Genomic DNA, 272,509 nt, shown 5'->3' on the forward strand with positions numbered 1-272,509 from the left:
TCATATTTGACTTGTAGCATCCTTTTGGGTAAGGATTCAAAATTTCATAAAGGAAGGAATTGACCCCTCTTTCTCCCCTTCTTTCCTTTTCTATGATATTTACAATGAACGCTTGTTCATGTTTAAAATTATACCATCACACTTTATATGTTATTGCGTACTGTAATGTTGGGTGAGGGCCTCTTAAGTTGTAAGAACCCAATCCATTTAATGTCTTGTCCATAAAATAACTTTGAATGAATGTACCATGTACACTGTGCAGTCTCGTAATTGGGGATGCGGTATTGTGGGATATGGTGTCGGTACCGAAGCGACAAGCAAACAAGGGAAGCGAAATAACTTACTTAAAATGATGTGCACGGGTTGAGAGAATGTTTCAGTGACTCAAATGTAAAAAAAAAAATTTAGTGCAATTCCCTGCTGAATGGACAAACACTGTTGGACAGTGTCAATACCTATGCTGAATTTGCTATGCATACGGACATTTTCTTCAAATATATCTGTATTACACATGTTTGTAGAATAAGATTTTCACATCTTAGGAAATAATTAAGAGTTGCGCGACATAATTCAAGTAATGGTTTTATTTTAGTTTCGCTTTTAAGCAGTAAAATGTTATTTTTATGGAGAAAAGTCAATGTGGGTACTTAGGTTACGGTTTTAGAGAGCAATAGGGTTTCGGTTAAATCGTTGTTTCATGTACGATTCCAGATGACTATACTGAAATAGCGAAGGAAAAAACAGGATTGTGGCTAAAAATATAGCTTAGTGACAGAAATTTGCATCAAATAAGTGATGTATAGGAAGTAAGCATATGTGTCACCTAGTATCCAACATTATGAGCCATGCTGACAACCATAGCATCCTGTACTGAGTCCAACACGGTTTCCGCAAATTAAGATCATGCGAGAGTCGGCTTTTAGATTTCCTAGATGTACCACAGACTAGATGATCGCAGAGCGATGTCCTTATCATGGACTTCTCTTAGGCGTTTCACGGAGTTGATTATTTTCTACTCTGTCACAAGTTTATATACTATGGAGTAAATGATAAAGTCAACACCCGGATAGAAAGTTTACTATCAGACAGGGAACAGTGTGTGCTTGCGAATGGCCAAAAATCTTAACCCGTCAAAGTAACATCAGGGGTGCCTTAATGATCTGTCATCCACCCATGTCATTTCTTTCTCTTTATAAACCACATCCCAAAAAATCATCTGATCGGCCTTTTGCTGAGGATGCCTTCGTGTACCTGGCAGTGAGTTCTACAGTGTAGGTCAGATGAAGATAGCCGATAAAAAGACCTAGAGAAGTTGGCACTCTGGGAAAGTCGTTGGGATATGTCATACCATCCCGATAAATGTTCCATCATATCCCTCTCCAACAATAAAAACCCGGACCAGCTCTCTGAAGCTACCTGGAAAGGAACTCAATCATGTAACAGAAGCGAAATACTTCAGAGTAACTTTCCAGTCAAATCGGAAGTTGGAGGCCCATATTTAACCCTGGGCTTTTAAAGAAGAAACATCAAAATAGGATCCAAAAAAGTAAAAAAAAAAAAAAAAACCTTTCTTATTTTATAGATTTTTAACCAGCGTGTTAGCTCCCCTCTTTGTTGAAGTTTGGCAATATCCTATAGATATTAAGACACCTTAGAACTTTCAAAGAAGGCTAAGTCATGGTTCCACATGAATATCGTGCTCGTACTCAATGGACTTTTGCCCCAATATAGTGCAGTCGATGTCTTGTCAATAGAATATGTTTGAATGACCAAGGCAGACGACATCAATAAAAACAACACCCCTTGTTGTTTGTTATAGACTAAAGGGTGTCCTTTTCACAGTTTTAATTAGAAGCAAAATGCTATATATTACACACTAGGACAGACCAAAATTCATGGACACATTCTGACAGGTGCCCGTGTGAGTGGACCATGAATTCTGTATGTTTCGTGTGTTAAGGATGTCCAATATATGTAATATGATCTTACTACATATGCATGGCGTGTTTTTAAAATTGGACAATAATATATTTACAATGCTTTTATGCTTTTTGAGCAACAGATCTAAATTCAAAACTTAAGTGAATTGTTATTTCTGTCACCCATTGAAAAGTAACACCATTTGTAGTCTCTATGGCTCTCTGTTACTTGGGTAGGTGACCCTCTCCTGTCCAGGGGTGCCATTGGATCGATCCAATCGCTAGTATAGGCGAGTCACCACTGTCACACTGACCACCCAATAACGATAGGTTGGAGGTAGTATGATCACTGATATTGATAAAATGAAAGCATGTCTAAAACATTCTGATGTGTTTATTGATATGGTTTTTTACAAAATGAGGTATGCATGGTTACAAAAATAAAAGTCTGCATCACATACAGCATGTATCTTAATGGATGAGGAAAAGAATGTTAAAACATGATATTACATAGTAAGCAAGTCAGGAAAAATATGAAATGTTAACAAGATTTATCCAATTAATGACCAGCAGTAATTTTCATTAAAAAATATGAATCTTTAACAATATACAATATTTACTCAACAATAGGCCCTTGGCCTAATATTAGGCCCCACTCTCACGATTAACCTTATCCGACATAAAACCTATGGTAAGCAGTGTACAGTAAAAAAAAGCCAAATTTTGAAAAATAAGACGCATGTTTTAGATATGTAAACATGCCAGTTAACCCTACCTATTACCTGTACTAAAGTAAATGTACATATATTTGTAATCTACACAACGTTTGCAATTTTGATACATCTGTCAAGGATCAGTAAACATATTTTTACTATGATTTTCAGACCTGTGAAAACCATGGCAACCACTTCAAAAACCTTAAAATTACAAAATATCATATTTACAAAAAGATTTTTTTAAACGTATTTGAAATTAAAATCTCTATCACAAAGACAAAATTAATCTTATTTAACATACCTTTTCTGCTACGTACCAGTTTTTGCTATAGGATAAACTAAATTTCTGGTGTAGATACTTTTTCAAAAATAAATTTCTGGTGTAAATACTTTTTCAAAAATGTATTATCTCGACCCCATTTAAAAAAAAGAAAGAACAAATGCCAAGCTTGTTTAAAATACTACTTCATATATATGAATATACCGATTATAGTGTACAATTATTTTTTGTGCATATCTTGATACAGGAGTTATTTGCTTAACACAAACTGTGGTCTGCAACCTATTGCTAGGTAATTGGCCCAATCTCAAGATTGATCCAAAATTGACCAGCCGTAGATTTATACCCGACAATAAGCCCATGGCTATGTAATAGTCCCACACTTGGTTTATTTATTACAATACCAAGAACCTATTCATTCACAATTAAAAATTGATATATTATTAAAACTACTTTCTATTTAAACCGTAAATTACTGCCGATATCCCCCCTTAATTCTATATAAATGATGAACATTTTCCATAAATGTTGTTGTTCTGACGATAGTGAAAATAATATGTGCAACTAAGCATTCAAAGAAAAATAGACGTCCACAGAATCTATTTATAGACACATATAGAACAATTTTCTCTGTAATTAAGCATTTTGATTTTAAACATGGAATGTCATTCAGTGTATACAATGTTGTATAATTTTCAGACAGTAAATATCAATTCTGTTTTTGTTAACTGGCAATTGTCATTAATAAAAACAAAATAATGAAGAATGTAAAATCACTTTTTTTTAAAGTCATTTTTGTCATCTTTGTCAAGATACGTGTGTAAAAATAATATTTACAAAAAATATCCGTGTATATATTTCATTTGAAAGAAGATAATAAGAATAAAACGAAATGATATAATAAAAATTATACAAAATATTATTTGTGAACATCATTTGAAAAAAAAGTACGGAACACTCCCTATACGGAAACTAAACAGTATAGAATTACTTCAATCCTTAACATACGATTCATTTGTAGTGGGAACGCTGATCGGCAACCAAGTGAAGCAGCCTTGTTGCTCAATTAAATAAATCATTAAGTAAATTATGTCCAGTTTAGCAGTAAGTCACATACACTGGACGTCCATCTCGTGGACTGGGATTTGCCACTGTAGTCTGTACAGTTGTACTAATGTAAGGACTAAATTAGCTACTTTTCACAAACTTATTACACTTTCAACAACTTATTATGAGCTGTTGTTATTGAGAGAATGAAAATAAGAAAAATTAAAAAAAAAATCATGAAAAAAGAATACCATTAACTTTATGATGTATGAACTCACACATTGAGTAATATTTGGTACTCTCCATAAGAAATTCAAAGTTATAATTATTATTTAGTAAGCACAAAGTACTGATTTGGAGGACTCTTGATCAATCAAATTCCATTTCCTGTACAATTAAGATATCATAATTAGGTAATATACACAGCTTCATGTCGTTGTATAGGATATTTCATACCATAACAAGCATATACGTAATTTTTTCATGTTTAGTAATATAAATGATTATTCTCCAAAATAGACACAAGAATTCCATTTGATTTATGCTAACTGCAATTTAATTCTGTGACTATTATTTCTTGTCATTTAAAGTGATTTAAATGTGATGTTCTGGACATTGGTAGGCGATAAGGTCATTCTCCTGATATCTATGGGTTGGCGGGATATTCGATGTCCGCGTCTGTATCTAAATAATAGAAAAAAATGTTCACATGTAATATAACACATCGTTTTAATGACATTTACTTCTTATTCAAGTTTTTATTTGAAACAGACAGATGAAAAAGACATCCCTCCAGTTAACATTTTACCTACACATACTACAGTATATACTTACCTATCACACTGTAAATCCACTCGGAGAAGTATGTAGGTATGTTTTGGTACACAGCGGGGTATCCCGAGGTACTACAGCCAGGATATCCGTAACTAGTTACTCCAACCAGCTCCCACACTCCCTCTGGGTTCTGACAGACCAGAGGTCCTCCAGAGTCACCCTGATCAAACAAAACAACAACTGTAAACCAATCGCCAACTCATATATAACCTGCTACTTAAATTGCAGAATAAAGCTCATAATTTTATCAAGATACCTATTTAACATGTATATCATATACAGGCAATCAATCATGATGGTGCAGGCCAAAGGGAATCCATGGTAATCAACAGTTACTCCTGTTAAAGTAAGGTAAGCAATGTTAAGGGGAAAAGGCAGGGTGAATTTAATCGTTATATTACACCGTTTGTTTCTCTTCATTGACCTAACTCCATTTGACCAAATTTAAACAAAACTTATCTAAGGACCAGATTAACTTGTGGGCCTATATACCAAAACCTGTATATAATGACCAGATTAATGTGGCAAGCAAAATTTTGTATGGTCTCTAATATTACTTTGTTGTTTGATTTTAATTGGCTAACAATAGGAATAGTCTCGACAAGAATCGTCCAAATATAGACACTTCTTTTGATAACCATGACAACCGAACGAAAAAAATGTTTTTGAAAAAAGCAACAAATGGTGTATTTTTCCATCCCTCAAAATGCTAATAATAACTACATTTTGACCAATCAGAAGCCCCGATTATGTTTCCATAGTAACGGTTCTGGGAACACCTGATATGTCAAATTATGACAAAGTCGGAACCAAATTGATCTAATGACTTTTGAGCTTAATGGGCCTTTACACAAAGCCTGTGTAAATTGACTTAGTAACCATGGCAACAAAACTCGAAACCAAATTTATATATGGTCTGCAATATTCCTGATTAGTTAAATTCAAATTAGCTCACAAATTAGAAATGAGTCCAGACACAACCCATCTAATCATAGGTCTTGTTTTGGTTACCAAACTTAATCATCAATTCTCACTTTCACTATTGGACTCTGCCCATGGGGATTCAGATTATTGATTGACATGGAGCCACATTCACCCAAGAACGCCCAAGCATGAAATTAGTCAAATATCAATTTGGGCATACAGAACTAACATTTTAAGAGATCACCGGGATCATGAATAATCATGGCAAACTGCTTTAATACAAAATAGTACAAATACTTTTCTAATTTGTGAGCTGCGGTTTTCCCAACAAAATGTGGACCAAATCCTGACATTTTCAAAGAAGAAGGAATTCAAAGTTGAGTTCCTCTCTCTCCCGCCACAGGGGAGCCACACTCCTTATCTATACAACAATGAATTTCCGTTGTCCACTGATTCTCCAGACCAAAAATCAACAAAACCCATTCAGTTCAGGACTATAGGTGACATTTAAATGATTTACCTCTATATCCCCTTTTGGGCCCAACACACGAGCCCCAGGGGAGCCACACCCGTTGTTCATACAACATTGAATCTCCTTTGCCCAATAAAATTTACAAAAGAAAACAAAGTTTGATCACGGTTAAAGTGAAACTGTCAGAATTATACAATACTTTAGTGAATTAAAGGAAATGAGATGACACTGCACCATAAGCTCACCAGCCTTCGGACCAGCTAATAAATTACAGAGTTCATCCAAGTTAAAATTTCGAGGACTTACATAGCAGGATGGTGAAAATGGAAATCGGTTATCAATACAGATCCCAGTAACCGACCAACCAGTTGGGAATTCCTTTGCGTAGATTTCGCTACAGTCCTCTGGATCATGAAGAATGTTAACAACAGCTCCCTGTAGTTGGTTTGGGTAATCTGAAATAGAAAGTAAGACAACCCTTAAAATATCATATTTCTTTTTAACATTTCTACAAATCAAAAGAAAAGTATTTCAAACTAGAATCCTATATCAGGTACATTTTATTATAACTTCAGACCTGATGCTAAAATAATTCCCGTCTTACTCTCTCGGTATCCATCACTGATGTCCTAGAAGGGTTTAACAGTTTAACCCAAATTGTAAAGCGATATACGATAAATGCATAAATATTCAAGATACACAAACATTATATTTTGATACTATGATTAACTAAATCTGTAGATCGTTTCACAAGGTGTTTTTGTTCAAGAATCATAACTAATATATTTTCATCGTATTTTTTTTCTCTTTGTACGATAAATTACCATTCAAATATATATAACACCACAATATAAATATAAAGTCACCTAAAAATACCTGTATATATATACATGTATATATAACACATCAATATACATATAAAGTCACCTAAAAATACCTGTATATATATATACATGTATATAGAGACCAACCAACCAATTGTTTTCCCATAGACCTTAGTGTTAACGTTTTGGATTATTTCATTCAAATTCTTGAATTGAATATGGCGATTATGGTTTATAACAAAAGTTTAGGGTCTGATATAACACCTAATCAAAAAAAAAAAGTTGGGTCCTTCAGCTCAAATTTTCTCCAGGGTAGCCATTTTGAAAATAGGTGAATTTCGCAGTAAAAATTCTCAAAAATCTTAAATGTTTACCTGTTTACTATTATTACGTGAACTTTTGTGAAAAAAAACCAATTGGACTTACGAAATTTATATCAACATATCTTATTGATAGTTACCTATCAGGCTACATATCTATTTTCTCACTTCATAACATACTGGCCAATCAGTGGCTGCTAGACATTTTATCCTTGGCTCAACTTTCTACTATACACAGGGGCTGTTTCAAAAATATATTTTTTTCAATTGGTTGGTTGTTCCCTATATAACACCTGAATAGTACAGGTTACCCTTTGAAATTGAATGAATTAAGTTTGATTCCTCTAGGAATAAATTATAAGCTGCTAGAACGCTGTCAAGGATTTTCTTAACATAGCAAAAGTGACATTGACCTTTACGCATGCAACAACGCTGAAAATTGAACTTGTCCAAAATGCTATGGTCCTTTGTACCAAGTGAAGTTTAATAGAAATTCCTTAAGGAATGAAGCCGCTAGACCGCTGACAAAGCTTTGGTGTTACATACATACATACACACACAAGACAGACGGAGAGGAAACAAACCATCCCCTCAATTGCACCAGTAGGGGACTATAAAGATATGAACTAATACACATATGGTATATTTTTTTCTGTTTGGGAGTATTTCACAATATCGTATTTGAATTAAAAAAGGAAGCATCAGTGTAGAAGGCTGGAAAGACAATTTCAGATTCTAGAATAATCCGTGAACTTTTCCATTTTATTTTAATAAAGAAGAGTAAAATACTGTTTTCATAATAATTTCGCATTATAACATTTTACAGCACACAGTTGTAAATTATGTACTAAACTGAGGAATTGGACCATCCACAATCTTTACTTTATTGTACATTGACCAAGCGAAACATAGTACATTTGTATGTATTCAAATATACTAACCTCCATTTTCATCCCTGCCCCATCCAGCAATGAAGCATGTTTGGTAAATAGTCAAGTCACGTTCTTTTGGAGGTATGCATATAGGACGTACATAATCAGAGTAAGGCACGGTTGTCAACTTCAAAAGTGCTACATCAGCGTGAATTTTGTCGTTTGTAGCAACAGCACCTGGGGCTGAAAATATTTCAATAACGTCTGCTCTTGTGCCATCAGTGTAGAACTTATCTTGATCATCAGAACCAAACACCAAATGAATATGAAATGCTGATAAACCTCTGTAAGAATAGAAAACATAAATATACTTTACAATAGGCATCTTTAAGTAAATACTTGGTTTGTCATATATAACAATTATCCAGTTTGCCAAGCAGACCAGAAGCAGACACTAATTACAGGCAGATAGACATAGATGGTCAATCTCGGTTAGACTCTTCAAATGATGGATAGTTACGATAGCCACTATGTGCGTTAGTTATATGATCAAGTTTGGGTCAACCCTTTTTAAAAGTGAAAAACAAAAAGCCCATGTAGATCTTGCTTTGATTTTCTATGAAGATGAGTCAAAACCCCAAAAGTCGCATTTAATTTGTACTCAATAAATTGATGTGATTTTATTGTCTGACTTTGTGCCTTTAATACTTACTCAATACAATGATAGGCTGTTATTGATCGCCCTTGTGTCTTTAATACTTACTCAATACAATGATAGGCTGTTATTGCTCGCCCTTGTGCCTTTAATACTTACTCAATACAATGATAAGCTGTTACTGCTCGCCCTTGTGCCTTTAATACTTACTCAATACAATGATGTGCTGTTACTGCTCGCCCTTGTTCCTTTAATACTTACTCATTACAGTGAAATACTGTTATTGCTCGCCCTTGTGCCTTTAATACTTACTCAATACATTGATAAGCTGTTACTGCTCGCCCTTGTTCCTTTAATACTTACTCATTACAGTGAAAGACTGTTATTGCTCGCCCTTGTGTCTTTAATACTTACTCAATACAATGATGTGCTGTTACTGCTCGTCCTTGTTCCTTTAATACTTACTCATTACAGTGAAATACTGTTATTGCTCGCCCTTGTGCCTTTAATACTTACTCAATACATTGAAATACTGTTATTGTTCGCCCTTGTGCCTTTAATACTTACTCAATACAGTGAAAGACTGTTATTGCTAGCCCTTGTGCCTTTAATACTTACTCATTACAGTGAAAGACTGTTATTGCTAGCCCTTGTTCCTTTAATACTTACTCAATACAGTTAAAGACTGTTATTGCTCGCCCTTGTGCCTTTAATACTTACTCAATACAGTGATAAGTTGTTATTGCTTGCCCTTGTGCCTTTAATACTTACTCAATACAGTGAAAAACTGTTATTGCTCGCCCTTGTGTCTTTAATGATTACTCAATACATTGATAAGCTGTTATTGCTCGCCCTTGTTCCTTTAATACTTACTCAATACAGTGAAAGACTGTTATTGCTCGCCCTTGTTCCTTAATACTTACTCAATACAGTGAAAGACGACTGTTATTGCTTGCCCTTGTTCCCTTAATACTTACTCAATACAATGATAGGCTGTTATTGCCCACCCTGGTGCAATTAGTGATGCTCCACAGCGATGACTTCCACGGTAATCCATTGACGCAATCCACGGTTGTACACCACGATAAACATTATTTCCATCTTGTATAAATGTAGCTACAGGTTTTAGTACTGGGACACCACATTCTACAATAAAAAACATCTAGTTTCATACAGAACTGACTTAATTAGTGTAGAAGCAATTGAGTTTACCAACATTATAACAAAATATTTATTTTGGCAGTGGCTTCATAGATGAGAATGGAAATGGAGTGTTATGTTCACGCATGCATTGGTTATACTATGAGCATGTAACCCTATCAATGGTTTTGGGTAGCTTTGTGTACCCTGTCATTGGTTATACTATGAGCTGTAACCCATAAATGGTTTTGGGTAGCTTTGTGTACCCGTCATTGGTTATACTATGAGCTGTAACCTATCAATGGATTTTGGGTAGCTTTGTGTACCCAAATTGGTTATACTATGAGCTGTAACCCGTAAATGGTTTTGGGTAGCTTTGTGTACCCGTCATTGGTTATACTATGAGCTGTAACCCATAAATGGTTTTGGGTAGCTTTGTGTACCCGTCATTGGTTATACTATGAACTGTAACCCATAAATGGTTTTGGGTAGCTTTGTGTACCCGTCATTGGTTATACTTATGAGCTGTAACCCATAAATGGTTTTGGGTAGCTTTGTGTACCCGGCATTGGTTATACTATGAGCTGTAACCTATCAATGGTTTTGGATAGCTTTGTGTACCCGTCATTGGTTATACTATGAGCTGTAACCCGTAAATGGTTTTGGGTAGCTGTGTGTACCCGTCATTGGTTATACTATGAGCTGTAACCCGTAAATGGTTTTGGGTAGCTGTGTGTACCCGTCATTGGTTATACTATGAGCTGTAACCTAAATGGTTTTGGGTAGCTGTGTGTACCCGTCATTGGTTATACTATGAGCTGTAACCCATAAATGGTTTTGGGTAGCTTTGTGTACCCGTCATTGGTTATACTATGAGCTGTAACCCGTAAATGGTTTTGGGTAGCTTTGTGTACCCGTCATTGGTTATACTATGAGCTGTAACCCGTAAATGGTTTTGGGTAGCTTTGTGTACCCGCCACATTCCTTTGGCTGACTCTACATACATCATGTAGTGGTGAACCCCTGTCTGACACACTTGTGAGGATAGAAGCAGTTTTTATCAAAATGCTAATTTCTGATATTTTACTCAAGTCTGGTAAATGTAATGGTTATTTTAGCTATACATGTATTATTGTACAGTTATACTCGACATTAATACCTTGTTCTTTTAAAGTAAATAAGTTTTTTTGTTGCTACCATCAATTTGCCATGGTACGTCTTTGCTGATAAAAATGTTGAACAGTTCTTTTACACCTTGATCACACTTTGGTATACAAATGAACTTAAAACAGCATTGCATACAAACACAAAGGAGACCATGATTGGAGAATTCAAAATTCCGAAAGATTAGACATATTGACATGAAATCCATTCAGTCGTTCAAGACAAGAAGCGGTTCAAAGGTGTAACATTTCCCCTATTGGGCCGTGGCCTTCCGGCCCTGCGGAGCCACACCCTCCGGTTATACAACATTACTGTACTTTTCCCAGTAACACCCCAGATCTAAATTCATCAAAATCAAAACTTAATGTTAACGGACGGCAGACGCTGTGTCAAAGCATCCTTTGGACCAGGTGAGCTACACCATTGAAGTCACAAGGCAACAAGAGATTCCAGAGGGATGAGATAGTACAGCTTCAGATAAATTAATGACTGTATCGATTCTGATGCTAAAAGGAGACAAGAGAACTAAACTTAAGGCATAGAATTGGTGATAAATAGAGGGATAATGCTGCCATCTACCGGGGGATTTGTTTCTCTTTTAAAGATGGAGAACATATATGGATAGGGACCTTTCTCATCATGGTTTTGATACTTGACTGAAATGAGATATCTGACAGACAATTAGCGAACGCTGATTTGATGTACAGTACAATTAGATTACTTACCAATAGCACGACATTCTAAAGACAATATTCTACAGGAACTGCAACAGAACAATGGATAATGGTATCATTACATTATAACAATACTTTACAGGGACTGTCACAGAACCAGTGGTATGTCAGACTTATTATATTATTACATTATAACAATACTTTACAGGGACTGTCACAGAACCAGTGGTATGTCAGATTTATTATATTATTACATTATAACAATACTTTAAAGGGACTGTCACAGAACCAGTGGTATGTCAGACTTATTATATTATTACATTAACAATACTTTACAGAGACTGTCACAGAACCAGTGGTATGTCAGACTTATTATATTATTACATTATAACAATACTTTACAGGGACTGTCACAGAACCTATTACGTTATAACAAAACTTTACAGAGACTGTAACAGAACCAGTGGTATGTCAGACTAATCCTATTATTACATTATAACAATACTTTACAGGGACTGTCACAGAACCAGTGGTATGTCAGACTTATTATATTATTACATTATAACAATACTTTACAGGGACTGTCATAGAACCAGTGGTATGTCAGACTTATTATATTATTACATTATAACAATACTTTACAGGGACTGTCACAGAACCAGTGGTATGTCAAACTTATTATATTATTTCATTATCAATACTTTAAGGGACTGTCACAGAACCAGTGGTATGTCAAACTTATTATATTATTTCATTATCAATACTTTACAGGGACTGTCACAGAACCAGTGGTATGTCAGACTTATTATATTATTACATTATAACAATACTTTACAGGGACTGTCACAGAACCAGTGGTATGTCAGACTTATTATATTATTACATTATAACAATACTTTACAGGGACTGTCACAGAATCAGCGGTATGTCAGACTTATTATATTATTACATTATAACAATACTTTACAGGGACTGTCACAGAACCAGTGGTATGTCAGACTTATTATATTATTACATTATAACAATACTTTACAGGGACTGTCACAGAACCAGTGGTATGTCAGACTAATCCTATTATTACATTATAACAATACTTTACAGAGACTGTAACAGAACCAGTGGTATGTCAGAATGATCCTATTATTACATTATAACAATACTTTACAGAGACTGTCACAGAACCAGTGGTATGTCAGACTTATTATATCATTACATTAACAATACTTTACAGGGACTGTCATAGAACCAGTGGTATGTAGTTATCTTTAAATTAGTCCCAACCCTATAAAGTTTAGTACTGCAGTTATCGGCAAATAAACCCTCACCCTAGTGTATAAATTTAGTATCAAACTTCGAGGAGGGTTTAACTTACAGATTAAGAATGTATAATTATACAAGAGGCCCATGGGCCTTAACGGTCATCTGACAAACACTTACACTTACAGCAGGGACACACCCCTCAATCCAGCATTATTACCATAAATCATTTATCGCAGCCAGTTATGTTTTAGATCAAATTTGGTTTTTATCCATTTAGCTTGTCCAGGAAGAGCAGCATCATAAAGCAAAATTTTAGCCAAGTTCCCATTTTTGGGGCATGCCCCTCTGTGTCCCAATGGGTCAGACAAGACTCATTTATATCAATTAGGATTGCCTTTCCCCAATGATGTTTCATGCTAAATATAGTTGTAATCAATTAAGGCATTAAGGAGGAATTGCATTTTAAAGAAATGTTTAACCTAAGCGCTCCTTTTGCCCCATCTTTTTTTCCCCAGGGGTCAAACCTGTCTCATTAAAAAATATGATTGCCGTCACCTTATATTTCACATCAAATTAGGTTGTAATCCACCAAAAGGTTAGGGAGGATTAGGATTTAACAGAAAATATTCACCAAAGTTCCCCTTTTGGGGCCCTGCCCCTAAGGCCCCAGGGGTCTCACTAGCCTCGTTTATATAAAATATGACCACCCTTCCCAAAGGATGTTTCACACCATAATTCGTATTAATCCACCCAAGGGTTAGAGAGAAGTAGGATTTATAGCAAAAATTCACCAAAGTTCCCCTTTTGGGGCCCCGCCCCTCTGGCCCTAGGGGTCAAACCAGCCTCATTTATATAAAATATGATTGTCCTCCTCCAATGATGTTTCACACCAAATTTGGTAATAATTCACTATGGGGGTTAGGAGGAGTAGTATTGTAAAGCAAAATTTCATCAAAGTTCCCCTTTTGGGGCCCTGCCCTTCTGGCCCCAGGGGCCACACCAGCCTAATTTATATAAAATATGACCACCCTCCCCCAATGATGTTTCACACAATATCTGGTTGAAATCCACCAAAGGGTTAAGGAGGAGTAGGATTTTATAGCAAAATTTCATAAAAGTTCCCCTTTTGGGGCCCCGCCCCTCAGGCCCCAGGGGCCACACCAGCCTCATTTATATAAAATATGACCACCCTCCCCCAATGATGTTTCACACAATATCTGGTTGAAATCCACCAAAGGGTTAAGGAGGAGTAGGATTTTATAGCAAAATTTCATCAAAGTTCCCCATTTGGGGCCCCGCCCCTCAGGCCCCAGGGGTCACACTAGCCTCATTTATATAAAATATGACCGCCCTCCCCAAATGATGTTTCACAACATATCTGGTTGAAATCCACTAAAGGGTTAAGGAGGAGTAGGATTTTATAGCAAAATTTCATCAAAGTTCCCCATTTGGGGCCCCGCCCCTCAGGCCCTAGGGGTCACACCAGCCTCATTTATATAAAATATGATCACCCTCCCCAAATGATGTTTCACACAATATCTGGTTGAAATCCACCAAAGGGTTAAGGAGGAGTAGGATTTTATAGCAAAATTTCATCAAAGTTCCCCTTTTGGGGCCCCGCCCCTCAGGCCCCAGGGGTCACACCAACTTCATTTATATAAAATATGACCGCCCTCCCCCAATGATGTTTCCAACCAAATTTAGTTGTAATCCACCCAAGGGTAAAGGAGGAGTAGGATTTTATAGCAATATTCACCTAAGTTCCCTTTTCGGCGCCCCGCCCTTCTGGCCCCAGGGGTCAGACCAGCCTCATTTATATAAAATATGATTGCCCTCCCCCAATGATGCTTCAAACCAAATTTGGAAGTAATCCACCCAAGCGTTAAGGAGGAGTAGCGTTTTGAAAGAAAAAGTTTACGGACGGCGCACGGCGGACGGCGGACGGCGCACGGCGGACGACGACGGACGAAGCACGATGACTATAGGTCATCCTGACCCTTTGGGTCAGATGACCTAATAAAAGGCTTATTTGCAGATACAATGTAAATACACTATATTTATAAAACAGTAAAATTCTTCAGAAAATGTCAATTGTATTGGTGGAATTAACAATGATGTCGTAATTAGACAACTCGAAAAGTATTGACTCTGGTATGATAGCTACCTTCCCAATACTTCAGCCCTGTGATTCCTGATGACACCTCTTGTATTATTCGAATCAGGCACTAGTGTTGCTGCATCACTCTTCTCATAAGAATGAGGGCCGAAAGAGACCAAAACTCTGAAAAAAATAACACAAAGCGTCAAATTTATTGTCAGAGTGTTTCGGTCTGAATCAGACGAGATGGGTAGATGTATGGACATTTGTTTATTACTATGTGTCCTCAAGTCAATGTGTCTTGAACATATGATAATGCTAAATATGGTCTCTGTTACTAAGCTGACGGAGCATGCTGCTTCGTTTGGCTTAGTTGGTAGACCCGCGTACGATAACATAGGAGATGTTTTGACTACTTTCGTGCACTGAATGTGTTTTACTTGTGTTCTTTGTGTATACTGACCCAACATTTGCTACTCCACACAGGTAAGCGGCCATGTCCTGAGTCATGTTGTTAAAGCAAACGTCATGCCATTCACCACCTCTATTGATCTTGATAGTGTTTTCTTTGCTATCAGCTTGCACTAGAACATAAAACATGATTTACTTACAATTTCATGAACAGCTGACATACCAAACTGCAACATATCACATATCTTAATGGTTTTACAAATCATCAACCTCGATTTCCATGGCTTAACAAGAATGTTCTGTCATTAAATCCGAGGAGTTTTTGGAAACAGTTATTAAATTTATAAAATTCAGATCAATGTAACAAATTATAAACATTAAAACAGCTGCACAAAACAGATATATAAATCAATAAACATATGATTTCCTTGTGACAGTTCCGTTTTTGGGAATGATCTTAAAAACAGTTTTTTTTCAACGCCAAAAATATAAATGTAAGGACTAAAGCATCTATGCCCAATTCCAAGATTAGTAAATCTGCACCGAATTTCTGACTATCAAGGAATGACACTGAATTCCAAGACTTTTCCATGCAAGGGCTTTCCCCTATCTGTTGTAACCTAGCCGATGATCATCTAGGGTTTGTATTCAAAACTTGGAATTATATACGTTTCCTCAGCCTTGCTTTGACTCTAGTCAATATCTCCAAATGCATAAAAATAATTAAAAAATAATTCTGATTGAAAAGGCCACAAACTTGTCCAGTATTAATCATGTATATGCTAAGATCATTGTCTATCAAAAAGTGTACAACATTATTAATAAAAAATTAAAGACAATTAGTCAGCAATCTCAATTCCTATCATAATTTCTAGTTAAGTTGATTACAGCATAAGATCTAATATATATATGAATTCTAAAATGTATATCAATTTTGTGTTTTAAACATACATCATTCATGAACCAATTTTAAATATTTGAGATAATTACCGCAATGGAACTCATCCGATCTGTCCCCACAATGGTCGACATCATCACATAACAATGTAGCGTTGATACATTTATGGTTGTGGCATTCAAATTCCCAGCTAGCACAATCAGCTGAAATATATATATATATAAATTGTTTGATAAGTGGTTTATATGACAGAGGTACAATGTACACCAATTATACTGTCTAATAGTAGATCAAGATAACACATACCGTAACATCCTATATACGCGTAATACATGTATGTGTTAACTGTAATTACTAGAAATATCGTGAAATCTAAGCTGGCCAAATGGACATTAAGTTATTGAAGAAATCGCAAAAATAACCAACATGCCTTCTTTAAAAGACGGACTGGGTAAAGACCGAGTGGAATCAGTCCAACTCATTATATTGTGCAAGCAGTGACTATGACCATTAACCTCCGGACCAAACAAGCTATCCCAAGTTAGCGTTTTCAATAATGAAGGAATGGAAAAAGACTGAGTGCAATCAGTTTAACAGAACTCATATTTTGCAGGAAAAACCCTGATATTTCACGAGGAAGGACTGTAATAATGATTCCACATTGCTGTTTGTACTTACCACAATAATGTTCATCCTCAGCACCTGGACAATCGACCTTTCCGTCGCACCACAGTTCATCAGGTACGCACGTGGCATTATTCCCTTTATTTGATTGGTGGGGAGCTAAGCATGCAGTCGTTTTACCATGACAGGCTGTTGAAAATGCATAGAAACATTATTGATTAGAAATTAGTCCCAAATCTATAATTGATTATAATGGTAATGGCCTTTTGATGTAATTAACTGATCACACAATTAGCTAAATGTGTGTTCAGTTCAAAGAAAATGAACACATTTTCTATTGCAGTTACATTGACTTAAATCACGGCATGTTTGTGGTTGGTTGGCAGAAATGTAATACATTGTCACCTAGAATGTCGGGGCTGTGCATAACTTATTTTGAAAGTTTTGTGAAATAATCAGTTTTTGCATTGAGTTTGAACTTAAATAAACTAGAACTTTCGTGTGAATGACACAGCATTTGTTTTGGTATTAGCATTTGGCAGCTTTCCTGTGTTTAATATGTAAGCTGTATTTGATCTAAGGCAATATCACTATAATGATGATATTAAAATCAACGATCATATTTAAACTGGTGTTAAACAATTTTGTAATTGATTATAGCTCATCATCTTCTTGTTAATAGAACAAGGTCGTGACTGTGATAAGTTTAAGAAAATGTAGGTTATATTATTCTAAATCTACACATTTTCATTCAAATTCATAACGTTCTTTGACATGCACACAATACTGACCAAACAAGAGGCCCATTAGAGCTATAATGGGCCCCTGATCTCTAACATGAAAGTAGAAAGTTGATGCTTTTAAATCAGAAGTTTTGCCCTATGGTCAATTTAAGTGACAAAGTGATTAATATGAACATACTTGGTAGCTCTTCCTTCCAACTTGCTATATGTCAGACACAATGTCATGGCTCTGGGCCCATTGGTTAATGACAAAAATTCAAAAATGTAAATGGTTTACAGGCATATGACGACAGACAAAGGCGATTTCCAAAGGTCACTTGAATTGAAGACTTATTCTTGGATGACCTAAAATAATCTGCAGTTGATTATACGTGACATGTATAAGCAGATAAAGCTGCCCTATTGTTTCATTACAAATCATTTCACAGATTTCTCTTACCCCCTTCTGAACAGGATATTCCAATATGGCTGCTGTAAGACGAACAGCTGCTGTAATAGGATACCTGACACTGACTCAATGACTGTTCCTGTCCTGTACAGTAGTATGTTTTGTAGAGAAAAGACGCTGTGCTCGGTGCCTGCCCGAACTCATTTGTTCTATAGGTCAAGGTAGTCACATTTGGTCTGAAAAAAAGTGAAACATATTTCATAATATTTCTACTGGGAGCACTGAATAAGAATATACTGAGACTAACTTTACCTGAAATAATGTTATAGAGCCTTGGTGAGACACTTAGCTGGAGTTAAAGAGGAAACACAGACTTACTTTACCTAAACTCATGTTATAGAGCCTTGGTGAGACACTTAGCTGGAGTTAAAGAGGAAACACAGACTTACTTTACCTAAACTAATGTTATAGAACCTTGGTGAGACACTTAGATGGATTTAAAGAGGAAACTCAGTATTGCAGTCAATGCTTTCATTTTAACTAACAATTAGGTTTCTGGTTCAAATAATGGTTAAAAGCAAATTAAGCTGAAAAGCACTCAAAACTTCGTATGAATTTTGACTTCCTTCATTGTACCCTATCCCTCTGGGGCAATAGACTTTTAAGTTAAACCATATTCAGTTCATGTTGTCGAAGGATTCTGCAAACGAAATTTGATTGGACTAATGGATTCAGCCATACCATTTATATGAAATGGAGACCACTCTACCAATGCATGCCAAATTCCAGGAGAAAAGGAGGATTTGTAAAGAAATATCCAATGCATTGTACTTAGAGAAGTTGTTTATAGAAACTACAGTATGGCATAAGCTCACATTGGTCCTTAAGATAAAAGAAAAAAACACATTAAAATATACCCACCCGAAGCCGAGATGTCGACACGCTACATATGAATTGTACTCGGTCCAGTAATAAGTACAAATAGGCTTGAAATATGTTCCTTTCTCCCTGATCTCCAGTCGTCCAAAACTTTTCTTATCACCCCCAACCAAACGAAGATCACCGACATCAGCAACAGGGGCTTTGTTTAAATAAAGAAGTAAAATTCAATATAAGTTATAGATCTTACGAAACCTTACAGTCAAAGTGATGTATGATAGATAATAAACAGTAGTAATAATTACCTGAGGTAACTCGAGACAATATGACGTATGATAGATAATAAACAGTAGTAATAATTACCTCAGGTAACTCGAGACAATATGACGTATGATAGATAATTAACAGTAGTAATAATTACCTGAGGTAACTCGAGACAATATGACGTATGATAGATAATTAACAGTAGTAATAATTACCTGAGGTAAACTCGAGACAATATGACGTATGATAGATAATTAACAGTAGTAATAATTACCTCAGGTAACTCGAGACAAAGTGACTTATGATAGATAATTAACAGTAGTAATAATTACCTGAGGTAAACTCGAGACAAAGTGACGTATGATAGATAATAAACAGTAGTGATAATTACCTGAGGTAAACTCGTGACAAAGTGACGTATGATAGATAATAAACAGTAGTAATAATTACCTGAGGTAAACTCGTGACAAAGTGACGTATGATAGATAATAAACAGTAGTAATAATTACCTGAGGTAAACTCGAGACAAAGTGACGTATGATAGATAATTAACAGTAGTAATAATTACCTGAGGTAAACTCGAGACAAAGTGACGTATGATAGATAATAAACAGTAGTGATAATTACCTGAGTTAAAGTCGAGACAAAGTGACTTATGATAGATAATAAACAGTAGTAATAATTACCTGAGGTAAAGTCGAGACAAAGTGACGTATGATAGATAATAAACAGTAGTAATAATTACCTGAGGTAAACTCGAGACAAAGTGATGTTTGATAGATAATTAACAGCAGTAATAATAAACTGAGGTAAACTCGTGACAAAGTGACTTATGATAGATAATAAACAGTAGTAATAATTACCTGAGGTAAACTCGTGACAAAGTGACGTATGATAGATAATAAACAGTAGTAATAATTACCTGAGGTAAAGTCGAGACAAAGTGACGTATGATAGATAATAAACAGTAGTAATAATTACCTGAGGTAAAGTCGAGACAAAGTGACGTATGATAGATAATAAACAGTAGTAATAATTACCTGAGGTAAAGTCGAGACAAAGTGACGTATGATAGATAATAAACAGTAGTAATAATTACCTGAGGTAAAGTCGAGACAAAGTGACTTATGATAGATAATAAACAGTAGTAATAATTACCTGAGTTAAAGTCGAGACAAAGTGACTTATGATAGATAATAAACAGTAGTAATAATTACCTGAGGTAACTCGAGACAATATGACGTATGATAGATAATAAACAGTAGTAATAATTACCTGAGGTAAAGTCGAGACAAAGTGACTTATGATAGATAATAAACAGTAGTAATAATTACCTCAGGTAACTCGAGACAATATGACTTATGATAGATAATAAACAGTAGTAATAATTACCTGAGGTAACTCGAGACAAAGTGACTTATGATAGATAATAAACAGTAGTAATAATTACCTGAGGTAAAGTCGAGACAAAGTGACGTATGATAGATAATAAACAGTAGTAATAATTACCTGAGGTAAACTCGAGACAAAGTGATGTTTGATAGATAATTAACAGCAGTAATAATAAACTGAGGTAAACTCGTGACAAAGTGACTTATGATAGATAATAAACAGTAGTAATAATTACCTGAGGTAAACTCGTGACAAAGTGACGTATGATAGATAATAAACAGTAGTAATAATTACCTGAGGTAAAGTCGAGACAAAGTGACTTATGATAGATAATAAACAGTAGTAATAATTACCTGAGTTAAAGTCGAGACAAAGTGACTTATGATAGATAATAAACAGTAGTAATAATTACCTCAGGTAACTCGAGACAATATGACGTATGATAGATAATAAACAGTAGTAATAATTACCTGAGGTAAAGTCGAGACAAAGTGACTTATGATAGATAATAAACAGTAGTAATAATTACCTCAGGTAACTCGAGACAATATGACTTATGATAGATAATAAACAGTAGTAATAATTACCTGAGGTAACTCGAGACAATATGACGTATGATAGATAATAAACAGTAGTAATAATTACCTGAGGTAAAGTCGAGACAAAGTGACGTATGATAGATAATTAACAGTAGTAATAATTACCTGAAGTAAACTCGAGACAATATGACGTATGATAGATAATAAACAGTAGTAATAATTACCTGAGGTAAAGTCGAGACAAAGTGACTTATGATAGATAATAAACAGTAGTAATAATTACCTGAGGTAAACTCGAGACAAAGTGACGTATGATAGATAATTAACAGTTGTGGTAATTACCTGAGTTAAAGTCGAGACAAAGTGACGTATGATAGATAATAAACAGTAGTAATAATTACCTGAGGTAAAGTCGAGACAAAGTGACGTATGATAAGATAATAAACAGTAGTAATAATTACCTGAGGCACACGCGCTTCCTTCTACTAGGTATACATCATCTATAGCGATATCTCCTTCGTAGCTTGAACCCCTTGTAGCCTCAATTCCAATCTACAAAAATACATTATTCAGCTCCTCAAAAAGTAATAATAAAACTGTAGGGTGAGGTTTGAGTTAGGGGTTACTTTGGGATTGGGGTTAGGGGAAGGGGGGTTAATTTGGGATGGTGGTTAGGGGAAAGGGGGTTACTTTTGGATGGTGGTTAGGGGGAAAAGGATTACTTTGGGATGGTGGTTAGGTGAAAGGGGGTTACTTTTGGATGGTGGTTAGGGGAAAGGGGTTACTTTGGGATTGGGGTTAGGGGAAAGGGGATTACTTTGGGATGGTGGTTAGGGGAAAGGAGGTTACTTTGGGATGGTGGTTAGGGGAAAGGGGGTTACTTTGGGATGGTGGTTAGGTGAAGGGGGTTACTTTGGGATGGTGGTTAGGGGACAGGGGTTACTTTGGGATGGGGTTAGGGGAAAGGGGGTTACTTTAGGGTAAAAGTAAGAGGAAAGGGGATTACTTTGGGACGAAGGTTAGGGGAAAGGGGTTACTTTGGGACGAAGGTTAGGGGAAAGGGGTTACTTTGGGATGGGGTTAGGGGAAAGGGGGTTACTTTGGGATGGTGGTTAGGTGAAGGGGGTTACTTTGGGATGGTGGTTAGGTGAAGGAGGTTACTTTGGGATGGTGGTTAGGGGAAAGGGGTTACTTTGGGATGGGGTTAGGGGAAAGGGGGTTACTTTAGGATAAAAGTAAGAGGAAAGGGGATTACTTTGGGACGAAGGTTAGGGGAAAGGGGTTACTTTGGGACGAAGGTTAGGGGAAAGGGGTTACTTTGGGATGGGGTTAGGGGAAAGGGGTTACTTTGGGATGGTGGTTAGGTGAAGGGGGTTACTTTGGGATGGTGGTTAGGTGAAGGGGGTTACTTTGGGATGGTGGTTAGGGGAAAGTAGGTTACTTTGGGATGGTGGTAAGGGGAAAGGGGGTTACTTTAGGATAAAAGTAAGAGGAAAGGGGATTTCTTTGGGACGAAGGTTAGGGGAAAGGGGTTACTTTGGGACGAAGGTTAGGGGAAAGGGGTTACTTTGGGATGGGGTTACGGGAAAGGGGGTTACTTTAGGATAAAAGTAAGAGGAAAGGGGATTTCTTTGGGACGAAGGTTAGGGGAAAGGGGTTACTTTGGGATGGGGTTACGGGAAAGGGGGTTATTTGGGATGGGGTTAGGGGAAAAGTGGTTACTTTGGGATGGTGGTTAGGGGAAAGTAGGTTACTTTGGGATGGTGGTTAGGGGAAAGTAGGTTACTTTGGGATGGTGGTTAGGGGAAAGTAGGTTACTTTAGGATGAGGGTTGAGTGTCTGTGGTTGGGATGACTTTGGGACTGGAGTTTGGGTGAGAGGGTTATGTTGGGATGGGGAAGAAGGGTGAGGGTTAAGTTGGGATGGGGATGAAGGATGAGAGGGGTTACGTTGGGATGGGGATGAAGGGTGAGGGCTACGTTTGGATGGGGATGAAGGATGAGGGTTACGTTGGGATGGGGGATGAAGGGTGAGAGGGTTACGTTGGGATGGGGGATGAAGGGTGAGAGGGGTTATGTTGGGATGGGGATGAAGGATGAAAGGGTTACGTTGGGATGGGGATGAACGATGAGAGGGTTATGTCGGGATGGGGATGAAGGGTGAGAGGGGTTACGTTGGGATGGGAAGGAAGGGTCAGAGGGTTACGTTGGGATAGGGATGAAGGGTGAGGGTTACGTTAGGATGGGGATGAAGGGTGAGAGGGGTTACGTTGGGATGGGGATGAAGGGTGAGAGGGTTACGTTGGGATGGGGGATGAAGGGTGAGGGTTACGTTGGGATGGGGATGAAGGATGAAAGGGTTACGTTGGGATGGGGATGAAGGATGAGAGGGGTTACGTTGGGATGGGGATGAAGGGTGAGGGTTACGTTGGGATGGGGATGAAGGTTGAGAGGGGTTACGTTGGGATGGGGATGAAGGGTGAGAGGGGTTATGTTGGGATGGGGATGAAGGGTGAGAGGGTTACGTTGGGATAGGGATGAAGGGTGAGGGCTACGTTAGGATGGGGATGAAGGGTGAGAGGGTTACGTTGGGATGGGGGATGAAGGGTGAGAGGGTTACGTTGGGATGGGGATGAAGGGTGAGAGGGGTTATGTTGTGGTGGGGATGAAGGGTGAGAGGGTTACGTTGGGATGGGGATGAAGGGTGAGAGGGTTACGTTGGGATGGGGATGAAGGGTGAGGGTTACGTTGGGTGGGGGATGAAGGGTGAGAGGGTTACGTTGGGATGGGGATGAAGGGTGAGAGGGTTACGTTGGGATGGGGATGAAGGGTGAGAGGGTTAAGTTGTGGTGGGGGATGAAGGGTGAGAGGGTTACGTTGGGATGGGGATGAAGGGTGAGAGGGTTATGTTGTGGATGGGGATGAAGGGTGAGAGGGGTTACGTTGGGATGGGGATGAAGGGTGAGAGGGTTACGTTGGGATGGGGATGAAGGGTGCGAGGGGTTACGTTGGGATGGGGATGAAGGGTGAGAGGGTTACGTTGGGATGGGGATGAAGGGTGAGTGTTATGTTGTGGTGGGGGATGAAGGGTGAGAGGGTTATGTTGTGGTGGGGGATGAAGGGTGAGAGGGGTTACGTTGGGATGGGGATGAAGGATGAGAGGGTTACGTTGGGATGGGGATGAAGGGTGAGAGGGTTACGTTGGGATGGGGATGAAGGGTGAGGGTTACGTTGGGATGGGGATGAAGGGGTGAGGGTTACGTTGGGATGGGGATGAAGGATGAAAGGGTTACGTTGGGATGGGGATGAAGGATGAGAGGGGTTACGTTGGGATGGGGATGAAGGGTGAGGGTTACGTTGGGATGGGGATGAAGGTTGAGAGGGGTTACGTTGGGATGGGGATGAAGGGTGAGAGGGTTACGTTGGGATAGGGATGAAGGGTGAGAGGGGTTACGTTGGGATGGGGATAAAGGGTGAGAGGGTTACGTTGGGATAGGGATGAAGGGTGAGGGTTACGTTGGGATGGGGATGAAGGGTGAGAGGGTTACGTTGGGATGGGGGATGAAGGGTGAGGGTTACGTTGGGATGGGGATGAAGGGTGAGAGGGGTTACGTTGGGATGGGGATGAAGGGTGAAAGGGTTACGTTGGGATGGGGATGAAGGGTGAAAGGGTTACGTTGGGATGGGGATGAAGGGTGAGAGGGGTTACGTTGGGATGGGGATGAAGCATGAGAGGGTTACGTTGGGATGGGGGATGAAGGCTGAGAGGGTTACGATGGGATGGGGATGAAGGGTGAGAGGGTTACGTTGGGATGGGGATGAAGGATGAGAGGGTTACGATGGGATGGGGCATGACGGGTGAGAGGGTTACGATGGGATGGGGGATGAAGGGTGAGAGTTACATTAGGATGGGGATGAAGGATGAGGGTTACATTAGGATGGGGATGAAGGGTGAGGGTTACATTAGGATGGGGATGAAGGGTGGGAGGGTTACGTTGGGATGGGGATAAAGGGTGAGAGGGTTACGTTGGGATGGGGGATGAAGGGTGAGAGGGGTTACGTTGGGATGGGGATGAAGCATGAGAGGGTTATGTTGGTATGGGGATGAAGAGTGAGAGGGTTATGTTGTGGTGGGGGATGAAGGGTGAGAGGGTTACGTTGGGATGGAGATGAAGGGTGAGAGGGTTACGTTGGGATGGGGATAAAGGGTGAAAGGGTTACGTTGGGATGGGAATGAAGGGTGAGAGGGTTACGTTGGGATGGGGATGAAGGGTGAGAGGGTTACGTTGGGATGGGGATGAAGGGTGAGAGGGTTACGTTGGGATTGGGCATGACGGGTGAGAGGGTTACGTTGGGATGGGGGATGAAGGGTGAGGGTTACGTTGGGATGGGGATGAAGGATGAGAGGGGTTACCTTGGGATGGGGATGAAGGGTGAGAGGGGTTATGTTGGGATGGGATGAAGGTGGATGGGGTGGGTGTGGATAGGGTAGGTGGGTGGGGATGGGTGAAGGGGACGTTGTGATGGTGATGGTGATGAAGGGTGTGGTTGGGTAGGGTGGTGAAGGGTTGTTGGGATGGGGATGAAGGTGAGAGGGTTACTTTTGGATGGGATGAAGGATGAGGGGTTACGTTGGGATGGGGATGAAGGGGGGAAGGGTTACGTTGGGATGGGGATGAAGGGTGAAAGGGTTACGTTTGGTGATGGGGATTGAAGGTGAGAGGGTTACGTTGGTGGGGAGTGAAGGGTGAGAGGGTTACTTGGGATGGGGATAAAGGGGTGGGGGTTACTTGGGAGGGATGAAGGTGAGGGTTACATTGGATGGGGATAAAGGGGTTTGAGGGTTACATGGATGGGGGGATGAAGGGTGGAGGGTTGTTGGGATGGGGATAAAGGTGAGAGGTTTACGTTGGGATGGGGAAGGGGAGAGGTTACGTTGGGTGGGGATAAAGGGAAGGGTTTTGTTGGATGGGGGGATTGAAGGGTGAGGTTGTGGGTGGGGATGAAGGGGGAGGGGTTCGTTGGATGGGGGAAGGGGAGGTTTTGGGAGGGATGAAGGGGTGAGGTTTTGGATGGGAAAAGGGTGAAGGGTTTTGGTTGGGGGAAAGGGGGAGGGGGTTAGGGGATGGGGGAGGGGGGGGTAAGTTGGGGGGGATTGGGGGAAGGGGTGGAGGGTTATTTTGGGGAGGGGGAGGGGGTTGGGGGGGGTTACTTGGGATGGGGGGGTGGGGGGGGGAGGGGAGAAGGGTGATTTTTTGGGTGGGGGGGGGGTTGTTGGGATGGGATGAAGGGAAAAGGGGGTTAGGGGGGGGTGGGGGAAGGTGGAGGGTTTTTTGGGATGGGGTTTTGGGGGGTAAAGGGGTTATTTTTGGGATGGGGATAAAGGGGTGAGAGGGTTTTTGGGGGGGGGGAAGGGGGAAGGGGTACGGGATTGGGGAAAAGGAAAGGGGTTAGTTGGGAGGGATGAAGGGGGGGGGTTCGGGGGATGGGGGGAAGGGGGGGGTTTTTTGGGGTGGGATGGGGTAGGGTTTAGGGGGGGTGGGGGGGAAGGGGGGAGGGGTTTGGGGGGGGGGGGGGGGGGTTCTTTGGGATGGGATGAAAAAATTTAGGTTACGTTTGGGGTGGGGATGAAGGGTAGGGGGTTTTACGTTGGGATGGGGTTTAAGGGTGAGGTTTTTGGATGGGTTTTAAAGGGGAGGGTTAGTTGGGGGGGGGAAAGGGTAAAATTGGGGTGGGGGGATAAGGTAAGGGGGTTTTGGGGGGGAGAAGGGGAGGGTTACTTTTGGGGGGGTAAGGGAGAGGGGTTACTGGTGGGGATGGGGTTAGGGGGTTTAGGGGGGGTTTTAAGGGGAGGGTTGGGGTTGGGATGGGGATAAAGGGTAAAGGGTTACGTTGGGAGGGGGTAAAGGGTGGGGGTTTTACGTTGGGGGGGGTTGAGGGTGGGGGGGGTTACTTGGGTGGGGGGTGGGGGGAGGGTTAGTTGGGGGAAAAAGGGGGGAAGGGTTTATTTGGGGATGGGGATGGGGGGGAAGGGGTTTTTGGGGGGGAAAGGTGAAGGGTTATTTGGGGGGAAAGGGTAAGGGTTACGTTGGGATGGATGAAGATAAAGGGGTTTTATTTTTGGGGGGGGGATTGGGTAGGGGTTCGTGGGGGGGATGAAGGGGAGGGTTTTGGGGTGGGGGAAAAGGGGATGAGAGGACGGGGGGGGGGGGGGGAGGGGGGGTTAGGGGAGGGGGGGAAAAGGGGGGGGGGTCTTGTGGGGATAAGGGGAGGGTTAAAAGGGGGGGGAAAGGGGGGGGTTACTTGGATGGGATGGTGGGGGGTTTTGGAGGGGTGGGTAAAGGGGGTTGGGGGGGAGGGGGGATGAAGGGGAGGGTTTTGGGATGGGGTGAACGGGGGGTTTTTTGGGGTGGGGGGGAAGGGTGGAGGGTTTTTGTGGGGGGGATAAAGGGGTGAGGGGGGTTACGTTTGGGATGGGGATGAAGGGTGAGAGGGTTACGTTGGGATTGGGGATGAAGGGTGAGGGTTACGTTGGGATGGGGATGAAGGGTGAGAGGGGTTACGTTGGGATGGGGGATTAAGGGTGAAAGGGTTACGTTGGGATGGGGATGAAGGGTGAAAGGGTTACGTTGGGATGGGGATGAAGGGTGAGAGGGGTTACGTTGGGATGGGGATGAAGCATGAGAGGGTTACGTTGGGATGGGGGAATGAAGGCCTGAGAGTGTTACGATGGGATGGGGATGAAGGTTGAGAGGGTTACGTTGGGAGGGGGATGAAGGATGAGAGGGTGTACGATGGGATGGGGCATGACGGGTGAGAGGGTTACGATGGATGGGGGATGAAGGTGTGAGAGTTACATTAGGATGGGGACTGAAGGATTAGGGTTACATTAGGATGGGGATGAAGGGTGAGGGTTACATTAGGATGGGGATGAAGGGTGGGAGGGTTACGTTGGGATGGGGATAAAGGGTGAGAGGGTTACGTTGGGATGGGGGATGAAGGGTGAGAGGGTTACGTTGGGATGGGGATGAAGCATGAGAGGGTTATGTTGGGATGGGGATGAAGGGTGAGAGGGTTATGTTGTGGTGGGGGATGAAGGGTGAGAGGGGTTACGTTGGGATGGAGATGAAGGGTGAAGGGGTTACGTTGGGATGGGGATAAAGGGTGAAAGGGTTACGTTGGGATGGGAATGAAGGGTGAGAGGGTTACGTTGGGATGGGGATGAAGGGTGAGAGGGTTACGTTGGGATGGGGCATGACGGGTGAGAGGGTTACGTTGGGATGGGGGATGAAGGGTGAGGGGTTACGTTGGGATGGGGATGAAGGATGAGAGGGGTTACGTTGGGATGGGGATGAAGGGTGAGAGGGGTTATGTTGGGATGGGGATGAAGGGTGAGAGGGTTACGTGGGGATGGGGATAAAGGGTGAGAGGGGTTATGTTGGATGGGGGATGAAGGGTGAGAGGGTTACGTTGGGATGGGGGATGAAGGGTGAGTGTTATGTTGTGGTGGGGGATGAAGGGTGAGAGGGTTATGTTGTGGTGGGGGATGAAGGGTGAGAGGGGTTACGTTGGGATGGGGATGAAGGATGAGAGGGTTACGTTGGGATGGGGATGAAGGGTGAGAGGGTTACGTTGGGATGGGGATGAAGGGTGAGGGTTTACGTTGGGATGGGGATGAAGGGTGAGGGTTACGTTGGGATGGGGATGAAGGATGAAAGGGTTACGTTGGGATGGGGATGAAGGATGAGAGGGGTTACGTTGGGATGGGGATGAAGGGTGAGGGTTACGTTTGGGATGGGGATGAAGGGTGAGAGGGGTTACGTTGGGATGGGGATGAAGGGTGAGAGGGTTACGTTGGGATAGGGATGAAGGGTGAGAGGGGTTACGTTGGGATGGGGATAAAGGGGTGAGAGGGTTACGTTGGGATGGGGATGAAGGGTGAGTGTTATGTTGTGGTGGGGGATGAAGGGTGAGAGGGTTATGTTGTGGTGGGGGATGAAGGGTGAGAGGGGGTTACGTTGGGATGGGGATGAAGGATGAGAGGGTTACGTTGGGATGGGGATGAAGGGTGAGAGGGTTACGTTGGGATGGGGATGAAGGGTGAGGGTTACGTTGGGATGGGGATGAAGGGTGAGGGTTACGTTGGGATGGGGATGAAGGATGAAAGGGTTACGTTGGGATGGGGATGAAGGATGAGAGGGGTTACGTTGGGATGGGGATGAAGGGTGAGGGTTACGTTGGGATGGGGATGAAGGTTGAGAGGGGTTACGTTGGGATGGGGATGAAGGGTGAGAGGGTTACGTTGGGATAGGGATGAAGGGTGAGAGGGGTTACGTTGGGATAGGGATAAAGGGTGAGAGGGTTACGTTGGGATAGGGATGAAGGGTGAGGGTTACGTTGGGATGGGGATGAAGGGTGAGAGGGTACGTTGGGATGGGGGATGAAGGGTGAGGGTTACGTTGGGATGGGGATGAAGGGTGAGAGGGTTACGTTGGGATGGGGATGAAGGGTGAAAGGGTTACGTTGGGATGGGGATGAAGGGTGAAAGGGTTACGTTGGGATGGGGATGAAGGGTGAGAGGGGTTACGTTGGGATGGGGATGAAGCATGAGAGGGTTACGTTGGGATGGGGGATGAAGGCTGAGAGGGTTACGATGGGATGGGGATGAAGGGTGAGAGGGTTACGTTGGGATGGGGATGAAGGATGAGAGGGTTACGATGGGATGGGGCATGACGGGTGAGAGGGTTACGATTGGGATTGGGGGATGAAGGGTGAGAGTTACATTAGGATGGGGATGAAGGATGAGGGTTACATTAGGATGGGGATGAAGGGTGAGGGTTACATTAGGATGGGGATGAAGGGTGGGAGGGTTACGTTGGGATGGGGATAAAGGGTGAGAGGGTTACGTTGGGATGGGGGATGAAGGGTGAGAGGGTTACGTTGGGATGGGGATGAAGGCATGAGAGGGTTATGTTGGGATGGGGATGAAGGTGCGAGGGTTATGTTGTGGTGGGGGATGAAGGTGAGTAGGGTTACGTTTGGATGGAGATGAAGGGTGAATGGGTTAACGTTGGGATGGGGATAAAGGGTGAAAGGGTACGTTGGATGGGAATGAAGGGTGAGAGGGTTACGTTGGGATGGGGATGAAGGGTGAGAGGGTTACGTTGGGATGGGGATGAAGGGTGAGAGGGTTACGTTGGGATGGGGCATGACGGGTGAGAGGGTTACGTTGGGATGGGGGATGAAGGGTGAGGGTTACGTTGGGATGGGGATGAAGGATGAGAGGGGTTACGTTGGGATGGGGATGAAGGGTGAGAGGGTTATGTTTGGGATGGGGATGAAGGGTGAGAGGGTTACGTTTGGATGGGGATAAGGGTGAGAGGGGTTATGTTGGGATGGGGGATGAAGGGGTGAGAGGGTTACGTTGGGATGGGGGAGAAGGGTGAGAGGGGTTATCGTGGGGATGGGGATGAAGGGTGAGAGGGTTACGTTGGGATGGGGATGAAGGGTGAGAGGGTTACGTTGGGATAGGGATGAAGGGTGAGAGGGGTTACGTTGGGATGGGGATGAAGGGTGAGAGGGTTATGTTGGGATGGGGATGACGGGTGAAAGGGTTACGTTGGGTGGTGGATGAGGGTGAGAAGAGGGTTACGATTATTGGGATGGGGCATGACGGGTGAGAGGTTGAGAGTGGTTACGATGGGATTGGGGTGAAGGGTTGGAGTTCACATTAGGATGGGGGATGAGGATGAGGGTTACATTTAGGATGGGGACCGGAGGAAGGGTGAGGTAATTAGGATGGGGTGATGAAGGTGGGGAGGGTTACGTGGATGGGGATATATAAAGGGTGATGGAGGGTTAGGTTGGGATGGGGGGATGAAGGGTGAGAGGGTTACGATGGGATGGGGATGAAGGGGGGGAGAGGGTTACGTTGGGATGGGGGATGAAGGGTGAGAGGGTTACGTTGGGATGGGGATGAAGGCTGAGAGGGTTACGATGGGATGGGGATGAAGGGTGAGAGGGTTACGATGGAGGGGGCATGACGGGTGAGAGGGTTACGATGGGATGGGGGATGAAGGGTGAGAGTTACATTAGGATGGGGATGAAGGATGAGGGTTACATTAGGATGGGGATGAAGGGGGGGAGGGTACGATGGGATGGGGATGAAGGGTGAGAGGGTAGTTGGGCTATGGGGGAGGAAGCTGAGAGGGTTGCGTTACGTTGGGATGGGATGAAGGGTGAGAGGGACGTGGGATGGGGATGAAGCATGAGAGGTGACGGTGGTGGGGGATGAGGCTGAGAGGGTTACGATGGATGGGGAAATTGAAGGGTGAGGAGGGTACGAAGGATGGGGATGAAGGGTGAGAGGGTTTACGTTGGATGGGGGATGAAGGCTGAGCGGGGGGACGAGGAGGGGGATTGAAGGGTGAGAGGGGTCGATGGGGGACGGGGAAGATATGAGGCTGAGAGGGTTACGATGGGATGGGGATGAAGGGTGAGAGGGTTACGATGGGATGGGGATGAAGGGTGAGAGGGTTACGATGGGATGGGGATGAAGGGTGAGAGGGTTACGATGGGATGGGGGATGAAGGGTGAGAGTTACATTAGGATGGGGATGAAGGATGAGGGTTACATTAGGATGGGGATGAAGGGTGAGGGTTACATTAGGATGGGGATGAAGGGTGAGAGGGCTACGTTGGGATGGGGATGAAGGGTGAGAGGGTTACGTTGGGATGGGGATGAAGGGTGAGAGGGGTTACGTGGGGATGAAAGGGTGAGAGGGTTACGTTTTGGGATGGGGAGAAAGCAGAAAGGGTTAGTTGGGATGGGGATGAAAAGGGTGAGAAGGTTTACGTTGGGATGGGGATAAAGGGTGAGAGGGGTTATGTTGGGATGGGGGGTGAAGGGTGAGAGGGTTTACTTTGGGATGGGGGTTGAAGGGGAGAGGGTTACGTTGGGATGGGGGATGAAGGATGAAAAGGGTTACGTTGGGATGGGGATGAAGGGTGAGGGTTACGTTGGGATGGGGATGAAGGGTGAGAGGGTTATGTTGTGGTGGGGGATGAAGGGGGGAGGGTAAGTTGGGCGGTGATGGGGATGAAGGATGAAAGGGTTACGTTGGGATGGGGAATTGACGGATGAAGGGTTTGAGAGGGGTTACGTGGGATGGGGATGAAGGGTGAAAGGGTTACGTGGGATGGGGGATGAAGGATGAGAGGGGTTACGTTGGGATGGGGATGAAGGGTGAGAGGGGTTATGTTGGGATGGGGATGAAGGGTGAGAGGGTTACGTGGGGATGGGGATAAAGGGTGAGAGGGGTTATGTTGGGATGGGGGATGAAGGGTGAGAGGGTTACGTTGGGATGGGGGATGAAGGGTGAGGGTGAGAGGGGTTACGTTGGGATGGGGAGATGAAGGTGAGAGGGTTACGTTGGATGGTGGATGAAGGGTGAGAGGGGTAAGTTTGGATGGGGATGAAGGGTGAGCGGGTTACGTTGGGATGGGGATGAAGGGTTGAAGAGGGTTACGTTGGGTATGGATGGACGGGTGGAGGGGTACGTGGGGGATGGGATGAGAAGGGTGAGAGGGTGATGTGGGATGGGGATGACGGGGAAAGGGATTACGTTGGGATGGGGATGAAGGGTGAGAGGGTTTACGATGGTAGGGGGCATCGACGGTGTGAGAGGGTTTACGATGGGATGGGGGTATGAAGGGTGAGAGTTACATTAGGATGGGGATGAAAGGATGAGGGCTTACATTATGGATGGGGAGGATGAGGGTGGAGGGTACATAGGATGGGGATGAAGGGTGGGAGGGTTACGTTGGGATGGGGAATAAGGGTCGAGAGGGTACGTTGGGATGGGGATGAAGGCTGAGAGGGTACGGGAGTGATGGGGATGACTGGTGAGAGGGTTACGATGGGATGGGGGATGAAAGGGGGAGAGGGTTGAGAGGGTTAAGTTGGGATGGGGATGAGGCTAGAGGGTTACGAGGGATGGGGATGAAGGGTTGAGAGGGTTACATGGGATGCGGGCCCATGCAATGGACGCGGTGAGAGGGTTACGATGGGATGGGGGATGGAAGGGTAGAGTGACATTAGGAGGGGATGAAGGATGCGGGTTAAATTAGATGGGGATTGAAGGGTGGGAGGGTCGTTGGCGATGGGGATAAAGGGTGAGAGGTTACGTGGGGATGGGGGATGAAGGATGAGAGGGTTTACGACGGTGATGGGGATGAGGGTGAGAGGGTTACGAGTGGGATGGGGAATGAGGTGTGTGGAGAGGGTTACGTTGGGATGGGGGATGAAGGCGAGAGGGGTTTACGTGGGATGGGGAGACGGGTGGAGGGGTTACGTTGGGATGGGGAGGACGCATGAGAGGGGTACGTGGGATGGGGGATGACGGCTGAGAGGGTTTACTACGAGGGATGGGGTGAAGGGTGGAGAGGGTTACTATAGGGTGGGATGGGGATAAAGGGTGAGAGGGTTACGTTGGGATGGGGGATGAAGGCTGAGGGGTTACGATGGGATGGGGATGAAGGGTGAGAGGGTTACGATGGGATGGGGGATGAAGGGTGAGAGGGTTACGATGGGATGGGGATGAAGGTGAGAGGGTTACGATGGGATGGGGAGGATGAGGGAGAGGGTTTACGATGGATGGGGAATGAAGGGTGAGCGGGTACGATTGGATGGGGGAGAAGGTGAGGAGTTACATTAGGATGGGAATGAAGGATGAGGTTACAGTTAGGAGGGGGATGAAGGTGAGGGTTACATTAGGAGGGGATGAAGGGGAGGGGGCTACGTGGGATGGGATGAGGGGAGGAACAAGGGTTACGTGGGATGGGGATGAAGGATGAGAGGTTACGTGGGGATGGGGATGAAAGGGTGAGGGGTATTTGGGATGGGGGATGAAGGGTGAGAGAGGTTACGTTGGTTGATGGGGAGAACAAAGGGTGAGCAGGGGTTAGGGGGCTGCGGGGGGGAAGGGTGAGGGGTTCGGTGGAGGGTGGATGAAGGGTGAGAGGGTTACGTTGGGATGGGGATGAAGGGTGAGAGGGTTACGTTGGGATGGTGGAGAAGGGTGAGAGGGGTTACGTGGGGATGGGGATGTCAGGGTTGAAGAGGGTTACGTTTGGGATGGGGATGATGTGAAGGTTTGAGAGGGTGAGTTGGGATAGGGATGAAGGGTGAGAGGGGTTACGTTGGGATGGGGATGAAGGGTGAGAGGGTTATGTTGGGATGGGGATGACGGGTGAAAGGGTTACGTTGGGATGGGGATGAAGGGTGAGAGGGTTACGATGGGATGGGGCATGACGGGTGAGAGGGTTACGATGGGATGGGGGATGAAGGGTGAGGTACATTAGGAGGGGGCGGGCATGAAGGATGAGGGTACATTAGGTGGGGATTGGAAGGCGTGAGGGTTACAGTTAGGGATGGGGATGAAGGGTGAGAGGGTTACGTTGGGATGGGGATGAAGGGTGAGAGGGTTATGTTGGGATGGGGATGAAGGGTGAGAGGGTTACGTTGGGATGGGGATGAAGGGTGAGAGGGGTTACGATGGGATGGGGGATGAAGGGTGAGAGGGTTACGTTGGGATGGGGATGAAGGGTGAGAGGGGTTACGTTGGATGGGGATGAAGGGTGAGAGGGTTATGTTGGGTGGGGGATGAAGGGTGAGAGGGTTACGTTGGGATGGGGATGAAGGGATGAGAGGGTTACGTTGGGATGGGATGAAGGGTGAGAGGGTTATGTTGTGGTGGGGGATGAAGGGTGAGCGTTGGTAAGGTGAGAGGGTTACGTTGGGATGGGGATGAAGGGTGAGAGGGTTACGTTGGGATGGGGGATGAAGGGTGAGAGGGTTACGTTGGGATGGGGATGAAGGGTGAGAGGGTTACGTTGGGGATGGGGATAAAGGGTGAGAGGGTTACGTTGGGATGGGGGATGAAGGGTGAGAGGGGTTACGTTGGGATGGGGATGAAGGATGAGAGGGTTACGTTGGGATGGGGATGAAGGGTGAGAGGGTTACGTTGGATGGGGATGAAGGGTGAGAGGGTTACGTTGGGATGGGGGATGAAGGGTGAGAGGGTTACGTTGGGATGGGGGATGAAGGGTGAGAGGGTTACGTTGGGATGGGGATGAAGGGTGAGAGGGTTACGTTGGGATGGGGATGAAGGGTGAGAGGGTTACGTTGGGATGGGGATGAAGGTATGCGAGGGTTACGTTGGGATGGGGATGAAGGGTGAGAGGGTTACGTTGGGATGGGGATGAAGGGTGAGAGGGTTACGATGGGATGGGGGATGAAGGGTGAGAGGGTTACATTAGGATGGGGATGAAGGGTGAGGGTTACATTAGGATGGGGATGAAGGGTGAGAGGGTTACATTGGGATGGGGGATGAAGGGTGAGAGGGTACGTTGGGATGGGGATGAAGGGTGAGAGGGTTACGTTGGGATGGGGATGAAGGGTGAGAGGGTTACGTGGGGATGAAGGGTGAGAGGGTTACGTTGGGATGGGGATGAAGCATGAAAGGGTTATGTTGGGATGGGGATGAAGGGTGAGAGGGTTACGTTGGGATGGGGATGAAGGGTGAGGGGTTATGTTGGGATGGGGATGAAGGGTGAGAGGGTTACGTTGGGATGGGGATGAAGGGTGAGAGGGTTACGTTGGGATGGGGATGAAGGATGAAAGGGTTACGTTGGGATGGGGATGAAGGGTGAGAGGGTTACATTAGGATGGGGATGAAGGGTGAGAGGGTTATGTTGTGGTGGGGGATGAAGGGGGGGGTTACGTTGGGATGGGGATGAAGGGTGAAAGGGTTACGTTGGGATGGGGATGAAGGGTGAGAGGGGTTACGTTGGGAGGGGGCATGACGGGTGAGAGGGTTACGTTGGGATGGGGATGAAGGGTAAGAGGGTTACGTTGGGATGGGGATGAAGGGTGAGAGGGTATAATTTCGGATGGTGTGAGGGTTGGAGTGAGAACTGTTACTTTGGGATGGTGTGAGGGTTGGAGTGAGAACTGTTACTTTGGGATGGTGTGTGGGTTGGAGTGAGAACTGTTACTTTGGGATGGTGTGAGGGTCGGAGTGAGAACTGTTACTTTGGGATGGTGTGAGGGTCGGAGTGAGAACTGTTACTTTGGGATGGTGTGAGGGTCGGAGTGAGAACTGTTACTTTGGGATGGTGTGAGGGTTGGAGTGAGAACTGTTACTTTGGGATGGTGTGAGGGTTGGAGTAGTGAGAACTGTTACTTTGGGATGGTGTGAGGGTTGGAGTAGTGAGAACTGTTACTTTGGGATGGTGTGATGGTCGGAGTGAGAACTGTGACTTTGGGATGGTGTGAGGGTTGGAGTGAGAACTGTTACTTTGGGATGGTGTGTGGGTTGGGTGAGAACTGTTACTTTTGGACAATGTGAGGGTTGGGAGTGAGAACTGTTACTTTGGGATGGTGTGTGGGTTGGAGTGAGAACTGTTACTTTGGGATGGTGTGATGGTCGGAGTGAGAACTGTGACTTTGGGATGGTGTGAGGGTTGGAGTGAGAACTGTTACTTTGGAGATGGTGTGAGGGTTGGGAGTGAGAACTGTTACTTTTGGACAATGTGAGGGTTGGGGTGAGAACTGTTACATTGGGATGGTGTGAGGGTTGGGGTGAGAACTGTTACTTTGGGATAGTGTGAGGGTTGGAGTGAGAACTGTTACTTTGGGATGGGGTGAGGGTTGAAGTGAGAACTGTTACATTGGGATAGTGTGAGGGTTGGGGTGAGAACTGTTACTTTTGGACAATGTGAGGGTTGGAGTGAGAACTGTTACTTTGGGATGATGTGAGGGTTGGAGTGAGAACTGTTACTTTGAGATGGTGTGAGGGTTGGAGTGAGAACTGTTACTTTGGGATGGTGTGAGGGTTGGAGTGAGAACTGTGACTTTGGGATGGTGTGAGGGTTGAAGTGAGAACTGTTACTTTTGGACAATGTGTGGGTTGGAGTGAGAACTGTTACTTTGGAATGATGTGAGGGTTGGGGTGAGAACTGTTACATTGGGATAGTGTGAGGGTTGGAGTGAGAACTGTTACTTTGGATGATGTGAGGGTTGGAGTGAGAACTGTTACTTTGGGATGATGTGAGGGTTGGGGTGAGAACTGTTACATTGGGATGGTGTGAGGGTTGGGGTGTGAACTGTTACATTGGGATGGTGTGAGGGTTGGAGTGAGAACTGTTACTTTGGGATGGTGTGATGGTCGGAGTGAGAACTGTTGCTTTGGGATGATGTGAGGGTCGGAGTGAGAACTGTGACTTTGGGATGGTGTGAGGGTTGGAGTGAGAACTGTGACTTTGGAATGATGGGAGGGTTGGAGTGAGAACTGTTACTTTGGAATGATGTGAGGGTTGGAGTGAGAACTGTGACTTTGGGATGGTGTGAGGGTTGGGGTGTGAACTGTTACATTGGGATGGTGTGGGTTGGAGTGAGAACTGTTACTTGGGGATGGTGTGAGGGTCGGAGTGAGAACTGTGACTTTGGGATGGTGTGAGGGTCGGAGTGAGAACTGTTACTTTGGGATGGTGTGAGGGTCGGAGTGAGAACTGTTACTTTGGGATGGTGTGAGGGTCGGAGTGAGAACTGTTACTTTGGGATGGTGTGAGGGTCGGAGTGAGAACTGTTACTTTGGGATGGTGTGAGGGTCGGAGTGAGAACTGTTACATTGGGATGGTGTGAGGGGTTGGGGTTGTGAACTGTTACATTGGGATGGTGTGAGGGTTGGGGGTGAGAACTGTTACTTGGGATGGTGTGGGTGAGAGTTGAGTGAGAAACTGTTACTTTGGAATGGTGCTTTGTGAGGGTTGGAGTGAGTGGTGAGGGTTGGAGTGAGGGTTGGGGTGTGAACTGTTACATTGGGATGGTGTGAGGGTTGGGGTGAGAACTGTGACTTTGGGATGGTGTGAGGGTCGGAGTGAGAACTGTGACTTTGGGATGGTGTGAGGATTGGAGTGAGAACTGTTACATTGGGATGGTGTGAGGGTTGGGGTGTGAACTGTTACATTGGGATGGTGTGAGGGTTGGAGTGAGAACTGTTACTTTGGGATGGTGTGAGGGTTGGAGTGAGAACTGTTACTTTGGGATGGTGTGAGGGTCGGAGTGAGAACTGTTACTTTGGGATGGTGTGTGAGGGTTGGAGTGAGAACGGTTACTATGGGATAATGTGCGGATTTGTGTGAGAACTGTTACTTTGGGATGGTGTGAGGGATGGGGTTGAAAACTGTTACTTGGGGATGGTTCGAGGGTTGGAGTAGTGAGAACTGTTACTTTGGGATGGTGTGAGGGTTGGGGTGAGAACTGTTACTTTGAGATGGTGTGAGGGTTGGAGTGAGAACTGTTACTTTGGGCTGGGGTTAGGAGTGACTGCTGCTTATTGAGTAGAAACTGTTTAAAGAATTTATCTTGTTCCTTATTGACCTAAGTGTTTATTGAGATAGAAGTTTATTTACCGTTACATCCTTTGTGGGTTTAAATAATTGTTGTGTTGTCGGGGATGGGATTGTAGCCATTCCTTGGAACCATCTGTCACCTTGGCTACCAACTTTGGACCAGACCTGAGATTTATTGCCTTCATACTCAGCGAAAATAGACAAGCTTTCTATGTCAGCCCCATACATGTGATAATGGAAATACAGGCAGCTATCATTTCCTGAAAAAAAAAATAGAAATAAAAATAAAACAATAAAAAAAACAATAAAAGTATTCACATTTCCATCCTGTCAACCAAATGATACTATAATGAGCTGTCTATGCTGTAGTGTATACAGCTATGCTAGCTGTACAATTAACGTCAACGTAACATCGGCTAGCTAGCTGTACAATTAACATCACGGGTTCAGTTTTCGACGCTGAATATTGAACCTGGATGTCGTTGAAAATCATCAGCACATTCTTCACTCCGACACGTGAAATATGGAGCTCGTTAAAAACTGACCCTATTACAAGTGGTTAACCATTTTGTAACTAAACCCAACCTGTCGACTTTATCATTATGGCCGCATAGACCACACTAAATGTCAAGGGCACTAGGTCGATGTTCAAGGTCAAGCTATCAGTTATTCATTTATCGATTCACTTACTTGAAGCATCGTCAAGATGTTTTCACTAGCCAACGAGTGAACTTTTGAATGTCGTGTAGGTCGACATACGACATTCAACATTCAGAAATGAATGTTGTGTAGCGCGACATGCGACAAGCGACATTCAGGTGTTGAATGTTGTGTAGCGCGACATGCGACATTCAGGTGTTGAATGTTGCGTAGCGCGACATGCGACATTCAGGTGTTGAATGTTGTGTAGCGCGACATGCGACATTCAGATGTTGAATGTTGTGTAGCGCGACATGCGACATTCAGGTGTTGAATGTTGTGTAGCATGACACACAACAAGCGACATTCAGATGTTGAATGCTGTGTAGCACGACATATGAGAAAGGACATTCAGATGTTGAATGCTATGTAGCACGACATATGACAAAGGACATTCAGATGTTGAATGCTGTGAAGCATGACGTACCGTATATATAAAACTCAAGGAATTGGACATAATTATCATGGTTAGGGACATAGATACAAATTAACTTATTATCTGTTCCGTGATATTGCCAATTTTGCAGAGAAAGCTTTTTTTAGAAAATAAAAAAATAGTACTTGTAAAAAACATGTTCATGGGCAACAGTCACAAACCATCCATTCAAATAAAAACACTTAGGTAGTCTTATTATCTGTATAGTAAATGAATCGCAATGTGTATTATGTTAGGTGTCATCAGACGGCCAGTTTCTCAGAGGTTCTAGGGAGTATAGTTTTGATTTACGTTAAGTTGTGTTATGTTAGATGACAAGAGACGGGCGGTGTCACAGAGGTTCTAGGGAGTATAGTTTTGATTTACGTTAAGTTGTGTTATGTTAGATGACAAGAGACGGGCGGTGTCACAGAGGTTCTAGGGAGTATAGTTTTGATTTATGTTAACTTGTGTTATGTTAGATGACAAGAGACGGCCAGTATCTCAGAGGTTCTAGGTAGTATAGTTTTGATTTATGTTAACTTGTGTTATGCCAGAATTCATCAGATGGCTAGTATCTCAGAGGTTTCTGGGGGTGTAATTTTAATTAACGTAACCTTGTATTATTTCAGATGCCAAAAGACGGCCAGTATCTCAGAGGTTGTAGGTAGTATACGTTACCTTGTGTTATGCTAGATGACAACAGACGGGCAGTACCTCAGAGGTTGTAGGTAGTATACGTTACCTTGTGTTATGCTAGATGACAACAGACGGGCAGTACCTCAGAGGTTGTAGGTAGTATACGTTACCTTGTGTTATGCTAGATGACAACAGACGGGCAGTACCTCAGAGGTTGTAGTTAGTATACGTTACCTTGTGTTATGCTAGATGACAACAGACGGGCAGTACCTCAGAGGTTGTAGGTAGTATACGTTACCTAGTGTTATGCTAGATGACAACAGACGGGCAGTACCTCAGAGGTTGTAGGTAGTATACGTTACCTAGTGTTATGCTAGATGACAACAGACGGGCAGTACCTCAGAGGTTGTAGGTAGTATACGTTACCTAGTGTTATGCTAGATGACAACAGACGGGCAGTGTCTCCGTAGCTCCTGGGTGATGATGTCTCAATGTAACTATAGTAAGATCCTTCATACGCAGAGCTTGGTCCAGTGTTGGTGGATCCCGTACTACCCTGCATTGAAAGAGTTTACAAGGGTGTGTAATAAAAGTAAACTGATCAGCTTTTTATTGATTATTCCTGTTCACATCAAAATTAATTGCTTCATCATTTTTTTTCTGATTCTGTAATTATAATGTGTCACTTTCAGAAAATAAAAATTCAATCCATACTGATTTAATTAGAATTTTCAAAATGACAAAAAACCTATTTCAATTCTTATTGAATAATTGCAAATGCAGTTTATGATAAAAGAAAAGTGGTTACTTTCAACGTGTTCTGTGGCTTGGGTTATAACACAGATATTTAAATATGTATAACTCACAGAGTGTCTGGTCCAGTCAAAATCATCCTTGGTATCATTCGTTAAAAAGCATGGTTCATAATTTTCAAATGTGCAGTGATAGTTGCTGCCACCTGTAAGTATAAAACCATAGGAGCTATATATAGTTATGTGAACATTAAGTGTACATGTAAACAAAGATTTGTCCTGATCTAAGTAATCATTTGTAGGAGGATCTAAACTCAAACACATGGGATTTACATTTCCTTTGACTCAGAGTGAAATATTAGAACCAATGCGGTCTTAGTCAATCATAAATATTTCATTTTCTACTCAAGATGATCCATTAAACTACCAAAGGGTAGAACCATGAAACAGCTGATACGGCACAGAAAATCACGAAAGATAAAAGCATTGTAGGAAAAACTTACTATGCCGAAAAAGTATTAATGCATGCAGGCATCGTTACTAAGCAACGTAAAGCGAAATAATTGGATTCAATGAAGCCACCAAAGAGTTTTTAAGTATGTCTAGGATTTCATTTCCTTATCTGCTGAAAACTGTTAGAATTTTGATTTTATTCTATTGTTTTTGTTTGCATAGAAAAGCAGTTCTAATGAAAATGGCTGGAAGTCACACTGTAAGAGGTGTTGTTGAAGCGAGCATTGGAGGATTTTTTGTTTTGATAAAGTCAATAAATACAATGAGATTGACATTGAACTGCATATACAAAAACAATGATGCCAGCCAATTCTGCCCGATCCTGATATATGGTATTTTTGTCCTGCGTGATCCCCAGTACCTTCATGCGATATCATCAGGGTTTCAGAGACCGTGCATTGGGGCTTTCCTATACTTATCAAGTACATTTTTATATTCTGAGAATTTCAATGAGATTTCAAAAACCAAAAACTCTTTAGTGTGATTTCTGATTTTGTATTAAATCATCAAAATTAGCTACCTGGTAATATTTGTATCAAATATGCCCGTTTCAATCAAAATACATAATCATCACTTAAAAGATCCAATTTAACCCTGATTCTTACGGATCATGTAAATCGTTAAATGGACAGGAAATTCATGTCAATTAACTATTTGTAAATATGTGTTCCTTGTGTCAGGTGGTCGATAGAACACCTCCATAAGAAGCTACATCAATAACCAATCAATTATAAAGAAACTAACATGAAACATTAGATATTTAAGAAATAATTAACGATGATTCGTGTATTGTTGCAGGATATACAACGAGGACGAGGATATTTTGCAATTGAATTAATAACGAAGGCCGCAGGCCTGAGTTATTAAATAAAATTGCAAAATATCCGAGTCCGAGTTGTATATCCTGCAACAATAAACGAGTCAATGTTGATTATTTCTATTCTACCATGTACTGTTTAGTTCTTAGATCGACCACTTTCTAATAGAAAAACAGCAAAGAAACCCCGAGAAAACCTGTAATTTATTTCTTGAGTATTGCATTATTTGTTGATGAAATATGCAGGCAATACAGTAGTACGATCAAGAGCATCTTTCATATGGCATTGACTTTGAAAATAAAAAAAAGGATAAAAAATAGAAAAAAAAAGGGAGGGGGCCTCCGTAGGATTCGAACTCGCGTCGTGTTAAAAATTAATGAAAGACTAAGCCATTAGCCCACTCGGCTATAGTAACCTTTAATAAAACGGGTGAATATTAGATACATAATTTTTTTACAGCCATGACTCCCGACCGTGTATTATTGGCACGAGCGTGTATTATTGGCACGAGCGTGGGTTATTTGAAAATAATACATGGTTTTAAACCAATCAAAAGTGGCGTTGCATAGCAAACATGGTAGAATTTGTATTTTAATCTTGATTTTTAATAAGTTGTAGAATCATAGCACGGTAAAACTGTGAAACGTGATCTCGCCATTTTTAGGTCATCTGACCCGAAGGGTCAGGATGACCTATAGCCATCATGCTTCGTCCGTCGTCGTCCGCCGTCCGCCGTGCGCCGTGCGCCGTCCGCCGTCCGCCGTCCGTAAACTTTTCAAATTTCAATCTTCTTCTCAAGTTCCACCAGTGGGATTAAGCTGAAACTTGCCTGAAATGATCCTGAGATGGTCCTGACCAAGTGTTGTTATTTTTCGGGTCAGTCCGAAATCCAAGATGGCCGCCATAGCCGCCATTTTGAAAACACATTTTAAACTTCTTCTCAAGTTCCACCAGTGCTGTTGGGCTGAAACTTGCCAGAAATGATCCTGAGATAATCCCGACCAAGTGTTGTTATTTTTCGGGTCAGTCCAAAATCCAAGATGGCCGCCATAGCCGCCATCTTGAAAACACATTTTAAACTTCTTCTCAAGTTCCACCAGTGCTATTGAGCTGAAACTTGCCTGAAATGATCCTGAGATGATCCCGACCAAGTGTTGTTATTTTTCGGGTCGGTCCAAAATCCAAGATGGCCACCATAGCCGCCATCTTGAACAACACATTTTAAACTTCTTCTCAAGTTCCACCAGTGCTTTTGAGCTAAAACTTGCCTGAAATGATCCTGAGATGATCCCGACCAAGTGTTGTTATTTTTCGGGTCGGTCCAAAATCCAAGATGGCCGCCATAGCCGCCATCTTGAAAAACACATTTTAAACTTCTTCTCAGGTTCCACCAGTGCTATTGAGCTGAAACTGGCCTGAAATGATCCAGATATGATCCCGACCAAGTGTTGTTATTTTTTGGGTCCGTCCGAAATCCAAGATGGCCGCCATAGCCGCCATCTTGAAAAACTTATTTTAAACTTCTTCTCAAGTTCCACCAGGGCTGTTGGGCTGAAACTTGCCAGAAATGATCCTGAGATGATCCCGACCAAGTGTTGTTATTTTTCGGGTCGGTCTGAAATCCAAGATGGCCGCCATAGCCGCCATCTTGAAAAAACACATTTTAAACTTCTTCTCAGGTTCCACCAGTGCTATTGAGCTGAAACTGGCCTGAAATGATCCTGATATGATCCCGACCAAGTGTTGTTATTTTTCGGGTCCGTCCGAAATCCAAGATGGCCGCCATAGCCGCCATCTTGAAAAACTCATTTTAAACTTCTTCTCAAGTTCCATCAGGGCTGTTGGGCTGAAACTTGCCAGAAATGATCCTGAGATGATCCCGACCAAGTGTTGTTATTTTTCGGGTCGGTCCGAAATCCAAGATGGCCGCCATAGGCGCCATCTTGAAAAACACATTTTAAACTTCTTCCCAAGTTCCAGCAGTGCTATTGAGCTGAAACTTGCCTGAAATGATCCTGATATGATCCCGAGCAAGTGTTGTTATTTTTCGGGTCGGTCCGAAATCCAAGATGGCCCCCATAGCCGCCATTTTGAAAACACATTTTAAACTTCTTCTCAAGTTCCACCATTGCTGTTGGGCTGAAACTTGCCTGAAATGTTTCTGAGATGATCACGACCAAGTGTTGTTATTTTTTAGATTGGTCTGAAATGCAAGATGGCCGCCATATCCGCCATCTTAAAAAACACATTTTAAACTTCTTCTCCAGTTCCACTGGTGCCATTGAGCTTGAAATTGGTGAGGATGTTAAGGAAGGAGTGCCAACAAAGTGTTGCTATTTTTTCGGCCTTGTAAAAACTTTGGCATGGCAGCAATGGCGGCCATTTTGTAACATGATTGCGCAATCATGGTGCTCCTGAACAACACCTATTTCAAACTTCTTCTCAAATTCCACTGGTGGGATTCAGCTCTAACTTACCAGAAATGATCCTTAGATGGTCCAGACCAAGTGTTATTATTTATTGGGTCGGTCAGATATCCAAGATGGCCACCATGGCCAACAGTGCCACTATATACTTGCTACAGAGAATGCATACTACAATAATATAAGGGTTTTAATTTAGAGTCAGATGACCGTTAAGGCCCCTGGGCCTCTTGTTCTTTCACACAGCTGGCAGAGCGTTTTATACTGATTTCACAATCCATAGAAAGAATAATTCTCGATAAAGAAATGCTCAATTGTATATTTTTCATGATAAATGTATTGTATATTGTTCGGGTAAATGTATTGTGTTGTTCATTATAAATGTATTGTATATTGTTTCATGGCAAATGTATTGCATAATCATATTTTTGCCCAATCTTATGTTTCATCATCCTCTAATGAAGGACTATTTTTTAACATAAATTATTACAGACATGCATAAATTCGAACTTTATTTTGAAAAGAAATATGTGTAAACTGAAATGTGAGGATGGGCCCTTGTTTTGGTCATTTTCAGAAGTTGATGAAATATTGAGTAGATGTTCAGATAAATTTGATAAAATACAATGCAGTTTATGTTGCATTGTTTGTTTGTTTGCTGGGTTTACATGTACGTACCACCCCGTTACAGCCAGGGTTATTTTGAGGAGGGGTCTCCTTGTAGCGGATGATGACTACCTCACTGAACAACATACGGGAGGCCCGTCGCATGCCATCCAGAGCAATCAGCTTGGATAAAGTGTCTTGCCAAGTAAGGATACAACCACGCCGCACAGACTAACCCATTTCTCAGCTTTCATAGAAACACAAACCAACAAGGCTAGGAAATGCCAAACCATGTAGTGCACCTCGGACCTTCATAGAGGTTCTTGGTCGGCACTCTAACCGACTGAGCTAGCATGGCCCCATTATTGACCAATGCAAGCTATTCAAGACCTAACTGATCTTGGGGTTAGATCACAGGGTTTGATATTTCTGATTAAAAGTACAGGAAAGTCCCTGTGGTATGATATCGCCGGCATTAACAGACGGTCTAGGACATATCTTAACAGAGGTTTTCTTAGCATATATATAAACAAGCATTCTGTGAGTATTGCTAAACCAATACATGTCCCTTATCGGTGCCCCCAAGTTAAAACTTTAGCCAAATTTGAGTAAAAAAGTTTAGCCACAACTGAAACATGACCATTTCATGAAAATAAGTTCATTCCAAACAATGTGTAAATTCAACTCTATTGGGGTGAATAAACAATGTTTCCTGCCCATAAAAGATATTCAGGTATTCTTTTGGTATGTCTACTGTACAGAGTAAAAGAATCTAAAGTGAATTTAAATTGAAATGTGTAATAACAGCCTTGGATTGAAATATAAACATAATTCTGCATAGCACAGCATAGTAGTACACTGATTTTATTCCAAAAGAATCTCACATCAGTGAAGCATTCAATACAGAGAAAACAGTTAAGTTCATAATATGGCAAAAATTTCAAAAAATGAAAATAATTTTTTTTCATTTTCAACTGAATAAAAGTAATGCCACACATCCAAAGTACCTCTATGCAAAGAATCATCATCCTTATACAATTATTAAGTGAATTGTGTGCCATTATAAAACTTTAACCAAAACTTTAACCTAAAGAATACAGAGAAAAAGGTTAAGTTCATAATATGGCAAAAATTTCAAAAAATTAAAATATTTTTTTCACTTTTAACCATACAAAAGTAATGCCACACACCCAAAGAACCTCTATGCAAAGAATCAGCATCCTAATAACATTATTAAGTGAATGGTGTGCCATTATAAAACTTTAACCAAAACTTTAACCGGACGGACGGACGGACTGACGGACGGACGGACAGACGGCCGGACGGACAGACAGACAAACGGACGCAGGCAAAACCTATAGTTCCCCCGGTTTCACCGGTAGGGGACTAATAAGAGTATATAAAGTTCTTTCCATTATGTGTTGAGTTGTTTGAGCTGGAATTGTTTTTTCTTTTGTTGCACTTACTAATTTGATTGTATGTTTGTGAATATAGTTAAGAGAATTTAAATTTATCAATTGCTGTACCTGACGTAGATATACTTTAGAGAGTTCTTAGTGTTGTGGCTGAAGTAGATATGATTTAAAGAGTTCACACTGCTGTACCTGAAGTAGATATGATCTAGAGAGTTCGCACTGCTATACCTCATAAAGTTATTTAGAGCGTTGTTTATCTCTGTACCTGATAAAGTATATGTACATGCAACTTAGAGAGCTCTCATTACTGTACGTGAATTGGAGTATATATGATTTTAGGAATTTCAATGCATTTTAAGTAGATATAACTTAAGGAGTCATTATTTCTGCACATGTAGATAAAATTTAGTTTAGGAGTTGTCCGGACAAACTTAAAATTATGGTTCTTATCGGAAAACCTGTTTATAGTGACCAGTTGCCATAGCAACCAAAATTTTGAGAAAAATAGAGTGAGATGCACATCTACATATGGTCCTCTCTATTTGTGTGAAGTTTCATTGAAATCGGCCCTTCGGTTTAGGAGGAGTTGTGCGGACAAACTTAAAGTTATGGTTCTTATCGGAAAACCTGTTTATAGTGACCAGTTGCCATAGCAACCATAATTCTGAGAAAAAATAAAGTTGCATGCACATCTACACATGATCATTAATATATATGAGAAGTTTCATTGGAATTGGCCCATCGGTTTAGGAGGAGTTGTCCGGACAAAATGCGTCTACAGACAAACGGACGGACGGACAACCTGATTCCAGTATACCCCTCTAACTTCGTTGCGGGGGTATAATAATTACCTGAGGTAAACTCGAGACAAAGTGACGTATGCTAGATAATTAACAGTAGTAATAATTACCTGAGGTAAACTCGTGACAAAGTGATGTATGATAGATAATAAACACTAATAATAATTACCCGAGGTAAACTCGTGACAAAGTGATGTTTGATAGATAATTAATAGCAGTAATAATAAACTGAGGTAAACTCGTGACAAAGTGATGTTTGATAGATAATTAACAGCAGTAATAATTACCTGAGGTAAACTCGAGACAAAGTGATGAATGATAGATAATTAACAGTTGTGGTAATTACCTGAGATAAAGTCGAGACAAAGTGACGTATGATAAGATAATAAATAGCTGGAATAATTACCTGAGGCACACGCGCTTCCTTCTACTAGGTATACATCATCTATAGCGATATCTCCTTCGAAGCTTGAACCCGTTGTAGCCTCAATTGCAATCTACAAAAATACATTATTCAGCTCCTCAAAAAGTAATAATAAAACTGTAGGGTGAGGTTTGAGTGAGGGGGTTACTTAGGGATTGGGGTTAGGGGAAGGGGCGTTATTTTGGAATGGTGGTTAGGGGAAAGGGGGTTACTTCAGGATGAGGGTTGGGTGTTTGTGGTTGGGATCACTTTGGGATGAAGGGTGAGAGGGTTACGTTGGGATGGGGGATGAAGGATGAGAGGGTTATGTTGGGATGGGGATGAAGGGTGAGAGGGTTATGTTGGGATGGGGGATGAAGGGTGAGGGTTACATTAGGATGGGGGATGAAGGGTGAGAGGGTTACGATGGGAGAGGGGATGAAGGGTGAGAGGGTTACGTTGGGATAGGGGATGAAGGGTGAAAGGGTTACGTTGGGATGGGGATGAAGGGTGAGAGGGTTACGTTGGGATAGGGGATGAAGGGTGAGAGGGGTTATGTTGAGATGGGAGATGAAGGGTGAGAGGGTTACGTTGGGATGGGGATGAAGGGTGAGAGGGGTTATGTTGAGATGGGGGATGAAGGGTGAGATCCTTATGATGGTATGGGGATGAAGGGTGAGAGGGTTGAGGAGTGAGAACTGTTACTTTGGGATGGTGTGAGGGTTGGAGTGAGAACTGTTACTTTGGGATGGTGTGAGGGTTGGAGTGAGAACTGTTACTTTGGGATGGTGTGAGGGTTGAGGAGTGAGAACTGTTACTTTGGGATGGTGTGAGGGTTGGAGTGAGAACTGTTACTTTGGGATGGTGTGAGGGTTGAAGAGTGAGAACTGTTACTTTGGGATGGTGTGAGGGTTGGAGTGAGAACTGTTACTTTGGGATGGTGTGAGGGTTGGGGTGAGAACTGTTACTTTAGGCTGGTGTGAGGGTTGGGGTGAGAACTGTTACTTTGAGATGGTGTGAGGTTTGGGGTTAGAAGTGACTGCTGCTTATTGAGTAGAAACTGTTTAAAGAATGTATCTTGTTCCTTATTGACCGAAGTGTTTATTGAGATAGAAGTGTATTTACCGTTACATCCTTTGTGTGTTTAAATAATTGTTGTGTTGTCGGGGATGGGATTGTAGCCATTCCTTGGAACCATCTGTTACCTTGGTTACCAACTCTGGACCAGACCTGAGATGTATTGCCTTCATACTCAGCGAAAATAGACAAGTTTCCAATAGCAATACCATACATGTGATAATGGAAATACAGGCAGCTATCACTTCCTGAAAAAAATAGAAATAAAAATAAAACAATAAAAAAACAATAAAAGTATTCACATTTCCATCCTGTCAACCAAATGATACTATAATGAGCTGTCTATGCTTTAGTGTATACAGCTTTGCAAGCTTTACAATTAACGTCAACGTAACATCGGCTAGCTAGCTGTACAATTAACATCACGGGTTCAGTTTTCAACGCTGAATATTGCACCTGAATGTCGTTAAAAATTGATCCATCAGCACATTCTTCACTCCGACACGTGAAATATGGAGCTCGTTAAAAACTGACCCTATTACAAGTGGTTAACCATTTTGTAACTAAACCCAACCTGTCGACTCTATCATTATGGCCGCATAGACCACACTAAATGTCAAGGGCACTAGGTCGATGTTCAAGGTCAAGCTATCAGTTATTCATTTATCGATTCACTTACTTGAAGCATCGTCAAGATGTTTTCACTTGCCAACGAGTGAACTTTTGAATGTCGTGTAGGTCGACATACGACATTCAACATTCAGAAATGAATGTTGTGTAGCGCGACATGCGACAAGCGACATTCAGGTGTTGAATGTTGTGTAGCACGACATGCGACATTCAGATGTTGAATGTTGCGTAGCGCGACATGCGACATTCAGGTGTTGAATGTTGTGTAGCGCGACATGCGACATTCAGATGTTGAATGTTGTGTAGCGCGACATGCGACATTCAGGTGTTGAATGTTGTGTAGCATGACACACAACAAGCGACATTCAGATGTTGAATGCTGTGTAGCACGACATATGAGAAAGGACATTCAGATGTTGAATGCTATGTAGCACGACATATGACAAAGGACATTCAGATGTTGAATGCTGTGAAGAATGACGTACCGTATATATAAAACTCAAGGAATTGGACATAATTATCATGGTTAGGGACATAGATACAAATAAACTTATTATCTGTTCCGTGATATTGCCAATTTTGCAGAGAAAGCTTTTTTTAGAAAATAAAAAAATAGTACTTGTAAAAAACATGTTCATGGGCAACAGTCACAAACCATCCATTCAAATAAAAACACTTAGGTAGTCTTATTATCTGTATAGTAAATGAATCGCAATGTGTATTATGTTAGGTGTCATCAGACGGGCAGTTTCTCAGAGGTTCTAGGTACTATAGTTTTGATTTACGTTAAGTTGTGTTATGTTAGATGACAAGAGACGGGCGGTGTCACAGAGGTTCTAGGGAGTATAGTTTTGATTTACGTTAAGTTGTGTTATCTTAGATGACAAGAGACGGGCGGTGTCACAGAGGTTCTAGGGAGTATAGTTTTGATTTACGTTAACTTGTGTTATGCCAGAAGTCATCAGATGGCTAGTATCTCAGAGGTTTCTGGGGGTGTAATTTTAATTAACGTAACCTTGTATTATTTCAGATGCCAAAAGACGGCCAGTACCTCAGAGGTTGTAGGTAGTATACGTTACCTTGTGTTATGCTAGATGACAACAGACGGGCAGTACCTCAGAGGTTGTAGGTAGTATACGTTACCTAGTGTTATGCTAGATGACAACAGACGGGCAGTACCTCAGAGGTTGTAGGTAGTATACGTTACCTTGTGTTATGCTAGATGACAACAGACGGGCAGTACCTCAGAGGTTGTAGGTAGTATACGTTACCTAGTGTTATGCTAGATGACAACAGACGGGCAGTACCTCAGAGGTTGTAGGTAGTATACGTTACCTAGTGTTATGCTAGATGACAACAGACGGGCAGTACCTCAGAGGTTGTAGGTAGTATACGTTACCTAGTGTTATGCTAGATGACAACAGACGGGCAGTGTCTCCGTAGCTCCTGGGTGATGATGTCTCAATGTAACTATAGTAAGATCCTTCATACGCAGAGCTTGGTCCAGTGTTGGTGGATACCGTACTACCCTGCATTGAAGGAGTTTACAAGGGTGTGTAATAAAAGTAAACTGATCAGCTTTTTATTGATTATTCCTGTTCACATCAAAATTAATTGCTTCATCATTTTTTTTTTCTGATTCTGTAATTATAATGTGTCACTTTCAGAAAATAAAAATTCAATACATACTGATTTAATTAGAATTTTCAAAATGACAAAAAACCTATTTCAATTCTTATTGAATAATTGCAAATGCAGTTTATGATAAAAGAAAAGTGGTTACTTTCAACGTGTTCTGTGGCTTGGGTTATAACACAGATATTTAAATATGTATAACTCACAGAGTGTCTGGTCCAGTCAAAATCATCCTTGGTATCATTCGTTAAAAAGCATGGATCATAATTTTCAAATGTGCAGTGATAGTTGCTGCCACCTGTAAGTATAAAACCATAGGAGCTATATATAGTTATGTGAACATTAAGTGTACATGTAAACAAAGATTTGTCCTGATCTAAGTAATCATTTGTAGGAGGATCTAAACTCAAACACATGGGATTTACATTTCCTTTGACTCAGAGTGAAATATTAGAACCAATGCGGTCTTAGTCAATCATAAATATTTCATTTTCTACTCAAGATGATCCATTAAACTACCAAAGGGTAGAACCATGAAACAGCTGATACGGCACAGAAAATCACGAAAGATAAAAGCATTGTAGGAAAAACTTACTATGCCGAAAAAGTATTAATGCATGCAGGCATCGTTACTAAGCAACGTAAAGCGAAATAATTGGATTCAATGAAGCTACCAAAGAGTTTTTAAGTATGTCTAGGATTTCATTTCCTTATCTGCTGAAAACTGTTAGAATTTTGATTTTATTCTATTGTTTTTGTTTGAATAGAAAAGCAGTTCTAATGAAAATGGCTGGAAGTCACACTGTAAGAGGTGTTGTTGAAGCGAGCATTGGAGGATTTTTTGTTTTGATAAAGTCAATAAATACAATGAGATTGACATTGAACTGCATATACAAAAACAATGATGCCAGCCAATTCTGCCCGATCCTGATATATGGTATTTTTGTCCTGCGTGATCCCCAGTACCTTCATGCGATATCATCAGGGTTTCAGAGACCGTGCATTGGGGCTTTCCTATACTTATCAAGTACATTTTTATATTCTGAGAATTTCAATGAGATTTCAAAAACCAAAAACTCTTAGTGTGATTTCTGATTTTGTATTAAATCATCAAAATTAGCTACCTGGTAATATTGTATCAAATATGCCCGTTTCAATCAAAATACATAATCATCACTTAAAAGATCCAATTTAACCCTGATTCTTACGGATCATGTAAATCGTTAAATGGACAGGAAATTCATGTCAATTAACTATTTGTAAATATGTGTTCCTTGTGTCAGGTGGTCGATAGAACACCTCCATAAGAAGCTACATCAATAACCAATCAATTATAAAGAAACTAACATGAAACATTAGATATTTTGTATTTTAATCTTGATTTTTAATAAGTTGTAGATCTCGCATCAAGGTCAGACACATTTTTGTCGATTAGAATCATAGCACGGTAAAACTGTGAGACACGATCTCGCCATTTTTCTGATAGCTCAGCAGCATTGGAGCCAGCTTTTATGTTATTCTCTCTGTGATTTATCTTTTGATTTTAATCTTCGATCCCGTCATCGTAAGAAATTCATCAAATTACTGCAATATAGTGAAAGAACTAGGCTTATTTATTGTGTGAACAGTTGGTGAACTTTATTCTGATTTGGTTAAATTCGTTTTGGGGATAACGATCGCGAGTGAGGATAAAAAATTTTAACAATGGCGAGTCGCAGATCTAGATCCCGATCGAGGAATGCACCGTGGGATTCATCTAACCCAGCCAACTGGACCATGTCTCAATTAAAAGACGAACTTGTAAAATTAGGCATCAACGTCCCATCTACGAAGACAGCACTAAAGGCGTTGTATCTGGAGAATGCCGACGTCCCGCGATGACAGACAACTCAAATAATCGGACAGTGAAAGTTACAACCGGACCGGGGATACAGGCAATATCCACATTTCACAGGGAAATGCTTATGTTCGGCAGCATAATGTATTGTATATTGTTTTATGGTAAATGTAGTGTGTGTTGTTTATTATAAATGTATTGTATATTGTTTCATGGCAAATGTATTGCATAATCATATTTTTGCCCAATCTGATGTTTCATCATCCTCTAATGAAGGACTATTTTTTAACATAAATTATTACAGGCATGCATAAATTCTAGAAACACTAAACTCGAACTTTAGTTTGAAAAGAAATATGTGTAAACTGAAATGTGAGGATGGGCCCTTGTTTTGGTCATTTTCAGAAGTTGATGAAATATTGAGTAGATGTTCAGATAAATTTGATAAAATACAATGCAGTTTATGTTGCATTGTTTGTTTGTTTGCTGGGTTTACATGTACGTACCACCCCGTTACAGCCAGGGTCATTTTGAGGAGGGGTCTCCTTTACGGGAGGCCCGTCGCATGCCATCCAGAGCAATCAGCTTGGATAAAGTGTCTTGCCAAGGAAGGATACACCCACGCCCGCACAGACTAACCCATTTCTCAGCTTTCATAGAAACACAAACCAACAAGGCTAGGAAATGCCAAACCATGTAGTGCACCTCAGACCTTCATAGAGGTTCTTGGTCGGCACTCTAACCGACTGAGCTAGCATGGCCCCATTATTGACCACTGCAAGCTATTCAAGACCTAACTGATCTTGGGGTTAGATCACAGGGTTTGATATTTCTGATTAAAAGTAAAGGTAAGTCCCTGTGGTATGATATCGCCGGCATTAACAGACGATCTTGTTTTTACTGTACCTGAAGTTAATATATAATTAAAAGGGTGTTTTATTGCTGTAGTTCCCATTCTATGATGTAAGGAGTTTTATTACTGTACCTGAAGTAGATATATAATTTAGAGAGTGTTTTATTGCTGTACATGAAGTAGATATATGATTTAGAGAATTACACTGTACCTGGTACCGTTGTTGAAGAAGCAACAGTTGTAGTTGTTTTTGGTGAAATCCAGGATTCATCTTCAGCATTTGGACAATGCTGAACACCATCATCAAACAGGTTGTAAGGAATACACCGAGGAGGGAAGGCGCTGGAGCAGGTAAAGTCACATCGGTTTGGTGCTGAAATCAGGTCAACAGAGTTTTAATTGATAACCCTATCTAACATGCTATAGAGAGTATCTCTTACTGCTATCCAAAGCAACGCCTTACAATTTTATGCTACCATCTGAAGCCGAGCTTACAGATGATTTACTATATCCGGAGCATGGCTACAGATAATTTACTTTCAACAGCTAAGCCTACAAATGAATGTAACTACTATCCGGAGTCGAGTCTACAGATAATTTGATATTACTGTCAGGTGCACAGTCTACAGATAATTTGATATTACTATCGGTTGGACAGTCTACATATAATTTGATATTACTAACAGGTCGACAGTCCACAGATGATTTGATATTACTATCAGGTCGACAGTCTACAGAGATAATTTGATATTACTATCGGTTGGACAGTCTACAGATAATTTGATATTAATATCAGGTTGACAGCCTACAGGTAATTTGATATTACTATCAGGTCGACAGTCTACAGGTAATTTGATATTACTACCAGGTCGACAGTCTACAGATAACTTGATATTACTATCAGGTCGACAGTCTACAGATAATTTGATATTACTATCAGGTCGACAGTCTACAGATAATTTGATATTACTATCAGTTGGACAGTCCACAGATAATTTGATATTACTATCAGGTCGACAGTCTACAGATAACTTGATATTACTATCAGGTCGACAGTCTACAGATAATTTGATATTACTATCAGGTCGACAGTCTACAGATAATTTGATATTACTATCAGGTCGACAGTCTACAGATAATTTGATATTACTATCAGGTCGACAGTCTACAGATAATTTGATATTACTATCAGGTGGTCAGTATACAGATAATTTGATATTACTATCGGGTCGACAGTCTACAGATAATTTGATATTACTATCAGGTCGACAGTCTACAGATAATTTGATATTACTATCAGTTTTACAGTCTACAGATAATTTGATATTACTATCAGGTCGACAGTCTACAGATAATTTGATATTACTATCAGGTCGACAGTCTACAGGTAATTTGTTATAACTATCAGGTCGACAGTCTACAGGTAATTTGATATTACTTTCAGTTTGACAGTCTACAGGTAATTTGATATTACTATCAGTTTGACAGTCTACAGGTAATTTGATATCACTATCAGGTCGACAGTCTACAGATAATTTGATATTACTATCGGGTCGACAGTCTACAGATAATTTGATATTACTACCAGGTCGACAGTCTACAGGTAATTTGATATTACTATCAGGTTGGCAGTCTACAGATAATTTGATATTACTATCAGGTCGACAGTCTACAGATACTTTAATATTACTATCAGGTCGACAGTCTACAGGTAATTTGATATTACTATCAGTTTGACAGTCTACAGGTAATTTGATATCACTATCAGTTTGACAGTCTACAGGTAATTTGATATTACTAACAGGTCGACAGTCTACAGATAATTTGATATTACTATCAGGTCGACAGTCTACATATAATTTGATATTACTATCAGGTCGACAGTCTACAGATAATTTGATATTACTATCAGGTGGTCAGTATACAGGTAATTTGATATTACTATCAGGTCGAGAGTCTACAGATAATTTGATATCACTATCGGTTGGACAGTCTACAGATAATTTGATATTACTATCAGGTGGTCAGTCTACAGATAATTTGATATTACTATCAGGTCGACAGTCTACAGGTAATTTGATATTACTATCAGGTCGACAGTCTACAGATAATTTGATATCACTATCAGGTCGACAGTCTACAGATAATTTGATATTACTATCAGGTCGACAGTCTACAGATAATTTGATATTACTATCAGGTCGACAGTCTACAGGTAATTTGATATTACTATCAGGTTGACAGTCTACAGGTAATCTGATATTACTATCAGGTCGACAGTCTACAGATAATTTGATATTACTATCAGGTCGACAGTCTACAGATAATTTGATATTACTATCAGGTCGACAGTCTACAGATAATTTGATATTACTATCAGGTCGACAGTCTACAGATAATTTGATATTACTATCAGGTCGACAGTCTACAGATAATTTGATATTACTATCAGGTTGGACAGTCTACAGATAATTTGATATTACTATCAGGTCGACAGTCTACAGATAATTTGATATTACTATCAGGTTGACAGTCTACAGATAATTTGATATTACTATCAGGTCGACAGTCTACAGATAATTTGATATTACTATCAGGTCGACAGTCTACAGATAATTTGATATTACTATCAGGTCGACAGTCTACAGATAATTTGATATTACTATCAGGTCGACAGTCTACAGGTAATTTGATATTACTATCAGGTTGACAGTCTACAGATAATTTGATATTACTATCAGGTCGACAGTCTACAGATAATTTGATATTACTATCAGGTCGACAGTCTACAGATAATTTGATATTACTATCAGGTTGACAGTCTACAGGTAATTTGATATTACTATCAGGTTGACAGTCTACAGATAATTTGATATTACTATCAGGTCGACAGTCTACATATAATTTGATATTACTATCAGGTCGACAGTCTACAGATAATTTGATATTACTATCAGGTGGTCAGTATACAGATAATTTGATATTACTATCAGGTGGTCAGTATACAGATAATTTGATATTACTATCAGGTCGACAGTCTACAGATAATTTGATATCACTATCAGTTTGACAGTCTACAGATAATTTGATATCACTATCGGTTGGACAGTCTACAGATAATTTGATATTACTATCAGGTCGACAGTCTACAGATAATTTGATATTACTATCAGTTTAACAGTCTACAGATAATTTGATATTACTATCAGGTCGACAGTCTACAGATAATTTGATATTACTATCAGGTCGACAGTCTACAGGTAATTTGATATTACTATCAGTTTGACAGTCTACAGGTAATTTGATATTACTATCAGTTTGACAGTCTACAGGTAATTTGATATTACTATCAGGACGACAGTCTACAGATAATTTGATATTACTATCAGGTCGACAGTCTACAGGTAATTTGATATTACTATCAGGTCGACAGTCTACAGGTAATTAGATATTACTATCAGGTCGACAGTCTACAGATAATTTGATATTACTATCAGGTCGACAGTTTACAGATAATTTGATATTACTATCAGGTCGACAGTCTACAGGTAATTTGATATCACTATCAGTTTGACAGTCTACAGGTAATTTGATATTACTAACAGGTCGACAGTCTACAGATAATTTGATATTACTATCAGGTCGACAGTCTACATATAATTTGATATTACTATCAGGTCGACAGTCTACAGATAATTTGATATTACTATCAGGTGGTCAGTATACAGATAATTTGATATTACTATCAGGTGGTCAGTATGAAGATAATTTGATATTACTATCAGGTCGACAGTCTACAGATAATTTGATATCGCTATCAGTTTGACAGTCTACAGATAATTTGATATCACTATCGGTTGGACAGTCTACAGGTAATCTGATATTACTATCAGGTCGACAGTCTACAGATAATTTGATATTACTATCAGGTCGACAGTCTACAGATAATTTGATATTACTATCAGGTCGACAGTCTACAGATAATTTGATATTACTATCAGGTCGACAGTCTACAGGTAATTTGATATTACTATCAGGTTGGCAGTCTACAGATAATTTGATATTACTATCAGGTCGACAGTCTACAGATACTTTAATATTACTATCAGGTCGACAGTCTACAGGTAATTTGATATTACTATCAGTTTGACAGTCTACAGATAATTTGATATTACTATCAGGTTGACAGCCTACAGATAATTTAATATTACTATCAGTTTGGCAGTCTACAGATAATTTGATATTACTATCAGTTTGGCAGTCTACAGATAATTTGATATTACTATCAGTTTAGCAGTCTACAGATAATTCGATATTACTATCGGTTGACAGTCTACAGGTAATTTGATATTACTATCAGGTCGACAGTCTACAGATAATTTGATATTACTATCAGGTGGTCAGTCTACAGATAATTTGATATTACTATCAGGTTGACAATCTACAGATAATTTGATATTACTATCAGGTCGACAGTCTACAGATAATTTGATATTACTATCGGTTGGACAGTCTACAGATAATTTGATATTACTATCAGGTCGACAGTCTACAGATAATTTGATATTACTATCAGGTCGACAGTCTACAGATAATTTGATATTACTATCAGGTTGACAGTCTACAGGTAATTTGATATTACTATCAGGTCGACAGTCTACAGATAATTTGATATTACTATCAGGTCGACAGTCTACAGATAATTTGATATTACTATCAGGTTGACAGTCTACAGATAATTTGATATTACTATCAGGTCGACAGTCTACAGATAATTTGATATTACTATCAGGTCGACAGTCTACAGATAATTTGATATTACTATCAGGTTGACAGTCTACAGATAATTTGATATTACTATCAGGTCGACAGTCTACAGATAATTTGATATTACTATCAGGTCGACAGTCTACAGATAATTTGATATTACTATCAGGTCGACAGTCTACAGATAATTTGATATTACTATCAGGTCGACAGTCTACAGATAATTTGATATTACTATCAGGTCGACAGTCTACAGATAATTTGATATTACTATCAGGTCGACAGTCTACAGATAATTTGATATTACTATCAGGTTGACAGTCTACAGATAATTTGATATTACTATCAGGTTGACAGTCTACAGATAATTTGATATTACTATCAGGTCGACAGTCTACAGATAATTTGATATTACTATCAGGTCGACAGTCTACAGATAATTTGATATTACTATCAGGTCGACAGTCTACAGATAATTTGATATTACTATCAGGTTGGACAGTCTACAGATAATTTGATATTACTATCAGGTTGACAGTCTACAGATAATTTGATATTACTATCAGGTCGACAGCCTACAGATAATTTGATATTACTATCAGGTCGACAGTCTACAGATAATTTGATATTACTATCAGGTTGACAGTCTACAGATAATTTGATATTACTATCAGGTTGACAGTCTACAGATAATTTGATATTACTATCAGGTTGACAGTCTACAGATAATTTGATATTACTATCAGGTGGACAGTCTACAGATAATTTGATATTACTATCAGGTCGACAGTCTACAGATAATTTGATATTACTATCAGGTCGACAGTCTACAGATAATTTGATATTACTATCGGGTGGACAGTCTACAGATAATTTGATATTACTATCAGGTCGACAGTCTACAGATAATTTGATATTACTATCAGGTGGAAGTAACTCACGAACAAAAGTTGCACAAGGCTGTGGTTGATAGAGAACTTCGTCAATGGCTATTTCATTTGGCCGGCCGTTAAATATTCCACCTGTTGCATTAAAAACAACTCCTGCATTCAAGGAACCTTGGATAGGAACGCTGACTTGATGCCACCCATAGCCAAACTGATCGCCATTATCAGTGAAAAGAGGCCACTGATAATTGTTGGCATCATAAACAGACATATGACCAGACGTTCCCCATTGGATGTTATACCAGAAGGATACACATCCCGAGGTTATGTTCTGACGTGGTGAGGCGAGGGAGTAGCTGACGTAGTTATAAGCTGATTGGAACTTCATCAAATGTCCTACAACAGAAGACAGTTAATATCATATTGGAAAAAATACAGAAAAACAAAGGTAAATCAAGGTTCACCCTGTTATTAGGTAGGATTTCTCAGAACAAAATAAAATTACGGATTTATCGGGTAAAATGTATATAAGGAAAAACCAATTAGAGATTCATTTGTTAAATGTATATGAAATCAAATTAGATTCATTGGGTAATATATATATTAAAAAGACAAATTATGTTATATTGGAAAAAATGTATAAAGAGAAGGGCAAATTAAGATTTTCTGGAAAGTTTTCTTCGGGTTGGTAAAGTAAGTACAATGTATGATAGAAGTTATATGACACAAACGATATGATATTTAAGAGTGTGACGTTTCGATGACAAAACTGTCACCTTCATCAGTCTAATGACAATGTGAAGCGTACTAGCACTGTCTTACGTAATGTAAAACATTCTATCTACTCTGAAGGCTGGTTCGTCTTTATCGTTATCTTATTATTGAGACCAAGGATTTATTGGGCAAAATGTATATAGAGAAAGACAAATTATAGATTTACTGGGTAAAACTGTTATATTTGTAGAGTACATATACTACTGGTATACCCCTGTATAATACCTGTAGGGTCGGCATTGGTTACATCAATATATACCACTGCTATACCCCGTATAATACCTGTAGGGTCGTCATTGGTTACATCAATATATACTACTGGTATACCCCTTATAATACCTGTAGGGTCGTCATTGGTTACATCAATATATACCACTGGTATACCCCTTATAATACCTGTAGGGTCGTCGTTGGTTACATCAATATCAATATATACTACTGGTATACCCCTTATAATACCTGTAGGGTCGTCATTGGTTATATCAATATATACTAATGGTATACCCCTTATAATACCTGTAAGGTTGTCATTGGTTACATCAATATCAATATATACTAATGGTATACCCCTTATAAAACCTGTAGGGTCGTCATTGGTTACATCAATATATACCACTGGTATACCCCTTATAATACCTGTAGGGTCATCATTGGTTACATCAATATATACTACTGGTATACCCCTTATAATACACGTAGAGTCGTGACTGGTTACATCAATATATACTACTGGTATACCCCGTATAATACCTGTAGGGTCATCATTGGTTACATCAATATCAATATATACTACTGGTATACCCATTATAATACCTGTAGGGTCATCATTGGTTACATCAATATATACTACTGGTATACCCCGTATAATACCTGTAGGGTCGTCATCGGTTACATCAATATAAACTATTGGTATACCCCGTATAATACCTGTAGGGTCGTCATCGGTTACATCAATATATACTACTGGTATACCCCGTATAATACCTGTAGGGTCGTCATCGGTTACATCAATATATACTACTGGTATACCCCCGTATAATACCTGTAGAGTCGCCGTTGGTCACATCATATGATGGAATGGTCCCTGCATTGGCCTTCACTCGTGTCCAATAAGATGAGAATGAACTGTATCCACACATGTAGGAATTCTCGAAACCACAGGAAATGTTATTGGCTGAAAAACAAAATTCCTCATTAACAACTACATTCAAGCTGTCACCATATGACAGAGATCAATATGTCTCAACATGACATGTACAACTCAATCTGTCCCTACATGACACATACAACTCAATCTGTCCCTACATGACATGTACAGCTCAATCTGTCCCCACATAACACGTACAGTTCAATCTGTCCCTACATGACATGTACAGTTCAATCTGTCCCTACATGACATGTACAACTCAATCTGTCCCCACATGACACGTACAACTCAATCTGTCCCTACATGACATGTACAGCTCAATCTGTCCCCACATGACATGTACAACTCAATCTGTCCCTACATGACTTTAAAAACTTTAGATGCTGTGTGGGCTGCCTGGTGGAATGTCAACTATGTGAGCTGTCTCAGTATCTATATTGTCTTTCCCAACCAATGCTTTCAAAGAAGAGAGTGAATAATGTAACAGGGAAAATACAACAACCAGGTCAGGACTTGAACCAGGGACCTATGAACTCTAGATGGACGCTCTATCAAGTTGGGCTACTTTGCCACAGGCGCCAAATGTAACAAGAGAGGAGAAATCCAACGACCAATCTAGGACACGAACCCGGTGTCCTATAACATTCTGATCCCCATGAAATACCGACCTGGGTCAGTATTTTATGGGGGTCAATATTTTATATGACACCGGGACCTCAAAGCTCTAGATCGGCTCCCTAACCTGATCATCTATGTTCAGTCCAGTTCCGCTACATTACTATAAGTTCTTTTCAATAACAATATTTCAATGAATTTCAATACAAATTCTCTCCTCATGGTAAAAAAGTTGCCAATCATTAACTTCAAGTTTTATTTCTTAATGTCATCTTCTATACACTTACGGCAGGCAGTATCACTCTCGTCTCGTCCATCATAGCAATCCCAGGTTCGATCACAAATGGATGTCGCAGGCAAACACAAACCACTGCATTCCATACCATCTCCACAATCTGTACATTTACAAGAAATACCATTTAATTCAATACCCCTGCATAATCTATATCTTCTAGATTTTATTCTGAAAAAACAGTTGATCTAACATTTCAGATTATGATAGTTTAAATCAATGATTACACTATTACACAGGAAGTATGTTCCCTATAGTATATCAGTTTTTACACAATTGACGTAAAATTTCTCTACTTTTGTGATAAACTTTCTCTTCAAAACATTTACATTAATTTGTTCTAGCACATATGATATGGAGATTATATAACGGAAGCATGTTTCTGACAAACAGGAATAAAAAATACTGACTTATAATCCATACCGATTGTATAATTATATAATCAATCTTAAATATTACTAAGGATCGGATCATTGTGCTGTAATTGTTCTACATCCTAAAATGCAACAGAAAGTCAAAAGGAACTACAATCTTATACAGCAAATAAGGAATAGAATACATGACTACTTACCTATAGGTTCAGAACAGTTCCCTGGTGACAAGGTTATGTCGTCAAGGCCGAAGTAGTAGGAGGAATAGTAATTGTTGAGTGACGTTTCAAAGTATACTCCTACCCCATCAGCTCCTCCGGGCATGAGGCTGACCTTAAATATACATATTTAACGAAGTAGCACAAAATCAAGAGGATTTATCCCAGATTAAACCAGGTAAAATATATCCCAGATAAAACCAGGTAAAATATATCCCAGATAAAACCAGGTAAAATCAAAGGTCAAGATTACATCTTCAAAATTTAATCAAGTGATCCTAGGTCAAAGGTCAAGAGGTCATCTCTCAGCCTAGATGATTAAATTAACACAAAATTCAATAAGATTAACCCGTCTCCTGATATATATTGTATATATACATGTCCTGATATATATTGTATATATATACCTAGCCTGATATATATTGTATATATACCTGTCCTGACATATATTGTATATATACCTGTCCTGATATATATTGTATATATACCTGTCCTGATATATATTGTATATATATACCTATCCTTATATATATTGTATATATACCTGTCCTGATATAGATTATATATATATACCTGGCCTGATATATATTGTATATATACCTGTCCTGATATATATTGTATATATACCTGTCCTTATACATATTGTATATATACCTGTCCTGATATATATTGTATATATACCTGTCCTGATATATATTGTATATACACCTGTCCTGATATATATTGTATATATACCTGTCCCAGTCGCCATTCGTCTCCATGAGGGAAAACGCTGTCGTAATGTCTATCACTAGAGTAATCAGCATATACTCTTAGACTGTCTACATTCCCGAAGTAATAAAACTTCATGCACATTGATTCGTTGATTTGTATCTTTGGTGACATCACGCTAGCATATACATATGAGCCTGATCTGCTGTAGGAGTCCGAGCGAAATCCCAGAAAGATACCTAAAATGAGGGAAAACATTATAAATGTTGATCTCTAAGCCGCCATAAGCTATTTAAGTATCAGCCTCCAATTGCTATTGGTGAATGGCACAAGATATGTTTAAAATTGATACCAGACCTGCGTATACATTTACAGGTCGAAAAGAAACAGAGGATACCTGTTCCCTGATCAATACACTCTGTAGACATTCAGTCTGATGTCATTGTCCTTGAGGATTATATTAGTGCTGACAAACATGAAATACAACCTACTTCATCGTCTTTATCATTGTATCTATTTAATTGGAAAGACATTACATGATCAAGACATATCGATATACCCTATTTGGGATACATGCATGAATGAAAGTGTCAGAATTTCAAAAGACTGAAATATTTATATTAAAAAAAAAATTTGACACGTGTCAGAGATTTTTTTCCCAAATTTTAGTATAATATGATAACACATACCAAATTATAGTTTTATACAAGCCTACTGGGTATAGCTAAATTAATACATGCCCCATACTGGCCCCCACTAAGAGCGTTGAAAAACTTGGCATTACGTAAGACGGAGAGGAAAACTATGATCATCTGGTTAAACTGGTGGGGGACTAATAAGATAAAGGAACATATACATTGAAGTACTACAAGTCATATAAGTTATATCATAACAAGCATCAAACATTAATATTATTTTTTATTTTCAATAAAAAGCCTTCAGAAGACATCGACAATAACTGACTAACCTCCAGACTTGGGAGCTTGGTAGCCTGTACCGGTGTATACACTTCTGAGTGATGTAAACAACGACTCCGACATATTTCTATACCCACACTGGTACTTAGTCTCGAAGTCACACGCTATACTGCTGCCTGTAACACAAAAACACATCATGACAGACATTAAAATTATTGTGTAGGCCTTCAAAAAAATGCCAATTATAAACATTTCAGACATTTTATTATATAATCCCCTAGGATGCTCATAGCATTTGTTGAAATACTGTGAACTGCATGTTTTTCTAAAGTAGGCTTTCAAAAAGATTGAGATAGCCAATAGACTCTCTCTGGCCGAGGCCTCAGACTTAATGTTATACATTAATCCTTAACATAAAAAGAAACTTACAATGAAGTGTTTATATTTTCCAAAACAATATGTTACTGATTGTTTCCAGGTACTGTATTATGATCTATGTAAATAATAACTAATTACTGAATGCATCGTAACGTTTGATAAATACAGTGCCCAAACGTGGCATAGGATATATACATAAATACATACAAATGTGACAACATCCATACAGCATAATTACTGAATGACTTTCTAATTGCATGGTGAGCATCCTATCATGGTTGAATTATTTTGAGGGGTACTTTTGATCTGCATGACGAGATGTTTGTTTACTACTGATTGGCTGGTATATATAAATGTGTACATGTATGACAGGGGCTGTGTTCTGTAAGATCCTGGATCAGATCTCAACAAGAATCACTGACACGTCAGTGACAGTACCACAATGTCGTGTCTCTCGATCTCTATACCTGAACTTAACCGAAGACTGACATAGCATTACTACTGATATGCTGTAAATATACAAATTACAACATGACTTTGACCCTTTTTTAAAATTCCTCTTGCACATCTGTACTTCACAGAGCCCCATCATGCATGTGATATCCCAGCACATTTTGCATTCTTTAATGGCCTTATATGATGTTCCTAGTTATATTTTTAGCAACAGCGACCTTAATCTTGACCCTAGGGAAGTTTTGAAACTCATAGCGCAGTAAGTTTGAACTTCTATATAGGGCCTTAGATAATTTTTCTGACAGTATCTTTTGGGTTGTATTTTTTAGTAACCTTGATTTCTACTTTTTTAAAACCCCTATTGAACATCTGCATATCAGTGTAGCACCAGCTTCAAATTTTAATAAAAAAAAAGCACAAAAAACGTTAAAGTCGAAGTCTGTTTGGCCAGTCAGACTGACAGATTATTGGCAAGAAATACATTCTGTCATAATCTAGTGTAAACTTCACCTTTAATCTTCCAAGCTGAAAACTATTGTAAGCAAGCACTTAAAGAAAGAAGTATTGTATGAAGTGTAACTTCAATTGGCAAAAGCAAACTGAAGTTATTCCATTGAAAGTGATTTTCTATAAACTTTGACACAGAAAAGCAATCTCAAATAAGAAACCACTGTATGAGTGCGATCAGCCCAAAGGAAACTCCTGTTACTGAAAGGAAACAGATTTTCTATTTATAGTAATAGTGACCTTGACCTTTGATTTTTCAAACCTTAAATCAGTGCTTAGAAAACAGACTCTAGATTTTGCACTGAAGGTGATTTGTTTATTTATATTTAGAAACAGTGACCTTGATCTTTGAATTTTGACATGAAAAAGCAATCCACAGCAAGCTATTTCCCATAAGGAAGCACTGTTTGAAGTTTGAGTTAGATCGCTTTGAAGTGTCAGTTTGATAGGCAAAAGCAAACTAAGTTATTGTATGGAACATGATTTTCTATATTTGAAAAAAGTGACCTTGGCCTTTGACCTTTGACAAAGAAAAGCAATCCCGAGTAAGCACTTTCAATAAAGATCAGCCCAAGGAAACTTAAGTTATTGCATAGATGGAAGGACTTTGGGACAGAAATAGACGGACGGGCGGACAACACACGGATGGACAACACACGGACGGACAGGGTGATTACTATGGGCCACTCCGTGCGTCTGTGCGGGGCCCCAATTAGAGGATACAATGACTGGTGTTGCCCACCAACGATTAGTACCAGTCACGTTCGGATAACTTACCACAGTTGAGCTCATCCTCTCCCATAAAACAATCTGGGATTTTATCACAACGCTGGTCAGGATGGATACAGCGATCTGAACAGCTCCATTCATCGTCATCGCAATCTAAAGATGATACTCCAAATTAAGTATGTACTAACTATATTTGTAGGCTTCTTATGTTTATTCATATGGAGATTAAATCAAATACACATTGATTTTGTGGAGATTTATCTTAACATCTATTGTTTGTTCTTGTGGAGATTAAGTCAAACACACATTGTTTTTTTGTGGATATTTATCTAAACATCTATTGTTTGTTCTTATTGAGAAAATTAAAAAAAATTGTTTTGTTTTGATGGAGATTGATTAAATCATTCCTTGTAGTTCTTATCAAGATTAATGTATACGTCTATTGTTTGTTCTTATAGATATAAATTAAAACATCTATAGTTCATTATTTTGGATACTCATTAAAACGTCTATTGTTTCCTCTGATGGAGATTAATTAAGAAAATCTAATGTTTGTTCTTATGAAGAGCAATTAAAACGTCCATTGTTTGTTCTTATTGTGATTAATTCATACTTATATTGTTTGATCATGGGATAGCGGAGAATTCACAATGTAAAATAATTTTGATTGCAAATATTTGCCAAATGACCTGTCAGGCAAACACAAACAGGTATTTAAGCTGTTGTTTTGTCCATCATAAAATATTAAATATTGAATATGGACATCAAAACAAAAATGGCTTTAAAAATGTATCTTTCAATTTTAAATAATTACTAGTCAAATCCATTTCTTTAAAAAAAATTGAGTTCATTCTAAAATCCAGATTTTTTACCCCTGAGTCTTATTTCTATATTAATTTCCTACCCCCCCCCCCCCCCCCCCCCCCCCCCCCCCCCCCCCCCCCCCCCCATTTTGAGTTAGGGTTAGGGTTAGGGACAACCTTTGTTTTGCCTACAATTTTTCTACCAAATATCCTGAACATCCTTTTTGCCATTTATCTTCCATGATGTTAGACAACAATCAAGTCTGTCTCAATTCCTATTTAGCATTATTACATTTCCCAATGAAGACAAGAGGACTCATTGAATTTCGTGAATGCTATTTCTAGTCAGGACAACTCTGAAAATCCCATCAAATCATTTCCTTTTTTAACTCTTACAATCCCTTCGATTTATTTTCAAAATTTACTCTGTCATAAAGTATCTGTTATAACTACAAAGTTTATAATTATTTAAGCCTAAGGCAATTTTTCCTTCTGAATGTAGGAATCATACATGTATAATATTCCTCAACATACTTTATCCAAATTTTGTTTCAAAGGAAAAGCAACTTCTGAAATTATTTTTGTAATTTCTAGAACATATTTTACAAAGTATCACCTGTCTTGTTAAACTGATGAGGTCTTCTTACCTATGGGTGGACAGCTTCCCGACATGACATTCACATTGTCTATACCGACAACTGCATAGGGATTAGGCTTTGCAAACATGAGACGGTTATCGATATTGCCATTCAGATCAATCTGGAACTGCCCTTGTCTCCACCTCGGCGATTTGTCATTAGCGTGCTGGTTCCAGAATCTACTTGTTTGTCCATTCTGATAAGTGACATAGACGGATAGGCTGGCGTTAGGGAAAAAGCGAGAGGAGAAGCTAGGCCCTGATACAAAATAGTCAAACATGACACAGGTCGTACCACTTCCGGTGAACGGCGGCGACAGTAACTTGGCAGTTACACGCGATATACTTGTACCAGAAAACATAACTGAGCCTGGAAACAAATACATATATGATCAGGTTTTACATTAAAATGTTGTGGATAACCCAATACAGGTACATGTTGATATCGAAGTCATTAAGATAAATGTTTAACAGTTTAGTCCTATCCGTTAAAAATAAATGGGGTAGGTTTTTCAGTTTTTTTTCCTGGTATTTGCACCATCAAAAAATGTTATCATCAACATTTGGTGAAATTGAGTTAAGCATATTATAAAGAAAAGCATTTAGAACAAGCGTTTAAAGAGGAACATGATATACGCATGTAAATTACATGGAAGTTAAGGTTTTAATAAAAAAAACACCTTGATTTTCCAGGTGACATTCAGTTCTATCAAGAACTCTTTACTGTCAAAAGGTCTTAACCAACAGAAAAAAAGCAAAAGTCACATAACAAACCGGTTTTGTACCTGTATGATTCTTGGTGACGAAAGTAGCCGCAACAGAGGGAACGGAATAGTCTACTTGGTGCCAAGGCTCCACCCCATATAGACCATCAGATATGTTCAGATAGCCACACAGGAAAGGGGATGATTCAAAATCACACGTCACTGTTGGTGCTGTGTAATGATAAATCGAATATTATGATATTATATCACTAATCACGAACAACATCATCACAAATACTTTCATGGGCGATATTTTATGTCTACAGTACATCATCACATATGGTTAAGTGGGCGATATTTTATGTCTACAGTGTACATCATCACATATGGTTAAGTGGGCGATATTTTATGTCTACACTGTACATCATCACATATGGTTAAGTGGGCGATATTTTATGTCTACGGTACATCTTCACAAATGAGCATACTTGGTTATAATCATCCAGTATGAATTCTTTAAAAGAACTAATACAATATCCAATTGAATGGAAAACGTTCTAAACATATCTACTTAATATGTAGAAGACTATGACTTAATTATTGCAATTGCTCACACTCATTGAAAAGAAATGTATACATGTAAAATACATGCACAAGAGGATTAGCATACTGACTTTAGATTGTTAAACTATAGATCATATCTACACACAGGTATATACACCACAAGAGGATCGGGGTACTGACTTTAGATTGTAAAACTACAGATCATATCTACACACAGGTATATACACCACAAGAGGGTCGGGGTACTGACTTTACACTGTAATACTACAGGTCATATCTACACACAGGTATATACACCACAAGAGGGTCGGGGTACTGACTTTACACTGTAAAATTACAGATCATATCTACACACAGGTATATACACCACAAGAGGATCGGGGTACTGACTTTACACTGTAAACAAGAGGGGGATCGGGGTACTGACTTTACACTGTAAAATTACAGATTATATCTACACACAGGTATATACACCACAAGAGGATCGGGGTACTGACTTTACACTGTAAACAAGAGGGGGATCGGGGTACTGACTTTACACTGTAAAATTACAGATCATATCTACACACAGGTATATACACCACAAGAGGATCGGGGTACTGACTTTACACTGTAAACAAGAGGGGGATCGGGGTACTGACTTTACACTGTAATACTACAGATCATATCTACACACAGGTATATACACCACAAGAGGGTCGGGGTACTGACTTTACACTGTAAACAAGAGGGGGATCGGGGTACTGACTTTACACTGTAAAATTACAGATTATATCTACACACAGGTATATACACCACAAGAGGATCGGGGTACTGACTTTACACTGTAAACAAGAGGGGGATCGGGGTACTGACTTTACACTGTAAAATTACAGATTATATCTACACACAGGTATATACACCACAAGAGGGTCGGGGTACTGACTTTACACTGTAAAACTACAGATTATATCTACACACAGGTATATACACCACAAGAGGGTCGGGGTACTGACTTTACACTGTAAACAAGAGGGGGATCGGGGTACTGACTTTACACTGTAATACTACAGATCATATCTACACACAGGTATATACACCACAAGAGGGTCGGGGTACTGACTTTACACTGTAATACTACAGGTCATATCTACACACAGGTATATACACCACAAGAGGGTCGGGGTACTGACTTTACATTGTAATACTACAGATCATATCTACATATAGGTATATACACCACAAGAGGGTCGGGGTACTGACTTTACACTGTAAACAAGAGGGGGATCGGGGTACTGACATTACACTGTAAAACTACAGATTATATCTGCATATAGGTATATACACCACAAAGGAATCGGGGTACTGACTTTACATTGTAAAATTACAGATCATATCTACACACAGGTATATACACCACAGGAGGATCGGGGAACTGACTTTACATTGTAAAATTACAGGTCATATCTACTCACAGGTATATACACCACAAGAGGGTCGGGGTACTGACTTTACACTGTAAACAAGAGGGGGATCGGGGTACTGACTTTACACTGTAAAATTACAGATTATATCTACACACAGGTATATACACCACAAGAGGGTCGGGGTACTGACTTTACACTGTAAAACTACAGATCATATCTACATATAGGTATATACACCACAAGAGGATCGGGGTACTGACTTTACACTGTAATACTACAGGTCATATCTACACACAGGTATATACACCACAGGAGGATCGGGGAACTGACTTTACACTGTAATACTACAGATCATATCTACACACAGGTATATACACCACAAGAGGGTCGGGGTACTGACTTTACATTGTAAAATTACAGATCATATCTACATATAGGTATATACACCACAAAGGAATCGGGGAACTGACTTTACACTGTAATACTACAGGTCATATCTACACACAGGTATATACACCACAAGAGGGTCGGGGTACTGACTTTACACTGTAATACTACAGATCATATCTACACACAGGTATATACACCACAAGAGGGTCGGGGTACTGACTTTACACTGTAATACTACAGATCATATCTACACACAGGTATATACACCACAAGAGGGTCGGGGTACTGACTTTACATTGTAAAATTACAGATCATATCTACATATAGGTATATACACCACAAAGGAATCGGGGAACTGACTTTACACTGTAATACTACAGGTCATATCTACACACAGGTATATACACCACAAGAGGGTCGGGGGAACTGACTTTACACTGTAATACTACAGATCATATCTACACACAGGTATATACACCACAAGAGGATCGGGGTACTGACTTTACACTGTAATACTACAGGTCATATCTACACACAGGTATATACACCACAAGAGGGTCGGGGTACTGACTTTACACTGTAATACTACAGATCATATCTACACACAGGTATATACACCACAAGAGGGTCGGGGTACTGACTTTACATTGTAAACAAGAGGGGGATCAGGGTACTGACTTTACACTGTAATACTACAGATCATATCTACATATAGGTATATACACCACAAGAGGGTCGGGGTACTGACTTTACACTGTAATACTACAGATCATATCTACACACAGGTATATACACCACAAGAGGGTCGGGGTACTGACTTTACATTGTAATACTACAGATCATATCTACATATAGGTATATACACCACAAGAGGGTCGGGGTACTGACTTTACACTGTAAACAAGAGGGGGATCGGGGTACTGACTTTACACTGTAATACTACAGATCATATCTACATATAGGTATATACACCACAAGAGGATTGGGGTACCGACTTTACATTGTAATACTACAGATCATATCTACACACTGATAAATATATACACCACAAGAGAAACGGGGTACTGACTTTACATTTAATGTTTTACTGGTACTTTGTCAGCTTTCATACCCCCATCAATACCTTATGTTTTATTGGGGTTTTTTTTGTCTGATTTTATACACCTATAAATACCAAATGTTTTATTGTTTTTTGTCTGATTTTATACACCTATAAATACCAAATGTTTTACTGTTTTTTGTCTGATTGTATACACCTATAAATACCAAATGTTTTATTGTTTTTTGTCTGATTTTATACACCTATAAATACCAAATGTTTTAATGTTTTTTGTCTGATTTTATACACCTATAAATACCAAATGTTTTACTATTTTTTGTCTGATTGTATACACCTATAAATACCAAATGTTTTATTGTTTTTTGTCTGATTTTATACACCTATAAATACCAAATGTTTTATTATTTTTTGTCTGATTTTATACACCTATAAATACCAAATGTTTTATTTGTTTTTTTGTCTGATTTTATACACCTATAAATACTAAATGTTTTATTGTTTTTTGTCTGATTTTATACACCTATAAATACCAAATGTTTTATTGTTTTTTGTCTGATTGTATACACCTATAAATACCAAATGTTTTACTGTTTTTTTTGTCTGATTTTATACACATATACATACCAAATGTTTTTGGTTTTTTTGTCTGATTTTATACACCTATAAATACCAAATGTTTTATTGTTTTTTGTCTGATTGTATACACCTATAAATACCAAATGTTTTACTGTTTTTTTGTCTGATTTTATACACATATACATACCAAATGTTTTTGTTTTTTTTGTCTGATTTTATACACATATAAATACCAAATGTTTTTATTGCTTTTTTGTCTGATTTTATACACCTATAAATACCAAATGTTTTATTTGTTTTTTTGTCTGATTTTATACACCTATAAATACCAAATGTTTTACTGGTTTTTTTTGTCTGATTTTATACACATATACATACCAAATGTTTTTGGTTTTTTTTGTCTGATTTTATACACCTATAAATACCAAATGTTTTATTGTTTTTTTGTCTGATTTTATACACATATAAATACCAAATGTTTTATTGTTTTTTTGTCTGATTTTATACACATATAAATACCAAATGTTTTTATTGTTTTTTGTCTGATTTTATACACCTATAAATACCAAATGTTTTATTGTTTTTTGTCTGATTTTATACACCTATAAATACCAAATGTTTTATTGTTTTTTGTCTGATTTTATACACCTATAAATACCAAATGTTTTACTGTTTTTATGTCTGATTTTATACACCTAAAAATACCAAATATTTTATTTGTTTTTTTTGTCTGATTTTATACACATATAAATACCAAATGTTTTTATTGTTTTTTGTCTGATTTCATTCCCCCTATAAATACCTAATGTGTACAGGTAATTTGTCAGCTTTCATACCCCTATGAATACCTAATGACTTACTTTGTACTTTGTCAGATTTCATACCCCTATGAATACCTAATAATTTACTTTGTACTTTGTCAGACTTCATACCCCTATGAATACCTAATAATTTACTGGTACTTTGTCAGATTTCATACCCCTATGAATACCTAATAATTTACTTTGTACTTTGTCAGACTTCATACCCCTATGAATACCTAATAATTTACTGGTACTTTGTCAGATTTCATACCCCTATGAATACCTAATAATTTACTGCATACCCATATAAATACTTTTGATTTATCGTAATGTGATATATAACTATATGTAAACCATGGTAGTGTAACTAAGACATACGTGAGCATTGATCATCCATGACAGCAATATCATCCACTGCTATGTCGTTTAACATCCCTCCGTTGTGTGTGGCAGTAAAGCTGATGATAGAATTACTACTAGATGGAAACGGTACACATTCCTTTATCCAATTCTCATCCTGTTGGCCGGAATATGTTCGAGAAACAGCTGTAGAAGAGTCCTGATCTTGAACGAGTAGCCTCAGGTCGCCCATCTGTAGGCCATTCATGTGAAGTTTGAAGTGTACTGCTGGATTCCGGTATTTGGAGACGTCTATTGGTTCGAAAGACAATGTAGTCTCGTCTCCAGCCGATCCAACGGAACCTTCCACAACAGCGAAGCTTCCTGTAATATAAAACGACCACGTGTACAGCCAGGCATTAAAACAAACGAAACAGGGTACTAATTAATGTATGGGTGTGGTACTTTTTTCACAGAGTGATCTCCCTTGGAATTGAATTATCAACAAGCATATATAATGAATATTGCTTAAGCAATATATCTATATATGTATATATATATATGTATGTCCCCTACCAGCCTCCGCAAGCTATTATGGTCCTTTACAAGTATCTGAAATTTTGGTCTTGATCCATTTTAAGGAATAAAGCATTCAGGGCGCTGACAATGGTGTTCTAAAAATTGCAACTCATACTTTGTCCAAGATAACACGATGCTAAATGGAGTCCAAATTTGATGAGAAGGATGTTCTCAAAAAAAACCTGACTTTGACCTTGACTAACAATTCTAAAACTCTAACTGGTCTCTGATGATATGGTCGTTTGTAATTATGCAATATTTGATCAGAATCCCTCAAGGAATGCCACTGCTAGAGTGTGGATAATCTGTAGTATTATGTACATAGTCCCAGCTCAAAAATTACAAAATATTCTTATGAAATATAATAAATTATTTTAAAATTTAGTTAAAAATATATATCAGATTTTATATATAAAAATATTCCTAGATCTGTATTTCTATATAACACATTTGCCTTTTGGCACCAACTCTGTTTACCTGTTGACGTAGTTGATCTGATATTAATGGTACATGTTGTACATGGTTATCTAATATTGTCTCGGGCTATATGACAGACGTCTCCCGTATTATCATGTATCAATCAATCATATATACTCATACCTAGGACTTAGGACTATAAAAGATTAGATGTTACTATATTATACAGTCGGTTTCCAAGGACACTAAGTCCTGGGCTGGGCTCTCGCCCGGGACAGGCCAGTACCGATACATGTACAGATGTATACCTATGTATGTTATATGTATGTATGATGCACGCATATCTTAATAAAAGTACCATCACAATAAGAAGAGACATTTCATTATAATTACTCAATGTCAAGAAGTCTTACAAGAAAGGAACTAACCACCAGTAATGAATTAATATCCCAACTTAGAACATCACATGACATAATACTGAATTCCTATTGGTTACACACAAGGGTACCATATACTGATCGTGACCTCAGGCACTATCAAATTAGCGTAAGATTTAACGTTATGAATCTGGCTAATGTTGTACATGGTAGATGCAGATGACAAAAAAATGGCTGACATTGACAGGTCCTTATATTAGATGGTGGTTTATTATAAAATATGAGTGTGAGGTACTCCAGTGTGGCCATGTTGAGAGGGTACTAGTTCCTCATTGTATTGTCTAATGATGGAAAAGAGCCCTATCAACAAGGGCACATTAGATAGAAAGTTTAGATCACCAAGTCAAAGTCTCCCTCACCATTAGAGTGTCCTTGGCCATCTCCTATTGGTCCGGTGTTGATAGAGGGGGTATTTGCCTGAGCAACATACCATTGAAACTTCGAACCTTGTGTGCAGTTTGATTGGAATCGGCACAAATATGGATTCTCAAATCCACAGCTATGCACCAAAGGTTCTGAAATGTAATGACAGGAAGGTTTCAGACATACTCTTCAACTACGATGACAGACAAGGATATCTGTAGGTTTATAGATGTACATTGTACATATAAAAATCTGGCATTTCTTTTTGACAGAAATGCAATCTTATTAACATGACATCATTATTATATTTCATTTTGACAATAAAAGTCTACTCATCAAAATAGCTGTTTCATTCAAAAGATAATAGATGTTAAAAATGAGTAATCTGTTTTAGTAGGTAATGACTTAAAATCTAAAAAAAAAACTTGCAGAAAAGTCTTGGAAATAAGAATAAAACAAATAGACTGTCTTAGAATTGAACCAATAGATGACAAAGCTTAGCAGGCAAAAATATCAGATTGAACGTCAGTCCTTGTAGAAAAACTTCTTAATATATTACTCAGATCATTTCATGGTTAGGGCATAACAAATGAAAAAAAAAACAAAGAAAAAACAAATGTTTATTTATGAAATTAGGATCCGGACTGTAAATACCTTAGCCTGAGTATATTGTAACACTTACCTGGGCAGGCTTCATATTTCACTGTGACATCATCAATTCCAATCGCCCCGTCACACCCACCACTACCATGTGTTGCCTTGAACGTCACTGCAGATATATTGGCATTCTTCGGAAGGTCATTGCACATCATGTTCCATTGGTTACCGTGGTCACCGTAGAAGGTTTCCCTGGATACTGTATCCTTGGAGTGGAATTCAACATCAAACCGTTCATGGCCTTTTCCGTTCATTAAAAAGTAATACCACACAGACATGGGCTCTGTAAGTCATAATATATTATTATTGTTATTGTCCATACCACATGGTAACAGAAAGTCCAGGTTTATTAACATATAAAGCTCAGACATGAATGGTTGCTCGGAATAATCATAGAGGTAGCTATACACATAAGGTACCCAGTATATCTGGAGCTCATAATTACAACTCATTTAATTGGAGCTTATACACATAAAACGAAGCTCTGGAGCTCACAACTACATCACACCTCACTGCAGCTTATATACACATACTATATCTCTGTAGCTCACAATTACATCACATCTCTTTGGAGCTAATACACACATAAAATATCTCTGGAGCTCAGAATTAAATCACATCTCTTTGGAGCTAATACACACATAAAATATCTCTGGAGCTCAGAATTAAATCACATCTCTTTGGAGCTAATACACACATAAAATATCTCTGGAGCTCAGAATTACATCACATCTCTTAATATATCTGTAGCTCACAATGCTTAAATGTATGCACACTTATTATTATTTAATATGTATAAAAAAAAATAATGTGTTCCACTTGTACATTACCTGTACTACTGGTTACAAACGGTGGTGTAGAAAGTTCGGCAGTGACTCCGACGAGTGATGTTTGGCTTACAGGACAAGGGTCAGCACACATAAATCGGCCTGTTAACACATTATGAGTTTGTTAATGGAAAATATATGTCAATGTGTGCTATATGATTCCAAGTGATTGACACAGTGAACTACATTTCAAGTGGAAGGCGAGGGAAACTGTAATTGATGTATTACAGCCATCTGCGTCTGTGGGACGTCTTAGGGATAAGGGGCTCATAGACATTAGGCATTTACTTTATGTATATTTACCTAGAGTCGCCTAATCAACTCAAAACAGAGTGACCAAATCAACTTCTGAATAGAGTAGTCGAATTGACTTCTACACAGAGCAGTCGAATTGACTTCTACATAGAGTAGTCGAATTGACTTCTACATAGAGTAGTCGAATTGACTTCTATATAGAGTAGTCGAATTGACTTCTACACAGAGTAGTCGAATTGACTTCTACATAGAGTAGTCGAATTGACTTCTACATAGAGTAGTCGAATCAACCTGTACATAGAATAACAAAAATAAGCTTTCTAACATTACCATCTCAGTGTGTGTAAGAGTTTTGCTTCATAAAAACGATGGAAAGGGGGAGGGGGAGGGGGGAGGGGGGAGGGGGGGGGAGGGAGACATGTCAATGTGATTACAATCTCTTACGTTTTCACACCCTATATGCTTATTTAGCCACTTGTCTGAAAAATGTGACAAGAGTGTTTGACCGAAAACTAGGATATATGTAGGTCGACATACATCAATCTTTGTATTACCAACCCAAAGGAAATGTTTCAGAATATACAATATATTTCTGTGTTATAATGCATTACAGGATATATAAATATGTACCTCTGTAGTCCTGGTAGGTATGATCGTAACTGTTTCCACAATAAAACACTTGCTGCCATTTATACTGATGTTTAGATTCCTCTTCATATTTACAGATATCAGTCTTTTCAAATCTACAGGTTGCTTTATCTGCAACAAAGCATTCATTACAAATCAAATATTTCAAGAAATTCATTAAGGAATTGACAGTAATAATAATGTTATTATATACCGTAGAATCTGAATATAACGACCATTAATGGTTGAAGTGTTGTAATGGGCGTAGTGTTGTAATGGGCGTAGTGTTGTAATGGGCGTAGTGTTGTAATGGGCGTAGTGTTGTAATGGGCGTAGTGTTGTAATGGGCGTAGTGTTGTAATGGGCGTAGTGTTGTAATGGGCGTAGTGTTGTAATGGGCGTAGTGTTGTAATGGGCGTAGTGTTGTAATGGGCGTAGTGTTGTAATGGGTGTCGTGTTGTAATGGAAGCAGTGTCAATTCTGTACATAAACATTTAAAGGTGATAAGCCTAACTACTTACGTGGACATCTTTCACTATCAAGGCGTATATTATCCAATCTCGTGCTCATTCTATAATCCTCGCCACGAATACTTATAAAATGGAAAAAGGCATCATCCTCTGAGGCTGTTATTGGTATACATATGTCATACCATTGGTAGTCAGTTGGTACATCTGTAGAAAACAGCTCTTGTACAGACTGGTGAACCTGGTGATGTAAAATCAAACCTTATCATATTTTTGGAGATGGACAAACAAACATTTAAGATATCTTGAGAGACAACTTCATACAAAGTAAGCCAATTAATACAAAATGTATCACATATATGTACATGTATATATTTATACACAGTCCAATATGAAGGGGTAGTCTAGTAAATAATAATGATGGTATGGTCCAATATATGCACTGTATTCTATAAATATGACAAAAAAGTATACATGTAGTGTTCGGGTCTTGTTTTATGCACACAGATTTGTTACAGAGAGCGCATGTTATTAAATACTATTTATTTCAAAGCCTCTGCTAAGGATCGAACACAGGACATGAGGCATACGTTATCTCTCATACTTGAACTAAAGCAAAGCTCTCTCTAACGGAGTGGTATATTATCGTGGCTGGTATATATCGGGGTTACATATAGATTCTTGTAGACTATACACATTCCTGTAAAATATTGGTTTGGTTCCAATTGTACAACCCTCTGTGACCCCCAAACAGGTAACACACCATCAATACACACAACTGTCCCCTACCTGTAAAGTACTGGTTTTGTTCCCTATGTACACCACTCTGTGACAACCAAACAGGTAATACACCATCAATACACACAACTGTCCCTTACCTGTAAAGTACTGGTTTTGTTCCCTATGTACACCACTCTGTGACAACCAAACAGGTAATACACCATCAATACACACAACGGTCCTATACCTGTAAAGTACTGGTTTTGTTCCCTATGTACACCCCTCTGTGACCCCCAAACAGGTAACACACCATCAATACACACAACTGTCCCATACCTGTAAAGTACTGGTTTTGTTCCCGATGTACACCCCTCTGTGACCCCCAAACAGGTAATACACTATCAATACACACAACTGTCCCATACCTGTAAAGTACTGGTTTTGTTCCCGATGTACACTCCTCTGTGACAACCAAACAGGTAACACACCATCAATACACACAACTGTCCCCTACCTGTAAAGTACTGGTTTTGTTCCCTATGTACACCACTCTGTGACAACCAAACAGGTAATACACCATCAATACACACAACTGTCCCCTACCTGTAAAGTACTGGTTTTGTTCCCTATGTACACCCCTCTGTGACAACCAAACAGGTAACACACCATCAATACACACAACTGTCCCATACCTGTAAAGTACTGGTTTTGTTCCCGATGTACACTCCTCTGTGACAACCAAACAGGTAACACACCATCAATACACACAACTGTCCCATACCTGTAAAGTACTGGTTTTGTTCCCTATGTACACCACTCTGTGACAACTAAACAGGTAACACACCATCAATACACACAACTGTCCCCTACCTGTAAAGTACTGGTTTTGTTCCCGATGTACACTCCTCTGTGACAACCAAACAGGTAACACACCATCAATACACACAACTGTCCCCTACCTGTAAAGTACTGGTTTTGTTCCCTATGTACACTCCTCTGTGACAACCAAACAGGTAACACACCATCAATACACACAACTGTCCCCTACCTGTAAAGTACTGGTTTTGTTCCCTATGTACACCCCTCTGTGACAACCAAACAGGTAATACACCATCAATACACACAACTGTCCCCTACCTGTAAAGTACTGGTTTTGTTCCCGATGTACACTCCTCTGTGACAACCAAACAGGAATCACACCATCAATACACACAACTGGCCCATACCTGTAAAGTGCTTGTTTTGTTTATGTTGTACATCCCTCCACCTCCCCAATACTGGAAACGTAGAGACTGTCCATCCGTCAGGTTCACCGGTCCCACAAAAAAGTCAGTCATGTCTGATTCTTCTCCATTGAAAGCATCAGCAAACATTCCAGAACCTGAAAGTATATTATCAGGAACATAAACATGGACAAATTTCCCACATCCCTATCAAGTCTGCAGATAAGAATTTCCATTTCAGTTGAGAATTTATTCAAGATCTGCAATGAGTAGGACTAAACAATAGGTGATATACAAACAATAGAACTTTAGAGAAAAAAAATCACAGCATCCAATCCAAATCTTGTGGGGATGTTTAAAGCCTCTTTTATTAACCAAATACCAAAAAGGGCTCCATAAAACCTCAAATGACCTGGCAAAACTAACCAACATCAATATTACTTATAGTCCTAAGAATATTGTGTTGATACAATAGTGTAAATCTTTTTGAGTTAAGGGTTCTCACGTCATATTGATTCAGAGTGGGACGGGATCAAAGCGAAAAGAAGCTGACATCATATTGATACAGAATGGGACGTGATCAAGGCCAAAGGAAGCTGATGTCATATTGATTCAGTATGGAACGGGATCAAGGTAACAAGAGGCTGATGTCATATTGATTCAGAATAGGATGGGATCAAGGTGACAAGAGGCTGACGTCATACTGATTCAGAATAGGACGGGATCAAAGCGAAAAGAAGCTGACATCATATTGATTCAGTATGGAACGGGATCACGGTGACAAGAGGCTGATGTCATATTGATTCAGAATAGGATGGGATCACGGTGACAAGGGGCTGACGTAATATTGATTCAGAATAGGACGGGATCAATAGGACAAGAGGCTGACGTCATATTGATTCAGAATGGGACGGGTCAAGGTGACAAAAAGCTGACGTCATATTGATTCAGAATGGGACGGGATCAAGGTGACAAAAAGCTGACATCATATTGATTCAGAATGGGACGGGATCAAAGTGACAAGAAGCAGACGTAATATTAATTCAGAATAGGACGGGATCAAGGTGACAAGAGGCTGACGTCATATTGATTCAGAATGGGACGGGATCAAGGTGACAAGAGGCTGACATCATATTGATTCAGAATAGGACAGGATCTAGGTGACATGAAGCTGACGTAATATTGATTCAGAATGGGACGGGATCAAGGTGACAAGAAGCTGACGTCATCTTGATTCAAAATGGGACGGGATCAAGGTGACAAGAAGCTGACATCATATTGATTCAGAATGGGACGGGATCAAGGTAACAAGAGGCTGACGTCATATTGATTCAGAATGGGACAGGATCAAGGTGACAAGAAGCTGACGTAATATTGATTCAGAATGGGACAGGATCAAGGTGACAAGAGGCTGATGTCATACTGATTCAGAATAGGACGGGATCAAGGTGACAAGAGGCTGAAGTCATATTGATTCAGAACAGGAAGGGATCAAGGTGACAAGAGGCTGAGGTCATATTGATTCAGAATAGGACGGGATCAAGGTGACATGAAGCTGACGTGATATTGATTCAAAATGGGACGGGGTCAAGGTGACAAGAGGCTGACGTCATACTGATTCAGAAAAGGACGGGATCAAGGTGACAAGAAGTTGGTAAGACCCCTTCACAATAAATCTGATTTCTTTACAAGGGAATCACTGTAATACTGACCTTCGTAACCCTTGTCTACTCTCCATTTATATGGCTTGATGTTGGAAGCTGTTGCTGGCTCCCAGATGCAGGGTGGCAGGGCCACCTCATAGGGACACTTGGGATCAGAGTCAAAGTCGCATGGATTCTCAGGAAACACACCTGGAAAAGAGGTATACATACAGTACATGTGTGTATATAATGGAAATTAAAACATGTACGTATAGACATGGATGGGCTTATTTTAGGGACAACAAAAAAAAGAGGCACAATGAACAAGTACAGTTTATCGGTCACCTATTCAATTCCTTGTCTGGATAAGTCTGATTTTTATATCATTTCCCTTCAGTAACTCAGATTTACTCATGTAAGATGTTTATATTATAACACTGGGATTTCATTACCTAAGATTACCCACTATAGAACACTGACCGGTCAGCAAGGGTCCTGTTACGTGGCTATATATCAACTATATAATCACCCAAAAGCCATCTGTCAATATCGTTGAGGTTGGCATCGACCATTTGGACATTAGAACCCAGAAACAATCACAAGGTTTGGTTTGTTTTTGTTTAACGTCCTATTTACAGCCAGGGTCATTTAAGGACGTGCCAGGTTTTAGAGGTAGAGGAAAGCCGGAGTACCCGGAGAAAAACCACCGGCCTACGGTCAGTACCTGGCAACTGCCCCACGTTGGTTTCGAACTCGCAACCCAGAGGTGGAGGGCTAGTGTTAAAGTGTCGGGACACCTTAACCACTCGGCCACCGCGGCCCCTGCACAATCACAAGGAACTAACATATACATTTTACATGTACATCGAATATGTTTCTTTCCATCTCAATATATGCTGAGCTAATGGAAATTAAAATCCTGGTAAAAGCCTCATTTGCTAGCTTGGATTTATTTTATTTAAACCTGAAAATGCTTCCCTTAATAAAAGCCAGAGTAAATGTCTGATCTATAAAAAGTCCTTTGTCTATGGACCTGGATGATATTGATCTTTAGCCCAATGACCTTGACCTTGAGTAAACTGACTCCTTATTTAATTCCGACCAACAATGCTTAAAAGTGACATAATGAAATGATCATCAGTAAAAAAGATACAAACTTGACTTTGGCCTTTAGCCAAGTGACCTTGACAGAAGCCTTGCACCCCTCCTAACCCACCCCGATACTCATGCAAAGTCAGACAAATTGTTTTTGAGAAAAAGTCTGGACAAAATTTCACGGCGGAAGAAGAAGAAGAAGAACAAAAAACTTTCCCAGAAATAGAGCTAACAAACTTAAACTGTCAAAATCCAAGAAGGCTATTTCGTTTCCCCGATAGGACTCAAAATTGGATGTGCACAACAAGGGGCCATGTGAAACTTACATGTTATGTTTAAACAATATTCATTCAGTACCATTCTAGAAATAGCAATAACAAACTTCAATTGTCAAAATGCAAGATGTCCGTCTGTTAGACATATTGTTTTCCCTTTATGAATCAAAATTAAGTAAGCACAACTAGGGATCAAGGGGGACATATATATCAAGTTTGAGATATATCCTTTCCCAGATGTATAGATGAACCACAGACGCTGGACAATTTGAATAGCCCACCTTCTGATGATAGATTCTAATGATGTACAACGATTCAGTGACCTTGAACTTCGTTGAGTTGACTCCTTCTTTAACTCTGACCAACATTGCTTCATATTGTCATAACAATAGCAAAATGGTAATCAGTGAAGGAACAAAATTTGACCTAGACCTTTGAAATAAGCTTGACCAAAGTTCAGGGAAATGAATATATAAATACTGAAGTTATGAGCTGGGAACATAATTTGTAGATGAGCGGATGAACACCTGATCGTACATTTGACATCTGATACATTAAATTTAATATCATGCCACTTAGCCTTTTGGGCTATAAATGTAAAAGAAATATGAAGATGTAAACACAATTATCCCTGCAATCTATAAAAAGTCAAGGTCATTAATTCGATCTCGGGATCAAAATAATGATGCCTTGAACCTCTTGGTTAACCTTTAAATGTCATCAGGTGTAGAAGGCCTTGATGGTGTGATGCTATATTGTGAATATAAACTACATATATGTACCTGCCCAGAGGTTTATGAATTATTGTGTAATCAAGGCAATCACCTACAGACACAGTCATATACAAATGGACAAACATGTGCATGTACCCATGCATGCACGCACACACACACAAAGTGTTAACTGCCCCCTTACTAAAGTTGAGGGGGTGGGAGATTATAAAAAAAGACACAGGCTATGACAGTGAATTAACTTGTCATATTGTCATATAAATTTGACAAAGACCAATTAAACTTACCTGGACATTCAGTCTCGGAGACCATTACATCATCCAGCTCTGCGATTAGAGCGTAGTAGGAGACAAGCTGAGAGTCGAATTCCCCTGCTGTGAACATGAACTCTACAGACGAATCATTCATTGGTGGTATATCTACACACACAGACTTCCAGCTACCATACAAGTCAGGGTCTGACATCCAGAGGATATCAGAGCCTACAGCCAATCCTAGAACTCCAGACATTCGGTTGTAGACTGAGTATCGAAAGCTTATACTGCTCTGGCGATATGTGGTAAACGGTGGGGACGTTAGGGAGTAGGTTTCTCCTTCTTGTGTACTGTAGGTGTATATACCAACAGAACCTGTTCATAAAAGAAAAGCAAATGTCAAATGGCCATAAATCATTTAAATGTTTGATGTCAGACATTTGGTTTCTAGGTCAAGGCTGGTATTTGTTTTTAAATACCGTGATAGAAATCTCTTTAATCAATTTATTTTAGACGGTTTTGAAGATTTCGTTCTGAAAACACTTGAATAAGTGCATTTTACAATCTGTTTCCTAGCTGTCAGGGAAAACTTAAAACTATAGGAGACTACTAGATCATTCGACTTATGTTAAGTTTCATGGACTTATTTGAAACATACTTTGAAAGAGGTTTGTTCAGGAAATGCTTGAGGAAATTTTGACTGTTTCCATGGTGACCATGAAAGATTTAAACTGAGAACTGCTATTCAGCAAATTGCACTACAAGACGACTTGATTTATGTCACTGTGTAGAGAAACTGAAAACGCCCATAAATAGATATATGGACGGACGTATATTCCATGTATATCCCATCCAAAACCTTTCCTTGGTGGGGATGAGTGGATGGTTTAATTGATCTCCACCGAGAATACTAACCTGATGATAGGTGCTGCCACGGATGGCTCACGTTATATCCACATGACGAAGTAGTATTGAAATCACAATTCACCGTGTTTTGACCTGAAAACATCAATTAGTTATATCATCATTCTAACACTGTTGTATACTTAATGCATGTTTTATTGTTGTTATGGGCCATCTATATAGGAGAATAATGTTTAATTGAAAACATGCTTGTCATGTCATCACATGGCAAAATGATTTTTTTAAATCATAAAGTTACTTCTGTTCAATTGGCCCATGGAAGGAATTAATAGGTTTGTAAAATACCATTAATGTTCTATTTAGATATTAGTAGATAAATCACTCTAATTTACCACCAAAATGTGTATCACTTAGCTAATTGATGTCATTAAGCAGGGGAAGATATATCTATTTCACATGGAAATGTGTATCACTTAGAAAACTGATGTCAATAAACAGGGGAAGACAACTATATTTGCCACCAAATATGGATTAGTTAGTTTTTTGATCTCATTCAGCAGGGAAAGATAACTCTATTTATCACCGAAATGTGTATCATTTAGTTAATTAATGTCATTAAGCATGGAAAGATTCACTTAGTAAATTGATCTCATTAAGCAGGGGAAGATAACTCTATTTACCACCTAAATATGCATTACTTAGTTAATTCATGTCATTAAGCAGGAGAAGATAACTCTATAAACAACCGAAATGTACATCATTTAGTTAATTGATGTCATTAAGCCTGATGGTGGTGTGAGTCATATCAGGAAACTAAATAAATGATTTTATCATCAATCGTTAAAAAGAAACCTCCATTTACCACAGGTGAGGACGACTGTAGATGTGCAGTAAGAGTCTGGGTAGACATTACACTCCTCTAGTCTGTCGGAGTAACAGTATATACTGGCATGGTATCTGTCATAACTGTTATAATAATAACTTGTCTGTGAACCGAAACTAAAAAAGAAGAAGAAAAAAACACAATGTCGTCAAAAAACCAAAACTCATTTTTTGCATACAATAAGTAATAACCTCAGCGGAAATTTGATAATAAAGGGAGATCATTGTGTATAAAAGTAGGTACATATCAGCTTGTCAATTGTTTAAAACAAATGGAGATAATCTGGTATAAATAGATGCAAATTACATGTCAGGCGTAATAAGGGGAGATACTTCTGTGTAAATAGATACACATATTATCATGTCAGTCATAATGAAGGGAGATTAATATGTATATTAAATTGATACATATATCATGTCAGGCGTAATAAAGGGAGATAATTGTGTATACATAGATACGTTCACATAGTATCATGTCAATCTTAATTATGGGAGATAATTGTATTTCTCACACAATTCATTCAGCCATTCAGCTGCTGTTTCACTTGGACCAAATTCCTGAAAATGTGTTTCTAAGGTTTCAACTGTTTTCCTGAGTAAATAATAGACTAAAAGGGTACTTTCTATGTACAAGATTAAAGAGAAGTGTTTTGAGATTGAGAAAATCGAAAAATATACAATCCTGCTTGAAACAGAATGATGATTCCAGGTTTAAACAAGAGGCCCAGAGGGCCTGTATCGCTCACCTGGTTTCATGAGATATGAAACAAGAATGATGCTGAAGTATATTTGTCGCTGGTATTGCTATGTCAATATAAATCATAAGCATTTTATATGGGTACATGTACAAAGGTTTTATTTTAATACTGAAAATCCAAAAAAGTGCATTAATCCATGAAATGATATTGACTTTTGGCGCGACCTCATAGGGATACTACCACACAAATATGAGTGATATCCATTGTTTATTTTCAGAGAAGAACTTGTTAAGACCAATTGCCCCTTTTGACCATGACCTCTGCCCCCTTATGGGTCAGCTCCTTCCTTTAAGCAATGGGGGGTCAGCCCCACTATTTGTACAATTTTGAATCCCCATCCCATAGGGATGCTACTCGGGAAATATGAGCGATATCCATTGCTTAGTTTCAGAGCAGAAGTCTTTTTTTTCAATTTTGCGAAACTGACCCCTTTTTGCCCCGCCCCTCAGCCCAGCCCCAGGGGGGTCGGCCCCGTCATTTGTACAATTTTGAATCCCCATCCCATAGTGATGCCACCAGGCAAATATGAGCGACAGTCATTGCTCGGTTTCAGAGAAGAAGTCGTTTATATCAATATAACCAAATTAACCACATTCGGCCCCGCCCCTCAGGTCCCTGGGGGGTCAGCCCCGTCATTTGTACAATTTTGAATCCCCACCCCATAGTGATGCTACCAGGCAAATATGAGCGATAGCCATTGCTTGGTTTCAGAGAAGTGGTCGTATATATCAATATAGCCAAATTGACCACATTCGGCGCCGCCCCTCAGGCCCCCAGGGGGTCAGCTCCATCATTTGTACAATTTTGGGTCCCCTACCAATAGGAATGCTTCTGACCAAATTGGTTCAAATTCTGATCAGCTGTTATGAAGAAGAAGTCAAATAAGTCAATTGTTGACGGACGGACGGACGGACCACGGACGCCACAGTATGTCATAAGCTCATCTTGGTCCTTTGGACCAGCTGAGCTAAAAAAGTGAGACCTCCGGAGGTAGGGTAGGGGTTCCAAAGTCCTTTGTAAAAATCAGAGTTATTGTCTTTCAAGTACAGCCGTGCTGTTGCATGCTATTAAACCTATCGAATAACATCATTTTTCAGGTAGCAAAACCTTCAATCTTTAGTTTGATATCAATGTCACATTATTTGAACATCAAATGAGCGATTTAGGGGATGATGATAATTAATTAGTTGTGTGAGACCTTCAGAGAATCGATATGTATTGACCCTGACCATCGTTTTTTTATACAAAGAACTTAAAATATTAAATTTCCAGGCTTAATGCGGGATACATGTATGTCATAAATGTGCGGAGAGGTAGTTACTGGTAATAACATATAGCATAATGAATAGTTGTGTGAAACCTGTCAGTAAAGGGTGATAACTGGTTTTATGTACTAGAACCCTGCAAGATGTAATTATCTGTGTGTGATAACCTATACTTAGCATACCAAAGTTCTTAGTTTGGAACCTCCATTATACCGGCCCACATTCCCAACACATGTGTAATATCTATAAGAGCCGAGAAATAAAAATTATAATTTAACGTACTCGTAGCCCATTGCCTGGCACAGTAGGTCCGTGGTCGGGGAATATATCCAGGCACATACATAATATCTTATACCATCATAAGTCACAGCCACCCTTCCGCCAGGCTCCATTTCAACTTTCTCTATACCTATAAAAAACAAACAAACAAAAAAGAACACAGATTGCAGTATGGCAACAAAAAATAGGAGAAATAAAATACTCTACTACATGAATGATTATTGCATGTTGAGTTGGAGGGGATAACTAACATACTGAGATATTGTTTCTTTCTGTTTTATTAAACATCTGAACATATCGTTGCCAGTTAAAGTTATAAACTTTACTGTAAAACACAATTCAAAGCCCGAAGATAACCCTAAGTATATAAAAAGATAAGTTTTTGTAAATGTCAACTCAACTAGAGATACAAAAAATAATCGCCACCTATACGAGTATGCGCAGACAAGTTCATGAAAAGAAACGAAAATGGCGTACACGCCTCTCCGAGTTACGTCGGCTAATGGGTCATTTAATTCAGAACCAGCGAGAAAATGAGGACATGACCAGATAGCGAACGTCATACAAAATCGTTTAAACGTCGGCCACAATTTGGAAAGACGGAAGAGAGCGAAAGAGGCCGCATACATTATTTTACTTTTAAGTTACTAAACTCACATCTGGCGTTTCGAAAAAAGGAATGCCCCTTTTAAAAAGGACACAGTTGTCAAAATCCCCTAAATGCGTACATTGTATTCCATGAAATTGAAGTGGGAAACATGCATAAATACGTTTAGAATCTCTACATGTAGCGATAATCGAGCTTGACCTAAGGACTTAGGTGATGACTATAAGAAGCAAGTTTCATCAAAATCTGATCATTATATTGCAAATACGGTCACAGCAACATCATTAACAAACCTGGAATATGCCGATAGTTAAACTTGAGCGAGGAGTTTATGTTAGATAAGTCTACCTAGCAAGTTTCATCAAAATTGATTATTCCGTGAAAATTTTTCCCTGCGTAAAGCAATCAGCAAATCAAGTCACAGCAACCTCATTAGATATATGTAGAATTTATCAATAATCGAACTTGAGCATGAATCTAGGTAACAGGTCTACCAAGCATATTTCATCAACATCAGATCATTCTTTCAAAAGATATTGTGCGGAAAGTGAATACGGACGGACGGACAGACGGACAGAGGGAAACCGTATGTATATTATCCACCGTTGGGAGGGGTTAACAAAAAATGATTCAGGTCTTTTGCAATTTCACACATTCATGTCTTTTCTGGTATTTAGTAACTATGTACATTCAACATTCAAATGATTAAACGTTGCTTAATAAGGCTTGGCTTTCCATTACGGTTTCAAAAATTATGACCAACTTACTTATAAATAACATATATATGTTGATACTAGTGGCACAGTTTCTGGTAGTCCAAATTATTTCTAAAATGTTGTGTAACCGAGTGTAAAATGTGTAATTTTGATTATGATTTGATTCAAGGCTAACCGTTTGAATAGGGACACATTTTCGAGTCGCTTATTTCCCACACAGAGGGCCAAAGTTCTGACATAAATTAACACCAGACTGTTATAAAAAGGCTGAAAAAAACATCACGATGATCTAGATTATAATCCTAGGAATAGCAGTTAAATACTTACGTGATTGCGGCGGAGTTGTGGATAAAGTAGTAGATGGCCAATTGGTTATAGTTGATCTTGTATGATTGGTTCCGTGAGTTGTTGATGCAGAACTAGCTGTCGGCTCAGGTTCAGAACCAGCTGTCGGCTCAGGTCCAGATCCACCTGTTGGCTCCGGTTCAGAACCAGCTGTCGGCTCAGGTCCAGATCCGCCTGTTGGCTCAGGTTCAGACCCAGCTGTCGGTTCAGGTTCAGACTCAGCTGTCGGCTCTGGTTCAGAACCAGCTGTCGGTTCAGGTCCAGATCCGCCTGTTGGCTCAGGTTCAGACCCAGCTGTCGGCTCAGGTTCAGACTCAGCTGTCGGCTCTGGTTCTGACCCAGGTGTTGTTTGGGTAGGTTGTGGCCAGGTTTGTGAGAAGGAAGGTAACCAAGGTGTTGGTGGAGTTTCTGATCCAGTGTTTGTTGGGGTAGGTTGTGACCAATGGGTTACTGGTGGTCGAGTGGTGTAGGGAATTGTTGTCCTCGGCCAGGGATTGGAGGTTGTATTTGAGCTATTGGCTGAAAAAATATAGCATTACCGTACATTAATTTCAAATCAAATATAAACATTATTGATTATTGCATCACTGGCTTTGTATTCTAGAATCACTTTTCAAGTCTACTTTCGAATTCTCCATTTGATAAAGGCAGTAGAGGCCGAATTATATGCCTTGGTCAAACATTTTGTCCGAAATATAACACATATTCCTTATTAAAGTATATTAGGTAAATTAGGAATTTAATAATAAAATTGTAACTTGCTAAGGAAATATTAACATGCAAAATGATGCAAACGAAAAAGAATATTTTAGAAAATTTAAAATTAACCTTAGGCTAGAACATTGAAAATACTGTGTTAATATACAATAACAGTCATCCTTCTTAAATTCAAGTGTCACAATTTTTGTGTAATTTTGACATTTCATCAATTATTGCAGAACCATCAAAATGTCATCAATTCTTGTACATGTGCAGGTAAAACTTGCCAGACAACATCATAACATACCTATACAGGGTCCCGTGGTCAGACATCATAACATACCTATACAGGGTCCCGTGGTCAGACTGACATCATAACATACCTATACAGGGTCCCGTGGTCAGACATCATAACATACCTATACAGGGTCCCGTGGTCAGACAGACATCATAACATACCTATACAGGGTCCCGTGGTCAGACATCATAACATACCTATACAGGGTCCCGTGGTCAGACAACATAACATACCTATACAGGGTCCCGTGGTCAGACATCATAACATAACTATACACGGTCCAGTGGTCAGACAACATAACATACCTATACAGGGTCCCGTGGTCAGACAACATAACATACCTATACAGGGTCCCGTGGTCAGACATCATAACATACCTATACAGGGTCCCGTGGTCAGACATCATAACATACCTATACAGGGTCCAGTGGTCAGACAACATAACATACCTATACAGGGTCCCGTGGTCAGACATCATAACATACCTATACAGGGTCCCGTGGTCAGACATCATAACATACCTATACAGGGTCCCGTGGTCAGACAACATAACATACCTATACAGGGTCCCGTGGTCAGACATCATAACATACCTATACAGGGTCCCGTGGTCAGACAGACATCATAACATACCTATACAGGGTCCCGTGGTCAGACATCATAACATACCTATACAGGGTCCCGTGGTCAGACAGACAACATAACATACCTATACAGGGTCCCGTGGTCAGACATCATAACATACCTATACAGGGTCCCGTGGTCAGACATCATAACATACCTATACAGGGTCCCGTGGTCAGACAACATAACATACCTATACAGGGTCCCGTGGTCAGACATCATAACATACCTATACAGGGTCCCGTGGTCAGACATCATAACATACCTATACACGGTCCCGTGGTCAGACAGACAACATAACATACCTATACAGGGTCCCGTGGTCAGACATCATAACATACCTATACAGGGTCCCGTGGTCAGACAACATAACATACCTATACAGGGTCCCGTGGTCAGACAACATAACATACCTATACAGGGTCCCGTGGTCAGACAACATAACATACCTATACAGGGTCCCGTGGTCAGACATCATAACATACCTATACAGGGTCCAGTGGTCAGACAACATAACATACCTATACAGGGTCCCGTGGTCAGACAACATAACATACCTATACAGGGTCCCGTGGTCAGACAACATAACATACCTATACAGGGTCCCGTGGTCAGACTGACAACATAACATACCTATACAGGGTCCCGTGGTCAGACTTCATAACATACCTATACAGGGTCCCGTGGTCAGACAACATAACATACCTATACAGGGTCCCGTGATCAGACAACATAACATACCTATACAGGGTCCAGTGGTCAGACATCATAACATACCTATACAGGGTCCCGTGGTCAGACATCATAACATACCTATACAGGGTCCCGTGGTCAGACATCATAACATACCTATACAGGGTCCCGTGGTCAGACATCATAACATACCTATACAGGGTCCCGTGGTCAGACTGACAACATAACATACCTATACACGGTCCCGTGGTCAGACTGACAACATAACATACCTATACAGGGTCCCGTGGTCAGACATCATAACATACCTATACAGGGTCCCGTGGTCAGACAACATAACATACCTATACAGGGTCCCGTGGTCAGACATCATAACATACCTATACAGGGTCCCGTGGTCAGACATCATAACATACCTATACAGGGTCCCGTGGTCAGACATCATAACATACCTATACAGGGTCCCGTGGTCAGACTTCATAACATACCTATACAGGGTCCCGTGGTCAGACATCATAACATACCTATACAGGGTCCCGTGGTCAGACAACATAACATACCTATACAGGGTCCCGTGGTCAGACAACATAACATACCTATACAGGGTCCCGTGGTCAGACATCATAACATACCTATACAGGGTCCCGTGGTCAGACAGACAACATAACATACCTATACACGGTCCCGTGGTCAGACTGACATCATAACATACCTATACAGGGTCCCGTGGTCAGACTGACATCATAACATACCTATACACGGTCCCGTGGTCAGACTGACATCATAACATACCTATACAGGGTCCCGTGGTCAGACATCATAACATAACTATACAGGGTCCTGTGGTCAGACAACATAACATACCTATACACGGTCCTGTGGTCAGACAACATAACATACCTATACACGGTCCTGTGGTCAGACAACATAACATACCTATACAGGGTCCCGTGGTCAGACAACATAACATACATATACAGGGTCCCGTGGTCAGACAACATAACATACCTATACAGGGTCCCGTGGTCAGACATCATAACATACCTATACAGGGTCCCGTGGTCAGACAACATAACATACCTATACAGGGTCCCGTGGTCAGACAGACAACATAACATACCTATACAGGGTCCCGTGGTCAGACAACATAACATACCTATACAGGGTCCTGTGGTCAGACAACATAACATACCTATACAGGGTCCCGTGGTCAGACAACATAACATACCTATACAGGGTCCCGTGGTCAGACAACATAACATACCTATACAGGGTCCCGTGGTCAGACATCATAACATACCTATACAGGGTCCCGTGGTCAGACAGACAACATAACATACCTATACAGGGTCCCGTGGTCAGACATCATAACATACCTATACACGGTCCTGTGGTCAGACAACATAACATACCTATACAGGGTCCCATGGCCAGACTGACATCATCCAATGCTATTTTAGCTAGGAATGTAGTCGCATTGAATATCACACGGATACTGTTGTAGACGTAGTATCTATCAAATTCAATCTCCTCCTGTGTCCAAATTATACTGTCCTTGTAATGATGGGAACGTTTGTGTACCGTCCTGGTGTAATAGTCCACTATATGTACCTTTAAACAGTAAAATGATAAATGTGTCCATAGCATATCAAGATAAAAAAACATTCTCCACAGAAAACAAAATATCTTTACTAAAACTGTGTTTACAAGGTTTAGCCCTATCATTCAATAAATAAGAGGACCATGTGCCTGAAAGGTCATCCAAGTTGTGAAATCCATACTGATAATAATCACATTAGACCCTTACGGTCTTGAAATTACAAACTTTGAACAACGTTTGCAGTCCATCAAAGCAAGGCACTTGTCCGATATCATGACCCTGGGTCTGATGGTCAACGAGAAGAATTTAATGCTTGTAACCTTGAAAGTAAATGTAGGTCATGGTCATTCATTTGAACAAACTTGGTCGGCATCCACCCCCGTATGCTAATAGCTGGCCCAATATTATGACCTTTTGCCTGTGGTTTATTGAGAAGAATTATTTGAAAGATTTTACATATTTGACCTTTAGGACAATGGAAGTAAGTCAAGGTCATTCATTTTAACAAATTTAAGCCTTTCATCCCAGCGCATGCTACTGCTTTAATATCATGACTCTTGTCATGACTGTTTTGTTATTCAGAAGAAGTCCTTTATGGATTTTAATCCTTAATGTGATCGTGAAAGTAGGTCAATAGTGTTCATTAAAATGAGGATGGTTTCCCTTCATCTAGCTACATCCTCGCTAGCCAAGGCTTCTTATTATGTTACACTCTAGATTCATGGAGTGAAACGTAACCAGAAGACCTGGACATGCTACTGGTCGTATATGATGACCGGCGGCCTCTTGGTGATTGAAAAGAAGTTGAAAGTGTTAATTGTTTAGTAATGAATGATGGACTATGAAAAGCAAACGCCGAATGCTAAGCCCACTTATGATATAGGTCATTTGAGACTTTTCAGGTGAATTAATTCAAATATGTTCAAATGAAAAATGAAAAGTTTCTTATTAATCTAATCCTAAAATCAATTATTAATTCAGTCTGTTTGATAATTGAATTCCGTTTTTCAGGGTCAGGTGACCTTTACAGCCCAATCCAGAAGTGATCATTTATATATACTTACATGAAGGTGAGACGTGGAGTAGTCTGTGACATGTAGATGAGCTACCGAAAACCTTAAACACATTGTCGGAACATTATAGTGGTACTCCGAAATGCTTTCTAATGTCATGTTTTGTGAAAAGCTTTCAAAACAACCAGCAGACATGAAGCTTCCTGAAAATTAAAATTGTTATATTAAACCTATCAGGACGAATGACGGATGAATGACGGGCGCCTTGAATAGAATTTGATGAACTATTCATGACAGTTCATAGCTAAAACATATAACTGGTCATGCATCAATAAATGACATTCCTGGAGTAGCCAAAGCACTGAACTAAACAATGTATCACCTTGTAAATACACAAAATGTATGTAGTAGGACAAATATCACTATTTATTACAGTATCATCAACGTAGAAACAACAGCTGTATCACCTTGTAAATATGTAGTAGGACAATTATCACTATTTATCACAGTATCATCAACGTAAAAACAACAGCTGTATCACCGTGTAAATATGTAGTAGGACAATAATATCATCACTAAGTTAGAATTCATGTACATTGCATGTACACATGGAATAGTATAGCTTTGTGTACTTAATGATAACATGTATGTTTACACATAAAATACGAATGAAACCATGTACCTTTCCCTGGGTTATCACGGTCAGTAATGTTCCAACTGGTGCCATATTCAGGAGCAGATAGCCATTGGGTTCGTTCCCATGTTAAAGCCTCTGGTTCTCCATCGGTGGTGTATAAACAAATTCTACGTGTGTCAAATGTGCAGGAGATGCCTCGCGCTGAAAGATAATATTTCATTGTTATTTTTTTTGCTTCGAACTGTCTATTTATACAGAAACGGGCAATACTAAACAATACAGGGCAATACTAAACAATACAGGGCAATAGCTTTGGTATAAATAATTGAATCATTCTGCCATTCAGGGAAACAACGATTTATCACCATTACATATAATAAGGCCTATTAAGGAGTCAGGATAAAAATATAGGAGATCTCTAGACAAAAACAAAACACTAAAATAAATAGTGCAGGATCTTTTGCAAAAATAGCAAAATCAAAATGCATCTAAGGGATGTTTGCTTGTTTGCTTGGTTTACTTTATCCCCCGTGGGTCATTTTAAGGTGGGGTCTCCTTGTAGTACATAATGTAGATGGTTACAAACTCACTGAAAAACATTACGGGAGACCAGTTACAGGCCATCCAGAACAATAACAGTAAAGTGGCTTGCCCAATTCAAGGACACAACCACAATACTACAGACCGGCCCATTTCGCAGCTTTCCGAGAAACACAAATCGACACAGGTAGGGAGCGTTGAACCACACACCTCGAATCTTCACCTAGAGTTACTTGGTCAACACTGTGACTGACCTATTATGGCCCCTCGGGGAACTATAAATATTAACTATTCAAGCAATCGTGATAAAATAATTGCATGAACAGTATAATTGCATGAACAGTAATACTGAAACTGTTTCCTTATTTGGGAGGTGAACACATGATTAAAACATTTCTTGGCCTTTAGAAAGTTAATGGCCCTAACTCTGGGTCACTAGGTTCCTAGGTTATTGTGGAGTTGTGTCTTTGAATATTTATCACATCTGACCACCATGATCTTGAAAATAAGTCAAGGTCATTCATTTGAACAAATTTAGTAACCCTTCACCCCACCAGGCCTACATGTTATATCAGGTCTGGGATTATTATAATGAAATGTTCCTTTTTGTTATTAAGAAGTCAGTTTAAGATTTAAGGATATTTGACCACGTGACCTTGAACATCAGTAAAGGTCATTAATTTGAAGAAACATGGTAGTGCTAGCTTCATCTAAGCATGCTACATGCGTATATGAAGAAATAATTTAAAGATTTTAGCATAATTTACCCCTGTGACCTTAAAGAAGGTCAAGGTTATTTACTTGAACATACTTAATGGCTCTTCAAAAAAGCATGTGTTTTGTCCAATATCAAGTCTCTCAGCCTCTAAGTTACTGAAAAGTCTTTTGAAGTGAAACGCTGACACCAGACAAAGAACCAGACAGACGATGGACACATCTTACCAAGGGGAAAAACCGTTTGTTTAACATTGAATTATTGGTCCTAAGTATAGTTTATAACAAGGGAAAACGTAATTTGTTTATTATTGAATTATTGGCCCTGAGGATGCATCATAATGGGAAAAACATCCTTTGTTTGACATGATCCGAAATCTTATAGCATGTTCGGAATTCTCAGACATGAATGTTCTCCTGGTCCTAACTACTAAATATGTTTAGACTTCATGTTTGGATGGCCTTCAAGCACCTTTCCTCATGCCTACTTTGGTAAGTTTGATTAAAACATTTATCCATATTGATGAGGCACACAGACTTTTTCACCGGTTTCTCAATGGGGGCACAACCTCCATTTATATATTGGTCTTTAAAGATATCAAACAGAACTTGCTCATGAACCTATTATATATAAGCATAAAATTATCTTTTGCTGCGGCCCATATATTTTCAAACGATTCATACAGACTTCGTTTGACAAAACATTTCCTTTAGGGTATTTATGTTTTGTACAGATGAATCATATGGATTTACATATTGAGATTAAATAATTTTAGGTGTTTACTACCTAACCATACATTATATGTAGTTAAATTTAATTCGGATTGCTAAACATTATGCAAAATGCACTCTTGATGAATACAAATTAAAACCGATTTCACTGGCTGCGCTATAAACAAATAGAACCTATATTCACTCACTGAGCTACAAACCTAATGTACATATGTATATACAAACCTAATCACTTACTGAGCTACAAAGCTATAGAATCTACATTAACTCACGTAAATTTGTAGCTACAAACCTAAAGAATCCAGATCTAAATTCACTCTTTGAGCTACAAACCTATAGAATCTAAATTCACTCACTGAGCTCCAACCTATATAATCTAAATTTACTTTCTGAGCTACAAACCAATAGAACCTAATCACTCACTAAGCTACAAAGCGATATAATCTAAATTCACCCGTTGAGCTACAAACCTATAGAATCTATATTCATTCTCTGAGCTACAAACCTATACCAAAGAAACATTTATATCTGTCAAAGCTCTTCAGAGATATTTTTTTATGTCAAGCAAATTTAATTAAAATTATCTATCTATCTAGAACTAATATCAGCCGTTTTTTAATGAAGCGTTTGTTTCTTGCCTGAGGAAATATCTGTGATGAAATGAAACTTTAAATTCTATGAAGCAACAAATCAATAATAGCAATTTATGGTCGTAATTGAAAACTAGAAATATGTTTGTGCAATGTGAATGCCCATATCCCGCTTTATTTCAATTAACCTCTAAAAATGACCTGAAAACCATGCTAATTTTGTGTAACCTATATCGTGGTAGTGGACTTACAGATACATAAAGATGGACAGAATGATTGAATGATCGACATATTTGTAGTAAAACTATTTTCCCAAATAAGTTATGCAGGGAAACAAAAATATCAACAAAAAAAGTTTTTAAGAAATCCCGTGGTGTTCTATAATGCTGTTACTTGTAAGTTATGGAATTTCCATAAAACTTTTCTTACCGCAATCTTCCTCATCCTCCCCATTTGGACAATTGCGTACACCATTACAGACAAGGTATTTACCAACACACATATCTGAGTCACCGCAACTGAGCTCGCTATCACCACAGGCTGTAGGGAACAACAAAAACAGGTTTTTTTACTGTCATTGTCATACTGGAATATGGTGGCATCGTTGTGTTTTGAGTAAATCTGTAACTCAATACATGCAACTTTACTGATAAATTATATTCTGCTATTGTCCTTACACTGCACCTGTGTTTTGTACCTGTGTGGTGTGTTCATACCTGTGTTTTGTACCTTTGTGATGTATACATACCTGTGTTTTGTACCTGTGTAGTGTGTTCATACATGTGTTTTGTACCTGTGTGGTGTGTACATACCTGTGTTTTGTACCTTTGTGGTGTGTACATACCTGTGTTTTGTACCTATGTGTTGTGTACATACCTGTGTTTTGTACCTTTGTGGTGTGTACATACATGTGTTTTGTACCTGTGTGGTGTGTACATACCTGTGTTTTGTACCTTTGTGGTGTGTACATACCTGTGTTTTGTACCTATGTGTTGTGTACATACCTGTGTTTTGTACCTTTGTGGTGTGTACATACATGTGTTTTGTACCTGTGTGGTGTGTACATACCTGTGTTTTGTACCTTTGTGGTGTGTACATACCTGTGTTTTGTACCTATGTGTTGTGTACATACCTGTGTTTTGTACCTTTGTGGTGTGTACATACCTGTGTTTTGTACCTTTGTGGTGTGTACATACCTGTGTTTTGTACCTGTGTGGTGTGTTCATACCTGTATTTTGTACCTTTGTGGTGTGTACATACCTGTGTTTTGTACCTTTGTGGTGTGTACATACCTGTATTTTGTACCTGTGTGGTGTGTACATACCTGTGTTTTGTACCTGTGTGGTGTTCATACCTGTGTTTTGTACCTTTGTGGTATGTACATACCTGTGTTTTGTTCTTTTGTGGTGTGTACATACAATTGTACCTGTATTGTACCTGTGTGGTTTGTATATACCTTTGTTTTGTGTACATACCTGTGTTTTGTATACATATCTGTGTTTTGTTTACCTGTTTTTTGTGTATATAAATATGTGTTGTTTACATTCTAGTATTTTGTATACATATATATGTATTAACACACCGGTATGTTGGGTACAAATATATTTGTATATATCTACATTTTTATCTGTGTTTTTTCGTTCATACACTGTGCCTATATCGTTGTGTACTTACGGATGTCTTTGCATTGCCCTGGAACTGCCATTATGTTGTCTATAGCAGACATGGCAATAGGTATCTCAATGGAGGTATTTTTTGCAATTTGGAATTCAACATAATAGCTTCCTATAGGGAGCTGAACGGCAACTCTTGACCAGTAGTATAGTGTATCTAAGGAAAGTTCTCGTAGGCTGGCAATTCCATTGGTTTTAACGTCCAATGATAGTAAAGTGGCACCTGAAAACAATTCAGTGGATAAAAGTTCAAATAAAAAATGGACATTTGGATTTGATTGATCTCAGGGTTAATAAGTATACTATTCACCATTTAAAAATTTAGATGGTAGTAATATTTGATACAGAAATTATAAAATGTATCTTTATTCAACTATTTACATTGTATTATATTTGTAATGTACCTACATGTCTTCAAAAGCAGGTAAAATACTGAACCCTTGTAGTTAACTCTCTTATTTGGCCTATGTTTCAAGGAAAATAAAATTAGACCTTTAAATTTAAAACGCAAAAAGCATTCCCAAAATTTCTTTTTTCAAATTAAGTATTTTACACAGTTACTATCTGATACTTACTTTCATTTCCATAATAGCCGTTGTAAGAAATGAAACCCATAGTGTGAAACAAGAGACACGATTGCTCTGTCACGTTCACAATGGGACTCATCAGTGAAGCACTATCATGAGGGTCAGATGCGTTCAGAAGCATGGAGAATCCTGAAAAAAAGTCACAACTCTCCATAAACGCATCAGGGTGCAGAGAATATGCTCCTATTAGTAAATCACGAGTGGTCAGTCCCAAAACGATTAGTCCCCAGAGGTATACATGTAAGTCCCCCATGGGTTAGTCCACAGATTTCATTCCCTAGAGGGTTAGTCCCGAAGGGTTTGTCTCAAGAGGCTAACCTCCAGAGGTGAGTCCCCAGAGGTTAATCCATAGAGGGTAAGTCCCTATCGAATAGTCTCCAGAAGATAGTTCCCATGGGTTCGTCCCCAAAGGTTAGTCCCCAGATGTTAATCCCCCGAGGCTTAGTACCTGGACGAAGGTCCCCAGGGTTAAGTCCCCACAGGTTAGTTGCCAGGGGTTCACATCCAGAGGTTAGTCCCCAGAGGTAAGGCCCCATGGGTAGGTCTGCAGGGTTCAGTACCTAGGGGTTAGTCCCCAGAGGGTTAGTCCCAATAGTTTCATACAAATAATATAAAACAATTAACTTGAACAAAGTTGCTCTGTCCCCTCCCGGAAGATGAAGGGTTTCAAATATTTCTATCTACATTATGTTTCCTCTGCCAAAACATATCACTAATGTGATTTAACAGTGGAACCCGATGGCGTATTAGTATTTATACGATAAAATTGAGGACAACCAAAGATAACAGACAGATCGTCATGTCTCTGATTATCAGATTACCCAGCAAGCGTACCGGGTATTGCTAAAGCTATATATGTCGCCTACTTGCCCCATTAAGACAGTAACCGTAACCTTGACTCAAAACATCTATTAAATTTAAAGTTGTGTGAAGTTTGACCAAAATCCTTCAATGAATAAAGCTTCTAGAGCACTGACAAACTTTTGAGTTACGTATAAAGCTACAAGACAGACGAAGAGGGAAATTATTTCCCTTGGTCAAAATGATCAGTAAAAAACTGTTTTCAAAAATCTTATAATCAAAATTACACAAAGTTTGTGACAGAGAGATCTACAATTTGATAGTATAGAATTTCTATGTGTGACACAGAAATAATAAACTGTCATATACTGATAGAAGCAGATACAAGGAAGGGCAGATATACGGACTGAAGAACCCAAGTATGATTTATCTACGTTGTTACGTGTCCAGTCTGACCTCAGTAGATACTTACCGCCCTCGTTATAACTAGTATGATATATCTGGTGTTACAGATCCAGTCTGACCTCATTAGATACTTACCGCCCTCGTTATAACTAGTATGATATATCTGGTGTTACAGATCCAGTCTGACCTCATTAGATACTTACCGCCCTCGTTATAACTAGTATGATATATCTGGTGTTACAGATCCAGTCTGACCTCATTAGATACTTACCGCCCTGGTTATAACTAGTATGATATATCTGGTGTAACGTATCCAGTCTGACCTCATTAGATACTTACCGCCCTCGTTATAACTAGTATGATATATCTGGTGTTACAGATCCAGTCTGACCTCATTAGATACTTACCGCCCTCGTTATAACTAGTATGATATATCTGGTGTTACAGATCCCGTCTGACCTCATTAGATACTTACCGCCCTCGTTATAACTAGTATGATATATCTGGTGTTACAGATCCCGTCTGACCTCATTAGATACTTACCGCGCTGGTTATAACTAGTATGATATATCTGGTGTTACAGATCCCGTCTGACCTCATTAGATACTTACCGCCCTGGGTATAACTAGTATGATATATCTGGTGTTACAGATCCAGTCTGACCTCAGTAGATACTTACCGCCCTCGTTATAACTAGTATGATATATCTGGTGTTACAGATCCCGTCTGACCTCAGTAGATACTTACCGCCCTCGTTATAACTAGTATGATATATCTGGTGTTACAGATCCAGTCTGACCTCATTAGATACTTACCGCCCTCGTTATAACTAGTATGATATATCTGGTGTTACAGATCCAGTCTGACCTCATTAGATACTTACCGCCCTGGGTATAACTAGTATGATATATCTGGTGTTACAGATCCCGTCTGACCTCATTAGATACTTACCGCCCTCGTTATAACTAGTATGATATATCTGGTGTTACAGATCCAGTCTGACCTCATTAGATACTTACCGCCCTCGTTATAACTAGTATGATATATCTGGTGTTACAGATCCAGTCTGACCTCAGTAGATACTTACCGCCCTCGTTATAACTAGTATGATATATCTGGTGTTACAGGTCCAGTCTGACCTCATTAGATACTTACCGCCCTCGTTATAACTAGTATGATATATCTGGTGTTACAGATCCAGTCTGACCTCATTAGATACTTACCGCCCTGGTTATAACTAGTATGATATATCTGGTGTTACAGATCCAGTCTGACCTCATTAGATACTTACCGCCCTCGTTATAACTAGTATGATATATCTGGTGTTACAGATCCAGTCTGACCTCATTAGATACTTACCGCCCTCGTTATAACTAGTATGATATATCTGGTGTTACAGATCCAGTCTGACCTCATTAGATACTTACCGCCCTCGTTATAACTAGTATGATATATCTGGTGTTACAGATCCAGTCTGACCTCATTAGATACTTACCGCCCTCGTTATAACTAGTATGATATATCTGGTGTTACAGGATCCAGTCTGACCTCATTAGATACTTACCGCCCTGGTTATAACTAGTATGATATATCTGGTGTTACAGATCCCGTCTGACCTCAGTAGATACTTACCGCCCTCGTTATAACTAGTATGATATATCTGGTGTTACAGATCCAGTCTGACCTCAGTAGATACTTACCGCCCTCGTTATAACTAGTATGATATATCTGGTGTTACAGATCCAGTCTGACCTCATTAGATACTTACCGCCCTCGTTATAACTAGTATGATATATCTGGTGTTACAGATCCAGTCTGACCTCATTAGATACTTACCGCCCTCGTTATAACTAGTATGATATATCTGGTGTTACAGGTCCAGTCTGACCTCATTAGATACTTACCGCCCTCGTTATAACTAGTATGATATATCTGGTGTTACAGATCCCGTCTGACCTCATTAGATACTTACCGCCCTCGGTTATAACTAGTATGATATATCTGGTGTTACAGTATCCAGTCTGACCTCATTAGATACTTACCGCCCTGGTTATAACTAGTATGATATATCTGGTGTTACAGATCCAGTCTGACCTCATTAGATACTTACCGCCCTGGTTATAACTAGTATGATATATCTGGTGTTACAGATCCAGTCTGACCTCATTAGATACTTACCGCCCTCGTTATAACTAGTATGATATATCTGGTGTTACAGATCCCGTCTGACCTCAGTAGATACTTACCGCCCTCGTTATAACTAGTATGATATATCTGGTGTTACAGATCCAGTCTGACCTCAGTAGATACTTACCGCCCTCGTTATAACTAGTATGATATATCTGGTGTTACAGATCCAGTCTGACCTCATTAGATACTTACCGCCCTCGTTATAACTAGTATGATATATCTGGTGTTACAGATCCCGTCTGACCTCATTATATACTTACCGCCCTCGTTATAACTAGTATGATATATCTGGTGTTACAGATCCAGTCTGACCTCATTAGATACTTACCGCCCTCGTTATAACTAGTATGATATATCTGGTGTTACAGATCCAGTCTGACCTCATTAGATACTTACCGCCCTGGGTATAACTAGTATGATATATCTGGTGTTACAGATCCAGTCTGACCTCATTAGATACTTACCGCCCTCGTTATAACTAGTATGATATATCTGGTGTTACAGATCCAGTCTGACCTCATTAGATACTTACCGCCCTCGTTATAACTAGTATGATATATCTGGTGTTACAGATCCAGTCTGACCTCATTAGATACTTACCGCCCTCGTTATAACTAGTATGATATATCTGGTGTTACAGGTCCAGTCTGACCTCATTAGATACTTACCGCCCTCGTTATAACTAGTATGATATATCTGGTGTTACAGATCCAGTCTGACCTCATTAGATACTTACCGCCCTCGTTATAACTAGTATGATATATCTGGTGTTACAGATCCTGTCTGACCTCATTAGATACTTACCGCCCTCGTTATAACTAGTATGATATATCTGGTGTTACAGATCCAGTCTGACCTCATTAGATACTTACCGCCCTGGTTATAACTAGTATGATATATCTGGTGTTACAGATCCAGTCTGACCTCATTAGATACTTACCGCCCTCGTTATAACTAGTATGATATATCTGGTGTTACAGATCCCGTCTGACCTCATTAGATACTTACCGCCCTCGTTATAACTAGTATGATATATCTGGTGTAACGTATCCAGTCTGACCTCATTAGATACTTACCGCCCTCGTTATAACTAGTATGATATATCTGGTGTTACAGATCCAGTCTGACCTCAGTAGATACTTACCGCCCTCGTTATAACTAGTATGATATATCTGGTGTTACAGATCCAGTCTGACCTCATTAGATACTTACCGCCCTCGTTATAACTAGTATGATATATCTGGTGTTACAGATCCCGTCTGACCTCATTAGATACTTACCGCCCTGGTTATAACTAGTATGATATATCTGGTGTTACAGATCCAGTCTGACCTCATTAGATACTTACCGCCCTCGTTATAACTAGTATGATATATCTGGTGTTACAGATCCAGTCTGACCTCAGTAGATACTTACCGCCCTCGTTATAACTAGTATGATATATCTGGTGTTACAGATCCAGTCTGACCTCATTAGATACTTACCGCCCTCGTTATAACTAGTATGATATATCTGGTGTTACAGATCCAGTCTGACCTCATTAGATACTTACCGCCCTCGTTATAACTAGTATGATATATCTGGTGTTACAGATCCAGTCTGACCTCATTAGATACTTACCACGCTGATAATGTAGGTATTAAGTAATTAATACAATATTAATAAGATAGGATGGGGTGTATGTCATTCATGTCAAGCTGCCAAAGTACATGCACCTGTTAGGTCATCCATGAGTCACCTTTCATCCTCTTCTTACTGCCTGCTTTGCTCAGCCGAGCATAGTATGTCAAGATGGGGGCATAGGACTTGGGGACCTTTCTGCTGGAAGAGGATTTGTTTGGTAAGCCAATCACCTAATAGGCTCAGCAGTTTCCAGCCAATAGCAGCCTAGCAGAGGGGTGAATTATATGTGCTCTGACCTGCCCAGTTACAGTCTCACAAACACTATGTGAAGAGCTACTTTCAGTAGTTGTGGCAGCTTATCGTTGAGCCCCCTATTGGGCCAACATGAAGGTTTATGTTTTAGTGATAACTCCACTACAGTAGCCAGTTTAAACAAGGGGACTTCCAAGAACCCAATACTCGTGGGGCTCATACGGCACATGTTCTGGTTGTCCGTTCTGTTCAACTTCCATATAGTTGCTCGGAACATTAAAGGTGTTAACAATATCATGGCAGACACTGTCTCGGCTGCATGAGGTTGCACATTTTCAGCAATTTTTTAGTAGCTTTGGTAAACCAATACCATATCTTTATTTTCTTGACCATATGTCAGCCCCTCCCTTTTTCTATATTTCTGAACAGGTGCCCATGGTCCTTCGTCAATATCCACCTCAATCAAGAACCTTGACACTACTGTAAGTGTACTGCAGTCGAACAATTTCGCGAAGTCTACTCAGAAGACTTACAGTACATACCTGTCCTCATACAGTAGGTTTTGTAGGCTGGTAGAGATACCTTTAGTCCCTTTATCGCCGGTTAATCTGGGGCGATATATTGCATATTTGTCTGAGCGCCTCTCGTTCTCCTCATAAAGGCAGTATCTATCGGTTGAAAAAGTTTTGCACCAATAATTGGATTACCCCAATCCCCTCAACTCCTTTTATATCAGCACTATCTTGAGAGGAGCACGTAGAACGATGGGTGATACCTGCACCCAAAACTTCCCATCACATTTGACATCCTGGAGAAAATTTTCTCAAAAATTTGTCTGACCTCATCCAAACATATCACCTTTTGAGCAGCATGCCTAGTGGCCTTTTTCTCCTTTTTTCGTAAGTTCAATTTGTTTATTTCAGAAAGGGCAGATTTTGAACCTGGTAATTTAATCACTTACGTCGGAGTGATGTTCATCTTTTTAACCAGGGTACTGTTCTATCTATTAACTTGTCTAAAACCATTCAGTTCAAGGAACGATGTCTACTCATCCCCCTTCCATATATCTGTGGTTCACCTTTCTGTCCCACCCAGGCCTTGACCTTGGCATTTGCCTTAACACGGCATGCTAATCCACAAGATCCAGCCTTTGTTTATGAGTCTCAGGGTACTGTCACCCCCCTGACATATGAATCCTTCCTTTCTCAGCTACGTGATATCCTCCAAGATTGTGGGTTTAATTCAGGTAGATATTCGGGCCATAGCTTTTGCAGGGGCGGGGCATGTTTTGCTTTAGAATGCGGCTTACCTGCTGACCTTATTCAATCTCAGGGAGATTGGCATAGTGATGCCTATAAACAATATTTGGACCCCCTCCTTGTCAGTACGTCTCAAAGTGGCCTGTACCTTGGGGAAGGCGGTGTTAAATAATGTAGGTTCTACTAAGAGATAGGCTGCATCCTTGTTTGTGTGTAACATTATAGGCAGTGACATGTAAACTGTACATCTTTTGCCACTGGAAATTGTAAAGACATGGACAATATGTGTTATGGCCATCCTACATGTATACTTAACTGGTGCATTATATCAATCCTGTGTAGTCACCTAAGTCTGGACAGTAAAAGTGTTACCAGGTTGACCATCACTATTGTGAAATTGTGTAGTGTCTCTTTCTGGACAATGCGGGCCTATAATTCAATATCTTAAGGATGTATAAGGATGTACCCAGTGACATTTTAATCGTTGAATGTAGTATTTGGGGTTTTTTTGTTTTTTGTTTTTTGGTGGTTTTTTTTAATGCATGATGTTTACTACCTTGATCCTACCTACTACTATTTAGACAGGTTTGGGCTTTTATTTGGAAGACCAATATTTCATAATTTGTGGACTATGTTGTCCACAGCTTCATATTATGTACATTGTTACATAACATTACATAATCATTAAATATTGGTTATTTCTGGCCCAAACCTGTGTTTGAGTTTAATTTGTTTGTATTCTACAGTAAATCTGATTAATGTAGGTATTAAGTAATTAATACAATATTAATAAGATAGGATGGGGTAAATGTTTGTCATATCAGGCTGCCACACTAGTACATGCACCTGTTAGGTCATCCATGGGTCACCTTTCATCCTCTTCCTACTGCCTCCTTTGCTCAGCCGAGCATGGTGTGTCAAGATGGGGGCAATGGGACCTTGGGGACCCCTCTGCTGGAGGAAGGGGATTTGTTTGGTTAGCCAATCACCTCATAAGCTCAGCAGTTTTCAGCCAATAGCAGCCTAGCAGAGGGGTGAAGTACATGTGCTATGACCAGCCCAGTTAGTCTCAAAAACACTATGTGAGTGTAAGGTCCAGATGCCAGCTCTGACCGGATATTGACTGTCCTGACGGCAGAAAACCCCATCCCACCCATCTCTTATATCTTTGTGTTATCTTCTTTTAGTGAGTAGTATCCTTTATTTTTTTAGTAAGTAGTTTATAATTGTCTCTTAGCGGAAGACCAATATTTCATAATTTGTGGACTATGTTGTCCACAGCTTCATATTATGTAAATTGTTACATAACATCACATAATCATTAAATATTGGTTATTTCTGGCCCAAAGCTGTGTTTGAGTTTAATTTGTTTGTATTCTACAGTAAATCTGATTAATAACTAGTATGATATATCTGGTGTAACGTATCCAGTCTGAGCACATTAGATACTTACCGCCCTGGTTATAACTAGTATGATATATCTGGTGTTACAGATCCAGTCTGACCTCATTAGATACTTACCGCCCTCGTTATAACTAGTATGATATATCTGGTGTTACAGATCCAGTCTGACCTCATTAGATACTTACCGCCCTCGTTATAACTAGTATGATATATCTGGTGTTACAGATCCTGTCTGACCTCATTAGATACTTACCGCCCTCGTTATAACTAGTATGATATATCTGGTGTTACAGATCCAGTCTGACCTCATTAGATACTTACCGCCCTGGGTATAACTAGTATGATATATCTGGTGTTACAGATCCTGTCTGACCTCATTAGATACTTACCGCCCTCGTTATAACTAGTATGATATATCTGGTGTTACAGATCCCGTCTGACCTCATTAGATACTTACCGCCCTCGTTATAACTAGTATGATATATCTAGTGTTACAGATCCAGTCTGACCTCATTAGATACTTACCGCCCTCGTTATAACTAGTATGATATATCTGGTGTTACAGATCCAGTCTGACCTCATTAGATACTTACCGCCCTCGTTATAACTAGTATGATATATCTGGTGTTACAGATCCAGTCTGACCTCATTAGATACTTACCGCCCTGGTTATAACTAGTATGATATATCTGGTGTTACAGATCCAGTCTGACCTCAGTAGATACTTACCGCCCTCGTTATAACTAGTATGATATATCTGGTGTTACAGATCCAGTCTGACCTCATTAGATACTTACCGCCCTCGTTATAACTAGTATGATATATCTGGTGTTACAGGTCCAGTCTGACCTCATTAGATACTTACCGCCCTGGTTATAACTAGTATGATATATCTGGTGTTACAGATCCAGTCTGACCTCATTAGATACTTACCGCCCTGGTTATAACTAGTATGATATATCTGGTGTTACAGATCCAGTCTGACCTCATTAGATACTTACCGCCCTGGTTATAACTAGTATGATATATCTGGTGTTACAGGTCCTGTCTGACCTCATTAGATACTTACCGCCCTCGTTATAACTAGTATGATATATCTGGTGTTACAGATCCTGTCTGACCTCATTAGATACTTACCGCCCTGGTTATAACTAGTATGATATATCTGGTGTTACAGATCCTGTCTGACCTCATTAGATACTTACCGCCCTCGTTATAACTAGTATGATATATCTGGTGTTACAGATCCTGTCTGACCTCATTAGATACTTACCGCCCTGGTTATAACTAGTATGATATATCTGGTGTTACAGATCCAGTCTGACCTCAGTAGATACTTACCGCCCTCGTTATAACTAGTATGATATATCTGGTGTTACAGATCCAGTCTGACCTCATTAGATACTTACCGCCCTCGTTATAACTAGTATGATATATCTGGTGTTACAGATCCAGTCTGACCTCATTAGATACTTACCGCCCTCGTTATAACTAGTATGATATATCTGGTGTTACAGATCCCGTCTGACCTCATTAGATACTTACCGCCCTCGTTATAACTAGTATGATATATCTGGTGTTACAGATCCAGTCTGACCTCATTAGATACTTACCGCCCTCGTTATAACTAGTATGATATATCTGGTGTTACAGATCCAGTCTGACCTCAGTAGATACTTACCGCCCTCGTTATAACTAGTATGATATATCTGGTGTTACAGATCCTGTCTGACCTCATTAGATACTTACCGCCCTCGTTATAACTAGTATGATATATCTGGTGTTACAGATCCAGTCTGACCTCAGTAGATACTTACCGCCCTCGTTATAACTAGTATGATATATCTGGTGTTACAGATCCAGTCTGACCTCATTAGATACTTACCGCCCTGGTTATAACTAGTATGATATATCTGGTGTTACAGATCCAGTCTGACCTCATTAGATACTTACCGCCCTCGTTATAACTAGTATGATATATCTGGTGTTACAGATCCAGTCTGACCTCATTAGATACTTACCGCCCTCGTTATAACTAGTATGATATATCTGGTGTTACAGATCCCGTCTGACCTCATTAGATACTTACCGCCCTCGTTATAACTAGTATGATATATCTGGTGTTACAGGTCCAGTCTGACCTCATTAGATACTTACCGCCCTGGGTATAACTAGTATGATATATCTGGTGTTACAGATCCAGTCTGACCTCATTAGATACTTACCGCCCTCGTTATAACTAGTATGATATATCTGGTGTTACAGATCCAGTCTGACCTCAGTAGATACTTACCGCCCTGGTTATAACTAGTATGATATATCTGGTGTTACAGATCCAGTCTGACCTCATTAGATACTTACCGCCCTCGTTATAACTAGTATGATATATCTGGTGTTACAGATCCAGTCTGACCTCAGTAGATACTTACCGCCCTCGTTATAACTAGTATGATATATCTGGTGTTACAGATCCAGTCTGACCTCATTAGATACTTACCGCCCTCGTTATAACTAGTATGATATATCTGGTGTTACAGATCCAGTCTGACCTCATTAGATACTTACCGCCCTCGTTATAACTAGTATGATATATCTGGTGTTACAGATCCAGTCTGACCTCATTAGATACTTACCGCCCTCGTTATAACTAGTATGATATATCTGGTGTTACAGATCCAGTCTGACCTCATTAGATACTTACCGCCCTCGTTATAACTAGTATGATATATCTGGTGTTACAGATCCAGTCTGACCTCATTAGATACTTACCGCCCTCGTTATAACTAGTATGATATATCTGGTGTTACAGATCCAGTCTGACCTCAGTAGATACTTACCGCCCTCGTTATAACTAGTATGATATATCTGGTGTTACAGATCCAGTCTGACCTCATTAGATACTTACCGCCCTCGTTATAACTAGTATGATATATCTGGTGTTACAGATCCAGTCTGACCTCATTAGATACTTACCGCCCTCGTTATAACTAGTATGATATATCTGGTGTTACAGATCCAGTCTGACCTCATTAGATACTTACCGCCCTCGTTATAACTAGTATGATATATCTGGTGTTACAGATCCAGTCTGACCTCATTAGATACTTACCGCCCTGGTTATAACTAGTATGATATATCTGGTGTTACAGATCCAGTCTGACCTCATTAGATACTTACCGCCCTCGTTATAACTAGTATGATATATCTGGTGTTACAGATCCAGTCTGACCTCATTAGATACTTACCGCCCTCGTTATAACTAGTATGATATATCTGGTGTTACAGATCCAGTCTGACCTCATTAGATACTTACCCGGGGTATCACTAATACCGTAAAGTGAAAACCGTTCCACGTTGGGGGAATTTGCATATCCGCATTTATAGCCATGTTCAAAGTCACAGTCCAACACAGGGTCTGGAACTGTAGGTGACAAAATACATATGTTACAGTATCATGATGAAACTATCAAAATTAAGGTATTTTTTCTAATGGTTAGATAGGGGTGATATTTCTGCATGAAGAAAGGAATAATAAGATATCCAAGATTGGGGGATGTTGACGCCCACTATTAAATGAGCTTTAGTAGTTACTTTTTAAGATTGATCCTTTTTAATCTCGTCCTCATAAAATACATTAGCGAACAAACAATGGTCACCTGTGTTCTTAAATATATACTGATAGTTAATGATTTTTGAATTGAACACATTTGATAGTGTGAACGTGAAGGTACGCCAAGGTCTTTCATTTGAATCATCGCTTAAGTCTGTTATCAAAGCACTGCCAATTTCGGCCATTCCCTCAGGTCCCTGGCGCATGGGACAATATGATTAACAATTTTGACCTTTGGGAGTTTTAATTAAAAATTGGTTCCTGGGTTTCTGAAATGAATTTGAAATCTAAATAGTTAATTAATAGGTGTCCTTGACGGTGGATGGTTTAGAATTAATGCAATAAATATATGAAAAGACCCTCCCCCCCCCCCCCCCCCCCCCCTCCCCCTTTATCAATATAATACATTTTTGTATGTATATAACTCCTTAAACTTAAGTAATTTCTTTATCCTAAATTTTTCCTCATTTAGTAATTATTACAATATTTCAGAACAGTTCTCAATATAGTTTTTATCATGAAACTCATAATGTTAAAGAATGTTAATCCTGGGCCAGGTTTTACTGTTCATTAATTCTTACGACAGATATTGATGTCTTCATCGTCACCGTCCTCACACGTCTTGTTTCCATCACAGGTCAGAGACATTGGGATACACTGAGTCCCGGAGGCACAGGCAAACATGTTGTCCGGGCACACTAAAAATTACAATCAGGCATGAAATTACCTTACGCTCTCTAAAATATAATCTTAAGCTTAGATGTGAATAAAAAATTCAGTATTTTGTTATTCTTGTCTTTCATTAAATGCAAAATACTAAACTAAAACTTGAAATTTTGCAACAAAATGATTTTCATCATTTCCTTCTTAGAATCTAGCTATTATCTATTCCAAGAAATAAGAAAATATGTCACTTTCAGAAAATCAAGTAAAGAGGCAAGTGATATTCTATATACATAACACGTACATCATACTTAAGTCTAGCTCAGATAGGAAGATGTGAGATAGTGTATCAAGGTAATTTTGCGTAGGTATTATCTACAAAAGTTATGTAATATGTATCATTTGGGAAAAATATTGCATTTAGATATATTAGCATCGATATCGGTACCTGTATAATTATGTTTAGATATAGTTTTACTACAGGTATCCAGCTTTACTTTCTAGATTAATTAGAGTAAATACATCTATATCCATGCATATAAATGTTTGCCAGGAGAAGTCCAAGAACAAGGGAGATCACTCATACAGGAAACTGCAGATTTTTTTTTTTTTAAATTTAATATCATTTTTTTTAATTTAAAAGGTTCAATTAATTCAGAAACATTTGATACACAAAGAAATGACCTAATCTACAGTGTTATGTGGTGTGAATTCCAGGAATCCTACTTACCAACAGGCTTACACTTCCCAGGGTATACTGTAACGTCATCTATTCCGTACTGGACGTCATAGTTGTCAATTGTTACCCCAATGTAAACCTTGTAATCTTTCCAAGCAATATCCGACACCTGGACAGGAAGCCACCTAGTTTCAACCTTCCATCCTGTTTCAATTGTTGTCTCAAAGGCTAGAACTCGTTCCCATGTGTCCGTGGACTCCAGGTATACCAAGACTTTGCTCTCCTGGTCATACCTACTGTTCATGGGATTCATCATGTACCGGAACTCCAAACAAGAAGTATTAGTTTCCATGGACACAGCAGGCGACAAAATCAGACTTGTCTTTCTATTATGAGCACTATATACAGGTGTTCTCAAGGACAGATAGGATTCTGAAAGTAATAATTCTAATTCATTAAAAATTGCACTGCTATTCAATTGAGCAATCATTTAATTTTGACTTACATGATCACAGATATTTTGGTTTTCTAGCTAGAAAAAGTTAAACTTCACAATACTCCAGGCCACTCTCCGACCATGTACTTTATAGGTTGTTAATATCTATAGTGGGAGCCGTTAAGGAGTCAAACAATGATGATTAGCTTAACAGAAAGATGAAACCCGGCAGTTCAAAACACAAATTAATGCTATTTACAAAGCTAAGAAAGTTACAGAAATAATTCACACAATCCAGTGGTGTACCAGGTGGTGTATTTAATCAACACTATCAATTACTTATCTTATAACACCTTCAGTAATCCTGTTCTATCTGTTTCTCAAGAATATTTACAAATCCCACAGTTCAAAGTTAAAGGAAATTAATAAGCCAACATAATTCATATATCTCTCCTTAACACTTAATGTAAACCAGTTGTGAATATCAATTTTTCTCTCGTGGTATTTATACTACATTGCCAAAACTTTGAAGTGCATTCTCTTTGAGGTTCTCCAACACACTTCTTTTAAACAACCACTTGTCAAAAATACTTTTAAACAAAACATCATATCTTCCTGAAAGTTTTACATAGGCCTAGAGCTACGTATACTCAGATCTGAAAGTTCTACATAGGCCTAGAGCTACTCAGATCTGAAAGTTCTACATAGGCCTAGAGCTACTCAGATCTGAAAGTTCTACACAGGCCTAGAGCTACTCAGATCTGAAAGTTCTACATAGGCCTAGACCTACTCAGATCTGAAAGTTCTACATAGGCCTAGACCTACTCAGATCTGAAAGTTCTACATAGGCCTAGAGCTACTCAGATCTGAAAGTTCTACATAGGCCTAGACCTACTCAGATCTGAAAGTTCTACATAGGCCTAGAGCTACTCAGATCTGAAAGTTCTACATAGGCCTAGAGCTACTCAGATCTGAAAGTTCTACATAGGCCTAGACCTACTCAGATCTGAAAGTTCTACACAGGCCTAGAGCTACTCAGATCTGAAAGTTCTACATAGGCCTAGACCTACTCAGATCTGAAAGTTCTACATAGGCCTAGAGCTACTCAGATCTGAAAGTTCTACATAGGCCTAGAGCTACTCAGATCTGAAAGTTCTACATAGGCCTAGACCTACTCAGATCTGAAAGTTCTACATAGGCCTAGAGCTACTCAGATCTGAAAGTTCTACATAGGCCTAGAGCTACTCAGATCTGAAAGTTCTACATAGGCCTAGAGCTACTCAGATCTGAAAGTTCTACATAGGCCTAGACCTACTCAGATCTGAAAGTTTTACACAGGCCTAGAGCTACTCAGATCTGAAAGTTTTACATAGGCCTAGAGCTACTCAGATCTGAAAGTTCTACATATAGGCCTAGAGCTACTCAGATCTGAAAGTTTTACACAGGCCTAGAGCTACTCAGATCTGAAAGTTTTACACAGGCCTAGAGCTACTCAGATCTGAAAGTTCTACATAGGCCTAGAGCTACTCAGATCTGAAAGTTCTACACAGGCCTAGAGCTACTCAGATCTGAAAGTTCTACATAGGCCTAGAGCTACTCAGATCTGAAAGTTCTACATAGGCCTAGAGCTACTCAGATCTGAAAGTTCTACATAGGCCTAGAGCTACTCAGATCTGAAAGTTCTACATAGGCCTAGAGCTACTCAGATCTGAGATTTCTGTAAGGGCTATCTAGTTTAATCACTGGTATATATAACTATATGTATAGGTCAAATTTGTGTTAAAATGTCAAACCCTAACCCTGTTTATTTGTTTACCTCCAATAAAATCCTGTTGTAATATCCAACCCTAACCCTGTTTATTTGTTTACCTCCAATAGAATCCTGTTAAAATGTCGAACCCTAACCCTGTTTATTTGTTTACCTCCAATAAAATCCTGTTGTAATATCCAACCCTAACCCTGTTTATTTGTTTACCTCCAATAGAATCCTGTTAAAATGTCGAACCCTAACCCTGTTTATTTGTTTACCTCCAATAAAATCCTGTTGTAATATCCAACCCTAACCCTGTTTATTTGTTTACCTCCAATAGAATCCTGTTAAAATGTCGAACCCTAACCCTGTTTATTTGTTTACCTCCAATAAAATCCTGTTGTAATATCCAACCCTAACCCTGTTTATTTGTTTACCTCCAATAGAATCCTGTTAAAATGTCGAACCCTAACCCTGTTTATTTGTTTACCTCCAATAAAATCCTGTTGTAATATCCAACCCTAACCCTGTTTATTTGTTTACCTCCAATAGAATCCTGTTATATTGTCAAACACTAACCCTGTTTATTTGTTTTCCAACCCTAACCCTGTTTATTTGTTTACCTCCAGTAGAATCCTGTTTTAATGTCCAACCATCATCCTGCCAGAACCCACAAGAACCGCTATCGGCATCAAAACTGCAATTGGCTGAGGTTTCTGAAAGGTATAGTGAACTTTAAAGAACCATTTGACAGCAATAGTAATGCTTGTTTTATTTACACATTGAAATAGTAAATAAGTTAATGAATGTTATAGTGTCACATTTAAGTAATGGATATTAAGTTGATGTTGTTTCCATATAAATGTCTGTATCGTCAAAACGTGAATATTCTAAGAAAAGCGGGTTACTTTAACGAACGTCTAAGGTCTTTGTCATAGTTGAGGAATCACATAATTAATCTGAATTAATGGATAAAAAATACTTGATACATAAATCATGCTAACGAAATAGGGTTGATTGATAAGTTGTGAGCATCCGTATTAAAGGAGGTACTCAAGGATGTTCTTTTTAAGTCCTACTATTCTCTGAATATATAGGCCGTGTACTCAAGGACTGGTCTCATTTGGCTAGTTTAAATCGACGAGGGAGCACTCTAAAGTAAACAAAATAGATAAAATTGGTTAGGTTTAGGGTAAGGGTGAAAGAGTCTGTCATTGCCATGGCTGTCATTCACGATTGTAACTTTAAATTGATTTAGCATCATCAGACTTTCATCTATTTCAAAAACTAAAAACAGCTTTTCCAGGCGCCTAACCCTTACATGAAGTGGATGGCTTTCTGAACAGGAAAGAAAAGGAGTTCTATCAAAGTGGCATGGAGGCACTTAAACACTGCTAACAAAAAGTGTATAGATACTGAAGGGGATTATGTTGAAAATAATACAATATGTCCGGCAAAATTCAAATCCTTCAATACCAAGCTCAAGACTTATCAATCAGTCCTCGTAAGGTCCACATCTTCGGCACTCAGGAACCATAATATACACATAAGTTATTCCAAAGATATTCCATATTTGCATAAACACTACATATGTATATATACTATGTACTTGTTGGGTGAAATGTACAGTTTCATTGTCATTAGTATTTCTAGCAGACCTGGGCATCCTTTGTCATCAATGCTGACAGAATACACAGCAATGTCTCCCCTCGGCATATCTCCTCTCATGGCGGCAAAGAACAGCTCCTCATTGGCATCGTCTGGCAGTGACATGCATAAGTTTCTCCTGGAGGAGATCAGCGAGTCACGCTCTCTCAGCTCCATGGCATGATTTCCGACCCCAAACATTAGTACTGAATCCCCTTCATTGTAGAACTGATACTCCATCTGTAGGGATTGTCCTGCTTTGAAGCCACCAGTGCCGGTAAAGTTGACCCATGTTGCATCTTCTCTGACTCCATTGGACGCATCAGCATACATGACATTATCTAAAAAAAAGAATGCACCACATCCAATGAAAACTGAGGGCACACTTTATATCCATACACATATATACATAATAAATTATGATAGGCACTCGGTGATTTTTTTATCGACCGAGGGGATCGTTTTCACAACATAACGACATAACGCTATTTTTCGTAGTTTACTTACTACACTGTAATTTTGTGTTACTGTTACCTGTTTTATGTCTATTTCTGATCATATTTAATTTACTTGTGTCTTGATTAAGGGGCAGATTGTCTCCAAAGTTCAACAATTTACTTGTCTGTACTGTCCTTATTACAACTAGACAAACTTTATATATACATGATATATTTATGTAATCTGGTCAATTTTCTGACAGTAAGATATTATAGAAGTCCCTGATGGTGGTCGGAACTATTGCCAATGTCTCGTATACAGGGAATTGCCTTGTCTAGTCCAGTCATTTAGCCGATTGGAATAATATTGGCTACATCAACTACAATTTTGTTCGTGCAGTAATCCCGACACAACAAGGATCATGTTGAAACTTCTAGGATAAATGTTCATCAATCGTTACAAACATGTTGAGAATATTTCTCAGGTAATTTCTATGTAATAACATGTTTATTTCTTTTATTTCTCTCAGTAAAAATGTGTTTAAAGATGGCATATACAAAAAGTAGGAAACCAAATATGTATGAGAAGTCATGATAAATTGATTTCAGTATCTCCCGGGATCCCCTCGGCATCAAATTCAGTCTGAAATGATATTTTGAAAAATGATGAAATGGACCAGAGTCAAAAACAAAACACAATAAGAGCCAGAAAATGTCTGGAGTCAGGAAATGAATGGAAGGACATGGAAACTATATATATACCTGGTTGTGTTTTTGATGAGTTGACAGATGAGTGATTTGTCTGTTGAAGTTCCCAAACATAGCCGTCTTCTATGCAGGGATAAACCACAAAATCACACTCAAATAAGTTCTTAAAGTCACACCGACCAGTCTCCATGATACCCTCTGTAAATAAACAATAAACAAAGTTATAACTATTGGTTCACATCATTTATATACCTGTGACTATACAATAGAATAACTTCTCTGTCTCACGCTAAGAAAGGTTAACATCATTTATATACAGTAGTATATACTAAAATAATCTCTCTGTATTGAAACCCACGCTAAGGTAGGCTAACATCATTTATATACAATACTTTACAATAAAATAAACCTCGCCGTATCAAAACTTACACTAAGATATGTTAGCATCATTCATATACAGTAGTATATACTAAAATAACCTCTCTGTATTGAAACCCACGCTAAGGTAGGTTAACATCATTTATATACAATACTTTACAATAAAATAAGCCTCGCCGTATCAAAACTTACACTAAGAAAGGTTAACATCATTTATATACAGTAGTATATACTAAAATAACCTCTCTGTATTGAAACCCACGCTAAGGTAGGCTAACATCATTTATATACAATACTTTACAATAAAATAAACCTCGCCGTATCAAAACTTACACTAAGATATGTTAGCATCATTTATATAAAGCATTACACAATAATAAAACCTCTCTGTATCAAATTCACGCTAAAATAGGTTAACAAAATTGATATACAGTAGTATATACTAAAATAACCTCTCTGTATTAATACTAACGCTGAAATAGGTTAACATCATGTATATACAATACTTTATCATAGAATAATTTCTCTGTAACAAAACTCACGCTAAGATAGGTTAAAATCATTTACATACAGCATAATACTATTAGATAACCTCTCTGTATCAAAACTCACGCTAAGATAGGTTAACATCATTTATATACAGTAGTATATACTAAAATAACCTCTCTGTATTAAACCCACGCTAAGATAGGTTAAAATCATTTATATACAATACTTTACCAAAGAATAATTTCTCTGTATCAAAACTCAAGCTAAAATAGTTTAACATCATGTATATACAGAATTATACACTAAATAACCTCTCTGTATTAAACCCACGCTAAGATAGGCTAACACCATTTATATACAATGCTTCACAATAAAATAAACCTCGCTGTATCAAAACTTACACTAAGAAAGGTTAACATCATTTATATACAGTAGTATATACTAAAATTACCTCTCTGTATTAAACCCACGCTAAGATAGGCTAATACCATTTATATACAATGCTTCACAATAAAATAAACCTCGCTGTATCAAAACTTACACTAAGATATGTTAGCATCATTCATATACAGTAGTATATACTAAAATAGACTCTGTATTTAAAACTCAAGCTAAGAAAGGTTAAAATCATTTATATACAATACTTTACCAAAGAATAATTTCCCTGTATCAAAACTCACGCTAAGATAGGTTAAAATCATTTATATACAGCATAATACCATTAAAAAACCTCTCTGTATCAAAACTCACGCTAAGATAGGTTAAAATCATTTATATACAATACTTTACCAAAGAATAATTTTTCTGTATCAAACCTCAAGCTAAAATAGTTTAACATCATGTACAGTATATACAGAATTATACACTAAAATTACCTCTCTGTATTAAACCCACGCTAAGATAGGCTAATACCATTTATATACAATGCTTCACAATAAAATAAACCTCGCTGTATCAAAACTTACACTAAGATATGTTAGCATCATTCATATACAGTAGTATATACTAAAATAGACTCTGTATTTAAAACTCAAGCTAAGAAAGGTTAAAATCATTTATATACAATACTTTACCAAAGAATAATTTCCCTGTATCAAAACTCACGCTAAGATAGGTTAAAATCATTTATATACAATACTTTACCAAAGAATAATTTTTCTGTATCAAAACTCAAGCTAAAATAGTTTAACATCATGTATATACAGAATTATACACTAAAATAACCTCTCTGTATTAAACCCACGCTAAGATAGGCTAACACCATTTATATACAATACTTCACAATGAAATAACCCTCGCTGTATCAGAACTTACACTAAGATATGTTAGCATCATTCATATACAGTAGTATATCTCTGTATTTAAAACTCAAGCTAAGAATGGTTAACATCATTTATATAAAGCATTACACAATATAAACCCTCTGTATTAAATTCACGCTAAAATAGCTTAACAAAATTGATATACAGTAGTATATACTAAAATAACCTCTCTGTATTGAAACCCACGCTAAGGTAGGCTAACATCATTTATATACAATACTTTACAATGAAATAAACCTCGCCATATCAAAACTTACACTAAGAAAGGTTAACATCATTTATATAAAGTAATACACAATAATATAAACCCTCTGTATTAAATTCACGCTAATATAACTTAACATCATTTATGAAGAGTAGTATTTACTAAAATAACCTCTTTGTATTAAAACTTACACTAAGACATGTTAGCATCAATTATATTTTCATTTCAACAAATTTTATTGCTATAAAACAAATGGATTGGACAACAGGCAAGCTTATATAAGTCCTATACATCATTTATATACAGCACTATACACTAAAATAACCTCTCTGTATTAAAACTTACACTGAGATAGGTTAACATCATTTATATACAGTACTTTGCAATAACATAACATCTCTGTATTAAATATTACACTAAATAGGTTAACATTATCAGTATACCGTACTAAACACTAAAACAACTCACTGTAATAAGACTCACGCTAAGATAAGTTAACATTATTTATATACAATATTATACACTAAAATAGCCTTTCTTGATTACAACTCACGCGTAAATAGGTTAACATCATTCATATACAGTACCACAATAACTCCCTGTTTCAAAACTCACGCTAAACTAGGTTTACAGGTTTTGTTAATAATCATTTAGGCCATTCATTGATGTAGATTTATTACAGTATAGAAGGTATACAGTATTTATTTAGAAAAGGGCCTTTATTGTAGACTTATTACAGTATAGGTAGTATACTTTCTTAGACAAAGAACTGTATTGTAGACTTAATATTACAGTATAGAAGGTATACTTACTTTGACAAGGACCTTTATTCATGCTGACACCATCTATGTAAACAAAATCCGTCATATTTCCTTGGCGAAATTCACTTATAAACACGACAGAAACGTTTCCTGACACGGATGCTAGGCTAACACACATGAAGCGCCATTCTTCTGCCATGGCTCGAGATGTCTCCAGTATGGTTACAAGGTCCGAGCGGTTCTTTTTGATGTCACTTAATGTCTCATTTTTTACAATTTGGTCTCCAGGTAGAATACCCACTTTAAAAAGAGAGTTAACTCCCTTCGCAAAGAAGTAGGAGAAACTGCTATACTCCGATGCATCGAAAAACGGAGAAACCAACCATGCTGATGATCCTGATCTCAAGTAAGCTTGATTAGCGTAAGACAAAAAGGCTGACCCTGGCAAAAATGTAAAAAGATAAATAATAACAATAACAATGTACTATATTTCAAAAGTTATATTAATTTATTTATTTCTTTAATCTATTTGATCTATTTCTTATGTCAAACATCATTCAGCAGAAATAACCTCCAAACAAGAGACCACTGAGTCTTTACGGAGTTTTTTATGAATATTTCTGTCAATTTGACCCTTTTTCACCCTGCCCATCACCCCCATGAAGGTCAGTCCGGAAAACGTCTACATACCATCAACCTGCCTTACAATGCTTATAATGTTAACCCAGTTAGAATTGATTCCAATAGAAATCAAACTATATAAACTAAAGTTATCCTGTAGATTTAGAAAACCTTAAGAAACATTGATTTCTATAAACTCCTTCACATCAATCATTAATAAAAATATATTTATAAAATGTTGTTTTTATGAATATGCTTTAATGATCATAAAAACATATCTGAATGTTTTCTTTCTTTTTTATTTATTTTTTCGAAACCTGTTTTCACCAACCTGAAGACTTGTCATCAGATTCCATGGCCGTTAGATCGCGATATGGTGGCCATGTCCTGGTCTGAGGATTTACTCTGACCCAGCCCATGTTATATACATCTGACACGGACACATAATCACAGTCAGACATGTCGAAGTCACATTCAATTGGCCCTGTAACAACAAGGAATACTCCTCCAGTCAGATAAAAACAATGCTTACATACATATAAAGATATTGTGTATTTAGTGAATGTATAACAAATCCTGTATTGACTGAATGTATAAGATAGTGTGTATTGACTGAATGTGTAAAATATTGTTTATTGACTGAATGTATACGATATTGTGTATTGACTGAATGTATAAAATAGTGTGTATTGACTGAATGTATACGATATTGTGTATTGACTGAATGTATAAGATATTGTGTATTGACTGAATGTATACGATATTGTGTATTGACTGAATGTATAAGATATTGTTTATTGACTGAATGTATACGATATTGTGTATTGACTGAATGTATAAGATATTGTGTATTGACTGAATGTATACGATATTGCGTATTGACTGAATGTATAAGATATTGCGTATTGACTGAATGTATCAGATATTGCGTATTGACTGAATGTATACGATATTGCGTATTGACTGAATGTATAAGATATTGCGTATTGACTGAATGTATCAGATATTGCGTATTGACTGAATGTATAAAATAGTGTGTATTGACTGAATGTATAAGATATTGTGTATTGAGGGAATGCATAAGATTTCGTGTATTGAGTTAATATATGCTATGGTGTATTGAGTGAATGTATAAGATATTATGCATGGAGTGAATGCATTAGATATTGGGTATTGATTGAATATATAATATCTCGTGTATTTAGTAAATGTATTAGATATTTTTTAATTATTGAATATATAAGATATCGTGTATTGAGTGAACTATAAAATATCGTTATTGAATGAAGGTATATAATATATTGTGTGTTGAGTGAATGTATAAAATATCGTGTATTTAGTGAAGTATAAAATATCGTTATTGAGTAAAGGTATATTAGATATTGTGTATTGCGTGAAGTATAAAATATTGTGTATTGAGTGAATGCATTAGATATTGGGTATTTTGATTAAATGTGTAAGCTATTGCGTATTTAGTGAAGTATAAGATATCGTGTATTTAGTGAAGTATAAGATATCGTTATTGAATGAAGGTATAAAATATCAATCAGACAACTGTAGTGATATTGATATAGTTACCTGGGCAGTAGTCTTCACTCACTGTCAGTTGGTCGATTGCCACATCACCGAGAACTCCGTCACCACGTATAGCGCTGAAGGCTAACGACGATCTGTCCTCATATGGAGGAAAATTTACGCAGTTACGTTTCCATTCATTTCCCACCTCTCCTGATTTTGACCACAAGTTTGTTGATGTGCCATTTTCTGATATTAGGTCAACATTAAGCGTACCAACATGTCTCCCGTACATGTGTGAGTAAAAAGTCAGTGACTGGAATCCGCTTCTAAATGGTGGGAACAAAGCTGTATCATGATCGCCTCTGTTGCCTTTTGTAGCATCCACATACAAATAGGAACCTGGAAACAAGACAGGAGAGTTATAAACATTTAACACCTGTCAAAGGATTCGAAGTAGTTATATGTATCATATCTATCAGATATCGTGTACAGATTAACCTGTCAAAGGATAAGAGGAAAACACTCATTCGTTTCTTTATTTTCAGTTAAATGTCTGTGTTGGGTATATTACAAACCTAGGGTAAAGGTCCATGTTAGGGGTATTATATACCTGGGGTAAAGGTCTGTGTTGGGGGTATTATATACCTGAGATAAAGGTCTGTGTTGGGGGTATTATATAGCTGAGGTAAGGGTCTTTGTTGGGGGTATTATTACCTGAGGTAAAGGTCTGTGTTAGGGGTATTATATACCTGAAGTAAAGGTCTGTGTTGGGGGTATTATAAACCTGAGGTAAAGGTCTGTGTTGGGGGTATTATAAACCTGAGGTAAAGGTCTGCGTTGGGTATATTACAAACCTAGGGTAAAGGTCCATGTTAGGGGTAGTATATACCTGAGGTAAGGGTCTGTGTTGGGGGTATTATATACCTGAGGTAAATGTCGGTGTTGGGGGTATTATATACCTCAGGTAAAGGTCTGTGTTGGGGGTATTATATACCTGGGGTAAAGGTCTGTGTTGGGGGTATTATATACCTGAAGTAAAGGGGTCTGTGTTGGGGGTATTATAAACCTAGGGTAAAGGTCCATGTTAGGGGTAGTATATACCTGAGGTAAATGTCGGTGTTGGGGGTATTATATACCTCAGGTAAAGGTCTGTGTTGGGGGTATTATATACCTGGGGTAAAGGTCTGTGTTGGGGGTATTATATACCTGAAGTAAAGGGGTCTGTGTTGGGGGTATTATAAACCTAGGGTAAAGGTCCATGTTAGGGGTAGTATATACCTGAGGTAAGGGTCTGTGTTGGGGGTATTATATACCTCAGGTAAAGGTCTGTGTTGGGGGTATTATATACCTGAGGTAAATGTCGGTGTTGGGAGGTATTATATACCTGAGGTAAAGGTCTGTGTTAGGGGTATTATATACCTGGGGTAAAGGTCTGCGTTGGGGGTATTATATACCTCAGGTAAAGGTCTGTGTTGGGGGTATTATATACCTGAGGTAAATGTCGGTGTTGGGAGGTATTATATACCTGAGGTAAAGGTCTGTGTTAGGGGTATTATATACCTGAGGTAAAGGTCTGCGTTGGGGGTATTATATAGCTGAGGTAAAGGTCTGTGTTAGGGGTATTATATACCTGAGGTACAGGTCTGGTTGGAGGTTTTGTAAACTTGAATTATAGGATTCTGTTGGTGATATACCTGAGTTATAGGTCTGGTTGGAGGTTTTGTAAACTTGAATTATAGGATTCTGTTGGTGATATACCTGAGTTATAGGTCTGGTTGGAGGTTTTGTAAACTTGAATTATAGGATTCTGTTGGTGATATACCTGAGTTATAGGTCTGGTTGGAGGTTTTGTAAACTTGAATTATAGGATTCTGTTGGTGATATACCTGAGTTATAGGTCCCTGTTCCAGTAGTAGAGTAGTAGGAGGAACATGCCCCAGGAGACATCTGAATCTGGTCCAGCGCTATATCACTCTGGAATCCTGCACCTGTCACTCCTTCTATAACGACCTATATAAAAAAATCATTATATTTGAAATTTTTCCATACTCAGACATAGAATTTTCTGGTAATATATCTATTTCCTTGCCAAAATTTGTGTCATATAACATTGAAAATATTGGGTATGCATTACTATATAAGATCCTGAAATTCGAGAAATTAAAATTGTACCTGTAATTTGATTAATTATATGCAGTATCAAGGGTAAGCTGGATAAGTCCCAAGTCTCAAGATGGATTGGATCATTTCTATCATTCCTATACATTGTATCTCACACAGCTCAAGATTCAAGTCTCAAGATGGGCAGTATTATTTTTATCATATCTATATCTCGCATATATCAACAGTTAAGCCCCAAGATGGATACGTTTTTTTCTCATTATTGGTAGTACATGTATCTCTTTTTCTTCTTACCCTGGATCGGTTTATCCACAATTTTACTGGTGTGAGATAAGCTACATGTGCCTTTTGCACGTTTTCAACAATTGCATTTCGTCTGCTGAACAACATTTCCTTTCATTGATGAAACGTCAGTATTGGATCATTAAGAGGGTAAACAAGGTAAGAGAAGAATAAGCATTCACCGCCATGGAAGTAGGACAATGGAATCTCAACATTCGGGGTACAATACTTAAGACGTCAAACGCTCGCCAAGACTCGTGTTTGACAACTAATGAATCTTACTCTTCGGGTTGAGATTCCCCAATCAGAAGGGGTCTGAAAGGAGTGAAATATTTTATTAATCATTACCTTATATAGGACTGAGCGAGATATTTCCACTTGTGCAGAGTTCCAGTAGTTGCCTTGCGAATATCTCACTACCCACTCTAGCGAATACCATGACTGGTATTGTTGATAGGTTTTAATTGACAGAGATCCCATATAGCTGCCGTACATGTGGTAATGAAACGTCAGGCAGTAGAGTCCTTTTGATAAAAGAATATTACACAAATCAAAAACACAAACTATCTGTCAGATGTACACATATACTGTAATATCCCATGAAACATTAGTTAGTTAATTCCTTGTAATTAATGATTGGTACACAAGTTAACACCACAGACAAAAATGTCTGTAAAATATACACATATACTGTGTAACATGAAACTTCAGTCATTTAATTCCTTATAATTAAAGAAAAGTACACAAATCAACCCCACAGACAAAGAATGTATGTCAGATGTACATATACTATACTGTGTAACATAAAGCAATAATCTGAAAGCTCTAACCCACAAATTGGAACGTACACAAAAACAGGTTAATGTCATACAACTATACATGTTGTGTTTATGTTGTTAACATCAAGATTCTTTGTAAAAGGTGTGGAGTGACAAAAATCGCGAAGAGGGTTTTTCAAATCAAAGGTACAGTGAAAATAATGATAAATTCCTTTATTTAGACAGGGCTTAATATTGAGACATTCATCTAGTTTGCAATATTTCCATTTAAAGTCACATAAAAGTTGATTCGAAAAATAGTTACATGTTTGTTGCACTTTATACCCTATCTTAATTTTCGCATAGGCTCAGCATATAATGTTATAGTTGTAGCATCTTTTTTTAATTTGAAGCATAAAGTTTTTTGCAGGGAATATATAGATGGACCACATAAGTTAAACTATTAATTTTAGTTTAATATAAATTGACTGTTATTAATCCTAACAGTTTTAAATGTTTTTTTAGAAACAGCAATTTGACATTATTGAGTCCACCAAATTTATCTATACTATACGGTTTATAATCTTGAAATATAAACTTGTTGCTAATGGATTTTCATGAATTTGTTAATTGGCTGATTTCAACAAAACTTTGCGTGCTGAAAGATATTTGTTTGAGGTTTCTTTTAACCATATTTCCATTGAGTTCCGTTGCAATTAGATAGAAAAATCAACAGTATATTTACAATGTGTAAAAGTTACAATGTGCAAAAGCATTGCCATTTCTATATTACTGGTAATTGTAAAATTGTTTTCAAACATATAAGCAAGGGTAAATTACCTAAATATTTTAAGAGAAAATATTAAAAATCTCTGTTGCAACACAAAGAAGATTTCTTTTAAAATCAGTGAATGAAGTCCGTGTATTTGCAAACTCGATTATATTGGATTACTGTAATATAGGGACCATACATAACATATTGCTGATGCATCATTCCTAAATTTATAGGTTTTCATAGTTTTCTAACCCTGTGACAAAGTCTGGTCTTGTTGTCCGACCATTCGGCAATGATATATAGTCTGGTCCAGTTTTCTAACCAATATATGTGGCAAAGTCTGGTCCAGTTTTCTAACCCTGTAACAAAGTCTGGTCCAGTTTTCTGACCCTATGACAAAGTCTGGTCAAGTTTTTTTACCCTTCAACACAAAAGTTTGGTCCAGTTTTCTAACCATGTTACAAAGTCTGGTCCAGTTTTCCTACCCCGTGACGAAGTCCTGTCCAGTTTTCCAACCCTGTGACAAAGTCTGGTCAAGTTTTTTTACCCTTCAACACAAAAGTCTGGTCCAGTTTTCTAACCATTTGACAAAGTCTGGTCAAGTTTTCTAACCAAGTGACAACGTCTGGCCCAGTTTTCTAACCCTGTGACAAAGTCCTGTCCAGTTTTCCAACCCTGTGACAAAGTCTGGTCCACTTTTCTTACCCCGTGACAAAGTCCTGTCCAGTTTTCCAACCCTGTGGCAAAGTCTCGTCAAGTTTTTTTACCCTGTGACAAAGTCCTGTCCAGTTTTCCTACCCTGTGACAAAGTCTGGTCTTGTTTTCTAATGATGTGACGAAGTCAAGGTAAGACAGTTTAAACATATACATACCACTGAAGATGTAACTGCTCTCCATCCCAAATAGTCTATTATTGTAGCCACTAGCTTCAGTATAGGTATAGAAATCTCCTTCATAGGCGCTGGTAGGACCAGTGCTTGAAGATGGTGTTGAGCCCTTAAATAGATAATTCAATTACAAAAATACAATTTAACAAGAAATAATTTGATATACATTTTAGTTTCAATATACTATTAAAATCAAGATTTTCATTTCAGCAATGAAATACATGTTTTAACATTTAACTTTTAACTTTTGTTTGCAGTTATCCAAAAACATCACTGTTAGAAAGATGGATAAAAGAAATTTGGTCAACTCTGTCTGGGTGTTTTTTATACCCACTCGGATCAGAATTCATTTAAAGTAGACAAATGAAGTTTCTCCGGACAAGTTTACACAGTAAACAAGATTAATGACACACCAGTGAGGACTCAGTGTCCGTGTGTATACCTGTAATTAATGACACACCAGTGAGGACTCAGTGTCTGTGTGTATACCTGTAATTAATGACACACCAGTGAGGACTCAGTGTCTATGTCTATACCTGTACTTAATGACACACCAGTGAGGACTCAGTGTCCGTGTGTATACCTGTACTTAATGACACACCAGTGAGGACTCAGTGTCCGTGTGTATACCTGTACTTAATGACACACCAGTGAGGACTCAGTGTCTGTGTATACCTGTACTTAATGACACACCAGTGAGGACTCAGTGTCCGTGTGTATACCTGTAATTAATGACACACCAGTGAGGACTCAGTGTCTATGTCTATACCTGTACTTAATGACACACCAGTGAGGACTCAGTGTCCGTGTGTATACCTGTACTTAATGACACACCAGTGAGGACTCAGTGTCTATGTCTATACCTGTACTTAATGACACACCAGTGAGGACTCAGTGTCCGTGTGTATACCTGTACTTAATGACACACCAGTGAGGACTCAGTGTCTGTGTGTATATCTGTACGTAATGACACACCAGTGAGGACTCAGTGTCCGTGTGTATACCTGTACGTAATGACACACCAGTGAGGACTCAGTGTCCGTGTCTATACCTGTAATTAATGACACACCAGTGAGGACTCAGTGTCTATGTCTATACCTGTACTTAATGACACACCAGTGAGGACTCAGTGTCCGTGTGTATACCTGTAATTAATGACACACCAGTGAGGACTCAGTGTCCGTGTGTATACCTGTACTTAATGACACACCAGTGAGGACTCAGAGTCTGTGTCTATACCTGTACTTAATGACACACCAGTGAGGACTCAGTGTCTATGTCTATACCTGTACGTAATGACACACCAGTGAGGACTCAGTGTCTGGGTCTATACCTGTACTTAACCAAAGTCACACACAGTTATAGAATCAATACTTATAAGCTGCTACTATAAAAATTACACTAGCAACTATCATTAGCAACTCTTTATAATTCATATATCAGTGTCATCATGAATACGATATTTCAGAATATTTTGCATTCTGTTAAGGAGTAAACTGCCTCAAAACATCAACGTATTACTTGTTTTTACTGTCGTTATTACTTCATTACCTAAACGCAAGTAAGTGATTGCATGTTTTAAAAAAGATATTAAGCAATATTGTTTAACATACACTCCGGACAGTCCAGTAATAACTTGTGGAATTGGTCAGGAAACAGCTAGTCCCCGGCTCAAATGTACACAGGTGCTGTATGGAATTTCCTATTGCAGAAAAAAACATTTTCAATGTTGCATTTCAACAATTTAAATAACAAAAAAAAAAACGTTCATACTATTAATCTCAAAACTTACATCGAAGCATATATCATATAGACCCGGCAACCCGTCACTTCCTGATGGCTCCTTACATACCTGACAATCCATCAATACCTGATGGCTCCTTACATACCTGACAATCCATCAATACCTGATGGCTCCTTACATACCTGACAATCCATCAATACCTGATGGCTCCTTACATACCCGACAACACACACCAATACCTGATGGCTCCTTACATACCCGACAACACACACCAATACCTGATGGCTCCTTACATACCTGACAACACACATCAATACCTGATGGCTCCTTACATACCCGAAAACACACACCAATACCTGATGGCTCCTTACATACCTGACAATCCATCAATACCTGATGGCTCCTTACATACCTGACAACACACACCAATACCTGATGGCTCCTTACATACCTGACAATCCATCAATACCTGATGGCTCCTTACATACCTGACAATCCATCAATACCTGATGGCTCCTTACATACCCGACAACACACACCAATACCTGATGGCTCCTTACATACCCGACAACACACACCAATACCTGATGGCTCCTTACATACCTGACAATCCATCAATACCTGATGGCTCCTTACATACCCGACAACACACACCAATACCTGATGGCTCCTTACATACCCGACAACACACACCAATACCTGATGGCTCCTTACATACCCGACAACACACACCAATACCTGATGGCTCCTTACATACCTGACAATCCATCAATACCTGATGGCTCCTTACATACCCGACAACACACACCAATACCTGATGGCTCCTTACATACCCGACAACACACATCAATACCTGATGGCTCCTTACATACCTGACAATCCATCAATACCTGATGGCTCCTTACATACCTGACAATCCACTAAAACATGATGGCATTACATACCCGACAACACATAACTTACTGATGGCCATGTTCATACCCGACAACCCGCCACGACATGATGGACCCGTACATACCCGTAACAACCCAATGGCCCCATACGAACTCTACATCAAGCAGCAGTCTGATAGCCTCGTACATTCCCGCCACTTTTCGATGGCACTGTACATACCCTACAACCCGCCACAACCTGATGGCCCCGTACATACCCACTACAACCCGATGGCCCCGTACATACCCACTACAACCCGATGGCCCCGTACATACCCGCCACAAGCTGATGGCCCTGTACATACCCACCACAACATGATGGCCCCGTACATACCCACCACAACCTGATGGCCCCGTGCATACCCACCACAACCCGATGGCCCCGTACCCGTACATACCCACCACAACATGATGGCCCCGTACATACCCACGACAACCTCATGGCTCCGTACATACCACCACAACCTGATGGCCCTGTACATACCACCACAACCTCATGGCTCCGTACATACCACCACAACCTGATGGCCCTGTACATACCACCACAACCTCATGGCCCCGTACATACCACCACAACCTCATGGCTCCGTACATACCACCACAACCTCATGGCTCCGTACATACCACCACAACCTGATGGCCCTGTACATACCCACCACAACCTCATGGCTCCGTACATACCCACCACAACCTGATGGTCCCGTACATACCCACCACAACCCGATGGCCCCGTACATACCCACCACAACCTGATGGCCCTGTACATACCACCACAACCTCATGGCTCCGTACATACCCTACACAACCTGATGGCCCCGTACATACCCACCACAACCTGATGGCCCTGTACATACCACCACAACCTCATGGCCCCGTACATACCCACCACAACCTGATGGCCCCGTACATACCCACCACAACCTGATGGCCCTGTACATACCACCACAACCTCATGGCCCCGTACATACCCACCACAACCTGATGGCCCAATACATATCCACCACAACCTCATGGCTCCGTACATACCCACCACAACCCGATGGCCCCGTACATACCCACCACAACCCGATGGCCCCGTACATACCCACCACAACCTCATGGCTCCGTACATACCCACCACAACCTGATGGCCCTGTACATATCCACCACAACCTCATGGCCCCATACATACCCTACACAACCCGATGGCCCCGTACATACCCGCCACAACCTGAATGATGGCCCTGTTAATACCCGCCACAACCCGATGGCCCTGTACATACCCTACAACCCGCCACACCCTGATGGCCCCGTACATACCCACTACAACCTCATGGCCCCGTACATACCCACCACAACCTGATGGCCCCGTACATACCCGCCACAACCTGATGGCCCCGTACATACCCACCACAACCTCATGGCCCCGTACATTAATACCGGACAACTCCACACCATCCTAGAGCCCGATACATACCAGACAACTCCACACCATCCTAGAGCCTGATACATACCAGACAACTCCACACCATCCTAGAGCCTGATACATACCAGACAACTCCACACCATCCTAGAGCCTGATACATACCAGACAACTCCACACCATCCTAAAGCCCGATACATACCAGACAACTCCACACCATCCTAGAGCCCGATACATACCAGACAACTCCACACCATCCTAGAGCCCGATACATACCAGACAACTCCACACCATCCTAGAGCCCGATACATACCAGACAACTCCACACCATCCTAGAGCCTGATACATACCAGACAACTCCATACCATCCTAGAGCCTGATACATACCAGACAACTCCACACCATCCTAGAGCCTGATACATACCAGACAACTCCACACCATCCTAGAGCCCGATACATACCAGACAACTCCACACCATCCTAGAGCCCGATACATACCAGACAACTCCATACCATCCTAGAGCCTGATATATACCAGACAACTCCACACCATCCTAGAGCCCGATACATACCAGACAACTCCATACCATCCTAGAGCCTGATACATACCAGACAACTCCACACCATCCTAGAGCCTGATATATACCAGACAACTCCACACCATCCTAGAGCCTGATACATACCAGACAACTCCATACCATCCTAGAGCCTGATACATACCAGACAACTCCATACCATCCTAGAGCCTGATACATACCAGACAACTCCATACCATCCTAGAGCCTGATACATACCAGACAACTCCATACCATCCTAGAGCCTGATACATACCAGACAACTCCATACCATCCTAGAGCCTGATACATACCAGACAACTCCATACCATCCTAGAGCCTGATACATACCAGACAACTCCACACCATCCTAGAGCCCGATACATACCAGACAACTCCACACCATCCTAGAGCCCGATACATACCAGACAACTCCACACCATCCTAGAGCCCGATACATACCAGACAACTCCATACCACCCGATGGCCCTAAGACGTCTGTAAATATAACATCGTACATCACCCAGAATATTCGGTGTGCCTTAACCAACCGTTTGCCTGGTAGAAATAAACACTGTGTAGTGTACGAAACGATCCCGCACCACCCGAAGGTCTGTGGGCTTTAACCCCGTACAACACCCAACATACCTGATGACCCTGCACCACCTGATGGTCCGGTAGCCTCAGTGGCTGTCCTCCCGGAGCCTCTTAACCACTTGAACTTGTCGGTATCCTTAGGACAGTTGCAGCTTGTGGAGTAACCGCATTTTATGGGTTGATCAAAGCCACATGTTCCAGCTTCCAGACCAACTATCATCAAAAAAAATAAGTTGTTTTTAGTGGGTTTTTAATTTCATTTATCTTTCAAAAATATTAGCTTATCGAGCATAGAAAAGTTTGACATCAATAAACTTGTTAACTATAATTCATTTTGTAAAAAAAATCCTATTTCAAAGATCACATTTAGTCAGATATAGTATCTATTTTTAATTGAAAATTTAGTTTCAGATAAATAAATGTATCTTTATATATAATGTGTAAACAAAACATCTATACAACAACTGATTATACAACAAATGATGATATATGTAAGTATTAGACAACTGATTTTCTATTTAACAACTGATAATGTATTAGAAAACACTTGATGATGTATTAAACAGAATCTGGTGACATATTAAACAACAATTGGTGACTAATCAGATTACTAGTGATGACATACAGCACAAAAACTGATTACATATCAAGCAAAAATATTTATAGTATCTAATTTATTAAACAGCAAATGATGACATAAAAGACAACAACAGATGACATATTACACAACAAATGATGATTACATATCACACAACTCATGCTGTATTTAACAACAACAGATGACATATTACACAGCAACTGGTGACATATCACACAACTCATGATGTATTAAACAACAAATAATGACGTATTAGACAACAGACGATGACAATGACTGAAGGTTTATACAACTACTGATGACATATTTGTCAACAATTTATGAAATATTAGACGACGATCTATGATGTATCAAACGACAACTGATGACATTTTAGACAAAGAGTGATGCCATATTAGACAACTCATTTGAGATTTACTTATACTTGACCATTATATGAGGTTTGGTAAGAATCTATTTCAAAATTGATAAAATTGCTAGATCCTGACAAAAGGTAAACCATAATGAAGCTTGAATCAACCAATGTACAAATGAAACGCTAAATAATTTAGGAATTAAAAGAATGTTGACATAAGTATGCAAATGTAGGCATTGCTAGAAGTCATGTTTGTATTGTTGTTCCAACACATCTAAAAGAAAAGAACACTTACATTGACATTTTCCTTTGGACAATTTAACGTCATCAATGGCAATATGGCCCCAGTTTGAATGTCCCGTTATGCCTTTAAACACAATCTCCATATTTTCATTGGGAGGCAAATTGATACAATTAAAGTACCAATGGTTGCCTTGGCTACCAGAAATTTTCCAGAAAGCGGTACCGGCAGCAACCTCTAGTGACCCTACTCCCGATCCATTCATATTGAAGTAAAACTCCAGCATCTGCTCACTGTCCGATAAAAATGGTTCCGTTTTCAGTTCGGAGCTTTGAGTTTCATGTCCACTGGAGTCATAGTAATACATAAACATTCCTGAAAAGAAAAGACAATGTAATATATGTCCCTCACCTCAAATACAATGTAGGAATATATATACTTGTAACATGTGTTCCTCATCTCAAAGGAAATGTAGGCGTATATGCTTGAAATACAATGTCCTTCGCCTCAAAATGTAATTCCTTACCAGTCTTTCACAAAAAGCTCAATAACCTCTATCCTTTGTTTTACATTATTAAGTATTAAGTATTGAAAAAAGCATATATTTGGTAAGAATTTGAAATATGTTATATCCAAATAAGGTCAAAAATTCTAAAAATAATTTAAAAGGCGAGAGAATAAAATGAGCCTAAAATTTTTGCTTGGGGCTCAAACTAGCTATCTCTCTTTCTCTTTAAGTGGACATCATACACAGACATCCCAAATCCTAAAAACATATGCCTGCTAGCCTAGGTGAAGGTGACCTTTACACTACACTTTGACATAATCGACTGACCTGTGCCCGTGGTGTGATCAGCCGGTAAACCATTGTAGTAGTAAGGCCGATCAACACTAAGTGACCATCCTGTCAAGTTGTCCATGTTCTTAAAAGGACAGCTTTCGGAGTAAATGTCATAGTAACTAAATGTACAGTTGAGCGTGCCCTTAGACATGGGTTTAGGTGTGGTGGTGCTGTTGAAGACTGGTGGACTTGACGTGCTTAGGGTAGTGTTTCCTTTGGTGCCGTTAATGTTAGGCAGAGCTCCGCCATGACACCAGTCTGGATCGGATCCTGTTGTTAAAAATATTGCGATTAAAAGTTTAATTTAGGACACAGCTCCTTAAAATGATTCATTCATTAGAACAAAACTATTTAACGCAGAGCGAGCAATCCATTATTTATTGGAACAAAACAGTCTAAAGTATCGTTCTAATCGACCATTATTCATCAGACTCGGGTGCTCAAGAGTGGTAAAATGTTTTATGCAAATATGATAAAATGGGGTTAACTTCTGAGACAATAATCCGATTTTATATAGATATCAAGAAAGTGGAAAAACTCCAGAGATACTCATGAAATTTTGTATTGTATACATGACAACAAATTTTCTTATGAAAAATTCTAATATTCAATAATTGAAATTTGTTGTTAAGGATAAATTTTCTAAAAAAAAAAAAAAAGAAAACAATACTTGAGAATTGTCTTATTTAACAAGGCAAGAGAAGGCATGCTCAAACGTTTTGGTCATAATTTATCCTATGTCTTACTTATTGTCTATCTGAATTCAGTAATTATCCAGCTTATTAAGTGTCACTATTGACTATATAAATAGATGATATCTGATATAACATACCACAGGCTCCGGGGAACAAGTACACACTGTCAATGGCTTCTACGCCACCATAGTATCCCTTTGTGAACTCGAAAAATAACTGCAAAAGAAACTCGACTGATCAATGAATATACATATAGTAACACAAATAACGAAGGTAAACAATTGTATGTATCGTGCTCTAACCGTGCCTCAGACAAACGATCTACGACACCCATTCGCCTGGCGGGAAATACTCGCAGCTTACTGCGCCACATCTTAGTTCTTAAAAAAGAATATTTCAATGGCACAATGATGGCTGGTCAGATACCCTGACAAGAGCTGCATAGTGCCAAGTCGTTTTAAGATGATATGAATTTCTTGATCGCAATGTATACATTTGACCCTTGTCCTTTTTTTATAATAAACGTAATTCAAGTTTATCCCTGATTTTCTTTAAACGAGAGAAATCTTACCTGGACATCTGTGTTCTGTTTTGGTATGTTGATCTCGTGCAATTCCCATTTTAAGGTTTGGTAACGTGATTTGGACAGAAGGTTGTGTTCTAAATAATCATCCATTTTATAGAACACACGGAAGGAACTCCTTTCATATCCCCCCATAAAGAGGTAAAAAGATAGACACATTTCCATACCTGAGTAAAGAAATATAATCATATGTGGAACTTTTGCATGGATAGATAATTAAATAAGTATAAATGCCGGATTAGAGTTTCCTTTTAAAAAAGGGGTAAATGTTTCAAAAGTTGTTTTTAAGGTTAAGATATAATTGTAACTTAAAGAGGGTAAAGATGTAAAGGAGTATCAAAATTAACTATCTAAAATTAAATTGCAAGTATCTTTATTATTATCAAGAACCTCCATTTGTTGTTTTAATGCTTGCATTGCCATGGCCGGTTCTGACACTTGGAAGCTATAGACTTAATTTTCAGTCTGTTATCTTTTAAGTGATAAAATACCATTTAACCTGTTGTTTTTATTTTAATTTCAAATCAACAATTAACCTAGAAGAAAAAAAAAGAAAAAAGACAATGTCTTAATAGGTTAACATTTATGGAAAAGGATTTGTTTTGTAAAAAGGCTTAATAAATATACTTTCTAAGATGTTCAATGTTTCGGTATAGTAGTAAACAAACACCAGGTTATCTTTATTCATTTTTTGTAATTAACTTAAGATGAATTAAGAGGAATTTCCATGTTCCTAATTATACTACCAGCCATGGATAATCCTGTCTAGTGGTTGAAGATGAAGATGTTGATTTTGTATATATATCCACATAATTGATTTGAATTAAGGCAATAATTACAAAAGATTATAATTTTCTATAATGAAGAATATGTTATATAAACTCATGTGATTTGTAGAAAGATAATGAACATACATATTTCATTTCACAATAAACTATATATATGTTCAAATTCTCTTAGAATCTTCATATATAAGTTTGCTTGAAGCTGTGGGGAAATTTATATTCAATATTCAACAATATTACAAATACACATATTGATTTTAGATACGAAAGCCAGCTAAGAGCTTTTATTACACCAAATTCATAGTGCACTTGCAACAAAATACAAAATTGACCTATGACCTTGAATTTGAACCTGCATGATGATGGCTGTCTTTGTTCCTATACTTGTTTTCTTCTTCAACTCTTAAAATCTTGTCTTGATAACTAACGGTTAATTAACATGAAAATTTGACCTCTTTAACATTGGCCTTTCATAATTACTGGTTGACAAATGGTTAGGTAACTTGTTTGATTCTAAGTAACATTGCAATGAATATACCAATTTCATCTCTGGTATAATGTAGTCTGTAATTTACATGATGTCTTGGTATTTAAACATTCTAGGATTCGCAACTACAGTATACCTGATCTTGTGATCGGATGTGCACAAAAGTAATTCATCATCTAAAGTATTAATCAATCCGAAAACAAATATTTGAAATGTAAGTTCTTGATTTGAGATCTGAAATAGTTGTGTTATATAAAACACAATAAATGAAACCTTATCTAGATTTCAGATATTACCAATATGAAAGCTATTAATGCGACAAGCGTAATATATACCTGTAGTTTCTTTGACAACATATTAAATAATGAATATGAGTATGTTACCTATTGCGATTTTACGAGATTCCAGAATGCCCTGTCCGTTGTACTGATAGATAGGGAGAGCATAGAAGTAATGGGAACCAGGTGGAGTCGTTCCTGGGCCGTAGTTGAAATTATCCTACAATGAAATAATATTACTATGTGACAAAATAGTATAGTATTGTAAATTTTCATCATAGCTGTTAATCAAATATGATGCAGCATAATGACATATGGTATTTTATGGAAAATGTTTCACTCATAGATATAATCTATACTCTGACGTAATCAGAAACAATAGGTCAATCAGCCTTTAAGGTTACCTGAGTTCTGAAATATATCAGTCAATGTGACCCCCTTTGATCCCACACATCTGAATCCCCAGGTTTATAGAATTTTACAATTATACAATTTTAGTAAAGCACCTTAGGACCCTTCACTCTTATTATTTTATTCTACCTTATTTGCGCATAGAGAAAAGAGTTTTGGAATTTAAGTCAGTGGGCGCGAGGACCATATAATTACACAATTTTGGTTGACCCTTGACCGTGGAAAGTTTCTGCAAAAATGCATTGAAATTGGTTTAGGTGTTGTTTAAAAGTCGAAAATGTAAATTGGTTATGAGCAAACGACGGACAAAAGGTGATTAGAATAGGTCATTTGAGAGTTGGTTTCAACACAGTTCTGAAAACTGGCTCAGTCATAGAAACATTAAAACAGTACGAGAGTGTTTCATGTATGGGTTGATTTCCTGTAATGCAGTCAGCATTTTGAGCCATAATTCAAAACGGTATGCTGTTTTTATTAACACATTCAGCCTTTATATACGAAACAAGAGCACTGTAAATGGATGCAATATATACCCGTCTAACCCTATCAAATGAGTTGAAGCTTGCACTTAACTGAGACATTCCCAGAAAAAGATTTAGTCCTCGATATGTAATTGCTTATAACAACCAATATAAAAACATCCATGCCAAACATCATGACAATCAGACATTATTTGACTGAACTGTGGAACAATGTAGAAAGTTGCACCAAACTGCATGGATTGACAAACAGCTGGACTATATTTCCTGCTGATATGTTTTGTTTATGATGATAACTCTCTACCTATTGAAAGTTTGATAAGAGCTATCAGTTTAAGTTAACAACTACATTCACAACTTGCAAAGTGTAGAATAATCCATAACTCCTCCTAAAGTACTACTCCGATCGTAACGAAACTTGGTATACATGATCAGTAGTTGTGCATCCCACATTTGTTTTTTTTCGATTGTTGCAATACTATCCATCCTTGTTATAAATATTATTCAATATTATCATCATTTTCTTTCTATTGCATTATAGTAATCATCTTTTCAGATTTACTGATTAAACTTTTTCAAATTCCATTATTGGTGCACTGTACTCGTGGTAAAAGGCCAAATTAAGGACAGGAGTTTGCTTTTTCTATGAATACTTATGTATTATACAATATGACATATCTATGTGTACTTTCACTCGTGGTTTAAGGAGGTTTAAGGCGGTTTCAGATTATTTCCAGGGTACAAACTTATATTTATTGATCTATTGCAACGAAATTCATGTAAGCAAAATAAAACAATCCGTTTGATTGTCCTGAATAACAAAGAAAAAAAGAAATGCAAGTTCAGTTTTTATGATATAACTTTTCGACATGTGGTCGAAATTAACTTAACTTTCATACTGAAATACCTCCGTGCACTGTGAAAATATTTTTTCAGTAAAAAGATAATTTCACCTTTACCTCGCTCAACATTACATTTTTTCAGCATTTATTTTAAAGCGCGCATCCGGGTCACTCTTGCACAATATGTGCTGGTAAATCATTACAAATCTGAGATCCACAGAGAGATTGGATGTCCGTCCCAGGAGCCGACGCCCGTGCATTACTTCAAGATAGAAGCGTACTTCCGTACCCGATTTCAGTCGGCGACACAGATGGCACCTCAAGTTGCTGGCACTCATGGTCGGCCAATGTTTCCAAAAACGGTTAGTATTCGGTTGAGGGAGTTTTATTTAAGGACGAGGCGTCCCTATGGCGTACCGCAGACGCAGACCTAACATGCACCAAATCAATTTCATTTGGCTCATTTGAGACGCATGTTGTTCATTGAGTCTCGCTTTACAGGTCAGAAAGACGACGACATGTCTATCGACGTCGTAGTGAGCGATATTCTGACGGAAAGCGACAGGTGCGGGGAGGGTCTTTTATGGTATAGGCAAGGATATCTGAAGGCGTGAAAACACCTCTCATGGTTATCCATGGTAAACTTACAGCAGTACGATATCGTAATGAGGTCTTGAGACCACACATTCTTCCTCTTATCCATCAATGTAGACTTGTGTAGCGGCAGAACAACGCGTGGCCACGTGTTATTAGGGTTTGCCCTGGCTTTCTGGCTCAAAACAACGTTCCAGTTCTTGATTGCTCACCATAAAGTCAAGATATGTCCCAGATCGAACAATTGATGGGCGAGCTAGGCGTGGCGGTTAGGAAGTGCATCCACCCCATATAACGCCGCTCAGCTAACACAGACCCTTATTCAGGATTGGAATAATATCCATCAAGGTGCAATAGACATCTTGTTTGGGTCAATATTAAGGAGAGTAAGGGCAGAGACTGATGCAAGTGGTGGGCATACACAAATACTGATTTTGATAAGGACACGAGGGGTACCCTTGTTTTATATATATTAACAGAAACATTGTACGTGAAAGAATAACAAAAATAATTAGTAATGATGAAAAAAAATAGAAACCCACACTAAACGCACATAATTAAAACATCATGTAAAATGATATCTATCGCAAATTAGCTCGCGTTTCCTTTTTGATTAATAAAAATCTAAAACAAGCAATTAATCAATCTATTATACATGTACTTACTTGATTATACCTGTACCAGGCCAATTGATTGCTGGCAGACGGAGACAGGAAACAATCGTCATACTCAAACGTACAGGAATAACCAACTTTCCCTGTAGGAAAATTAAGATAAATAAAGGGTAATATAAACATTTAAACTGTAAAAATAAGAATAAAACAAAAATTTAAACTGCATTAATAAAGAGAAGTACAAGAATGTAAACTGCAAAAATAAGAGTAACACAAAAAATTAAACTGCAAAAATAAGAGTAACACAAAAAATTAAACTGCATTGATAAGGGGTAATACAAACATTCAAAAAGAGAGAAAAGCACAGATCAATAAAACTCCTCTATCCAGATTCTGTTTCTATTTTAGTGTCAACAGTTTCCATTTCTCTTACTCAAGACGACAGTATCAAACAGAGTTGATATTGTTTTGATCTTGTTAACCCTGTTGATGTCGTTACCTACTCATAATAAAGTTACATTCTCCATGCAGGACACAGTTGAATTTTCTAGTTTATAATGATATATTTTAGCGCAAATGTCGGAACTCCGGAAATTATGTTAATACTATTTCATCACAAGTATCACGGTAACCCCTGGAAACTGGAGAACAACTTCTGTCCAGAAGAGGGAGCATATAACCCCAGTAAAGGTTACACGTGATGAATGCTACTCAGCTGAAGAGAGCTTTGCTTTTTGCTTTATAATTTGAGCAAAACAAAATCAGACTTTTTTTTTTATTAAACGTTGATTGGTTTGAACAGGATCATAACTTTCCATCAATAAAAATATCAATCAATTATCTAAAGCCTTAATACTATTGACATTCGGTAAGGATCTGGACAGACAATATTGTTGTACGTACCACAGGACACCCTTGCCGTGTATTGACAGGATGCTAATCCAAACAAGGGATAGGAACACTCTTCCAAATCTGTCGCATTGTTACAGTGTAAATAGCCAAGTGCAGGGGCAGCGGAGTTTCCATTGTATGCAATGCTGGGTAACATCTTTGCATTCACCGGACTAACATGAGAGAAAAACAAGATTTTTAACTGTGACGTAATGGAAAACTGTTTTCGTTTTTTTCTGGGTACCATGTTCTTGTAATTTGTTTATGATGAGTTAAACAAGGAGCAAATTGGCCTTAATGTTTACTAATCGTGAATCTAATTGCTTTGGCACCTGAAAAAGAACTTGTTCAAGATGTTATTTAATTTCAGATACTTCACCAATATAATCATGAAGGTTAATTAAAATCTGTTAAGAAATTGATAAACAAATATGCATATGCATGGAATGTTACATCTCCCATTGCATGGATGTCCGTGAGTTTTGGATTTATATATACTCACTCAAATCCCAATTCGCTACAGATGACCCTGGCTTCGGATATCGACATGCTGTAGCGGTCACAGATGGACCCCCAGGCATCGCACGATCCCTTCACTTCAACTAAACCTTCCATACATGTCCCGCCAATCACGCGAACTCCTGATAAGTTCATAAAGAACATTAACAGATTACAAAATAAGCCATGAATCATAGACATGTTGGCTACACAAAAGACCCCAAGACCATTTATGATTTACAAGTGTTCTCGGGGTCCGACCTTTGGGTAGTTCTATTCTGCCCAGGTCATAGGAATGCGTCTTTTCCCTTGTATCTTTAATGCATATGCAGACAGTAGGATTTAAAGTTTCTGCGATCTACAATTATAGTCCCGATTAAACTTTACCATAAAACTTTTAACAGAAAGATAGCAGATACATTCCTGTCAAATTCAAGATTGTTTTAATATACACGAGCAGATACAATTTTACAATTAAATACAAAAGTAACAATTGATATCTTTCTGACAACGTTATCGTTATAGATGGCCGGGGTCCGATTCCCCAATATGTAGTCAGGCGCTGCACTGAAAACTCATTAGCGTTACACCTAATTTAATATGACCATGGTTCGAATCCCCGGTTTTCTCTCCAACAGTTGCACCTCAGAGACACTTTGCTATTGCTGAACATAAATTATATAGTTTAATTGTTAAAATGTATACTTACCAGATATTTCATTCATCCCAAAGTCTGAAAAAAAAAATTAATACATTCGCATGACGGATGGCACAGTTGTAACCTACTGGTCTAAACATGGGTCTGTTCCGTGGACAGAGATATCTTAAACCAAGTGTTAGAGTTTGGCCAGTCAGCACGAGGCTTGCTGAGTACTGGCCATCCTAACTCTTACACGAGGATTGAGATATATTTGTTCGCGAATCGGATCCATGTTTAATTATTTTTATCACATACTTGCAAGCATATGTAAGTTTTTTAATGAAATTTTCATCGCGCCATCTGCAATGCTCCTTAAAATGTACGTCAAAATTGATGACGTCATCATTTATGACATGGCTATTGAACGTAAAATAATTCATTCTTTCCAGCCTAATTGTAGTCCATAACTTACAATCTGTGTTGTTACAATACATTTCGTCAAATCCGTCCTGGCAGTCACGATGGCCATCGCACAGATTCTGCAGGCCGACACAGGATCCATTCGGACACAGTGTTTCACTGGTGTCGCAAACGAGAGGTGCTGCAATTGCAAAGCAAGTACGTCCATTCTTAAAGAGTTGATTATGAGTATAAGTCTTATATCGTTGTACTGGTATGAACCATACAAAGACATTATATAGATACGGGTCAGAGTTATTTTTAATCACGGGAATGCAAACTTGACTCTCTGTGTGACCCTCTACGATATAATAGTTTTACCATGTAATAAGGGTTACGATATAACAATGGGTTGAATATTGTAAGGGGATCAAGTAAGGGGTACAAGAAAATAGAGGCTTGAGGTAATAGGGTAGAAGATGATAAGAAGAACGAGATTGATATGGGTTCAAGATAACAAGGGTACCAGATAAAAAGGGAACGAGATAATAGGCGTAAGATATATCAAATAGAAGTATGGGATAACAAGGCTACAATATTAAAAGGTGTACAAAATCATAACGGATACAGGATACAGAATGGGTAGGAGCTAACAAGGCTTACACAATCATAGGGTTACTAGGTAATAGGGTTAGGAGTGTATAGGGTCACGCGATAAAAGGTGCACGAGCTAAAAGGTGCACGAGATAATAGGGCGACAGATAAGAGGGTATGATATAATTAGGTTACGATATTAAATAGGGGCGAATGGTACGAAATTAAGAGGGCTACGAGTTAATAGGGAAAAGTGTTACGAGATAACATGTATACACAATTATTGGGTAACGAGAAAATAGGTTTACGGTATAATAGGGCAACAAGATAATAGGGTTACGTGATAACATGTATACACAATTATTGGGTAACGAGAAAATAGGTTTACGGTATAATAGGGCAACAAGATAATAGGGTTACGTGATAACATGTATACACAGTTATTGGGTAACGAGACAATAGGTTTACGGTATAATAGGGCAACAAGATAAAAGGGTTACGAGATTATAGGTTTACGAGATTAAACGCATACACAATTATTGGGTGACGAAATAATATAGGTACAAGATTATAAGGTATACGATAAAAGGGGAACGAAATAATAGGGGTACGAAATGATAGCTTAGACAATCATAGGAATACGAGATGATAGGGGTATGAGATAATAGGGTTTCGAGATAATAGGGATACCAGATAATATGCATACACAATTATAGGGTTAGGATAAAATGGGGTATTTTCTATGATTACACTTCAGGGTTTAACAGGTAAGGTGTTGTCCCTGTATTTTCCATTGCAGTAATTGACATTAAAACTCACGTGGATCGACTTCTTCGTATATTGCCGAAAACCCTCTGTAAGTTATTGATCCATCAGAGGTGAATTTCAGAAACATGTAGCGGCCTGTTGATAGTAATTCTGGTCCAAGGGAACTTCCACTCATACTGAGGATGAAACATTACAAATGACAACTTAAAGGAATACTGCAACGAGATCATCATTATTACAAGATATTCAAGAGGGATGTTGGCGCCCGCCATTGAAGGATCTTTAATTTTTCTATGTATCATCTACTCAACAAGGGGAACACACATATAGAATCTAAGAGAGATGTTAAAGGAGAATCAGAAATAGTAAAGTTCAACTTCAACTAACAGGCATTTTGGTTTTTGGAACAGACTCAAAATTAAATGGGCACAACTTCGGATTAAGGGAAACCGATATAATTATGAAGTTTGAGACAAGGGAAGATATAATAGATGCTTAATGAGAATTAGAAATCGTTATACTAAATTTCACCTGTCAGCGATTTTGTTTTCTGGATCAGTTTCAAAATTCAAAACAGATCGTGGACTGGTCAGCAATGGCCTCATCATATGACAAGGATGCAAAATATGCATCATACATATCTACTGTACCTCCATATAAGCTAGGTTAACTGAAATGATAATACCGGTAAAGGTCTCGTTTTAGGTCTGATTTGTTTTATGTCAATCCTACATAACTCCCCTACCTAGAACCCGGGTCATAGTCAGAGATCCACTTCGTCCTTGACCCTTGGACAAATGTCATTACATTGACCCAGTGACTTTGATTATTGGAAGGGGATCTCTTATTTAATTCCGACCAGTTCTGCTTCATAATGTCTTAAAATGTTAATCCATGATAACATACAAAATGTCCTTTGCTTCTGACCCAGTAACCTTGACCACTGACATCATGACCTTAACTTTGGCAGTTGATCATGACTTTTGTCCCATAACTTGTGAGGTGCAACGCACAGTTTTTGTATTTGATACGGATTTCACTTTTATTTCCGTTCATTCCATCTTTAGAAACATGCGCAGAAAGGCTTAGTAATGAAATGTGGAAAAAACACAGTTTTGCATTTAATTTCGCCTACTATAGGAGACGAAGATATTTGCACGGAATGAATGCCGAATTCACCCCACAACAAGTATATCTGCGTGAATACGGACAGACGTCGACGGAAGGACCATTGACTACGGGCGCAGGACGATTTAAATAACCTACCATCTGATGATGATGAGCTAATTAATGACCAAATACCAATAGAACACGTTGCAAAAGAAGGCGTTGCAATTTTGCACAAACGTTACCGCGAAAGCCTTCTTGGGTCAACATCCCTTAAAGGGGATTTATCAATGTCGTAGTAGGTAAACTTTGTCGAAGGAAGGAAAGATATTGTATTAGTCAATGTTTATGTGGATACGAATATAAGACATTAAACACAGTATGTTCAGTACAAGTTTCCATCGTTTAATGTTTAATGATGTATATCATTTGATTTTTCTTAATTTCAGACTTAATGTATTTACACACTAGGTGTCCCTGTACAAACATACATAACATTAGTTTTATACGTGATTGGGGTAATTGTAAGCCTACCTTGCAATTTCGGGAGAATACTCGTTCATGCCATCATAGATATACAGGTAATCACAGCAACTTTCTGTGTAGAAGGTCTCAAATCTCAGGCTAACGGCAAATCCAGAATTGACTTCAACACGCCAGTAACAGTGGGCATTATTAGGATATTCGAACGGATGAAAGGGACTCGTTATTATCCCGGAAGGACCTTTCCGATCCCGCTCTCCACAATCTGTAATAATGTCAATGTAGCTTTAAAGACTTCAAATCATCACGACCGGACTACCCGATTCCAGTCTTCAAAGGCTGTAAAACATTACTGTTTGATTACAGATCATATATCATCCTAATAGACCTTTTCTGATTCCGAAGAGTCAAACAAACAAAACGGCAAATAGACAGACAAGGAGTAACAACGGAAAGGAAGGAGCGAAACATTAAAGGTCAGAGGACAACAGTGAGGACGGAGGGACAAAACGCCGGACGGGTGGGGGGGGGGGGGGGGGGGGGGGGCTATAGACGGACTGACAAACATACGGGCAAAGAGTAATCTTAACAGGATGAAGAGACACACAGAGGGACAAGGATAAAACGACAGGTATAATGTCGTTCACACACGCCTACCGTGCGTGCTCTCGCCAGGCGCGCTGGTACTGTGCAGTTGCTGCCATGCGCACCGGCGATGATCAACCAAGCCTTCCTACGGCGCAACAGCAATACAATTGCTCCCCGCACTGTAATCTTGTGCACCAGCGTTGTATGGCGCAACAACCCGCTACCTCACGATTAATGGGCACTTATTCAGCGACCATCAATCGCTACATGAGAGACTTCTAAGCTACCGGGGTTTGAAACCTGTCAGTTTCAGTCAGAATCACGCCCACTTTTCAGCGGCATATTCTCCCCCGATTACATTTTGTAGCTGGCTATTTATGTGCCAGGACATGACGGTGATATAAACTGACAGACAAAGGAGAATACATCAGACAGGCCGAAGAGACAAACAAGCGGAGAAAGAGGAAACAACAGACATGACGGAGACATAAGAAGACTGACAAAGATGAAGCAACAGATATGACGGAGGAACAAAAAGATGGACAAGGATGAAACAACAGACAAGACGGGGAGACAAACAGACGAATACAAATCAAAGACAGCATGGGAAGACAATGGGAGACGTACTAGGAGGTAATAACAGACAGGACGAAGAGGCAAATGAACGGAAAAGGAGAAAACATGAGATAGGATGGAGAGACGAATAGAGGAACAAGGAGAAAACATGAGACAGGCTGGAGAGACGAAAAGACGGACAAGGAGAAAACATGAGACAGGCTGGAGAGACGAAAAGACGAACAAGGAGAAAACATGAGATAGGATGGAGAGACGAATAGACGAACAAGGAGAAAACATGAGATAGGATGGAGAGACGAAAAGACGAACAAGGAGAAAACATGAGACAGGCTGGAGAGACGAAAAGACGAACAAGGAGAAAACATGAGACAGGCTGGAGAGACGAAAAGACGAACAAGGAGAAAACATGAGATAAGACGGTGATACAAACTGGCAGACAAATAGGAAACATCAGACAGGATAAAAAACAAATAGACTAACAAGGAGGAAAAAGAGACAGCATGGAAAGACAAAAAGACGGAGAGGGACGAAACAGAAAGGACAGAACGACAGACGGACAAGGAGGAAACAACAGAAAGGACGAAACGACAGACGAAGAAGGAGGAAACAGCCGAAAGGACGAAACGACAGATGGACAAGGAGGAAACAACAGAAAGGAGGAAGAGGCAATCAGACGAACAACAAAGAAACATTAGACGGGACGAAGAGATGAATAGACGAACAAGAATAAAATAACAGACAAAACGAAGAGAGAAACCGACAAGGGGGAAACAACAGATAAGAGGAAGAGACAAACAGACGGACAACAAGGAAATATCAGATGATCAAAAGATCATTACATGGTCGTCAATATTAGTGACAAAACGTTTAATCCAAATAAACGAACATATTCCGGTTCGGAGTTGATCATTAATTGATGATAAAAACAACAAAGGAATATTTACATTATCTATCATATGACAAAATAATAATTACCCGTGCTTGGACTATGTGTAGTAGTCCAAGGAATTGTTGTAATTGGTCGTGACGTCGAAGAGGGTAAAGCTAAAAATAGAACAGGTTTACAATTCTTTGAAATGACATATGAAATTGAAATGTAGATTTCATTTCAGAATTGAACATATTACTATAAACAAAACTTATCAGGAAAACTGACGTGTTAAAAAGGTAATTAAATCTCTTTACTAAACTTAAATAAACCATTTCACTGTTATTTGAGAATCAGAAATATCTTCTTAGGAAAAAAGCATTAAGTAGTGTTATTGTGTTGCTTGGTTTAAAAAGACCAAAATAATATTGATTTGACTGCATGAACTTTTTTATGACTAATGAGGCTTTTGACTAAACTTACAAGTATTTCGATGGAATTGTGAATATAAAAGTGAAAAACCCGAACGAGGTACTGATCCATCCGAGGTGAATTTCAGGAGCATGTATCGATCTGATGAGAACACGTCTCGCGGCAGGATAGTTCCATTTAATCTGAGAAGAAAGAAGTTTTTAAAATAAAGTCAGTTATATATAAATATAAAGAAAGAACTATTGCCAGGTTGGCTGCATGGTAGGTACTCCTACTCCGCTAATGATTGAGATTCCTTCTCTGTCTAGTAAAACGGACAAAATACCAAGTTTTAGTCTGGAATCTTTGCGGAATGGACATAAAATAACAAAAACAGTTGAATCGAGGAAAATACGAAAGTGTACAACCTAATAGTAAGATGATTACATCACAGTAAAACAGTTGATCAGAATATATCAATGTTACCCTGGTACTATACTTACTGTAATATACCTCTCGTCTAGATATATTCTCTCTTTAGATCGCTTGAGCGTAAGTCTAGTACATTTGAGGTCCCCTGTTAGATCTCTTATGAAGACAGTGATTTAAACTATTGATTTTTCCCACTGATTTCACATTTCAGTTGGTAGTTTTCTATATAAACACGTTGGCCGGAATATTCACATCTAAATAGATAATGTTGTGACTAAAATAACCCCAAAACATGTTTCTGGTTTTATAGACTGTTCGATACCATCAGTACATTTACATATTATAGTAGAACACTTACTTTCTAAGCAACGGATCATACTCGTTCATGCCATCATATATAGCAAGGACATCATATTTCCTTTCCGTGTCGAAGGTCTGGAATTTCACACCAATGATGTAACCGTTGTCAACCTCAATTAGCCAGTAACAGCGGGCGTTATTAGGATAATAGCTAGGGTAATTTGGACTCGTTATTATTCCGGAAGAGCCATTCCGATACCGATCTCCACAATCTGTAATAACATCAATGTTATATTAAAGATTATAAATCGTCCCTATAGGACTTTTCCGATCCTTTTGACAAGACTTCAGTATGTTTCAGGCTGTTAAAGCCATCATAGGATCTTCCGAATAAACCCCCCCCTTTTCTACCTAACGTTCCAGATCGCACTTTCAACAAGACCTGGTGTAGCTCGTATATGAATTGTTATTGTTTTTGCAAATTGGATAAATAAGATTATTTTCTTGACGAATTCAATTTGTGTTAATTAGCCTAAATTCACATTATTTATTCATAGCTGAAAAATCTCTGAAATCCTCAAAACCCAAATATGTCGAAGTCAAAACATATATTATAGATTTATTAATTTGACCCCGGGAGGGAATAGTCTCGCGAAACAGGGACATTAGTGTCAAATATCAGTACACTAGTACAATAAGATAAGGTGTTATGCCTTTCAAAATTTGAACCAAAAAGTTAAGTTTTTGTCCAAATCCAAAGTCCAAAAGCAGCATAATCGCCGAGTCTGGGGACAAACAAGGTGCCAGGAGGGAATAATATATGTAACTAGGTCTCACAAAGAGGACAGTTAATGCCTCTAGGTATCACGAGGGGACAAATATTTCTTAAGGTGTTATGAGTGGACATGGTATGTTATTGGTGTCACGAATGGACAAATTTATTTTTCTAGGTGTCATGACCGAATAATTCATGTCTTAAGGTGTTACCAGGTGACAGTTTGTCTCTAGATGTGACAAGAGAGCAAAGCAAACTTGTAGGTATCATGAAAGAACAATTTTATCATGGTGTCAGGAAGAAGCAAAGTATATCTCTAGGAGTAACGAGGGGACAAATGACAATTTCAGATGTCACAATGGGGCACATAAACAAATAGACTAACATAGAGGAAACATCAGACAAGACATAAAAAGACAAAAAGACTAACAAGAATGAAACATCAGACAGCACAAACAAGAGGCCCATGGGCCTTAACGGTCACCTGAGATTTGAAATATTTCAATTAATTTAATTGACCATTTTTGGCCCCACCCATCAGCCCCTAGGGGTCAGTCAGGGCCAACATGTGCATGCCATCAAACTGTCATTCCATGCTGATAATGTTAGCCAAGTTAGAATGAATTCCAATCGAAATCAAACAAATAAGAGTCAAAAATGTGATTTCCCTATATAAACTATAGTAAATTTTACCCCCTCCCCAGGGGCAAACTTGAGACCCCAGGGTCATGACATTCACAATTTTTATCTTAAGACCCTTCCATCTATGAAGAGTATTTGATTGCATCATATCTGAGATTAGAGAAGAAGATTTTTGGAATTTCAATCAATTTGACCCTTTTTAGCCCCGCCCATTAGACCCTGGGGGTCAGTCAGGGCCAACATATGCATGCCATCAAACTGTCATCCAATGCTGATAATGTTAACCAAGTTAGAATGAATTCCAATCGAAATCAAACAAATTAGAGTCAAAAATGTAATTTCCTTATATAAACTATTGTAAATTTTACCCCCTCCCCCGGGGCAAACGTGAGACCCCTGGGTCTTGAAATTCACAATTTTGGTAAAGTACCTTAAGACTCTTCCAACTATGAAGAGTATTTGATTGCATCATATCTGAGAGTAGAGAAGATTTTTGAAATTTCAATCAATTTGACCCTTTTTAGCCCCGCCCATTAGACCCTGGGGGTCAGTCAGGGCCAACATGTGCATGCCATCAATCTGTCATCCAATGCTGATAATGTTAACCAAGTTAGAATGAATTCAAATCGAAATCAAACAAATTAGAGTCAAAAATGTGATTTCCCTATATAAACTATAGTAAAGTTTACCCCCTCCCCCGGGGCAAACGTGAGACCCCAGGGTCATGAAATTCACAATTTTGGTAAAGTACCTTAAGACTCTTCCAACTATGAAGAGTATTTGATTGCATCATATCTGAGAGTAGAGAAGAAGATTTTTGAAATTTCAATCAATTTGACCCTTTTTAGCCCCACCCATTAGACCCTGGGGGTCAGTCAGGGCCAACATGTGCATGCCATCAATCTGTCATCCAATGCTGATAATGTTAACCAAGTTAGAATGAATTCAAATCGAAATCAAACAAATTAGAGTCAAAAATGTGATTTCCCTATATAAACTATAGTAAAGTTTACCCCCTCCCCAGGGGCAAACATGAGACCCCCTAGGTCATGAAATTCACAATTTTAGTAAAACACCTTAAGACCCTTCCATCTATGAAGAGTGATTGATTCCACCATATCTGAGAGTAGAGAAGAAGATTTTTGAAGTCTTAGTCAATTTGACCCATTTTAGCACCGCCCCTCGGGCCCCTGGGGGGTGGGGACAATATAATTCACAATTTTGGTTGACCTTTAGTCATAGAAGCTTCCAGCAAAATTTCTTTGAATATGGTTTAGGGGTTTTGGAGAAGAAGTCGAAAATGTAAATTGTTTACGGACGGACGACGCACGACGCACGACGACGGACAAAAAGACAAATAGACTAACATGGAGGAAACATCAGACAGGACAAAAAGACAAATAGACTAACATGGAGGTAACATCAGACAGGTCAAAAAAGACAATTTGACTAACATGGAAGAAACATCAGACAGGACCAAAACGACAAATAGACTAACAGGAATGAAAAATCAGACAGGACAAAAAAGACAAATAGACTAACAGGAATGAAACATCAGACAGGACAAAAAAGACAAATAGACTAACATGGAGGAAACATCAGACAGCACAAAAAAGACAAATAGACTAACAAGGAGGAAACATCAGACAGGACAAAAAAGACAAATAGACTAACAACGAGGAAAAAGAGATAGCATGGAAAGACAAAAAAACGGAGAGGGACGAAACAGAAAGGACAACGACAGACGGACAAGGAGGAAACAACAGAAAGGACGAAACGACAGACGAAGATGGAGGAAACAGCCGAAAGGACGAAACGACAGACGGACAAGGAGGAAACAACAGAAAGGAGGAAGAGGCAATCAGACGAACAACAAAGAAACATTAGACGGGACGAAGAGATGAATAGACGAACAAGAATAAAATAACAGACAAAACGAAGAGAGAAACCGACAAGGAGGAAACAACGGATAAGAGGAAGAGACAAACAGACGGACAACAAGGAAATATCAGATGATCAAAAGATCATTACATGGTCGTCAATATTAGTGACACAACGTTTAATCCAAATAAACGAACATATTCCGGTTCGGAGTTGATCATTAATTGATGATAAAAACAACAAAGGAATATTTACATTATCTATCATATGACAAAATAATAATTACCCGTGCTTGGACTATGTGTAGTAGTCCAAGGAATTGTTGTATTTGGTCGTGACGTCGAAGAGGGTAAAGCTAAAAATAGAACAGTTTTACAATTCTTTGAAATGACATATGAAATTGAAATGTAGATTTCATTTCAGAATTGAACATATTACTATAAACAAAACTTATCAGGAAAACTGACGTGTTAAAAAGGTAATTAAATCTCTTTACCAAACTTAAATAAACCATTTCACTGTTATTTGAGAATCAGAAATATCTTCTTAGGAAAAAAGCATTAAGTAGTGTTATTGTGTTGTTTGGTTTAAAAAGACCAAAATAATATTGATTTGACTGCATGAACGTTTTTATGACTAATGAGGCTTTTGACTAAACTTACAAGTATTTCGATGGAATTGTGAATATGAAAGTGAAAAACCCGAACGAGTTACTGATCCATTAGAGGTGAATTTCAGGAACATGTATCGATCTGATGAGAACACGTCTCGCGGCAGGATAGTTCCATTTAATCTGAGAAGAAAGAAATTTTATAAAATCGATTATATCTTAATAAAAAGAAAGAATTGTTGCCAGGTTGGCCGCATGGTAGGTACTCCCACTCGGCTAATGATTCAGATTCCCTCTCTGTCTAAATAAAACGGACAAAATACCAAGATTTAGTCTGGAATCATTGCGGAATGGACATAAAATCACAAAAACAGTTGAATCGAGGAAATTACGAAAGTGTACAACCTAATAGTAAGATGATTACATCACAGTAAAACAGTTGATCAGAATATAGCAATGTAACCCTGGTACTATACTTACTGTAATATACCTCTCGTCTAGATATATTCTCTCTTTAGATCGCGTGAGCGTAAGTCTAGTAAACTTGAGGTCCCCTGTTAGATCTCTTGTGAAGACAGTGATTTAAACTATTGATTTTTCCCACTGATTTCACATTTCAGTTGGTAGTATTCTATATAAACACGTTGGCCGGAATATTCACATCTAAATAGATAATGTTGTGACTAAAATAACCCCAAAACATGTTTCTGGTTTTATAGACTGTTCGATACCATCAGTACATTTACATATTATAGTAGAACACTTACTTTCTAAGCAACGGATCATACTCGTTCATGCCATCATATATAGCAAGGACATCAAAGGTACTTTCTGTGTTGAAGGTCTGGAATTTCACACCAATGATGTAACCGGGGCCAACCTCAATTAGCCAGTAACAGCGGGCGTCATTAGGATAATAGCTAGGGTAATTGGGACTCGTTATTATTCCGGAAGGGCCTTTCCGATGCCGATCTCCACAATCTGTAATAACATCAATGTTATATCAAAGATTATAAATCGTCCCTATAGGACTATTCCGATCCTTTTGACAAGACTTCATTATGTTACAGGCTGTTAATGCCATCATAGGATCTTCCGAATAAACCCCCCTTTTCTACCTAACGTTCCAGATCGCACTTTCAACGAGACCTGGTGTAGCTCGTATATGAATTGTTATTGTTTTTGCAAATTGGATAAATAAGATTATTTTCTTGACGAATTCAATTTGTGTTAATTAGCCTAAATTCACATTATTCATTCATAGCTGAAAAATCTCTGAAATCCTCAAAACACAAAATATGTCGAAGCCAAAACATATTATAGATTTATTAATTTGACCCCAGGAGGGAAGTCTCGCCAAACAGGGACATTAGTGTCAAATATCAGTACACTAGTACAATAAGATAAGGTGTTATGCCTTTCAAAATTTGAACCAAAAAGTTAAGTTTTTGTCCAAATCCAAAGTCCAAAAGCAGCATAATCGCCGAGTCTGGGGACAAACAAGGTGCCAGGAGGGAATAATATATGTAACTAGGTCTCACAAAGAGGACAGTTAATGCCTCTAGGTATCACGAGGGGACAAATATTTCTTAAGGTGTTATGAGTGGACATGGTATGTTATTGGTGTCACGAATGGACAAATTTATTTTTCTAGGTGTCATGACCGAATAATTCATGTCTTAAGGTGTTACCAGGTGACAGTTTGTCTCTAGATGTGACAAGAGAGCAAAGCAAACTTGTAGGTATCATGAAAGAACAATTTTATCATGGTGTCAGGAAGAAGCAAAGTATATCTCTAGGAGTAACGAGGGGACAAATGACAATTTCAGATGTCACAATGGGGCACAAAAACAAATAGACTAACATAGAGGAAACATCAGACAAGACAAAACAAGACAAAAAGACTAACAAGAATGAAACATCAGACAGCACAAACAAGAGGCCCATGGGCCTTAACGGTCACCTGAGATTTGAAATATTTCAATTAATTTAATTGACCCTTTTAGGCCCCACCCATCAGCCCCTAGGGGTCAGTCAGGGCCAACATGTGCATGCCATCAAACTGTCATTCCATGCTGATAATGTTAGCCTAGAATGAATTCCAATCGAAATCAAACAAATAAGAGTCAAAAATGTGATTTCCCTATATAAACTATAGTAAATTTTACCCCCTCCCCAGGGTCAAACTTGAGACCCCCGGGTCATGAAATTCACAATTTTGGTAAAGTACCTTAGGACCCTTCCATCTATGAAGAGTATTTGATTGCATCATATCTGAGAGTAGAGAAGAAGATTTTTGGAATTTCAATCAATTTGACCCTTTTTAGCCCCGCTCATTAGACCCTGGGGGTCAGTCAGGGCCAACATTTAAATGCCATCAAACTGTCATCTAATGCTGATAATGTTAACCAAGTTAGAATGAATTCCAATCGAAATCAAACAAATTAGAGTCAAAAATGTGATTTCCCTATATAAACTATAGTAAAGTTTACCCCCTCCCCCGGGGCAAACGTGATACCCCTGGGTCTTGAAATTCACAATTTTGGTAAAGTACCTTGAGACTCTTCCATTTTTGAAGAGTATTTGATTCCATCATATCTGAGAGTAGATAAGAAGATTTTTGAAATTTCAATCAATTTGACCCTTTTTAGCCCCGCCCATTAGCCCCTGGGGGTCAGTCAGGGCCAACATGTGCATGCTATCAATCTGTCATCCAATGCTGATAATGTTAACCAAGTTAGAATGAATTCCAATCGAAATCAAACTAATTAGAGTCAAAAATGTGATTTCCCTATATAAACTATAGTAAAGTTTACCCCCTCCCCAGGGGCAAACATGAGACCCCCTGGGTCATGAAATTCGCAATTTTGGTAAAACACCTTAAGACCCTTCCATCTATGAAGAGTGTTTGATTCCACCATATCTGAGAGTAGAGAAGCAGATTTTTGAAGTCTTAGTCAATTTGACCCATTTTAGCACCGCCCCTCGGGCCCCTGGGGGTGGGGACAATATAATTCACAATTTTGGTTGACCTTTAGCCATGGAAGCTTCCAGCCAAATTTCATTGTATTTGGTTTAGGGGTTTTGGAGAAGAAGTCGAAAATGTAAATTACTTACGGACGGACGACGCACGACGCACGACGACGGACAAAAGGGGATTAGGAAAGGTCACTTGAGACTTGTCTCAGGTGACATAAAAAGACAAATAGACTAACATGGAGGAAACATCAGACAGCACAAAAAAGACAAATAAACTAACATGTAGGTAACATCAGACAGGACAAAAAAGACAAATAGACTAACATGGAAGAAACATCAGACAGAACAAAAACGACAAATAGACTAACAGGAATGAAACATCAGACAGGACCAAAAAGACAAATAGACTAACAAGGAGGAAACATCAGACAGGACAAAAAAGACAAATAGACTAACAAGGAGGTAACATTAGACACCACAAAAAAAGACAAATAGACTAACATGGAAGAAACATCAGACAGGACAAAAACGACAAATAGACTAACATGGAGGAAACATCAGACAGGACAAAAAAGACAAATAGACTAACAAGGAGGAAACATCAGACAGGACAAACAAGACAAATAGACTAACAGGAATGAAACATCAGACAGGACAAAAAAGACAAATAGACTAACAGGAATGAAACATCAGACAGGACAAAAAAGACAAATAGACTAACAGGAATGAAACATCAGACAGGACAAAAAAGACAAATAGACTAACATGGAGGAAACATCAGACAGGACAAAAAGACAAATAGACTAACAAGGAGGAAACATCAGACAGGACAAAAAAGACGTATAGACTAACAAGGAGGAAACATCAGACAGGGCAAAAATGACAAATAGACTAACAAGGAGGAAACATCAGACAGGACAAAAAAGACAAATAGACTAACAAGGAGGAAACATCAGACAGGACGGTGATAACTGGCGGACAATGAGAATAAATGAGACAAGCAGGAGAGTCAAATAGACTAACAAGGAGGAAACAAGAGACAACATGGAAGAACAAAACGACGGACAAGGAGGAAACAACCAACAAAAGGAAGAGACAGACGATCAAGGAGGAAATAACAGACAAGAGGAAGAGAGGGACAGCAAGGAAATATCAGATGATCAAAATATTATTACATCGTCGTCAATATTAGTGACAAAACGTTTAATCCAAATAAACGAACATATTCCGGTTCGGAGTTGATCATTAATTGATGATAAAACACCAAAGGAATATTTACATTATCTATTATATGAAAAAAATAATAATTACCCGTGCTTGGGCTATGTGTAGTAGTCCAAGGAATTGTTGTAATTGGTCGTGACGTCGAAGAGGGTAAAGCTAAAAATAGAACAGTTTTACAATTCTTTGAAATGACATATGAAATGGAAATGTAGATTTCATTTCAGAATTGAACATATTACTATAAACAAAACTTATCAGGAAAACTGACGTGTTAAAAAGGTAATTAAATCTCTTTACTAAACTTAAATAAACCACTTCACTGTTATTTGAGAATCAGAAATATCTTCTTAGGAAAAAAGCATTAAGTAGTGTTATTGTGTTGCTTGGTTTAAAAAGACCAAAATAATATTGATTTGACTGCATGAACTTTTTTTATGACTAATGAGGCTTTTGACTAAACTTACAAGTATTTCGATGGAATTGTGAATATAAAAGTGAAAAACCCGAACGAGGCATTGATACATCCGAGGTGAATTTCAGGAACATGTATCGATCTGATGAGAATACGTCTCGCGGCAGGATGGTTCCATTTAATCTGAGAAAAAAGAAGTTTTTTTTTAAAAATCAGTTATATATAAATATAAAGAAAGAAATATTGCCAGGTTGGCTGCATGGTAGGTACTCCTACTCCGCTAATGATTTAGATTCCTTCTCTGTCTAGTAAAACGGACAAAATACCAAGTTTTAGTCTGGAATCTTTGCGGAATGGACATAAAATAACAAAAACAGTTGAATCGAGGAAAATACGAAAGTGTACAACCTAATAGTAAGATGATTACATCACAGTAAAACAGTTGATCAGAATATATCAATGTTACCCTGGTACTATACTTACTGTAATATACCTCTCTTCTAGATATATTCTCTCTTTAGATCGCTTGAGCGTAAGTCTAGTACATTTGAGGTCCCCTGTTAGATCTCTTGTGAAGACAGTGATTTAAAATATTGATTTTTCCCACTGATTTCACATTTCAGTTGGTAGCATTCTATATAAACACGTTGGCCGGAATATTCACATCTAAATAGATAATGTTGTGACTAAAATAACCCCAAAACATGTTTCTGGTTTTATAGACTGTTCGATACCATCAGTACATTTACATATTATAGTAGAACACTTACTTTCTAAGCAACGGATCATACTCGTTCATGCCATCATATATAGCAAGGACATCAAAGGTACTTTCCGTGTCGAAGGTCTGGAATTTCACACCAATGATGTAACCGGGGCCAACCTCAATTAGCCAGTAACAGCGGGCGTCATTAGGATAATAGCTAGGGTAATTGGGACTCGTTATTATTCCGGAAGGGCCTTTCCGATACCGATCTCCACAATCTGTAATAACATCAATGTTATATCAAAGATTATAAATCGTCCCTATAGGACTATTCCGATCCTTTTGACAAGACCTCATTATATTACAGGCTGTTAATGTCCACATAGGATCTTCCGAATAAACCCCCCCTTTTCTACAAAACGTTCCAGATCGCATTTTCAACAAGACCTGCTGTAGCTCGTATATAAATTGTTCCTTGTTTTTATTTTGCGAATTGGATAAATAAGATTATTTTCTTGACGGATTCAATTATGTTAATTAGCCTAAATTCACACAATACATTCATAGCTGAAAAATCTCTGAATTCCTCAAAACACAAAATATGTCGAAGCCAAAACATATTATAGATTTATTGATTTGACCCCGGGAGTGAATAGTCTCGCCGAACAGAGACATTAGTGTCAAATATCAGTACCCTAGTATAATAGGGTAAGGTGTTATGCCTTCAAAATTTTGAAGCAAAAAGGAAAAGTTTGTGTCCAAGTCCAAAGTAATAAAGAAGGGTTTTCCCCTTAAACTGTTTTTTTTAGTTTAACTCCGTGAGGGAATAATATAACCTTAATACCAAATGATAGTATGCTTCTTAACACAGTCATAAGAGACCGATTTATATATCTTTTAGTCACGGGCGGACAAGCTGTCTGTAGGAAACACGAGGGGACAAGCTGTCTCTAGGAAACACCAGGAGACAAACTGTCTCTAGGAATCACGAGGGGACAAGCTGTATCTAGAAAACACGGGGAACAAGCTGTCTCTAGGTAACACAAGGGGACAAGCTCTCACTAGGAAACACGAGGGGACAAACTGTCTCTAGGAAACACGAGGGAACAAGCTGTCTCTAAGAATACACAAGAGAACAAACTGTCTCTAGGAAACACGAGAGGACAAGCTGTCTTTAGGTAACACGGGGGAAAAGCTGTCTCTAGGAAACACGAGGGGACAAGCTGTCTCTAGGAAACACGAGGGGACAAGCTGTCTCTAGGAAACACGAGGGGACAAGCTGTCTCTAGGAAACACGAGGGGACAAGCTGTCTCTTGGAAACACGAGGGGGCAAGCTGTCTCTAGGAAACACAAGGGGACAGGTTGTCTCAAGGAAACAAGAGGGAACAAGCTGTCTCTAAGAATACACAAGAGAACAAGCTGTCACTAGGAAACACGAGGGGACCAAGCTGTCTCTAGGAAACACGAGGGAACAAGCTGTCTCTAAGAATACACAAGAGAACAAGCTTTCTCTGGGAAACACGAGAGGACAAGCTGTCTTTAGGTAACACGGGGGAAAAGCTGTCTCTAGGAAACACGGGGGACAAGCTGTCTCTAGGAAACACGAGGGGACCAAGCTGTCTCTAAGAATACACAAGAGAACAAGCTGTCTCTAAGAATACACAAGAGAACAAGCTGTCTCTAAGAATACACAAGAGAACAAGCTTTCTCTGGGAAACACGAGAGGACAAGCTGTCTTTAGGTAACACGGGGGAAAAGCTGTCTCTAGGAAACACGAGGGGACAAGCTGTCTCTAGGAAACACGGGGGGACAAGCTGTCTCTAGGAAACACGAGGGGACCAAGCTGTCTCTAGGAAACACGGGGGAAAAGCTGTCTCTAGGAAACACGGGGGGACAAGCTGTCTTTAGGTAACACGGGGGAAAAGCTGTCTCTAGGAAACACGAGGGGACAAGCTGTCTCTAGGAAACACGGGGGGACAAGCTGTCTCTAGGAAACACGAGGGGACCAAGCTGTCTCTAGGAAACACGAGGGAACAAGCTGTCTCTAAGAATACACAAGAGAACAAGCTGTCTCTAGGAAACACGAGGGGACAAGCTGTCTCTAGGAAACACGAGGGAACAAGCTGTCTCTAAGAATACACAAGAGAACAAGCTTTCTCTAGGAAACACGAGGGGACAAGCTGTCTCTAGGAAACACGGGGGAAAAGCTGTCTCTAGGAAACACGGGGGGACAAGCTGTCTCTAGGAAACACGAGGGGACCAAGCTGTCTCTAAGAATACACAAGAGAACAAGCTTTCTCTGGGAAACACGAGAGGACAAGCTGTCTTTAGGTAACACGGGGAAAAGCTGTCTCTAGGAAACACGGGGGGACAAGCTGTCTCTAGGAAACACGAGGGGACAAGCTGTCTCTAGGAAACACGAGGGGACAAGCTGTCTCTAGGAAACACGAGGGGACAAGCTGTCTCTAGGAAACACGAGGGGACAAGCTGTCTCTTGGAAACACGAGGGGGCAAGCTGTCTCTAGGAAACACAAGGGGACAGGTTGTCTCAAGGAAACAAGAGGGAACAAGCTGTCTCTAGGTTACACGAGGGGACAAGCTGTCTCTAGGAAACACGAGGGGGCAAGCTGTCTCTAGGAAGCACAAGGGGACAGGTTGTCTCAAGGAAACAAGAGGGAACAAGCTGTCTCTAGGTTACACGAGGGGACAAGCTGTCTCTAGGTAATACAAGGGGACAAGCTGTCTCTAGGTTACACCAGGGGACAAGCTGTCTCTAGGAAACACCAGGGGACAAGCTGTCTCTAGGTAACACGAGGGGGCAAGCTGTCTCTAGGAAACACAAGGGGACAGGTTGTCTCAAGGAAACAAGAGGGAACAAGCTGTCTCTAGGAAACACGAGGGGACAAGCTGTCTCTAGGAAACACCAGGGGGCAAGCTGTCTCTAGGAAACACAAGGGGACCGGTTGTCTCAAGGAAACAAGAGGGAACAAGCTGTCTCTAGGTTACACGAGGGGACAAGCTGTCTCTAGGTAATACAAGGGGACAAGCTGTCTCTAGGAAACACGAGGGGACAAGCTGTCTCTAGGAAACACGAGGGGACAAGCTGTCTCTAGGAAACACAAGGGGACAGGTTGTCTCAAGGAAACAAGAGGGAACAAGCTGTCTCTAGGTTACACGAGGGGACAAGCTGTCTCTAGGAAACACGAGGGGACAAGCTGTCTCTAGGAAACACCAGGGGACAAGCTGTCTCTATGTAACATGAGGGGATAAGCTGTCTCTAGGAACCACGAAGGGCCAAGATGTCTCTAGGAATCACGGGAGGGGGCCAAGCTGTCTCTCGGAAACAGGAGGGGACAAGCTGTCTCTAGGAAATATGAGGGGGCAAGCTGTCTATAGGAATCATGGGAGGGGGGGACCAAGCTGTCTCTAGGAAACACGAGGGACAAGATGTATCTAGGAACCACGAGGGGACAAGCTGTCTCTAGGAAACACGAGGGGACCAGCTATCTCTAGGAAACATGAGGGGACAAGCTATATCTATGTAACACGAGGGGACAAGCTGTCACTCTGTAACACGAGGGGACAAGCTGTCTGTAGGAAACACGGGAGGTGGACCAAGCTGTCTCTAGGAAACATGAGAGAACAAGTTGTCTCTAGGATTCAAATGGGGACAGGCTGTCTCTAGGTAATACAAGGGGACAAGCTGTAATCTCTAGGAAACACGTGGGGACAAGTTGTATCTAGGAAACACGAGGGGACAGTTAGGCCTTTAGATGTCACATGGAAACAATTAAGACTAAAAGGTGTCACGTGTCACGATAAAACAGTTGATGTATTTAGTGTCACGTGTCACGATTGAACAGTTGATGTCTTTAGGTGTCACTTGTCAGGATATACAAGTTGATGTATTTATGTGTCACGTGTCAGGCTATACCAGTTGGTGTCTTTAGGTGTCACGTGTCACGATATAACAGTTGATGTCTTTAGGTGTCACGTGTCACGATATAACAGTTGATGTCTTTAGGTGTCACGTGTCTCGAAAGAACAGTTGATGTCTTTTGGTGTCACGTGTCACGATAGAACAGTTGATGTCTTTAAGTGTCACGTGTCACGATAGAACAATTGATGTCTTCACATGTAGGTGTCACGTGTCACGATAGAACAGTTGATGTATTTTGTGTCACGTGTCACGCTAGAACAGTTGATGTCTTTAGGTGTCACGTGTCACGATAGAACAGTTGATGTATTTAGTGTCACGTGTCACAATAGAACAGTTGGTGTCTTTAGGAGTCACGAGGGGGCATTTGTTTGTTTAGGTTTCGTGTGTGGATAATGTAACATTTTGACGTTTCGCTATAGATGTATAATTGATGTTAGCATGTTTGTGGTGGAGAATGCTCCAGACCATTATTACATAAATCAAAGAACCTGTTATCGAAATATCAACAACTAAATACTTGGCACAGGACGTTAAAAGCCTGTATAAGATGGCTGACTTAATCGAGTGTTACATATTCAAGTGCAAATCTAAACACTGATTTTATGCAATATATTCAAACCATGACACCGAAACGTTGCTTAAAGTTACAATGGTGATATGATTCTGAATGAAATGATTTAACGATCGGACAGCATTCCTGCCTTTAACAAAAGATATAACATTAAGTGCTTACCGTCTTGCGATGCAGGAGTTGTGGTATATGGCTTCTTCGTCGTAGTCAGATAAGGAACAACTGCAAGAAAATAATTTACCAAATACTATTAGCGACTTGAGCTAGTTCGCAAAAAAAGACAGATCAGATTGTATGTCAAACATTACATTAAAATACTTATTATTACAATTGCCATCACATATTGTCCTAATTATATTGTACCATGGTTTATGAACTATACCAGTACACTGTATCGTTGTTTATTAACTTTACCAGTACACTGTATCGTTGATTATTAACTTTACCAGGACACTGTATCGTTGTTTATGAACTTTACCAGTACACGGTATCGTTGTATATTAACTTTACCTATGCATTGTATCGCTGTTTATTAACTTTACCACTACATTGTATCGTTGTTTATTAACTTTACCACTACATTGTATTGTTGTTTGTTAACTTTACCAGTACACTGTATCGTTGTTTATTAATTTTACCACTACATTGTATTGTTGTTTGTTAACTTTACCAGTACACTGTATCGTTGTTTATTAATTTTACCACTACATTGTATTGTTGTTTGTTAACTTTACCAGTACACTGTATCGTTGTTTATGAACTTTACCAGTACATTTTATCGTTGTTTATGAACTTTACCAGTACACTGTATCGTTGTTTATGAACTTTACCAGTACACTGTATCGCTGTTTATTAACTTTACCAGGACATTGTATCGTTGTATATTAACTTTACCAGTACATTTTATCGTTGTTTATTAACTTTACCACTACATTTTATCGTTGTTTATGAACTTTACCAGTACACGGTATCGTTGTTTATTAACTTTACCAGTACACTGTATCGTTGTTTATTAACTTTACCAGTACATTGTATCGTTGTTTATTAACTTTACCACCACACTGTATCGTTGTTTATTAACTTTACCACTACATTGTATCGTTGTTTATTAACTTTACCAGTACACTGTATCGTTGTTTATTAACTTTACTACTACACTGTATCGTTGTATATTAACTTTACCAGTACACTGTATCGTTGTTTATTAACTTTACCAGTACACTGTATCGTTGTTTATTAACTTTACCACCACATTTTATCGTTGTTTATTAACTTTACCAGTACATTATATCGTTGTTTATTAACTTTACCAGTACATTGTATCGTTGTTTATGAACTTTACCTATGCATTGTATCGTTGTTTATTAACTTTACCAGGACACTGTATCGTTGTTTATACACTTTACCACCACATTGTATCGTTGTTTATTAACTTTACCACCACATTTTATCGTTGTTTATGAACTTTACCAGTACACTGTATCGTTGTTTATCAACTTTACCAGTACACTGTATCGTTGTTTATTAACTTTACCAGTACACTGTATCGTTGTTTATTAACTTTACCAGTACACTGTATCGTTGTTTATTAACTTTACCAGTACATTTTATCGTTGTTTATTAACTTTACAACTACATTGTATCGTTGTTTAACTTTACCACTACACTGTATCGTTGTTTATTAACTTTACCACTACATTATATCGTTGTTTAACTTTACCACTACACTGTATCGTTGTTTATTAACTTTACCACTACATTTTATCGTTGTTTATTAACTTTACCACTACACTGTATCGTTGTTTATTAACTTTACCAGTACACTGTATCGTTGTTTATTAACTTTACCACTACACTGTATCGTTGTTTAACTTTACCACTACATTGTATCGTTGTTTATTAACTTTACCACCACACTGTATCGTTGTTTATTAACTTTACCAGTACATTATATCGTTGTTTATTAACTTTACCACTACATTGTATCGTTGTTTATTAACTTTACCACCACACTGTATCGTTGTTTATTAACTTTACCAGTACACTGTATCGTTGTTTATTAACTTTACCACTACACTGTATCGTTGTTTATTAACTTTACCACTACATTTTATCGTTGTTTATTAACTTTACCACTACATTTTATCGTTGTTTATTAACTTTACCACTACACTGTATCGTTGTTTATTAACTTTACCAGTACACTGTATCGTTGTTTATTAACTTTACCACTACACTGTATCGTTGTTTAACTTTACCACTACATTGTATCGTTGTTTATTAACTTTACCACTACACTGTATCGTTGTTTAACTTTACCAGTACACTGTATCGTTGTTTATTAACTTTACCACTACATTTTATCGTTATTTATTAACTTTACCACTACACTGTATCGTTGTTTATTAACTTTACCACTACATTGTATCGTTGTTTATTAACTTTACCAGTACACTGTATCGTTGTTTAACTTTACCAGTACATTGTATCGTTGTTTAACTTTACCAGTACATTGTATCGTTGTTTATTAACTTTACCACTTCACTGTATCGTTGTTTATTAACTTTACCAGTACATTTTATCGTTGTTTATTAACTTTACCAGTACATTGTATCGTTGTGTATTAACTTTACCACTACACTGTATCGTTGTTTATTAACTTTACCAGTACATTTTATCGTTGTTTATTAACTTTACCAGTACATTGTATCGTTGTGTATTAACTTTACCAGTACACTGTATCGTTTTTTATCAACTTTACCACCACATTGTATCGTTTTTTTATGAACTTTACCAGTACATTTTATCGTTGTTTATTAACTTTACCAGTACATTGTATCGTTGTGTATTAACTTTACCAGTACACTGTATCGTTGTATATTAACTTTACCAGTACACTGTATCGTTGTTTATTAACTTTACCACTTCACTGTATCGTTTTTTATTAACTTTACCAGTACACTGTATCGTTGTGTATTAACTTTACCACTACACTGTATCGTTGTTTATTAACTTGACCATTACACTGTATCGTTCTTAATTAACTTTACCACCACATTGTATCGTTGTTTATTAACTTTACCAGTACATTGTATCGTTGTTTATTAACTTTACCACTTCACTGTATCGTTTTTTATTAACTTGACCAGTACACTGTATCGTTCTTAATTAACTTTACCACTACATTATATCGTTGTTTATTAACTTTACCAGTACACTGTATCGTTGTTTATTAACTTTACCAGTACACTGTATCGTTGTTTATTAACTTTACCACTACACTGTATCGTTGTTTATTAACTTTACCAGTACACTGTATCGTTGTTTATTAACTTTACCACTACATTGTATCGTTGTTTATTAACTTTACCACTACACGGTATCGTTGTATATTAACTTTACCAGGACACTGTATCGTTGTTTATTAACTTTACAAGTACACTGTATCGTTGTTTATGAACTTGACCATTACACTGTATCGTTGTTTATTAACTTTACCAGTACACTGTATCGTTGTATATTAACTTGACCATTACACTGTATCGTTGTTTATGAACTTGACCATTACACTGTATCGTTGTTTATTAACTTTACCAGTACACTGTATCGTTGTATATTAACTTTACCAGTACACTGTATCGTTGTTTAACTTTACCACTACACTGTATCGTTGTTTATGAACTTTACCAGTACACTGTATCGTTGTATATTAACTTTACCAGTACACTGTATCGTTGTTTATTAACTTTACCAGTACACTGTATCGTTGTATATTAACTTTACCAGTACACTGTATCGTTGTTTATTAACTTTACAACTACACTGTATCGTTGTTTATGAACTTTGCCACCACATTGTATCGTTGTTTATTAACTTTACCACCACACTGTATCGTTGTTTATTAACTTTACCAGTACATTGTATCGTTGTTTATTAGCTTTACCACTTCACTGTATCGTTTTTTATCAACTTTACCACCACACTGTATCGTTTTTTTATGAACTTTACCAGTACATTTTATCGTTGTTTATGAACTATACCAGTACATTGTATCGTTGTGTATTAACTTTACCAGTACACTGTATCGTTGTTTATGAACTTTACCAGTACATTGTATCGTTGTTTATTAACTTTACCACTACACTGTATCGTTGTTTATTAACTTTACCAGTACACGGTATCGTTGTTTATGAACTTTACCACCACATTGTATCGTTGTTTATTAACTTTACCACTACATTTTATCGTTGTTGATGAACTTTACCAGTACACTGTATCGTTGTATATTAACTTTACCAGTACACTGTATCGTTGTATATTAACTTTACCAGGACACTGTATCGTTGTATATTAACTTTACCAGTACACTGTATCGTTGTATATTAACTTTACCAGTACACTATATCGTTGTATATTAACTTTACCACCACATTGTATCGTTGTATATTAACTTTACCAGTACATTGTATCGTTGTTTATTAACTTTACCACCACATTGTATCGTTGTTTATGAACTTTACCAGTACACTGTATCGTTGTATATTAACTTTACCACCACACTGTATCGTTGTTTATTAACTTTACCAGTACACTGTATCGTTGTTTATTAACTTTACCAGTACACTGTATCGTTGTTTATTAACTTTTCCAGTACACTGTATCATTGTTTATTAACTTTACCAGTACACTGTATCGTTGTTTATTAATTTTACCACTACATTGTATCGTTGTATATTAACTTTACCAGTACACGGTATCGTTGTTTATTAACTTTACCACCACACTGTATCGTTGTTTATGAACTTTACCACCACATTGTATCGTTGTTTATTAACTTTACCAGTACATTGTATCGTTGTTTATTAACTTTACCAGGACACTGTATCGTTGTTTATTAACTTTACCACTACACGGTATCGTTGTATATTAACTTTACCACCACATTGTATCGTTGTTTATTAACTTTACCAGTACATTGTATCGTTGTTTATTAACTTTACCAGGACACTGTATCGTTGTTTATTAACTTTACCACCACATTGTATCGTTGTTTATTAACTTTACCACTACATTGTATCGTTGTTTATTAACTTTACCACTACACGGTATCGTTGTTTATTAACTTTACCACCACATTGTATCGTTGTTTATTAACTTTACCACCACATTGTATCGTTGTTTATGAACTTTACCACTACACTGTATCGTTGTTTATTAACTTTACCACTACACGGTATCGTTGTTTATTAACTTTACCACCACATTGTATCGTTGTTTATTAACTTTACCACCACATTGTATCGTTGTTTATGAACTTTACCACCACATTGTATCGTTGTTTATTAACTTTACCAGTACACTGTATCGTTGTTTATGAACTTTACCACTACACTGTATCGTTGTTTATTAACTTTACCACCACATTGTATCGTTGTTTATTAACTTTACCACCACATTGTATCGTTGTTTATTAACTTTACCACTACACGGTATCGTTGTTTATTAACTTTACCACCACACTGTATCGTTGTTAATTAACTTTACCAGTACACTGTATCGTTGTTTATTAACTTTACCACCACATTGTATCGTTGTTTATTAACTTTACCAGTACATTGTATCGTTGTTTATGAACTTTACCAGTACATTGTATCGTTGTTTATTAACTTTACAACTACACTGTATCGTTGTTTATTAACTTTACCACTACATTGTATCGTTGTTTATTAACTTTACCAGTACATTGTATCGTTGTTTATTAACTTTACCAGTACACTGTATCGTTGTTTAACTTTACCAGTACACTGTATCGTTGTTAATTAACTTTACCAGTACACGGTATCGTTGTATATTAACTTTACCAGGACACTGTATCGTTGTTTATTAACTTTACCACTTCACTGTATCGTTTTTTATCAACTTTACCAGTACACTGTATCGTTGTTTATTAACTTTACCAGGACACTGTATCGTTGTTTATTAACTTTACCACTTCACTGTATCGTTGTTTATTAACTTTACCACTTCACTGTATCGTTGTTTATTAACTTTACCAGTACACTGTATCGTTGTTTATTAACTTTACCACTTCACTGTATCGTTGTTTTACATGCACCACAACATTGCATTGCGTTATTTACTTACTTTTTTACACTGTCAAATCCAACTCATTAATGACACAAAACACTTTTACATACACAAATCTTACAGAATTAGTGATACAAAACACATTTACACGGACAAATCGTACACAATTAGCGACAGAGAATACGTACCTTTTACAGATCGAAAGGAGACGTTCATTTGAGTCATAACTCTTTGGTACTCAGACTGAATGAGTTGTGCTGTTATGTTTAACGTCAACCCGTTAATTACAACTTCATCGTCTTTAAGGATAAGCAGTGACGTCACACCCAAACTCGGGTTTCCGGTCATGGAAGCATTCCTGGTCATAGAGATGTATTAATGATTTGTTATTGGTGATACATAAATGACTCAGAGCTCGGTTGTCTCTTAGACATCTTTTGAAAAAAACACGTATTTATATTTTCATTTTATTTTCATATTACAGACTTTATCTATATGTATGCACATAACGTTGATAAAAAAACCATAACAGCTATCAACTTATTTTAATGCTTAAACACTTAATGCTCACGACATTCTCATTTAAACGAGGCATAGAATAGCTTCAAAATAACACTGAACCAGCGTTATTCTTACCAAAGACTCAAAACTTTATTCGAATCGACGATACCAGCCAAAGCAGAAATATTCAAGCCGTATGCAGTCTGAAAATATAAAATACAACATTACAAATTATGTAAATAGTACTATTTTTCTTCGAGAGGTTCAATAGCGGATGCTGCCATCAGGGTCCCGGAGAACATCAAAATACATTAAGAAAGACTAATTGCTGCTTTATTATTATTTTTAGTCCGCCATGTATTCAAATCGCCATACGCCCATAGTCCGTCGTCAGTCCGTCTATCGTGTGTATGTTCTCACTCAAAATCCTTGCCGGGAGCATTCACCAATTTATTGAGTCAAAATATCTTCGTTGCCTAAATGAGACGTAATATAGAGTTATTTTGTTTTCATCCATAATTCATAACCACAACACAACTGTGTTTTTTAACGCCAGAATGAACGGAAATTAAAACAAATTTTGATTGTCTGATTGGCTAGTGTGTTGTACCCCACTCGTTCACAAACATTACACAACAACCCACAAGTCGACCTTAGCCATTCGATCGTCCATCTGTACTCAACATCCTTGTGGAATGTATTCACCGATTCATTGTGTCAAGATATTGTCGCCACCTATAGCGGGCTTATTTTTTTATTAATTTTCTTTTATACTCAACATACAATCTCACTGCGCATGCGATGTTTTAGCGACGGAATGAGCGGAAATAAAAACAGATTTTAAAATTCTTATCACCCCACAAGTTGACAGACATAACACTACACACCGCTACCCAATAGTCGTCCTTTGACGTCCGTTCGTTCATCAGTCCGTCCGTCAATCAGTTCGTTTACAATCATTCTTATTGCTTTTTTTCAAGTAATGGAGGAATACTGATTAAAATTCACATATATATTACCTTTAATTCTATGTTGTGCCTATTAATATGAAATCTGATCGGGAAATCAAAATGGCAGACAGTTGGCAATCTTAAATTTCGTCATTTTAAGTTTTTAATCGCTATTTCGTGAAAGTGGTAGAGGGAGATTTCTCAAAACACACATGAAGGTTTCCTTTGGTCTCGTATTGTGATCATTGAATTTCTAATCAGAAGGTGGAAATAAAAAGACTGACACTCAGCCATTTCGGATTTTGAAAATTAAAGATCCTCTTTTTTTTAGATTTCATATGAAGGTCATCCCTGTCGTTGGATCATCAGGAGGAAAAGAGTAAACAACATAAATAAGAGAAAAGATCGGTCCTCAACAGAGCAAATAAGAGCAATAAATCGTTGATATTAAGAGCCCCCTGGGAGACGAAACCATAACTGATCATTTTACAATATTCAAATATACCAATATTATATACATGTTAACACACTGGACTCGTTCATATAATATATATACACACTTGACTCGTTCATATAATATATATACACACTTGTCTCGTTCATATAATATATACACACTTGTCTCGTTCCTATATCATATATACACACTTGTCTCGTTCATATAATATATATACACACTTGTCTCGTTCATATAATATATATACACACTTGTCTCGTTCATATATCATATATACACACTTGTCTCGTTCCTATATCATATATACACACTTGTCTCGTTCATATTATATATATATACACACTTATCTCGTTCATATAATATATATACACACTTGTCTCGTTCATATAATATATACACACTTGTCTCGTTCCTATATCATATATACACACTTGTCTCGTTCATATCATATATATACACACTTGTCTCGTTCATATTATATATATATACACTTGTCTCGTTCATATATCATATATACACACTTGTCTCGTTCCTATATCATATATACACACTTGTCTCGTTCATATATCATATATATACACTTGTCTCGTTCATATATCATATATACACTTGTCTCGTTCATATATCATATATACACACTTGTCTCGTTCATATCATATATATACACACTTGTCTCGTTCATATATACACACTTATCTCGTTCATATATCATATATACACACGTGTCTCGTTCATATTTTAAAATATTCCAACATACAAATAATATATATATACTTGTTTCCTTCATATCTTGCTTTCATTTTTAGAAACATCTTAAGTACAAATTAATACTGCCAATATTATAGCTATTAATTCCGGATAGCATTCGCACCGTGACACTTGATACCCTAGTAGTTCCGTAAAACGTTTATTCTATGAAAAAAAAACAATAGTTTTACTACGTTCAACGCTTCCGGATCTACCTTAAAATCAATGAATGACTTCATTTGCAATGTTATGGATTTTTTGACGAAGAAATACGTACTGCGTTAAAAATACATGTTTTAATGCCACTTAAACATGTATAGACTTGTTGATTTTGATAACAAATGTGAAATATGATATTAAAAGTTGATAAGAGAAACTGCAACACAGGGCTACAGGCAGGCGAACAAAGGCTAGTGTTAAGATAACAACAAACAAAGAATGGAAGGGCGACAAGTGAGTTGTCAGGCGCGATATTTACCCCCATTTCGATATCCCTGGCCGTCGTTTGGAATTCGATACTGCTGGTGTCACTGTATTGTATTATAAACACATCGTCTGTCAATATGAACATCACTTCAAACAGAATGTAATGTGAAGGTATGGTCGGTACTGGAGTAGGGACGGCAGGTGATGGGGGAACCAGAGGGATCTTTATTCCTGAAACACACAGGTGACAAACATCATCAAATATGAGGATATCAGTATAGGATTCGGAACAAATAATGTGCATACAACTGGATTATTCTTCAAAGATTCATCATTGATCAGTGATGCATGGTAATAAAATGTTTAAATTAGTCTCATCAACTCATAATATTTGCCTTGTCTTAATATTTCAAACATATCCATGCTAATCCATATTTCTATTAATATTCTTTTTATTTTGATTAAGAATTACAGTTCCGTTGTTATGTCGATATCCCCTGTTGTTGTTTTTGTTGTTGTTGTTGTTGTTACACTTACTTAGTACTGAGATGTCAGCGTAGGAGACATTGCCTTCATTCATTAGACCAATGTACACTCTCGCCACCAAGTCCTCGGTTACATTGACTTTAACATTGTTCATAACAATTGAGTCATCTTTCAGAAACAAGACTGTCGCCACACCTACACTCCCGTTCTTATTCCTGAGACAGAAAAAGTCAATCGTTACCTAAATCATGCCACTTGTGTTGTACAAGACCTGCCATGTGATAAATGTCCAGGATGTAACATTGACAAGTCCAACGTATATGAGCCTTACACGTTGGTCTTGAAATCATATTACTTTATTCTACTTAATTTGAAATCTGTTGTTTTAATAATACCAGTCGATAATCAGAATTATTGATTGTCGAACATTTCACCACAAATAGGCAATAACAGACGTTTTTAACAATTTAGAGTTTAATACATTTTTTTGAAAATGATCTATGATACATTAATATGTTATAATCGACTTAAGTTCAAGGTTAATCATTATTTCTAAATAAAAAGCACCAGCCTAATATCACAACTCTGGTCAAAATTCAAAGTAATAACTTAATTCTAAGTCATCATTATAACTGATTCCAGGCCTTGCGTTTTTTAAGTAAATCTGAATTGTTTGGCAATATTGGCGAGAAATATTTTAGGAGAACTTGAGCAGATGATGTGAAAAAGTAATACAGTGTCGGGACACCTTAACCACTCAGCCACCGCGGTCCTTATTGCTTGGAACTGGACACGAAAATGATGGTTTTGGGAAACACATGTGATCCACATGAGCTCAGCTGGTTTTTAAGAAACATGAATATTTCGCATGTTTTCTGTTTTTTGTTTTGTTTTTACCAAAGTTAATAAGGTAACAACCAATTCAGATATTTCTGTTGAATTGTACCAGATATTTTTTTTATTTATAGACTAAAATATCACTTGATATGCTGTTACGCTCCCCTTAAGTAATGACAACATATTAATGCGCAGTTGTCGCCCTTCAGAAAGAATATTAATTTCTTCTCTTTATAAGAATGGATATCTTACCCCAAATACCAGACTGAACTCCATATGAAGACGTCGTAAAAAATGGATTGAGACAAACTTCCTGCAGTCTGCAACGAACAGTAGTATCAGCAACACACACAATTTATACTCATGTAAAAAGTTTTTAAAGACATGCAGCATTAAGAAGAATATTTAAGATATTTAAAGCAATTATGTTAAAAAGAGTATTCGCCATAAAAAAATATCCGGAGTCCTCTATGTGTGAGGGTGTGTGTGTTAGGGTGAGGCTGTGTTTGTTATTCGAAGGTGAGGGTGTTGTATGATAATGAATGTGTGTGTCAGTGTGTGTGTGTGTGTGTGTGTTTTTGTGGAGGAGGGGGGGGGGGTATGTGTGTGTTTTGAAATGCTGCGGCATGGTCGTTTTTGTGTCCTTGGACTAGGCCGAGTACGATGCCGACATGATAGTGCTGCCTCTCTAAAGCGTTTCATCGCAGACCGCCATAACAGTCACGGTGTAAAATAATAATATCGAATATGTATATCTAATATACATGACAATTTAACAAGAGAGTTACCCAGTTGACAACATACCAACATGTCAATAGTGTAAGCCATGATACCAAATTCAGTGCTGTTCCTGTCCTGATACTTAGATGTGTAATTCTCGTCCAGCAAGGTATAATTCACTCCAAAGATGACAGTATCTGTGTGGTTTTCTGGAGTGAGAGTAGGTCTGGCAGTAACAGATGGCAGAGGAGTTGGACGCAAAGTTGACTCTGAAAACAATAAAACCAAAATGAGGGAGACAATATATTACCCCCAAACCTAATCAGCTGTTGACCTATATGTGCTATGGTGTTACTGTCAACCGTTAATATCAAGGAGTCCATGGCATGAAATGAGCACAGTCTTTGTAAGGATGGACACACACATATGGACGGACAGAGGAGCGTACTGTAGCCAGGTGTTCATATTACTATCAAATTGACGAACGTTTCGAAAGTGGACAGACGCACGTACGATCAGACACACATGGACGGACAGACGCACGTACACAATGTACCATCAGACACACACGGACCGACAGACGCACATACCATCAGACACACATGGACGGACAGACGCACGTACCATCAGACAAACATGGACCGATAGACGCACGTACCATCAGACACACATGGACCGAAAGGCGCACGTACCATCAGACACACACATGGACCGACAGACGCACGTACCATCAGACACACACATGGACCGAAAGGCGCACGTACCATCAGACACACATGGACGGACAGACGCACGTACCATCAGACACACACATGGACGGACAGACGCACGTACCATCGGACGCACACATGGACCGACAGACGCACGTACCATCAGACACACATGGACGGACAGACGCACGTACCATCAGACACACATGGACCGACAGACGCACGTACCATCAGACACACATGGACGGACAGACGCACGATCAGACACACATGGACGGACAGACGCATGGGGCGTGTACCGCTCACCTGAATATTTCAGTAAGTCATTACGATCTCTTTGAAGTTATATTACATGTGTTTTTTTCAGTTTCAGATATCCTATTAAGATCTTTCATTATAATCAAAAGTTCCAAATAACTGATATCTGACTTTCTAGATACGAAGAACAATACAATAAATTTTAAAGTTTAAAAGCGTGTAACACTATTAATTAATTTTGAAGTCCTTTATAGGTCTCCGTCCTTCTACCTCAAGGGAAATAAACTTTTTAATTAAACCACCTTCACTTCATGTTGTCAAAAAATGCTTCGGACTGAATTCTTTCATACATACGTAACTACGTAAAAAATCACTTACCTTTTACAATGACCACTCCGTAGGACACGTTTCCTAAAGTCATAATTCTTTCGTACTCCGACCGAATTAATTCTTCCGTTACGTTGTGAGGTACGCCATAGATTACAACTATATTGTCTTTAAGTACCAGAAGTGACGTCACTCCCAAACTCCCGGGCCTGGTTACGAGACAAAGATACACTGATAATATACATAAGTAACACAGTTTTGAGCCTGGTCGTCCCGAGGATAATATACATAAGTAACACAGTTCTGAGTCTGGTCGTCCCGAGGGTAATATACATAAGTAACACAGTTCTGAGTCTGGTCGTCCCGAGGATAATATACATAAGTAACACAGTTCTGAGTCTGGTCGTCCCGAGGATAATATACATAAGTAACACAGTTCTGAGCTAGGTCGTCCCGAGGATAATATACATAAGTAACACAGTTCTGAGTCTGGTCGTCCCAAGGATAATATACATAAGTAACACAGTTCTGAGCCTGGTCGTCCCGAGGATAATATACATAAGTAACACAGTTCTGAGTCTGGTCGTCCCAAGGATAATATACATAAGTAACACAGTTCTGAGTCTGGTCGTCCTGAGGATAATATACATAAGTAACACAGTTCTGAGTCTGGTCGTCCCGAGGATAATATACATAAGTAAGACAGTTCTGAGCCTGCTCGTCCCGAGGATAATATACATAAGTAACACAGTTCTGAGTCTGGTCGTCCCGAGGATAATATACATAAGTAAGACAGTTCTGAGCCTGCTCGTCCCGAGGATAATATACATAAGTAACACAGTTCTGAGTCTGGTCGTCCCGAGGATAATATACATAAGTAACAAAGTTCTGAGTCTGGTCGTCCTGAGGATAATATACATAAGTAACACAGTTCTGAGTCTGGTCGTCCCGAGGATAATATACATAAGTAACACAGTTCTGAGTCTGGTCGTCCCGAGGATAATATACATAAGTAAAACAGTTCTGAGTCTGGTCGTCCCGAGGATAATATACATAAGTAACACAGTTCTGAGCCTGGTCGTCCCGAGGATAATATACATAAGTAACACAGTTCTGAGTCTGGTCGTCCCAAGGATAATATACATAAGTAACACAGTTCTGAGTCTGGTCGTCCTGAGGATAATATACATAAGTAACACAGTTCTGAGTCTGGTCGTCCCGAGGATAATATACATAAGTAACACAGTTCTGAGTCTGGTCGTCCCGAGGATAATATACATAAGTAACACAGTTCTGAGTCTGGTCGTCCTGAGGATAATATACATAAGTAAAACAGTTCTGAGTCTGGTCGTCCCGAGGATAATATACATAAGTAACACAGTTCTGAGTCTGGTCGTCCTGAGGATAATATACATAAGTAACACAGTTCTGAGTCTGGTCGTCCCGAGGATAATATACATAAGTAACACAGTTCTGAGTCTGGTCGTCCTGAGGATAATATACATAAGTAACACAGTTCTGAGTCTGGTCGTCCCGAGGATAATATACATAAGTAACACAGTTCTGAGTCTGGTCGTCCTGAGGATAATATACATAAGTAAAACAGTTCTGAGTCTGGTCGTCCCGAGGATAATATACATAAGTAACACAGTTCTGAGTCTGGTCGTCCCGAGGATAATATACATAAGTAACACAGTTCTGAGTCTGGTCGTCCCGAGGATAATATACATAAGTAACACAGTTCTGAGCCTGGTCGTCCTGAGGATAATATACATAAGTAACACAGTTCTGAGCCTGGTCGTCCCGAGGATAATATACATAAGTAACACAGTTCTGAGTCTGGTCGTCCCGAGGATAATATACATAAGTAAGACAGTTCTGAGCCTGCTCGTCCCGAGGATAATATACATAAGTAACACAGTTCTGAGTCTGGTCGTCCCGAGGATAATATACATAAGTAACACAGTTCTGAGTCTGGTCGTCCCGAGGATAATATACATAAGTAAGACAGTTCTGAGTCTGGTCGTCCCGAGGATAATATACATAAGTAACACAGTTCTGAGTCTGGTCGTCCCCGAGGATAATATACATAAGTAACACAGTTCTGAGCTGGTCGTCCCGAGGATAATATACATAAGTAACACAGTTCTGAGTCTGGTCGTCCCGAGGATAATATACATAAGTAACACAGTTCTGAGTCTGGTCGTCCTGAGGATAATATACATAAGTAACACAGTTCTGAGTCTGGTCGTCCCGAGGATAATATACATAAGTAACACAGTTCTGAGTCTGGTCGTCCCGAGGATAATATACATAAGTAACACAGTTCTGAGTCTGGTCGTCCGAGGATAATATACATAAGTAACACAGTTCTGAGTCTGGTCGTCCCGAGGATAATATACATAAGTAACACAGTTCTGAGCCTGGTCGTCCCGAGGATAATATACATAAGTAACACAGTTCTGAGTCTGGTCGTCCCGAGGATAATATACATAAGTAACACAGTTCTGAGCCTGGTCGTCCCGAGGGTAATATACATAAGTAACACAGTTCTGAGTCTGGTCGTCCCGAGGATAATATACATAAGTAACACAGTTCTGAGTCTGGTCGTCCCGAGGATAATATACATAAGTAACACAGTTCTGAGTCTGGTCGTCCTGAGGATAATATACATAAGTAAAACAGTTCTGAGTCTGGTCGTCCCGAGGATAATATACATAAGTAACACAGTTCTGAGTCTGGTCGTCCTGAGGATAATATACATAAGTAACACAGTTCTGAGTCTGGTCGTCCCGAGGATAATATACATAAGTAACACAGTTCTGAGTCTGGTCGTCCTGAGGATAATATACATAAGTAACACAGTTCTGAGTCTGGTCGTCCCAAGGGATAATATACATAAGTAACACAGTTCTGAGTCTGGTCGTCCCGAGGATAATATACATAAGTAACACAGTTCTGAGTCTGGTCGTCCCGAGGATAATATACATAAGTAACACAGTTCTGAGTCTGGTCGTCCCGAGGATAACATTAATTTTTACACGGCTCATTGTAACTATCAACACATTACCGCCATATCCAAATTATTTCACGTTTGAAAATTAAATGGTTACATAAACTTCAATCATAATGGGCAATCAGATTAAAGTAACATTGGCTGAACGCAAATCTTACCAAAACCCTAAAACGTGTGTCGAGTTGAAGATTGTAGAAAACGGAGAAAAATTCATTCCGATTGTAATCTGTAAAGTATAGAAAGAAAATAAGACAAATGGTGTATATAATACTCTTATCAGTTTTGCGATTTCTTTCGACATACTAGTAAATTATATGGATAAAGAACTGCACCGTTTATATTGGTCTCCTTATTTTCAGAGTAACCATGATCAAATATTTCCTACCATTTTTAGTACTTTTAGGTCTACGCTACATTGGAGTTGTAGAACGTTATACTCAAAAAGTTGAATTTATGGAATATGAGTTTATAATAAGGCAATGTATCTTTTGATCAAACTTGAGCATCCGCTCCTTAAGAATGCTTCGTCTATGAATACAATTGATCACTTCCTACACGCCAAGAGGTCATTCAAACTTTAAGGACCATCTTTTCTGCATTGTTAAGAAAGCTTTCAAATAAACAACGATAAAATACATGATTTCGAACTATACTGTCGCATTTTTTTCTTGAAAAGAAAGTTAGAGTCTAAATGAAAGACACCGGATGCAATGGTGACAATGACTGATTTTCTGATCGACAACACATATATGTTTCATCGTTCAGCATGCCATAGGCATACCCATGGGAACAAACTGTGTCCCCCTGTAAGTCGCTTTGTGTTCATAAAACGAGGATTATATTGAAATATTTATTTCAAAAGGTATTAGGACCTCACAGAGTCTCCAAATATCACCATTAAATGTGTTAATCGTGTTGTCTAACAACTTATTGAGATATATACCCTAGAGAAGCTATCAAGAGCAGTTTACCTCGATTCTCGCTTAAAACGTAAAAAGGAAAAGTACTAAAAAGCTGTATGAAAACATTGAATATTTAATTCCCAAAAAGTTAACTTTCCGTATGTATGTAACCCCGGTAAGGACTAGCCGCAATATACCGCTCGGCTAGAGAGATCTTCTCTTTAGCTCGATCGGTTGAGCGTGCACTCCGTTACATTGGCGCCAATGTAGGGACTCGATAATAAGTCGCTGCTTGCGAAAGTATCGCTGTCACCCATTGAAAACTCGAGGACGGGTTGTTTCCTGGAGGACAAGTATGTAACTCTGGTCTGTATTAGCCGCACTTTAGGTCGATCGGTGACGCGTAAGACTAATTTAATTAATTATGCACTCCGTTACATTTATATCAAATCCATGCAACCCGAAAGTGCGGTGTTTTCATATTCATGTAAGTTTGACATGTTATGGCATTGTACGTAAATCCCATTTCTAGGACAGATACGAATCGTAAGGTAAGTAATAATATCTCCAGTTGTTGAGAGTCAGTGATATATTTACCGCCATTTCGATATCCCTAGCAGTCTGTTGGGATTCTGGACTTCTCCGGTCATTGAACTGTGGTACAAACACAAAGTCTGTCAAGGTAAAGTTCACAACATAGAAAAAGTAGCGTGAAGGTTTGGTCGGTACTGGAGTAGGGACGGCAGGTGCTGGGGGAACCAGAGGGATCTTTATTCCTGAAACACACAGGTGACAAACATCATCAAATATGAGGATATCAGTATAGGATTCGGAACAAATAATGTGCATACAACTGGATTATTCTTCAAAGATTCATCATTGATCAGTGATGCATGGTAATAAAATGTTTAAATTAGTCTCATCAACTCATAATATTTGCCTTGTCTTAATATTTCAAACATATCCATGCTAATCCATATTTCTATTAATATTTTTTTTATTTTGATTAAGAATTACAGTTCCGTTGTTATGTCGATATCCACTGTTGTTGTTGTTGTTGTTACACTTACTTAGTACTGAGATGTCAGCGTAGGAGACATTGCCTTCATTCATTAGACCAATGTACACTCTCGCCACCAAGTCCTCGGTTACATTGACTTTAACATTGTTCATAACAATTGAGTCATCTTTCAGAAACAAGACTGTCGCCACACCTACACTCCCGTTCTTATTCCTGAGACAGAAAAAGTCAATCGTTACCTAAATCATGCCACTTGTGTTGTACAAGACCTGCCATGTGATAAATGTCCAGGATGTAACATTGACAAGTCCAACGTATATGAGCCTTACACGTTTGTCTTGAAATCATATTACTTTATTCTACTTAATTTGAAATCTGTTGTTTTAATAATACCAGTCGATAATCAGAATTATTGATTGTCGAACATTTCACCACAAATAGGCAATAACAGACGTTTTTAACAATTTAGAGTTTAATACATTTTTTTGAAAATGATCTATGATACATTAATATGTTATAATCGACTTAAGTTCAAGGTTAATCATTATTTCTAAATAAAAAGCACCAGCCTAATATCACAACTCTGGTCAAAATTCAAAGTAATAACTTAATTCTAAGTCATCATTATAACTGATTCCAGGCCTTGCGTTTTTTAAGTAAATCTGAATTGTTTGGCAATATTGGCGAGAAATATTTTAGGAGAACTTGAGCAGATGATGTGAAAAAGTAATACAGTGTCGGGACACCTTAACCACTCAGCCACCGCGGTCCTTATTGCTTGGAACTGGACACGAAAATGATAGTTTTGGGAAACACATGTGATCCACATGAGCTTAGCTGGTTTTTAAGAAACATGAATATTTCGCATGTTTTCTGTTTTTTGTTTTGTTTTTACCAAAGTTAATAAGGTAACAACCAATTCAGATATTTCTGTTGAATTGTACCAGATATTTTTTTATTTATAGACTAAAATATCACTTGATATGCTGTTACGCTCCCCTTAAGTAATGACAACATATCAATGCGCAGTTGTCGCCCTTCAGAAAGAATATTAATTTCTTCTCTTTATAAGAATGGATATCTTACCCCAAATACCAGACTGAACTCCATATGAAGACGTCGTAAAAAATGGATTGAGACAAACTTCCTGCAGTCTGCAACGAACAGTAGTATCAGCAACACACACACTTTATACTCATGTAAAAAGTTTTTAAAGACATGCAGCATTAAGAAGAATATTTAAGATATTTAAAGCAATTATGTTAAAAAGAGTATTCGCCATAAAAAAAACATCCGGAGTCTCTATGTGTGAGGGTGTGTGTGTTAGGGTGAGGCTGTGTTTGTTATTCGAAGGTGAGGGTGTTGTATGATAATGAATGTGTGTGTCAGTGTGTGTGTGTGTGTGTTTGTGGAGGGGGGGGGGGGGGTATGTGTGTGTTTTGAAATGCTGCGGCATGGTCGTTTTTGTGTCCTTGGACTAGGCCGAGTACGATGCCGACATGATAGTGCTGCCTCTCTAAAGCGTTTCATCGCAGACCGCCATAACAGTCACGGTGTAAAATAATAATATCGAATATGTATATCTAATATACATGACAATTTAACAAGAGAGTTACCCAGTTGACAACATACCAACATGTCAATAGTGTAAGCCATGATACCAAATTCAGTGCTGTTCCTGTCCTGATACTTAGATGTGTAATTCTCGTCCAGCAAGGTATAATTCACTCCAAAGATTACAGTATCTGTGTGGTTTTCTGGAGTGAGAGTAGGTCTGGCAGTAACAGATGGCAGAGGAGTTGGAGGCAAAGTTGACTCTGAAAACAATAAAACCAGAATGAGGGAGACAATATATTACCCCCAAACCTAATCAGCTGTTGACCTATATGTGCTATGGTGTTACTGTCAACCGTTAATATCAAGGAGTCCATGGCATGAAATGAGCACAGTCTTTGTAAGGATGGACACACACATATGGACGGACAGAGGAGCGTACTGTAGCCAGGTGTTCATATTACTATCAAATTGACGAACGTTTCGAAAGTGGACAGACGCACGTACGATCAGACACACATGGACGGACAGACGCACGTACACAATGTACCATCAGACACACACGGACCGACAGACGCACATACCATCAGACACACATGGACGGACAGACGCACGTACCATCAGACAAACAAGGACCGATAGACGCACGTACCATCAGACACACATGGACCGAAAGGCGCACGTACCATCAGACACACACATGGACCGACAGACGCACGTACCATCAGACACACACATGGACCGAAAGGCGCACGTACCATCAGACACACATGGACGGACAGACGCACGTACCATCAGACACACACATGGACGGACAGACGCACGTACCATCAGACGCACACATGGACCGACAGACGCACGTACCATCAGACACACATGGACGGACAGACGCACGTACCATCAGACACACATGGACCGACAGACGCACGTACCATCAGACACGCATGGACGGACAGACGCACGATCAGACACACATGGACGGACAGATGCATGGGGCGTGTACCGCTCACCTGAATATTTCAGTAAGTCATTACGATCTCTTTGAAGTTATATTACATGTGTTTTTTTCAGTTTCAGATATCCTATTAAGATCTTTCATTATAATCAAAAGTTCCAAATAACTGATATCTGGCTTTCTAGATACAAAGAACAATACAATAAATTTTAAAGTTTAAAAGCGTGTAACACTATTAATTAATTTTGAAGTCCTTTATAGGTCTCCGTCCTTCTACGTCAAGGGAAATAAACCTTTAAATTAAACCACCTTCACTTCATGTTGTCAAAAAATGCTTCGGACTGAATTCTTTCATACATACGTAACTACGTAAAAATCACTTACCTTTTACAATGACCACTCCGTAGGACACGTTTCCTAAAGTCATAATTCTTTCGTACTCCAACCGAATTAATTCTTCCGTTACGTTGTGAGGTACGCCATAGATTACAACTATATTGTCTTTAAGTACCAGAAGTGACGTCACTCCCAAACTCCCGGGCCTGGTTACGAGACAAAGATACACTGATAATATACATAAGTAACACAGTTCTGAGCCTGGTCGTCCCGAGGATAATATACATAAGTAACACAGTTCTGAGCCTGGTCGTCCCGAGGATAATATACATAAGTAACACAGTTCTGAGCCTGGTCGTCCCGAGGATAATATACATAAGTAACACAGTTCTGAGCCTGGTCGTCCCAAGGATAATATACATAAGTAACACAGTTCTGAGTCTGGTCGTCCCGAGGATAATATACATAAGTAACACAGTTCTGAGCCTGGTCGTCCCGAGGATAATATACATAAGTAACACAGTTCTGAGTCTGGTCGTCCCAAGGATAATATACATAATTAACACAGTTCTGAGCTTGGTCGTCCCGAGGATAATATACATAAGTAACACAGTTCTGAGCCTGGTCGTCCCGAGGATAATATTCATAAGTAACACAGTTCTGAGCCTGGTCGTCCCGAGGATAATATACATAAGTAACACAGTTCTGAGCTAGGTCGTCCCGAGGATAATATACATAAGTAACACAGTTCTGAGTCTGGTCGTCCCAAGGATAATATACATAAGTAACACAGTTCTGAGTCTGGTCGTCCCGAGGATAATATACATAAGTAACACAGTTCTGAGTCTGGTCGTCCCGAGGATAATATACATAAGTAACACAGTTCTGAGTCTGGTTGTCCCTAGGATAATGTACATAAGTAAGACAGTTCTGAGTCTGGTCGTCCCAAGGATAATATACATAAGTAACACAGTTCTGAGTCTGGTCGTCCCAAGGATAATATACATAAGTAACACAGTTCTGAGTCTGGTCGTCCCGAGGATAATATACATAAGTAAAACAGTTCTGAGCCTGGTCGTCCCAAGGATAATATACATAAGTAACACAGTTCTGAGTCTGGTCGTCCCGAGGATAATATACATGAGTAACACAGTTCTGAGTCTGGTCGTCCCGATGATAATATACATAAGTAACACAGTTCTGAGTCTGGTCGTCCCGAGGATAATATACATAAGTAACACAGTTCTGAGTCTGGTCGTCCCGAGGATAACATTAATTTTTACACGGCTCATTGTAACTATCAACACATTACCGCCATATCCAAATTATTTCACGTTTGAAAATTAAATGGTTACATAAACTTCAATCATAATGGGCAATCAGAAAATTGGCTGAACGCAAATCTTACCAAAACCCTAAAACGTGTGTCGAGTTGAAGATTGTAGAAAACGGAGAAAAATTAATTCCGGTTGTAATCTGTAAAGTATAGAAAGAAAATAAGACAAATGGTGTATATAATACTCTTATCAGTTTTGCGATTTCTTTCGACATACTAGTAAATTATATGGATAAAGAACTGCACCGTTTATATTGGTCTCCTTATTTTCAGAGTAACCATGATCAAATATTTCCTACCATTTTTAGTACTTTTAGGTCTGCGCTACATTGGAGTTGTAGAACGTTATACTCAAAAAGTTGAATTTATGGAATATGAGTTTATAATAAGGCAATGTATCTTTTGATCAAACTTGAGCATCCGCTCCTTAAGAATGCTTCGTCTATGAATACAATTGATCACTACCTACACGCCAAGAGGTCATTCAAACTTTAAGGACCATCTTTTCTGCATTGTTAAGAAAGCTTTCAAATAAACAACGATAAAATACATGATTTCGAACTATACTGTCGCATTTTTTTCTTGAAAAGAAAGTTAGAGTCTAAATGAAAGACACCGGAAATGCAATGGTGACAATGACTGATTTTGTGATCGACAACACATACATGTTTCATCGTTCAGCATGCCATAGGCATACCCATGGGAACAAACTGTGTCCCCCTGTTAGTCGCTTTGTGTTCATAAAACGAGGATTATATTGAAATATTTATTTCAAAAGGTATTAGGACCTCACAGAGTCTCCAAATATCACCATTAAATGTGTTAATCGTGTTGTCTAACAACTTATTGAGATATATACCCTAGAGAAGCTATCAAGAGCAGTTTACCTCGATTCTCGCTTAAAACGTAAAAAGGAAAAGTACTAAAAAGCTGTATGAAAACATTGAATATTTAATTCCCAAAAAGTTAACTTTCCGTATGTATGTAACCCCGGTAAGGACTAGCCGCAATATACCGCTCGGCTAGAGAGATCTTCTCTTTAGCTCGATCGGTTGAGCGTGCACTCCGTTACATTGGCGCCAATGTAGGGACTCGATAATAAGTCGCTGCTTGCGAAAGTATCGCTGTCACCCATTGAAAACTCGAGGACGGGTTGTTTCCTGGAGGACAAGTATGTAACTTTGGTCTGTATTAGCCGCACTTTAGGTCGATCGGTGACGCGTAAGACTAATTTAATTAATTATGCACTCAGTTACATTTATATCAAATCCATGCAACCCGAAAGTGCGGTGTTTTCATATTCATGTAAGTTTGACATGTTATGGCATTGTACGTACATCCCATTTCTAGGACAGATATCGAATCGTGGCGGATAATATACATTATTTCGAGAAACGAAAGGAACGTTTGAGAAATGGCAGTGAAATATCGTTATTTTCATTTCATATGGAGAAAATGATACTTTCTATTTTTATTGGGGCGAAAGGTTGTTCGATTCAACACATTACCATAATAACACAATAATAAAAACCATAAATGATACGTATCCTCTTTGTGTGTCACTAAGAAGTATGTCGGCGTTAATCATAGTAACATCAGTGGTAGCCCTACAATCTGTCGAGTATCTTTGCTCATATTTAACTTCTCTTTTTTTTAAATAAAAATGACAGGTAAAACCAGAAGTCAAGGCAACAAGCAGGCTAACCAAGGACAGTAATAAGAGAACGAAATAAATAAAATAAAGGTAAGTCAGTGATATATTTACCGCCATTTCGATATCCCTAGCAGTCTGTTGGGATTCTGGACTACTCCGGTCATTGAACTGTGGTACAAACACAAAGTCTGTCAAGGTAAAGTTCACAACATAGAAAAAGTAGCGTGAAGGTTTGGTCGGTACTGGAGTAGGGACGGCAGGTGATGGGGGAACCAGAGGGGTCCTTATTCCTGAAACACACAGGTGACAAACATCATCAAATATAAAGATTTAAGTATTATATTAAGGAATAATGATATGCATATATCATCATACAGCTGTTTCCTCCAGCTAGGATTCAGCATTAGTGCAATGTTAGGTACTGTATGAAAAAAAACTAATTTCTGATGTAATGCAGTGTATTTTGTATAATAGACTCGTCTGTAATGTAAGGTAGTTTATGTGTATAATAGACTCGTCTGTGATGTAAGGTACTGTATTGTGTATAATAGACTCGTCTGTGATATAAGGTAGTTTAGTGTGTATAGTAGACTCGTCTGTGATGTAATGTAGTGTATTTTGTATAATAGACTCGTCTGTGATGTAAGGTACATTGTAGTTTACTGTGTATAATAGACTCGTCTGTGATATAAGGTAGTTTATGTGTATAGTAGACTCGTCTGTGATGTAAGGTAGTGTAGTGTGTATAGTAGACTCGTCTGTGATGTAAGGTAGTGTAGTGTGTATAGACTCGTCTGTGATGTAAGGTAGTGTAGTGTGTATAGTAGACTCGTCTGTGATGTAAGGTAGTTTATTGTGTATAATAGACTCGTCTGTGATGTAAGGTAGTGTAGTGTGTATAATAGACTCGTCTGTGATGTAAGGTAGTGTAGTGCGTATAGACTCGTCTGTGATGTAAGGTAGTGTAGTGTGTATAATAGACTCGTCTGTGATATAAGGTAGTTTATTGTTTATAATAGACTCGTCTGTGATATAAGGTAGTTTACTGTGTATAATAGACTCGTCTGTGATGTAAGGTAGTTTATTGTGTATAATAGACTCGTCTGTGATGTAAGGTAGTTTATTGTTTATAATAGACTCGTCTGTGATATAAGATAGTTTATTGTGTATAATAGACTCGTCTGTGATGTAAGGTAGTGTAGTGTGTATAGTAGACTCGTCTGTGATGTAAGGTAGTGTAGTGTGTATAATAGACTCGTCTGTGATATAAGGTAGTGTAGTGTGTATAGACTCGTCTGTGATGTAAGGTAGTGTAGTGTGTATAATAGACTCGTCTGTGATGTAAGGTAGTTTATTGTGTATAATAGACTCGTCTGTGATGTAAGGTAGTGTAGTGTGTATAGTAGACTCGTCTGTGATGTAAGGTAGTGTAGTGTGTATAATAGACTCGTCTGTGATATAAGGTAGTGTAGTGTGTATAGTAGACTCGTCTGTGATGTAAGGTAGTGTAGTGTGTATAATAGACTCGTCTGTGATGTAAGGTAGTGTAGTGTGTATAATAGACTCGTCTGTGATGTAAGGTAGTGTAGTGTGTATAATAGACTCGTCTGTGATGTAAGGTAGTTTATTGTGTATAGACTCGTCTGTGATGTAAGGTAGTTAGTAGTGTGTATAGAGACTCGTCTGTGATGTAAGTAGTGTTAGTGTGTATAATAGACTCGTCTGTGATATAAGGTAGTTAGTGTGTAATATGACTCGTCTGTGATGTAAGGTAGTGTAGTGTGTATAATAGACTCGTCTGTGATGTAAGGTAGTGTAGTGTGTATAGTAGACTCGTCTGTGATGTAAGGTAGTGTAGTGTGTATAATAGACTCGTCTGTGATGTAAGGTAGTGTAGTGTGTATAATAGACTCGTCTGTGATGTAAGGTAGTGTAGTGTGTATAATAGACTCGTCTGTGATGTAAGGTAGTTTAGTGTGTATAGTAGACTCGTCTGTGATGTAAGGTAGTGTAGTGTGTATAGTAGACTCGTCTGTGATGTAAGGTAGTTTATTGTGTATAGTAGACTCGTCTGTGATGTAAGGTAGTGTAGTGTGTATAATAGACTCGTCTGTGATGTAAGGTAGTGTAGTGTGTATAGACTCGTCGTTGAGAGCCATCATTCACGTAAGGTTGTGAATTTTGTACAAATTCAGTTGTTTCCTGAGATATCGTTTGCTTTCAAACTGATTTTGTCAAATTAAGCAGAACTTGAAGAAAAAAACACTTACGTTTTACTTCGACGGACGCAAATGGAATATTCCCCATTGTCATCTGTTGTTCATATAATAGCTTCACAAAGTTGGCTGTTATATTCATTGTTGTACCATTTACCATCACTGTGTCAGCCTTTAGGAATAGATTTGCCTCAATTCCTAAATTCATACTCTTATTTCTGAAGCGAAAAAGAAACAAAAATATGAAGAGACATCTGCTTTGTTGTCGTTAAAGATTGATTTGGATAAAAATCGTTATCTTTACAAAAGAAACCCATTAGGTCTGATTGTCACTATGAGACCTTACCAAACACAACATTTATCAGATCACACAATTCCCAATCACAATTTTCATGACGTGGTCACTTAATGACGTCGTTTTGTCTGACGTCATTGTATTAGGTGTATATGTAAATATAAATGTTGCGAGAAGATTGATGATTTTGTTTTTATTTCAACGAACTATATTTTTGCCGGGAAAGTTCACATTCACTCGTGACAATTAACATGAGACCAGGTCCCACTGAGAGCACAAAAATGATTTTAAAAAGTGATAGGTATGTTAGGTTGAATAAAAGAAAAGAAACAAAAGAAAAACTTAAATTTGGAAAGGAAATACTAGATGATTGACACGTCAGTGAGGGCATCGCAATGTTTCTGCATGTGTCTATACCTGAACTTAACCTAAGTCATATACTTACATAGAATTACTACTTAGATGCTGTGAATATATAAATTAGACTATGACCTTGACCTAAACATAAGCGACTATTACTATCTATCATTCACTGAGTATTATCACGCATGTGATATTTCAGAACTTATGGCTTTCTGTTAGGGCCTTTATGATCTACTGTAAAGAATATTTCTAGTTATTTGTTTCGTAATAGCGACCTTGATCTTGACCTTGAAAATAGCATGAAAACCATGGAAGTCTAAAGTCTGGATGGCTGGTCAGACTGACAGGTTACTGGCAAACCTTTAGTGCACTCTGCCATACAAGCCAACAAAACACGTAATAACTAACACAAGCTTGTCAGTAGAATATGGAGCTATTACCCCTGAAGGCTTGATTTCTATCTTAAGTAAGTGTGACCATGACCTTGACCTTTAAAGCTGAAAAGCAATTGCAAGTAAGCAATTTAAGAAAGAAGCATTGTTTGAATTTTCGGTTTGTTTGGCAAAAGCAAAGTCAAGTCATTGCAGGGAAACTGAATTTCTATATTTAGCAGCAGTGATCTTGACCTTTTACCTTATAAAATGTAAATCAATTCTAAGCAAACATTTTAAATATGGAAGTGCTGAAAGTTGATTGAGTTAGATTGAACAAAACAAACTTTGGATTTTGCATGGAAGGTGATTTGTTTATTTATATTTCGTAACGATGACATTGACCTTTGAATGTTGACGTTGTATTCTAAGTAAGCACTTTCAAAAAGGAAATAATGTAAGAAGTTGAGGTTAATTTGGCCAAATGCGACTCAACTTCTTTCTTTGAAAATAAATCGCTTTTATAACAACAGTGACATTGACCTTTGAACCAGAAAAGCAATCACAGGCAAGCACTGTCAATAAGAAAGCAATGTATGAAGTTTGAGTTCTATCGGCCAAAAGAAAGCTAATTTTTATTGCACGGACACTGATTTTTTATTTAGAGTGACAGTGACCTGCTGTTACCATACTGTAAACGTACTTATTTTAGCGCAATCAAATTTTAGCGAATTTGCAGATTTCAGCCAGTTAGCGCAATGGTGAATTAGCGCATCCACAGAGCTTTCTATAGAAATGGAACGTACAAAAAGTAATTAGCGCAATCATAATTTAGCGCAAGGCTTCCAGTGCGAAAAGCGCTAAAATAAAATTACCGCTAAAATATGTACGTTTACAGTATCTGGTTTTAATTTTGATTAATACTGCTAAAAATGATTAAGATTTGATAAGAATTTTCAATCCTATCCATAATAAAATATATATACCAAAGCGGTTTATACAACGTGTTTGGTTATTAACTATATCATAAATGTGTTATTATTAATAACATGAACGAACTTAATCTAATGACATTTAAATGTGTATGATAACAATCTTACCGGAAGTAGACAACTTCAGTCGATATGAAAACAGTACCCATGAATGGATGGCCAAACATACTTTCTGCAGTCTGAAAAAGTATCATTGAAGAAAATAACACTATGTATATATTAATATGTGATAGATACTAACTTTCCTTGAATTTTTTAACTAGGATCTTCATTAAGAAAAACAAAAGAACAAAACAAACAAGCAAAGATATGAAATCTGACAAAAACAAAGCACATATACTCCCTACATGTATTAACAGCATTAGGAGGGAGTTATTTGTAGTACGCTCAATGAATATGTATTTGCCGTATTTGTCTCTACTGTATCTAAAACATATTTTTTTGCAAGATGTTGATATCATATGTGTCTTTTGTACAGTTCGTATCAAGCAATCCTCAAATGTTATCAAAGTCATCATTTTTGTCAAGCAATCCTCAATTCTTATCAAAGTCATCAATTTTTTGTCAAGCAATCCTCAATTATTGTCAAAGTCATCAATTTTTGTCAAAAACTCCTTCATTCCTGTGAAACAGTCCTCAATTCCTGTCAAAGTCATAAATTCTTGTCAAACAACCCTCAAGTCATGTCAAAACAATCATCCATTCTTGTCAAACAATCATGCATTTGTGTCAAACAATCCTCAATTCTTATAAAATAAACCTCATTTCTTGTTCCCTTGTTATAGTATAGTACGGAAATGATGCACACTTTTTAGTGTTTTTCTGGTATGGAATAGTTATTACCACTGCAATATCTACCAGGCAGTATAAATACATCACAGCAAGAAAATCGATCTTGGCACCCGACATTGACGGATCTTTATACGTTGTATATGTAAGACTGATATTTCCCTTCTTCTCCCTTTTCCTCTTAATATATATAAAATAATATGTATTTGATAACAATGATAACATACAAATACATTAAATATATGAAACTAGGTTCAATTGTTAAAATCGAAGACCGGAGGGAAAACAAGTGTCATTAATATAAGTTGATGCAACATGCTTCATAATTGTTGTAAAACTGATCAGTCTCAAAAATTAATATGTAGTGGTTTTCGAATCAGTCTCAAAATCGATCATGTAAACATATGGACCAATGGAAACATACGTGTGACATTCAAGATATATCCCTCAGGTACTTTTCTGGAAATAGAAATAACAATCTTCAACTGCAAACATTTAAAATGGCCACATGTGGGCTATTATTTTTTTCCGGTCAGTCTCAAAGTCAAGATTGAGTACGGAGGAGGACCACAGACGAAGGACCAGAGACAAGGGGCCTTGGCCGAAGGGCGATTTGAAGAGACCGCCATCTGATGGTGGTGAGCCCAAAACCTTCACCAATGTAAGACAATGAAATACACCCAGGTTACAACATACCGCTTGTTCTATGAGCTGAGCCAATGTCGTGAATTCAAGACTATCCCTGTCCGAGTACTGAGACAGGTACGTGACGTTAGTCAGGGTATAGTTCACTCCGTATATAGCATTGGTCGGACTTGATGTAGGAGTCGGTGCTGGAGGGTATACTGCTTCCCCTGTAGGTAAGAAATAAATGTCATATCATGTATGCATAAGGAAAAACGTAAGGAAAATGTTTTAATCTTTTTTTTATTTTGTTATTATAAAGATATCTATCAACCATCAGCATTGTCTTTAAGGACCGTATTCTCTTGTTGCTTGCGTATCGATGGCGGTAATTGGTTCAAAAGTTTCTCCTGAGAGCAACTCTTCAAACCATCTTCGTAGACCATTATCAGTTAGCTCAGAGAATTATGTAGAAAGGAAACCGTACTGTGTTCCTTTTCCTCGTTTTATGTAAATTACACAATTTATACACTATTAACAAGTAGCAAACTATTATACGAAAATAAACGCGCCAAAACTGCAAAATAATCTCAAAACTTCATCCCCATGCAGGACCCCACTCGCCGCTGATTGTGTCTGAAAGTAAAGGTCTCATCAACGTTGTTAATAGGAGGAACATAGTATGTACCTGTGTACTGGCAGCAATTCTAAAGTGTCCACTGACTACATTTGTAGAATATTGAGTCCGACAGCATACTACGTTATCGTTATGTGTGTGGACCGGAAACTGAGATCTACGAGCCATGAGTAAGCGGTCAACGATACAAACTGTGTGTGGACCGGAACCTGATATTTACGAGCCATGAGTAAGTGGTCACGATACAAACTGTGTGTGGACCGGAACCTGAGATCTACGAGACATGAGTAAGTGGTCAACGATACAAACTGTGTGTGGACCGGAAACTGAGATCTACGAGCCATGAGTAAGCGGTCAACAATACAAACTGTGTGTGGACCGGAACCTGATATTTACGAGCCATGAGTAAGCGGTCAACGATACAAACTGTATGTGGACCGGAAACTGAGATCTACGAGACATGAGTAAGCGATCAACGATACAAACTGTATGTGGACCGGAAACTGAGATCTACGAGACATGAGTAAACGGTCAACGATACAAACTGTATGTGGACCGGAAACTGAGATCTACGAGACATGAGTAAGCGATCAACGATACAAACTGTATGTGGACCGGAAACTGAGATCTACGAGACATGAGGAAACGGTCAACGATACAAACTGTATGTGGACCGGAAACTGAGATCTACGAGACATGAGTAAGCGATCAACGATACAAACTGTATGTGGACCGGAACCTGAGATCTACGAGCCATGAGTAAGTGGTCAACGATACAAACTGTATGTGGACCGGAAACTGAGATCTACGAGACATGAGTAAGCGATCAACGATACAAACTGTATGTGGACCGGAACCTGAGATCTACGAGCCATGAGTAAACGGTCAACGATACAAACTGTGTGTGGACCGGAACCTGAGATCTACGAGAGCTGAGTAAGCGGTCAACGATACAAACTGTGTGTGGACCGGAACCTGAGATCTACGAGAGCTGAGTAAGTGGTCAACGATACAAACTGTATGTGGACCGGAACCTGAGATCTACGAGAGCTGAGTAAGCGGTCAACGATACAAACTGTGTGTGGACCGGAACCTGAGATCTACGAGAGCTGAGTAAGCGGTCAACGATACAAACTGTGTGTGGACCGGAACCTGAGATCTACGAGAGCTGAGTAAGTGGTCAACGATACAAACTGTATGTGGACCGGAACCTGAGATCTACGAGAGCTGAGTAAGCGGTCAACGATACAAACTGTGTGTGGACCGGAAACTGATATCTACGAGAGCTGAGTAAGTGGTCAACGATACAAACTGTGTGTGGACCGGAACCTGAGATCTACGAGCCATGGGTAAGCGGTCAACGATACAAACTGTGTGTGGACCGGAACCTGAGATCTACGAGAGCTGAGTAAGTGGTCAACGATACAAACTGTATGTGGACCGGAACCTGAGATCTACGAGAGCTGAGTAAGCGGTCAACGATACAAACTGTGTGTGGACCGGAAACTGATATCTACGAGAGCTGAGTAAGTGGTCAACGATACAAACTGTGTGTGGACCGGAACCTGAGATCTACGAGCCATGGGTAAGCGGTCAACGATACAAACTGTGTGTGGACCGGAACCTGAGATCTACGAGAGCTGAGTAAGTGGTCAACGATACAAACTGTATGTGGACCGGAACCTGAGATCTACGAGAGCTGAGTAAGCGGTCAACGATACAAACTGTGTGTGGACCGGAAACTGATATCTACGAGAGCTGAGTAAGTGGTCAACGATACAAACTGTGTGTGGACCGGAACCTGAGATCTACGAGCCATGGGTAAGCGGTCAACAATACAAACTGTATGTGGACCGGAACCTGATATCTACGAGCCATGAGTAAGTGGTCAACGATACAAACTGTGTGTGGACCGGAACCTGAGATCTACGAGCCATGAGTAAGTGGTCAACGATACAAACTGTGTGTGGACCGGAAACTGATATCTACGAGCCATGAGTAAGCGGTCAACAATACAAACTGTGTGTGGACCGGAAACTGATATCTACGAGCCATGAGTAAGCGGTCAACGATACAAACTGTGTGTGGACCGGAAACTGAGATCTACGAGACATGAGTAAGCGGTCAACGATACAAACTGTGTGTGGACCGGAAACTGAGATCTACGAGCCATGGGTAAGTGGTCAACGATACAAACTGTGTGTGGACCGGAAACTGAGATCTACGAGACATGAGTAAGCGGTCAACGATACAAACTGTGTGTGGACCGGAACCTGAGATCTATGAGGCATGAGTAAGCGGTCAACGATACAAACTGTGTGTGGACCGGAACCTGAGATCTACGAGGCATGAGTAAGCGGTCAACGATACAAACGACAATAAAGAACGAGTATCCAGTAATAAACCTAAAGAATGAGGACCAACTATTGGGATATAATGTTAGTCACATTATCTGAATACGAGAAATACTGGATAAGTCCTAATAAACTTAATTTCAAACATATTCTCCTAGTTAGTGTCCTGAAACGGATAAACGGGGCATAGCAGACATGAGTTATAACCAGCCAACTTGCAAGTTCATTCCGAAGATTAAATCTCTCTTTTTCCAACATGTCCTAACGCCAACTGCACACAGAGACGGCCAAAATAACAATTCAAGTTTAGGTTTAAATTGCCATCTAGTTCTGTCATTTCATCTTATTGCCTGCAGAGAACGAACCAACCCAAGATCTGATCTCGTAAACGTCTCCAAGGGAGATTATAAAGTAATCTTATTTGGGACAAAGCCATGAAATAATAAAAATAGTAAATTGCTGTATCAGATGCCAGGAAATTTATTAAACGCTTAACTAAAGGAAATTGACATTCCGACATAAACAAATCAATCTGACTTGATGCAACTCTTCAAAAGTATTAATAAGATTGATCAGATACATTCAAACAGAATATTGTGTAAACGATCTTACACAACTAGAACAGGACACGTTTACAAACTAGTAAACAAAGAGTTCCATCCCAATACCATTTGGAACTCAACATGGCCCTTAACCTTTGGAAAGCTGTCAACAGATTTAATCCGAACATCAACAAACATTTGATGAACTGCAGGGACAACTCTCGGTAGTGTGATGTAGAAAAACATACAGTAACTAATCGTCTGTACTAATCGTCTGTACTAATCGTCTATACTGGTCTCCACTATCAGAGGACTGTTAACAAACAATACACCATTACCGGGGCTGTTTTACTGTAGTAATATATAGTAGTATGGCCACGTTAAAGCTGTTTGTGGATTGCTCAACAACTTCCGACTATCTGAGATGTACCTTTTCTTCTAATAGTTTGTGTCCTGACAACAGGGCAGTATAGTTATTATTCCAAATCATAAAAAGACGCTTACGGGATGCTACGACGTATCCGTAGGGAATACCTCCAGCAGTCATCGATGTTTCGAATAGTTGTTTTATCAAATCTTCTGTTACGGGGGTACCATCGTAGAGTTTATCGTGTCGGAGTAGCAAAAATGTATCGACTCCTAAACTCCCGTTCCTGAGGAATAAAAAGTATGTGATTACATAGATAACATATCAATTTCATTCACAAAAAACATGATTTTGTTATACTTCCACCGTAAGCTCTGAAATAGAAATATTACATCATAAAGTTGTAGTATTAATTTTGATATGACTTAAAGTCAGGATGTACCTGTTTAAACAAACATATTGATACTTACTTAATTGTAGGAGAGTTTGTTTGCGCATGACTACGCCCAGTACAAGTACGTTTTTGATATTGTAAATAACTACATGCTATATGTATTTAATGAATTTATTAAATGTAATAGCTGTTGGTGGCAGTTACCTGTCCGATATATGGAGGTTGCCGGTTGGTTAATGATAATATTGTGTTTATATATATATTTGTATGTGTGTAAGAAAATATGCGATATATTTCCTTAATGAGTTACTTCTCCTTAACCTTTTGTTAATATCAATGAATCTATGTTAAATTTTTCATTTCAATTTTTATTTAAATGTTATATCTCATTGTTCATTAAACTTGACCTAATTGAATATTCAATCTTGTAAATAGCTTTTGATGAAAACGTTGCATTCACAACTCTTTAAAACATTGTCTTTACAACATGGGGCGGAAGATTGTTCCATATGTCGGCAGTTCTATGTTTAAACGAATGTTTTCATAGATTTAATCTTGGATGTTTTGTTGTTGTTTTTTTAAATCTTGAAGTCATGCCCACATATTGATGACCCTTTCCTGATTCTAAATATATCCGACACTTGACAAGCGTACATTCCGATGTGTAGACCTCTATCATGTCACATGAGATACCCTATTTTTAATTTCGCGGTATCAATAAATTCCTTTAGCCTGGTTTATGTTTGGTTGTTCGACGTTTTCTGACATTTCTACACGTTTTCCGAGATGAGGGCACCCGACTTGATATAACCAAGGACATATGCAACTTAAAACCCACCGAATTTATAAAAGCCATTGTTCCCGCTAAAGCTCCGATAATGGAATTCGCTTCTTTTTAATGCATGTTTATCAAATGATAATTTATTGTCAATAGTGACGCCGAAGTTCACAATTGGTCACTATTTGAATGTCTCGCGCGCAACCTTTGGAATTTGTCTACAGCTGCCAGACCTCTGTCCCATTAGTAGGGAAAATACATATCGTGTAGGATCGTAAGTAATCATTGAATGGTCTAAATGATTCCGAATGGTCGGCGAATGGTCTAAAAGATTCCGAATGGTCGGCGAAAAGGATGTATTCGTTCCAAGATAGTGACCTTAGGCATATCATTTTTATAAATCACAAATAACAGTGATCATGAAACCAATCTAGCGGTATGACGCTGATTACAGGGTTGCGACTTTTCTCATTTTAAGGCGACCCTTTGTTTAATTTCAAGTAAAATATAGCTACCAAAGGAGGGAACATCTAAGAAACTCCAGCGACTTTATGGGTTAGGCATTGACGGAAACCTTCATCAAACTCTTTCATTACATATATTATTTTACTAAAGGAACTCTTTCTGATCGTGAGAAGAAAACGCATTCGATTTATTATATAATTCATTCCAATTTGGTTGTATACTCATTCGAAAGTCATTTTGTATCCATTTCTTAAAACATTATGTTTTAACCTAAAGTGTTCAGGTTTACTTGCTTGTGTAACATTGATACATTTTAGAAATTTGGCTTAACAAAAAACGTTTAAGTTCAGATTCCCTGCATCACTAATTTCCATAGTCACTGGACCATAACATCTGAATAATATATACGGAAGTTACAGAAGGTACATGTAAATAAGAGGAATGGTATCAAAATATTTATATTGTATTTTTTATCAAAATTATCAAATACCCGCGATATAGAATTTTACAATGTATAATTTACAATCATAAGTTAAAAAATTCTACAATGATAGTCAAGGTGATATCGTAAAAAAATAAATAAAAATCTTACCATAAACTCCTGACATGGTTACTGATGTAAATAGGCCCCAGGATAGAATTAGCGATGACATCTGCAGTCTAAAATATACAGAAACAGTTTTAATACATTTTGTACATGATCTACATGTAAGATGAACTATTTCTATGATTAAGCCAATCTTAACGGAAATTCCACTTAACTCGAAAAGAGTCCGACTTATATACATAAACGACATTGCAGATATCACCGGAGCAATACACAAATATGCTAACAAAGACAGGCAAAGCTATAAACTTCAAAAACAAGTATACAACCTTTAGTTGCGATAACTTCATGTACAATTCTTAAATATGTAGTGATGACTACATGTAAAAAATCTAAGATCTGTAGCAACGACTTCGTGTAAAAATCTTGGCACTGTAGTTTAGAGCATAAAAGATGTACTGCCTGCTGGTATCGCATTGTCAGGAAGAGGCAAAGGATGTTTGGTTACCCCGGGTAATTTGAAACGCACACAATGGTGAGCTCAACTATCATAATCCTATCGGATGTCAAACCTGATAGCTCTGTGACACTGATTAACGCACTCCCAAACACCATTGGTCACACATGCAGGCACAAATATACATAAGACAAAAAACCGATGAAGCGATAACTATCAATTATTTTTCTAACTCTAAAACTAAAATATGAACATTATAGTGAAATAAAGTTATAGATATTAAATTATATTGAGGTATACATAAAATTAAGAGCGAAGGATGGCAGGCGCTGCTGCACTTTAATGTACATGAATTTTCAGGCAATCTGATTAAGAAAAACCAACTTACACCCTGATTAATACTGTTAGCCATGATCAGGAACTCTATGCTACTGCTATCACTGTATCGTGAAATGTATGTCATATTCAGCAGTGTGTATTTCACTGAGAAGCCAACGGGAGACGCCACGGTTGTTGGTGGCATGCTAGGAAGCACTGTTCTGTCTGCCGTTGTAGTAGCTTCTTGGCTGTTGGCTTCTGTAGTGGTCGGTGTCGGAGTAGTAGTAGTAGTAGTTGTTGTTGTTGTTGTTGTTGACGTCGTCGTTGTTGTTACCGCTTGTAAAAAAATGTAGATATATCAAATAGATTGATTTTTTTTTTCATATAAGGGTGACAATAATATGTTTAACACAGTCAAGACAGGAAATTTGAATATTTAAACTAGGAACCAACAACAACGAGTATACAGAATATGTTGTGTTAATAATAGTATATACTGTATAACACAGAAATACTAATGGCAAAGTAAGACAAGTTTATAACCAGCAAAATATGAATATAATAATAAGATGCCAAGATTGAATAATTCAAAATGTATTTGACCAGCTCAAATTGCAGTTCATCTATTCAACTTAACAACACTCCCACATTTTTCAAAATATAATATTGCATCAATCATCAAGCAACCATTCGATTTCGGGTGATATTGTGTTATAGCTCATTATGGTTGAGGATAATCAAGACGTTAACAATTTAATTGAGATCATACAGTAAACCACCTTTGTGACAAGAGTGTAGTACATATTTGACAAGGGGATAAGGTATCTATGCTGCAGGGTATACCGTACCTATGTGACAGGGGTATACCGTACCTATGTGACGGGGGTATAATGTATCTATATGACAGGGGTATACCGTACCTATGTGACGGGGGTATAATGTATCTATATGACAGGTATAATGTATCTATATGACAGGGGTATAATGTATCTATATGACAGGGGTATAATGTATCTATATGACAGGGGTATAATGTATCTATATGACAGGGGTATAATGTATCTATATGACAGGGGTATAATGTATCTATATGACAGGTATAATGTATCTATATGACGAGGGTATATTGACCCTATGTGACAGGGGTATAATGTATCTATATGACAGGGGTATAATGTATCTATATGACAGGGGTATAATGTATCTATATGACGGGGGTGTAATGTATCTATATGACAGGAGTATAATGTATCTATATGACAGGGGTATAATGTATCTATATGACAGGTATAATGTATCTATATGACAGGGGTATAATGTATCTATATGACAGGGGTATAATGTATCTATATGACAGTCGTATTAGTATCTATATGACAGGGGTATAATGTATCTATATGACAGGTATAATGTATCTATATGACAGGGGTATAATGTATCTATATGACAGGTATAATGTATCTGTATGACAGGGGTATAATGTATCTATATGACAGGGGTATAATGTATCTATATGACAGGTATAATGTATCTATATGACAGTGGTATAATGTATCTGTATGACAGGGGTATAATGTATCTATATGACAGGGGTATATTGTATCTATATGACAGGTATAATGTATCTATATGACAGGGGTATAATGTATCTATATGACAGGGGTATAATGTATCTATATGACAGGGGTATAATGTATCTATATGACAGGTATAATGTATCTATATGACAGGGGTATAATGTATCTATATGACAGGGGTATAATGTATCTGTATGACAGGTATTATAAGACTCTTTCATATGTGTATATGTAGGATAGGGACATTCCACCCGAGGGGTCACAAAATGTGGTGAAACCCGAGGCTTGCCGAGGGTTTTACCACATTTTGTGATCCCGAGGGTGGAATATCCCTATCCTACATACACACATAATGAAAGAGTCTTTTTCTCTCATATCATTACCGAATTTCTATCGAAAGTGTCCCTCAGCCATCCATTTTCTTAAATTTTTTAATTTCTTTATTTGACGTTTTTACTAAATATACTTGTGATATTCTGAAAGATCATACCCTATTTTTAGCAAACAGTGTTTGCACACAAATTTCATTCATTTTGTGATTAAGTGATGAACGAATGAACAATTCGCCGATAAAAATTACCGTAACTTGACCGACTTTTACGTGGCCGTGATCAAATTGTCAACATCCGAGAAAAAGAAGTTCTATCAACAATACTGAAAGCCAACGCTGAAATGAGTTTCCCAACTTCACATATAATTTGATTTGCACCTCGACATATTTAATCATTTCACAGAACACACTGTACTTTTAAATGTCAAGTCAAATTTTTTTTTATAAAATACTACGTCACTGCATGACGTCACGACTGTCATTGGAATTCCATTCATAGTTCAATGAGAGTGATGTCGATCTCGATCGCCATGACGCGGCGATGTTTCGTGGCTGGTAATTTTAAATTCACTGTGATTTTGGCAACTTCGTGTGTGAACCAGCGAACAGTGACTCTATACGAGTATTCGATCTTTTCTGTGACATAGGATTATATGTGTTTAACCGGTTGTCTTGATGGAATGACGAAGGTAGGTCAGTCGATAGGCTAACGATGATCATATTGAAAGGCTAGGATGGCAGTTAGTTTTCATGGTTACTCTACACAAATATAGACTCTGAGTTACAATTGAAATAAATATTTTTTATATGAACATCGAGGGGTGTCATTTTTACCGAATGTTCGTTCATTTAAGAGCCAATTCCCAACTTCCAAATACACAGGTTACTGAGTAGGCCTAACAGTTACTGACAGTACCGTAGAGTAAACAAATTCCAGGGCCCCCTGCTGACGCAAACGGAACCATTTCATAGGTTGTGACGATTGACATTTTCTTTTTTATATTTTTTTATGTATGGCTTTTATTTTACTTCCTGTCATTGCCAGGTGATTGTGTGTGTTTACATGTTTTTAATGACAAATGACAAATCTGTCGGGTAGGCAAGTCTGTATTGTACTGTAACTGTTACAACAGGCCTGTAACGTTAGGCGTAGTCTAACTGTTTGTTACAGTAACGGAGTTATATGTTCGCTCAGATGAAATGTCTAATCGTTTAACCGTGTAGCCCTATTGATTTACTGCTGATATGATATATATTTATCTAAGAATGTATGTATTTTTATAGTTAAGTCCAACGTTTCAAAACCGACACCGACGATAAGGACTGTCGGATGTGAACACAAGCAGACGACGTTGTGAGAGTTGTCCCCCTTGAACGCAGATTAATCCGCGCGCGTGAAATGCTATGTAAGATAGATTTATCTTACATAGCTATCTTACATGGGCAAACTCTATCCAACATGGCGAGATATGAGAGAAAATGTATCTATATGACAGGGGTATAATGTATCTATATGACAGGTATAATGTATCTATATGACAGGGGTATAATGTATCTATATGACAGGGGTATAATGTATCTATATGACGGGGGTATAATATATCTATATGACAGGTATAATGTATCTATATGACAGGTATAATGTATCTATATGACAGGTACAATGTATATATATGACAGGGGTATAATGTATCTATATGACAGGTATAATGTATCTATATGACAGGGGTATAATGTATCTATATGACAGGTATAATGTATCTATATGACAGGGGTATAATGTATCTATATGACAGGTATAATGTATCTATATGACAGGTATAATGTATCTATATGACAGGGGTATAATGTATCTATATGACAGGGGTATAATGTATCTATATGACGGGGGTATAATGTATCTATATGACAGGGGTATAATGTATCTATATGACAGGGGTATAATGTATCTGTATGACAGGTATAATGTATCTATATGACAGGGGTATAATGTATCTATATGACAGGGGTATAATGTATCTATATGACAGGGGTATAATGTATCTATATGACAGGTATAATGTATCTATATGACAGGGGTATAATGTATCTATATGACAGGGGTATAATGTATCTATATGACAGGTATAATGTATCTATATGACAGGTATAATGTATCTATATGACAGGGGTATAATGTATCTATATGACAGGTATAATGTATCTATATGACAGGTATAATGTATCTATATGACAGGGGTATAATGTATCTATATGACAGGGGTATAATGTATCTATATGACAGGGGTATAATGTATCTATATGACAGGGGTATAATGTATCTATATGACAGGGGTATAATGTATCTATATGACAGGGGTATAATGTATCTATATGACAGGGGTATAATGTATCTATATGACACGGGTATAATGTATCTATATGACAGGGGTATAATGTATCTATATGACAGGGGTATAATGTATCTATATGACAGGGGTATAATGTATCTATATGACAGGGGTATAATGTATCTATATGACAGGGGTATAATGTATCTATATGACAGGGGTATAATGTATCTATATGACAGGTATAATGTATCTATATGACAGGGGTATAATGTATCTATATGACATGGGTATAATGTATCTATATGACAGGTATAATGTATCTATATGACAGGGGTATAATGTATCTATATGACAGGGGTATAATGTATCTATATGACAGGGGTATAATGTATCTATATGACAGGGGTATAATGTATCTGTATGACAGGTATAATGTATCTATATGACAGGGGTATAATGTATCTATATGACAGGTATAATGTATCTATATGACAGGGGTATAATGTATCTATATGACAGGTATAATGTATCTATATGACAGGTATAATGTATCTATATGACAGGTATAATGAATCTATATGACAGGTATAATGTATCTATATGACAGGGGTATAATGTATCTGTATGACAGGGGTATAATGTATCTATATGACAGGGGTATAATGTATCTATATGACAGGTATAATGTATCTATATGACAGGTATAATGTATCTATATGACAGGTGTATAATGTATCTATATGACAGGGGTATAATGTATCTATATGACAGGGGTATAATGTATCTATATGACGGGGGTATAATATATCTATATGACAGGGGTATAATGTATCTATATGACAGGTATAATGTATCTATATGACAGGTATAATGTATCTATATGACAGGTATAATGTATCTATATGACAGGGGTATAATGTATCTATATGACAGGGGTATAATGTATCTATATGACAGGGGTATAATGTATCTATATGACAGGGGTATAATGTATCTGTATGACAGGGGTATAATGTATCTATATGACAGGGGTATAATGTATCTATATGACAGGGGTATAATGTATCTATATGACAGGGGTATAATGTATCTATATGACAGGTGTATAATGTATCTATATGACAGTCGTATTAGTATCTATATGACAGGTGTATAATGTATCTATATGACAGTCGTATTAGTATCTATATGACAGGTGTATAATGTATCTATATGACAGTCGTATTAGTATCTATATGACAGGTGTATAATGTATCTATATGACAGTCGTATTAGTATCTATATGACAGGTGTATAATGTATCTATATGACAGTCGTATTAGTATCTATATGACAGGGGTATAATGTATCTATATGACAGTCGTATTAGTATCTATATGACAGTCGTATTAGTATCTATATGACAGGGGTATAATGTATCTATATGACAGGGGTATAATGTATCTATATGACAGGGGTATTAGTATCTATATGACAGGTGTATAATGTATCTATATGACAGTCGTATTAGTATCTATATGACAGGGGTATAATGTATCTATATGACAGTCGTATTAGTATCTATATGACAGGGGTATAATGTATCTATATGACAGTCGTATTAGTATCTATATGACAGGGGTATAATGTATCTATATGACAGTCGTATTAGTATCTATATGACATGGGTATAATGTATCTATATGACAGTCGTATTAGTATCTATATGACAGGGGTATAATGTATCTATATGACAGGTATAATGTATCTATATGACAGGGGTATAATGTATCTATATGACAGGGGTATAATGTATCTATATGACAGGTATAATGTATCTATATGACAGTGGTATAATGTATCTGTATGACAGGGGTATAATGTATCTATATGACAGGGGTATAATGTATCTATATGACAGGTATAATGTATCTATATGACAGGGGTATAATGTATCTATATGACAGGGGTATAATGTATCTATATGACAGGAGTATAATGTATCTATATGACAGGGGTATAATGTATCTATGTGGCAGGTATAATGTATCTATATGACAGGGGTATAATGTATCTATATGACAGGGGTATAATGTATCTATATGACAGTCGTATTAGTATCTATATGACGAGGGTATATTGACCCTATGTGACAGGGGTATAATGTATCTATATGACAGGGGTATAATGTATCTATATGACAGGGGTATAATGTATCTATATGACAGGGGTATAATGTATCTATATGACAGGGGTATAATGTATCTATATGACAGGGGTATAATGTATCTATATGACAGGGGTAGAATGTATCTATATGACAGGGGTATAATGTATCTATATGACAGGGGTATAATGTATCTATATGACAGTCGTATTAGTATCTATATGACAGGGGTATAATGTATCTATATGACAGTCGTATTAGTATCTATATGACATGGGTATAATGTATCTATATGACAGGGGTATAATGTATCTATATGACAGGGGTATAATGTATCTATATGACAGGGGTATTATGTATCTATATGACAGGGGTATAGTGTATCTATATGACAGGGGTATAATGTATCTATATGACAGTCGTATTAGTATCTATATGACATGGGTATAATGTATCTATATGACAGGGGTATAATGTATCTATATGACAGGGGTATAATGTATCTATATGACAGGGGTATTATGTATCTATATGACAGGGGTATAGTGTATCTATATGACAGGGGTATAATGTATCTATATGACAGGGGTATAATGTATCTATATGACAGGTATAATGTATCTATATGACAGGGGTATAATGTATCTATATGACAGGGGTATAATGTATCTATATGACAGGGGTATAATGTATCTATATGACAGGTATAATGTATCTATATGACAGGGGTATAATGTATCTATATGACAGGGGTATAATGTATCTATATGACAGGGGTATAATGTATCTATATGACAGGGGTATAATGTATCTATATGACAGTCGTATTAGTATCTATATGACGAGGGTATATTGACCCTATGTGACAGGGGTATGGTATTTTAATTAAGGAATATCTAGTATGTTTTTTATGTTCTGGAGTGAGTGTACTCTTAATTAACGCCGACTCGGTCCATGCCGAGTTTAGCCTGATAGTTTTATTGATTCCCTGCTACATGTCACTTTACTGATTGAGGTTTCTCTCTTACAAATCATTACGCACCTACATACACCAATCAAACGCCATTGCTTACGTTATAAACTGTAACCTCATTGTTAACGTTATAAACGGTAACGTCATTGTTTACTTTATAAACGGTAACGTCATTGTTTACTTTATAAACGGTAACATCATTTTTTACTTCATAAACGGTAACGTCATTGTTTACTTTATAAACGGTAACATCATTTTTTACGTTATAAACGGTAACGTTAATTTCTGAAAGTTCATTACAAACGAGATTAAATTATTGAGTTATGGCCTCATTACCCGACATACCTTGTAATTTTATCTCGCTAATGGCCAATGAGATGGTAAGGTTCAGGGCACCAGTAGAAGCGGCTTCGAATGCCTCTTGTAATACATTTATTATCACATCAACAGTAATTTGTATTTGGATGATTGGTTGTATAGGAGCTCTGGTAGTTGTTGTGCTTTCCGTGGAGTTTGAGGTTGAGTTTGAGGTTGAACTACCTGTCGTTGTATTGTCTCCCCCAACTGTTGCTACACTTAAAGGATTTATGAAGTTAATTTTATATCCAATAACCACACTTCCTTTTCTGAAAGAAAATAAAAGGAGCTTGTTTTCATTCAATTCCTTAACGTTCAACAGACATTAAAAAGCGGTTAAGTATTGAATTATTCCTGTATTGAAACTAAATAACTGAAAGTTAATTCATATGTTTCACTTCGTTAGAATACTGTTGACACCCTTATATAAGGAAAGATAACATAGGAATGACAAAAAACATAAGCCTGTTTTTCACTTACGTAAAACCTGTAACGGTTGTTCCATTGTAGAACTTATTTATAGAACTATTGCCGGTGCTGTAAATGGTATCCATCTGAAATAAAACAAGGAGAAATCAGCTATAACAATGACTGAAAGGGGGCTCAAAAACACTTAGGGAGATACCCCAGGAAAGAAAAACGACAATAAGTATCCCACTGTGTCTATTTAATAAACAGGTACAGTTAATTGATTCTATTTAACTTTATAGTCCGCAAGCAATAAACACTTACAATTAACTAGGTAATTAAACAGCATTCGTGTTTTTTTCTTTAACATGAATAACAATTTAAGATGTTAATAATCATGAGATGTATAGATCTACATACAAATGTATACTGTATGCTAAAATGAATAGAGATACTGTATATGTGTTCTAAAAATAGAATATAGATTCTGAAGTGTTTTTTAGATAGAAGAGTAATAGGTAATAGAATGCTAATGTTATCATTTGAAGTGATATGTACTATGTGTTCAATTAATGTAACATATATCATTTCCTTTGGCCGGATATGGACTCCTTTGAATTCCTTGCACTGTATTTGTTTTATTGTGAATACATCTATGACATTCCAATTTGTGTTTATTATTATTCCTTACTGACATTAAAATCAGTGTTGTTATAATAGAAGAGGTTCTTTACTTACTCTTATTTTTTACAACAATGTAACAAAACAACCATTTTTTATATCAGCTTGATATCAATAACAACTAAAGGTCAGTCCGTTAAAGACTTTTGTTATATTGTTAAGGATGATCTTTATCTGAAAAGAAATTACTGAATAATTTTCGCGACTCGTGACATCATAATAACAAGGAATACCGACATAATAACACTGCAGTTGTTCTAACTCAAAATGGGATTTTGGTTTGTTTTTGTTTTTTGTTGTTGTTTTGTTGGGGGTTTTTTTTTTGGGGGGGGGGGGGGGGGGGGGGAGGGTTGCAAAAAAAATAATTATTTACTTAATTCTACAGAAACTCGAAAAAGAAAAAGCTGAAGACCACCGATAAGTGTTCGTCTGATGATAAATGAACAGATATACGTGATGTGGACCAATACTTGTTTTGATAAAAACACTCTTACCCATGAGGATATTATGGAAGACACGAAAATCAATAGATATTTGTCATTATCTGTACGTAATTTTGAATATACACATATATAGGATATTAGGTAAATACATTTAATTGGAGGTACATGTATACGTTATAAGCTATTTTCAAAAACAAGACCGAAAATTTAGTATATTGACCATTTCTGTGAAGTTTCCGGCCATATTCTGGTACTCTGTAGTATTTTCATTAGCAAAGTTGTCGTCCCAGTTTGTATCGTTCGCTTTCACATCTCCTATAAATTCCACTACAAACACAAAGAAAAGGACAGAAGATAATAATCATCAAAATAGTGTTATCTTACCAAAAACAAACACAAAAAATCCGAGATCAACAAGATGGCATAGGAGATCAGTATGTACTGAAGAGTTAGACACGAAAACCTGTGATATGTAGTTAATGTAATTGTCGACGATCATTCTACAGTGTAAGCAGTGGAACTGACCTTCAATCATTATCTATCAATCTCAATCCCAGAAAATGTATAAAAAATGTACAAATACTGTACAAAATCAGTATAGATACTGTACAAAATCAGTATAGATACTGTACAAAAAACCCTTACAAAAACTGTACAATGCTGCACAAATACTGTACAAAATCAGTATAGATACTGTACAAAAAACTTTTACAAATACCGCATACAATCTTTAAAAAAATCTGTACAAATACTGCAAATATACTTTGCAAATAATTTAATTACCAATAATGTACACAGCTTCAAATACTGTACAAATCTACAAATACTGTACAAAATACACATACTGTACAAAAACTTTAAACAAGAGGCCCATGGGGCCTGCATCGCTCACCTGGTTGGATTAGGCCCAATGTCAAAATAATGTTCATATTCAATTTGTTTTATTTGTAAATCTCTAACAATGCTATATATGGTCATAGTGTGGTAATCCGAACTGCTTTAAAGTTTAATGAAGTCCAGACTCTCTAAGGTCTGAAAGACCTCAAGAATTGCTTTTAGAACATGCATTCATCACTTTATGACTAGTAGCGATTCAAAGGAATTACCTCTATTTCCCCTATTGGGCCCCGCCCTTTTGGCCCCTTGGGGGTCAGAGTCACCATTTATGCAAAATCTGTTCCCCTTCCCCCAAAGATGTTTCTGACCAAATTGGGTTCAAATCCATTCATAACTTTATAACAAGTAGCAATTTAAAGGAATTACCTCTATTTCCCCTATTGGGCCCCGCCCCTTTTGCCCCTCTGGGGTCAGAGTCACCATTTATGCAAAATCTGTTCCCCTTCCCCCAAGGATGTTTCTGACGAACTTGGGTTCAAATCCATTAATATTTTTATGACTAGTAGCGATTCAAAGGAATTACCTCTATTTCCCCTATTGGGCCCCGCCCTTTTGGCCCCTCGAGAGTCAGAGTCACCATTTATGCAAAATCTGTTCTACTTCCACAAAGGATGTTTCTGACCAAATTGGGTTCAAATCCATTCATAATTTTATGACTAGTAGTGATTTAAAGGAATTACCTCTATTTCCCTTATTGGGCCCCGCCGCTTTGGCGCCTTTTGGGTCAAAGTCACCATTTATGCAAAATCTGTTCCCCTTCCCCCAAAGATGTTTCTGACCAAATTGGGTTCAAATCCATTCATAACTTTATGACAAGTAGCGATTAAAAGGTATTACCTCTATTTTCCCTATTGGGCCCCGCCCCTTTGGCCCCTCTTGGGTCAGAGCTACCATTTATGAAAAATCTGTTCCTCTTCCCCCAAGGATGTTAATGACCAAATCAGGTTCAAATCCATTCATAACATTAAGGCTAATAGCGATTTAAAGGAATTGGGTTCAAATCCATTAATAGCTTTATGACTAGTAGCGATTCAAAGGAATTACCTCTATTTCCCCTATTGGGCCCCGCCTTTTTGGCCCCTCGGGGGTCTGAGTCACCATTTATGCAAAATCTGTTCCCCTTCCTCCAATGATGTTTCTGACCAAATTGGGTTCAAATCCATTCATAACTTTATGACAAGTAGCGATTTAAAGGAATTACCTCTATTTCCCCTATTGGGCCCCGCCCCTTTGGCCCCTCCGGGGGGTCTCAGTCACCATTTATGCAAATCTGTTCCCCTTCCCCCAAGGATGTTTCTGACCAAATTGTGTTCAAATCCCTTCATAACTTAATAACTAGTAGCGATTTAAAGGAATTACCTCTATTTCCCCTATTGGGCCCGCATTTTTGGCCCCTCCGGGGGTCTGAGTCACCATTTATGCAAAATCTGTTCCCCTTCCTCCAATGATGTTTCTGACCAAATTGGGTTCAAATCCATTCATAACTTTATGACAAGTAGCGATTTAAAGGAATTACCTCTATTTCCCCTATTGGGTCCCGCCCCTTTGGCCCCTCCGGGGTCAGAGTCACCATTTATGCAAATCTGTTCCCCTTCCCCCAAGGATGTTTCTGACCAAATTGTGTTCCAATCCCTTCATAACTTAATAACTAGTAGCGATTTAAAGGAATTACCTCTATTTCCCCTATTGGGCCCCGCCTTATTGGCCCCTCGGGGGTCTGAGTCACCATTTATGCAAAATCTGTTCCCCTTCCCCCAAGGATGTTTCTGACCAAATTGGGTTCAAATCCATTCAGAACTTTATGACTAGTAGCGATTTAAAGGAATTACCTCTATTTCCCCTATTGGGCCCCGCCCTTTTGGCCCCTTTGGGGTCAGAGTCACCATCTATGCAAAATCTGTTCCCCTTCCCCCAAGGATGTTTCTGACCAAATTGGGTTCAAATCCCTTCATAACTTAATAACTAGTAGCGATTTAAAGGAATTACCTCTATTTCCCCTATTGGGCCCCGCCTTTTTGGCCCCTCGGGGGTCTGAGTCACTATTTATGCAATATCTGTTCCCCTTCCCCCAAGGATGTTTCTGACCAAATTGGGTTCAAATCCATTAATAACTTTATGCCTAGTAGCGATTTAAAGGAATTACCTCTATTTCCCCTATTAGGCCCCGCCCCTTTGGCGCCTCCGGGGTCAGAGCTACCATTTATGCAAAATCTGTTCCTCTTCCCCCAAGGATGTTTCTGACCAAATTGGGTTCAAATCCATTAATAACTTTATGCCTAGTAGTGATTTAAATGAATTACCTCTATTTCCCCTATTGGGCCCCCGCCCCTTTGGCCCCTCCAGGGTCAGAGCTACCATTTATGCAAAATCTGTTCTTCTTCCCCAGAGGATGTTTCTGGCCAAATTTGGTCAAAATCCAATAAGAACTTTATGACTAGTAGCGATTTGAAGCAAATGTTGACGGACGACGGACGGACGACGGACGCTGCGCCATGACATAAGCTCACCGGACCTTCGGTCCAGGTGATCTAAAAAAAAAACTGTACAAAAACTGTAAAAAAAAAACTGTACAAATATTGAACAAAAGCTGTACAAATACTGTATAAATTCTTTAGAAATACTGTACAAAGAGAAAGAGGGTCTATGGTAGATATGGTTGCTAGGATATTACATATTTGTTTCATGATTAAAGCTTATGTTCGCTAGTGAGAACGAGGACATTTGATAGTAAATATTGGCCAATGGTATGTCTTGTATTTTTCTGTAGGAAGGCAACCAAATAAATCTATTTCAATTTCATTTTCAACAAATCTTATTAACATAGAAAGAAAGTCAATATGATTAGACATCAGGCATAGCCTATATAAGTCTTCTCCTTAGTAACAACAGATGGTAAGACATACAGACAAATGTGATATATATGTACACATTGATATGACAAAATGACTTAAGGGGAAGTAACTCCTTGAGGTTGTTAGACGTAGAGAGTGACCCTTTGACTTAGGGTACTTGATTTTCGATACTAGATTGTTATGTTATCAGTGAATAATACAAAGCATTAAACTAGTGATATTCATATAAATGTACTGTTGAACATGACTATTTAGTGATATTGAATTTATCCCCACCCCCAACAGATACAGGCCCCACAGTCCATATGCATAACAAACTGGCCATCCACTGATGAGGATGACCAATTTCAGCAAATACATATACATTTATTTTTGTAGTAAGGTTAGTTAAGACAGAGACAGAGAAAAGGAAACAAAAACATATTAATAACTAGTATCAAAAGCTAATCTACCAGCCAGCTATCAAGAATTATGATTTTTCGCTTAATCTTAACAGGTCATTTGAACATTTTTTAAATGTTCACCCTGCAAGTATGAATATGGGTTAGATTGTTTCTTAATTTCGCAAAGTTTGTAGATCTTAGTTCCAGAGAAATAATGACAAATAACTTTATTAGTGGTCTTTTGGGTATTAAGAGGAAGTAATTTGAGGGAAAAGGTTCAGTGGACAACATGCCAAGGAATCCGTACATACTATGACAAGGCTATAACTTTATCTTATGACTTCATAATTTTGTTTAAAATCATCTATAGCAACAAAAAGTCAAATAATCAATGATTATATCACAAAACAGGAAGTAATACGAATACTCACGTATTGGAGGCGGGGGCGGTGGAGTAGTAGTCGGTGGAGTGGTAGTTGTTGGAGTGGTTGTCGATGGAGTGGTGGTTGTTGGTGTTGTGGTTGTTGGTGTTGTGGTTGTTGGGGTTGTGGTTGTTGGGGTGGTGGTTGTTGGAGTTGTTGTAGTTGGAGTGGTTGTAGTTGGAGTGGTTGTTGTTGGGGTGGTGGTTGTTGGAGTGGTGGTTTTTGGTGTTGTTGTAGTTGGAGTGGTTGTTGTTGGTGTTGTTGTAGTTGGAGTGGTTGTTGTTGGTGTTGTTGTCGTTGGGGTGGTTGTTGTTGGGGTGGTGGTTGTTGGAGTGGTTGTAGTTGGAGTGGTTGTTGTTGGGGTGGTGGTTGTTGGAGTGGTTGTAGTTGGAGTGGTTGTTGTTGGGGTGGTGGTTGTTGGAGTGGTTGTAGTTGGAGTGGTTGTTGTTGGGGTGGTTGTAGTTGGAGTGGTAGTTGGTGTTGTGGTTGTTGGTGTTGTGGTTGTTGGTGTTGTGGTTGTTGTAGTTGGAGTGGTTGTTGTTGGTGTTGTTGTCGTTGGGGTGGTGGTTGTTGGTGTTGTAGTTGTTGGAGTTGTGGTTGTTGGAGTTGTGGTTGTTGGTGTTGTTGTCGTTGTTGTTGGTATGGTAGTCTCACCATCCGCTACAAAAGAAAGAAAAATTCAACTAGGAAGCAGGCAAACGATCATTGCGAGTGTGATGAATGATTTATAACAGTGGCGGTGCATCATAAATAGTATACATCTCTTACATTTCAGATGAATAACCTCACTATACGAATTTAGTCAGCAGGATGCTCCCTTTTAGCTTTTATTAACTTCCACTGTTTTAAGACTCTCTTCGAGATTTATATAATGCTTAACTTTGATATTTCTAACACTTTACCTCCCTGTAACCTCATGCAATTGCCGTTCACGACTTTTATACTGTATTCATATTGTATCATTATAATGATTGATAGCGCCAACGTTTAAACAATGGTATATCTTGTGTTCTAGGCGCGCTTTACTCACTCGATATAATGCCCATCAAACATATGTTAATGACGCATATATTTATATAGTACGTTAGTTATTATCCTGTGTTCTATTGTGTAGAATTTGTATTTCACAGCTATACTCCTCATGTTTCTATGTGTTATATAATTGTTTAAAATGATGAGGTTGGTCGTAACAAAAACCAACACACATAGATATATTTTAACTATATCAACGCCATTATGACGATATTTATTTTTATTTCTAGAGTACCCGTCCATAGTAGATAGTACATTGTAGAGGACACCTGCACAAAGACAAGATACAGTGGCTCCTAATGATTGTTGCATTTTATAGGGTAAGAACAATAATATATAAAATACAGAAAGCTTTAATTATAGATGGACACAATTAAATATCTTAAGGTTAAAACATTAAGGAATCAAAATAATATAAAAAGATGAATACTAGGAAAATGAACACTTATTCAGTCTATTTTTTAAGTTACAAAACAACATGAGCTTAAGTGACCGTGGTTTTGTTGATGATAATGACTAACAGATCGTTACCTGTTTTTGCCACAAAAGAGGTTGAATTGACCTGTGATAATGTTTATTAATTTACTGTGATGATGGCTATTAATTTACTGTGATAATGGTTATTATTTTACTGTGATAATGGTTATCATTTACCTGTGATAATGATTTTTTATTTAACTGTGATAATGGTTATTATTTTACTGTGGTAATGGTTATTATTTAACTGTGATAATGGTTATTATTTTACTGTGATAATGGTTATTATTTAACTGTGGTAATGGTTATTATTTTACTGTGATAATGGTTATTATTTAACTGTGATAATGGTTATCATTTTACTGTGATAATGGTTATTATTTTACTGTGATAATGGTTATTATTTTACTGTGATAATGGTTATTATTTTACTGTGATAATGGTTATTATTTTACTGTGATAATAGCTCATATTTTACTGTGATAATGGTTATTATTTTACTGTGATAATGGTTATTATTTTACTGTGATAATAGCTCATATTTTACTGTGATAATGGTTATTATTTAACTGTGATAATGGTTATTTTTTTAATGTGATAATGGTTATTATTTAACTGTGATAATGGTTATCATTTTACTGTGATAATGGTTATTATTTTACTGTGATAATGGTTATTATTTTACTGTGATAATGGTTATTATTTCACTGTGATAATGGTTATTATTTAACTGTGATAATGGTTATTTTTTACTGTGATTATGGTTATCATTTTACTGTGATAATGGTTATTATTTTACTGTGATAATGGTTATTATTTTACTGTGATAATGGTTATTATTTTACTGTGATAATGGTTATTATTTTACTGTGATAATGGTTATTATTTCACTGTGATAATGGTTATTATTTAACTGTGATAATGGTTATTTTTTACTGTGATTATGGTTATCATTTTACTGTGATAATGGTTATTTTTTTAATGTGATAATGGTTATTATTTTACTGTGATAATGGTTATTATTTTACTGTGATAATGGTTATTATTTAAATGTGATAATGGTTATTATTTAACTGTGATAATGGTTATTATTTAACTGTGAAAATGGTTATTTTTTTAATGTGATAATGGTTATTATTTAACTGTGATAATGGTTATCATTTTACTGTGATAATGGTTATTATTTTACTGTGATAATGGTTATTATTTTACTGTGATAATGGTTATTATTTCACTGTGATAATGGTTATTATTTAACTGTGATAATGGTTATTTTTTACTGTGATTATGGTTATCATTTTACTGTGATAATGGTTATCATTTTACTGTGATAATGGTTATTATTTAACTGTGATAATGGTTATTTTTTACTGTGATAATGGTTATCATTTCACTGTGATAATGGTTATCATTTTACTGTGATAATGGTTATTATTTTCATTTGGAGTTGATCAACACACACCTTACTGTTGTAGTAAAAACGCTCAAATCAGAAAAAATGCTTTAGGTGAATATTTTGTAGTATTCAGCTAAATACAAAAATTAAATCAGAAAGAGAACGATTAGAAAGCTACTTAGTTAATCAATAATGTAACAAGTACATAAAGGATAAGTTAAGGTTGGGTTTGTTTTTGTTTTGTTTTTTGTTTAGATACCTTAGAGCACTATCATACTAAGCAGTAAGTAGATACAACTCTGGAGGTAAGGTTTAACTGTTGGATTACACGTTATACATACACAACATGGAGGCTGGTTCAAAGTCGTTTAGGAGAGGAAACTGCTGGGTAGAACCGGCCGTCTGTTGTAGGGTTTGCAGGGACGTCTGGGTGTTGGTTTTCACCTCACTACTAGTTATCGGTGGGTTAACACCAGATCCGACTACTCCAGGCAGCTTATTGTCCTTATATTTCAGTGTGAAATCCGCAATGACACTACCTTGTCTGTAACGACAACATCCATAGTCAGGTAGACATTAAAGGTTTAGACAGAGGATTTGGCACAGGTTTTGACCACATCATCAACACCCTTTTATCCATATACATCAATTAATGTAACATAAAATTACAGTCAATAAAGAATAATACAAATGTAGTAGAGAAATATTACTTATTATACTTACCACTAATCGCTATAATCTTTTTTTCATATTTCGAAAAATATTTTCATTGTATTAATTAAACAGATCCGGAATACAAGAAAATATATCTTAATATATATCTTAATATCGTTATTCCTATTCAGATTTTGAAGCGATTCAAAACTCTGAAGTACAATGCACATAAATAGGACAACCAAATGTGAAATGTCCACATTTCCACAAGGAAATCCACAGATAAAGCTGTCTACAAGGTTGACTCTTAAATGACAATTTAGGGAGCTGTACCTTAAATTTGTGGATGATATACTGTAAACGTGACCATATTCGCAGGGAGTTAATTTCGCGATTTCGATATATTAACTATACACGTGTGGGTAATTTTTCGCGATATTACATTTTTATCTCCATCAGTAGTTCTAAATTACCCAAATTAATATCAAATTATAGGCGTGTGAAAAAAATGTTCACGATAAAAAGGAATCCGCGTGAATTCCCCCTTCGCGTAAATTTTCACGTTTACAGTAAAGATTTCGTTAAGGGTCATCTAAACAGAAAATCCATTTAAAACAATGATGGTTTACAAGCCTACTATGGTGCAATTTAACAGAAGTAATATGATGAACTTTTGATATGCATAGTGGCAAACCATTGGACTGCCTGTTGGCATGTAATTTGTTAAACAAATTCAGTTACATCCTACAGTTTCACCTTATAGTTACATCATATAGTAACACCCTATAGTTACATCCAATAGTTACATCCTACAGTTACATCTTATAGTTACATCCTACCCTACATTAACTCTACATCCTATCCAGGAACATCTAACTTACTACAAAAAAGGAAAACAACACTCGAAATAACTGAAGATTATCAAATACAATGCAAGCACTGCCTTTTGCATTAGAGTTATTACTAATGGGAAATAACTCTGATATCACAATGGACAATGGACAAGAACGCAAATAGTATAAGTGTATTGTACATTGTATTGTACATCTTTAAGAAACAAAATTACAAGATAGTGGCTGAAGTTTATGATAATGAAATAATATGCATTAATTGAATTCGTCTCTTTGTATTGTTTAAAATTAGGAAATCAAAATGTCCCATATACATATTATTTATTTGTTAAAACAAAATGTGTTTGAATAAAATGAAAGTTTATCCCATTATTGAACCTTATCTAGAACTACAGGTAAATGGAAGGTACCTTACCTAAATCTTAATGGTTGGTACCTAACCTATATCTAAATGGACGGTACCTTACCTAAATCGAAATGGACGGTACCTTACCTAAATCTAAACGGACGGTACCTTACCTAAATCTGAATGGACGGTACCTTACCTAAATCTAAACGGACGGTACCTTACCTAAATCTGAATGGACGGTACCTTACCTTAATCTATATGGTTGGTACCTTACCTAAATCTAAATGGACGGTACCTTACCTTAATCTATATGGTTGGTACCTTACCTAAATCTAAATGGACGGTACCTTACCTAAATCTAAATGGATGGTACCTTACCTAAATCGAAATGGACGGTACCTTACCTAAATCGAAATTGTTGGTAACTTACCTAAATCGAAATGGACGGTACCTTACCTAAATCTAAATGGACGGTACCTTACCTAAATCTATACGGTTGGTACCTTACCTAAATCTAAACGGACGGTACCTTACCTAAATCTAAATGGACGGTACCTTACCTAAATCTAAATGGACGGTACCTTACCTAAATCTAAATGGACGGTACCTTACCTAGATCTAAATTGGACGGTATCTTACCTAAATCCATTCACCACCGTACCATCATATATATCCTTATACGGCCCACTGTTCTGAGCAGCGTCCATCTGTAACAAAAGAAGCATTCGGCATGGTGAACTGGAGCTTAAATTGAACCTTATCAGCACATAGCAGTCTTATACAAAATTATAATATGTAACAAATGCTAAAAACACCTTTTTTCCTTAAGCCAATCATTCGATTCTAATGTTTTGTTTTGGTACATACTTTTGGGTTTTGTTTGCCTTAAGGATTTATACCAAGATCATTGCTAACAGAAAGTCCATATTACGTTAACATTTTCTGAAGAAATTTCATTTTGATTTGATTTTTGACTGACTAAACTAACTTTCAAATGATGCTAAATGAATGTAAGTAAAATTTGTTTTAAGGATCTTTCAAATATGAACGAGAAAAGCATTACTACGGAATTATAATAAGAACGATTTCCTTTTAATCCATGTATACATTTAAAAAGAATAAAAATCATGAGGCCAACCGGCCTTAACGGTCATCTGACTACAAACTTAAAGCTTACAACCGGGCGAATGATACCTTGTATAGTCGCACTACTTTCAGTAAAATCCCACAAAGAATTTTGTTGTGGTAGTTCTGGTCAGCAATAAGTAACGAGTTGTATGTTTCAGCTAATTTCCCGTTTTTGACCCCCTTCTTTGTCCATAGGGGTCAAACGAACCTGAATTATTTCGGAAGTGTTTTCCAACTCTTTCCATTAAATTTCAAACTTAGATGAAAATGTTACTCATTTCCTTTTGAGACCCGAATTCTCCGTTCTCAGGGGTCAAACAGGGGTCAAACTAGCTTCATTTATATTAAATGTGATTGCTCTCCCCGAAAAATGTTTATGAAATAAGATTGCCCTCCCCGAATTGTGTATATAACATTTTGTTGACCCATTCTTGATAATTAGGCCAAATATCTGCAATCCTTGAAAAGGTGACCGAGAAGTGAAATCACTCCCCCATCCCAAGTATGTATACTGACCATGGCTTTGAAGTTATTAGCCATTGTGGTATAGGCATCACTGCTAGGATTCCCCAGATCTGAGTTCCAAGGCGTGTTAGGAGCTCTCATACTCATCGTAAATTCGACTGAAATTGAAAAAAATGTGTATGTAAAATAGGAGCGCATTACAATTATCTATTTTAAGAAAAAAATAATCATAATCAAACAAAAACAGACGGAGTGTTATTAATCACCAACAAAACATCAACTACGTATTTAACAGAAGAATCAAGGTTTTGATATTCTAAGAAACCAAAATTATAACGTCTTTTATAAACAATGTTTATTGTTAGTTGGACTCGTTACAAATCACTATTCTTATCACATCATGGGTTGGGGAGGCAGAGTGATAATTGAATTAATGGAATGTGGTTTTAAAGACACCAATATATTTTAGATCAATACGGACCATCCTAACTTTGAAACCTTTTTTATTTGACATTTCCCTTCCCTTACACAATTATTAACAATCAACAATTTCAAGATGTCTTCGTTCTCCTATTTTTATAACAGAATACATTTCATGGAAAGCGGACTACATCATTAGTAGATGACTGTACTGGACGTAAACGTAAGCCAAGCATCTAGACGAAATGCGTAGAGGATGACAGCGTAAACGTAAGACAAACAAATAGACGAAATGTGTAGAAGATGACAGCGTGAAAATGAAGGCCGACGACACCGTTATTCGGTTTGGTGACAAAACATTCCAATTCATGACATAAGATTACCTGTGTCCTTCTTTTTGCAAACTTTGTTTAGTTTCAACGGATAACAGTAACATTGTTTTTTATTTTCTATTTAGATAGGTAGAGGACGCTTTGTCTTCAGATGAAAACATAGATATGCCCTGTAGAACTTACATCAACGGTATTTCTGATTGTTCAACACTGGCCGCTTACCTCGATATTTACTTACAACATAGCCTTCATGGACAATTGTATAAGTGAGATGATTTCAATGTTACTTCAATTGTTATTACTTTGCTTTAAAGACATTTATAATACTGTTCCGCAACTTATTTTTTACATGTCCAAATTTATTCAACATTTCTCCGATTTGTTTCCTACATCAGGACGTAACGATGGAGCAACGATATATTGTTAACGAAGCCGGGACGTCTACATCTCCGAAACACCTAGTCATAGCCGGATAGTCTACATCTCGAAACACCTAGTCATAGCCGGATAGTCTACATCTCCGAAACACCTGGTCAAAGCCGGAGACGTCTACGTCTCCGAAACACCTGGTCGTCTACATCTCGACACACCTGGTCATAGTCGGATACGTCTACATCTCCGAAACACCTGGTCAAAGCCGGAGACGTCTACATCTCCGAAACACCTGGTCGTCTACATCTCCGAAACACCTGGTCGTCTACATCTCGACACACCTGGTCATAGTCGGATATGTCTACATCTCCGAAACACCTGGTCGTCTACATCTCGACACACCTGGTCATAGTCGGATATGTCTACATCTCCGAAACACCTGGTCAAAGCCGGAGACGTCTACATCTCCGAAACACCTGGTCGTCTACATCTCGACACACCTGGTCATAGTCAGATATGTCTACATCTCCGAAATACCTGGTCATAGTCGGATAAGTCTATATCTCTGAAATATCTGGTCATATTCTGTTGCTATATCTAAAGTGATATTGCATAGTCGCTATTTAATTGATTTCTTGTAGGAATGATAGTGTAGAGAGCTACATCTAAACAATTGCTCCCATAGTTTAGAAAATATCTACACCGACAAATGGGGGAGGTAACAAAAGGGTCCTGATAACCAAATGTTACCAACAAAATATAGAGGCTTACACGTAGTACCACGTAATTGTTTAGGGTTGTGAAATTTTTATATATATAATAATATATAATTAATCTAAATGATCAAATTAGAAGCTCAAACTATTGCAGGATAGTAATATATTTCAAAAATGTAAAATTTGGTATTCTATTAGAATATACCACAATCTATTATTGTTTTTAATCGATTATAATTGTTCTTTGTCGGAAATTTTGTTCATCTAAGTCGACATGTCGCTGTTTCCATTTTGTGCTATTTTGAACAGTATAAGTTTTATTACTGTGCAGAATAGAAAAACAATTTTTTACAGCAAAGTAGCAAGTAATGTTTTGCAACGCTCTCTTGAAGATTGCACAAAAGACACTTAAGGTTTGGACACTTTTCAAACATAACAAAGAGATAACTAGAGCAGAAATGAATTACACTGCACCGCACAGCCGCAATGCTGTTGATAGGATACACCCAAAATAGAACAAAACTCCAAGATAGAAAGGAGCATATTACCCATAAAGCAATAAATTATAATATTTTTAATATTGCGTTTCAAAAGAACATAAAGCACATGTAGATGTTGTACATACCTGGTGAGACTTTCGCCGGACCGGGAGCTGAAGTTAGATAAAAACAAAATGGCATTAAAACAGAAACACGTTGTATAGTGGTTGGAAAACTTTAATTGTATGACTAATTTACAACCTGCTGTATTTCATATGGATCCGATTTCGTTCATGTGTACTTTGTACAAATTCAACACTAATGGATAATATTTTATAATATAATACAATATAATATAATATTATGTTATTTAATACAATATCATATCATGTTATGTAATATAATATAATATCACATCATATAATATAATGTTATATAATTTAATATAATCCTAGGTTAAAAATCATAATAAAAACACTGATGATAATTAGGGAAAATACATAGTTATATTTTAAATCAAATACTTATCGTAAACAGTTTATTTCCATTAATTGGAGACATATTGACATTATGTTTTCAACAGAATAATTAACACGTATCAGGCTAACAGTGAAGTTTCGTGAATTGTATGTCCAGGTAACAAACTTTGTTCTATCTGCGTTATAAGTATTAAGGGTATCTACAATATGTCTACCTACAGTTTGATTTTAATATGACAAAACATTTTATAGGTTTACTTCTTAGAAAGAAATGACCTGAATCATACACAATTCTGTATAGAACTTTTTTTGTTTCGATAAGAATTATTAGTATGTGATACTAAAATTCATTTTTGTATAAAATATCATCACAATATTATGTATCGGTCTTTATTTTCTATCAATCTTACTTCCATCACACTGGAGATGAAAGCACATGTAGTTTAGTTTTATCGTCGAAAACAAATATACAAAATTATTTGCACTTTTTGTTTTTATCGATAAGATTACGCCTACGACAGTAGCCGACCTTCTTCAATATTATCTATTCTTCCCTTTGAAGGATAAACATTTAGAAAAATATTACATCTGGTACAGTGTACCCAATATTTTGTATCCGGGTCCATATAACCAGTACCTTTAGTAAGAAATATCATTTAACAAATACAACTTATTATGTTGTATACTTTAACTTTACAGATAAGAAATTTAAATAAGTATAAACAACATATTGAAATAAATAGATCTAAATGTACTATTTGACGACAGAGTATTATAATTATATAGATCTATTTTGTCGATACAAAATTCGTCTAGTATCTGATACATAATATTTTTAAATTGAACTATTTTTCGATATGGAAATATTTGAAGATATAATATTTTGCATTGATGAGTTACTTATCGATAAGAAATACCTGCAGTATATTAAATACAATTTTTCGTATCAATTTATTCGTAATATCTGTTAAATATAACGCTAAAATATTGCATTGGTTACTTTGTTATCGATAAGCAGTACTTATAAGTATACTTACTGTCACCTAGGTAGATGAATAAGTATACTTACTGTCACCTAGGTAGATGACAATTCCACATATCACGGCTATGGCGACTATCGCAATCACAGCAACAATAAGCAAAACTTTGGCCAGTTGGGATTTTTTTCCCCGCGACAGAATAGATTCTGTTGAAGAAGCTCCGTCCCGGTAGTGTCTGGGGTCCTTATATTCGTCTCTGTAAGCCGTGCCTGGCTTATAAACATTGTGGCTAAATCTCTCGTCATGGTGCGAGGGGTATTCCGGACGATAATACTGCGGATTATCAAATCCGTCGTCATCATATCGGTCGTCATGGCGACGACGCTGATGATGACGTTTTTTCCTTCCGTTCTAAAATATAAGAGAAAATACGTGAATGATTTACATATACATGTTACAAATAAAGAGGAAGCAGTGATTAGTTAATATAGGAATAAAAAAGCATTTTGATGATTATTCCAGTAAATTCATATTTTCATAAATATCAAATATACCATCACTCATATTGATGTGCCTACAAATTTACAATAAAAGTTTTATTGTTATACTGTAATGCTGTTTGTAACAAGCATTTTAATGCGGATGACAATATATATCAATTATATATTGATATTTTGGCGGACTAATCTATCTTCCGCTCCCCTTTGCTGTATAAGGTGTTATTCATACAAAGAATTCAAAGAAATACTATTAATAATCGAAATCTTTTAAATAAGCATTATAAACATAAAAGAATGAAAATAAAATAAAGTAATTGCGACCACTCCTAAAAAAGTGAGCCAATTTATCGCCACACATTTGTCTTGCTGGTTTTTTTTTACAGTGGAGGCAAACAAAATAAGGTTGTCAGCCTATAATGTAAAGAAAAGGCAAGGGCGTTCATAACTGGCTGATACGGCGGCGTAAGAATTTCTAAAAGGAAAGAGTCCATTGATAAAAGTAAACTTTCACAAGAATTATTAAAAGATTAAAGTATAAGGATTAACTTAATAATCTTTGATGTATAGCTCCACAATAATCCTAAAACAAACGAGTACAACTCTACGGTATGGAGGGTACGATTAATACAATAATTTAACTGAACCAAAAATCCACCTCCACCAAAATATATGCAAGCAATATAAAGTTTGGAAAGACCAAGACCAAACCAAACCAATAAAGTATGAGACGACTAGGCAAAGGCGATTTTTTTCTTATCTAAATAACATTTATGACTACGTCTACAAGAAATCTGTGTTCTAACTTAAGATTACGTCAACAGAAATCTGTATTCTTACTAAGGACTCTGTCAACCAGAAATCTGTATTCTTACTAAAGACTCTGTCAACTGAAATCTGTATTCTTACTAAGGACTCTGTCTACCAGAAATCTGTATTCTTACTAAGGACTCTGTCAACCAGAAATCTGTATTCTTACTAAAGACTCTGTCAACTGAAATCTGTATTCTTACTAAGGACTCTGTCTACCAGAAATCTGTATTCTTACTAATTATATTTATATTAGCCATGTTTATATTTATTTTCTTTAAACAGTCGGTGATGCTTCAAGTTTAAAGCAAAACCGGATGCCTATATATTAAGGTTGGTAAGCTTTATAAAGGCTGCTTAATATAATTTTATGATAATTTTTACAGGAACAGTTTGGAAAAAAGATACTTGGAGAAATAAAAAGATGAATATTTGTCGCGAATAGAAAATCAAGATAAAGAAACTACAATGTAGATACAAAAACCTATATACTTTTACAAAGTTGTGTTGAACTGACAAGAAACTCGGCGGAGCTGAGTCATATGTTATTTAGTAATGTGATCGGGTGGTCGCTACGTCTCAACGCACAAATAGGTAAACATCGTGACAAAATTACCAGGAATGTAAAAAAAATCTCTTGTTACACCTAGTCGCTAGGATTCTTGGTCACCGCTCACCTGTTTGTGTAGCTTTTAGGTTTTCACACCTATTCATTAAAAATCTCATTATTCAAATATGGCATACATTATATCTGTTACATTTTTGTATATTATGTAAATTAACGTGTGACACTAAATATAATATTGTATTGTCATTGCCATATGTAATAACCAAGTTTTAAGAATAAGAAGTTGTCTTAACCAAGATCTCGTCCAAATTGATCAATCATATTGAAATTCTACTTAGCAGCATAAACGGAAAGGTTATGTCATAAACGGAAAGGTTATATCATAAACGGAAAGGTTATGTTATGTCATAAACGGAAAGGTTATGTCTTAAACGGAAAGGTTATGTCATAAACGGAAAGGTTATGTCTTAAACGGAAAGGTTATGTCTTAAACGGAAAGGTTATGTCATAAACGGAAAGGTTATGTCTTAAACGGAAAGGTTATGTCATAAACGGAAAGGTTATGTCTTAAACGGAAAGGTTATGTCTTAAACGGAAAGGTTATGTCATAAACGGAAAGGTTATGTCTTAAACGGAAAGGTTATGTCATAAACGGAAAGGTTATGTCTTAAACGGAAAGGTTATGTCTTAAACGGAAAGGTTATGTCTTAAACGGAAAGGTTATGTCATAAACGGAAAGGTTATGTCATAAACGGAAAGGTTATGTCTTAAACGGAAAGGTTATGTCTTAAACGGAAAGGTTATGTCATAAACGGAAAAAGACCAACACAGGATTTGAATATATCTTAACATAAACATAACGTCGGTTTTAATATCGAAACCAACAAAATTATCTGCAGATACCGATGCAAGGTGTTTATATCAAGGCAACCTTAACTAAAACAACACTGTATAATTTTATGGATTCTAAGGTTCATGAGACATCATGGCGCCAAATGTAGGTTGTCATCGGATATATTCTATTTCATAGTGCGATGTCAAGGTCGACTTCTTTTTATCTCATAATTCTCATCAAGTACAGAATCAAACTTACAAAGGCAAATTCAATACGGGTACAGTTTTTGCAGTTTATATATAAAAGCAGTGTTAAGTTTTTGTGCCTGACGGAGAGAGGTCTATTTGAATCACAACGCCGGTGAAATTTTCTCATCACCCACCTGTATCTACCCTACAAGTAGGGTCCTGCTGCCCCTACAAACAGGTGACGCAATTTAGGATCTTATCTTTTCATTTCTATCTAAAGGAGTGTCCGAAAGAAATACAACATATCAGAATCTTTCAAAACAAATAGATTGTTACATACAGTACATCAAAAATGTAATAATACTGTACCATACAGCTGTTTCATCCATGTAGAAATCATCGGTGATTATAAGGGACTAGCACTCCGTCTTTCTGATGTCTTATAATTACACAGCCTTAATTTTGATTCGGGTTGTGTTCCCAGACATAGTAGGGTATATATAATTTGATATTTAGATTGATTTGTACATTAACTTATTAGTAATTACTGCTTAGCATTTTGAGACTTGAACGACTGGTTCGCCAGTTTGTGACAAGGTATGGTGCCCGTCTGCGTGACTCCGGCGGTATTTTTCGGTAGAGTGGCATTTTATAGTGGGCTTCAGTTCCGCACTACTACAAGGAGACAAACACGGACATGCAGAATCCTTCCAGACATACACACTTATAACACGCATGCATCTTGTTGACAAGTGAGGCCGTAGTTGGATGACCTTGGCTATTGATAGGAACTCAACAGCCATTGATGTTGAACAGACAGACCTCACGGAAAACTGACAAACACAGGGAGATAACTTCTAATGTCCTTCACTCACCACCTGATGTCACTGTTTACTTACTGTCGATCACTACTTGTGATCTGTTTATTTGGTATGTACTGAGAATTCAACACTTGTTGTCTATATTAAAAGGACTAGCTACTGTTGTCTAGATTTGGTATGTACTGAGAATTAAATCCTTACTGTTGTCTAGATTTGGTATGTGCTGAGAATTAAATACTTGTTGCCTATATTAAGAGGACTAGCTACTGTTGTGTGGATTTGGTATGTACTGAGAATTAAACACTTGTTGTCTATATTAAAAGGACTAGCTACTGTTGTGTGGATTTGGTATGTACTGAGAATTAAATACTTGTTGTCTATATTAAAAGGACTAGCTACTGTTGTCTGGATTTGGTATGTACTGAGAATTCAATCCTGACTAGCTGTTGTCTTGATTTGGTATGTACTGAGAATTCAATCCTGACTGTTATGTGGATTTGGTATGTACTGAGAATTCAATCCTGACTGTTGTCTTGATTTGGTATGTACTGAGAATTCAATCCTGACTGTTGTCTTGATTTGGTATGTACTGAGATTTCAATCCTTACTGTTGTCTGGATTTGGTATGTACTGAGTGTACTGAGAATTCAATCCTGACTGTTATGTGGATTTGGTATGTACTGAGAATTCAATCCTGACTGTTGTCTTGATTTGGTATGTACTGAGAATTCAATCCTGACTGTTGTCTTGATTTGGTATGTACTGAGAATTCAATCCTGACTGTTGTCTGGATTTGGTATGTACTGAGAATTCAATCCTGACTGTTGTCTGGATTTGGTATGTACTGAGAATTCAATCCTGACTGTTGTCTGGATTTGGTATGTACTGAGAATTCAATCCTGACTGTTGTCTGGATTTGATATGTACTGAGAATTCAATCCTGACTGTTGTCTGGATTTGATATGTACTGAGAATTCAATCCTGACTGTTGTCTGGATTTGGTATGTACTGAGAATTCAATCCTTACTGTTGTCTGGATTTGGTATGTACTGATAATTCAATACTTACTGTTGTCTGGATTTGGTATGTACTGAGAATTCAATCCTGACTGTTGTCTGGATTTGATATGTACTGAGAATTCAATCCTGACTGTTGTCTGGATTTGGTATGTACTGAGAATTCAATCCTTACTGTTGTCTGGATTTGGTATGTACTGAGAATTCAACACTTGTTGTTTCTCTTTAGAGGACTCGACATGGATCACACGCAATGTAGTTGATGTCATGGAAGATGCAACTTCCGCTTATCTCTCTAGATTACCCGTTGATATTTTTCAGTTTATTTATTCAAATGTAAACATTACATTTTCATAGATTTCGATCTTTCTCCTGCTGATATGTCAATATTTGCGACAAATATATTAGTACAAGCATGGGGCAAAGAAGTCATTCTAACAGTTTGACATGAAAATGTCAAATTTTCGAGGCAATCCGCCACTTTGTCAAGACATAGTGAATTCACATAAAATCACGTGATATATTCTATATAAGATACAGTAAGACTAATAATTTAATAGTAGTTGAAATAACAACCATGAACCCTGTTGGCTTCAGTGGGCCGAAGGCGGTGGCTAGTGTGACGTACAAGCCATGTTCTATGATAGAATGCTATGTGACCAACGGCCATGACATTTGAAATATCCCGTGCGTGCAAATGCCGAAGTGTTAATGGACGTTTCGTCCCAGAATGATTTTATACGGATACAGCGTGTAGGAACAGGTGGACGATATTGCATAAATACTTGATGTACTCTCGTCCATGAAATGGTAATGGATATGATAAATATATTGTGTATAAAGTCTGGAGAACTTTCAAAATATCCTGCAAAGAGTGAAATTGGCCAACGTCCCCTGACAGCAAAGTTATATTTAAACAATTATCAGGACTGTACAAACCAAAATTTACGAGTGCCGAAATGTCGCAATGGAAATCCTTACAGACTGCTTGGGACTGTCGAGAAAAAGTCGATGACTGGAGGCGACTTGAGTACCGGTGCAGCAGTTTTTAAAGTAAAAATATTGTCAACGACGGGAGGCGACCAAATTGAGTATCGAATAGCAGCAAAGCAATGTAGGATATACGAGGAATGCTGCAATGCTGTTGGGGATGTCAAAAAACAAAAGTTCAGGGAAGTAAGAAAATATTTTCAGATACCAGCATGGGGTCAAGTGGAGAACAAAGCCTTAACGTTCGTTCAATCCTTGAAGGGTTTGTAAGTTGATAATCCAGTATCTTTCCCTCGACCGACGCTTCCTTTCATCCCAGGTAGGGCAATGATCAATAACAACCACATGCAAGTCCTTCAAAGTATGACTAGGTCAATTGAAATGTCTTGCCGCAAGGGAAGTCAGGTTTGTTTTGCTTGATGGAGCAACGGTGGCTGTTGATTCTGATGTTTAGCTTTGTGCTGGTTTCTCCAACATACTGTATTCTGTATTTTTTACAGGAAAGAAGATATGCAACATTTGCTGATGTACATATCAGTATTTGTAAAATGTGACCACAATGTTGTTAATGGGTTTGGGTTAGGCTTACCCTTAACGTATCTTTAGAATCTGCGTATGGACAAAGTTGCACGTTCTTTGCTGCATGTATTAAAAGCGTTAGTTGCTACGACAAAGGCAGAAGGTGATTTGCTGCTCTCCACCAGATACAAACAGATATACACTTAAACATGTCATTACTGGTTACTGGACAGTGGTATGAGAAATTGATATCTAATTTCTTAGAATCACATTTTTGCCATTGAACGCAAAATATTTAGATCAACTGGTAAACAGAAGAGTTGTAAAATAAATGGTTTTGATTTGGATTTGACACCATGATGGGCCCACAATGACCCTATGGTGTACTGCAGTCACTGTCGTATTATGTTTTATATAAATAGTGACACAGTTCATAACGGAAACCAATACATGCCCCCCCCCCCCCCCCCCCCCCCCCCCTTAATTGTTAAGTAATTCTTTCTCCGAAAGACAAACTACATTTGTATAATGGGGTATGTTGAAATTCATTTAATATTAATGGCGATTTTAATATTTACGTATAGCCTGGCAAATCGGCCAGTAACAGTCTCATGTAACAGTGTCATTGAATACACAATTGTATCACAGTATAACCAGTCTAAGAAAACTTGACGGCCGGATTGACCAGGTCGCGTTTAGAGGCATACTTACAGATGTACCATGCTCAGTTAAACAACGCCAGTTTTCAGAATAGGCAGGTTCCAGATTATGCAGGTTTTAAATACTATAATTTAAGAGGGAACATTCTGGCAACAAGCAATAAAGCCGGAATAGACAGGTGTCCGGATTAGGTACATGTCCGGACATGCTTTGACAAGTTTTACTTTAATGCACTGTGTGGGGGGAAAGCTTATAAGTCTACAATGTAGCATGTACCTATTCTAAACGAGGGGGAATGTTAAGGTAATACAATACTTATTTTACACTGGGAACAGTCGAGGCCTAGTTTCTCAACTTCGTCCACGAATTTCTACAGCTATTGTGGCGATTTGAATAGTTCCAGCTAAAAAGTTCAAAAAGTCATACATACAAAGAAATCGTTAACCGTAAAATAACCGTTTACCATTTATAGTCTACATAGCCACATGAATATTCATAGCAGTATTATATTACATATGAACACTCGTTTTCTGGAGTTTAGTTCCCTCGGTCACCTCCTAGGTAATTAATATCTAACGCCCTTACCGCCATTGACGAGTCCTAGAGGAACAAAACAGATGTGTGATGACCCTGGACTCTCTGACGAGTCCTAGAGGAACAAAACAGATGTGTGATGACCCTGGACTCTCTGACGAGTCCTAGAGGAACAAAACAGCTGTGTGATGACCCTGGACTCTCTGACGAGTCCTAGAGGAACAAAACAGCTGTGTGATGACCCTGGACTCACTGACGAGTCCTAGAGGAACAAAACAGCTGTGTGATGTCCCTGGACTCTCTGACGAGTCCTAGAGGAACAAAACAGTCGGGTGATGACCCTGGACTCTCTGACGAGTCCTAGAGGAACAAAACAGCTGTGTGATATGACCCTGGACTCTCTGACGAGTCCTAGAGGAACAAAACAGCTGTGTGATGACCCTGGACTCTCTGACGAGTCCTAGAGGAACAAAACAGCCGGGTGATGACCCTGGACTCTCTGACGAGTCCTAGAGGAACAAAACAGCCGTGTGATGACCCTGGACTCTCTGACGAGTCCTAGAGGGACGGAACAGCTGTGTGATGACCCTGGACTCTCTGACGAGTCCTAGAGGGATGGAACAGCTGTGTGATGACCCTGGACTCTCTGACGAGTCCTAGAGGAACAAAACAGCTGTGTGATGTCCCTTACATCATTGACAAGTCCTAGAGGGATGGAACAGCTGTGTGATGACCCTGGACTCTCTGACGAGTCCTTGAGGAACGAAACAGATGTGATGTCCCTAGGATTACTGACAAGTCCTAGAGGGATGGAACAGCTGTATGATGTCCCTTACATCATTGACGAGTCCTAGAAGAACAAAACAGCTGTATGATGCCCCTTACATCATTGACAAGTCCTAGAGGGATGAAACAGCTGTGTGATGCCCTTTACATCATTGACGAGTCCTAGAAGAACAGAATACTGTGTGATGTCCCTAGGATTACTGACGATCAATGAAGGACGAAACAGCTGTATGATGTCCCTAACATCACTGACGAGTCCTAGAAAGTACAATCTGTACACCCGGTACACAACCTGTACACAATCTGTACGCCCGGAACACAGCCTGTACACAACCTGTACACAATCTGTACACCCGGTACACAGCCTGTACACAACCTGTACATAATTTGTACACAACATGTACACAACCTGTACACAACCTGTACATAATCTGTACACAACCTGTACACAATCTGTACACAACCTGTACACAACTTGTACATAATCTGTATACAACATGTACACAACCTGTACACAATCTATACACAACCTGTACACAACCTGTACATAATTTGTACACAACATGTACACAACCTGTACACAACCTGTACATAATCTGTACACAACCTGTACACAATCTGTACACAACCTGTACACAACTTGTACATAATCTGTATACAACATGTACACAACCTGTACACAATCTATACACAACCTGTACACAATATGTACACAATCTGTACACAATCTGTACACAACCTGTACACAACCTGTAAACAATCTATACACAACCTGTACACAATCTGTACACAACCTGTACACAATCTGTACACAACCTGTACACAATCTGTACACAACCTGTACACAATCTGTACACAACCTGTACACAATCTGTACACAATCTGTACACAACCTGTACACAACATGTTCACAATCTGTACACAACCTGTACACAACTTGCACACAATCTGTACACAACTTGCACACAATCTGTACACAACCTGTACACAATCTGTACACAATCTGTACACAACCTGTACACAACATGTTCACAATCTGTACACAACCTGTACACAACTTGCACACAATCTGTACACAACTTGCACACAATCTGTACACAATCTGTACACAATCTGTACACAACCTCTACACAATCTGTACACAATATGTACACAACCTATACACAACATAGAAATATTTCTAATTAACATCAAGGAAGGGGGGATTACATTCCTAATTTTGAAATTGTCGCTTATAGGTATTATAAGCGACCATTTCAAAATTAGGAATGTAATTCATGTACCTAATGTAGAGGCGGGGTATGATGACATGTACCTAATGTAGAGGTGGGGTATAATGACATGTACTTAATGTAGAGGCGGGGTATGATGACATCTACCTAATGTAGAGGCGGGGTATGATGACATGCATGTCCCTAATGTAGAGGCGGGGTATGATGACATTCATGTACCTAATGTAGAGGCGGGGTATGATGACATCTACCTAATGTAGAGGCGGGGTATGATGACATGTACCTAATGTAGAGGTGGGGTATAATGACATGTACCTAATGTAGAGGGGGGGTATGATGACATCTACCTAATGTAGAGGCGGGGTATGATGACATGCATGTCCCTAATGTAGAGGCGGGGTATGATGACATTCATGTACCTAATGTAGAGGCGGGGTATGATGACATCTACCTAATGTAGAGGCGGGGTATGATGACATGTACCTAATGTAGAGGTGGGGTATAATGACACGTACTTAATGTAGAGGTGGGGTATGATGACATCTACCTAATGTAGAGGCGGGGTATGATGACATGTACCTAATGTAGAGGCGGGGTATGATGACATCTACCTAATGTAGAGGTGGGGTATAATGACATGTACTTAATGTAGAGGCGGGGTATGATGACATGTACTTAATGTAGAGGTGGGGTATGATGACATGTACCTAATGTAGAGGTGGGGTATGATGACATACATGTACCTAATGTAGAGGCGGGGTATGATGACCTGTACCTAATGTAGAGGCGGGGTATGATGACATACATGTACCTAATGTAGAGGCGGGGTATGATGACATACATGTACCTAATGTAGAGGCGGGGTATGATGACATGTACCTAATGTAGAGGTGGGGTATGATGACATACATGTACCTAATGTAGAGGCGGGGTATGATGACTGTACCTAATGTAGAGGCGGGGTATGTTGACATGTACCTAATGTAGAGGTGGGTATGATGACATGTACCTAATGTAGAGGCGGGGTATGATGACAAGTACCTAATGTAGAGGCGGGGTATGATGACATACATGTACCTAATGTAGAGGCGGGGTATGTTGACATGTACCTAATGTAGAGGTGGGTATGATGACATGTACCTAATGTAGAGGCGGGGTATGATGACAAGTACCTAATGTAGAGGCGGGGTATGATGACATGTACCTAATGTAGAGGTGGGGTATGATGACATGTACCTAATGTAGAGGCGGGGTATGATGACAAGTACCTAATGTAGAGGCGGGGTATGATGACATGTACCTAATGTAGAGGCGGGGTATGATGACATGTACCTAATGTAGAGGCGGGGTATGATGATAAGTACCTAATGTAGAGGCGGGGTATGATGACATGTACCTAATGTAGAGGGGGGGTATGATGACATGTACCTAATGTAGAGGCGGGGTATGATGATAAGTACCTAATGTAGAGGCGGGGTATGATGACATGTACCTAATGTAGAGGCGAGGTATGATGACATGTACCTAATGTAGAGGTGGGGTATAATGACATGTACCTAATGTAGAGGGGGGGTATGATGACATTCATGTACCTAATGTAGAGGCGGGGTATGATGACATGTACCTAATGTAGAGGCGGGGTATGATGACATCTACCTAATGTAGAGGCGGGGTATGATGACATGCATGTCCCTAATGTAGAGGCGGGGTATGATGACATTCATGTACCTAATGTAGAGGCGGGGTATGATGACATGTACCTAATGTAGAGGCGGGGTATGATGACATGTACCTAATGTAGAGGCGGGGTATGATGACATGTACCTAATGTAGAGGCGGGGTATGATGACATTCATGTACCTAATGTAGAGGCGGGGTATGATGACATGTACTTAATGTAGAGGCGGGGTATGATGACATGTACCTAATGTAGAGGCGGGGTATGATGACATGTACCTAATGTAGAGGCGGGGTATGATGACATCTACCTAATGTAGAGGCGGGGTATGATGACATCTACCTAATGTAGAGGTGGGGTATAATGACATGTACCTAATGTAGAGGCGGGGTATAATGACATGTACCTAATGTAGAGGCGGGGTATGATGACATGTACCTAATGTAGAGTTGGGGTATGATGACATTCATGTACCTAATGTAGAGGTGGGGTATGATGACATGTACCTAATGTAGAGGCGGGGTATGATGACATGTACCTAATGTAGAGGCGGGGTATGATGACATGTACCTAATGTAGAGGCGGGGTATGATGACATACATGTACCTAATGTAGAGGCGGGGTATGATGACATTCATGTACCTAATGTAGAGGCGGGGTATGATGACATTCATGTACCTAATGTAGAGGCGGGGTATGATGACATGTACCTAATGTACAGGCGGGGTATGATGACATCTACCAAATGTAGAGGCGGGGTATGATGACATTCATGTACCTAATGTAGAGGCGGGGTATGATGACATGTACCTAATGTAGAGGCGGGGTATGATGACATGTACCTAATGTAGAGGTGGGGTATGCTGACATGTACCTAATGTAGAGTCGGGGTATGATGACATGTACCTAATGTAGAGGCGGGGTATGCTGACATGCACCTAATGTAGAGGCGGGGTATGATGACATGTACCTAATGTAGAGGGGCGGGGTATGATGACATGTATATAATGTAGAGACGGGGTATGATGAAATGTACCTAATGTAGAGGCGGGGTATGATGACATCCATGTACCTAATGTAGAGGCGGGGTATGATGAAATGTACCTAATGTAGAGGCGGGGTATGATGACATGTACCTAATGTAGAGGCGGGGTATGATGACATACATGTAGCTAATGTAGAGGCGGGGTATGATGACATGTACCTAATGTAGAGGCGGGGTATGATGACATGTACCTAATGTAGAGGGGCGGGGTATGATGACATACATGTACCTAATGTAGAGGCGGGGTATGATGACATGTACCTAATGTAGAGGCGGGGTATGATGACATACATGTACCTAATGTAGAGGCGGGGTATGATGACATGTACCTAATGTAGAGGCGGGGTATGATGACATGTACCTAATATAGAGGTGGGGTATGATGACATTCATGTACCTAATGTAGAGGTGGGGTATGATGACATGTACCTAATGTAGAGGCGGGGTATGATGACATGTACCTAATGTAGAGGTGGGGTATGATGACATTCATGTACCTAATGTAGAGGTGGGGTATGATGACATGTACCTAATGTAGAGGCGGGGTATGATGACATGTACCTAATGTAGAGGTGGGGTATGATGACATACATGTACCTAATGTAGAGGCGGGGTATGATGACATGTACCTAATGTAGAGGCGGGGTATGATGACATGTACCTAATATAGAGGTGGGGTATGATGACATTCATGTACCTAATGTAGAGGTGGGGTATGATGACATACATGTACCTAATGTAGAGGCGGGGTATGATGACATGTACCTAATGTAGAGGCGGGGTATGATGACCTGTACCTAATGTAGAGGCGGGGTATGATGACATACATGTACCTAATGTAGAGGCGGGGTATGATGACATGTACCTAATGTAGAGGCGGGGTATGATGACATGTACCTAATGTAGAGGTGGGGTATGATGACATTCATGTACCTAATGTAGAGGTGGGGTATGATGACATGTACCTAATGTAGAGGCGGGGTATGATGACATGTACCTAATGTAGAGGCGGGGTATGATGACATGTACCTAATGTAGAGGCGGGGTATGATGACATACATGTACCTAATGTAGAGGCGGGGTATGATGACATTCATGTACCTAATGTAGAGGCGGGGTATGATGACATTCATGTACCTAATGTAGAGGCGGGGTATGATGACATGTACCTAATGTAGAGGCGGGGTATGATGACATGTACCTAATGTAGAGGCGGGGTATGATGACATTCATGTACCTAATGTAGAGGCGGGGTATGATGACATGTACCTAATGTAGAGGCGGGGTATGATGACATACATGTACCTAATGTAGAGGCGGGGTATGATGAAATGTACCTAATGTAGAGGCGGGGTATGATGACATCCATGTACCTAATGTAGAGGCGGGGTATGATGAAATGTACCTAATGTAGAGGCGGGGTATGATGACATGTACCTAATGTAGAGGCGGGGTATGATGACATACATGTACCTAATGTAGAGGCGGGGTATGATGACATGTACCTAATGTAGAGGCGGGGTATGATGACATGTACCTAATGTAGAGGCGGGGTATGATGACATGTACCTAATGTAGAGGCGGGGTATGATGACATTCATGTACCTAATGTAGAGGTGGGGTATGATGACATTCATGTACCTAATGTAGAGGTGGGGTATGATGACATGTACCTAATGTAGAGGCGGGGTATGATGACCTGTACCTAATGTAGAGGCGGGGTATGATGACATACATGTACCTAATGTAGAGGCGGGGTATGATGACATGTACCTAATGTAGAGGCGGGGTATGATGACATACATGTACCTAATGTAGAGGCGGGGTATGATGACATGTACCTAATGTAGAGGCGGGGTATGATGACATGTACCTAATGTAGAGGCGGGGTATGATGACGTACCTAATGTAGAGGCGGGGTATGATGACATGTACCTAATGTAGAGGCGGGGTATGATGACATGTACCTAATGTAGAGGCGGGGTATGATGACATACATGTACCTAATGTAGAGGCGGGGTATGATGACATGTACCTAATGTAGAGGCGGGGTATGATGACATGTACCTAATATAGAGGTGGGGTATGATGACATTCATGTACCTAATGTAGAGGCGGGGTATGATGACCTGTACCTAATGTAGAGGCGGGGTATGATGACATACATGTACCTAATGTAGAGGCGGGGTATGATGACATGTACCTAATGTAGAGGCGGGGTATGATGACATACATGTACCTAATGTAGAGGTGGGGTATGATGACATGTACCTAATGTAGAGGCGGAGTATGATGACATGTACCTAATGTAGAGGCGGGGTATGATGACATACATGTACCTAATGTAGAGGCGGGGTATGATGACATTCATGTACCTAATGTAGAGGCGGGGTATGATGACCTGTACCTAATGTAGAGGCGGGGTATGATGACATACATGTACCTAATGTAGAGGTGGGGTATGATGACATGTACCTAATGTAGAGGCGGAGTATGATGACATGTACCTAATGTAGAGGCGGGGTATGATGACATACATGTACCTAATATAGAGGTGGGGTATGATGACATGTACCTAATGTAGAGGCGGAGTATGATGACATGTACCTAATGTAGAGGCGGGGTATGATGACATGTACCTAATGTAGAGGCGGAGTATGATGACATGTACCTAATGTAGAGGCGGGGTATGATGACATACATGTACCTAATGTAGAGGTGGGGTATGATGACATGTACCTAATGTAGAGGCGGAGTATGATGACATGTACCTAATGTAGAGGCGGGGTATGATGACATACATGTACCTAATATAGAGGTGGGGTATGATGACATTCATGTACCTAATGTAGAGGCGGGGTATGATGACCTGTACCTAATGTAGAGGCGGGGTATGATGACATACATGTACCTAATGTAGAGGCGGGGTATGATGACATGTACCTAATGTAGAGGCGGAGTATGATGACATGTACCTAATGTAGAGGCGGGGTATGATGACATACATGTACCTAATGTAGAGGCGGGGTATGATGACATGTACCTAATGTAGAGGCGGGGTATGATGACATGTACCTAATGTAGAGGCGGGGTATGATGACATGTACCTAATGTAGAGGTGGGGTATGATGACATTCATGTACCTAATGTAGAGGTGGGGTATGATGACATGTACCTAATGTAGAGGCGGGGTATGATGACATGTACCTAATGTAGAGGCGGGGTATGATGACATGTACCTAATGTAGAGGCGGGGTATGATGACATACATGTACCTAATGTAGAGGCGGGGTATGATGACATTCATGTACCTAATGTAGAGGCGGGGTATGATGACATTCATGTACCTAATGTAGAGGCGGGGTATGATGACATGTACCTAATGTAGAGGCGGGGTATGATGACATGTACCTAATGTAGAGGCGGGGTATGATGACATGTACCTAATGTAGAGGCGGGGTATGATGACATACATGTACCTAATGTAGAGGCGGGGTATGATGACATGTACCTAATGTAGAGGCGGGGTATGATGACATGTACCCAATGTAGAGGCGGGGTATGATGACATGTACCTAATGTAGAGGCGGGGTATGATGACATTCATGTACCTAATGTAGAGGCGGGGTATGATGACATCTACCAAATGTAGAGGCGGGGTATGATGACATTCATGTACCTAATGTAGAGGCGGGGTATGATGACATGTACCTAATGTAGAGGCGGGGTATGATGACATGTACCTAATGTAGAGGTGGGGTATGCTGACATGTACCTAATGTAGAGTCGGGGTATGATGACATGTACCTAATGTAGAGGCGGGGTATGATGACATGTACCTAATGTAGAGGGGCGGGGTATGATGACATGTATATAATGTAGAGACGGGGTATGATGAAATGTACCTAATGTAGAGGCGGGGTATGATGACATCCATGTACCTAATGTAGAGGCGGGGTATGATGAAATGTACCTAATGTAGAGGCGGGGTATGATGACATGTACCTAATGTAGAGGCGGGGTATGATGACATACATGTACCTAATGTAGAGGCGGGGTATGATGACATGTACCTAATGTAGAGGCGGGGTATGATGACATGTACCTAATGTAGAGGTGGGGTATGATGACATTCATGTACCTAATGTAGAGGTGGGGTATGATGACATGTACCTAATGTAGAGGCGGGGTATGATGACATACATGTACCTAATGTAGAGGCGGGGTATGATGACATGTACCTAATGTAGAGGCGGGGTATGATGACATGTACCTAATGTAGAGGTGGGGTATGATGACATTCATGTACCTAATGTAGAGGTGGGGTATGATGACATGTACCTAATGTAGAGGCGGGGTATGATGACCTGTACCTAATGTAGAGGCGGGGTATGATGACATGTACCTAATGTAGAGGCGGGGTATGATGACATGTACCTAATGTAGAGGCGGGGTATGATGAAATGTACCTAATGTAGAGGCGGGGTATGATGACATGTACCTAATGTAGAGGCGGGGTATGATGACATACATGTACCTAATGTAGAGGCGGGGTATGATGACATGTACCTAATGTAGAGGCGGGGTATGATGAAATGTACCTAATGTAGAGGCGGGGTATGATGACATCCATGTACCTAATGTAGAGGCGGGGTATGATGAAATGTACCTAATGTAGAGGCGGGGTATGATGACATGTACCTAATGTAGAGGCGGGGTATGATGACATACATGTACCTAATGTAGAGGCGGGGTATGATGACATGTACCTAATATAGAGGTGGGGTATGATGACATTCATGTACCTAATGTAGAGGTGGGGTATGATGACATGTACCTAATGTAGAGGCGGGGTATGATGACATGTACCTAATGTAGAGTCGGGGTATGATGACATACATGTACCTAATGTAGAGGCGGGGTATGATGACATGTACCTAATGTAGAGGCGGGGTATGATGACATGTACCTAATGTAGAGTTGGGGTATGATGACATTCATGTACCTAATGTAGAGGTGGGGTATGATGACATGTACCTAATGTAGAGGCGGGGTATGATGACATGTACCTAATGTAGAGGCGGGGTATAATGACATGTACCTAATGTAGAGGCGGGGTATGATGACATGTATGTACCTAATGTAGAGGTGGGGTATGATGACATGTACCTAATGTAGAGGCGGGGTATGATGACATTCATGTACCTAATGTAGAGGCGGGGTATGATGACATGTAATGTAGAGGCGGGGTATGATGACATGTACCTAATGTAGAGGCGGGGTATGATGACATGTACCTAATGTAGAGGCGGGGTATGATGACATCTACCTAATGTAGAGGCGGGGTATGATGACATGTACCTAATGTAGAGGCGGGGTATGATGACATGTACCTAATATAGAGGTGGGGTATGATGACATGTACCTAATGTAGAGGCGGGGTATGATGACATTCATGTACCTAATGTAGAGGCGGGGTATGATGACATGTATGTACCTAATGTAGAGGTGGGGTATGATGACATGTACCTAATGTAGAGGCGGGGTATGATGACATCTACCTAATGTAGAGGCGGGGTATGATGACATGTATGTACCTAATGTAGAGGCGGGGTATGATGACATGTATGTACCTAATGTAGAGGTGGGGTATGATGACATGTACCTAATGTAGAGGGGGGGTATGATGACACGTACCTAATGTAGAGGTGGGGTATGATGACATGTACCTAATGTAGAGGCGGGGTATGATGACATTCATGTACCTAATGTAGAGGCGGGGTATGATGACATTCATGTACCTAATGTAGAGGCGGGGTATGATGACATGTACCTAATGTAGAGGCGGGGTATGATGAAATGTACCTAATGTAGAGGCGGGGTATGATGACATACATGTACCTAATGTAGAGGCGGGGTATGATGACATGTACCTAATGTAGAGGCGGGGTATGATGACATGTCCCTAATGTAGAGGTGGGGTATGATGACATGTACCTAATGTAGAGGGGCGGGGTATGATGACATGTACCTAATGTAGAGGCGGGGTATGATGACATCCATGTACCTAATGTAGAGGCGGGGTATGATGACATGTACCTAATGTAGAGGGGCGGGGTATGATGACATGTATATAATGTAGAGGCGGGGTATGATGACATGTACCCAATGTAGAGGCGGGGTATGATGACATTCATGTACCTAATGTAGAGGCGGGGTATGATGACATGTATATAATGTACAGGCGGGGTATGATGACATGTACCTAATGTAGAGGTGGGGTATGCTGACATCCATGTACCTAATGTAGAGGCGGGGTATGATGGCATGTACCTAATGTAGAGGTGGGGTATGCTGACATGTACCTAATGTAGAGGCGGGGTATGCTGACATGTACCTAATGTAGAGGCGGGGTATGATGACATTCATGTACCTAATGTAGAGGCGGGGTATGATGACATGTACCTAATGTAGAGGCGGGGTATGATGACATGTACCTAATGTAGAGGCGGGGTATGATGACATGTACCTAATGTAGAGGTGGGGTATGATGAAATGTACCTAATGTAGAGGGGCGGGGTATGATGACATGTATATAATGTAGAGGCGGGGTATGATGACATTCATGTACCTAATGTAGAGGCGGGGTATGATGACATGTACCTAATGTAGAGGCGGGGTATGATGACATCCATGTACCTAATGTAGAGGTGGGGTATGATGAAATGTACCTAATGTAGAGGGGCCTGGTATGATGACATGTATATAATGTAGAGGCGGGGTATGATGACATGTACCCAATGTAGAGGCGGGGTATGATGACATTCATGTACCTAATGTAGAGGCGAGGTATGATGACATGTATATAATGTAGAGGCGGGGTATGATGACTGTACCCAATGTAGAGGTGGGGTATGATGACATGTACCTAATGTAGAGGCGGGGTATGATGACATGTACCTAATGTAGAGGCGGGGTATGATGACATACATGTACCTAATGTAGAGGCGGGGTATGATGACATGTACCCAATGTAGAGGCGGGGTATGATGACATGTACCCAATGTAGAGGTGGGGTATGATGACATGTTAAGGAAATGTCCTTGTGTGTAGCGGTAAAGCCCATCGGTATTCATATTGTAGTAAGTATGGTGGTTAATTGTCCATTTCTTTAAACAGACAACACCCATTTCAAACGACACCTCAACGATTTCCATAAATATTTATTGTTTTCCGGTATAATCACAGTAAACTCCGCGACCACCGACACGTAAACACCACGTGTAACTGCGTTTATTGTCTCTCAATTGCAATTTATTTTTCTTCGTATACAGATTTGCAAACATAGTTTTAATTTGCATAGACAAACATACATACAAAGCTCCATAGAAAATGTTAAATAGGACAGTGTTGTCCTTAACGGTACAATATGTATTTTTCTAGAGAGGTATTCGGACTACCAGCACATCTCTTTGTTTCTGTGACTAAAATAGGATTGTTAAAAACAGACCTCACTCAATACTACTTACACTTGATATTAAGCGATTTCTAGTCTTAACAAGGGACTACGCCACACAACAATACTGTAAATGGTGTAAACAGGTTATATTAAATATCAAACTGAAATTCTAAATATTGTTTTCGAGTTGTACCTTTAACAACAACATACATCACGCAATGAAGCAGTAAACAATTTAAAAAGCTCATGCTTCATAAAAAAGGAAAAAATGTAAGAAAAGTAATCCCGTTCTATTTCACACAAGAAATGTACAATATTTTGTCTTTCCTGTGTTTGAAAAATGCCAAAAGGTCACATATCACCAAAGTCCACAGAGAGACAAGACATTACAGCCGAGTTGTGATCCACGGTCATATTGTGTAAGATGTAACACGATATGTGATAGGACCAGGACAAGGTAAAAAAAAAAGGGAGCCTGAAGTTGGTTCCGAGTTCCGAGTTCCGTTTAAGAAAAACGGAAATAGGAACCAGTTCCGAGTTCCGTTTAAGTAAAACGGAACTAGGAACCAGTTCCGAGTTCCGTTTAAGTAAAACGGAACTAGGAACCAGTTCCGAGTTCCGTTTAAGTAAAACGGAACTGGAAACCAGTTCCGAGTTCCGTTTAAGAAAAACTGAAATACTATGAATTAGCTTTATTGATTAAGGTCCCAGTTCCGAGTTCCGTTTAAGAAAAACTGAAATACTATGAATTAGCTTTATTGATTAAGGTCCCAGTTCCGAGTTCCGTTTAAGAAAAACGGAACTGGGAACCAGTTCCGAGTTCCGTTTAAGAAAAACTGAAATACTATGAATTAGCTTTATTGATTAAGGTCCCTGTTCCGAGTTCCGTTTAAGAAAAACTGAAATACTATGTATTAGCTTTATTGATTAAGGTCCCAGTTCCGAGTTCCGTTTAAGTAAAACGGAACTCGTAACCAGTTCCGAGCTCCGTTTAAGAAAAACTGAAATACTATGAATTAGCTTTATTGATTAAGGTCCCAGTTCCGAGTTCCGTTTAAGAAAAACTGAAATACTTTGAATTAGCTTTATTGATTAAGGTCCCAGTTCCGAGTTCCGTTTAAGAAAAACTGAAATACTATGTATTAGCTTTATTGATTAAGGTCCCAGTTCCGAGTTCCGTTTAAGTAAAACGAACTACTATGCATAAACTTTACGGGACTTGGTCCCAGTTCCGAGTTCCGTTTAAGTAAAACGGAACTCGGGACCAGTTCCGAGTTCCGTTTAACCAGTTCCGAGTTCCGTTTAAATAAAACGGAACTCGGAACCAGTTCCTAGTTCCGTTTAACCAATTCCGAGTTCCGTTTAAGGTAATATAGGTATGTAGAAGAATTACGGGTTTTGGATCCAGTTCCGAGTTCCGTTTAAGACAAACGAACTACTATGCATAAACTTTACGGGACTTGGTCCCAGTTCCGAGTTCCGTTTAAGTAAAACCAGTTCCGAGTTCCGTTTAAGTAGTTCCGAGTTCCGTTTAACCAGTTCCGAGTTCCGTTTAAGAAAAACTGGAATACTATGTATTAGCTTTATTGGTTTTGGCCCCAGCTCCGAGTTCCGTTTAAGAAAAACTGAAATACTATGTATTAGCCAGTTCCGAGTTCCGTTTAAGAAAAACTGAAATACTATGTATTAGCCAGTTCCGAGTTCCGTTTAAGAAAATATTCTATGTACTTTATCTCAATACGAGACCCGAATCTGAAGAAGAAAAAACTACATGTGTCAAATGGGTGCAAAGTCATTTATCATTCACGTATGAATTTTAAGGGACTTTGTCCTAGTTTTCAGTTCCGTTGAAGAAAAACGAAACTAGGAACCAGTTTCGAGTTCCGTTTAAGTAAAACGGAACTAGGAACCAGTTCCGAGTTCCGTTTAAGAAAATATTCTATGTACTTTATCTCAATATGAGACCAGAATCTGAAGAAGAAAAACTACATGTGTCAAATGGATGCAAAGTCATTTATCTTTCACGTATGAATTTTAAGGGACTTGGTCCTGGTTTTCAGTTCCGTTGAAGAAAAACGAAACTCGGAACCAGTTCCGAGTTCCGTTTAAGTAAAACGGAACTTGGAACCAGTTCCGAGTTCCGTTTAAGGATAACAACACGACTGGTGTTGTAAAATTACGAGAAATTGTGTTGTAACCTCCAAGAGAGAATGTTACAACGCAGTTTTCGTTCATGGTACATTTCTTTTTTTTACCCTTTCGTAAATTACAAGTAGTTTGTTAAAGCAGCTTTCTAGATATCGCGAAATGTGGGTCCATGGAGGGAGATATGAGTTTTTATTTGTAGTTAATGTATCTATATGTGTGAAGTTAAAGTACACAAACAAAGCAATAACTGCAAAGTATATTTCCGTACACCATTTTGTTTTTCAATATGGCTTCTACTTGTTGAGGTGAAATGTCTATATGACGACTGGGAAAAAATCTTTAATTGGTATTACTGAAGTTTTATTCAACACAAATTAAAAAAATGCAATTTCATTGAATAATATTGAACAGTTCTTTCATTGGTACCTGGAAACATAGAAATACGCGGGGTAGCAGGAAACTTCTAAGGAGCTGTTGCCAAAGGCCTTCCTTGTTATTAGCTGTCAATGATTAGACTAAATGATTAGATTAAATCTACAATTTGTGATATCACTAATTCGAATATATGGTTTAACGATATCATGAATTCTAATTTATGATATCATTTAATGAATAAATTACATCAACAATTCGTATTGATATCACTTTATTCCTTGAATTAATGATATCAGTAATGGAATTATTCATATAAATAAATCGAATAAATGATAACCATTAATTATGTCTCCCCCGTAAGTTTCGGAGAGACATATTGCTTTGTTCCCGCGAGGAGGGGATGCTTGGGATTGCATTTGAGTTTTGTAAGTCAGAGCTCACATGATCTGCTACTGAAAATATTAAATTTATTCATACGTTTGTTTCCGTGCGATAACTTGTATTCTTGTTAAAAAATCGTCTCCATTTTTTTTTTTTTTTTTTTGTATTTATTTTATTTTTCAAGTTTTTCAGCATAGTAAAATACAAAAATATAACCCATATACGTTTATCTTAAACGGAACTCGGAACTGGGATCAAAACCCGTGAAGCTTATACATAGTTGTTCCGTTTTTCTTAAACGGAACTCGGAACTACTTAAACGGAACTCGGAACTGGTTAAACAGAACTCGGAACTGGTTAAACGGAACTCGGAACTGGTTTTACTTAAACGGAACTCGGAACTGGACCAAGTCCCGTAAAGTTTATGCATAGTAGTTCGTTTGTCTTAAACAGAACTCGGAACTGGATCCAAAACCCGTAATTCTTCTACATACCTACATTACCTTAAACGGAACTCGGAATTGGTTAAACGGAACTAGAAACTGTTTCCGAGTTCCGTTTTACTTAAACGGAACTCGGAACTGGTTAAACGGAACTCGGAATTGGTTCCGAGTTCCGTTTATCTTAAACGGAACTCGGAACTGGGACCAAAACCAATCAAGCTAATACATAGTATTTCTGTTTTTCTTCAACGGAACTAGGAACTGGCACCAAAACCCGTAAAGCTATTACATTGAAGTTCCATTTTTCTTAAACGGAACTCGGAACTGGTTCCTAGTTCCGTTTTTCTTAAACTGGGACCAAAACCAATAAAGCTAATACATATTATTTCAGTTATTCTTAAACGGAACTCGGAACTGGGACCAAAACCAATAAAGCTAATTCATAGTATTTCAGTGTTTCTCAAACGGAACTCGGAACTGGGACCTTAATCAATAAAGCTAATACATAGTATTTCAGTTTTTCTTAAACGGAACTCGGAACAGGGACCTTAATCAATAAAGCTAATACATAGTATTTCAGTTTTTCTTAAACGGAACTCGGAACTCGGAACTCGGAACCAACTTCAGGCTCCAAAAAAAAAAAAACTGCATCACGCTGCCAAATAGGTTTTATCGGTACAAAGGAGAGACTTTAAACATGACACCAAACATATGTCTATTACATATGTGGATCTATCTCTCGACTGTATAGAAATAGGGTGTGGCGTCAAAAACAGACGACTAAAATAGGTCATATCAACTCATACACAACACTTATAACACGGAATACAAACTCTAACACAACACTTACAACACGGAATACAAACTCTAACACAACACTAACAACACGGAATACAAACTCTAACACAACACTTACAACACGGAATACAAACTCTAACACAACACTTACAACACGGAATACAAACTCTAACACAACACGGAATACAAACTCTAACACAACACGGAATACAAACTCTAACACAACACTTACAACACGGAATACAAACTCTAACACAACACTTACAACACGGAATACAAACTCTAACACAACACTAACAACACGGAATACAAACTCTAACACAACACGGAATACAAAACTCTAACACAACACTTATAACACGGAATACAAACTCTAACACAACACTTACAACACGGAATACAAACTCTAACACAACACTTACAACACGGAATACAAACTCTAACACAACACGGAATACAAACTCTAACACAACACTTACAACACGGAATACAAACTCTAACACAACACGGAATACAAACTCTAACACAACACTTACAACACGGAATACAAACTCTAACACAACACTTACAACACGGAATACAAACTCTAGCACTTGTACATGTATATCCATAATCTGATAACTTCACAAGTACATGTATATATATATATTTACTCTGACTACCTACACAAGTACATGTATATATTTACTCTAATTACACGTACCTACACAAGTACATGTATATCTTTACTCTGACTACCTACACAAGTACATGTATATCTTTACTGTGACTACCTGCACAAGTACCTGTATATATTTACTCTAATTACATGTACCTACACAAGTACATGTATATCTTTACTCTTATTACCTACACAAGTACCTGTATATCTTTACTGTGACTACCTACACACGTACATGTATAGTACATGTATATATTTACTCTAATTACCTACACAAGTACATGTATATATTTACTGTGACTACCTTCACAAGTACATGTATATCTTTACTCTGACTACCTACACACGTACATGTATATATTTACTCTAATTACCTACACAAGTACATGTATATATTTACTGTGACTACCTACACAAGTACATGTATATCTATATTGTGACTAACTACACAAGTACATGTATATCTATATTGTGACTACCTACACAAGTATCTGTATATCTAGACTCTGACGAACTACAAAATTTCATAGAGGATATTGAGTGGTTTCCCATTTAATATAACAGTTATATCACGAGTATGACAGAATATCTATATTTTCACGAGTGAGAAGCACGAGTAATAGATATCGAAATATTCTGTCATATGAGTGAAATGTATGTTATATTTAACGGGAAATCATTCAATTTGCTTTTTATTGCATTTCGTAAACTTAAAAACAAAATTTAAAAATTCGAAAAATTAATAATGACAAGAAGTGTGGGAATCAGTAATGATTCTTTGTGACATTACTATGCGTCGACTTGACGTCACCACTTTGAAAGGACTGATCAATGCAATTTCAGCATTTTCTGCTATTATCGGAAAATTTGTGCATGATCAGCTAACGTCAAGTGAGTATTTTGTCAAAAACTGGTCAGAAAATATCAGAAAAACAATTAATTAGTTCAGGACACTCCCTTCGCTCATTGATATGCACGGAATGTGATATTTGTAACATCAAGAATGTTTCTTCCTGGTCTGTCAGCCAATCAAAATGCAGTTCAGTTCCGTTCAAAGGCAAAACGTACAAACACAAAAAGGGAGTACCGAACAGTTAATTATTCGCTGTGTATTTTTCTCGATTAGAAATAGTATTCGGCAGGTTTTGGCAGTGTTTCAAATCTGATTTTCTTATATTATATCTGACAAAGAATTTTTCAAGGCATAAAGAGGTGATTACGTAAGAGAATTTTCAAAGGGTTTCCTTTTATAGTGTTAATCGAATAATTGGGTAGGTAATAATATGTTTGATGTCCCGAATGTTAAAAACATATTTTTATGAAAATAAAAATTGTTAATGCCCGGAGCAAAAATTTGAGAACAACAGTAAGATTTTAGATACATATACATAGATATGTACATGGTACATGTAAATAATACCCGACAGTTTAATATAAGTCGTATATATAACAAAAATTAAGGAAGAGTTTCACAGTCTAAATAGGACGTGTGTATATTCTACAAACAGACGTTAAACTCGGGTCTCGTGTGGTGAGGTTTATAGCGACACAATATAACATTTAGTTATGCAACATCAGTCCACTTTGATGTGTAGGGTAAGGTACATATTACCTATACACCTATTTACATAAATAAAATATAATAATAAAGATTAAATGTAACAGGTACAACAAGGAAATGTTCCCACGATACAGGGATATCTAAGTATACCCAAAAATGTATAACACACTGTCATACAAGTACATTATAAACACGTTGTAATACAAGTATAACACATTGTCAGACAAGTACATTATAAACACGTTGTAATACAAGTATAACACATTGTCAGACAAGTATAACACATTGAAATACAAGTATAACACATTGTTATACAAATATAAACACATTGAAATACAAGTATAACACATTGTCAGACAAGTATAATACATTGAAATACAAGTATAACACATTGTCAGACAAGTATAACACACTGTCATACAAGTATATTTACCATTGTATGGCACTGCCACTATATAACCCTACCAATTCAGTTGCGAGTTCACCAGCCTATGAACTGCCAACAGGAAGTGATCTCTGCTACTGGTAAGCGCGGGAAATTTGAATTTGAAAATTTCAAAACAAAAATTGCATGGCAAATAAAAAATCGCAGATGGTAAATATAAGAATTGAACGGCTTTCAGTTGGAATTCATAGTCAATATGAATCCCAACTGGACAGAGGCAAATTCAACATGAAGCGCTAGCGCGCTTCATGGAATTTGCCTCTGTCCAGTTGGCATTCATATTGACTATGAATGCCAACTGAAAGCCGTTCAATGCTTAAATAACACATTGTCAGACAAGTATAACACATTGTCATACAAGTATAACACATTGTCATACAAGTGTAACACATTGTCATACAAGTATAACACATTGTCATACAAGTATAACATATTGTCATACAAGTATAACACATTGTCATACAAATATAACACATTGTCAGACAAGTATAACACATTGTAACACAAGTATAACACATTATTAGACAAGTATAAAATATTGTCAGACAGGTATAACACTTTGTCAAACAAGTATAACACATTGTCATACAAATATATTTACCATTGAATGGCACTGCCACTATATAACCCTACCAATTCAGTTGCGTGTTCACCAGCCTATGAACTGCCAACAGGAAGTGATCTCTGCTACTGGTAAGCACGGGAAATTTGAATTTGAAAATTTCAAAACAAAAATCGCATGACAAATAAAAAATCGCAGATGGTAAATATAAGAATTGAACGGCTTTCAGTTGGCATTCATAGTCAATATGAATGCCAACTGAAAGCCGTTCAATGCTTAAATAACACATTGTCAGACAAGTATAACATATTGTTATACAGGTATAACACATTGTCAGACAAGTATAACACATTGTCAGACAAGTATAACATATTGTTATACAGGTATAACACATTGTCAGACAAGTATAACACATTGTTATACAGGTATAACACATTGTCAGACAAGTATAACACATTGTCAAACAAGTATAACACATTGTCATACAAGTATAACACATTGTTATACAAGTATAACACACTGTCAGACAAGTATAACACATTGTCATACAAGTATAACACATTGTCAGACAAGTATAACACATTGTAATACAAGTGTAACAAATTGTCAGACAAGTATTGTAAAGTTCACTGTCTTAAGTACAGTATGCGAGAGAGAGAAATAAACATGGGTTTATACCTTGAACAGGGATATCTAAACCCTTAAGATTTTGGCTGGACAGCACGAGGCTTCGAGTGTTGACCAGTCAAACTATTACACTAGTAGTGAGACATCCCTGTCCACGGAACAGGCCAAATTAAAATGTTTACCATGGAAAGGGTATCCAGAAATGTACCAGTGTGAAATGTTCTTATTTCATCCTAGTATCGGACAAACTATACCTGCACGATATCAAGCATTGTATGACATCGCGGCACCAACACATTGACATTACGTCTACAAGCTGCCAAACACTTCGCAAGCCTAATGATTCGCATCTTAGGAATTCCCCCTCCCCCACCTCAGGTTCAGATCCCCCCCCCCCCCCCCCCCCTCTGACCCCCCTTGGTTCAGATCACCCTCGTGTTGACACCCCCCCCCCCCCCCCCCCCCCAATTCGGGTTGAGATCCCCCTATCTCATCTCAAAGAGGAAAACTAGTCTGTCAATCTCATATGCTATCCAGTGCTGTGCTATTTTCCTATCCCGTCTAATCTTTCTGACACCTTAACACGACATTTCACGAAGAGTGACGTCATAACTTTGAAATGACGTCGTAAGCAATTATCTCTCTCTATGACTAAGTACCATTTCTCTTTTACAGGCTACGGTCGCTGAAGTTCGACGCGAAGAAAGAAAACAATAAAAATATCTACGTCAGGTGACCCTTCCCAGTTCTGACGTCATCCAGAACTCCGCCAATGTGACATCACATCACACAAAGCAAATCCGAAGAGTTCCGATTGCTCGTCACGTTAGTAAAGTTCCGGGTGGCCACAAACAAGAAGTGTATTAAGGTTAATGAATAATCTAGAAATATCAATTGATCACGACTTTACAATATCAATAGTTGACGACTAATTACATACGGGGAAACGGATCTCATATCCGTATGTGCTTGTGATCAGGGAAAAATAAATGGATAAAAAAAATCGTTATGTCTGAAAGGAGATGTTGATAGTCATTGTCTGTTTATATATATATATATTGAACAGACTTCAGAGTTTAATATTATATATAAATTTCCCGCAGTAGATGATACTAAAGATAAACTTATAACAAAAGTTCATGTTTCGTGGATGAACAATTACCGGAACATCTGGCCATGTTGTTATACGTTTTACGAGGAAATCTATATTTTGGGTTGATATGTTGCTGTAGTTTTATCGATTCTCAATCACAATTGTGGTTTAGTTTGCATTTCGATATTTTATCTTTCTGCTCTAAATAGGAAGCCGACAAAGACCGTCAAGTGCATATATAGGGCACCGTCTTTACACCGGGGGGGGGGGGGGGGGGGGGGGGGGGAGTCTGTAACGATAAGACGTCCAGTGTATAGAACTGTGTCTTTACACCGGGGTAGGATCTCTGTCTATAATGATAGGCCATGCAATCGTACCATGGTCGAATTATAAGATACGCACAAAACAATGATTATATAACAATGGGTGTTATTACGTTGGCCTCGTCCATATGTAGTTGAATGTCTTAAACATGTATGTTTATAACAGCCTGGTCAATATGTAGTATACATGTACATGTATAGTTGAATATCTCACACATATCTCGTCAATATTTACGTATTCACTCAAACAAATTATGATGAAGGTAATGTGATTTTTTTCCTGTGAGTAACAACATGTCACAGTCTCGTAACAAATAGGAATACAAACAACAGTATGGTAAACAAAACCGTAACTCTAACTTGAAGGTCGATTAATCAAGGACAGAAATAAGAATCAAAATAAAGATATTTCAGAAAGTTATTAAAACTTGTCATGAGGATAAGCGTCCTGTAAGAGTAGACATTGCCAGCATCATCAACACTCGCCTGTAAATCTATGTTATATCCTGTGGATTGTAAAGTGTACATTCTCGGAGCGTGTTTCCCTCTGATCACAAGTTGATACACACCAGTAGTTTATAGTAGACATAATGGCCTCATGTAAAATATAGTTTACAGAAATATCAAAACCAAATGTTCTGTAGTCACTTCCATTGGATGTGGTTTAACGCAGATTCAGCCTATATCTGAAGGTTGGTTAACACGCTTATCCTTCAGAAAAGCCTGGTCTAACTATCCTCGTACTTTTTAAGAGCTTGCAGGCTTTGGAGTGGCGAAGTGAATGTCATACAGATGGTTCCTGCTTCTGGGGCTTCGTGGTGACAGGGAACACTAGTGTGGGGTAGATATCTATTGACACTAGTGTGGGGTAGATATCATTGACACTAGTGTGGGGTAGATATCATTGACACTAGTGTGGGGTAGATATCATTGACACTAGTGTGGGGTAGATATCATTGACACTAGTGTGGGGTAGATATCATTGACACTAGTGTGGGATAGATATCATTGACACTAGTGTGGGGTAGATATCATTGACACTAGTGTGGGGTAGATATCATTGACACTAGTGTGGGGTAGATATCATTGACACTAGTGTGGGGTAGATAGCCATTGACACTAGTGTGGGGTAGATATCATTGACACTAGTGTGGGGTATATATCATTGACACTAGTGTGGGGTAGATATCATTGACACTAGTGTGGGGTAGATATACATTGACACTAGTGTGGGGTAGATATCATTGACACTAGTGTGGGGTAGATATCATTGACACTAGTGTGGGGTAGATATACATTGACACTAGTGTGGGGTAGATATCATTGACACTAGTGTGGGGTAGATATCATTGACACTAGTGTGGGGTAGATATCATTGACACTAGTGTGGGGTAGATATCATTGACACTAGTGTGGGGTAGATATACATTGACACTAGTGTGGGGTAGATATACATTGACACTAGTGTGGGGTAGATATACATTGACACTAGTGTGTGGTAGATATCATTGACACTAGTGTGGGGTAGATATACATTGACACTAGTGTGGGGTAGATATCATTGACACTAGTGTGGGGTAGATATCATTGACACTAGTGTGGGGTAGATATCATTGACACTAGTGTGGGGTAGATATCCATTGACACTAGTGTGGGGTAGATATCCATTGACACTAGTGTGGGGTAGATATACATTGACACTAGTGTGTGGTAGATATCATTGACACTAGTGTGGGGTAGATATCATTGACACTAGTGTGGGGTAGATATCATTGACACTAGTGTGGGGTAGATATCATTGACACTAGTGTGGGGTAGATATCATTGACACTAGTGTGGGGTAGATATACATTGACACTAGTGTGGGGTAGATATCATTGACACTAGTGTGGGGTAGATATCATTGACACTAGTGTGGGGTAGATATCCATTGACACTAGTGTGGGGTAGATATCATTGACACTAGTGTGGGGTAGATATCATTGACACTAGTGTGGGGTAGATATACATTGACACTAGTGTGGGGTAGATATCCATTGACACTAGTGTGGGGTAGATATCATTGACACTAGTGTGGGGTAGATATCATTGACACTAGTGTGGGGTAGATATCCATTGACACTAGTGTGGGGTAGATATCATTGACACTAGTGTGGGGTAGATATACATTGACACTAGTGTGGGGTAGATATCATTGACACTAGTGTGTGGTAGATATCATTGACACTAGTGTGGGGTAGATATCATTGACACTAGTGTGGGGTAGATATCATTGACACTAGTGTGGGGTAGATATCCATTGACACTAGTGTGGGGTAGATATCATTGACACTAGTGTGGGGTAGATATCATTGACACTAGTGTGGGGTAGATATCATTGACACTAGTGTGGGGTAGATATCATTGACACTAGTGTGGGGTAGATATCATTGACACTAGTGTGGGGTAGATATCATTGACACTAGTGTGGGGTAGATATCATTGACACTAGTGTGGGGGAGATATCATTGACACTAGTGTGGGGTAGATATCATTGACACTAGTGTGGGGTAGATATCATTGACACTAGTGTGGGGTAGATATCATTGACACTAGTGTGGGGTAGATATCATTGACACTAGTGTGTGGTAGATATCATTGACACTAGTGTGGGGTAGATATCATTGACACTAGTGTGGGGTAGATATCATTGACACTAGTGTGGGGTAGATATACATTGACACTAGTGTGGGGTAGATATCATTGACACTAGTGTGGGGTAGATATCATTGACACTAGTGTGGGGTAGATATCATTGACACTAGTGTGGGGTAGATATCATTGACACTAGTGTGGGGGTAGATATCATTGACACTAGTGTGGGTAGATATCATTGACACTAGTGTGGGGTAGATATCCATTGACACTAGTGTGGGGTAGATATACATTGACACTAGTGTGGGGTAGATATCATTGACACTAGTGTGGGGTAGATATCATTGACACTAGTGTGGGGTAGATATCATTGACACTAGTGTGGGGTAGATATCCATTGACACTAGTGTGGGGTAGATATACATTGACACTAGTGTGGGGTAGATATCATTGACACTAGTGTGGGGTAGATATCCATTGACACTAGTGTGGGGTAGATATCATTGACACTAGTGTGGGGTAGATATCATTGACACTAGTGTGGGGTAGATATCATTGACACTAGTGTGGGGTAGATATCATTGACACTAGTGTGGGGTAGATATCATTGACACTAGTGTGGGGTAGATATCATTGACACTAGTGTGGGGTAGATATCATTGACACTAGTGTGGGGTAGATATCATTGACACTAGTGTGGGGGTAGATATCATTGACACTAGTGTGGGGTAGATATCATTGACACTAGTGTGGGGTAGATATCATTGACACTAGTGTGGGGTAGATATCATTGACACTAGTGTGGGGTAGATATCATTGACACTAGTGTGGGGGGTAGATATCATTGACACTAGTGTGGGGTAGATATCATTGACACTAGTGTGGGGTAGATATCATTGACACTAGTGTGGGGTAGATATCATTGACACTAGTGTGGGGTAGATATCATTGACACTAGTGTGGGGTAGATATCATTGACACTAGTGTGGGGTAGATATCCATTGACACTAGTGTGGGGTAGATATCATTGACACTAGTGTGGGGTAGATATCCATTGACACTAGTGTGGGGTAGATATCATTGACACTAGTGTGGGGTAGATATCATTGACACTAGTGTGGGGTAGATATCATTGACACTAGTGTGGGGTAGATATCATTGACACTAGTGTGGGGTAGATATCATTGACACTAGTGTGGGGTAGATATCATTGACACTAGTGTGGGGTAGATATCATTGACACTAGTGTGGGGTAGATATCCATTGACACTAGTGTGGGGTAGATATCATTGACACTAGTGTGGGGTATATTACCATTGACACTAGTGTGGGGTGGATATCATTGACACTAGTGTGGGGTAGATATCCATTGACACTAGTGTGGGGTAGATATCATTGACACTAGTGTGGGGTAGATATCATTGACACTAGTGTGGGGTAGATATCATTGACACTAGTGTGGGGTAGATATCATTGACACTAGTGTGGGGTAGATATCATTGACACTAGTGTGGGGTAGATATCATTGACACTAGTGTGGGGTAGATATCCATTGACACTAGTGTGGGGTAGATATCATTGACACTAGTGTGGGGTAGATATCATTGACACTAGTGTGTGGTAGATATCCATTGACACTAGTGTGGGGTAGATATCCATTGACACTAGTGTGGGGTAGATATCATTGACACTAGTGTGGGGTAGATATCATTGACACTAGTGTGGGGTAGATATCATTGACACTAGTGTGTGGTAGATATCATTGACACTAGTGTGGGGTAGATATCATTGACACTAGTGTGGGGTAGATATCCATTGACACTAGTGTGGGGTAGATATCATTGACACTAGTGTGGGGTAGATATCATTGACACTAGTGTGGGGTAGATATCATTGACACTAGTGTGGGGTAGATATCCATTGACACTAGTGTGGGGTAGATATCATTGACACTAGTGTGGGGTAGATATCCATTGACACTAGTGTGGGGTAGATATCATTGACACTAGTGTGGGGTAGATATCATTGACACTAGTGTGGGGTAGATATCATTGACACTAGTGTGGGGTAGATATCCATTGACACTAGTGTGGGGTAGATATCATTGACACTAGTGTGGGGTAGATATCATTGACACTAGTGTGGGGTAGATATACATTGACACTAGTGTGGGGTAGATATCATTGACACTAGTGTGGGGTAGATATCATTGACACTAGTGTGGGGTAGATATCATTGACACTAGTGTGGGGTAGATATCCATTGACACTAGTGTGGGGTAGATATCATTGACACTAGTGTGGGGTAGATATCATTGACACTAGTGTGGGGTAGATATCATTGACACTAGTGTGGGGTAGATATCCATTGACACTAGTGTGGGGTAGATATCCATTGACACTAGTGTGGGGTAGATATCATTGACACTAGTGTGGGGTAGATATCATTGACACTAGTGTGTGGTAGATATCATTGACACTAGTGTGGGGTAGATATCATTGACACTAGTGTGGGGTAGATATCATTGACACTAGTGTGGGGTAGATATCATTGACACTAGTGTGGGGTAGATATCATTGACACTAGTGTGGGGTAGATATCATTGACACTAGTGTGGGGTAGATATCATTGACACTAGTGTGGGGTAGATATACATTGACACTAGTGTGGGGTAGATATCATTGACACTAGTGTGGGGTAGATATCATTGACACTAGTGTGGGGTAGATATCATTGACACTAGTGTGGGGTAGATATACATTGACACTAGTGTGGGGTAGATATCATTGACACTAGTGTGGGGTAGATATCATTGACACTAGTGTGGGGTAGATATCATTGACACTAGTGTGGGGTAGATATCATTGACACTAGTGTGGGGTAGATATCATTGACACTAGTGTGGGGTAGATATCCATTGACACTAGTGTGGGGTAGATATCATTGACACTAGTGTGGGGTAGATATCATTGACACTAGTGTGGGGTAGATATCATTGACACTAGTGTGGGGTAGATATACATTGACACTAGTGTGGGGTAGATATCCATTGACACTAGTGTGTGGTAGATATCATTGACACTAGTGTGGGGTAGATATCATTGACACTAGTGTGGGGTAGATATACATTGACACTAGTGTGGAGTAGATATCATTGACACTAGTGTGGGGTAGATATCATTGACACTAGTGTGGGGTAGATATCATTGACACTAGTGTGGGGTAGATATACATTGACACTAGTGTGGGGTAGATATCATTGACACTAGTGTGTGGTAGATATACATTGACACTAGTGTGGGGTAGATATCATTGACACTAGTGTGGGGTAGATATCATTGACACTAGTGTGGGGTAGATATACATTGACACTAGTGTGGGGTAGATATCATTGACACTAGTGTGGGGTAGATATCATTGACACTAGTGTGGGGTAGATATCATTGACACTAGTGTGGGGTAGATATCATTGACACTAGTGTGGGGTAGATATCATTGACACTAGTGTGGGGTAGATATCATTGACACTAGTGTGGGGTAGATATCATTGACACTAGTGTGGGGTAGATATACATTGACACTAGTGTGGGGTAGATATCATTGACACTAGTGTGGGGTAGATATACATTGACACTAGTGTGGGGTAGATATACATTGACACTAGTGTGGGGTAGATATCATTGACACTAGTGTGGGGTAGATATCATTGACACTAGTGTGTGGTGGATATACATTGACACTAGTGTGGGGTAGATATCATTGACACTAGTGTGGGGTAGATATCCATTGACACTAGTGTGGGGTAGATATCATTGACACTAGTGTGTGGTAGATATCATTGACACTAGTGTGGGGTAGATATCCAGTGACATTGTTAAGGAAGTAAGGATTTTTTAGTATTGGATAAAGGAATTAAAGTCTGATAATTTTATTTTGAGATTATGTTATAAAGACATGTTGGAAAGTAACAATAAATGAGTGTTAAATATCAACTATGAATTATACAGAATAGGCCTAGGCTATATATGGCAAAGAGAAAATATCGACAATATCTCTTACATTATAATAAAGCATGCTTTTTAGACAGTTTAGAATGTAAGGAAAGATTGAAACAGTTTTATCCCAGCTCAGCTAACCCGAGTTCCTCTGGACATGGTGTCAGTGCCAGAGGAAACCAGGGCTACCAGACATGGTGTCAAGGCCAAAGGAAACTCGGGCTACGAGACATGGTGTCAGGGCCAGAGGAAACTCGGGCTACCAGACATGGTGACAAGGCCAAAGGAAACTCGGGCTACGAGACATGGTGTCAGTGCCAGAGGACACTCGGGCTACCAGACATGGTGTCAGTGCCAGAGGAAACTAGGGCTACCAGGCATGGGGACAAGGCCAAAGGAAACTCGGGCTACGAGACATGGTGTCAGGGCCAGAGGAAACTCGGGCTACCAGACATGGTATCAGGGCCAGAGGAAACTCGGGCTACCAGACATGGTGACAAGGCCAAAGGAAACTCGGGCTACGAGACATGGTGTCAGGGCCAAAGGAACTCGGGCTATCAGACATGGTGACAAGGCCAAAGGAAACTCGGGCTATCAGACATGATGACAAGGCCAAAGGAAACTCGGGCTACGAGACATGGTGTCAGGGCCAGAGGAAACTCGGGCTAAGGCCAGCTAAGAGAGCGGTAAATAACAATCTGTTCAAGAGGGATGGGATTATTGGAATATATAGTGGAAAATGTAGGAGCCAAAGTCGATCCTGAATCCGTAAAGATATACCACTGCATAAAATGTAGGGGTATTTGTACCTACTTTATGTAACAGAGCGCATGATAAATTAAATTTAAATCACTGCCTCCGCTAGGGATCGAACCCGGAACCTCTGGCTTACTAGTCTTACACTCAACCGAGCGGCTAATATAGACCAGGGTTACCTACTCGCCCTCCAGAAAACAACCCGTCCTCGAGGATCAATGGGTAACAGCGATACTTTCGCAAGCAGCAATGAGTATCATTATCGAGTCCCTACATTGGCGCCAATGTAACGGAGTACAAGAGTGCACGCTCAACCGATCGAGCTAAAGAGAAGATCTGTCTAGCCAAGCGGTATATTGCGGCTAGTATTTACCAGGGTTACATAAATAAAGGGTTAACAGTCGGCTAAGTTATCGTCCAGAAGTACCTTACCTAGAAAAATATTCGTTAAATAATTCATGCAAAACTAAGTTTAATCGTAATTTTACTTTAGCATCTTTCGAAATCAAAAATATTAAAAAAAAATATAAAGAAGTTATGACAAAATGAAATCCTTTATTTTAATATAAAAACCTACTTAACCTTAATACAAGTCTAGATTTGTCCCGATACACCTGTTACCAATTCTCGAATGTTTTACCGGTAGTTCTAAGTGTTAGACGTAGTAGGCTCGGTGAGGTGAGGAAGTGTAACAAAACCCATTCTACTGAGTATCGTTGTAGGCAAACACTCTCGCATATCGCATGTCATCGTCACAGATATTTGTGATTCGAAAAATACAATGTTACAAAGAAATGGGTTTACCTTTAGAGTGGGTTTTCCTGTTCTGTTCGACCTTCAAACATCAGGGTTTAAGCCAAATCGTGTAGTTTATATCCCCGTTTTCCTGGCATATTACACCATAGTAATACTTCCCTTCTCATCTGACACTACCAAACTCTATCACGAATTTAGCTAAACCCTGAATACATTGAATCATGTTCCTAAGTCTGAAGACATTTGGACTTTCCTTAATCAAGGGGTTAAAACTCTGTCAAAGAACATAAATGGCATGCTAAATTTGCAATCGAACTTTATTTTTAAGGTACAAAAATTTTATTCCCCCAGCTGGAAATATCCTAGATGAGTGTATACAATTATGGCTAAGCAGTAAGTGTATACACACTTTTGTATTTGATAGGAGTTGCCAGGGTTGGGGAGCCCTGGGTTCATCTCCCCGAACAATGGTGTTGTCCTCACGCAGGAGGGCTCTCATACTGTACTTGCAAATATAACTTATATGTCTATAATATTCATAACGGTATAGTCATTTTTGGAGATACATTAGTATATCTTATCATAAAGGTTACCGGGTAGCAATATATGGGGAAAATTTTGATTGAACAATCAAAGGGGAGTAATTTGTTAAATTGATATGGATAATAAAATACTCAGTCAATTAAAACATGTGTATGAATTAAATGAGAAAACAAGAAGTCAAATCATTGATAGGCCAACAAATTAAATTAAATGTTTATCTTATCTTCAGTTTGCAATCGAACTTGGCCTAGCCTTTAAAGTATTTAGCTTGTTATCAATTTTGAAGAAAATCTGTTAACAACTTATCTTGCAGAAACGGCAGTAAATGATTTTTTAGTTAACCAATAGATCATAACTCCGCCCAATAAAGTCCGGCAAAGGTGACAATCTAACTTGGCCTACCTCTTAACGCATCTAACCTTGATACAAGTTGAAGAAAATCCGTTGACATTTTGCAGTTATTGCATGGACACAAAGCGTGACAGACAGATACACTCTAATCAATATCCCCCATCAACTTTCTACCCGCTCCTAAGTGGTAAAATATCTTAGAGGAATACATTACGTTGGAGAATATTCTCATGAGTACATGAATATGTTGAACTCATGCAACTGCATCCGTATGATAAAGCCTTTATGTTCAAAAATGTGTACGTATTCTGTATGTTTTGTGAAATCATTGTGACGTAATTTTGTATGTTCAAAAATGTGTTGTGTGAAATCATTGTGACGTAATTTTGTATGTTCAAAAATGTGTTGTGTGAAATCATTGTGACGTAATTCTGTGTGTTCAAAAATGTGTTGTGTGAAATCATTGTGACGTAATTTTGTATGTTCAAAAATGTGTTGTGTGAAATCATTGTGACGTAATTTTGTATGTTCAAAAATGTGTTGTGTGAAATCATTGTGACGTAATTCTGTATGTTCAAAGAGGTATTGTATCAAATCATTGTGACGTAATTCTGTGTGTTCAAAGAGGTGTTGTGTCAAATCATTGTGACGTAATTCTGTATGTTCAAAGAGGTATTGTATCCAATCATTGTGACGTAATTCTTTGTGTTCAAAGAGGTGTTGTGTGAAATCACTGTGACGTAATTTTGTGTGTTCAAAAATGTGTATTGTGCCAAAGCATTGTGACGAAATTTTGTATATCAAACAATGTGCTGTGTCAAATCATTGAACACTATATACTGTATGTGTTCAAACTTCGTTATCCTGTACACATGTTTATCATAACAGAAATTGGCGTATTTGAAAGTTGTCTTGTCATACCTTCGTCACCGAAATAATAATTTCCAAACCTAAGTTCTTTCAACTATAACTTCCAATCTCAATCATTCAATTATATTTACAAAATATGATGTACAAAGAAAACATATTATTACATTTTTACCAGTGAAATATCAAATATTATTCATTCTATAAAAGTGATATTTTTCACTAGTGAAGAATATCATATTTTTCACTAGTGAAAAATATCACTTTTGCTGATTTGACAAATCAAATTAATGATTAGAAAATACCAAAATAATTAACCAATCAGAAAGCCCGACATATATGTCAGCACCTGGACAGGGGAAACTACATTTTTTGTTTACAAATTATCGCTGTAGTCCTAGTTAGCATACGGGGTAGGGTTTTCGTTGATAAAAAATGTAATAAACAGAATATCTAACAGTGTCTTCAGTAAAACCAAATATATTTCACTCGTGCGGCTAATATTTTGATATTTTTCACTCGTGCTGCGCACTCGTGAAAAATATCAAAATATTAGCCCCACTCGTGAAATATATTTGGTATTACTGAAGACACTGTTAGATATCCTCTATTTATTCGACATTCCGCGAGTATCCATTAAATCAATCAGAAGAACAAGTTAGAAGACATTTTACACAAAACTCTCCTAAACTTGTACAGATTACATAAGATTCTGGTATTAATACCTTACAGCTTTGACTACATTCAATATTTGGCCGTGAATAATAATATTTTTTCTAAAAAAACACTTTTCATTCAATTGTTAGAAATGGACACAGTAACAAATGATGTGTATCACAGCATAGACATACTGTGTTTTGATGTTCCACAATGTTACATCTGCCAGCTTCCACTATGAATTTATAATTTGCTCTGAACTTACAAAGCAGTATTCTTTTATTATCATCATTCAAAATTTTAAAATATATTTTTCAAAATTGCATTTTTTATCAATCATTCTATGACACACACATTTTTAAGAATTAAAATCAAGACTATTATAGTTATGCAAATCTTGATCGTTTACAATCTCTTTGACAGCTAGCTTTACCTATTGTGGATTTTCCCCTAATTCTCGATTATTTTCTGTTTATTTACTGTCTTAAGATTTATTGAACCAATAAAATACTGTTAAAACAAATTTCCCTGGAACTGGGATTTCAAAATATACATCAGTTTACATTCATTTAAAATATTTTAGAGGAGTAAAAATAATTATTATGCATCACAAAATTGATATTGTTTTCTCTAGATAACAACATTCTTGACCAGTAACTAATCACTGTAACTTCTATCAAAAGTGGGGTGGTATCTAGTCATCCATTTACCATATAGGTATGTGTTCGATCTTCAATCCCAGTAGTGACTTACAAAATGTTAAGTAATAAAGTTCTATGTTCTGCATGCTCATGAACTCCCAGATTTCAAAACCATACAACAAAACGAATTTTACTATTTTATCAAAATATACATTTGACAGACAGGTAAAGTTTAGCATCGTATATAATAATGGTTAAACGTGTCAGAGAGGAATACTCTACAATAATATAACTTTGCTTTTCTAAGTCAATGTAAGTATTGCTTATCTTATTAAATGTAAAAATCTTTACGAAAGTTTAAAGCTTTCTGAAAAGCTTAACAAAGTACATGAGGTTAATTTCTGTACCGTGTTGTCCTCCTTCTGTATGAAACTGTATGTCATGTATATCTATTTAATGTATTTGGCATCTTGTTACACACGAAAGTTTGTCAGAGTGATAATATAAAATCTTGAAACTCGAAACCTTACAGTGGTTGCTTTTCTTATATTATATTTTTTTCGTTATTAAAGGAGCAAGCTTCTTACAGAACTACCTTACATTTAAGCTATCAAACGATTCGTTTTAATGTACAGTATATTGTATGCATTGTAAATGTATGCTCACTGGAAACCATACGTTTTAGATTTTAATACTTTCCCCGTGAGAATTGTCTTGTTAAACATGACTTTTCAGACTTCCATATTTATTACAGCTGTACTTAAACACATATTGTATGGATCATCGCTTTAAAATAGTATTTGAAGGCATGCCCTACAGAACCATGGTGACATTTAATGGGACATTGATGTCCCCAACCCAGGCCTTAATGCCTTTATACAAATGCATGTTGACTTCATAATATACCTCGATAAAAGTATTTATACTTATTTCGTTATGTGTACGTCACCAAGTGGTTACCGCGTTCTCAGTCTGACCATTTAAATAGCAGTAAATGTTTGAGATAAATGAATTATATATATTTATAAATCGCGTTCGTAAATAAAATAAATATATTACTTCTATCAAAGATATAATATATATATATAACAGCAAATGAAATAGCCATGCATCTCTGATAATTTATATTAAAAAATGTTGGGAATCATTACGGAAGATGAAGAAGAGAAAATGACACTGATAAGAATACTAGAATAAATGATTGGTGCATATTTGTTGCATTTAGACTGTATGTCATGGTCAATATTCCGTACCATCCAGTCGTCAGTTATGATAAAATATGAAAATTGTCATTTATGTAAAAGGCAGTTAACCATGGTATAACACTTGTGTGTCTTCAGTCCAATGTTTAACAATGGACAGTAGGTATTTAGTACCGTGTTTTAACCACCAGTACCTGTAAGTCGTTAGCTATACGTACGTGTACTCCGTATATGCGTGCTTTTAACAGGTAGTATAACGACATAATTATTTTAGATACAAGGAGATGCTTGTCACTGCTGTGAGGATAACAATCATTGCAAACGAATGCAGTAAACAACAACAGCAGCTTTAAGTAATATGAATAATTTAAAACGATGTCACCCATTCTGAAAACCACGAACGGTTCCGAGATTCACGAAGTAAAAGACATAATCAATACTCACATGGGCCATTCGGCCGTCGGGTGTTTGTCGTAAGGACTGACTATATATCCCGATATCACTACACCAGCTGGAGAAGAACTGTGTGAGCCAAACCAACCGCGAAATCTAACGAGGGCAATGTATATACCCCTTTTACATATTTCGTAATTGCAATCAATGTCTTCCCTTTAACTAATGGAATGTTCCAAGGGGAATTCCCTTTAATGTTTTATATGTCTGTGTGTACCCGGTAAAACCTGTTATGGACTGAACCATTTGTGTTGAGGCTGTCAACCGGTAATTTTTATAGCCTTCCCATTCATGACAACCTTCCGTGTAGTATTGTGTCTGCGTGTACCCGGGATAGAAACCTCGCCTCACCTACATTGGCGGCATTCCTCTCTCCTATAGGTTACATATAAACTACCTCTACCAGTAAACTATGGTGTATTCTCACTTTTTTCGTTCAGAACAGGTTTGTGTTCTGAATGTTTACCCGGTACATTATTCGAGATGAAATTGGTAACCACGTGTATAATGTCATTGATATACGCAAAACTAGAAGTTCCTTCAAGAGATGGATTTGAAATTCTACAAACCCCTATCACTACTCTCCCCTCTCCACCCTCCCCGCCCCACCCTCCCCGCTCCACCCTCCCTACAGTTTTGCTGTAGTTAATACATTGGACAAAGTAACAATTATAGGTATATGTACATTGTATTACAAAGAATGCGTGGATGCACGAGATTGAGAAGCAACACCAGGTCGCTTTGATATCTCGAGATGGCTCGCTAGCTGGCGATTCTGATTCAGATTCTTTGTACGTACACTTTAATATTACTATGTATTATTAAAAAAATGAACACAACGTCATTATGACAGTACACAATAGTTCATGTACGTTTTAACTAGACTAACATATAATAAATCAAACGATTAAATGGCCGTGGGGTCATAATTTTAATTTGGGATTGTGAAATCGGGAGTGGGGTCTTAATTTTAATTTGGGATTGTGAAATCAAAAATGACTATATCAAGAAGGAAGTCTTTAAGCATAAGATAGATACAGATACACTACTAATGGTTACGTGTCTGAACAGATTTAAACGACAAACATAAAAACGTAGATGAGCTGATTATTTTACCGACACGGAAGAGTTAACACATTTCCCTTGCTGAAATAACAACAAGTCCCGTGCTTAACATTATCAAAGTTACATATTTTATTTCAAAGCTTAGTGTGGGTTTGGTAACCTACAAGCTCATTTCTGTATGAAACTTTGAAATACAAACTGGTGAATACTGTGATCTTGGCAAACACATCTGTGTTGATCCTGTGGTATATTTTGTCTTTCTGTGTTGATCCTGTGGTATATTTTGTCTCCCTGTGTAAACCCTGTGGTACATTTAGTCTCTCTGTGTTGATCCTGTGGTACATTTAGTCTCTGTGTGTTGATCCTGTGGTACATTTAGTCTCTCTGTGTTGATCCTGTAGTATATTTTGTCACACTGTGTTGATCCTGTGGTATATTTCGTCTCTTTGTGTTGATCCTGTGGTATATTTTGTCCCTCTGTGTTGATCCTGTGGTATATTTTGTCCCTCTGTGTTGATCCTGTTGTATATGTTGTTTCTTTGTGTTTCTCCCGTGGTTTATTTTGTCTCCCTGTGTAAACCCTGTGGTACATTTAGTCTCTCTGTGTTGATCATGTGGTATATTTCGTCTCTGTGTGTTGATCCTGTGGTATATTTTGTCCCTCGGTGTTGATCCTGTGGTATATTTTGTCACACTGTGTTGATCCTGTGGTATATTTCGTCTCTTTGTGTTGATCCTGTGGTATATTTTGTCTTTCTGTGTTGATCCTGTGGTATATTTTGTCTCTCTGTGTTGATCCTGTGGTATATTTTGTCTTTCTGTGTTGATCCTGTGGTATATTTTGTCTTTCTGTGTTGATCCTGTGGTATATTTCGTCTCTTTGTGTTGATCCTGTGGTATATTTTGTCCCTCTGTGTTGATCCTGTGGTATATTTTGTCCCTCTATGTTGATCCTGTGGTACATTTAGTCTCTCTGTGTTGATCCTGTGGTACATTTAGTCTCTCTGTGTTGATCCTGTAGTATATTTTGTCACACTGTGTTGATCCTGTGGTATATTTCGTCTCTTTGTGTTGATCCTGTGGTATATTTTGTCCCTCTGTGTTGATCCTGTGGTATATTTTGTCCCTCTGTGTTGATCCTGTTGTATATGTTGTTTCTTTGTGTTTCTCCCGTGGTTTATTTTGTCTCTCTGTGTAAACCCTGTGGTACATTTAGTCTCTCTGTGTTGATCATGTGGTATATTCGTCTCTCTGTGTTGATCCTGTGGTATATTTTGTCCCTCTGTGTTGATCCTGTGGTATATTTTGTCCCTCTGTGTTGATCCTGTGGTATATTTTGTCCCTCTGTGTTGATTCTGTGGTATATTTTGTCTTTCTGTGTTGACGCTGCGGTTTATTTTGTCTCTCTGTGTTGATCCTGTGGTATATTTTGTCCGAACGAGGAGAGAATATTGGCTTCGCCGACAAAAGGGGTCCCGCCGACCCAGGTTGTCTAGTCCCTCCGTGACTTCAGACAAGTCCTAGTTATAGTAATTTTCTTCCTACGTGAAGATTGGATTTTTGCAGGTCTAGACTATTTGTCTCTAGAGAACAAGGGTTTAAATCCAACACGGGAAGACCTCTGTCCATAACCTGGAAAAGACTCAAAGATAAGGGAGTCAGGAACTCCGTTTACTGTCCGTCATTTTAACCCTCTTCGCCTGTCATCTTGCCACCGTCCCCGATTCTAGGCTTGCCATTAGGAGTAGCCGAAGTCTGCGTAACAGAAGCAACCTTAAATGTAAACTTAATTCATTTTACAACCGTTGCGAAACAAGTTGTATCAACTGATATTAATCACGCTTGTTGGCCCGGATGGTAGCGTGCGAGGGGTCTTACTGTGAGAGGAAACCAGAGTCCCCGGGGAAAACCCACGTGGAGCAACCTTGGGAATCCCCTGGGGTGGAGCAGAACAATTAGAAGAACAACCATGCTGGGAATAAATCTTCTTTACAAGAAGTACAGACACCACCGAATCCTCCTTCAAATACTTCTAGACAGAAGAAAGGGTGTACAAGAGAAAGGAGCCGTCAGGAGGCGGGAATGGTCAGGATCGTCTATATTCCAAATATTATCTGGACTATCTACCCAGGTAACGTCTCCAGGTATTGTGTCTGTTATGTATTCCAAATATTACCTGGACCATCTACCCAGGTAACGTCTCCAGGTATGGTATCTGTTATGTATTCCAAATATTACCTGGACCATCTACCCAGGTAACGTCTCCAGGTATGGTATCTGTTATGTATTCCAAATATTACCTGGACTATCTACCCAGGTAACGTCTCCAGGTATGTTGTCTGTTATGTATTCCGAATATTATCTGGACTATCTACCCAGGTAACGTCTCCAGGTATGGTATCTGTTATGTATTCCGAATATTATCTGGACTATCTACCCAGGTAACGTCTCCAGGTATGTTGTCTGTTATGTATTCCGAATATTACCTGGACAATGTAACATCTACCCAGTATGTGTCTGGTAAAGTGTGTCACAGATCACCGACAAGGTTGCACTGTAACAATTAAAGTTATTTTTAGATTTAATTTACACAAGTACATTATACGTTTGGCGTGGCTGGACCTACTTGTGTGTGGCGTAGTTTAAGTTTTGACGCTGCGGATGAAATACAATAAGATAATATTTAAACATCCACATTTATGTGTATAAAAGGAAAGGGGAAAATCCAACGACCAGACGGGTACCTCGGAACTCCAGACGGACGTTGTAACCGATTAAGCTACCTTGCCACCGGCGTTAAACTCCAGTCTAGTTCCGCTACACTTGTGCATAAGCCATTTAACGATATCAATTATTGAAATTGAATTTGGTCGCCTGTGAAACATAATCAAATTGTTTACACAGTTGATTATCTATGGCGCGAGAAAACAAACTCTTTATTTATCTACTAACAATAGGTGTATACACATACATGTACCTCAGACTCGGGACATCATCCAGGTGTGTATTGCCTTACAATGATTACTACTGTTTTGGATTAAAAGGCAAAAATCAGGAGAAAATAAACTAGAGAATACCACTTATTCAATAAACACACACATATGGTAAAACAACCCATATGGACATGTATTTACACAAATATAGTAAAACAAGAAATCCACGGAAGTGGATGTGTCGCCTGCACAGCAAACTAGGACTTGAATTTTAAAACAAGCAAGCACTTCCTATAAGAAAGCAATGTATCAAGTTTGAGTTTGATTGGCCCAAGGGATCTCAAGTTATCGCAAGCGAATCTATTTTCTATTTAAAATAGCAAGGATCTTTGACCTTTGAACCTGAAAAGCAATCCCAAGCAAGCAAGTTTGGTAAGGAAGCACTGTATGAAGTTTGAGTTTGATTGGCCAAAGGCAACTCAAGTTATTGCACGGAAACCAATGTGCGGACGCCGCCGCCGCCGCCGACATACATGTAGTAATACCTATATGTCACCTTTTCAAGGCGACGCAAAAACCATATGGACATGTACTGACACAAATATGGTAAAACAAACCATATGGAAATAAATGTACTGACATAAATATGGTAAAAAAACATATAGAAATAAATGTACTGACATAGATATGGTAAAACAAACCATATGGACATAAATGTACTGACATAAATATGGTAAAACAAACCATATGGAAATAAATGTACTGACATAAATATGGTAAAACAAACCATAGGGACATGTACTGACACAAATATGGTAAAACAAACCATATGGACATAAATGTACTGACATAAATATGGTAAAACAAACCATATGGAAATAAATGTACTGACATAACTACGGTAAAACAAACCATATGGAAATAAATGTACTGACACAAATATGGTAAAACGATGACAACAGGGACACGATACAGATTTACAAGGATACCGTAGTTGTACAGGTAAGGTGACGACATAGAAATGACTGATTCATGTCGGTATCATGATAGGACTGCTTGTTCAGACTATATGTCTATACTTTTAGGATCTTGCTGAGACTACGTGACTAAAGTTCCAAGATCCTCTTTGGACCATGTGGCTATGGTTTTAGTCTGTTTGCCCTCGGCAGTGAGACGATGAGTGATTTGTGATAAAGACAGGACACGTCAGTGAGACAGTTAGTGATTTGTGATAAAGACAGGACTCGTCAGTGAGACGATGAGTAATTTGTGATAAAGACAGGACTCGTCAGTGAGACGATGAGTGATTTGTGATAAAGACAGGACAGGTCAGTGAGACGATGAGTGATTTGTGATAAAGACTGGACTCGTCAGTGAGACGATGAGTGATTTGTGATAAAGACAGGACTCGTCAGTGAGACGATGAGTGATTTGTGATAAAGACAGGACTCGTCAGTGAGACGATGAGTGATTTGTGATAAAGACAGGACTCGTCAGTGAGACGATGAGTGATTTGTGATCAAGACAGGACTCGTCAGTGAGACGATGAGTGATTTGTGATAAAGACAGGACTCGTCAGTGAGACGATGAGTAATTCGTGATAAAGACAGGACTCGTCAGTGAGACGATGAGTGATTTGTGATAAAGACAGGACAGGTCAGTGGGACAATGAGTTAGTTGTGATAAAGACAGGACAGGTCAGTGAGACAATGAGTTAGCTGTGATAAAGACAGGACAGGTCAGTGAGACGATGAGTGATTTGTGATTAAGACAGGACTCGTCAGTGAGACGATGAGTGATTTGTTATAAAGACAAGACACGTCAGTGAGACGATGAGTGATTTGTGATAAAGACAGGACTCGTCAGTGGGACAATTAGTGATTTGTGATAAAGACAGGACTCGTCAGTGAGACGATGAGTAATTTGTGATAAGGACAGGACAGGTCAGTGAGACAATGAGTAATTTGTGATAAAGACAGGACACGTCAGTGAGACAATGAGTAATTTGTGATAATGACAGGACTCGTCAGTGAGACGATGAGTGATTTGTGATAAAGACAGGACTCCTCAGTGAGACAATGGGTAATTTGTTATAAAGGAAGGACTCGTCAGTGGGACAATTAGTGATTTGTGATAAAGACAGGACTCGTCAGTGAGACGATGAGTGATTTGTGATAAGGACAGGACTCGTCAGTGAGACGATGAGTGATTTGTCATAAAGACAGGACTCGTCAGTGAGACGATGAGTGATTTGTCATAAAGACAGGACTCGTCAGTGAGACGATGAGTGATTTGTCATAAAGACAGGACTCGTCAGTGAGACGATGAGTGATTTGTGATAAAGTAAGGACTCGTCAGTGAGACGATGAGTGATTTGTGATAAAGACAGGACTCGTCAGTGAGACGATGAGTGATTTGTCATAAAGACAGGACTCGTCAGTGAGACGATGAGTGATTTGTGATAAAGACAGGACTCGTCAGTGAGACGATGAGTCATTTGTGATAAAGACAGGACTCGTCAGTGAGACGATGAGTGATTTGTGATAAAGACAGGACACGTCAGTGAGACGA

General features: G+C 38.4%; 1 protein-coding gene across 1 annotated transcript; it reads right to left on the reverse strand.

The window, feature by feature from the left end:
• Window positions 1-2,295: 2,295 nt before the first annotated feature.
• On the reverse strand, window positions 2,296-231,525 carry LOC117316368. The gene is made up of 115 exons (XM_033870909.1): window positions 231,520-231,525; window positions 224,120-224,441; window positions 220,304-220,410; window positions 219,299-219,366; window positions 217,147-217,349; window positions 213,910-214,254; window positions 209,567-209,673; window positions 208,295-208,368; window positions 207,803-208,083; window positions 200,168-200,433; window positions 199,368-199,435; window positions 197,276-197,424; window positions 193,311-193,468; window positions 191,934-192,004; window positions 189,859-190,022; window positions 187,700-187,878; window positions 186,007-186,074; window positions 184,647-184,804; window positions 183,386-183,570; window positions 182,840-182,907; window positions 181,803-181,966; window positions 181,330-181,508; window positions 179,989-180,056; window positions 176,866-177,023; window positions 175,604-175,788; window positions 175,052-175,119; window positions 174,014-174,177; window positions 173,529-173,707; window positions 171,032-171,099; window positions 170,584-170,753; window positions 164,471-164,530; window positions 159,861-160,074; window positions 159,143-159,273; window positions 158,766-158,834; window positions 155,243-155,456; window positions 154,528-154,658; window positions 154,152-154,220; window positions 150,626-150,839; window positions 149,908-150,038; window positions 149,532-149,600; window positions 147,444-147,657; window positions 145,854-145,978; window positions 144,514-144,642; window positions 144,111-144,134; window positions 143,406-143,544; window positions 142,916-143,076; window positions 142,064-142,155; window positions 139,178-139,292; window positions 137,511-137,689; window positions 137,077-137,155; window positions 136,239-136,514; window positions 135,458-135,778; window positions 134,261-134,422; window positions 130,594-130,682; window positions 128,966-129,089; window positions 126,909-127,084; window positions 126,044-126,167; window positions 124,218-124,556; window positions 122,971-123,123; window positions 122,070-122,459; window positions 118,918-119,061; window positions 117,730-118,059; window positions 116,695-116,787; window positions 113,937-114,317; window positions 113,125-113,241; window positions 112,247-112,354; window positions 100,988-101,128; window positions 100,414-100,635; window positions 99,169-99,279; window positions 96,209-96,364; window positions 95,578-95,729; window positions 94,326-94,524; window positions 90,582-91,118; window positions 88,935-89,061; window positions 86,610-86,746; window positions 85,799-85,882; window positions 84,917-85,258; window positions 82,598-82,738; window positions 80,889-81,043; window positions 78,997-79,183; window positions 78,479-78,607; window positions 77,597-77,695; window positions 76,792-77,049; window positions 76,106-76,261; window positions 74,353-74,697; window positions 69,257-69,406; window positions 68,482-68,841; window positions 67,080-67,184; window positions 65,015-65,140; window positions 64,072-64,286; window positions 63,319-63,451; window positions 62,743-62,850; window positions 61,736-61,867; window positions 59,974-60,315; window positions 54,477-54,638; window positions 51,782-51,873; window positions 51,340-51,469; window positions 49,359-49,558; window positions 48,237-48,327; window positions 41,370-41,461; window positions 40,930-41,059; window positions 38,811-39,010; window positions 21,799-21,889; window positions 19,185-19,344; window positions 18,315-18,499; window positions 17,187-17,321; window positions 16,601-16,711; window positions 15,663-15,783; window positions 15,266-15,382; window positions 11,893-11,930; window positions 9,841-10,009; window positions 8,278-8,552; window positions 6,499-6,647; window positions 4,797-4,956; window positions 2,296-4,646 (listed from the first exon to the last, which is right to left on the reverse strand). Exons 1-115 carry the CDS (start codon window positions 231,523-231,525, stop codon window positions 4,609-4,611), a joined length of 18,531 nt encoding a protein of 6,176 aa, XP_033726800.1. The 3' UTR covers window positions 2,296-4,608.
• Window positions 231,526-272,509: the final 40,984 nt, after the last annotated feature.

This window comes from Pecten maximus, chromosome 18 (assembly GCF_902652985.1).
Source record: "Pecten maximus chromosome 18, xPecMax1.1, whole genome shotgun sequence".
NCBI classification, from domain to species: Eukaryota; Metazoa; Mollusca; class Bivalvia; order Pectinida; family Pectinidae; genus Pecten; species Pecten maximus.

Coding starts and splice junctions, on each gene's coding strand:
- LOC117316368 (XM_033870909.1), bottom strand. Junction 220,411..224,119: donor TGTCATCTACCTAGGTGACA/GTAAGTATACTT, acceptor TTTCAATTTCAG/TCGAATTTACGATGAGTATG. Junction 54,639..59,973: donor GCCTTGTGCAACTTTTGTTC/GTGAGTTACTTC, acceptor ACCTGATTTCAG/CACCAAACCGATGTGACTTT.